Raw genomic sequence first — 288,358 nt, forward strand, 5'->3', positions numbered from 1 at the left:
CTCTCCCTCTTTGTCCTCCCTATGTCTCTCATTGGCTCTTCCTATGTATGTGCCTTCATCGGCAATAATTTGCCATGATTATTTGGGGTTGGGATGCTCGCTAAGTGCCTCGTATCTGAATCTGGTTAAACAAATGCTATAAATTATAGCATTTTGCTGCTATATTATCTATTACTGCATAACAAACTACCCAGAATGCAGTGGCCTAAGAAAGCAAATATTTATCATCTCACACACTTCCTGAGTCAGTAGAGAACAGCTTAGCTGGCTTATTCTGTTTGAGGATCTCTTGTGCACTTGCAACAAAGCTGTGAGCTAGGACTGCTAACATCTGAAGGGATGACTGGGGCTGGAGGAATGACTGCCAACAAAGTTTACTTTGCAACCTGGGCCTCTCCATAGGGCTGTTCCTGACATGGTAGCTAGCTTCTCACAGATCATGTGATCTGAGAGACAGCAGAAAGTCACAGGTTTTTTTTTTTGTTTGTTTGTTTGTTGTTGTTTTTTTTAAGTCTTTGAAACTGTCCACCATCATCTGCTTTATTAGGTTATGTCACTGTTATGGTCTGAATGTTTGTGTCTCATTAAAAGCCATGCTGGAGTCCTGATTCCTCTACATCATATACAACTAGAAGAATGAGAAGTTATACTCCCACTTATATATGATGTGTCAAAATGCATTCTGCTGTCATGTATAACTATTTAGACAAATAAAAAAAATTAAAAACAAAAACAAAAATAGAAATCCTGATTCCCAAGTTATTAGCAAGTTAGCAATTGAGAGCTCATCAGGCTACACGGATGAAGCCTATCACGGACGGGATTGGCGCTCTTGTAAAGGGGGTCTGGAAAGCTTGTTCACACTTTACACAATCTGAGAATGAAGCCCAAATGTGTGTTCTTCAAAACCCAAACTGGCCCTCACCATATCTGTTAGCACCTAGAAGTTGAAATTCCCAGCCTCCAGAACTTTAAGAATGAATTTCCTGTTGTTTTTAAGCTATTGATTTATGGTATTTTGTGCCAGCGGCCTGAATGAACTACGACACTAAGTCCAGTCAACATCTGAAGGGAGAGGAATTAACTTCAGGTCTGAAAAGGAGAAGTATCAAAGAATCTGTGAAAATATTTGAAATTAACACAGCTTCATAGTCTTCCAAGATATTTGACTCTTTAATTTTACTTCTGGGATGCTATCCAAAGAACACAAAAAATATAAACAAAATGCTATATTAGCTAAGATATTTATGTTATACCAGTGAAACATTAGAAAATATTTAAATATCTAGAAATAGTGGAATGTTTTAATGAATTACAGTATTGCTACAGAATGGAATTTTTTCAAATATTTAAGATTATTCTGAAACCTATATAGTAACATGAAAAAAATTTGTGATGAAATATTTATTTTTTTTATTTTTTTTTGTGATGAAATATTTATGAGAACACAAAATTATATGTATTCTATCATTTCAACTCTAAAAAAATACACAAAGATAGACTAGATAAAAACAAACTAAAATAACAATGATTGTGTTAATTCTTAAAATCCTGGTACATTTTTATCTTCTTGTTTCCAAATTTTCTGTTATATATAGAGGTTATGTATTGTTCTGCTACACACAATTCTGTTATGGTTTTCTGGGTTTTAAAAGAGATAATAAAGAATAATACCAGCTTCCTCAAAAAGGATTCAGTAGGCATTTATGTCTTTTTTTCTGTGTATCAAAAAATAGACTCTACTCAGATTTACAGAGAGGCTGGAGGGTGTTCCATTAGTTATGGAAGAGACAGGGAAGAGATGACACACTCAAAAGTGTTAATTGAGAAGAATTTAAATAAAGGAAACCAAGAGGGTATGGTTGAACCTCTGGTGAGTTAGGTGATCATGCCCCTACCCCAGACCTCAAGGATAAAGGGAGACAGAAAGTGTGATCCTCAGTGTCAGTCTGGAGGAGATGGAACAAACTACGTTATAGGTGGTTATCTAATCCTCTGACAGTCTCCCATTGATTAAACCAATGAGAATCCAGTTGGAAAAGGTGACAACCCTCCACACACCAGCAACACCACTTCAGTCACACACAGAGCAGAGAACAGATCTAGAAGAGCAAATGGAAATAACCAACACAGATTATTTAAAATAGCTGACGTATGTTCTGCTTTGGTGAGTTTCCAATGCTAGTGCATACAATTATTTACACCTTTTTACTAAAAATTGACATCAGCAATGTTTGGGGAACATACTGGCAGGAAACCATTCACAGAAATATGTCCAAATTTCACATTAGTTGTGGATTATTTCACGTGTAGACATAGACTGTGTTTTAGGTTCTGGCAATTTAAATTGATCTGAATCTGGATATATATATCTCATACTAGATTTTATTAAGTATTGACAGTATACAAACTGCAGGACATCTTTGGTGATATACCAGTGAACCTCCTGATACAGTTATTTCCATTCAAAAAATAGATGTAAAAGTGGACATTTTCTTTAGCTATACTATGAACTTCACTCAGGCAAGTTCCTTGTTGAAATCCTGATTTTTCCGTTGCAGCCCCATATGGAAAAACAAACTGTAATGCCAGTACCTCAGTGGTATTTCTAAATATCTAGCTTAAAATATGATCTTGTGGTGCAACTCTGATAAAACTTCATCTTCTCTTCAACTTCTCTAGAAACAGCTTTAATGTTCCTCCAAATGAGAATGTTCCATTATATAATTGACATAAATATACTTGAATTCTATATGAGGGAACATTATGGTAAAAATAATCCCACCCACCACTGTCTATTTAAGATGGAACTTCTGTACCATTCTTTCTTCTCTCAGTGGTTGCCTCTGGAAGCTGGAACTGTCTTCCCAAACCTCCTCCTATCCCCGCCCACTGAGAGGATGGTTTTGTTTGTCATAATGCCTAGGAAAGCACCCTGTCGTTTTTGGTGCGCAGAGATGCTGAATGACCTGCAGTGCTCAAAACAGCCCTACACAGTGAATGATGGTCTTGTTTAAAAATGCCACAGCATCTTTGCCTTTAAGTGATTCTTCCACTTTTTTTAGGTTAGATCTTTTATCCTTGTATATTTAATATCCCAGTGTACTTAAGACTCTTTTAATAAAATCTCATCTCGAACATGAAAGGGTTAGACAAAAAAAAAAAAAAAAAAGATATTTTACATCTCTCAGAATCTGAGTAAGCTGAAGAGTTAAACAAACCAAAACCAAATGACGGTGTGAGAGTTGTTAGACACTTGAAGGAATAACTGAAGGATAAGATCCTGAAAAGAATCTTAAGATGTGACCTCAGTTACCATCCAAATGGATGGGTATACATAGACTCCTGTGAAACTTTAGAGATACAGCCATTCCCACTTCTCAATGTCATGTTTCTTTTCTGCATTTGACTTTGAAGTTATAGTTAGCAGTAGATATGGCAGCCAGAAACTTTGCTCTTGTACAGTTGACTGTGAGCCCTCTGGATTGTCATGGCCCACTCACCCCTGAGGCCCTCATCCTCTATTTCCTTTCTACAGACTCCACACCTTTGGAATCTTCTGTTCCTTCCTTTCTTCCACATCCCTTATCCAATTGGTCCTTGAGCCTGTCCTACAATCTCTTTCTTCCTCTCCATCCCCTTGGTCACTATTCAAGTTCAAGGTTTCAGTTTTCTTTAGCTAGACAGGAGTTCTCATGCTACTTGTTTCCCTACCAGTCAACTTTATTCACCATTGTGCTTTCAGAATTATCTTCCTAACTGAAATCTAACATCTCATTCTTCTGCTTAAAATTGTTTAAAAAGCTCTCTTATGACTTTTGGGTAAAATTCAAACTCTTTTGAATATCAGTCAAGGTCTTTGGGTCTTGTTTTAAACACCTAATATCTATATCATCTTTGACTATTCCCTATTCTAAGCTCCCTTGTGATGATTAGTTGACTATTTGGTCTTAGATCGTTTCTTATTTTTCTTATGCTTTACTTTATTTATATACAGGGAACTGACCTCTGCAAACCATATTTCCCAGGCTGTGTTGCCATCTGGCTTCCAGGTAAGTTTGTGTGCTTGAGCGCTCGCCCTTTCTTTCACTCCATCTCAAGCTATTTCCAGCAGTGGCTCAATTACCTCCAAGGTCTCCAGCATCTGTCATGTTCCCCATCTGAAGCTCAGAAATAACCACTTTCCCTTTTTTCACCCAGTCCTAGGTGTGGTGATAATTTCCTACAGTTATTAATCTTATGTTTGTCTCACCTCATCCTGTTTTTTTGCATTTCCAATTGTTCCAATATTTTAAAATTTAAATTCCTATATTAAATTCCTCCCATAAAAATGCCTGAGTCTTCAGCAAGAGAAACAATAAGAGAGGTAAATAGGGAGCCTACATCCTGGGAACAAATTTTTACTCCTCACACTTCAGATAGAGCCCTAATATCCAGAGTATACAAAGAACTCAAAAAATTAGACAATAAGATAACAAATAACCCAATCAACAAATGGGCCAAGGACCTGACAGACACTTCTCAGAGGAGGATATACTATCAATCAACAAGTACATGAAAAAATGCTCACCATCTCTAGCAGTCAGAGAAATGCAAATCAAAACCACCCTAAGATACCATCTCACTCCAGTAAGATTGGCAGCCACTATGAAGTCAAACAACAGCAAGTGCTGGCGAGGATGTGGAGAAAAGGGTACACTTGTACATTGCTGGTGGGACTGCAAATTGGTGCGGCCAATTTGGAAAGCAGTTTGGAGATTTCTGGGAAAGATGGGAATGGAACCACCATTTGACCCTGCTATTGCCCTTCTCGGACTATTCCCTGAAGACCTTAAAAGAGCATGCTACAGGGATACTGCCACATCGATGTTCATAGCAGCACAATTCACAATAGCTAGACTGTGGAACCAACCCAGATGCCCTTCAATAGATGAATGGATAAAAAAATGTGGCATTTATACACAATGGAGTACTATGCAGCAATAAAAAATGACAAAATCATAGAATTTGCAGGGAAATGGATGGCACTAGAGCAGATTATGCTTAGTGAAGCTAGCCAATCCCTAAAAAACAAATACCAAATGTCTTCTTTGATATAATGAGAGCAACTATGAACAGAGCAGGGAGGAAGAGCAGGAAGAAAAGATTAACATTAAACAGAGACATGAGATGGGAGGGAAAGGGAGAGAAAAGGGAAATTGCATGGAAATGAAGGGAGACCCTCATTGCTATACAAAATTACATGTAAGAGGTTGTGAGGGGAATGGGAAAATAAACAAGGAGAAAAATGAATTACAGTAGATGGGGTAGAGAGAGAAGATGAGAGGGGAGGGGAGGGGGGATAGTAGGGGATAGGAAAGGTAGCAGAATACAACAATTACTAATAGGGCATTATGTAAAATTGTGGATGTGTAACCGACGTGATTCTGCAATCTGCATTTGGGTTAAAATTGGGGGTTCATAACCCACTTCAATCTAATGTATGAAATATGATATGTCAAGAGCTTTGTAATGTTGTGAACAACCAATAAAAAAAAATGCCTGAGTCTTGCTTTTCTGGCTGGACCTTGACTGATACCCTCTATCTTCAAGACGAGATGGAATTTGCTGTGCAAGAAAAACTTTCCCCATGATGAAAATTCTTACTTGTCCTTTAAGTTTTACCATGAATTCCACTTTTTATCCAAAGTTCTCTATTGCTGAAACACTGAGTCACTTTTCCTCTGTTGTTAATGTACTTGGTACATTACTACAATGAGCATTCATCATATTATTGGAAGTTTTTTGCATATTACTCTTCTAACTAGTCCATAAACTCCTTGAGACCACAGACTGTGTTTTTGAATTTTTAATATCTCCAATATCTTAGTACACATCAGGCAAACAGTAAGTATTTGCTAAATAAAATGCCACAGAAGTTTGGAAAATTTCCTAGTCATATTTAAACAGCCTCAATTGGTTAATAAGTTTTGAAATTTGCAAATATATCAGATACTTTAGCTGTTTTCTAGAGATGATAGTTATAATTGACCTTTTTATTTTAAAATACTTTTAGCCAAACTAGATAATTTATTCTAGTGCTGGAGGCACTATCATCTATTGCAGTGTTTGCTATTTAAGAAAATAATAGAATATTGATCTTTTAACTTTCATTTCCATCTCAGAAATTTGTATTCAAGTATGTATGTTTATATTTCAAGATGCTGCTAAGGAGTAATTATAAATTTTCATGACTAGTAATGGGTCACAATGTAACCACTGGAAAAGTTTCATTACCACATCAGGTATAAATGAAGTCAAATTTGCCTTTTAGAACTGTATAAGTTCTACATATTAATTAAATCAATATATTTTTCAACCATTCACGAAGTGACCATACCAAGTTGTCAAATCTTTTCTGAATCCTAGAATCTGAAAAAAGTTATCTTTAATATTTGATTGAATTTAAAGAAAAGATTAAAAGAATGAAAATGTATTATCCAAACCTATCATTTTCTATAGTATGTAAAACTCAAAATCTTGGGTCCTTTGATTCTGAACCCTTGACAATTATACCAAGTGTTTGAAAAGCCAAAATCCATGTTGTCTCATATTCCAGATATAAAGGTTACTTATATTCCACGGCCAACTTAGCATCTCATACCATGACCCATTACCAAAGACTGACATATGAGCAGGAAAAGGCTTTATCAACCAGTGAAATAATCCAAAGAAACTTAGAATGTGGAGTGTTTAAGTATCACTTGAAAATAATTATAGACTCAGAGATTCTGAGCTATAGAACATAATTTACACTGGATAAATGCTTAGCTGATGGAAGAATCCCTGATGATCAAGTTTTTCTGATACAAATCCAAAGCCAATATAACATTTTTGTTAAATGTCACCATTAAATATTTTTTTCTTTATTTTTCCTGCTCTTTTTGAGGCCAGAGAAAAAGGCTCTTGTTGGATTTATTTTTTTTCCTTCCACAATTATAAATTGCAACATGAGCTTGATTTCTCAGTTACATTTAAGTCTTTGACAACACTTGGAAATACTTATAAAAATTAAACATTTTTTAAAGAAACATTTGATTTCTTCCTTTCCATTCCCCTTTCCCTTCCCAGGGTCCTTTCTCTCCTCTTCTCTTTTCAGGAGAGGGTGTCTTGACCCAGAACCAGCGTGGCAAGACCACTGGGCAAGACACATGAATTCTACTTCTATCCACATCTGCCATAAAGAAAATGTAACACGACAGGCTGGTGCTGGGGCTCAGTGGTAGTGCACTTGCCTGGCATGTGTGAGGCATTGGATTCAATTCTCAGCACCATGTATAAATAATTAAAAAAGGCCTATTAATAACTAAAAAATTTTAAAAAGAAAATGTAATATGACTAAGTTAGCCTACCACTTGATAGAGTTAAATTTAACCAGTTATTTGTTAGATGCCCAATGATTATCTGCTCAGCCAAAAATCAAGAGAGTCCTGATGGCCACTGGATGAAGATAGACCATTCTGTGCTTCAAAGGTAGAATTACCCAAGAATAAAGTTATATTATCAAGCACTGATGGTTTAAAATCTTAATTCAATATTTATCTATACTTGAGTATACAATTTTATTCTAATAAGTGTCTTCTTGCAAATATTTTGAAATGAAATATTTGTATGCAAACCTTAGGTTCAACAATCTATAGTATTATCTCTATTACGATCCACAAGGCTCCTTACTCTTAGGACTCCATTTAAAGAAAAAAGGTTCCTAACACCATGAACCTAAAATACCCTTCAACTTCCTATTACCAGTCATTTGTGTTTCAATAAAACAGTGGAAATATAACTAGATAGGGGAATTTTTTGTTTCTCACACAAACATACGTTTTACTTACATTGTTTCTTACAAAAAGTCTGTCTTGTGAATATTCAGAGGCGATAGGATATCAAGTCAGTTCTATCCAACACAACTTCCTACAATGATGGAAATGGAAATATCCTAAGTCCATATTTTCCAACATGGCAATCACTAGCCACTTGTGGTTATTGAGTATTTGAAATATCATGTTTGCAACGAAGGAACTGAATTTTTTATTTAATTAGTTTTGATTTTAATTTGAATCCCATGTATGGCTAGTGGCACTTATTGGACAATGCAGGTCTAGAGAGTGTGAGTTGAAGGGCACCAAGTAATCTCCTCTGTCCCCAAATTCTCATATCCCTATTTCTCACAGTGCCTCAGTCTCCATGGGCTGAAACTGACCCTTTAAGAAGTGGGATGCAGAATGAAATTAAAACTGTGCCACAGCAGAAACTATTCTAGAGTCCTGGGAATGTCCCCTTCTTTTTGTGTGATATATGTATATGTAAACTCATCAAACTTGAGTTGGATAATGAGTTGTTGTTATGGTTTTGATATGAGGTGTCTCCCAAAAGCTCGTATGTGAATCAATGCAAAAAAAAATTACAGGTGCAATGATTAAGTTATGAGAGCCTTAACCTGATCAGTGTGTAAATCTATTTTAGGATTAACTGGATAGTAACTGTAGGTAGATTAGATGGGACAGGAAGAGTTAGGTCATGGCGGCTTGTCTTTGGGATTTATGGCTTTTGTCCCTGTTGAACAGAGCTCGCTCTCTCTGCTTCCCGTCTTGAGCTGCTTTCCTCCATCACACTCTTCCACCATGATATTCTGCCTCAGCTCAAGCCTGAGGAATGTGGCTAGCCATATATAGACTGAGATCTCTGAAACCATGAGCCCCCAAATAAACTTCCCCTCCTCTAATTGTGCTTGTCATGTCTTTTGGTCACAGCAGCAAAAAGCTGAGTAAAATAGATTACCAGGTACTCACCATATTTTTATGTTACACCTCAATAAAACATTGAAAAAGAAAAACTCTCTGTGCCAGTCAGTATTTCAACACATAGTTGACTCTCTCTCTTTCTCTCTCTCTCTCTCTCTCTCTCTCTCTCTCTCTCTCTCTCACACACACACACACACACACACACACACGTTTTTGGAGGTGTATGGGCCATGCACGGAATCAAAAGAAAGCCTGGAGCTAGGACAGAAGCTAGGGCATGGTTAACATGCTGCCACCAAGAAAGTTTGCTTAGGATGCCACTGTTGACCTTAACATCACTGGACACTTGAAACCACTCTGGTAATTGAAACTTCAACTCTGCATGGTCTCATATAATAACTTATAATTGACATATGCCATCATATCAAAAAATCCATGCTGTAGTTGCCAATGCATGGGAAAGGATTATTTGCTCACCTTTTGGGTTCATGGGCCCTGCCCTGTCCCATTTAGGGTTAATAAAGGGGGTCATATAGGCAAAAATATTTAATTGAAAATTTCCAATTTATTTGTTGTACCAAGGATTGAATCCAGAGGCACTCTACCACTGATCTACACCCCCAGGCATTTCTCTCTTTTTTATTTTGAGGCAGGGTCTCAACTTGCTAAGCCAGCCTCTAATTTAGGTTCCTCCTGCCTCAGCTTCCTGAGTCACTGGGATTACAGGTGTGCACACCACCTGAGTCCAACTTAATTTTATAGAGAGTAACCTGAGTGCAAACTATAAAGAAAAAACAGCATAATCAGAATGACTTACGATACAGAAAGTTTTTTTTTTTTTTTTTTTTTGGTCTTTTGAATTTTTTGAATAGGGTTGATATTTTTATTAATTAATAATTAGCCCCTAAATTATAATATAAAACTATATAATTATAATGATATGTAATTGATCATTAAGTTAGAATTTATAATTGCCTTAATTAAGTTCATGGTTGATGCTATTTAATCTGTGAAAAATAAGGTGCAGGAGAGCTACACCGCTTGGTGTGTGCCTGCCACCTAGTGGCAGGACACACTAACACTGCTGTAGAAATACTGGAGTTCTTGAAAGGTGAGGCCGGCCAGTTTGCCCCACTTTACAGTTTTACCAGTGTTTTGTGCCAATCAGTTCTATACTTAGACCTTTGAAATCATCTTTCATTCTACACAGTTTCATTCTAGTATAACTAAAAACATAAATCTATGGGGGAAAAACATGTCTAAGCATTATTTCATCCACACATTTCCTGGAGACCCTCATCATTACACAAAATACGTGTATAAAGATGTGAATTTGTTGTCAACATACCTTACATATAATCAGAGATATGATAAAGTATGGTATAATGGTGTATTAAGGATTGTAGGGGGTTCATAACCCACTTCAATCTAATGTATGATGTATGATATGTCAAGAGCTTTGTAAAGTTGTGAACAACCAATAAAAAAAAAAAGAATTGTGGGCTGGGGATGTGGCTCAAGCGGTAGCGCGCTCGCCTCGCAAGCGTGCGGCCCGGGTTCGATCCTCAGCACCACACACCAACAAAGATGTTGTGTCCGCCGAGAACTAAAAAATAAATATTAAAAAAAAAAATTCTCTCTCTCTCTCTCTCACTCTCTCTCCTCTCTCACTCTCTCTTAAAAAAAAAAAGAATTGTAATGCAAAAATAGATAAATAAATATATAAATAAATAAATAAATAACTGGTTCTGTTTTACATGTGTCCAGAAATAGGTGGTTTGGGTGTGTGATTCTTTTCCCAGAAAAATCTTGATTACTTATAAACATCCAAACTAACACTAGTCACTGATGTCATGGGTTACTGGCTTCTAAAGGAATTCCCCCTCCCTTCCTCCTGAAAAGTGATAGGAAAATAATCAAAGAGGATCGCTTTCAAAAGGAAGGAATAAATATCAAGCAAGTGACTGAATGAAATCAATAAAGACAGGAGGCTTGGCTGGAAAGGTGAGATAAGGTTGGCATAAGCTGTATGAATGGAGGTCTGTGCTCCCTGAGACAAGGTGGATCTGTGGCTGCCTGGGTTTGGTTGGCATGTCGTCGTGATTCATACTTGCAAGGAAGTAAATGAAAAATTTAATCCAGATCTGGAAGTAGGAGGACAATTTGGAGTATTAACCATAAAGTCATGATAGATTTGAGCTTTGGGGACTGAAGAATCTAGGTTTTCTCATGGAAGCAGGATCTGATCATAGGAATTTGAAATTTTGAAAGCTGAATGATATTAATAAATTTGAGTGGACAGATCATCCAGGCAGAAGCTTGGAGTTGTGATCATCAGGACCCGGGTGGAACAGGCCTTTCTTCTAGTTCTAGTTACACATAAAACTCACAATTTCGTGTAACTTCTAAATATCGAATTTAAAGTTGGTGAGTGAAAACTTGTTTCTCTCTCTGAAGAGTAATTCTCTAGTATAGCTTTTTAATTGTCACCTTCAAAAATATTTCCTGTTGATATAAGGTCCTAAAGAAGGGGAGAGGGAAAACCAAAGCTTATTCTTAAAAAATAAAAGTAATCCTTCTCCAACAAAATCTGGTATCTAAAGATTGGCTACTGACCAAAGAACTTGCATTTGTACGTGCATGTTTATGCCTAATTAGAGACCATGTGAAGATAAATCCTATCATTGTGTGGCAGAGACAATTCTTTTTTTTAATTTTTTTAATATTTATTTTTTAGTTTTCGGCGGACACAACATCTTTGTTTGTATGTGGTGCTGAGGGTCGAACCCGGGCCGCACGCATGCCAGGCGAGCGCGCTACCGCTTGAGCCACATCCCCAGCCCCAGAGACAATTCTTCCTGCGCTAGATTTATCTATCTATCTATCTATCTATCTATCTATCTATCTATCCATCTATCTATTTATTTATTTATTTATGGGAATTGAACCCAGGGATACTTTACCACTGAGCCACATCCCCAGCACTTTTTATTGTTCAATTTTGAGACAGGGTCTCACTAAGTTGCTGAGGCTGGCCTTGAACTTGTGATCCTCCTGTCTCAGGCATGGGCCATTGATGTCCCCCCCAACATTTTTTTTAAAGATAATAGTGAATGCAGAATTCAGTAATATTTTTATCCTTAAAAAAGTAAAAACTTGCAAAATATTCCATAAACATTAATATAAATATGAACAATTTAATACTATTTTGGGTGATAAAAAATGTGGCTTCCACCAATCTTAGTTACATATTCACATTCTTCCAAAAGGTTAAAAGATAGGACAACTATATAGAATATCCTTCGGCTCACAACCTCAAGTCCCCATAAGATGAGGAACAGCACAGGACACTGAAGCATCCAGTATCTAAAGAGGCACAATTGGGGCTGGGGATGTGGCTCAAGTGGTAGCTCGCCTGGCATGTGTGCGGCCCGGGTTCGATCCTCAGCACCTCATACAAACAAAGATGTTATGTCCGCCGAAAACTAAAAAATAAATATTAAAAAAAAATTCTCTCTCTCTCTTTCACTCTTAAAAAAAAAAAAAAAAAAGAGGCACAATTTGCACTTTCTCCAGGGCTTTCAGTGTAAGAAACTTGTTTTTATACCTCAGGAGTCTCTACTGACTTTCAATTGACTGATTGTCAAGGTAGTTCAGTCCAGTTAGGGACTTTTAATTCTTGTTAATCTCTTGTATTTATTTTGTACACGGCCTCATAGATGCCAAGCAGGTACTCTACCACTGAGCCTCACCCCTAACCTCCTAGTCTACTCTAATTAGAAGCACAAGATTTTCTTTCCATGGGTAAAATTGAGGCCTCAAGGAAAATTATATTGTTATACTTTTCTACCCTACAGAATGTCCAAAAAGAATATAAAGTGCTACAGAAAAACAGTGGGATGAAACATTTTTTTTTATTTTGATGATTCAGGATCCTATAGAAAATTTCTATGCATTTTTGAATGGAAGTGAAGAGATTGTGTGAGAGCAGTGTAGTAGCTATTTCAGTAGAGATTAGCTTACTGCTTAATCCAGTCACAAAAATTAATCACAAAAACAGGAGAGCTTAATTTGACTGAATTCCTGTAAATCAGAACCTTATACATGAATATAAAGTAATTTTATTCGATATGGTTGCTCTGTGGTGTAAATATACATATTCAATAGGTTAAGTAAAATTATGGCCATTTCATATACTAATTACATTATCTAATTCAGATGCACTACAATGATTTAAGTGTTTTCCTGTAGAATCCGAAGCGTTTATAATCGGATGAACCAGAAAAAAAGGAAACACCCTCAGAAGCATTTGTATTTTTTTCTGTTCATCCACCATAAACACGGTAGGTTTGATTTAACTACCCTTAGGTTTCCTTCCAGCGTTTTAGGCAATCACTTAAGAAGCAGCTATATGCTAAATTTAGAATTGCCACAACAAAAAAAAACTTTGTAGTAACAAAACGGTGGAGGAAAAGAGTGCCAGGAGGAACCATCAGGCTCTTGGGAAGGGGTACTGGCAATGGATACTCTAACAATCATGAAATAATTTAGCAAAAGAGTTAAAATACTCGGAGTAAATACCTTCCGTTACTAATTCCAGTGGTCTCTGGATTCTCAAACCAAAATGCTCTTTCCTGGCTTCCCATCCCCTGACACAACCGAAGGAAGACCACTCTGCAACCCCCTTTAGTGGTGCATTTCTGACACCACCACCACCACCACCACCACCACCACCACCACCCCCAAAAGAAAAAGAAAACATCCAGTCCGTGCAGTAGACAAAGTAATCTTTCTCACAGCCAAACAGTATTTTCACAAGTCAAGAACCTGGCGCACCCTCTCTGTCCTCCACGTTTGCTGGCGCCCACTACTTGAATCCAGTATGTTCCAAGTAGGATGCAAGGACACTGGCCTCAGCGCCCACAGACCTTCTAGTGGCGCATTTATCGCGATGGGCCACCGGTCCCTACTAGCCCAGGGCAGGTGCAGAGGGCCAGCTTCCCGGGTCTGCAGGGTCGCCCTTGTCTCCCCTTCCCCGCGCGCCTCCGACGCAAAGTGTAGCGGCTCCCGCTTCCCAACTTCCCCGAGAGGCGGGCGCCTGGGGAAGGTCACCCAGTGATCTAACTCCAACCCCCAGAGAGCAAGGCCAAGGAGCCCCGGAGCGCCCACTTCCACCTGTTTACCCCGGAATTCAGGATCAAACCCGGAGGCAGTGGGGCCAAGGTGGGCAACTTTCACTCCCACCCCGGGTGCCTCTCAAGTACCGAGTGGGGAGAGGGCGCGCGGGTCGCGAAGGGCCCCCTGAGCGCAGCGGAGACGCCCGGAGTCCCCAGAAAGCCCGCCCGAGGGCGCAGCGGCCGAGCCGAGGGAGGCGGCGAGGCGGGAGCGACAGGGCGGGGGCGGAGCGGAGCCTCCCGCCTCCTCCTCCTCCTCGGCCTCCTCCCCCTCGGCCTCCTCTCGCAGCCGCCGCCTCCGCCGGACTGAGCAGCCGGGAGTCCGCGGCGCTGGCTCGTGGCTGCGGGATGGGGAGTTAGCGCCACGGCGGCGGCAGTGGCCGCAGCTCAACCGGCCGCCGCCCCCGGGCCCGTCCCGCCTGGGGCGCCGGGCGCGGCCAGCCCGCCCCGTAGCCAGGCCCGCGGGCGGCGGCGGCGGCAGAGCTGGGCAGGTGGATGCGGCTGGAAGATGGCGCCCTCGGGCCCGGGCAGCATCAGGCGGCGGTGCCGGCGGGTGCTCTACTGGATCCCGGTGGTCTTCATCAGCCTCCTGCTGGGCTGGTCCTACTACGCCTACGCCGTCCAGCTGTGCATAGGTGAGTGCGCGCCTCTCGCGCTGGCCAGCACTCCGGCCCACCCCCGGCTCCACAGGGAGGGCACCAGCCTGCCCACAGCCTCCCCTTTCTCCCCTCACCCCTCGCGGCCCATCGTGACAGTCCCGGGACTCCTGGAGCCCAGCCCCACTCAGCCGCACTTCCACTCTCCCCACCCGGTCTCCCCTGCGCCCCGGGAGCTGGGACTAGCAGCACCTCCGCTGACACCGAGGCCCTGAGCAGCCTCCGGGCAACCTTCTAACACTGGCTTTACGCTCGCCTTCCCCTTACAACCTGGGGGTTACCGGGTCACCTCCTCCCCAGGCACACGCAGCCCAGCACCCCTGCTGCCTTCCCTAAGCACCGCCATTCCAGCCACACCCCCTACATGGGTAGGACTGTATCAGCAACAACTGTGGGCTCAGCTGCCCGCAGCGTCCACCAAGAAGTGAGGCTGGGAGGTTACCCGGGAGGCTGGAGGGCTCCAATCTGGGCCCCGGATCCGAGCTACTCCTAACCCATGTAGGGATGGCCTCTGGTGGCAGGTCCTTTGCTGGTTGTCATGAATCCACTTTTTAAAAAATTTGTGACAGCACTCAAGGGCGTTTTAGCTGCCTTTATGATTTGAGAATTGTCAGTTGGATACTTTCTAGTTAAGAAGAGTTGGAGGGGGATGAGCTGATAAAAAGTATTTTTGAAGACATGCAATACACAGGACCATTACTTCGAAGTGAGGCTAATGGGGATGGGGAAATCATGTGAGGTTTTGATATCAGCAGTGTCAAATGGCTCCAGTCCAAGTTTGAGGCTCCTGAATTGGTGGGTAGGGTACTTTCAATGGGAAGACTGTTTTTTTTTCCTTAAGTTGGTTATGCACAAGCAGGAAATGCAGTTATGCTGGCTTCTACCTTCAGAGGTTTTGTGAAAGCTGGTCTGGGTTATCGGAAAAAATAAAACGTTAAAACAGAGGGCAGTCTTTCTGCCAGTAACTTGTGGATGCTTTCTGTGTCTGCTGTTCCTCCTAGCAAAGTGTTTTTGCTCTATAAGCATTAGCGTTGGGTGGAAGAGAGGAAAAGATTAGATAATACCCTATTTAGTAGCATTTCAGCATTTTTAAAGGTTCAAGGCTGAGACGTTAGATTCTTTCCTCAAAATGTTATCCCTGTGAGAAATAGGGTCCGAATAATACACCAAAATAATTGCTGACATAACTTTTAAGAGAATTGAGACTAGCTTCCCATTTCATATAGTTTTTAATAGTTTTGAAATCTGCACTTCGTACTTTGTTTACTAGCTTTAAAAACAATCTTAATCCAAAAAGTAAAAAAGTGAGACTATGTACAAAAATAAAAAAGAAAAAAAAAGATTGGGCTGTACTGACATCTTCATGACAATTCTTCTGGATATGTGGTATTCCAATCATGTATAATGTATAGAAAGAAAGTGAGGAAAAAGCATTGCATTTTATATTAATAGTTAATATTAAAATAGCTTGCCTTATTGCTATACACTCTGTATGTTACATAACCACTAGGAATCTTTGCTGTATTTTATTCCTTCACCTTGTAGAAACAGTAAAAATATCAATTAGTTGGTGTACAGGAGGAATGTCCTAGAAGGCCTTCTTTTTCAAAACAGGCAGCTTATTTTCCTGTATTATCACATTAGGCTAAGAAGCTTAGCCTGGCACAGTGTCGTGTCCATTAGGAGGAAACATCTGAAGGCAGAAAGAGCTTTTCTTCTCTAACAGGTACCAGATGCAACATGGGAGGTCTTGCTGTATTGGATAGACCAGTGATGGGTGAGGAATTACTGTTATATATGGGCCATATTTTTATATATACTTTATGTTTAAGACAAACTTAACGTACCATAAAATCCACATCACTATTTTCATAATTGACATTTTGACTAAGAGGGAGAATACCTCTTTTTATACTACCTAAGTGAAGGTCTGTCATTGATACTTGCCCTCGTGATCTTAAGTCTCTTACCACGGCTGGTGACTGCCTACTTGGCTTGGCACAAATGCCTCCCAAAGTGAAAGCAATCAATAAATGATCTTGATTCCAGTACCAGGAAAAATAAACAAATGATCTTGAATAAACAAACAAAGGATTCTGAGGCAATATCCCCTAGGTTGTCAGAAAGTAGTTTTTACCTTTTTATTGCCATAGAAACACAAAAGGAAGTAATCATAAAAAAGTCTAGATCCTAGGGTCTGGAAGACAGATAAATTGAAGCTGTATTTGATTCTAGAGACTATGGCAGTTTAGGAATGGTAAACCCAAAAGCCTTGCATAGCCTTGGTTGGGTGTGAAATTGAGATTAACTGTATAATTCTTTTCTAGGCATTGGGAAAGATGGCAACTAGACTGATGCACAAAACCAGCCTCTGCTGCTTTTCACAAACAAAGAAAATGGAATGCCAGCTCCCACCCCCACTCCCAGCATTAATCACATCTTATTTTGCCCTGTCCTTTGTGGAGTTTTTCCCCCTCTTGGAAATTGCTATTTATAGTCATATTTAAAAATTTTTCTCATATAAAACATTGGCCAGGGTTGGGACCAGAGGCGGGTGGGTCAGGGGCTGGAAAGTAGAGGAGGTCTCAAACAAACAAGGTGATTTACCCTGGTCCTTCCTTTCACATCTGCTGTCAGCTAGAGATGACCCTGAATATAAATTGCTGTGTGCCCTTTGCTGAGTGAACTGCAATTTAGGAGTAGTGCTTATCCTGGTATCCTTGGAAACTGGAGATAATGATTCCTCATTACAGTTAGTTTCTATATTTAACTGTGTGCATGTGTGTGGCTCTCTAGGCACTTTTTCAGTTAGCATAGTTTTTTTCTTCATGTTTGTATTGTATAAAAATAACTCTTATCTTTTTGGAATATGTGTATATGTAAAAAATGTGGGATATACTGATAGTGTGACAGTCAAGTGTTTCAGGTATCCTGGCTTCTTTTTCGTCTTAAATTCCTTTAATTATTAGCTATCTTGTTTTCCATACAATAAATTCAAAGGGAAACATTTGTAAGGTGGTACTTAAAGACACAGAACTAGAGGAGCAAGGGTGATTCGTAGCCTCAGATATGCCTGATTTGGTGGACACACTGAACCCCATTTATATGTTTCACAGAATCTTCTGTGGTAGTTATTAGTTTAACTTTGCTTGTTGTAGAAGGTAATTGAAGTTTTCCTTTTAAATGCTAAAATTTAAATTGTTGTGATTATTTTTAAACTTTCATTCTGTTATAATTTCAAATTTACTAAAAACTTGCTAGAGTATTATAATAACTGCCACATATTCTCATGTAACCATTTTGCTTTAAATTTTTTCTATGGTGTATTACTTCTCTGCTCTCTTTATGGGCAGGTGCTAGGAGACCTCATTGACTGTTGTGTGGTGTACTCACATTTCCATGTTTGCTTATGCTTTTACTTAAGTCATTTTTACAAAATCATGAAGAACGACAGGCTCCGAGGTCATCTAGGCCAACCTCTTCCTGTATCATGGATGAAGCAGTTTAATGTTCAAAGTTGCTACAAGTTCTGTCCTGTTCCCAAGTTACCCAGTAAAGGTGTCAGCTGTGACTTTCACTGCTGTGGCACACATATCAAAATGTCTCCCTTCTTACCAAATGCCTCACCAAATCTCCTAACCCAGTGAATTTGTATAGCAGGTCTTTTTAATACTCTTGTTGTTGTTTAGTAAGAATTAACACAGGTCTGAAAGTAAGCTAATAGCCTTTCTACAATGATTTCAGAGTTTTAGAAGGCTATATAGTTTGGGCCAAAGAGTGAATATTTCTGGCTTTGCTAGCCATGTGGTAGAGAGCAGCCATAGAAAATACTTAAATTGGCCGTGGTTGTGTTCCAGTAAAACTTTATTGACAAAAATAGTTGGCAAATCAGATATTTGCTGACTTTTGGGGTATGTTAGAAATTATACCATTAGAGCATTGAGGCTTTAAATCATTCACAAAATGGTCTTTCTTAATAAACATTCCTCAGCAATGATTGCAACCTCTTATATTGTACACATTACTGGAGATATTTAAGAATTAAAAGAAGTAATCCACAAACTTAAGAATCAGTTTGGTAGATATATAATTGTGTTTTCTATTTTTCATGCAAACAAATATCTCTGAGGATAAAATAGATAAAACTTCATATTCTATTAAGCTGTGATCTACCATTAACTCAAGGCCATTGCAAGTTCAAAGATGGAGATTGAAGGGTCTCTAAAGTGCTTTCCAGCAGGAAATGATTTCGAGCCATGCAGAAAGGAACATTATTATTATTTGTGAATTATCACTTTATAAACTATGTAGGACATTAAGGCTTTTTTCTTTATTTTTTTAAGAGCAGACAGATGACCTTGGGAATATAGGTGTTACTATCTATATGTAGTAAAATAATTTAAAATTAAACAGAAGGCACATACATAGAAAAATGATACATATAAAACATTTGATTCCTAAGTTCTTTTAAACATGATTTCTTATTGGCAATAATATTGCCAAAAATGTATATTCTGTGATTTTTCTTGATATTGTTAAGTATTTTAAAAGTTGAAGTTTATGGACCAAGGGTTTAAAATCTCAACATTTCTTCAAATCTAAAATTCAAATGTGCAATCTAAGATATGTTCCAAATTCTTGTTCTATACTACATTTGACATTAATGGAAATGGTTCAGGGGGAGGGAGAGACATAGGAGAAAAGATGCTACTTAATTTTTTCTTGGTTCCATTTAGTGTGTCACCAAATTATTTTTCTTTTGCTGTACTAGACAACACGTCATTACTGTTTGTTTAATTTCTATTAGAGATAATTTATATAAAGCAATTACCATAGACTTAGCATGTAGGGATGCTCAGCAAATATTAAATAAACTAATCTTTTTGTGATTTTTTTTAACTTACTTTTATTTAACCTCTTTGGAGTATGAGAACATCCAGTTACATGGTGGAAATAAATAGAGAATAGGATCTTGCTGTCAGAACTCAATTTAAACTAAGGCTTACTGTAGCAAGATTTGCTTTCAAAAGCTTCCTGAAAATGACATTCATGCCATTAAATAGGTGCAGGCTTCTAGTAATTAAAAGCTGAGGGAGATTTCTTAAATCAAGGTAATTGTCTCTAGGGAAGGCGTGTCCACAGGGTTAGAAAGGAGTCAACTTGTGAAGCTTGCAGAAGGTTCATTCAAAACCATTCATTGACCCCTTGTTATATGCCAAGTGTTTTCCTCCCTAGAAATGACTTAGAGAGAGCTTAATAGAGATCTTTTCCTAATAGCCAAGAAAAAAACCAATTGTCTGTGGGAAAGAATACAAAACCTCAAGCCTTTGCCAGCTTGGGCAGGAGGCAAGAGGTGTTACCTTTCAGAATGACCCTTCTGGGTGAGTGGTAGGAGAGCAGAAATGGAAGATGAGACACAGCACTCCTGGGAACCTGGGTATTGGTTTTGGACCAATGTGAAAGGGCAATTAGTAAAGAAAATGCAGAGACTGATGGGACTCTTAGGTAATGATGAATACAAGTCATGTTATAAATCTTAATACACACACACACACACACACACACACACACACACACACGCATGTATGTATGTATATCTCAGAGGTAGTTTATGACCAGCAGTTTTTGCCCTGCGCTTCCAACTGGGTAGTTGTTTGAGCTCCCATACTTCTTACATGATGCTTGGTTGGGCCACTTTTACTCTGCTGTCAGCCCAGGGCTTGTGACTTGGGTGAAACTGGGCAGAGAACTTCATAAATATAATTCATTGAATCTGTGAAAAGATTGGAGGACCTAGTTTGGAAAATGGACAGAAACCAAGAAAAGGTTGGTGAAGCCAAGCTGAGATTATTCTGGAATGGCCTTCTGAAGGAGCCACTGCCCTAGTGACTGGCCACCATGGAGCTCTGGAACCATCACTACTGCCTGCAGCTTTGAAAAGTGGTTCCAGCTTCAGCTCCACAGGCTGAGTGCAGCTTGTTGCATCCATGTCACAGGCCGTAGGTTTCAGCAAGCACAGGTGTTTGATCTCTTTTGCTTTCCAGGAAGAAAAATAGTGCCAGGAATAAATAAATAAAACAAAAAACAAAGCAACAGCAACAAAAATGGAAAGTATTTTCCAGAGGTTAATGTATAAGGAGTTGAGATGTTCTCTCCACTGATTTTTTTTTTGTTTGTTTCATTTGTCTGTCTTTTTCATCTTGATGGAAAATTTGTGATTTCCCTTCACAGAAAAATGGAGCTATGGCTTAGATCTCATAATTTATACTGCTGATTTCACGTACTTTGACAGTTGAATCACATCTCCCAGCCTTCTTTTCTGTAGGAATTGATGGGTTCATCGTTCCCTTGAGATTCCAGCACACTCTTTGTGATGACTGTAAAAATAACTGCCTCGTCCAACTTGAAAATGACAGAATAGAATATGGCATAGATTCTTCATGCTGTCTGTTGGGAAAGCAAGATTTCAAAGATCATTAGAAAGACAGTTTTAATATTATGTGAAATTATATTATTGCATATTATAATTTAGAAATAGTATAGAGAATTAATAAAAACATAACAATTGGAGTTTTTTAATAGTCCATTAGAAAAAACTGTTGAAATATGTTTTCTAACTCCTTCAGGGGAATTTTATTAACATGTATTTATTGTTACATCAATCAGATGCCCACAGTGGAAAAAGTGAAATTATAAAGGCAGAAGGTAGGAGTCGGGGCAGTGGCAGAAGGTAGATGCCCTGATTTTTTAAAAAAATATATATGATAGCAATAAAGAAGGCAACTGTGATAACCTGAGGGTTTTCATTTAAAAATTATAGCACCACATTTTTGTAACACTTATGTAGCTTCTTTCCTAATTTGACTTTTCACTTGATTATAGCTTTTAAATTCAGTTATAAATATTAGTGTCCAAGGTGTTACAAATCCATTTTTATTTGAGAGATAAATATATATGCTGTGTTTATTGTGAGCAAAAATAATATGCTGTGTTTATCATCTTAGCACTCCTCTGCACTTCTCCACTTAACGATTGTTCATTATAGATATGTCGTTGATTATATTTTAAAAATACAAATGAAGTGCTTTGGTCAATGCCTGGGTTTTATTTCTCTGCCAGTGTTTTCTCCATGGTATCCTGAAATTTCCCTCCATATGAAGTGTGCAATTAAGCATTTTTGCTGTACCTAAGTTAATTTGACCTCCTTGGATTTATTCACTAGCATTGCTATTCCAAAGGAGCAGGATAGTCCAAAGGAGTCTATTAAGGGGAGGGGGAGCTTTGTCATGGTTGTCTATGTTCTTGTGTGCAGATAAAATTAAATTTCTGTCTCTGTGTTTATTGCATTATGTAAAAAACTGAATTTTCATTGTATTTGAAGAGTATGTGTGGAGTGACATAATTTAAAATTCAGACTAGGGGATAAGGGTATAGCTCAGTGGTAGAACACGTGCCTGGCATGTGGGAAGCCCTGGGTTCAATCCCCAGTACCAAAACAAAAACCTCGGCCCAGATTGTGCCCCTGATCCCTTTGGGGGCTGTGGGTTATTGCAAAGAGGTATGGAAGCTGGATCTGAAGTGTGACTTTTCAGCAGAGTTGTAGGGAGGTGAGGGATGGCAGGATTTAAAATAGTGTCTGTAATGTACACATAATCCACATCTTGCGTACTGTAGGGGAAAAGACAGCCTGCAGCAGAACAGCTGAGCTTGAGATGTCACAAAAGACACCTGATGCCATTTATAGAAAAAAGACTTTCAGTTATGAGCCTCAAGCTGAAAGTCATAAGCCTGCTCCCAATTGCAGGGGCCAGTTAGTGGTCAAGTTTATTACCAAGTAGGCAGCTTGATGTGACATGTATTAGGAAGAAAGGCAGTCAGGAATTTATGTACTTAACTATGACTTGTGATTATCTAGGGCATTCCTAGAGAGGTCAGTTAATGTAGAAAGATGGAGGGCAGAGACCAGTTTGACTTAAACAGGGCTTTTGTTAGAGCATATTTTAATGAAATACAGCTTATTCTATGACGACTACATACTGAAAAAATAATATATATAGAACTGAGAACTGTATGTCAGGAGGGGAAAGGTGGCAGGGATTCACTTTCATAAATTTGCCCTTTAACAAAATACAAAATCCAAGAATTGAATGCTTTTCAACCAGCCATAATTTTGGAACATACTTTTCGTTCATTCAAAAAATATCTATTCTTGGAGCTTATAGTCTAGTTGGGATGGAGAGGAGAACAAATAAGAAACATACATAAATGGGTTATATAATTTGTTGGAGAGTCCTAAGCATCATGACAAAAAAAAAAAAAAAAAAAAAAAAAAAAAAAAAAAAAGCAGGGCAAGAAGGATTGGGGAAGCCAGGGAAGGTTTCAATTTTAAGTAAGGTGGCAGGAGTGTTCAGGGGACTTTAAGTGAAGACCTGGAGGAACTGGGGAATGTGATTATGCTGGTGTTAAAGAGAAATGGGTCTCACGTACAGGGAGTGACTGGTATAAAAGCCCTGAGCAGGGATCTGCTCAACACGTTTGAGGAGGAGCAAAGAGATCATTTGGGCTTGAGTAGAATGAGCAAGGAAAAGGAGATGACAAGATGAGAGAGGTAGGGCAGAGGTCCAGCTCTTACAGGACCTCTTAGGTCCACTTTTTTCAGCCTTACTTGGAGTGACATGAAAAATGATTTTAGAGAATTAAGTAGAGAAGTAACATGTTGTGACTTAGGTTTAAAAAACACTTTTTGGCTGCCCTAGAGCCTGGACTACTATATAAATCCTTATGAGTAATGATGGTGAATCCAACCCTGGTGTGGGTAGTGGAAATGGTGAGATGTGGTTAGATTCTGGATGTATTTTTAAAGTAGTGACAACAGAATCTCCTGACAGATAAATATGAGCTGTAGAAGAAAAGAGCCAAAAATATTTCCATTGTTCTTGGCCTGAGCAACTGGAATGATGGAAATCAATCAAGATGCAAAAGGCTCTAGGTAGAGTAGAGTTGCAGGCAGAGGGATTGCCTTAGATCGTAATGGCTATGTTGATGTTGAAATAGAGATGCTGAAGAAACAGTTTCATATAGGAGTTTGGCATATGGGAGAAAGGTCTAGAATGGAGGAATCAGTTTGGGAGTCTTTGACTTATAAGACTTGATAACAGAAAAATTTGTTCTCCCAAAAGACGGAGAGACTGTAAATTGATCAGAGAAGTGGACCAAAGGTGATCAATACTGGGAACTTAAAAGTTAAGTAGAAAGTAGCAAAAACCAAGAAGGAGTGACCCCTTAGGTAGAAGAAAACTAAGAAAATGTGGTTTCCTGGAGCCTCGCAGGGAAAGGGCGTTGACTTTGACAAAGATACTCATACATCAAGTAAAATGAGGCCGGAGAATTGAACAATGTGGACATTCAGCCCTTGTTGTGAATTTACTGTTGACTCTTGGATTTAATGTGAAAGCATTACCAAAAAGTCACATATACCGATGTGTAAATTGCTGGGATATCTGAAATAATTCTGTCTAAATTTAAAGGGCTCTCCTCTGTTGGGTAAACTTAATTTTCTTTTTATCTGGAGATGGTGTACAGAAAATGTCATGGATGGTAACCACATCTGGTTTGTGCGTCATTGTAGCACTGGTGCCTGACAGGCTAACATGTAGTAGCATTCAGGACATTTGCTTTGTAGAATGAAAAATGAATGAATGCCTGCAAAATTGTTTAATTTGAGCCTGTGAACAAAGTGACATTTCAAGTGTCAAAGAACACTGAATCCTTCATGAAAGGACTTTCTGATTTAGCTTTTTATTTTTTATTCATTCAAGATGTTCATAAGTTTGTAATATTTTTATGATTTCACATATAATAATAAAATACTTTTCTTTCTGGACTTCAAAATTTAATTATCTGTAATGAGAATTTAGAAGATAACATTGTAGAAGTCATTTGAAATTTTAAAAGATGATTAAATTATAATGATCTTTCTATAAAATAAATAATAACAATTTAAAGTGTGTAAAATATTCCCCCCAGTGTGCTTATAAGTCAGCCACTAAAATATAATGAAATGGATTTGCAGGAAGCATTCAAACAGCTTTGCCCAGACATTCTGTAATCCATTTTGGCAGTTTTCAGTTAACTAAAACCTCTCATTAGATTGCTGAAATTATTACCCATGTTATATTTTTTAAAAAAGAAAGACTTTCTAAAATGTATTTCAATTTCTTCTTTCATTTCCTCAGCCTTCTTAAACAGAGAAAATTGAATGTACTTTAATTTTGACTTAAGGCTATCAATCTGAGACAGATATAGCAAGGAATATCCAAGAGCCTCAGAATTAGGATTTTTACATTCACAGTTTCATGTACTTGTGTGAACTGCAGAAGGTCAAGGAAGAATGGAATTTGTCATTTTGCCCCAGCATTCTTTTGGATCTCAGACACTAAGAATCTGGGCAGACTCATGAATGAACTATTTCACGAGTAGAAATGCCCAGCTAGGCATCTGCATCCTAATAAAGCTTTGTTCTTCTCTTACTTATAAATTCTGGGATTTCTTTCCTGAAAATATGAAATGACAAAAACTCTGCCATGCGGAAATGATTAGAGATGAGAAAGAAAATTTTAGCTGAAGTTGCATATTAACCTAATTCGTGGTTGAGAATAGACTATGGAGCAATTGATTTTTTTTTGATATCAGTAAAATATACATAGCATAAAAATTTACCATTTTAACCATGTTTAAGTGTACTGTTCAGTGGAATTAACATTGTTGTGCAATCATCACCACCACCCATCTTTAGAGCTTTTTCATCTTCCCAAATCAAATCTCTATATCCTTAGATGGTATCCATTACCAACCCTGATAACCACCATTCTACTTCACGCCTCAATGAATCGGACTATTCTAGTTATTGCATATGAATGGAATCATACAGTTTTGACCTTTTTATCTGGTTTACTTCAATAGCATAATGTCTTCAAGATTTGTCTGTGTTGTAGCATGTGTTAGAATTTCATTTTTAAGGCTGAATAATATTCTGTTGCATGTATATACCATATTTTGTTTATTCATTCACTGATACACTTTTTAGTTTCTACCTTTTTGGCTATTTTTGAATAATGCTGTAAAAGTATCTATTCAAGTCCCTGCTTTAAATTATTTTAGGCATATACTTAAGAGTGGAATTTATGGGTAACATGGTAAATTTGTGTTAATTTTTTGAGGATTTACATACAGTTTTTTCCAGAGCAGGTGATTTTTTTTTTTGATGGAAATGTGATCCCAGGGAAGTCTGTATATATATGCCCTTGTAAACATGTGGGCATTTAAAGGTCTCTAGAGGTATCCATGAGATGGATGTATCAATGTTACCACCAGTATTTACTTCCATGGTTCAGCAGGAAAGTTGATGGGCAGGGAATTATGAATAGTCCCATTTTGCCCATGAAGTAGCCTTCATTACTGCTTATTTTGTCCATGAAGAAATCCTGGCCATCAGGCATGCTCAGAGTGGAAAACTTGAGAACTGCTGGCTTACTGTGCATAATCAAGAATTTAACTACACTTTTTGAGTAACCAGAGAGTCCAGAGTAGAAACATAACAGAAATTTAATCTCTTTAAAGATAACTTGTTAGCAAGTGCCAATGGTACTCCACCTGGGCAAGTTAGGGTTGATAGAGTGAAGTGGGGAAAACATTTTGTAGATGCGTTAGTAGCCCATGGTATTAATTATGAACTAGATCCTGATCCATAGGCCAGGGGCTGATCATGATTCATGAATGAATAGCAAGGTTTTTGTAGTGCCTGCAGGTCTACAGTAAACCAAAGATCTATACTTATAATTAGAAGAGAGATCCCAGCAGGAAACATGAGATGCAGCTTCTCACATGGAGCAGAAGAGGCTTATTCCAAATATTGATGGCTATTTTCTTTAATTCCTTATACAAGTTTTTATAACTTCTCATGTGTATTAATGAATACATCCAGGTATAATGCATTGGTATTTGCATAATATTGCTTTGCTATAGTGTGTCTCAGAAGTAGTCATGCAAATCTTTCATCTGTGGGTCACCCTTATGATTTACTTTTGTTTCAAGTGAATCTAACTACCATTTCAGCAGTGTGTCAGATTGTGCTGGTGTTACAGGTAAATACAGAGTAGAGCGAGGGTATAACTTATTGCAAGTAAGAAGGGAACGGCATTATGTGATGTAAGCTGGGACCAAAGAAAGATTGTGTATGAGAACTTCATAAATATGACAGTGAAGTTGCTAAAGAAAAAATGCTTCCCAGTGATCCAGTTCTGAAGAGAAGCTTACAAATAGCTTGATACCCTTGCTTGTTTTCACACATATTGTGACCCCATGCTATATTGCAGTGATTATTGCTGGAGTTAGTGTTGCTGTAAATCTTTTAGTTCATCTCTTTAAGTGCACCACTGTAAATTCTGTTCCATCATGAGAATCGTGAGCACAAAGGTTGGAATTACAGCCTTACATAATTTCTTCCTCTAGAGAGTTACAGTGTACTATAGAGTGTCAAATAATTTTTATGAACCCAGAAATACTGGTTTAATTTGTAAATGTGCTACTTGTGCATGTACTCTAGTCCTAGAGTACGCAACATGTAGCTGCTAACCCTGGGTGGTAGTTTTAGAAGATTGTGTTTCCTTTGAGAGACAAAGAGGAATCATTAGTGTTTCTGCTTAACAAATCAAACAGTTAATGCTTGAGAGTGGTGGGGGGGAAGTACTCTCAGTATTGTCCTCTGTGATAATTTTGAGTATACCTAATAATGAGAAACTGATTTAATGACATTAAATCATACAATATAAAAATGGTTTCTACCTCATCACATGTATTTTTAAAATGAAAAAATAACCAAAATACAAGTAGGACTTTTGCTTGCTACCAATACATGCATACAGATATATAGGAAGGATTATGAGTAGTTGTATTGGGCAAGACAATTGCTAAGGCCTTTCCTAAATATTATGAGTAGTTATATTAGGCAAGACAATTGCAAAGGCCTTTCCAATTTTAAAATTTTTTGTTCTAATGAAGGGACTGTTTCAGGATATAAATCCCTACTTGACCTCTCCCTCCCCCTTTTTTTTTTTTTTTGTTTACCTCTAGGGATTGAATCCAGGAACACTTTACCACTGAGCTACATCCCAAGCCCTTTTTATTTTTTATTTTGAGACAGGCTTTCCCTGAGTTGCCAAGACTGACCTTGCACTTATAATCCTCCTGACTCTGCCTCCCAAGAGGCTGGGATTACTGGTGTTCACCACCACACCTGACTTGACCTTCCCTTTGATAGTAGAAAAATCATTGTGTGTAGAACCTCAACAGGTAGAACCTTGTTGGGGGTGTAGTACCTACCACACCCTTTTTTTTTTTTTTTTTGGTGCCCAGGAGCCAGTCATGTCAGTCATAGCCTCTCTAGTGGTTCCTGAAGGAGGGCATTTGGAATTGGAAAGGAAGGGGGTTGAAATGGAAAAGATTCAGTGAGAGTAGGAACTACAAGTTGTAGTCATGTTGTACAGGATAAGTAAATTTACACCTGCCCTGAAATCTGTACAACTGTTCAGCACTGGGAATCTCTTCTATTTTACTTTGAGACAGAGAGATTAGAGGATTCCAGTGAGTAAGCTTCAAAATGAGGACAGTAAGATCCAGGGGCCAGCCCTGAGATCAGATTTCCTTATTTATCCACACTTCTTAATACAGCCAGTGGTTTAGGAATTGCCTTTCCACTTGCCGAGAAGAAAGGATCAGTGGGTTTTTCAGGGCCATAGTCATGAGACAGTCTTTATTCCCTTTTCAGAACTGATACATTGAAAGGCACACATGTTCCTAGCCTTCAGTTGGTTCAGTTAGATTTTACACCATTTCTGTAGAGGAGAGCTGCTTTCGAGCAATGACTTGGTTGTTAAACTGCTAAGGAAATAATGTTTTTAAATCTGCTATATCTAACAGCATGGGTGAACCTGGAGGACATTATGCTAATTAAGGTGAGTCAGTCACAGAGGACAAATACTATATCGTTCTTTGGTGAGGGATCTAAAATAGTCAAACTCAAAGAAACAGAGGTGAAATGTTTGGTGGTTGCATAGGGCCTGGAAGGAGGGACAAATGGGTTGTTGTTGAACAGGTATAAAGGTTTTCGGGTATGTAGGATGAATAAGTTCTAGAGATCTGCTGTGCATCATTATGTCTATACTTCATACTGCTGAACTTAAAATGATTTTTAAAGAGGGTTGTGTGTTCTTACCACAATATAGAATACAGGAAAATGAAATGATGTTGGGAGCAGGGGAGAAATGCTTCTAACTTGGAAGTTTTTCATAAATGTAAGAATTAAGAGTTACCAATCAAGGACAATTCCACATTCTGTCCTTCTTAATATCAGTTTCTACAAGTGAGGGGTATACTGTTGGAGTATGGCTGGGTGGTACAGATCTCCAGAATTCTCTTTCCTTCTGATGAGGCTGGAGGTCAGGAATCACCTGTCCCAGTGCCTGACTCCTGGGACACCATCTCCTTCTTGCCTAAAAACCCAGAACCCTATTCCTTCTCCAGTTCTTAAAATGAGATGCTTAGGAAAGTCCAGATTCAAGCAGTGCCCTGAAATATGACCAAATATTTTAATTATTTCTGTCCAGAGTTTGTTAAATTATCTTTTTCCAAGTGCTTTATGTAGGTTGGAAGGAAAAGGTGACAAAAAAGGGTATGTTACCCCCTGCTTCCCACAGTATCCCCCAGCAGCCCCCAGGTAGCATGAGTGTCAACACAGACCTGTACTTGGGAGCAAGCAAAGAAGGGAATGACTGCTTAGGGCAAAGAGGCCCAGTGGGGTAGATATTCAGGAAGATGTTGCAGGTCCCAAGAGGCCACACGGAATCCTTGAAAGAGTGTTGAGGTCAAGTGGGCCCATATTTAGATTCCAGTCTTGTAAATTATGACTTGAATTACATTAGAAGTTATTTGACCTCTGAGAGATTTTTTAAAAATTATAATAATAATACCTATGTCACTTATTATTAGAAGGTTTAAATGAGATGTATATTTAAAGCATTTAGCCCACATTCTGGCAAATATAAAGCATTCAACAGATGGCTGGCTTCCTTTAGTTCTTTTAGTCTCATTCCTCATTGTCCCTTACTAACCCACAGATACCCTGTCACTCCATCTAGCCTTCACCCTGTCCAACTGCAGACTCATTTAGAAGGATATTTTGATGTGTGTGTAGTGTGTGTGTGTCTCAAAATTCTTCGATAGAATCCAAAATTTTAGAGCGTCCGAATGTGAGATAGGATCTTTAAAGAGGTAATTGAGTTAAAAATGGGGCCATTAGGGTAGGCTCTATCTAATCTATTAAGATTTGGTGTCCTTATAAGAGGAGGAAATTTGGATACAGAGAGAAACAGGGGAAAGAGGATGCAAAAAGACAGAAGGTGGCCACTGCAGGCCAAGGAGAGAGAGGCCTCAGAGGAAATCAGGTCTGCCAACACCTGGATCTCAGTCTTCTGGCCTCAGAACCGGAACCATAGATTTCTTTTAAGTCTCCCAGTCTGTGTAGAGGTATCATCACTGAAGATCTGCAGTGGCATGAACTCTTCTCTTACGGTCCAGCAGGTAGAAAAGAAGGAGGCAGCCCCAGGGCAGGGGATGTATTTGGGTGTCACAGACTTAAGAGGTTGGTTTCTCTTAACACAGGGCAGTTAGTTTTGTAATATTGTAATACTATGTGTCATATACACAATGCAGAGGATTTTGGTGACTACTAGAGGCCTATCCACCCACAAGTCAAACCCTCTGGACTGTTTCCAAGAGACTTCTTGGGTCTTGGTTTATATTTACTTATTGTTGCTCACTTTTGTCTTTGGTATTACTTTGAGCCATTCTGCAATAAAAGGTCTCCAATAATTTGAGGGCCATTTTCCAAGGTTGGTCTAAACTACTTTTAGCCCATAGTTTAGATCATTATAGTTTGTTAGATATAAATTCTGAGGAAATGTATCAAATCAGTAGGGAAGTCCTATTTCTTCCCAAATTATATAACTCTGTTCTCCAGGCATAATATTGAGATGCCCATGGATGCCAGACCTTAGAATTTGGACAGGGCATGGTGGGGTGCAGATTGGGGTGAGGTTGAGAGGAACAGGACTATGGGAGGGGTAGATTAAGAAAATGTAGTTTAAAAATAGCTGGGGATGTGGCTCAGTGGTACAGGACTTGCCTAGGGTGCGTGTGAGGCCCAGTGTTCAATACTTAGCCCTGGAAAAAAATATTCACTGGTTCAGTTTTGTTCCTATATTAATTTGCCAACATTGTAATTCTGAAATTTTCTGCATATTCACACTTAAAAGGTCTTCCAGTAATTCATTCCTAACAACTTGGCATTTCATTCTCCAGAAAATTTTAGCAAGCTAAAAATTCACTGTGTACTTTTTTCTTTAGATTGTTTATAAAACTGTTAGCACTAAACTTTGGAGAATTCCTACTCTTAACATTCACTGTTTGGCAATGTATTTATCCTCCATATTCAGCTAACAGACCCTAATGATTGCCAGATTCTATTTTAGGTGCTTTTGCTTTCCTAGTTTAATTCTCAAAACAGTCATGTGAGATGAACACTGAGATAAAGTTTAGAGAGGCTAAATCACTTAGTGAAGATAAAACATCAAACTGGTGGTACAGCCAGAATGCAAACCTTAGTGAGGGAGACAGAAAAGAAACAAACAAAAATCCTTAGATTGTGCTTGGTGCTAAGAAAAAAAACACTGTGTTGAGATATTAATTACAGGGACAAAGTGGGCAGGAGAGCCTCTGTGAGAAACTGACATTTAAACTGCAGCTGATGGTCATGAAGAGTGACCAGGTGTGTACTCAGGCGAACTTTACAGACAGGGTAGACACCAAAGCTTGTTGTGTTCTAAAAATCAAAGCTCAGCATGACTGTAGCTTGGTGAGTCAGCTGACTAATACCAAGAAGTGATCACAGAGGAGAGGTGGGCAGGAGCCAGATCGTTCTTGACCTCTGAGACTGAAATAAAGAAACTGTGATACTGTAAATGTAGTATAAAGTCTTAGGAGGGTTTTGGGTAAGATGACATCATCATTAATGTACACTTTAGGAGAGATCAAGGTTTTTATATGACAAAATGAATTTTTTTTTTTAAGGAACTGGCTGGGCATCTAGTGAGGAACGTAGATTACTTTGCAGTGTGAGATTAGAATTGGCTTTTATGCTGAGACTCCAAATGGTGAACCTATTGAAGATTCACCCTTACCCTTTATTTCTGTTCTGAAACTACAGTTCCCTGACTCCACTAATAAATTTATTTTTTGAATAACTTCTGTTCTAAATTCTTAAGTCAGTTTTTTTTAAATCCAGCAAAATAGTTGTTAAAATAATTTTATAACCAGAGGAGTCTTCAAGTTTAAGTCCAAATTTTTGTTAAAATATAAAATTAAAGCAGAGGTCAGCTGAGTGTTCTGATCAAGGTCACATTGCTGGGAGGATCAGACTAAGGTTTCAGGTTTCCTGTCACCTGGTTAAGTGCCAGTGAAGGGGCTTTAGAGAGAGACAGTGTTAGCATGTTTAAGAGGCAAGAAAATCCAGAAGCATTGTGCACAAGAGAGAAGTAGCATGAGATGATGTCTGAGAGGAAGGCAGGCACTGCCCTTGTCTATAATATCATCACAACTCGTGAGGACTACAAAGAAAAAATGTTTGATAAAGACTAAAAATGTAAGTAGGGCTGAGGGTATTCAGAGTGAATGCTTAGCATGGTCTAAGACCCTGAGTTCACTCCCATCATCAAAGATAAAATAAAATGAAATAAAGTAAAAGAATAAAAAATGCAAGTGGATATATTGTAAGGAAAATAAAAAATACAATTAGAATTAAACTGGAAATACTGATGTGAGTAACATATTTTTCTTAGGCCTGTCATTGAAATAGTCTAGTAGCAATGTCAATTTTGACCCCTAATACACTAAAAATGAAATAGAGCTTCTTGGAAAGTAGCTGACGGGACAAATAGTTCTGTTTTTCGGAGATCCCACTGGCCAGTTTTGTCAGAATTCACTGTCAGTTTGACAAAGTATTTCAAAAAGAGTGTAATTAATTGTGTCCAATTACTTTAGTGTAGAGAATTAGCAGTAGGGAAAGGGCATTGAAGGCCTCAACAAAAGTGACCAGTGGAGTATGATGGTGGGCGGGGGATTCATGGAGTTGGTCCAGGAAGAGGGAGGAAGTTTTCAGATTGAGGCAATGACTTCAGATGGTTTTAAAAATCAGCTGTCTTGTGAAAAGGCCAGGGCAAAAAATGGCAGTCAAGGAAGTCAACCTGATGTCAAGGAAGAGGTTTTGTTAGGACAGAAGATAGTAAAGCATATTTAAATGTACTGCTCCTCGTATTTTGGTTTTACTTTTTTGAATCTGAGCTGTTTCTGTTACTTATTTGAAAATGTTCTAATAGCTGCGTCCAATTTTTCAAGTTAGTTTTCACTTCTAAGGAAAATCATTAAATAAACTCTGAGCTTGTTGAGCACTGGGATAGAGTCTTATTTACCATTTTATGCTCCACAGTGTAGGGATAATATAATTAAGAGAGTGGAAAAATAAATAAGTTAAAGATAAGCAGGAAAAAAGAGTCCGGCTATGAAGTTATCCTTAAGATTAATACATGAGAACCAAACCTCTTATTTTTGGTGTTCTTCATCATCAGATTGCTTATATGAGACTAAGATATGTCTGTGTGAGAACAAATCTGGAAATGGCATAGTTTTATACAGAAAGGTCACTGTGTATAATTAATTAAGGTAAATCATTCCTCTAAAGGAGAGAGTTTGAATTTGAAGACAAGAAAAAGAGATGATGAAGAAAAAGAGCATAGCGATACACATGCAGTGAAAATACCTAGAGACTGAATTGTTCTAGAGCAACTATATGACTGTTCTTTGCTAATTGAGGGCGTGGGGGGTGCATCTTTTATCTACTAGGCATATTTTAATATCTGAAATCTTGCATTTTAGTTGTATTTATGACTAACTGTTGAACTCATTTTAAATTACCAGCAGTTTACTGTACTGCTGCTTGTCCATAGGTTGAGTTTTTGACAAGCTCTTCATGTATAATCACCAAAGCCAAATTTTTACAAAACACTTGGTAAAAAAATCTAGGACTGGAATAATCTTTGAGATGCTCCCCTGTTTTTAATCAAGATTGAATTTAAATAAACCTAGACTAAACTGATGAATATTTTTAGAGCTCTTTAGAGAATAGGGTTTGATAGCATCCTGCATCCTTAGGCAATCATATAGGTACATAAATAAATGTAACTTGGGTAAAATTATTTGTCACCAGATTTCTATAATGTGGCAAAGGACATTGTTATTGCTTTTCCTCTAATAGGTACATAAAGATGCACTATATTTGTAGTCATTTGTTAGATACCATTCTAATTTATTAATTTATATGTCAAAAAAAACTTGGCCTGAGAATTGGTATAAAAGATCAGTATACGGGCTGGGGTAGATCAGTGGTAGCGCACTCGCCTAGCTCGTGCAAGGCCCTGGGTTCCATCCTCAGCACCACACATAAATAAATAAAATGAAGTTATTGTGTCCAATTACAACTACAAAAATTAAATATTTTTTTTAAAAAAGGTCAGTACAAATCTTAGAAAAAGATTTTCAGAATAAAACTAAATTATTGATAGAAGGTATGACAGTTAATTAAAAAAAAATCTTTATTTTTTAGTTGTAGTTGGACACGATACCTTTATTTTACTTATTTATTTTTATGTGGTGCTGAGGATCAAACCCAGAGTCTTGCATGTGCAAAGCGAGCTCTCTACCACTGAGCCACAACCCCAGCCCCGTGGCAGTTAATTTTGTATATCCAATTGATTGGGTGAAGGTGCCCAGTTGTTTGGTAAAACACCAGTCTAGATGTTAATGTGAAGGAACTTTTTAGATGTGATTACCATTTAAATAATAGGGTTTGAGTTAAGCAGTGTACTTTTCATAATATGAGTGGACCTCTTCTGTTCAGTTGAAGGTCTTCAGAGAAAAGATTAAGGTTCCCTATTGAAGGGACTGATAGTAAGTCTTCTAGGCTTTTAAGGCAAAAAAAAAAGGGGGGGCTGCCTAAATTAGTGAATGTGTTTTTGCTTAAACAAAACTTTATTTACAGAAACAGGTATGTGCCAGTTTTTTGTCACTGTGACCAAAATGGCACAAACAACTTAAAGAAGGAAAAGTTTATTTTGGCCCACAGTTTCAAAGGTTGCAGTCCATAATCAGGTCGTTGCAAAGCAGACACTTGGTGAAGGGTGTAGCTGAGGAAATCCCAGCTCTTAGCAACCAGGATGCAGAATGAGGAAAGGGGCAGTGGATGAGAAATCCCCCTCCAGGGCATGCCCATAACATGGCCTACCTCCTAGTTTTCACCATCTTCCAGTAACCCATTCAGCTATGGAAGGATTAATCCACTGGTGAATTTAGAGCCCTCATGATCTAATCATTTCCTGCAAAGCCCCACCTCTGAACACTACCACATTCAAACCATGCCTTCCTTTCATGAGACTTCATACCCAAACCAAGATGGCTGACTGTATTTGGACCAAGGGCTGTAGTTTACTGACACCTGGAACAAAACGATTGCTTGGTAATTCAGGCTGAAGAGATAAGGTGGTAATATATTTAAATGATATTTTCAAGACAAATGGATCAAGTTTTCTCTGTATTTGAGATTTTTCACTTTGACAAATCCTACTCTTCAACTTTGGTTTTGCTTGTTTTATTTATTTATTTTTAATATTTTTTTCTTAATTGTTGATCGACCTTATTTTATTTATTTATATGTGGGGCTGAGAGTTAAACCCAGTGCCTCACACATGCCAGGCAAGTGCACTACCGCTGAGCCACAGCCCCAGCCCTGCTTGTTTTATTTTTAAATCAAGATTCCTTAAAGAATAATTAGTGCTATCATAAAAACTATCACATTTATCAATTATAAATGGATGACTGACCATTTCAGCCTTTTCTCCAGTCACCATTCTATTACTTAAAGGAATCATAGGAGGGGGAGTTAGGCAGAAAGGGTTGCCAGAAAAAGAATACCTGATAACCCAAACTCCTGGCCTTGTAGTATCCATGACATTTCTCGATTCCAAAATGTTAATTCTTGGGCTGGGGAGGTAGCTCAGTGGTGGAGCACTTGCCTACCTCAAGATCCTGTTAGGCTCCCAGTACCAAAACAAAAAACAAACAAAAGAAGTTAATTCTTTTTTAAAAATTTATTTATTTTCTTTATTTATTGGCTCATTATAATTATATATAATGGTGTAATCTGTTATAATATGTTCATATGTGGACACAATAAAACAGTATGATTTGATCAATTTCATTCCCCAGTACCATCCCTTTCCCCTCCTCCTTCCCCCTGATTGATGCCCTTCCTCTATTCTACTGGTCTCCCTTCTATTTTTTTTTTAATTTTGTTCTAATTAGTTATATATGACAGTAGAATGCATTTTGACACACAGCACACAAATGGAGCACAACTTCTCATTCCTCTGGCTGTATATGGTGCAGAATTACACCAGTAGTGTAATCATACATGTATATAGGGTAATAATGTCTGTCTCATTCTACGGTGCCTCCTATCCCCACAGCCCCACCCCTCTCCTTACTTCCCTCTGCACAATCCAAAGTTCCTTCATTCTTCCTTACCCCCAACCCCCACTATGGATCAGCATCGACTTACCAGAGAAAACATTCGGCCTTCGTTTTTTTGGGGGGATTGGCTTATTTCACTTAGCAGATGTTCTCTAGTTTCAACCATTTACTTGCAAGTGCCATAACTTCCTTTTTCTTTCAGGCTGAGTAATAAAGTTGAGTAATTCTATGAAGTTAATAATGTAAATATACTGGGTTAAAACTCAGAATTCACACAAAAAACTAATAGTTATTTTTGGAAGATCTGTCATAAATGTGTTCAATATTGCTGTTTAATTCTTTAATTTTATTTACACAATGTAAATAATCAAATTACAGTTGATTACATCAATATTTTTTCAAAAATGCATCTATATTTTCCATATAGTTTTTTATACATGTAAGAAAAATATTTGAGCCTACAAAGCAATCTGTTCTTAATTAGCCATTTACAAATATTTGTGATTTGTCACTAGAAAATGACGTTATATTTTCTGATTTATCTCATGTTTTTACACAATGAGAAAGGATATTTTGAAATTTGACAACTCTGCCATTAAACTGAAAATTACAAGGTGAATCACTGACATACTAATTAAATAAACATGATTGGGAGAACATTCATGTCCTAAGAATGAAAACAAAACCCTAGTAGGCTTCATATATCTGCTAATGAAATAATTTGAAAATTTTGATACTGTTATTTAGTCAATGATAAGTCATAAAATTTTGCTAGTATTTGTTAAATCATTTGAAAACAGTTACATATAACTTTACTTATAACATATTTACAGATGAGATAATTTTCCAAGATATATAAAAGTCTCTCAGAAGTAAAGTAAACCAATAAGAAAGACAGAATTCACTCAGAAGAGATTGGAAAAACCAATAGTATTTTTAAAATAGTGCTGAACTTTACTAGTAATGAGGGAAACAAATACTAAAACAGAAGGATTTTCATTTTGGCCTGTGATACTGACAAAAATTAAAAACTTATGGTTATAGGAAATTGGATAGGTTCATCTTGGTGAGTGAAATCAGATGTAGCCTTTTTGGACTTCTAAATCTCATTCGACAAATGACATCAGAATTATTTACTCTAATATGTGTCCAAGTATGACTTGATTAATCATAAAAAATATAGAGCATCTATGGATTTTGAAAAACATTTAGGGAAAAACAAGCCATAAATGGCAAAAATAACTTCTAAAAATATGTCTTTGAATGTATTTCCAACTGTGGAGTTGGGTTCTGGGTCAAAAAGATGATTAACTCATTAACTGTATTTGTTTTCTTAAATGTCATTTTCTTTTACTGTTTTCTGTTCTGACAGCTAGAGGCACGGGATAGCAAATGCATTTTCTTTAAAGCACCAACACCAATGGCATGGTCATTTAAGGGTCATATACATAAGTGCACAAATGGAGTCAAATCGCTTTTCCATTTCCTTAGATGAGGTCCTCTGAAGGACAAGAAGTTTTGATGAAGAGTTGTATGTAGTCAATTTTGGAGCAACAGCAAAGACCAGCAAGGCAGTGCCTAGAGAGAAATGCGTAGACGTGGTGAAGGTTCAGACGCAGGAAACAGCCCAGCCGGAGTCTTTCTTATGCCTTCAGCCTCACCACTTTAGAAAGTCTATGAAAAAGTAAACTTGTGAAACAGGTTCTTGGTCAGTCATAGGTCACAGTGCTGCCTGTCAGGCCCATTCTGAAGAGCAGGTGCCATACATTTCAAAGTTGGTAGAAGACCTGGAAATGACTTATTATTTGGGCTAAAAGAAAACATCTAAGGGGGAAACAGTAACTTTTAAAATATTCAAAGTTCTATCATTTAGATTTTTTTTTTATTGCTACAGACTGGAAGCCTAGATATCACAGGTAGAAGCCACAAGAAGCAATTTTTATCATCCTGTAAGGATGAATTTTCTTATTCTTAGAGCAATCCAGTAATAGATTGGGCTGCTCTCCAAAGCTGTGGGCCCCTGCTGGCTCTAGAAATGCCTAAATTGACATTCAATAGCTTGTTTGAGAAAGCGGTTGGTTGGATGAGGTAGTCCTAAAAATCTCTCACATTACCCTGATTCTAGCACTTTTGAAGGCAGTGATACTTCATTCCAGAGCTAAGAACTGGAATCCTGTACCCCTTTAAAAAACCAAGTAGGAACAAAAATACATGAAATCAAACGTTCCTATGGTATAACTGAGTTAGGCCAAACTCCACCCCCAATACCCTCCGAGAAACCCACTTTATAACAGACACAGGAAGACTACATGGATAGCAAAACAAATAGACAATACACAAAGTGAGAAAATGGTCTGGATTACTAAATTCAGTTTCTTGTCCCAGCTTGTTTCTGCTCCTTTGGCTCCTATCTTAATCCATTCGCTACCTTCACATATTTACAGTGTCCCCTGAGGGATGGCTGTTTCCCATCATTGCCTGGGCTCCTCTTTGTACAGCAGGGAGCAGTCAGACTCCTTGGAGTGAGAATTTGAACTGTTGGAAATATGAAGAGTATGTGCCCTGGATGCAGCATTTTATTCTTTGTTGAGAGCTAGCCAGGTGGTGGCCAGTTGATAAAAAGCAATAAATGTCTCTGGAATGTAATGATATGGTAAACCCTGCTTTTATCTGAACCCTGTGGTTGAAGCGAAACCAATAAGCCAACAGACACATGGCTGAGACCCACGGGGCACACTTGATGAATGCTGCTTTGCTGTGTGGGAGCCAGAGTTGAAGTGCACAATAAAGGCATGGCTGCCAATCTTTCTTCCCCACCCTCATGCCACATAGTGCTTACCTTTCCTCTCAGTAAAGTTGAACAAATATTTAAAGAATGTGGGTTCAGAGGGAAGCCAAATTATTAACCTATGTAAATGCCTTATATCTCTTTTCGACTGTACGCTTGCCATGAGCTTCATGTAACCTATTACCTATCTTTTGTTTTCTATTTCCATAGTGTCCATGGAAAACATTGGCGAACAAGGTAAAATATATTATGCTCCTTTTACCAGTATGCCTTTTTTTTTTTTTTTAAAGTTTGGAAAAAATGAATTGTATCCATTTAGATTGGGTTGCAATTAAAAATTACTCTTTGAGAAATGAAAAGAAGATATCTTATTTCTCTAAATTCCTAAACTGAATTCTGTCAGATATTTGGCAAAGAATTTGCCTGAGAAAATCAACTTAAAGAAGGAAAGATTTATTTTGGCTCATGGTTTCAGAGGTTTCAGTCCTTGGTGGGTGAGCTGTTTCCATTGTTTTAAGCTTGTGGTGAAGGCAGAACATGACCCTGGGCAGAACTCCTCAGAACAAAGCTGCTCACCTCATGGCTACCAGGAGGTGGGGGGGAGGGACCAGGGACAAAATACACACTTCAAAGACACCCCCCAGAGGCCTACTTCCTCCAACAACTTAGCCCCATCTCCTGAAGTTTCCACCACATCCGAATAGCTCTTTAAGCTAAGAATTTATCATGGATTAATCCACTGATGAGTCAGAGCCCTCACAATCCATTCATCTCCCTAAGGGCACATTTCTGAACACTGCTGTATAGGAGATCAAGCTTTCAACATATGAGCTTTTTGGGCGGTGAGGGGGACATGACACTTTGGATCTAAACCATAACAGAACTCAAGCCCCAAATGGCAGTAATTGTGCCCAAAATTCTTGTGACTCTCAGGTACAAGGATATCAATAGTCTATGTCCCAACTCACACTATTACCTAATAACTGAGTCATCTACGTAATTTATGGAAACTACCATTGGCTGTCGTCATTTCACACCTGTTGGAGATATTCAAATTATTATTGCCTTATCGGATAATTGAAATTTTTAATGATTCTATAAATATGAATGTCATCATTATTTAGAAAAATCAAAAAGTCCTATAGGTAGAAAGGGGAAGAATAGATATTTGGTAGATTAGACAAAAGGGAATGAAGGGAAGTGGGGGGTAGGAAAAGGAAAGACAGTGGATTGAATCTGAAATAATTTTCTTATGTACTTATATGAATACACCATAGTGAATTCTGAAAGAATTCCCCACGCAAAGACACTTCGCCGGGAGAATTCCAATTTTATTGCAAAAAGCTGTGTGCTTATGTAGAACTAAAGGGGAGTTGGTAGGGCTTAGATAAATGGCAGGCCGCCCGTCTATTGGCAAGTTCTTCCAGATATCAGCTCCCGCGCCCAGGAATTAGCTCTCATTGGGGCTAAGGTTCCCGCCAGCGAGATTTGAAATTGGCGCCTGCGGGAGAGTTCACAAGGGCGGGAACTTTTCGGGCCACTGCAGAGAAGAAGAAGGTAGGAAGAAGAAGTCCTTAGGCGCCATGTTGGGGTTTTTTCTCTGGGGTACGGCTGCCGTTTATACTTTTCCCAACAAATTTCACCATCATGTACACCCATAAGAACGGGGTCCTAATTAGAATAAGATATATTTCATTCTTGTACAGTTATATCAAAATTGATTCTGTTGTCATGTATAACTAAAAAGAGCAAAAAATAAAAATTTTAAAAATGCTTTATCTTCACCAAAAAAGGCTTAAAATACTAAACATATTCTATTCAACTATATCTCACAGAATTGTGTATTAATGTATTATTCAGAGTGGATTATTATCACTGCATACAAAATTAGTATTTTTAAGTTTGTATGGTATTCCAAGACTTTAAAACACCACACAAAGTATATTTATATATTATCTTAAAGAAAATATTCAAAATGCTTTTTTAAATGATTGTCCCATGTGATAAAGCACTTGCATTTCCACTGAAGGAAATCTCTGTTTGTCTAAGTGGACAAAGAGAAGCACCTCTTTGGCCTGTTTACACATGTTGTCATTAGTGAGGGCCACCAGCATAGACAGGAGCAAAATAAATGAGCAGACAGCTTCTCAGGAATGGCATTTGCTGTCTCTCTCAATAAAGCAATGTTTTTAAAGATCTGACATTTGTTTAATGCTGTGTTTATTCTTTAAGGTTGCAGGCATAACTGCCTAATTTTTACAGTTTAAAAGGGTCCCTTTAGCCATTTTACAAATAGATACATGCCTATTTGCAGATGAGAACATTTAATTCATGGATGTAGATATACTTATGCATTTAGGAGTCTTTTTAGAAATAATCTTGGCATTAAGTTTATATTTAAAAAGTACTTATTCTAGTATGATGAAAATGAATTTTTATGATTTATCATAATTAGTAACTTGGCTGTTTTAGAACAAGCAGATCTTTTGTGAGTATCATGGTTTGAGTATGTACTTGCACATCACAATGATAATTATGTTTCTCTCATTTTAGTTGTGTGCCTGATGGCTTATCATCTACTTTTTGCAATGTTTGTTTGGTCGTACTGGAAAACTATCTTTACATTACCAATGAATCCTTCAAAAGAAGTAAGTTTAACAGTTATCCTAAAGAGAGAAATCAGTAATACTGATATCTGAAAAATAAATTTTCTTCATTTCACTAGTGTTACAGATTTAAAGGGCATAGTGATTTTTTTAGTTTTAAAAAAATGCTATGTTAATAAATACTTGAATTTTCACTTGATAAAGATTACCTTTGTACCAGATGGTTATTGTATTTCCGGTATTAACTTTGCTATGCATTCCATTCCTACGTTAGAGTCAAATATCAAATGGGTGGATGGATGGATAGATAGAGCTGGCAGGTAGACAGAATTCTATTATAATTGCCATACTAAAGATGTATTAGTTGGCTTTCAGCTACCAGAAACAACAACGAATGGCTTAACTTACCTTCTCGACAGCCAAAAAAATCTATAGCTAGGGCTGGGGTTGTGGCTCAGTGGTACAGCACTTGCCTGGCATGTATAAGGCCCTGGGTTCGATCCTTAGCACCACATATAAATAAATAAAAGATCCATTGACAACTAAAAAATATTTTAAAAAAAAATCTAAAGCTAGTCCACAGCTTCCAGTATGTAGGCTTTATCTACCTTATTGTTCTATCATGTGTAGTTTCTGTTTTCAAGGCCTCCTCTTGGTCTAAGAGGATAGCTGAAGTTATAGCTATCATGTCTACATTTCTATCCAGCAGACCAGAGGAAGTAGGAAAGACGAGGAGAAGTAAATGCCCTTTTCTTTAAAAATACTTTCTAGAAGTTACTGATATCACTTCCAATTCGATTTAGAACTTAGTTATATGGTCACACTTTTCCTAAATGGATGGGAGTTTAGTCTTTATTCTCAATGCTCATGTTAACCTCTACAGAAGAAGGTAAGACTTGAGTTTTGGGGAACAGCTTACAATCTGTGCTATAGAAAGGTTTAAGTAGAATGACATGATTAAATTAAATTTGCATTTTTTTGGGGGGGGGGAAAGTTTGTTCTATTTGTTCCCAGATCTTTTATCTGGTTCTTGGATCAAAGGTTGAAATCTTACAGATTTGTATATTTTTGGCACTTAACCCAGTACATGTTTGTTGAATTCTTACAAAAAAAAAAAAAAAGTAAGTTGAAACATTAGCAAGGTTGTCCTAAAGATAAGAAATCACTTAGTCCTCTACATGTTTATTGAATCGAAATGAACTTTGTTATAACAGTGTAGTTCTAGTAGGCCAAGTTAAAAGAAGGGAAAGGAAAAAAATGAAAGAGATCACTTCAGATTGTTTCCTGAAGTCACCAGTTTGAAATGTAGCTGTGGTCATACAGGACCATAAATATGCTATCAGACCAGAAAAGAAAATTAAAAACAAAAACCACAGTTATGTGCATACAATTAATGGTATGATTGGACTAGAATGCTTTTATATATTGCCTTTTCTTCTTCTTCTACTCTCCACTTCTTTTCCTTTCCCTGCCTCTTTTTTCCTTTCATACAGTATTTAGTTCTTTCCCATTGTTTATGTTCCCCCCATCCTGGCCTTAGCTGTAGGTTTGAAGGAAAATGCCGACTTCTATCATAAGTAGCCTCATCCACTTTGGAGGTTTGTCTACAACCTCTTTATTGATAACTCCCAAATCTCTTTTTGAACTCTCCTCTGAGTTTCAAACTTTAGAATCTCCCTGCCAAACACAGCTCCTTGATCTATCAGCCACAGAACACACAAGTCATCACCTTCTCCTTCTTTAAGCCACGGCTCATCTGTTTTTCTGTCAGTTAATACCATTGCTATCTACAGGGTCCTTCAGCCAGAAGCTTGGCAGAGCCATATCCAAATTCTCCATCTTCCCAACCTTCCCTCAGCACCCAAGTCCTCCTGATATCCCCTCTGCCTTTTTTTTAAAAAAATTTCTCTCTCTCTCTCTCTCTCTCTTTTTTCTCTATCATTGCCCTAATTCAGGCTGTCAATCATCTCCCTTGTCCAAGACATATGGTCTCCATGTTGTACTGTTTCAGTTTTACCTACATTCCCTTCCCGAACTCTGCACAATGATATCTTCCACACTAAAGCTGGAGGGTTCCATATGAAAAGAAATTTAACATTTTGTACTGCTTGAGTCTGTTCTATGACTGTCCACATAATTTGGGGGTGGGGGTTGGGGCATGCAGTCTCCCTTGCTTAGCAGCAAAGATGCTTCTCTTTTTCTGGCTTCTTACTCTATACTCTTGTTGTTCTTAACTTCATGTAGTTCCCTGTGTACACCACAGCAGTATTTTCTGTCTAGAATATTCTTACCCCCCCTCCCCTTTTTTTGCATAAAGAGTTCATGTTTTCACCAATACTAGCAGTTCCTTTTCAGTCTCCTTTGCACATTATCTCTTGGACCTCTAGAGCATTAAATCATTCCAGAACTCAATTTCTGAAACTCTTTTCCTATATATCCACATTTATTACATTAACAATTTATTTTAATTTTGTGAGTTTCCCATTGTTATGGCTCTCAATTCAGTACATTAATGCCTGATCCTTTTTTCTAAACTCCAGAGTCATTGACAGCTACCTATTTGACAGCTGATAAAATTTCATTCAACATAACTGAAACCAAACTCCCTGTTTCCACCTCATTTCCCAATCCTCCTATTTCTGAAGTTTTCCCATCTCAGTAATGACAAATTCATCTTCCAGTTGCTAAGGCCAAAAGTCTTAGAATCATCCTTGGCTATTCTCTTTGTTTCTGAGATCATATCATTCTTCTGTTCTTCTGTTCACCTTTGCTTAGAGTAAAAAAATCTAGTTCCCCATTGTGACCTAAAAGGCTTTCTGTGGTCTGGCCCACATCACCTCTCTGACCTACTCTTCCATCTTCAGTACTATTCCAGCCACATGGGCTTTCATGCTAGGCATGTCCCTCCTTCACCAGCCTTGGAACCTATTTCCTCTTGACTTGGAGTACTCTTCCCACATGAAACTGTGTAGCCAACGCCTTCACTTTCTTCATGCCTTAACTCTGTTGGTATCCTCATCACTGAGGGTTTCCGTGATTATTCAATATAAAATAGCAAATTTCCTGTCCCTGAAATTCCCTACACCTACCTAGCTATATTTTTCTCTATAGCATTTACCCCTTTATATTTTATTCCTTTATTGTTTTTTTTTTTTTTTTTGCACCATCACTAGAATGTAAGTCCTACAAGGGCATGAATTTTATCTACTGTCTTCACTACCCCATCACCTAGGCCTACAGCAATGTCTGACCTATAAAAGATGCTCAAAGTGATTGAAAGAAAGAAAGTTAGTATGTAAATGCACACTTATACCTTTGGCAGGAAGTTGAGGTGACTTCTAATTTCTCCCTAAAACTATATGTGAGACTATCAGCTAAAAAAAAGGAGAGGGATGTGGTTGTACTCAATGGTAGAGCACTTTCCTCGAACATGTGATGCCCTGGGTTCAATCCTCAGCACCACATAAAAATAAATAAATAAATAAAAATAAAGATATTTTAAAAATGAAGAAGGGGTGGGTTGATTGAGGTTAGGGGTACAGGTAAGATTTGAAAAGGTAGTTGGAAAGAGTAGAAGAGTGAAATAATACAGAAATGCTGAAGATAAAAAAAATCTCTTTATTGAAAGAACAATCAAAATTGATGACAGTGAATTCATAACTCTACCAGACATCATTGGGAAATTTGTTTTCCTACAAAAGATATATGCCTTATTCGGTTCAGACAACTGTATGTGGTAGATATTATTTGTTACCATTTTACAGAGGGAGCCCTTGGCTGCAATCATTAATATTCTGAAGGCATCTAATGCTAAAATGTGTGGCAGAGCTAAGATTCAAATCAAAGCTCTTTTGGCTATTAAGGCCACACTGTTTTCTCTTCACTGTGTTCTGACATGTTCGTTTTTTGTTGTTGTGACCAAAAGACCTGATAAGAGGCAACTCTTAGACAAAGAAAAGTTTATTTGGGGTCCATAGTTTCAGAGGTTTGGTTCAAAGTTGGCCAGCTCCATTGCCTTGAGTTTGAGAAGAAGCAGAACATCGTGGTGGAAGGGTGTGGTAGAAGAAAGCTGAGTTTCTGGCAGCCAGGAAATAGAGCAAGGAGCCAGAGACAAAAATACAATTCCTAAGGGTATGGCACAGTGATCTGCCTCCTCCAGCCATACCCCATTAACCTACAGTTACCACCCAGTAGTCCATTCAAATTATTAATCTATCAATGTATTCATCTACTGATGAGGTTACAGTTCTCATAATCTAATCATTTCACCTCTGATTATTCCCGCATGAGCTTTTCACTGAATACCTCGTATCCAAGCAATAACATTTGTTATGGAAAGTAGATATCAAAGTGGCGTGGGTGTGCCCAGGACATTAACTGAAGCATTGGGAAAAAAATAGAGAAATTTTTGCTTATATGTTATTGTTTCTATTTTTTTAAGTTTTCTTTTTAAGGTATGTAATATATTCTTGGCAGTACATGTATTAAGAAAGAAATACTCACATATTAGCAGTGAAATCTCATATTATTTCTTATGGATAGGAATACATGGTCAAAAAATTTTGGAGACTACGGTTTGAAAGAAAAGAGCCTATGTTAGGTGGTGAATATTCTTGTATTATTCCATTAAAATACAATGCCATTTAATTTATCAGCAGTTGGAGATCCCTCACTTGTAAAACGAGGGTCCTGGACTGTAATTGACCAATAAAGTACTCTCACATGCTAAATTTTTTTTGAAAAGTTGCACCAAAAATGTAGGAGAAGAGGTAATATAAGAAAATAATGTTAATATTTTCTTGTGATTGTACAGAGGATGTAAGAAATCTGAAACATCTGAATCAAAATTTCCTTTTTCATAGCAAGATTGTTAAGTTGACCATAGTTTTTTCTCTCATAAGATTTTCTCTCAATATAACCATACTAAATTATATTTTGAAATTGGAAACTAGGCAAAAATAAAAAGGAAAATATGTCCACACTAATTCAACCACTTTGTATTTTGAATTTCATTCTAATTATTTTTGTGTGGAGTGTATCTGTTATGCTTTTTTCACATAATTGTTCATCACTGGTTTACTGCCATTTTTAACAGCATAATATTCTCATTGAAATATGTAATTATTTAGTCACAACCCATCTTGGATTTTTAGGCTAATCCAAACTTTTCACATTATACATAATTATTAACATGTTTTTACATATTTATCCACATTTTGAATTACTTTCTTGATAAAAATTCTCAAAAGTAGAATTACTAGATCAAGGAAATGTTAAGTCACTTGCCAAATTGTTTCCTCAAAGTATTGTAGCAACGTATAATATGACCAGTTTATCAGACTCTTGGCTTTTCATGTTATCAAAAAAACCCTTTGTTGCCCATTTAGTAGGCAAAAATGTTTTATGTCTTAATTGTACATTTTAGAAACTAGTGATGTTTTATATTCATCCTAAGTAAAACAGAGTAAGAAATACAGTTCCATGAATTTTCTGTTTGTTTTTATTAGATCTTGGTTTTCTTAATTCATGAATTCTTTTAAAATTATACTCTCCTTTAACCTGAAAACTATGTATGAATTCAGATCTGGATTTCTAGTAATGTTTTCCAGTAAAAGAAAGGCAGGATCCTTGGCAAAATCACTGATTTTTGGACTATGGCAGGAAATACCCAAGATGGTTGGGGTTTTTTGAAGTGCCAGAAAATACAGAAGAAAAATTGATGGGGACATATCAGAAGGACCACAGCCCACTAATGGGACTCCTGTTGACAAAGGTGGAATAATTTGAGCAAATTCAGTAAATCTGGAAAAATAAAATAGTGTTGGATTAAAACCCAAAGTAAAAAATAAATGAGATTTTTGATGTCAATAAATGAATGAAGAGGTAGACGAGAAATCTACCACGCAGCCTGCACAGTGGTTTCATTAATGAGGTTCTAGGCATAAAGTTAGTTAGAAGAGATCGAAATAAAACACACAAACTCAGTTACCTTATTTATATTGCTAGGTCCGAGACGGCTCACCTCTCTGGTTCCCACCTCTAGCCGCCCAGCAGGGCAGCGAGGATTACTCAGGGCTAGCAGGACAGAGAGAGAGCGAACACGCCTGGGAGTAGCCCTTTATCGGGGAACAAGAGATTCAGGGGAGAATTCCATCCAATGAAGGTTGAGGGGGGGCTGCACTCCAAGGTCAGGGTCAGTGATTGGGTCCCTGGGGTCAGTGGTCAGGCACACCCCCACACGGATGGGCTCTCTCATCAGGAAAGGGTCTGGAAAGCTTCGACAGAGCCAAAGCGCCTCAGGCCCTTAACGGGAGTCACCCAATCACGTGTCAGAATGGCTTCCTACATATCCCCCCTTTCTTTTCTTAACAATGAGGCGGCGGTTCACTCTCTGGAGTTCCTGGACTCTTGATTGGAAGAATCGCCATCCTATAGTTACAATACAAAAGAGAATTAACAGCAAAGAGAACAATCCAATAATGTACCAAGCGGAGTGTTTAAGAATATTTCCAGGGTTGAATCCATTTAACTCCTTCAATATTTGGTTAGTCAAAGAAGAAGGATCTGAAAAATCAGCTCTATTATTTTGAATGTCTTGGATATGGTGATGAAGTTCCAGAATATCCAAGCTATTATTACTATTTTGCCAAATAAATGGTTTTTAACCTTCTCCCAATCCCAGAGAGAAGCATTGTACTTGGCAGCTGTAAAACATACATACTTATAATTAGCGTGGCATTTAAGCATTTCCTTAAATTAAAAATGACCTTTCTTACCCCAGTCCAGCAAGGTATTAAGAAGGCTCAAGAAATGGGAGAGGATACTACTGGTTTTCACCTCTTTCCAGTTTTTGAGGAAACTAATGAGCAAGATCAGAGAGTTAGTGTTCATGCTGTAATCCCATTTAAAACTATTAAAGAATTAAAAAGTGTATGGGAGACGTATGGTCCAAATTCGCCTTTTGTACAGAGCCTGATAGAAAATATTTGCTCACAACCCCTTCCTCCTAGCGATTGGATTTTTTTTAGCCAGATCTTGTCTGAGCGGGGGAGATTACTTGCTTTGGAAGACTTATTGGACTGATTTTTGTAATGAACAGGCAGAAAGAAACAGAAGACATGGCATAGAAACGACTGAGCCACATCCCAGCCCTTTTTATATTTAGAGACAAGGTCTCAGTAGTTGCTTAGGGCCTGGTTAAGTTGCTGAGTCTGGCTTTGAACTTGCAATTACAGGCATGCACCACCAAGCCTGGCCACTGTGTTTATTTATTAAGAAAGTTAAACATACTAAGGAATCTTCCAGTTCTAGCACTCCCCAGAACTTTTCTCTAAGGTGAAAAGGGTCCAGAAACTAAAAAAATGAAGGTCATGTTGATGATTTCAATCCATTTGACTGTTTTTCAGTCTTTTACCAAAATAACATACAATACCGGTTTTACATTATGTTTATAAATGGGGAAGGAATATGTCTGTGCCTCAATAATGAGAATCATGGTTCTGAGTATGTAAAGGTGGGGATGAGAATATAAAATAACTTTTTCCTTGACATGCAGTGGTCTGACTTGGCCCTACTGATATTTGCTCTTTTGTCCTTTCCACAGTTATGATGGAGAACTTACTGTGTGCCAGGTCTTGATCCCTACCTGACCTTGTAGAGTTAAATTCTTGTGGGAGAGGTGAAGGACAAATGAACAAATTTGAAATAATTTTAAACTGCAGTATGGCACATAAGGAAAGCACCGATGGACCTGAGGAAAGTATAACATATGGGATAGAATGATTAGGCTACCTCCCAATTAAGTGAATCACAGAAGTTCTTTGAGGAGACATTTAGGTAGAAACCTGCAAAAGTGAAGGAGCTGTCTATACAAGAAGCACGAGAAATAGTATTCTAGGCAGAGGAATAGGCTTGTACAAAGTTGATAGATAATTTCTCTGAAATGACCCTATCCTTTTTGAAAATTTGTTTATTTTATAGCAGAATGCATTTTGGCATATTGTACACAAATGGAGCACAACTTCTCATTCCTCTGGCTGTACATGATGCAGAGTCATTCCAGTAGTGTAATCAGACATGTATATAGGGTAATAATGTCTGTCTCATTTTACTGACCTTCCCATCCCCACAGTCCCACCCCTACCCTCATTCCCCTCTACACAAACCAAAGTTCCTCATTCTTTCCTATCCCCCCGCCCCCGCCCAACCCACTATTGATCAGCATCAGCTTATCAGAGAAAACATTAGGCCTTTGGTTTTGGGGTATTGGCTTATTTCACTTAGCATGATATTCTCTACTTCGATCCATTTACATGCAAATGACATAATTTCATTCTTCTTTAAGGGTGAGTAATATTCCATTGTGTATCTGTACCACATTTTCTTTCTCTGTTCATTTGTTGAAGAGCTTCTAGGTTGGTTCAATATTTTAGCTATTATGAATTAAGCTGCTATAAACATTAATGTGGCTGCTTCACTGCAATATGCTAATTTTAAGTCCTTTGGGTATAAACTGAGACATGTGATAGCTGGGTCAAATGGTGGATCCATTCCAAGTTTTCTGAGGTATCTCCTTACTGCTTCCTAGAGTGGTTGCACCAATTTGCAGTCCCACCAGCAATGTATGAGTAGACCTTTTTCCCCATGTCCTCGCCAACACTTATTATAGCTTGTATTCTTGATAATTGCCATTCTGACTGGAGTGAGATAAAATCTTAGTTTGATTTGCGTTTCTCTAATTGCTAGAGATAATGAACACTTTTTTGATATATATGTTGATAGATTTTTTTGAGGCTATTTTGAATGCAGTGGTTTTCCTAATTTCTCTTGCAGTGGATTCAATGCTTATGAATGGAAATGCATTTGATTTATGGGTATTGATTTTATATCCTGATATTTTGCTGAATTCACTTATTCTAGAAGTTTTCTGTTGGAATTTTTTTGATCTTCTATATATAGAAGCATGTCATCAGCAAATAGTGATAGTTTGAGTTCTTTTCCTATGCCTATCCCTTGAATTTCTTTTGTCTGTCTGATCTAGCTAGTTTCAAGAACTATGTTGAGTAGAAGTGGTGAAAGAGGGCACCCCTGTCTTGTTCCAGTTTTTAGTTTTTCTCTACTTAGAATGATGTTGGCCTTGGGCTTAGCATAGATAGCTTTTACAATGTTGAGGTATGGGCCTACTATCCCTAATTTTTCTAGTGTTTTGAACATGAAGAGGTGCTAAATTCTGTCAAATCTTTCTCAGCATCTCTTGAGATAATAATGTGATGCTTGTCTTTAAGTCTATTAATGTGATGTATTACGCTTATTGATTTTTGTATGTTGAACCAACCTTGCAACCCTGCCTACCATTTAAAAATTTTTTCTTACCATTGCATCCTTACAACATCATATGGTGCTATGCCTCATATGCCAAATAAATAGGCCCAAACAAGATACCCAGTTCTATTAAGACCATTAGTATGTATGCGTTTCAATTCTCTCAAGACAGTTAATAGCACTTTCAATTTTTAATTTCAAAGTAGTGCCATCTACATGGTATCCAACATAGAATCTTTAAGGGAGAAAGAAAATCTGGTGAATCTTTTGGTAAATGAAGATGATCACATGTGATAGATCAGTAAACAACTTGAATCTTTCTCAGTTCTTGAATTCTGTGAAGTCTAAAGGCTGACAACATTTTCATACCATTAGCTTCCCATCAGAGTTCTTTTTTCAGTCACTTTGAAAATAATGGAATGAATCTAGGGATTCGTTATCCAATTGGAAGATAATTTCCCACATGTTGGAAAGGTGGTTCCCAATGTTTTCTTGGATTCAAGATATTTAGATCTTCTGCTTCTCTGCCAGCCTCTAGGATCAGCCTCAAGACACACTTCTGGTCTTCCATAGTCCACACTGCTCACAGCCACCCTGGTTTACAGATTCTAGCAACCAAAGGAGTGTCTAAACATACTCCATTTTTTAAAAGCTAAATAATTAAGATAGCAAACTCATGAAGAGCAGCTGATAGAAGGGGCATGCTAAGCCTTCCTAAAACATATGGCCTTTACTTGTTTGTGTTCATTTGAAGGACTAGTTGAATTTGAAACACTCTGAAGTTAATTGACAAGTAAGCGAATGCTTTCAACTTATAACAGGAGGACTAATTAACCTAGAGAATAGTTCTCTCAAATATATTAGAAACTTACAAGAAGCCTAATTTACATTCTACTAGCTTAATACTAGTATTTTGTAGTTATTTAGGATTCTTAGTATGTAAATTTTATACTTGGAGAAAACATTGTATTTTCTTTCACCTTAATGGGTCTGAAATTTTGTGATTCCATTGAAAGGTTTATGCATACAGAAATAATATTAAAATTTATTTACATTTGAAAGCTGGAGATTTATTTCTGTTTTTAAAGGAACTTTGATAGAATTGTCAACTGCTGAACAAAGATTTGTAAGTTTATTTCTCTGAGGATAAAGATATAGGCTCAAATACCGTAATCTATTTTTCATTCTTTAAAATACTTAATCTCTTTTAAAAAATCTATAAGATGTGTTATACATACAAAAAAAGTAATGTAGTATACAATTTGAAGAACAATAAAATGAAAACACCTAACAATCACTCAGTCATATTTTCCATACCTCCTGTATTACTTCTGGTATTTCTCAGTATGCTCAAGAAATAACAACTGCTCTGCATTTTATTAATTATTCCCTTTTCTTTATAATTTTATCACATGTACATGTATCTTTAATATTACGTAAGTTGTTTAGCTTGCTGATTTTAAAGTTTTGTAGGGAAGGAGTTGCTCTGTGTATGTTCTGTAAGCTGGGTTATTGTTGCTGTCTTCAGTAATATGTTGAAATTCAGTCCTTTGTTTGAATAGTTGTTGTCCATTAATCATTAAATGCCAACAGTATATTGAATGTATCCTATCCTAGTTTATGTATCCATTATCCTTTTGATGGACACAGGGTTGTATTTAGTTTTTTACATTTCAAACAATGATACTGTGATTATCCTTGTTTGCATCTCTTGAAATATGTTTATAAAAGTTCATATAGTAGACTTTTAAACTTTCTTTTTGGTGTTTGCGTGATTACCAAATAAGTTTTCTTTAAAAAGTACTTTTTAATTAGTTGGGCCAATTTCGACTAGAGATGTTGTGTGATGATTATCCCTAAGTTAAAACTTACTTAGATGAGAAAATATGCTTGATTGATTTGTTTCTACTTTTGTTACTAATGGTATCCAAATGAAAAATTTATCTATTGAGCCGTTTGTATTTACCGTATCTATTATATAATTAGTATTTGGATAGAATGCTACAACTTATAAGCACTTTATATATTCTATTCCTTTTGAGTTTCCCAAACACCTGAAAATGTAGATATGATTATTATACTTTTTTTAGATGCATAAAGCAGTGATCCTTGAGGTTAACAGACATTTCCAGGTTTGAAACTCTATTACTTCTCTGAATATACTATGTACCATTAATATTTTATAAGTGCCTTTGGGTATAAGTGGAGTAGACCAATATTTCATCATTCCTTCAAAAATACTGATTAAAATGTAAATTTATTCCACAGTTCCATCTCTCTTATGCAGAAAAAGACTTGTTGGAGAGAGAGCCAAGAGGAGAAGCCCATCAGGAAGTTCTTAGGCGAGCAGCCAAAGATCTTCCCATCTACACTAGGACTATGTCTGGAGGTCAGTGTGGATAATGAGTGTCTTGGAACAGTATCCAAATGATGCACTGTGGTGACTGTTATGAAGAATGTATGTACTTGAAACTGTCAAACATTCAAGATAATTATTTCTTGGATTGCTGTAAAAGGTTTCTGTATAATTCAATAAAACAGAATGGAAACATGAAATCGGTGGTGCAGAGATCTCAACTAAATCAGAATTGACTCTAATTCTGTTTATGTTTACTTAGTTGTGACTCATTGAAGGTGTAAGAGCTGCTAAAATCTTTTAGGAGTATTCCTAAAAGAAGAATTTTTTAAAGTTTTAATTATGGACTTTCCTATTGGTACTTAAGGGAGCAGTATCTAAGTTGAATATAAAATTAATAACTTCACATGCACTTTTTATAAATTTAAAGCTGGTTATATAAATTATGTAAGACATAATTTAGATATTGGTACAGTTTCTTTATTCATCCTTAATATTTAAACAAAATTTTTTTTTTTACAAATACAACTAAATACATCTTTTCTTTGGATCAGATTTTTAAGGTAATTTCACATCTAATTAAACAATTGTATTAAAAACTGACACATATGAACTATTGATACTTGCCCACCAAGATTACCCAGAAACTTGTTTATAATGTTAGACCTGTGCTTCCCATTATAATAATCGCTAGCCCATTTGGCTACTGAGTAGTCCAGATATGGCTAGTCCAAGTTGAAACACTTTAAATAAACATAAAATACATAATGGGTTTTAAAGATTTAGTATAGAAAAAAGAATGTGAAGTATCTCGTTAATATTCTTACATTATTTATATTTGTTTCTAACCTACTTCAGAATCATAAATGAATAATTGAAGTCATACACACAATTTTTATCCTGTTTGTTTTCTTCCTCAAGTGTATCCTGTAAGGTGCTTCTGTACTGAGATGGCATCTCCACATCAATCATCCATAATTGTCTTTGATATCTGTATTATAGAAGAAAAGATGAGGGCTTCAGTTACAAGAACTAGAATTCTCTATTGGAAGTACTTCTTCCAGTACTCACTCTTCTTTTTTATTTTTATATAAAACCTTTTTTTTAAGTGGTAGAGAACACAGTATCTTTATTTTATTTATTTTTATGTGGTGCTGAGGATTGAACCCAGTGCCTCACACATGCCAGGTGAGCGCTCTACCACTGAGCCACAAACCCAGCCCATCCAGTACTCACTTCTAATCTTGTATACTGCCCAACAGAGACATGAGGTCTTTCTCAATTAAGCAACTAATAGAGTTTATCAATTTCTCAAATATGTTTCTGCGTTTGTATCTTCTCACCCTGTTATGCACAGGAAGTAAATTCATTTAATTGAAGGAGACTATCTACCTTAATAGAAATGGACACATCTGTGCCCTTTGTGAGCCTTCCTGTAACTACTGACAATGTAAAACACCTCAGAAAAGTTTTCCAAAAAGATCCTTTCTTCTTGGTAAACCTCTCCAGAGAACTCTGACTATAGGCTCAAGTACTCATTTATTTTTGTACTTATACAGAGTTGAATATCTTCTTTTTACCAAATTTAAATTCAGTATGCTTTTTAGAATTTAAATTTGGAAAGATGATAAAAGCCATTTAATTGTACATTCAATTCTGTGTTAAATCTAAGACTAAGTGGAGCTTTTTGTTCCTAGCAATCCGATATTGTGATAGATGCCAACTTATAAAACCAGATCGTTGCCATCACTGTTCCGTCTGTGATAAGTAAGGAAACCTTTTTTTTGCTTCTAAAATATCTGACCTTTTCATGTAGTATTTATTCTGTTTTCCAGGTTATCACATTTTTTTCCTTATTTATGCTTCTCAGATCATTATTAGGAAATATAATTGGTATAATCATTTGCATTAATACTTATGTGGCTTAGGGCCACAGTCACTTGTCCCCTTCCCTCAACCCTGTTTATGATGACTTAAGGTGCTTGATTTCTAGCAGTTCTGACTTGACTAATTCAATGTAGTAAGTGCTTCTGTGGGCATTTTCTCTCTTTATTAAAATAACTCACTTGACTTTATAACAGTTATATAAATATAACTTTATATATTTACTGTACTACACAAACAGTATGATTTGACTTAATGATTAATATTAATTATTTAGATTTAATATTAATTATTTAATATTAACTAATGATTTAATATTAATATTAAAGAGAAGATTTTATCTAGACTTTCCATAAGTCTGTTGACGTTTTGAACTTTTTTAAGTATGAAGTAGTTGTATGTTATATATCATATTGTTTTTATAAAATGATTTGATTCACATCTTAAAGCACATATATATTTTAAATTCAAGTACTATTATTAAGTAAGGAATGTTGGTATGCCTTTAGTCTCAACTACGTAGGAGGCTGAGGCAGGAGGAACTCAAGTTCATAACTCAGGTGGTCAGCCTAGGGAGGCCTCATCTCAAAAATGAATAATAATTTTAAAAAGATGATAGTTCTGTTATTATATTGCAACTAAAATCAGCTCTAGTATTTATTTTTGATAAGGACGTTTGCTATTACTTTTTATATAAATGATTTTGCAGTATTTTACCTGCCATAAACGAAATGATGCTTTCAATTTTCCTTTTATGACAATGTGATTTAAAAACTTGTGGGGCGTGGGCTTTTGTGCTTTGTTTTTTAGGTGTATCTTGAAGATGGATCACCATTGTCCGTGGTGAGTACGCGGCTTAGGCCTCTTATACATTTTTACAAAGTGAATTATTTCTCTATTTAAACATTTTTACAAATGAAATTTGCATGCACATACATAGACACAGAAATTCTAAAATATTTTCCAGAAGTGTATACAAAGATTTGCCCATTAATTATACATAATACTGTTAATAATACCTCATGCAGATGTCTAATGAAGAAGTAAATCCCTAAAGCTTTATCCATTATTTTAAATGAAACTTGGTATTGAGGAATAGGATGGCAAATACAGAAAAGCACAGAGCTGTTTAAATAAGATATTCCACTTGGAATTTACTAATGTTTTCTAATATTTCTAAGTTATAAAGTTAGGTTACTTATTAGAGATCTATTTGAAAGACCTGATGAAGGTTGATTTTCTATAATTTTTCTATATTTTCCTATAATTTTCACCTCGGTGCGCACAGACCTCTGACAACCAGGCCAAGGTTGCCAGCCAGGTTGGATTTAGACCTTAGTCATACTTACTCCACAGACTTTCTTCTTTCAGGGGTGATGCCACAGGAAATATATACATCCCCACAAGTCTACATGAGACTTGTTTTAAATAAAAGAGAATGTTTCTCCTCGCAGCAGGAAACAGAGAATGTAGGGTTCATAGTTGTGTAGATTTCTCACTAGCACATCTCTTCCTTTCCTTCATTTAGATATCCTTCTTTCAAATGTTAAGACTAGTCAACTCCTATAAGAATAGCTGTCTTCTTAAAGAAAAATTTCTGTAAATAACCCCATTTGTACCAATTTGCATCTGCATTCTTTTTTTTTTTTTGCTCCCCATTCTTTTTTTTCTCTAAGCAAATGTTCCCCCATCCAGTAGTTTCAATTACAAGTTCTCTTAATCCTCCTTTTATTCCTCTTTGCCCTCACCATAGCAGAGGTTGTCAATGCCCTATTCACATCCCCAGGACCCACTGTGAGTTCATCACACCTGCAGAGGACAGTTCCCATGCCAGCAGACAGCCCCCCACCTCAGGCACCTGTGTTTCTTTGCTTCTCCATCGGAGGGCTCTCTTCTACCTGGATAGGTTTGCTCTGCTCACAGGCTAGGCAGTCCAGAAGTGCCAGGGAATTAATAGCCCCAGGGCCACCCTCAACCAATGGAGCCTGTCCAGTAATACTGTTTAGTGGGCCGTTCTCCCTCCCCTCTAGCCCCCGCTTTTTTTTCTTGGGCTGGGGTTCCATCCCAGGGCCCTGCACATACTAGGCAGGTGCTCTACCACTAAACGATATCCCAAATCCTCTCCCTTCTTTGTCTCAAACTATATCAAAGGTGTTAACTTAGGGCCTACTTTTAGGGAAACCATACTAAGAACTCTCCATTTTGAATTGCTGTGGATTCTCAATATATTTAGCAGTGGTAAAATAATTGGGTCATAAAATTGATTCTGATTTTTCCAATTTAATAGAAGATTAAGATGATAATGAACAGAGAGGTGAAGATAATCAGGATTCATTCCAGACCAGCACCAACCTATAAAGTTTGCTATGTCCTTGCTATACACTCAAAATTATAAAAATAGAAAATAACGATTTGCCATTATGTCAATCTTTCTAAACCTGCAATTAATTTGACTGAATAAGAAACTTATAGGATAATTGGACAATCTTTCAAATTTTGACAGATCCTATTAAATAAGTGAAGGGAAACAGGCAAAAGACTCCGGAGTTTTTAAAAATAGTCTCACATTTCATATCTGCATACTGTCTTGCATTCATCCTTTAATGGCAATGTGGAAGAAGTTTAATGACCTGACTGCCTCCTGCACTATTTCTTCCCATCTGCAGCCTCTACCTCCCCCCCACCGTCTCAGCTCTGGCATTCCCTTGAAGAAAGCAATAGCCATGCCGATTGTGAAGGGTTTGATGCCAAGGGCCTGATATTCATTGGATGGCAGTTGAATGGAGCAGTCAACGTTTTTAAAGAATTGAAATTAAAAATTTAAATTAAAAAATTTGTAGGGCTGGGTGTGTAGCTCCGGGGTAAAGCACATACTTAGCATATACAAGGCTCTAGGTTGAATCCTCAACACCTAAAACACACAAACACACACACACACACACACACACACACACTTTTACTCATTTTTACGGTTCTAAATTAAAAAATAAAAGCAGTGAACATGTTCTTCTATCCCTTCTTTCCCCTATTCACAGAGAACCACCGGTCTGTATGTAGGCAGGGGCATTCCTCCCTCATTTTTTTAAAAAAATATTTTTATTAGTTATTGGCGGACCTTTATTTTATTTATATGTGGTGCTGAGAATCGAACCCAGTGCCTCACACATGCTAGGCAAGTGCTCTACCATTGAGCCACAACCACAGCCCCTCCCTCCCTCATTTTTAAAAACACAACTGACTGTATTGTAGACTAAATTTGGTTTATTTTCTTTCAGTTAAAATATCCTGAAAATGTTTTTAAAAAGCCATTATATGATTACATTAGGATATTCCCAGACTGTGGGAAGACCATTTTTAGAGAGGTCTTGTATGTGGATTTGAACTTTAGTAACTATGAACTTTGAGCATTTGAAATATTAACCAGTGGCTCTCAGTTTTTCAATGATTTCAGCATATCAGCTCTGGCCAGTTAAAGTTATCCATCAGGATTCAGGGAATCAATCTCACGCTCATTATTTTAACTAAAAATAAGTTTCTCTAGTATTAGCTTTACTAGCTTTCTATTAGAGAAATTTTTCTTTTAGTGTAAAATTTAATTATATTAATAATACTTTCACATACTTGCGCCAAATTAGGTAACATAAATAAAAGTAAATAATTTTAGCTTTAATTTATTGAGCACCTACTGTATTCTAGAGACCATATGTATAATCTGTCATCCTTACAACAACAAACAGAAGTATGATTTGTCCCATTTTAAAGGGAAAGAAAGTAAGACTCAGGAAACTTGAAACATGGGCTCAAAGTCACATAGTTTTTAGACTTGAAAGGCCGCATTCTTCCTAATAAATTGTGTTCTGTTTTCTGTTCTCAGAAAAACAATTGCCCTGAACAGAGCCAACAGCTGTGCTTATAGCCTAAGAGGGATATTTACCCAGAACATGTTGTTTCTTCATGTGAAGTCATTCCTTTTCCAGATGGAGGAAGCTCAGACTTGGACTGGGTTCTCTTCCTTTCCCATCTGAATCTACATACCAGGGCAGTTAAAATGTCTAGCCCCAAACTGTCTGTCACAAGAGGAAGGTATTATTCAAAAATAAACATGATTACTCTGTTTCTTCTAGTAACATACACATAAAACTCCCTAGAAACATTTCAGACTCTAAAATGCTTGGTCTTTCTTTACTGAGCTTCTGCCATGTTTCCTACCTCTGACATGCAAATTACTCTTAATAGAAGTTAAAGGAAGCCAAATTGGGTATTATAAAATCTGTGATCAAAATCATTTTATTTCTATAAATACAAATGTTCTTCATCATTTACTCAAAAACTGCTTCTTACATTCTTATAGGAAGGGAAGCAATCTGTCCCTTCCTTCTAATTCCCCCAGGCCACAAGAGTCATAGGTGACACCAACATTGTCCAGAGTCTTCACCTTCACCTACCCTTTTTTTCCTCTTGAAACCAGCATAAGTAAGCAAGTGCAATATCCTGTATCCTTTCGAAACAAATTACAGTTAGGCTTTACAGAATATTACCAGTGTTACTTCTTGCCATTTTTTCATTCTGATGCCTTGAAAAGCCATCTCAGCAATTTGGATTCCCACTAGAATCTCTAGAGCTGCAAATATAACTGCATACAATGTGCATCCAGAGTTTTGGACATCCTTATGAATTCCTTCCCCATATATAACTATAGATTATATACAATGCAAATTAATAAATTTAATGCTGCTTCCTTTACCTTATATATTTCTTTAATTCTCTCTCTCTTTTTTTTAGTTGTAGACGGACACAGTATCTTTATTTTATTTATTTTTATGTGGTGCTAAGGATCGAACCCAGTGCCTCAGACATGCGAGGCAAGTGCTCTACCACTGAGCTACAACCTCAGCCCTACCTTATATTTTTGAGGTAGAAAATATAACCATTTTTCATGTGAACATAGTTTCATTTTTAAAATCTGGAACAAGAAAGTTTTCAATTTATTACTAAAGTCAATAGAAAGATTATTTTGCTAACACTCGAGTGAGAACAAGGACATTTGAGGAGAGGAAACAATATGTATATGCTCTATGAAATAGGTTCAATATGTCAGATAACACTGAGCTAACTCAGAAAGCAATGATTTCAGCCAATTTAACAGATCTATTCTATCACATCTACTTGAGGTTATCCCATAATGCTGTGATCTCTATGCAAAGGAAAAAAATCTTTTTTTAAAATTAAATTATTTATTTATTTTAATTTCTTATACAGGATGACAGAATGCAATTCATTTTATGTTACACAGATAGAGCACAATTTTTCAAGTCACTTGTTGTACACAAAGTTTTTTCACATCATTTGTGTCTTCATACATGTACTTAGGGTAATGATGTCTAACTCATTCCATTGTCTTTCCTACCCTCATGCCCCCTCCCTTCCCTTCCCTCCCCTTTGTCCTATCTAAAGTTCCTCAATTCCTCCCATCCCCCAAACCCCCCCTCCAACACACCCCCAATATTGGGCCTTTGTTTTTGGGGGATTGGCTTACTTCACTTAGCATTCTCTAACTCTATCCATTTACCTGCAAATACCATGATTTTATTCTCTTTTAATGCTGAGTAGTGTTCCATTGTGTAGATACACCAAACTTTCCCTATCCATTCATCTACTGAAGGGCATCTGGGTTGGTTCCACAATTTAGGTATTGTGAATTGTGCTGCTATAAACGTTGATGTGACTGTGTCCCTGTAATAGGCTGTTTTTATGTCTTTGTGGTATAAACCATGGAGTGGCATAGCTGGGTCAAATGGTGGTTCCATTCAAAGTTTTCCAAGGAATCTCCATACTGCTTTCCAGATTGTCTGCACCAATTTGCAGTCCCGCCAGCAATGTATAAATGTATCTTTTCCCCCACATTCCCGCCAACACTTGTTGTTTGTATTCTTGATAGCTGCCATTTTGACTGGAATGAGATGAAATCTTAGAGTAGTTTTGATTTGCATTTCTCTAGTTGCTATTAGATGTTGAACATTTTTCATATATTTGTTGATTGATTGTATATCCTCTTCTGAGAAGTGTCTGTTCAGTTCCTTGGTGCATTTATTGATTGGATTATTTTTTTGTTGTTGTTGTTGTTTTTGGTGTTAAGGTTTTTGAGTGCTTTATATATCCTAAAGTTTAGTGCTGTATCTGATGTGCTTGTTGTAAAGATTTACTCCCATTCTGTAGGCTCTCTCTTTACCTCACTGATTGTGTCTTTTGCTGAGAAGAAGCTTTTTAGTTTGAATCCATCCCATTTATTGATTCTTGGTTTTAATTCTTGCGCTATAGGAGTCTTTTTAAGGAATTTGGGGCCTAATCCAACATAATGGAGATTTGGACCTACTTTTTCTTCTATTAGGTATAATTTAGTTAGTTTTCTTTTATTATTGCTTTTTAATATTTCTCTTAATTCCTAGGTCCTTTAAGAGAAAGAGTAAATATAAAATGAGCTGTATTTATGTTTTAATGTATTAATAATGTTTGGAATTCCACCCTCCCCCAAGCATCACATAATGATTTTAGAATAATAAGAACTGAGAATTTGTTATTGTCCATATCATATAATATAAAGCTGGATGTCAAAAATGATCTTAGTGCTTTTTTATTTTTTACAGGTAAGAAAAATGAAATTCTAATTTACTATTTCACTTTCTCGGGCCATATAATTATCTAGTGTCAAATGTCATTACTATTTTGGCCCCCAATCGTATTTCTTTTCTTAAATCTCCCATTTAAGAATATGCTTTGGCAGTCTGGTTGGTTCAATCAATGATGGCATGCAAGGAGAAGTATGTGAAGTTAGTTTATCTAGCCTAGGAAAATTTAAAAGATTTTAACTTAATCATAATTTGTTATCAAACCGAAAGATAACTGTCAATTTCTCTAATCTGCCTGACTTCACTAGTTGTCATACAGCTCTGTGCTTTTAAGCATGTGCTTATTCATATGTTTGGACATGAAATGTAGTTACATTGATCAAAACTTATTAAAGCTGTATTAAATATCACATATTGAAAATCTAAGCACAGAAACTCATTTTTTCTTAAAATTGATTTTTAATGTTTCCATGTATAAAGAAATTTTATGACTTACACTTAAAGAAATGCTAACAAATTTTAAACGAGACAAAACCAAACACTGTTAAATTTGAGCATGTTATAACTGGGTTGAAGATGTAATACTCACTGTGACTGTTTTTGTTTTTTTGGCAGGGTGAACAATTGTGTTGGATTTTCAAATTATAAATTCTTCCTCCTTTTCTTGGCTTATTCTCTGCTGTACTGCCTTTTTATTGCTGCTACAGATTTACAGTATTTTATCAAATTTTGGACAGTAAGTTGTTACTTTAGTGACTTTTCTTCAGTTTATAAAAATATGTAATGTAAATTTTCAGCAGTGAATTATTTCAGACAATGACTTTACAAAATAGAGTTAATTCACATAGTCAGTCCTCTTTATTCACAGATCCTGTATTTTTTAATTCGACTTCTCAAAATTTGTCTGTAATATCAAAACCAGTACTCACAAAGCTTTCATAATCATCTGCAGATGGGTGCAGAATGGCAGAGTTTTGGAGTGTTCCACGCGCATGCGCCCAGTTGAGGTGAAACAAGGCAGAGCTCTGCCTTCTTGCTTCATTAGCTCTCATAGTGTGAACAAACGTGCTCTTCACAGTCTGGTGCCGTGTCTTGTATTTCTGTGCTTTTTGTTGATTTTGCTCTTTAAAATGGTCTTCAAGCATAACGCTGAAGTGCTGTCTAACGTTTCTAATCAAGACTGACATTTTATATGAAGGAAACACCTTAATAAGCCTCATTCATTAGCCTAAGTTATAGTGCCGTTGGCCACAGGTTCCATGTTAATGATAAGGGACCTTTAAGCAAAAACCCACAGAAAACGAAGTTGTGAATTGGTCAGTTGATGAAGATGTTATGCCAGGAGTCTTGCAGGAACCTAACTCTGCATTGTCCCTGGGAGAAGTGGTTCAGGATTCACAAAGTCAGTGTTCATGGTAACCTTATAGAACATAGCTACTGCAAATAATGATAATGGACTATATAAATAGGTATTTTTCTGTATTTAAATATAGATGTGTTTTCATATAGATTTTTTAAAAAATTGTTATGTCTATAATGTTTTCAATTTTTAGTGGGTATTGTTTAATTATGCTTTAAGTACTCTTTTTTTTCTGTATTATATATTTTCCCAAATCTTAAGTCTTTATTAAATTCATGGAAAGACTAATGAATTCTGATATAAAATATGACATGTTTTAAATAATCACTTCTTTATTTTAATGTATATATTTTTATGTTACTGTTCTCAGGCAAAATTAAGAGTTTATTAAATATCTGAAGATATTCCTTGAGAGTGGCAAATAATCTTAAAAAGCAGTTTATTCCTTGTCAGAATGGCTTTAGTATTTTCATTAAATTATCCTTTATTATGGTGATAATTTCTGAATCATTGGATCTGTTTTTGAGGTTTAAACCAAATTTACTACCAAAGAGTTGTTGAATACCTACTATGTGCTAGTTAACATTGCTAAGTACTAGCTTCACACAGGTGAAGGGATCTGCTTGTAGTAGTTTCCAGCTTGAGGAATGATCCCTAACAAATGCCTGGGAGGATATTAGTTCACTGCTCCTCATTCCTGTGAGTGGTTTTCATTCCAAAACACAAATATATTTTAAAAGGAAGGACCAGAGTTTTCAATGGGCAGACCCCACTGTTGAAAACTACCAATGAGGTCTTATGACCAGTGTCAATCTGACAGTTACTATAGAGAATCAAACATATGATCTTTTATCTGATGGGTCCTCCATGCCAGCTGTGGTGCCTCACTAATTGCCCATATCCTCACGCCCTCCATTCTAGAGCCAGTCCAAGTCTCCTTTGACATACCAACAGTGATGATCAAACTAGTTTGCTTTGAGGTGGCCTATTTCAGCCAATGGACATTATAAAATTTATTTTAGATAGGTGTTATTCACTAATGTTGATCTTTTCTGTGATGTTATTATTTAAAATAGCTTGGAGCATTATTGTGGATGTGTTGTTATATGTATTCTTTTAGTCAATGCTGTTGTTTGCAGTAATAGAAAACATCAATGAGAATGGTAACTAAATTGTGCCAGTTAACCTTAATAATAAAGCTATTTAAACATTTGTGAATCTGTAGTATGCAAACAAAACATGTCAGATTTAAAATATTTTATAGTTCCTTCTATCTCATGTCCTACTGTTATAGTTTATACTATGCTGTCATAATTTTTCTGATTTGACTATGCAAAATAAATACCCCCAATTTTAATCTTTTTCCATAGACACATATTCCAGCAAACATTTAATTTAATATGACAAAATATATATTTCTTTTTTCTCCTGAAGTTTTAACACCATGTATCTTTCTCCATATCTAAATTTATTTAAAAAAATTATTAAAAATTTATAAAAAATTTATTTATAAAAAATTTTAAGCAAAAAGAAACTTGCTTATAAAAATAAAAGGATAATTTCCCCTTTGACGAAACATGTTATTTTCTTCCTTTCTTTATAGAATGGCCTACCTGATACTCAAGCCAAGTTCCATATTATGTTTTTATTCTTTGCTGCAGCTATGTTTTCTGTCAGCTTGTCTTCTCTGTTTGGCTATCATTGTTGGCTAGTCAGCAAAAATAAATCTACATTAGGTGAGTATTAAATTATTGTAGTTGACAGAACTTTTAAGTACATACGTAGATACTCATTGAAAGTTGACATATGATTAAACATCCACCTATCCTGAAGTGGTAAAAAAATCATTCTTATTTCTCACATTTTTGTGTGTGTGGATAGTCACTTCGACATATATAAGTTCATTCATTTCATGCATTTATTGGTCATCCATGCTGGGCAAAGCATTGTGACCAAGAGCACTGTGAATAGGGATAGTTGTACTTTTTTCCTTTGGTTGCCTTTATTTCTTTTCCTTGACTAATTGCTGTAGTTAGAACTTACTGTGTAATGTTGAATAGAAGTAGTAAAGGAGACAGTCTATTGAGGGGTCCCTAAATTAATAATGAAACATAAAAGTAATTACAAAATGCAAAATAATTTTAATGAAGCAAAGAGAATGCTCAAGTGTGAATAAAGGACTGGGGATGATGGAGGAAACTTATTTAGAATGAGCTGGCAGGAAAGCACTTACTACAACAAAAAGTACTTAACCTAAGCAGTCAGCCATGAAAAGAGCCAGAGCACGTCAGGCAGAGAAAACAGTATGTTCAAAAGCCCTATAAATATGGGATGCAGCTAAAGCAGTTCTTAGAGGAAAATGAATAGTTGTAAATGTCATTCTAACAAGGAAGAAATATTTCAATCAATAACTTTCTACCTTAAAAATGAAAAAAAGAAGAGCAAATTAAACCCAAAGCTAGCTGAAGGAAGGAAGTAATAAAGATAGGAGATAATGGAAATAAATAATAAATATTACAGAAAACCAATGAAACCAAAAAAATTGACAACATTTATCTAACAAGGAAAAAAGTGAAGACTCATCACAAAAATCAGAAATGAAAATGGGGACATTGCTACTGACTTTTTAGAAATGAAAGGATTATAAAAGATTATTATGAACTATTGTACATTAGAAAACCTAGATGAAATGGACAAATTTCTAGGAACAAACAAGCCATCAAACTGATTCAAGAAGACACAAAAAACTAAGACAAACCTATAACAAGTAAAGAGATTGAATCAGTAATCAAATGGTTCACAACAAAGAAAAGCCTGGGACAGTTTGGCTTCACTGTACATTAACAGAGAAAAGAGAAAAACATGTAACAAAATCTAACACTCTTTCATGATTAAGAGGAAGCACACTTAAAAAATTAAGATTGTAAAGGAACCTCCTCAACCTGATAAAGTGCATTTATGAGAAATCCACAGCTAACCTAAGACTCAGAGGTGAAAAACTGAAAACTTTCCTTTTAACATCAGGAACAAAACATGGATATGTCCTTTATTACTGCTATTCAACATACAGCAAGATCTAACCAGTTAGAATTAGTCAAGGAAAAGAAATAAAGGCAACCAAAGGAAAGAAGTACCACTATCCCTATTCACAGATAACATGATCTTATATAAAAATATCTAAAGAATTCACAAAAAAGCAGTGTTAACAATATCTGGATAGTCAAATAAAATCAATAAGTGCCAAATCAGTTATGTTTCTCTGTACACAAAAAAATGAAACATCCAAAAATGAAACTAAGAATATTATTCCACTTTTCAAAAGTTTTTAAAAGAATAAAATACTTAGGAATAAATTTAACCAAGGAGGTTCTACAGTAGCACACTGAAAATACAAAGCATGATTGAAAGAAGTTAAAGGAGACTTATAAAGAAATGGTAAGATTCCCCATGTTCATGGACTGGAAGATTTAACATTGTTAAGATGGCAGTACTACCCAAAGTGATTTATACATTCAGTGTAATTCCATTTTTGCATAAATGCAAAAGCTGATCCTCAAATTCATATAAAATTATAAGAGGACTCAAATAGCAAAAATGTCTCACCAGAAAAAGAACAAAGTTGGAAGATTCACATTCCTGATTTCAAAACTATAATGATCAAAACAGTGTGCTACTGACATGACGAGATACATACCTCTATGTTTGTGCATCTCCTCATTTGGTTGTGTATTCTTAATTATATTACGTTATTACACACATGCATGTATGCGTACACACACACACACACACACACACACACACACACACACATATTTCCAGGGATAAATCCATACCTCTTTAGTCAATCAGTTTTTAACTAGGTTGTCAGGAATATAGATGGAGAAAGACTAATAGCTTTGTCATGTTGCTGGGAAAACTTGAATTCATAGGGCAGAAAATGAAATTAGACCCTTACCCCATAGCATATACAAAAAATTAAAATTGAAGGGGCTAGAATCTTGGCTCAGTGGTAGAGCACTTGCCTGGCATGTGTGAGGCCCTGGATTTGATCCTCAGCACTGTATATAAATAAAGATCTATTGACAACTAGAAAATATTTTAAAAAATTAAAATCAACCAACGATCTAAACAGAAGTGCTAAAACTATAAAACTTAGAAAATGCATCTTCAGGAACTTGAAAATGGCAATGTAGTCTTAGAATACCAAAATCATGAGCAACAACAGAAAAAAATAACTCCTTATTTTTTTTCTGTTGTTGCATGCTTTTGTTGTTCACTTTTGTGAACCACAGGATATTATTGAGAAAATAAAAAACAACAGAATAAGAATAATATTTGCAAAAAATGTATCTGACTAAGGACCTCATATGCAGAATATATTAAGAATTCTTACAAACCAACAACAAAAAGACTCAAAAAATTGGCAAAGGATTTGAATAGACATTTAGGTAGACATTTATTTAGAGAAAATATTCAAATAATCAACAAGTTCTTTAAAACATGCTCAACATCATTACTCAAACCAAAACCATAGTGAGGTATCACATCACACCATTAGGGTGGCTGTAATACAAAACTAGAAACAAGTGTTTGTCAGGATTTAGGGAATTTAGAATCCTTTTATAATTATGCTGGGAATATAAAATGGTGTAGCAACTATTAAAAACATGTTGGTATATTCCTCATATGGTAGAATTATCGTAAGAGCCAGCAGTGCCACTCCTAGGGATATACTCCAAAAATTGAAAACAAGAATCTAAATGGATGCTTGTATACCAGTGACCCTAAAGAACTATTTACAGTAGTCAGAAGCAACCCAAATGCCCATTAAATAATGGAGAAAATATGGGCATATCTATACAAAGGAATATTCCTCAGCTATAAAAAGGAATGAAGTACTGACACTTGCTACAACACACATGAACCTTGAAAACATGCTAAGTGAAAGAAAATAATCACAAAAGATTATGGCTTATATGATCCCATTCATATGAATGTCCAGAATAGGAAAATTCATAGAGCACAATCGTGTTAGTTGTTGCTTGGGGATAAGGACAGAAGGGACTGGAGAGTAACTGCTTAAGGGTATAATAGTAAAACTATTGTGGAACTTGATAAAGGTAATTGTTGCACAGAATTTATATTGAGTGCCATTTGGTTGTTCACTTCAAAAAAGATTTTATGTTTTGTGAATTTCACCACAGTTTTTTTTTAAAAAGAAAATATAAGAAAAGAGCTAGGAATACTTGAGAAACCATCTATGGGGTTGGAGCATAAGAAGCTAAAGAATGAGAAGTGAAAAGTAAGCAGAGACTTAGCTACATAGTTTCTAGGCTAAGATTAGGAGTTTGGGAATGCAACTAGAATTTATAAATTCCTTTGATCAGAAAGGAGCTTTTAAGCTATGAGATCCCATGATTATTCAGTGAAGATTAATTATAGTAGATAGTTCTTGTTCATTTTTAACATTCAGGCAAAATCCTATTACAGCACATATTATTAGAAAAAAATTTGCTTTAGTAAAGTAATTTCTAAGCAAGGTATCTTGTTTTCCAATTTCAGTTTGGACATTTAAATTGTAATGCTTTGAAAGTAAATGAATTGTTTCCAGAAGCTTTTAGCTTCTAGATTTGAGATTTAACTTGTAGCACTGAAAGGACTTCCTCTGGATAATATGGCCCTAGTTTTCAAATAACTCTTTAACCTGGAGTGGCAAATGCAAAGGATGTTGCATTTATTATAATGCAAGTGGACACAACTTGTGGTATGTCTAAATCACCACATTTTTCATAGAAGCCAACTTCTAGTTATTTTTTTTTTAAATTTTGGGAAAAAAATCATTATACTTAAATGTTAGTTCATATTCCAAAAATAAAATTTTAGAATTTGCCTTTCAGTGTTATTCAAGAAGAAAATGTAGTATTCTGGAAGGAAAATTGATGACCTTGTTCAAATCCCACATCTGTAATTTATTTCTTTTGTGATCTTGGGCAACTCCCAGAACCTTACTCAACCTCAACTTTGATAGGCAAGTGGGCACAACCAGATGCAATGTATGGTTATGGATTGTATCCTGATTTGGACAAACACTATACAGTGTATTTTTGGGTCATCTGGAAAATTTTTATGATTAAGTGAGAGAAAATTTCAATAATATTGAAACTAGAATTTGTTAACTTCAAAACAGTTATACAATATATGTAAAGTATACGCTCATTTTGGTTAAAAAAAACTCTGTATATTTGAATATATATCTATTGCCCTTCCATGTATCCATTCAATTATCTATCAAAAGATCCAGAAGATACAAAGTTTTAACCTATTTGCTTACTTGTATTTTTAAATGTTTTTACAATGCACATGTACAGCCATAGTAGTAAAAGGATTAGTTGAGAATTAAAATAGACGTGATATTTTGAAAAGAATAGACAATCTGTATGTCAGGGCTACTAGTAGGTACATATTTAGTCACAGGGTGGACATTGATTTCCAGAGTTTCTTCATTTAATTTAATTATTTCTAAATATTAGGAACCTCTTGTTGATTTGTTCTTTATTCATGCAGTTGCTTTACCATCTCTTCTAGAGGCATTCAGAAGTCCAGTGTTTCGACATGGAACAGATAAGAATGGCTTCAGCTTGGGTTTCAGTAAAAACATGCGACAAGTTTTTGGTGATGAGAAGAAATATTGGTTGCTACCCATTTTCTCAAGGTACTTTTGCTGTTAACTTTTTCAGGTTTTAAACTAATGGAAGCAAGTCAACAAAGGACAATTTCAGAAAAAGTTTCTGTTCCATAGGTCTATAATTCTGCGTAGTGACTTCTATTTTTAAGTAATATTTTATGATTCACTATTACATCAATGTGAACATGAACTAACTCATCCTCTCTCTAAATATAAACAGTGTATTGAAGCCAATGCTGATCCACATATTTTGCATATTACCTGCTCTGCTTTCAGTCATTGGCATTGTAACAGGGTTTTACTCCATTGTCTTTTTCCTGATTCAACTGTAAGTTTTTATTTTAATTATAGTCTAGGTGATGGCTGCTCTTTTCCAACTTGCCTTGTTAACCAGGATCCTGAACAACCATCCACTCCTGCAGGACTGAATTCCACAGCTAAAAAGTAATCCCACACTTTTTTCTGCTTTATTTTCCAATGAGTTTTATTCTTGAGTCCTTTGGTTACATGAGTAAACATAAGAGAGTTTACTGCAATGGTTTCCACTTGGAATGAGGGAGAGAGGAGAGTATGATTGGGGAGGCAAACCTGGGCCACTTAGATTGTGTTTATGAGGTTTTGCTAATAGTCTAAGGGATAAGTACACAGGTTCTCTGTACATTTCAGTTGACTGAAATATATTATGATTTTTTTTAAATGTAGCACTTAAAAATTATAGGACAAAATTAGCTCCTCGTTTTTCTAGTGAGCATGCAAAGGATAAAATTCCCCTCTGACCCTCCATGTCTTTCCTCTCTGGTAATTTTTATGAAGATCAGAGAAAATTCTCTGTATCAAGTCTTTAGAGTTCAGATGGATCCCAAGGCACCTGTTTGATAATTCTATTAGTAATATGTCCTATAACTTTTTTGCTGTTTAAAGACCTCTAAGTATTATCAGAACCTTTTTATTTTTTATTTTGTTTAGAGAGAGGTGAAGGGGTCTGGGAAATTTGTTGTCTGGAGACTTTTGCTCCAGCTTTAAGTTTGTTTTGATTCAGTCTTTCAAGAATTTTAAGATGGCAACAGAACTGAAGTTTAATTCTAACTTTGCTACTGTCAAAAGGCGATAGTAGTTAAAACTTTTAAAAGGCTGTATGTGAGTTTTCATTGGTTTGAAACACTAATTTTTAGACCTTTATGAAATATTTATTATATATTAAGAGTTAAAGTAAAAAAAGATTTTTGTTTATGAGTAGGTATAAATCTCTGCAGAAACATGCTCATTTTTAAAATTTACCTCCAAAATTTTAGTAAGGAGCTATTAAAGCTGCAAAAAATATTAAAATGTTATAAAATATTAGATGTGAGGTAATCATTAAGGAGCAAAAGCTTAACCTCATATCCTTAAAAACATAATAATTATATTCAGCTAAAATATGTGCAATTAGTTTTTGGAAGAATTGTAAGTAGATTTTTAAATTATAATTTCTATTTCAGGATATTCTAAAATTTTGCTAATACCTTCTATGCCCAGAATTTTTCTCTAAGTGGACTATTATTTTTTGTATATTTTCCACATCATCCAACATGTTGACATATGGCAGGTCCACCTAAACTTTAAAACTTAAGTTTCAGAGGAAATTCTTTCAAGCCTTTTCACTCCCCAAATTAAGGACTCGTGAAGTCAAATGTTTTCAACATTCCTGCAAGATAGCACTCTCATTTGTTCATAGGGAGGAAGAGAATTCTTTGTTCAAGATCATTTAGGTCACTTTAGAAACACTACCGTGGTTTTTCTTAAACTTATCTTCCTACTGTCACCTTCATATTTTTTCCATATCTATACATCCCAAAATTAATATTTTTGTGTAATATATCTCTTTAAGAAGGATACTTAAACTTATTTTTCAAGCAAACTTCATATCACAGTCATAAATAAAAAAGCTATTATAATTTGCCATAAACAGAATAAAATCAAGCATAAAAATGATCTTATTAAGTTTTAATTAGATTCCCTTACCTGCTAAAATCTGAGGTTAAGGATTATTCTCTGTATTAATAATGTAAATTTTCCAAGGTTAGAGATTATCATGTTATTTATGATGAGAAGGAAGAAAGGACACTGAAGACAACATTTTTCTCCTTGAGTCAGTGTCTTTTAGTGTCTTATCCTTGTCGTCCCCAAATATCTTGGATACTTCCTAAAATCATCTTGTATTACAAGTGGTTTGAGTTTTTCATATTTTGAGAAATACTCAACAATACTACCAAGAATTAACCTGTGATGTTCATTATTATTTATCAGTGCTGAAAACCATCAATTTCCTGCAAAGCCATTGAGAGAGTCCCAGAGCCACCTTCTTACTGATTCTCAGTCTTGGACAGAGAGCAGCACAAACCCAGGAAAAGGCAAAGCTGGTAAGGGTGTGCTTAATTGGCTATTTTAAAATATGCTTTAGTTTTAAAAAGGGGCAGTGGTGAAAGATCTCACTGTTTTTCTACAGAACTTTATTAATTTTATACATGTATTTATAAATATATATAAATATGTCTTTATAAATGTAAGTATATATATAAGTATACACACACACACACACACAACCTTTGGAGTCAGATGTCCATTGTAAATTTTGAATAATTTTGAAAGAACTCTTTGTGAGTTGTTTTAACATCTGTTAATAGAAAACCATTTTATAGAAGATTATTTTTTTTCCAGTTTAAAGAACCAAATCTTTATCGCTGCCTGTTTTTTTTTTTAAGTAGTAATAGAAATAAATTCCAAATACAAAGGATTACAGTGAAAAAAATGTAGTCAACTCAGGCGGTTATAAAATATCTTCTGAAAAGTACTTTAAATTAATTATGTAGCTCTGTTTTTGACTCTTAAGATTTCTATTCAGCTTTAAAATATCTATGTAAAATGATTGCATAATTACCATCACTTAAACTGCCTGTAATTTCTTCATATCTCATACACAGTTCCTTTGTTATTATTGATTTAATCTTTTGATTACTTAGTTTATTAGCAAAGAACAATCAAGGCTTTGAAGTCAGACTTGTTTACAAGACCCAGTTTGGACACCTGTTAGTGTGTGGTGTTTGTTATGATCTAACTTCCTTTGGGCTTAGCTTCCTTATCCTTCAAATACTCTCTGTTTCTTGGGGTTGGTCAATATTAAGTGAGGTGATTGTAGTGCAGGTGTGTGGGTGTCCCTAGAATGACTACAAAACTAGACACCCACAAGTAAGGCCCTGTTAGCCAGGAAATTTCCAGATTGACTCATTTTAGCAGTTTTTCAGACATTTTCTTTGTTTCTAGTTCTTTTTTTTTTTTCCAAATTCACATGCTTCCTGACTTGGTTCATTGTACTTTATTTTTTATTTTTTTTTTTGAGAGAGAGAGAACTTTAATATTTATTTTTTAGTTTTCAGCGGACACAGCATCTTTGTTGGTATGTGGTGCTGAGGATCCAACCCGGGGCCGCACGCATGCCAGGCGAGCGCGCTACCGCTTGAGCCACATCCCCAGCCCAGGTTCATTGTACTTTAAAGTGTTTATTGATTTACTTGAAATCTCTTTGGGATTTAGTGATAGTGGGAAGTAAAGAGTCCAGAGTAAAAATTCTCATCATTATTTAATATATAAGAAGTCAAACAAAGTTTTTTTTTTTTTTAAAGAGAGAGTGAGAGAGGAGAGACAGAGAGAGAGAGAATTTTTAATATTTATTTTTTAGTTCTCGGCGGACACAACATCTTTGTTGGTATGTGGTGCTGAGGATGGAACCCTGGCCGCACGCATGCCAGGTGAGCGTGTTACCGCTTGAGCCACATCCCCAGCCCCAAAGTTTTTTTTTTTTTTTTAAAGATCATATTTTGAACACCATTTGTGTCCTCTGAAGATCCTCGTGATCTGAGTGTTCATAATTTGGTCCTTCCCTTAACCCACCATTTAGCTTTCTAGTCTATAGGAAGGAGGCATTGCGTTGACAAAAATTGATGGCACCTGTTTGCCATTTGAGTTTATCACCTTCCTTAGAGGCAAAGAAGTGATGAAAAGTTGGGAGTCAATTGTTTGGAAGAGCGACAAAGAACTCCCTTTCTTCCAGAAGGAATACACACTCTATCTGATAGTCTACATCGACTTGGAGATGATTGCTTGATTTTATATGCTATTAATTATTTGGCATTTACATTAATTTTCTGTTAAATTGATGAATGAATTGAGAAACTAGTATAGAGGAAAATGTAAAGGAAGGAAGAATAAAAAGAGAAGGAGAAAATGAGAAAGGACTTAAAGACTGGTTTGAAGAAGGAGGTAATTAGGTGAGGAAACTTGATCTGAGCAATTTAATATCTTTCACCATTTTGTTCATTTTTTTCCTCATGTAAAAATGCAAAATATTGAACACATATCTACATTTTTACATTTCTAGCTCTATTTTTAGTGGCTTTGATGTCTGTGTGTGTGAGGTGGGGAGAAAAATCCTGGCTCTAACATTGGACAGGGTGTGAGTGCATATGTTTGTTCTAGAAGTCATCTCCCCAGCCTCCTTACTATATTCAGGGCACCTTTGCAAGTATTTTTGAGAATTATTCTTAGGTGAATAAACATATCTCTGTTTACTTGTTCAAAAACAACCAAAAATGTTAGTTTATTTTCTTTCTTTAAGGTATGAGCAATCCTGCATTAACCATGGAGAATGAGACTTAACTCTTCAAGCGAAGTAAATTCACATTTTATACAAATAAAGTAAGTTTCCCCTTTATTTTTATGTTTTATATTTTTAACAGTTTTTTAATTTATTAGAGTTATTAATTCCCATAAATATTCTTTATTTTTGCACGTAAGATGTCTTATGTGACCTGTGGAATTTCATTAATTATCCTGGGCCTCTGGACATGAATTTCACTTCAGGTTAATTTGATAAAGTATAGAAATAAGTTAATGAAAAGGTTATTTATTTATGAATGCATTAAATGGCAGAGATCAACTCTACATTTACTTAAACATTGCTTGTCATTTCATAGGATCATAGAATTTATCATCTTTATTTTTTTCTAACATTCAGGATACACAATTATCATATCTTTGACCATCCTTTAGCAGAATCTCACTGGGTCCAAGTATAAGATGATTTTGTTTGTTAGCACAAACACCTGTCATCCCCATTTTTAGTCACAGTAGGACCTCATAGCATGTAAATAATAGGTGCTCCAAACCATTTTCTTTAAACTGTAAGTTTTTTTTAAACTTGTTCCAAGTCACTTTCCTTGAAATCTAATCTGTTAATAAACTTCCAATAAGTAAGAAGGGAAAATGAAGAGAACCTTTGGAATAAAGCCATTAACATCTAAACAAACATAACAAATATAGTTTTGTAATAAACACTATATAAGGAATCAAAATTTAAAGTTGAGATGATTCTCAACATAGTAGGTTCTCAATCTACTCAAAACCGCAATCTAGATTCCTAAAGTTTAAGAGAAGCAACCAATTAGCACATAAAACAAAATTGTTTGTGTCAAAGTCTTTCCTGAATATCTGATTTTAGCTATTTGCTTTGTTTTGGTTGTTTTAGCTGTTTGCTTTGTTTTGGTTGTCATGTAATTGACAGCAGGATACGAATCTGGTAATTCACAATTTTAGTGTTTTGATTTGGGGAAGACCAGGATCAGGTCTGAATGTATTGGTACAGTTGATAAGACTGATCCTAATTGTGGTTAGGATAGTGAAAATTTTATCTTTTGAATTTGGTTACATAGCAAAGAAACATTATTAAATTCTGGAAATAATATTTAAAATGCAAAAATGAATAAACAAATATGAACTACTAGTCAATACCACAAATAAAATATTTTATAGAAGCATATTCTGTAGAACAAAATTTTACAGGATTTTCCCCACTGTGTTTCATTATTAGTTATAATAATTTGTTATAATTATTCATTTTTTTGTGACATCAGTGACATTACAAATTTTTTTGTGTTCAATGTTTTGCATTTTTACATAATATGATTGTGTATAAGTCATTTAGACTTCCCAGTATTTCAACACAGACTAGTGTTGGATTTGTTCATTGCTATACCTAACACCTTGCACAGTGCCAGAAACATAGTAGGTTCTCAATAAATATTTGGTTGATAAGAAATCAAACAACATTGAAATTAAAAATCTCATAGAAGCTTGATTTTATTACATAGGAAAATATGGCATTAGTAATTATAATAACCAAATGGCAGCATAAATGAACTGCCTAAACCCCAAAACATTACCAAGAGGTTTTATAATATAATGTTGTTCATTTGGTTGATATAACCATTGGCAGTAAAAAATTTTTAAATTGAATTGTTCTAAGATAGCTAATAAATACTAGACTTTTAAAAATAGTTTTTCTTGCATTATATCTTAGACTTGTAATTCATTTAATATTCAATTTAATATTGAATGTTGTCATCTAATATTTTTTTTTTAGACTTTTTTTTTTTTTAAAGATAGAGTGAGAGGTGAGAGAGAGAGAGAGAATTTTTTTTTTTTAATATTTATTTTTTAGTTCTCGGTGGACACAACATCTTTGTTGGTATGTGGTGCTGAGGATCGAACCCGGGCCGCACACATGCCAGGCGAGCGCGCTACCACTTGAGCCACATCCCCAGCCCAATCTAATATTGATTAATATTGATGTGCCTAATATATCTTACAAAATGAATTTTTTTGTTGTTCTTTATTTCTTTGAACTACACTAGTATGTGGTCTGTGGCTTTTTTTTTTTTTTCTTTTTTTTAATGCTGCAGAGGTGGGGATTGAACCTGGGGCTTTGTGCAGCCACCGGTGGGCAAGCATTCTAGTACTCTATCCCTGATCTGATCTACATTCCCAGCTCAATTTAAGGCTGTTTAATAAAAGATTGCTTAGTGCTAAAACCTATAGTAGTGCTAAAAATAGATTTATTTTCGCTTACCCAATACAATATAAATTTAAACTTGCTGTGTTTTTATGTGTATGAAGTTTCAAATTTATTTCCTTAAATGTCCTTTCCAACTCATTTGTCGCTCCCAAACTCCAGTTGACCTCAGACAAATGCAAAACTATCAACATGGAACGCTCTACTCAAATTGTGGCCCCAAATGAGCATCAGTGGCATCATCTGGAACTTTTTAGAAAAGCAGAACCTTAGGCCTTACCTTAGACCTACTGAATCAGGATCTGAATTATTTAATTTAATTAATTAATTTTTTTATTTTAGATCTATATCTTCTACCAAATTTGGAATTTTCTTTCTTTCTTTTTTTAATCTTTTATTGATTTTATTTTTTTAAATACATGACAGACAGCACAGCAGTGAAATGCATTACAATTCTTATTACACATATAGAGCACAGTTTTTCGTATCTCTGTATATAAAGTATGTTTATGCCAATTTATGCCTTTATACATGTACTTTTTTGTTTTGTTTTGTTTGCATTATAACTCTTAATACACATATACCCCACAATTTTTTCTACCTCTGTTTGTATATAAAATATGTTGACACCCAATTCAAGTCTTCATACATGTACTTTGTATAAGGATCTGAATTATTTTAAACTTTACTAAGGTCTTCTCATGTATATGCACATTAAAATTTGAGAAGCATGGATCTAGTCTGTATTCAAAAACATGTCTACCAAGCCTGCTAGCATAGAAGAACAAGGAGTGGATGTTATTGCAACAAATAATGAGGTGGTTAGTTTGGATTTCATTTTTTGTACTTAACACAATAGTTTCATGTTTTCTGTTTCATTTCAAGGTACCAATGCTGCAGAAGGATGGCAGAGGCTTCCCACAGAAGCCATTGAACAGCAGCTTCTTTATTCCTTTGGCTGGATATGCAGAAAATTTGTTTGCTTGCTTGTTTCATGGTGCTGGGGATTGAACCCAGGGCCTTGCACATGCCAGTCAAGTGCTCTACCACTGGGCTACGTCTCCAGCCCTGGATATGCAGAATATTAATTGACTAGTTCTTTCCAAGCTGTTGCTTAAGCCGTACACGTTTTTGATCCACTATACAAATGTTACAGCTAACGTGAATTCCTCTTAAGTGTTAAAAGTAATTGTGTTTTTTGAATCAAAGGGAAAATATCTTCTATTAAAAACTGGGAATAAATTAATGGGTCACTTTTCACTCAAATACTTGGTTTGCACAGTTTTTCATGTAAAAAACATTAATAATCTGGTTTTCTTATTCAGAAAATTGAGACTAATATCTTTTAAGATTTAAAATTTTAAATCACATTATAATGTTAAGCTTTATTCATATTAGTTTCCTTTAAGAAGGAGAAGGTAAGAAATAAGACTTCTTTGGTTTTCTCTTCTAATGTGAATCTGACCTCAGACTGAGTGAACTGTAGTAACTGTGAATCCACTGCAGAGTGCTAGTGGCCTACAGTTAAGGATCACCACCCATTTCTGCCAGACTTTAAATCTCATTTTACCCTTTGTTCCTTGCTGGAAAGTAAGAACATTGAACCTTGGGTCCACTGATAAAGCAACTAGTTAGAAAACTAATACAATGTTCTGACAAAAGTTCCTCTATTACATTGAAAATACATTTTCATCTCTTCTAATCTTTTTTTTTTACAAAATATTATTTTAGTTGGACACAGTACCTTTATTTTATTTTTATGTGGTGCTGAGGATCAAACCCAGTGCCCCGTGCATGCTAGGCAAGTACTCTACAGCTGAGCCACAACCCTCGCCCCCTCTTCTAATCTTAAATGTGGGGAAATCTATGATAACAATTATGAAGATTGGTTTATGACATTCTTTATTCAGGTTTGCTTTTGTAATTTTTTTTTTTTGGTACCAGGATTTAACCCAGGGGTGCTTAACCATTGAGCTGTATCCCCAGACCTTTTTTTATTTTATATTTTGAGATAGGGTCTTTCTGAGTCACTTAGGGCCTTGCTAAATTACTGAGGCTGGATTTGAACTTTCAATCCTCCTGCCTCAGCCTCCTGAATTGCTGGGATTACAGGTATGCATCACTGCACCTGGCATAAAGTATCTTTTTAGGTTATTTCTCTTATTGAACACAGTGAAAATATTGAATTTTTGTTAAGAATTCCTGGTAGATCAATAAGTTAATCCTCCAGTGATAGCCATATTATTACTGTGTCTTCTCATCAAACCTGTAACAGTTAATCTGTATTTTTCCTCAGATACTTATTAAAATTAATTTATGCAAATCATTAAAAAATTCATATACTTTAAGAAATTTAATTCAATATGAACTAAATGGTGTACGGTTTGTAAATTTAGTTTAAGATGAACTAAATGATGCATTTGTTGATGCCAAAAGATTTGGCTTGAGTAAGTATACTCAGAAGCTCTTGTGCCTTGTATGCACTATTTAAAAACAGGAAAACATTCTCATTTTAAAAAAATATCCAATAGAGTGTAAGTTTTGTAAATGTTAACAATTAGAATAATGTATACTTTTATTTGGTACTGATTTTGAGACTATAAAACAGATTACCTTTTAAACACAGCTAAGTAATTGGTGTAAACAAAAATTCAATACAAAATAAACTAGAAGACCAGAAGATTAATGAAGTAAAAGATATTGCAATTACTCATCCTTGTTAAAAATGTAAAGAGTTTTTACATTAAATGTGTTTATGGAAGAACCAAGGTCAGCCAAGTTGCTTTGATAGTTCCTTGGAGTACAGGATGGCAGCTTTTACATATTTTTTTTTGAGCAAATGAATTTGATATGACAGTCTGCTTCCAGATAGCTTAAAAGATATGTTACATTTTTACTTTTGTCTTGAAGCATGTTTGGTCATTTGTCACTACCTAAAGTGCCAGAATGGAAGCTATAGCTCCTGCTAGAAGTCTTAAGGGTAATAGCTGCATGTGGTGTGTTAAAAATTATAAGCAGCCAGCTATTCTTCAAAGCACAATTATGGCTGTTTTTCTGGACAGGATCCAGTTAATAATTCCCTCTTGTCAAACTGGATGCTAAGGAAAAAAAGAGGGATTTTTTAAAAATTATTATTAACTTTTTACCCTGCAAGAATATTGTTAATCCTCCTCCCTTTAGGTCTTTTGTGTACTTAGTTAAATATGTAAGTCAATACACATTAGAATCAGATTTGAAAGAGTTAAAAAAATAAAAATGTTTTTCATTAAGTTGTAATGGTTCCCTTTCGTTTTTGAATTTAAATAAGCCAGCTTTGTTTTAATTGTAGGAGATGATAATTTGTGGAAGTAATTGAAGTATAATTTTACCTGAGTGAATAAATCACCAAATAAATATATCTATCTTTTGTACATATTTATAAAATTCACCTTTGAAACATTTTAAGCATTTTATTCTTTAAAAATGTAATGGCTTAACTCAGACTTGAAGACACACTTAAACATACACCTTTAAACTCATAATTTTGATAATTTTCCTGTTTTCTAGAGATTTTACCATAAAGGTGCCAAAATTTTAAGAAAAATTTTCATTTAAAAATAGTGAACTAAATAGCCTGACTATGATGTCTCAACTGCCTAGATTTATAGCAACCTAGACTTAGGTATTATTGTTCATTATTTATGAACAGAGCATTTATTTAAAAAATAGTGAACTAATGTTTGGTTTATGTAAATATTTGCTATTATGTAGCGGAAGGAGTTTTTTTTTTTTCCAAAGGTAAATGAAAGAACAGTTGGATCTGAATACAGTGATGAGGCATTGAAGGAAGTACTTATTCAGGGACTCACTCCTGATATACCCTAATAAAGTGGCTGTTCTTCATTAACTGTCCATGTGAAATTGCTTCTACACCAACAGTACAAATCTTTTAAGAATATACTTTTCCTAATAGCCTATCTGAGCTGTACTGGCAAAATCGATGTCTACATCATAATCATAACATCAGTCTTTGAGAGAGAGAGGTGATGAAAAGATAATGTATTACTTCTTGGTAGTTAACTAGACAGTTAAAAATGGACTATATATATCAAATATACTGAAATACATAGATATCTTTTGGAAATATGGCATATGTTTGATGGAAACTATCTTCACTAAGGATGCCAAATGCAAAGGATTATAAAACATTTAAAAGCAATTAGATTAATGATGTGATTCATGCATTAAGAAAACATTGAAAATATCATTGCTCCATGATATTACAAATAGTAAATTTTCTTCATTTTGAAATATACGTAAACTTGTCAGTCTCATTCTGAAGTCATGTTGTATAATTTGGCATACACTTACCAGTCAGATATTTACTTGTGAAAGTGGTGATTTTGACACCTCTGAGTATTTTTTTTTTAAGCCATGAACGTATATGTATATGTTAAAGCAACTTGCACTGTAAACCATGATCAAGGTTTCTCCCAGTACAGCTATCCCACCCACCAAGACTTTCTGACCTGCCATTGTTTTGTCTTAAGTGACACATTTCAGCAGTAGATTTTTACAATTTTCTCTAGGTAAGATCCTGCTGTAGAAATTTGCTCTTCCTAAATGGAAAACTGCCTGGCTTAATCCTGAATATTTTAGCAGCCTAGACTCCTTTTCTATAAACAGCCAATTCAGCACTTATTTCCTCTTCTGTATGGAAGAGAACTTAGTTATGCATCTTAAGTATTTGTTATTCTTTTACAAAAATACCACTAGAATATTTTAACCTTGTCGATAAAAATTCAGATTGTTTTTATTGAAATCTTAGCAATTTGATCATGCAACATATAATGTCATTTAAAGTATTAAATACATGAATAATATTTAGAGAAATCCTGAAATTGAGCACTCTGTTCCCCACTAGGTTCCCTTTACAAGTTATTACCTAAGGGTCTTATTATGTTTCAGAACTCCGGAAATTGTATTATATTGTGCAAAGGATGCACTTTCCATTTCTCTTTCCCATGATGCATTTGTTATTGTTTTGGAGTAGCATTATAGCTTGTGAACAATGAACATCACCAAAGTGATGGATTCATATATTCAAAAGAACTTCTGTGGATCCAACTATTAACATGAAGTAGTTCCTAGCACAATGTTTAGTGTTGCAGAAGGCTTTGGACTATGATACTCAAGTTTTTCCTTTCTCAGTGTCCCCTTAAAATGTGACTTCAGAATGCTCTACCATAGATAGATGACTACTAGCTCAATCTCTTATACCCTCTAATTAGTCTTATACCAGCAAAAAGTTCAGATATGAGGCATATTTATTTAAATCATTTCCTGTCCTTTCTCATGCAGGAAAGTGAAAGCAAAACAAAAACTGCAATCGTTGTTCACAAATCCCTGTTCTTAAACATAGCCAGCATTCATTATTTCTGTATTGTAAGATGGACAAAAGATATTAAGATTGATTTAGTTTATTTCTAATAATAGTACTAGTTAAACCAAAAGGAAACTTTTAATAATTGACTTAAAGCCCTGGTTTATACTACATTAAGGAGTTCCCATTGCTCAGAAATGTCAGTACTGTTTATATTGTGAAAACTATCATATTGCATTATAAACATTTAACAGTATTATAAGGAACTTCATCCTGACCTGAATACTATTAATAGTTTGACAGATAAAGGTGATTATTCAAATTGAGAGAAAAAAATCCTTTAGAGTAGGATTATATCGATGCTGAACTAACGAACAGATGCCAATCCTATAAAATTTCATTTCTTTGGTTGCATCTATTCAGCTATTAAAGCAAGATATTATGAGAATTTAGATTGCACCTTTTTTCCCCCTATCAGTGTGTATATAGTTTTATGGCTCCCTAAAGGGTACTATTAAAATATATTTATTGGTCTAATCAAACATTTATTGTATGGAAGTTGAATTTTTTTAAAAAATAATTATACACTAACTTGGAGTGACATGTAAGCATGTGTTCAAGTTCTTTGAGACATACATAGAGGCAAGAAGTAGAGTATATGGATGAACCCCCAAATGGTTATGGAGATTCAACATAAGGCTTGTGTGTATGTGTGTGTGTGTCTGTGTGTAGCTCAAGAATGATTTTTGTCCACCCTCTTTGTACATGGGCTTTGCAATGACATAAGACAACTGTTAACAAAGAACAATGTGAATTCTTATTGAGAAAAAAGTGTTTGGCACAACTGAAACCGGTCCACATCGAAAATGCCTAATGGCATGACTAATAAGATATAACATACTGTCTTTGAGTTCTTCAAACTGGAACTCCCTAACAATCAGAACGCCAAATGATGGTATACAATCTGAAGCTAAAGGAACCCCAATTTCTTGGTGTGGCACTGAGTTGCTTACCCAAATGAGCCATGACATTTTAGGAAAAAGAGGAGCCACAACAGGTATGTGAGAGTGGGGAATTTCCCCTCTTGTGACAATAAAACCAGAAATATTATATAAAATTCTGCAGGCTAAGAAGGTTATCTTCACTAAGTAATTTTGGATATCGGTAACATGGTTACTTCAGCTATTTGCTGTTGCTATTTAGCAAAGAAATGCATTTGTACAAGAGAAAAATTGTTTGTTTGCTTTTATATTGTACCTTAAATATAAGCAATTCACTAATGCTATAGAAAACTATTTAATACAAGACAATGAAATGTACATGAATGTACATGAAAGTCCTCTATGATTATCATAATTTAAGCTAATTATTTTTAAAAAATTAAAGCCTGAAATGATGGTTCTGTAGGACTTGAATGATAGCCCTCCATTTCTGTAGTCTTAACAGAAAAACATGATTATGTATAAAACAGTACTCATGTAAATGATAGCCACATAGCCAATGGAATATGTGAACTTTAATATAGAGCATCTACATTCAAGAGGAATGATTTAATCAATTTTCTTTTTTAAGAAAACACATTCATCCTAATGAAAGTGTTCAAGTGTAAATAATTTGATTCCACCTCAGGTTGTTTACCCAGAGGAGCCATTATATTTGTCATCACAGCTCCAACAGCAAACAAGACACCTATGGATCCTTGAGTTTTCTCTAATAGAGGTGGACAGATACAATTTGAAGCTGGCAAGGTAAAAGATAAAATGAAGGAAATTATTTAGGTACTGATAAAAGGAGAGAGAAAAAATTTCCATAGCATTTTAATTATAAAAATAATTGAGTACAATTTGAGAAAATTAAAATTAGTGGGTCAATTTGGGCTCAATTTAGTATCCCCTATAATCAAAGTCAATTGAAGATGTCCATCTGTTAATGCTGATTTTTAATGAGATTTTTACTTATTTCATCTTTGAAGTCTCTTCACAAACAGATCAAGGTACTGCCCAAATACTGATGTCCACCAGAGCATATATTCACCACTTGTAAGGCATTTATAGGATTCCATTAGTCTTTCTTGGTCTTTGCCTTTTAGCACACAATTTCATTCCAGATTGTTCATTTCCAACAGATTAAGAGGAAGCTCTTCAATTGCAGTTAAGTGATTTTGAAATGTTTTCTTTGCATTGCCATCAAGATCCAAAAAACACTGAAAGAACTGCAAGAAGATATATCTGATGACAATTTAAGAAATGGAGACAACAAAAGTGATATTCAAAGCTAGTCAGTTCACAAAAAAATGCATGAAGTTCACTGCTGACACTACCAGTTCAATAACACCAATGTAAGAAAATGAATAGCTGTATGCTTTAAACACTCTCTATATTTTTTTTATCAACTTAATAAACTTGTCAACGAAACCATTTTCTGCTTGATGCATACCTTTCCCATTAGTTTTATCACATTCCATTTCAGGTGGTACTGACAGCAATTTCTCTACTTCCTTGAAAATATTCTCAACCCATAACTGTTCTAAACAGACTACCAATAGAAACCATTTCTTCAGACACTGAATTCAATACTGATTTCTCAAATATTTAAGACTGGACAATACTGGTAACTTCTGACTCATTAGGAGCCAAAGAAAAATGTTCAAAATCATTTGATGTTGCTTCCAACGTCCTCACTGTTCATGCAACTATTCTCATCAAAAGTAATAGTTTTACTTTTTCTGGACCTTTATTTGGGCTCCTACATTGAAACATGAAGTAATTCATCACCAGTTTTGCCTGGCTAACAAACTAGCCACTTAAAAAGATAACTGGTTGCAGCCTCATTTTCAATTTTCTTCAAGAATTATGCTGATTTTCCATTTAAAATTTTTAATTCTTCCCATGAGTTAGGAACATTGTGATGTTTACTCTGATAATGTCAAACATATTGTATTCTTTAAGCATACATTCTCATTGCATCATAAACAATGCATTTCCTGTAATTTGACAAAATAATCCGTACTCTAGTTTGCTTAAAAGCAAACATTTAAAGTATACTTTTTTTGTTTTAATGTTAAGAGTGTGTACTGTGAACAGAAAAAAATTAAAATGTTGGTGGCAGGATATACATGGTACAACAAATGCTGTTGAGTTATACCTGCATGACTGATTCTATAGCTTGCTAAGTAGCAATGTGAGACAATGACCACCCATAGGTAGTTTCTGTAGCAGCTACTCAAGTCTCACATTGTATGGGGGAAAGGAATCAGACAACATGCAAATTATTAATCTGACTACATTCTAATGAAATTTTATGAACACTGACATTTGATTTCATGTAATTTCTAGATGTCAGGAAATGTTACCCCACACAACAATTTAAAAGTGAGAACTATTTGTGGGTTACAAAAACATGCAGCAGCCTTATTGGGCCTTTAATTCAGCTTGTTGACCCTTGTTCTATATTTTTAAATGTTTTTTTTTAGTTGTCAATGGACCTTTATTTAATTTACTTATTTATATGTGGTGCTGAGAATTGAACCCAGTGCCTCACACATGCTAGGCAAGCATTCTACTGAGCCATGACCCAGCCCCTGCTCTATAAATTTAAGAGAGTCCATATTAATGATTCAGGAACACTAAAAACATTATAAGCCAAAATTCTTTGTATCCAAAACCTACATTAAGTAAAGGTCATAATGTTCCTCTACAGAAATTATAAATGTTACTACTTTTAGGAACAGAAATCAAAACTGATACAAGTTATGAAATTTTAGCAATGATGTGGCTACTAAAAAGGCAATCTAGAATTCCTGTTTTTTAAAGGGGTAGACAAAGTGAAAAACAAACTTGCTTCAGCACGGTGGCTTTAAGAAGCCACAGCAAGTTATACCAAATGTATTTACTTTAGTCTTTCAGAATAAATGTGTTTCTAGAAAGGAGAAACAGATCAGTTCTTAATTATCTAGTTAAGGTCCTCAAAAAGAGCAATAGGTGAAATGCAGAAGGCTCAGAATGATTTTTGAATTTAAAAAGTTATAACCACTTACCATTCGTGAAATAACTCAGTCCTGTTCAGTTGCCCAAATAAACAAGTAGGTATTTCACACACCCCCAATAAATATTTAAAAGCAAAATCACCAGTCATCTACATTTAGGAAAACATTTCTGAAGCCTTTATTTACAAAAGCTTTAAAAACAAATAATACCCTCTGTTTTGCAAATAATGTTTTGTTTAAAAAGGACCACCCAGTTACAGCATTGTAATATGAATAAAGAATGTACAAGGGAAACAAACTAATGTTTCTAACACTTGGAGATTTGCTAATATTACTGATTGAAGTGTAGGTAACACATAATAACTTGTAGTCCATCATTTTAGAGTAGAGTTAAAGATTACCAAAAAGTCTTCCTACACATGCTCTGGTCTGGTCACATATTCTGCATGGCTAAATATTTCACAGTCTCTTTTGTCAAATATATATAAAATAGATTGCAAAGATATACACAAAAAAATAAACAAGCATTACACTCCTCAGGTAATTTTATTAGCTATATATATGTGTTTGTGTGTGTATATATATTTTGTGTTTTGTTGTTTCGCACCAAATCTCTCCAGTATTTCTTTGTAGCAACTATGAAAGCACAATTTTTCTCTTTTAATTTGATACAAAATATACCTAAAGACTTGTTATCTTTGGACTTTAATGAAATTGATCTGTATAATCAACAAATCAAGAGCATCATAAGTATGGCTATAAAATAAAAAGGGTTAACAGTGATGGAATAAAAAGCAGATCAAGGGAAGTGTGCTATCATAAAATAAGTGTAGCCTCAATCTCTTGAATTCCAGTTTCCTGGCAGATACTAAATATCCAATCACAAGGTTTTTTGTTTTTGTTTTTTTTTCCTGAAGGGTGTAAAGCTGGTTTGAAAATTCTTCAGTCACAGAGCAGCCTACATATGCCAATGAGAAACTGACAGACACTAGATGTGCTTGGAAGATTAAACACTACATACAGAAACAGTAGTTATTAAGCTCCTCAGTAGTTCGTTGTTGTTAGTCTTGCTGAATCAACAATTTGCACAACACCTGTGCAATTATATTCTGTAGGTCAAAACAAAATACTGTAGAAAGTTGGCAGATGGTCATTTTTCTAGCTAAGAGCAAGAAAAACCACAATTTCTGATAAAACAGAGGATTGGAATCACTCTCTAAAGTGCACAATTGATGGTCCACAATCTCAAATAGCTAAAACTCCTGCAGAATGGAAGGGAGAGACATGAAACAGGGAAATAAATTACAGTCAGTGCTAGTTAATTTAGGAAAGGGCGGGGGGGGGGGAGGAGGGGACAAGCTCAAGTAGGTAAAGTTTATCAAATTATTCAATATGATGTAGCTTTCCCCACTCTGTCACACACGCTTGCTAACAAATATTTTAAATTAAGGCCAAATTTAACCTGAATATACTTGTATTTATTAAGATCTGAGATAGGAACGGTCATACTTAGTACTGAAAGGCAAAAAACAAATGGGCTACAAAAGGGGGGAAAAGGTATTGTCTATTGTTCAAAGGATTCAACCAGAGATAAAACCTATATACAAGCATGTGTGTAGGTCAAATAAAATAAAAAGGACTATTTATTTCATGTCATGACTGCTTGTTGGCTTCCTCTTCATATGCATTCCCTGTGCCATTCTGTACATAGGATGAACCAGAACCAAGGCCATACAAATGACCACAATATTTGGCATCATCAATATGATCTTCAAAGAACATCTAAAAAGGAATTTTGAAGAAAAAAAAAATTTAATTTTAACCAAAAAGTACCACTTGCAATTTATATTTCAGTAATGTAAGTACTGACTGTTCATTAACTATATAACAACAGCTCTTTTCTATGGTGTTCCTTTGAAGCCACACACTGATGTTTAATAAGACTGATGTCCCCAGGAAGTACAGTGTTCAAAAGGAAACCAAAAAAAGAGATTATACAAAAAAAGGTATAAATGCATGTCTTTCTCATTAACATTTAGATCTCTTTTATAAGAATTTTTGAGCATGGAAAAATGACATTTTTATTCCATTAATGTAATAATACTCAGCAGTTAAGTATGAATGAAAATAGCTAATGATGGTGGAGAAAAAAAAAATAAAGGTTGTGGTGGAGAAAAATAATGAAAATTTTTAAATGGCCTTGAATCTGAGATAACTAAAAATAAACCCTAAACAAGTTATGGAAAGTAAAATATGAACATTCACACTAGGTTACAGTGCTTGAAAAGCCAAGAAAAATAAAGATAACAAATTTGTGTCAGAAATCCACCATTAATTAAACTTCTAAGGTATTTTTAAAATGCAAATCTGGAAAATAGTTTTAATTCTATAATGAAGTACTGGAAAAAGTAAAAAAAACAAAATATTTACTTGTCCTGACAATTCAAATCACTTCTAAATTAATACTACTTAACAAAACAGATTTAATGCATTCTATTATTATTAATACATTTCTCAGTCTCAGTCAACTCCTTAATACCTAGGAGAATATACTTGAAAGAATTCCATAGCAAATATTTTGCAAAAAGCAAAACTGTTTTATAGGTAACAAATCCATCCCCCCTTTTTTTTGCACAACCCAATCATGTTTACCTACAACAAAGTATAACTGTGCCTATCAAATACATAACCTAAGAGTAGACTTGAGTTCATTAAATTTCATTCTTCTATATCTAATGATTTTATATTTAAGATTCTGATCACGTATGCAGAGTCTTCCCAATGTTTTCTGATTCGGCTACTACTTTCCTTTAGATTTACATAACCCCTTCAAAATCTAAAACTACTTTGTAAGATTCAATCCAGTAAAAAGCATGAGTCCTACTTTATAAAATCTTCAAAACAAGAATGGTACAAGCAAATGAAATTTTTACCATTAGATTCAGGTCTAAGAGAAGCTATACTAGGGGAATAAATTCCCTACCTTGTTTTAAGTAGCACTGATGAAGTCTAAGAAAGATCTGTGGAGTTCTTCTAGTAGTATGTTTGATCCTAGAGAAAAGTTACTAGCCTCTATTTTCTCACTTGAGAAATTATAAGTTGGATTTACATGATTTCTAAGGTAACTTATATTTTTAAGCTTTTATCCTAAAAAGAACTTATTCTTCCATTTCCTTCAGAACTATATTTCAAGCTGATTTATTTTTTAATACTTAATCACTTAAGTGTGGTGAATATTACTTATGTGGTACTTCTAACTACACTTAGTAGGCTTTTAGTGCCTAAAACTTTTGCCATCAAATCTTTAATGTTCTCAACCTAATAAGCAAGTGAGAAAAAGGCACTGATGTCTTCATACTTCTCTCATTTTGAAAAAGGCCATTCCTGTAAGCAATGAATCAGATCCTGCCTGATGTTGTGGTCCTATTCGTTCCAGCTCTAACTGTTCAGCAACTTCCTGTAATCCACCCTAGAAGAAATAAAAATTGCTTGTCATAGAGAGAAGCAGAAATACTTCTATGCCTGAATTCACAAGTCACAAACATGGACAAAGACCAAAATATGAATAAACTTTAAAATGTATATTTAAATCTTAAGAACACCGAGGGAGAAAGTCCCCAACAGAATATAATACCAATTTATTTGCTGAACTGGGAGAAGCTGATAAATCTGAAAATGGGACTCTAATTAGGAAATTTTCTAAAGATATGAGGAAGCAGATCACAGTAGGGTAATAGTTATACATTCTTATTTTACTAATCCATCAATCATCATAAAACTCAATAGTTAGTGTACCATCATAGGTGAATTTGTTCTCAAACCAAAGGAGCACCTTTCCTTAACAAATTCTTTTGAAATAATTAAATGTTCAAAGTAAAAAAATAAATAAATAAAAATAAAAATAAAGGGCTGAGGATACAACTCAGTTGGTAGAGTGCTTGCCTTGTCAAGGCCCTGGGTTCGATCCCCAGCACCAAAAAAACAAAACAAAAAAATAAAAATAAAAAATTACACAAACTAAGCAGTTGTCAGAATGCAAGCTATAATCAAGACAGCATCTACACATTTACAACAGCATTTACTCCTAGCAAAATTCATATAGTTTTAGCTATATAATTTAATTCTAGGAACATTACTCTTTGGCTTTAGCCAGGGAGGGGAACCCCACAAAACTCTAAATCAAGGTAAGCTGAGGGGAAAAACCATTTTTTTTTTAACCACACAGCTGAATCTTTCTGTCCATTGCTAGCCAACTCAAAATTTTATCTTGTAGTTTACAAGAGTGTTGGGAGCTAAAATTCACACTACTTCTGTGCATACGAAAACCCCACCAGTCTTCACATTTCTGTTTGATTTATGATTTTCAATCTGCAATCAATAACAAAACTCTCAACACTTAGCTTGACTATTGTGCCAAGATATACTGATGCTTAGAAAGGGGAGTGCCTATAAATTATTAATTATGCAAGAATCAAAAGACCAGATACTATATTTAACACAAACTTTAAATAACATGGATTAAAACATCACCCCAGCCTAGGATTTTATTTCAGTTACTTGATCTGAATAGTGTGCTGTTTTGCAGATAATGCTACCGGGCAATGGTAAAAGCCTTACTTTAAGATTTTTGCAGCTTTTCATGAGGTACTTCACATCATAAATGACAGGAAAAAACAATCGAAGGATCTCAAAGAAGTCAAGTTCCTCTTCGGGCAAATTAGAATTGGTCAGAATTTTGATTAAATAGCCAAAGTCATAACCACTACAAAAGGGTCAAAAGAATGAAGAACAGAGATGCATAAATACCACAAAGATGGAAAAAGATGTTTTATTGAATACAAAATTTAAACAAATTACACGATAGGCAAAAAAGCAATCAACTATTTAAAAAAAAACAGAAAAAATATACATTATTTACAAATGTAATGGGAAAACCCTGCCAACTTACAATCAGTGCTAAAAACTTGTCCTTTGATTTCTCAGAGCCCTTGAAATACAAACCAAGAGTACCAGTCCAAGTCAGCAGTCACTAATACTTCACTGATACTTAAAGAAAACTAAAGATGGGCTGGGAATGTGGCTCAAGTGGTAGCATGCTTGCTTGGCATGCGCAGGGCCCCGCTGGGTCCGATCCTCAGCACCACATAAAAATAAAATAAATATGTTGTGTCCACAGAAAACTAAAAAATAAATATTAAAAAAAATTCACTTTCTCTCTAAAAAAAATGAATACTAAAGATTATCAAACTGCTCATAAATGTCTCAAAAGAAAATTATCTCAAAGAATAACGAATAACGTTGTAAACAGGGAAACAAAGATGAATGGAAACTTGGTCCAAAATGTCAAAAACTACCAAGAATATTAAGAAGGCAAAAATAATAAAATCTTCCCAGTTTTTCATAATATGGTAGCATACTTCAAAAGTCCACAGTTAAGTTTCCAACAAAATATTTTCACTTCTCCTAAATGACTTCATTTGGAAGCATACTCTCTTCCCTCACAATTCTGGTCCTATCTCAATATATTTTTCTGAGAGAAACTAATGAAACGGCCGCATATGAAAGAAATAAACATAGTAGGTTGAGTAGTACTATCCTAAATAATAAAACAAAAATTCACACTCTTAGGATCTCTTATCCCTCTCATTTCCCTCTCTACAGTTTTCTATCTACCCTCTACTCCTACATCAATTACATACTCCTTTCCAATAAAAAGGTCGCTGAAAGCAAGCATTCCCTGAAGAGCCCAGTTCCCAGAAATTTCTTACAGAACATGTTTTCTTGTACTATGCTTTCAAATACATGAATCATTCTATCACATGTAAAAAATACTGTTTTCTCCTTGCACACAGTTGGAACTCAACAAATATTTGATGAAAGATGCAATTAATCTATCTTTTGGAAGGGAAACAAAACTTATATTTACCACTCAGAATTTTAATAATAATTTTAAAAGAGGGAGGGAAGTGTTACTGTTGAACACCATTAATGACTATCAAAGTATAAGCACGAGGAATTAGAAACTTAAAATTTATGATAGTTGGCAAGGAAGTAACCTTGCTGGCTATCTAAAAATGTAAGACAATATGGCTTTTGCTTACTACTAGTAAGACTGTATTAGAATTTATAAATTTCTTAAATTTGTCTTTACCAGAAATATATTTGAATATGAAGGAAATATTTAATATTAATGGAATAAAAATCTTATCATACCTTGGTAAATATTTAAATATACAATAATCTAATCTAGACTCTGAACTCCAAGAAGACATGAACCCTGTCTGGTCTTATATTTTCTGAATAAGAGTATATCACCTGTTGTAAAAAAAAAAAAACAAGGAAATATGCTTTCTACTTATTTTGTACTCTCATATAGGAACATACAAATAACTTAAAAAAGCCTTCTTACATTAACAGAGAATTAAGTCTTGTTTCCTTATGTACAAGTTCAAATGGAGGCAGAGAGAAAATTTGATAGGTGAGAATTAGTATGTTCAGTACCTCCAACTAAAAAATATCACATCGAAGCCTTAAGGAGGAAGTCTTTCATTACATAAGTCAGTGTGAAAATTCTATAGCATGCAGGAGTCATTCAAAATAGATGTGTGAGGAAAACAAGTATAAAAGCATAACAGCCATGTAATACAATGCTTTTTAAAAACATACCCAAAAGCCAAATAAAATAATTTCTAAGATTTTAGTCCCTGGACTGCCAATTCAGTTAAAAAACATTTTTTCATATCTTAAAGTCTATTTTCACAAAAATGGAACGAATTTCCTTTATAGAAATTCTTTTAAATCATCTAGTTTTATTTTATAATGAAGTAAAAAACAGCATTTACAGAGAATTTACTACGCAAAACATTTTACTAGATGCTTTAAATATGTTATTTGGGGCTGGGGCTGTAACTCAGTGGTAGAACGCTTGCCTAGCACATCTGAGACACGGGGTTCGATCCTCAGCACCACATAAAAAAATAAAATAAAGGTAATAAATAAACAAATGCTATTATTGGCCATTAAAACAGATCTGCAAGTATTTCTTCCCTATCGTCCTATTTTTTAAAAAGTAAAATTCACCCATAGCATTCTCTTTGCTGTTTTGTTTTATTTTTTTGATACATACACATACTTCAAAAAAAATTGTTATTAATGAATAGTTTCATTTCTATAAGCATAAAAAACTAAGGCTTAGGGTTTGGGTGTAGCTCAATGTTAGAGGGGGTGTAATTCAATGTCAGAGCACTTTCCTAGTATGTGGTCCTGGGTTTGATCCCCAGTTGAGCAAAATAAAAAAAATAATTAAAAAAAAAAAAAAAAAACCACTAAGGCTTACAAATGTTAAAAAACCCTTGTGACAATGATACTCAACAGCACTGCTAGATTCCAGTCAAAATCTATTTTTCTAGCTGTGCTCTTTTCACTTAAGCAATACTACCCCCTACAGGCTAAAATGGATCTCACTCATAATAATGTTAACTTTAAGGTACAGCAATATTAATTAGCCTCATAAGAGGTATGTAGGAGCCAGTTATATGGAAATCAATTCTTTCTAGAACTAAGCATGATAGTGTTTGTATAATGACCCAAGCAAGCACAAGGCAGGTATAAAGTGGAATCACAAATCCATTTTCAATGCAATCTTTTTACCTGTGAAATGATAACCATTTAACTCCTTCACAAAGGACTACTCCTGAAGTCATAAGAAGTTCTGCAAAGTACTGGGTCTCAATTCCTTCCTCCTCGTGTTTTTTAAACTGGATACCAGATGTTGTCAGTAGCTCTATAGAATCCTGGGCATACATGTCCTCCCTGGCAGAAGAAAGAGAAAGACAACATTCAAAATGCCATTACTTCAAACAGTTTATCTCCTGCTTCCATTTACAACTATAGTGCCAAAAACAAGACAGAGGACTAATTGTTTCAATGCTTTACATCAATGCAAGCAGTCTAAATATAAGGATCATTACTTCAGAAAAGTGTTCAAACGATAATCACAAAAGTCCAACGATGAGATTTTAACATTCACTATCAACTCAATTCCATTAGCCTTCTATATATTACATAAGTTTAATATGGTTAAAAATAATTTTCTACTCACAGAGGCTACCATTACAAAGTCCTAAACATGTTCTTTCCAGGACATGGTTACATCCATTTTAGTTTAACATCCATTTTAATGCTGCCAGAGAGTGCTGCAGCCACAGCTGTGACACTATGCCCCTCTCTCATGCTTGCAACAGAATCAGGAATGAAATATCAAGCAGGAGACACATCTCGTAGCTAAGTTAAACAAATCTTAAAAAGGAGATGCATCCTTTCACAAATGATGATAAGCCTTTTAAATGGTTCCAAAAAGTAGTGAACTATTTAAAATTAAGGAATGCTATAACAGCAATAATTTTCTTCTTCCAACAATCCTAATTCTGGAAGACTGCCTCCAAAATCAAGTCAGAAAATCTAAACTAGTCTTTCAAGATTTCACTTACGCTAGAGACAAAGCCATCTCTAAGTTTCCTAGTATAAATACATATAAGTATCCAAAATGTTAAAACCTTATTAAAATGCAGAGGTATATTTTTGAGAATAAGAAGCTATTTACTTTTTTAAATTTAAGAATACTAACAAAGAAACTTTCTATTAAAAACTTTAATGAAATTAATTAAACCAAAAGGCATATTTCACTTGGGCCACAAAGTATTTTCATGATTTATTCTCTGGAAATTTTTGCTTCTAAATGTCTAAAACTAACGAAACCCAAAACTAAAACATTTAAAAATAGAAAGGAACCACAATAATCATTTTAAGTTAAAATTTCCCTTATAAAAAATTTTTTTAAAGATTAAAAAGAGACATCTGAATAAATGCAGTACCACCTCTCCTGGGTTAAACAACAGATACTGGTTTTGCTATACTCAAAATATGTACTTTATATATTTTGATGAGAAGATCCCTCATTAGGTCCCACAGCTCACACTGAAATATGCTTTAGCAACTATAACCAAAGAAATAGATTCTTCTCCAGGCTCTCATTACTCTGGGTTATGAGCTCAATTCACTTTTAATTTTTTTTCTCTCTGTCCCAATCACAAGTTTCAAGAAGGGAATTTCTGGTTTCCAATATTATATCACCAGACTGGATAATACATGAAGTAGGACAGTGTATACTGCACTATTTAAACCAGTATTTCTCAAACTTGCCAAAGGACAACAATCATCCAGAGAACTTACCAAAACATGGATTTCCAGGTCTCACTGATGTCTCAGACCTAATGAATCACAATTCCCAGGTAAGAGACCTAGATGAGTACCTTGGGTACTTCATAATCAAATAAGTTTGGTAAACAAAGAATTGTGTATAATTATTTTTCTGCATAGTTCATACAGCTTAATTCAGATAAGTCCATGTAGTCTCATCTAAGTTTCATGGACTGAACATTTTATAATTTGGTACCAATTTCATGCTTTATAATACCCAACTCATGATAAAGAAAAAGTGGGAAACCCTAGGCAGATAAGTTAAATCTTGGGGCAGGATGAAGAAAATAGTTCTGAGTCAATTCTTCAAATCAGTAGGCTGTCACTTTCCAATGGCATCCAGTTCAAGTTTTTAAACCTTCCTATACTGTCTCTCCCACCTCAAAAATTCAAGCAATGGAGAGGAAAAAATGTTAATATACACTACCCTCAAAAAAGTAAAGTAGCATTTAGTCAAGATATGAGAACTGCTGCAGGTGCTGGTATTGGCTGACTATAAGGTCAATTTGTTTACAATAATTATAAAATACAACATGATCTCTCCTAACTAAAGATAAACTAACTACTGAAGTGTAAGATAGCAAAACATCTGTTACATTAACTGAACATGAATGATAACCACGTATAAGTCTGTTAAGAAGGGTTTCCCAAAAAGCAGAGATGCATGGTTATCTGCAGGTAATATCCTAAATACAGGAACTACTTCAAATAATTAAACTAAAGTCAGTAAATTTCTTGAAATTATCACTTTCTACAAATAAAAATGGCCTACTCCAAAATTTCATATTTTTAAATACATGGGCACCCTCCAACTTCAAACCACTCGTGATTCAACAGGCACCAAAGGGTTTACAAAGTACTTTTCAAAAAGTTACTCTCACATACTTTCCAACTAAAATTAGTTTTTAAAAGTATAAACTCCAATGTACTTAAATTTCTGCTAAAAAATCATGAAGTTAAAAACACAAACTGGAATACAGATAGTCACAAATACAAAGGTGGTTAATAATAATATTTCATAAACTCAAACTGATATCACAAAGATGCCAAAAAATCTTCAAAGGCTATGGAACATTAGAAAACAAATGACTTGTAAGTTACCAAAAACAAACAAACAAACAAATAAATAACACTGGTTATCAGAACCAAATGAAATTTATAAGTCAAAATATGCTAATATTGCTATCTGAATGGGTGAGACAGGACAGAATTTTCTATCTTTGGATATAGATATCTATTCCAAATAAAATAACCAAAATGGTGGACAAAGATGTACGGATGCTCCTTGATTATTTTGGGTTATATCCCAATAAAATCATTGTACACTGAAAATATGATAAGCTGAAAATCTACCTAAAACAACTAACTTACTGAACATCACAATTAGTAGCACAATATACTATAGAATATTGATTGTTTACACTTGTTATCATGTTAACTGACTGGGAGCTGCCTCTTGCTGTTGCTACCCAGCATTGCCAGAAGGTTTTGCACTGCATATTGCTAGCCAGGAAAAAAGATCAAAAATTCAAAACTCAAAGTCTGGTGTCTACTGAATGTATACTGCTTTTGCACCAACGTAAAATTAAAAAGTTGTAAGCTGAAAGACTTTAAAGCAGAGGCCATCTGTATATTGAGAGGCCCAAGAGCAAAGCAACAATAAAAATTTCAACATACAACCTAAATGTCCAACCATAGCAAATGGTTAGTTATATTATGGTATAACCATAAAGAGGTCAATGTAAATGATTACAAAAAGTTGTTAGTAACTTATTCATAATAATATATAAATGATAAATTCTTAATGTAAAAAATGGTATCTTAATCACAGAATGACTAAAGAGGAAATGCTAGAAAACTGTGATAGTAGTCATTTCTAACTTTTCTGTATTTTCTACCAGAAGCATGCTATTTTTTAAATAGAAAAAACAAGGCAAATATTGTCAGTAAATATGTATTGTATGTTAAAAATTCAGGTTTTATTTCCTTTGTTTCATGTCCAAAATCCATAGACTTTGATGTTAATTTCAGTCTGTGAGGATGTTGATGAATCCAAACTCGTCAACTGAACATTGTTTAACTGCACAATAATCCTTAATACCCAAATTGATAAGAGGTAAAAGCAGAATACTAGGATAATATTAACATCTTTTAGCTTATGTAGCACACAGGTGACCATAACCTCAGTTTACTTCAGAACACTGAATCCAACTCTAATTTAGAATATAGCACTTAATTTGCTCTTCAAACATGTATGTCCTATTTATTATTATTAAATCAACAAGCACCCTGGAAAGAAACCAAACTTTTCCTGGCTTTAAAAAATATATAAAATTGTTTGCTTCTGAGCCCACAATAAGTACTGTAGTTATCATGATATAATTATCAAGAAAAGTGAAAAAAGAAAGTTAATTCTATTTACAAAACTCATATGCTCATAAATCTGTTTCATTTTACCAGGGTGCTTTAACCAGGATGCTATGATTTAAACATCATAAATCACACCTTCAAGATTCAGAAAATATTAAATGTCACATATAACTAAGACTAGAAATTAATGTCACTTAGACCTCAGATCTTTTAGTTGCATGCTTTTTTTAAATAACTATTCACAGCCTAATGAAACACCATTATAACTATACATAGCTTTCCATGTCTCACAAGTCTTTATATCTACAGTAGATAAGTATTGATCTGCAGTTGTTTTCTTGATGTTCAAGGTAAAATTTGGAAAAATTTGGTATAATTTTTTTTTATGTTGGTATTGGGGATTTAACACAGGGGCACTTTACCATTGAGCCACATCCCCAGTCCTTTTTATGTTTTATTAGGAGACAGGGTTTTGCTAAGTTGCTGAGGCTGGCTTTGAACTCTTGATTCTCCTGAACTTTTGAGTTGCTGGGATTACAGGAATGCACTATCATACCTGGCAACACTGGCACTATTTAAATACTGAATTCTTAGGGGCAATTGACTTGGAAATTCTATGTTCATAAAAATAGAAGAGCAATAGAAAACACTAAGTTATAATTACCATGACCAATTTTCTTCAATACTATACCCCTAGAGACTAGCACTGTAGTTGACACATTCATTATAGACACTTGATTTAAAAAGTCCATTTTCATCTTGTTAAACATGTCCAAGATGCTGTTCACAGTGCTCTCTTCACATATTACACAGTACTGGCTTTATCATTCAAATGACCTTTTCTACTTGAATGTTTTTCACTATATCCTGCTCCTTAACTGTGTCTTAGGACACTAACATTTCTGTAATTGGTAGCAAAATTTGGTGTTAAAACTACAGTGTCAGGGAAACAAAAAAAAAGTTGCACAGAGACTGTATTAAGAAAGCCATTGTTACTAAAGCAAAGATGTTTCTAGAAGAGGAAACAATTTTACCAAAACTGAGACACTAAGGGGTCACTCTTTTACTCATGAACTCAAATCATAACAGTACCTTATTTAAAATGTTCTTGTGACAATGCTCTAATGATCATTTGGGGGAAAAAAGTAACACAGAACGATTAAAATGATAAGGGACTAATTAAACTTGATTATCTTTTAAGAAAAGGATAGAAGGCAATTTTCACTGTGTGTGATCTGTAGTATTTATAAAAGGTTATCAGTTATAGAAAGGTTGAATACTTTTTAACCTTTAAAAGGTTCTAGAGAGTATATTGTAATTATACTATATAATATTTATAATAATACTAGTACTTATAAAGTAAAATGAAGAGTCACAATAAACACAATGCACTGAGAAGCCACACTATTATACTACTGTCACTACTACCCTCTAAAATCATTAGCCTGCTTTTCATTAGCTTATGTTAAACAAAACATTACGCAATCAAGAACAGGAATAATTTTTATTTTGCACTCCCATTAACTACCCAGTAACTTGTTTTTTCCAATCAGATGTTAGATCATATCATATAAATACAGGTTATTAAACAAAAGGACACTGTAATACTATAATACATTTAGAATGCATTAATACATTTTATTTCCTCAACAGTTTATAAACAACCTGTCATTGCCCCCAAAACATTATAAACTTCTCTCAGCTATCAAGACTACTTATATCAATAATATAGAAATATTATAACTACAGAAACTGAGTGTAGACCCAGGGATTGAGTTAGAATTTAGATTCTGATATACTAGCATCACCAAGTTTAAGGATACTGCTCTACTTTACGAAAATTAAGAGATTCTATGAGATGACAAGGGAAAATAATCATTCCATAACACTGATTTGAAAAGAAAATGCACCCAACTTTCCAAGAAATATCTTACTGCATGTGACATGTCTACTTACAAACTAGAGTACTATGACTGCAATAAAAATCTCTTCACAAGAATGTATATTATAGAAATCTATATTTCACATGGCACACAAAAAGTTTGAAAGTACAATCAATGTCCTAAGATTATTTTTTCTATCAAAAAGTATCTTCAATACCCAATGATTTGGAGCTGAGAAAATAGCTAGATCACTTGTTAGCATGCACGAGACCCTGAGCCTGAAATTAACAACCACCGCAGCAACAACAAAAAACCCAGTTTCCCAGATTTAAAAAAAAAAAAAAAAAAACCTAGTAGTCATATTTTTTAAATATATCTTTAAAATTGAAATATCTGAATTTTAACATCTTTAATATCTGATTTTTTTTGGTCTCATATTAAGAACAAAACCTACATTTTTGAAATGCAATGTATTTCCAGGATAACTGTACCAAAATTCACTCAGAACTTTACTAAATCTGAGGAAATCAATTTCTAAAATTAAACAAAAAAGGCTTGAGTTATATATGTAGTTCCCACTTACGTCAAATTAAATTTAAAATTAAACTGCCAAGTTGAAGTTCCTGGAGGGTATTCTCCTTGTTCATTCATAAATGTCAGTCCTAGCTGAATTATCTTTAACAAGTCTACATTACATCGCAATAGCTGGTACTGATAGTCAGCATTACTCCTGAATTCTCCAATGGGTCTCGCAACCACACCTGGAAACTCGGTGTCCTGTAAAACAGTTTTAGGGTTCATTATTTACTAAATGTTAACAACCAAAATCCATAAATTCCTAGAATAATTTTTGATGCAAGTCAAAGAATCCTATTACTGATGATACTCTACATGTTTATATTAAATACTTTTAACTAGGAAGAACACTAATTTTTAGAACCATGAAATGAAACTATACATTTATCGATTTTTTTTACTTAAAATATGATACTTACTACTCTATGCCAAAGAGAAGAAAAAACATTAATTCATGTTTCCTAAAGAGTATATTAAGCTATGCTCACAGTATTTCAATATTAAAAGCAAGTTGCATGAAGAATTGGTTAAGGAGTAGAAAATTCACCATTTTCCAATTGTTTCTATGAGACAAGGTTTATGTCAACACCAAAATCACTAGAAGCACCATTAGCCTCCTAATTTCTTTGGCTAAACGAACATTCTATCAATCACAGAAAGCATCTGTCAAGAACTGTATGCCACCCACTCCTTTTTGTAGAATATTACATTTATTTATTTATTTGACTACCAGGATTGAACCTGAGGTGCCTTAACCACTAAACCACATCCTCATCCCTTTTTATTTTTAATTTTGAGACAAGGTCTTGCTAAGTTGCTTATTGCTTCACTAAGTTACTAAGGCTGGCTTTGAACCTGATTCTTCTGCTTCCCAAGCCCCTGTGATTATAGGTGTGTGCCAACACACCTGGTGGATGTCATTATTTCTGTAATGTTGTTACCCCTTATCATTTAAAAAATCACTATGAATTTCCACTGGATAAGAAATATCCCCCCAACAAAAGAAAAATAATTTCAACTCTAATTATGGGCAAATAAACCTTTATTAAATAGAATGTTGCCTATGTACACATATTTGTATTTTCACCAATCATCTTGTCCGTACCCAAACAAGATGATTTATTTTTGTTTATATTTAAAATACTGAGAAAATAACATATCCATTAGTATCCAAATTCAAACTAAGACTAACAAACAACAAAAACTAAATACCAACCCAACATGAAAAAATAAATTAAAACTTCTTTAAATTCAGTTCAATTCAACAACCAATTATTGGATACTATGCTAGGTGTTGAAAGCATAAGGAAGACACTACTCCCTTGCTTTATGGAACTAATAATCTAGGGGGTCTAGAAAACAGTAGCTACAATAGATACACAAAAATACAATAGCAAAGCAGAAAACAATTAACTATATAAACAATCTAGGCAGACTGAATAGCATATGTGAGAGCAGAGCTGCTTAATAATATAGTGTGTTCATGGAGTTCCAGTGATTATAATTTAAAAATTGCAGACAAACAATGTTTCATTCAATGGGAGACTCCATTTGTTTGAAAGAAATATCCTGGAACCCCCTGGCTTCCAAGAGTTCATCTGGTACTATAAGTTAGGCCTTATCATGATTGTTCCTCCTCTGCAGCTTTACCTTTATTTTAGTCTTCCCTCATTCTGGTCAGACTTATGACAATACCCAAATAGGGAAATAATGCATCTTCTCGACAGCAACCAATCCAGAAAAAAGCCCTACTTCCTTACACCTTAACTAAATATCCCTGACACAAGACCAAATTTAATAGCGACCTTCTAACATTCGTACTCAAATACCCAATGATTCCCAATGTGTTTCCCTTACTGCAACAAGTAATAAACCCAACTTGTCAAATTACAGTTATGCTTCTGATGGTTTTGTGATGGAGAGGGCACCAGTAATTTCTTTTTTTTCATGGTTAATCTTTAAAAATCAACCAAAAGGGTTGAATTCAAACTTAAAATCCCTCCTATCCCTTTATCACAATCATTTTAAAGATCTGTTCAAGGGCATACCATAGCAACATAATTATATTTTCGGATAACTTGACGAATTTTCTTCATTTCTTCATCCAGGTTACAAGCCCAAACTTCACAAATTCTTTGGCTATGATCTACAGTTGCTGCTGGCATAGTGAGGGCAGAAGGGAGTCTAGATGCCAAGCATCAAAATGTTATATTTGATTGAAGATCTGTTTCATAAAATACTTTGTCCTTTATTTATGTACCTGTCAAAATAAAAAAAAAAAAACAAAATAAAAACTAGCTATATCATAAATCTGAATTCCAGATGTATCATAAATCTAAATCATAGAATTGAGCTGGTAGAAACCTAAGTAGTTATTTACCCAGGGTCCTTAAATTATACACATAAATTATATTTTTAAACTTTCTGTTAAAAAGAGAGTTCAATTCATCCTCTGCATAAAACTTCATGAAGCCATCCATTTCCAAATAAAAATGAGATCAGATGCTACCATGATAAAGGTACCATTTACTTTTGTTTGTCATTAATTAACAAAACATTTTAAATCTTAATTACAAAATCTGCTTCATTGGCATTTATTCAATCCAGATTGAAGGGGACAAAACTAATTTTTAAAAAATACGTTGTGAGAAAAAAAGTAACAGCCACAGAAATCATTTGAATGTCTGAAACTGTAGGAAGGTGAAAAAAAGGGCAACAGAACGTCTGCATTTTAAATTTACTTCTAATTTCGTAAAATTCCAAGCACTTTCCGTTGCTAAAGATAGCTCTCATGTTGCTGGTTTCTGATATACAATGGTAATTTGGACCAACATATTCTTACAGAAATCCCAAATGCTCCTTCATTTTTCACAGAAATTCGGGGGGAAAAAAAACTGAGGTCAAAGAGGGGAATCTTGTGTCGTCCTACTCCGAAATAATAAATGTAACGTCTGCTCTAAGAACAGAAATCACAAATGATCCAAGACAGCCCTTCTTTAAAACTCCCATCCTGATACACAAACACTTTGGTATGATACTGTAGTTAAACACTGCTCTCTTCCACTTCTCTCTCTATGCTGCTCCAAATGCCAGGAAGAGTCACCAAAGGCCTTCTCACTACTGTAGGTACCATCTCCACAGGCTTCCAGAGAAACAGGACAGCACAGAGGCATTCATGTCACAGATAACTCTTTTCCCTGGCACAGAGCCAACGCGAAGATTCTGATATTTACTGGAGCCAGATTGACTCCCAAGTAATGCTGCGTGAAGAAACACCAGGAGCTGGGGATCTAGGCCACCGCCCTCAACTCTAAATTTCCGTCCCCCATCGAAGCCCCAGGTACAAAGCCGTTACGTCATCACTCCGCGCCACCCTCTAGAAAATACCCCCAGCCCCAGTTACCCTCCCCCATCACCCGCCACCAAGCTCTTTCCTCCACCGGCCGACTCCAGCAGGCGCCACCGCGCACCCTCTCAGGTTCATGGTTCCCGCCCCCTTTCTACTTCCCCAGCCCGCCCTTCCCCCCGCAGGTCTGCAGCAGTCGCTAAATCTACTTGTGTCTCTGAGCTGGCGCTCCTCCTCCTCCTCCTCGCCATAGAGGCAGCACCCGGCGGCGGCGGCGGTGGCGGTATCGGCGGCGGCGGCGGCGGCGGCGGGTGCCCCATAGACACCTCTCGCCCAGCAACTGGGAAAGGGGAGCCGGAGCTGCGCCGCACCGTGCTGCGCCGTAGCTTCTCTCACGTCCTGGCGGGGGCGCTGGATGATGACGCGACACGCAGAGGGGGCGCGGCACACGGGCGGAGGCGGGGCACGCAGGTGACGAAGGCTAGGGTGGTGGAGTGCTGGGCGGTCAGCCTCCCTGACTGGCTGGTTTGGGCGTCTGGGCGGCGAAGGTAGGACTGCCTAACCCGGGCGGCACGTTGCCCCTCTCCAGCTAACTGCATTATAGCATGTCCCCCAGAACCTGGAGACCGCGAGCCGGGCTTGCTTAGTGAAGATGCAGCCCCCCAGCGTTTAGGCCACTCGCGTCTCAGCCCGCTTCTCTGTCGCTGGAGAACGCCCGGGTTGAGCAGCTGGGAGAAGCAGGCCAGAGCCTTCTAGGGCCTTGGGCCCGGGGACCCAAGGAGGATGAGCTGGCTCTTTCCCCTAACCAAGAGCGCCTCCTCCTCCGCGGCTGGTTCTCCCGGTGGCCTCACCAGCCTCCAACAGCAGAAGCAGCGCTTGATCGAGTCCCTCCGGAACTCACACTCCAGGTGACTGGTCGCTGCTTCTTCGACAGGAGGGAAAAGTAGGGCGGGAGGGCGGGCTGGTCCCAATCACTCTCAGGGCTCCACAGGCCGACTGCCCGCCAGCTGCCTCCTTTTGATAGACTTCCTTTCATAGTGGGTCACACATGTGATCTTCCATTCCTACCTCATGTTTACTATTATCCTCCGGAACCCCCCTGCCTCCTGCCCCACCACTGCTCAGCTCTTCTACTTCTGGCTTGCTCATCCGTTTTGACACATCGCTGCTGACAGTAATCTCTTTCATATTCTATATCCGATACCCTTTAGTATTCCTGGTTTCCCCCCTAATCTTTCCCTATACCCACCTGATAACAGCTTTGGCAGAAGTGTTAAAGCACTGTAATTGGCTAAGGGGAATTGTGAAGAGGAATCTCCAAGTTTCACAAAGAGGAAAATTGTTGCAATATCAAAGGAAAGGAAGCCGTAGTTTTTTCATCAGTGAATTCTTTGAGCGATAGTCTTCTTGAGTCTCTAATTAAGAATTTACCCTGTTCCAATAATCTCTCCCCATCTTGCAACTGCTAGTGTCTGTACATTTTCACTTCCTTAATATTCTTGGCTCTACACTCAAAGATTGCCATGCATTCATCTCTGTTGTTTTGTTGTCTTCTTAAAGAGTTTTCATTTTATCATGGCCAGATTAGAAATATTTTGCAATTCAAATTATTTCAACTGTTTTTATTTACTGTAGTCTGGTTTGCTATAGCCTTTTATACTGCAAATACCTGCGCCTCTAATGATTTTCAAAAATTAGAGCTGCCTGTTTTATGTCATGAGTTATACAATTATATTTTCCTAACAGTTTTACAGCATGTGTTTTATGTAAAGATGTCAACATGGTTAAATTCTAGTCTTTTTAAGATCTTTTCATACATTTGAAAAACATAATGAGATAATAAAATTGAGTAATTCCTATTGAACAATTGGATTCCTATTGAATTGCCATTTTATCTGTTACACATCAATATTTTTTCCAAGCAAGTAAATTATAACCTAGAATAGTAATAAATGTATTGTCAAAAGAAAAATTTACTGCAAAATTAGGTGGCATTCATTTTGGAAAATTAAACTCAAAGTTTTTACAAGTGTCACCCATTATAAGGGTAATGGCTAATGCTTTCATAAGGAAAGGCATGCTACACGGGAAAAACATAACAGATTCATTTAACCAAAAATTTATGTTACATGGGAGCCTTAAGAAATGAATACCCAAAGACCCAGGGAAAACTGTCTATTTTTATATTTAGGTTTGGTAAGGAATGGACAACCATGTAGAATTGTGTTTTGACAGAAGTTTATGGCTTAATGGTAATAAATGAGGTGAAGAAACCTAGCAAGGCCTGTCCAGATTCTTCTTGGCACTCTGTGTAGCTTTCCTTCTTCTCAATATGAGTATAAGGAAGGGCCCCTCTGGAATGAGGGTTTTCTGGGGAGAGGGTGGAGAAAGTGACCTTTGTAGGTTTTATCACTTGCTTTGGGGGATGGGAGATCTAATTTCTTTGACCAGATTTGCAGAAGAGGAGTTCCGATTTTTATGAATGCTCTGGGGGAGAAAGAAATAAGAACCTAGAGGTAGAAAAAAGTCAGGGAAACTTTGCTGCTGAGGCCTTCTAATTTCCTTTAGCTCAGTGTGATTACCTTGCCAAAGTGCCATACTTTGGAGTATCATTTTCTGAGCCACAAGACAAGTAAATCTTATTCTAAATTTTTTTAACACACAGTATCTTTATTTTATTTTTATGTGGTGCTGAGGATCGAACCCAGTGCCTCACACATGCGAGGCAAGCACTTACAGCCCTAGCCCGGAGACTCATTTTTAACAAGCATAACAAATTTGTCCCCTTAGAAGTTGTCACCTTGGAAGACTGAGTACTATACTAATCATACCACTGTAGAAATACTTTTTAGAACCATATCCTTGGAATTAATTGCAGTTAAGCCTTTAGTTTATTCTTAATGCTGGAAAATTTTTATTCTTTAAGGGTGAAATTGAATTTTTAAAAACTCCAAAGTCCCTTGCTGCAAAGTCTTGTAAATAAGGAAGTAATTGATCTAAAATTTATTGAATTTTTGGTCACCCAAGTGAACTGAGGTTGTAAAGCAATAATTGTTCATCTAAGGAGTTCTAAAATTGGCCTTAAAGGATGAATCAATACCATGAATTGAATGCAGAAAGTATTCATTTATTATTTTTTGAGCCAGAAGTCTTGAACATGGGACGTTACCTATATTTTGTAATATTATGAACATATGACTTTAAGTTTGTTTATAAAAATACTTGGAGTTTTATTTAATTGAAATATTTCACAATTTGTATAGCTTGTATAATTTACAAGTTATATTTGGATAATTCTGGGGACAATTAAGTAGATCATATGCTTCCAGTTTTCTAAGGAATGGTAAAATCCCAGAAAAAAAGCATGCCTTCTACCTACCTATTCTTGCTAAGTCCACCCTTTTCACTAATGACATACATTTCTAGGATAGCCAGTGAAAATGATCAACCTGTGATATCTTAGAATATGTTGTTTGATTAGGCTAATTAGTAGGTAATCTTATACTTAAAGATTTTTGTACAGACACCATGATTGGTTATTCTTGAAGTGTATTTTGTAAGTTAAAAGAATATTTTAAACTAGGTTGGTTTGTGTGTGTGTAATAAAAAAAAATTTCTTGAGTGATAGATATCAATATCTTAGTGCATGTTGCCTACATCCCTTTAGTTTCACATTCTGAGTTTTTTTTTTTTTTTTTTAATTTTTTTCTGTAAGGTCAGAAGCTCTTCCTGAAGTATGTAGCTTTTTTTCCCCCTTCTGTTTTACTGAGTAACTTTTCCCCATCCCATTTTCTCATTTTCCGTCCAACTCTTTATTTGAAAATCCTATCTCAACAAAGAATTTATTCAAGTTTCTTTCTCTAATGGATATAAACTCATTTTTATTTACCTTAATAGAATTTTACCTTCTCATCTTCCTCATGTTAGGTGGATTTTATAGATATCTCCTCATCTAGTCTTAGTGGGATGCAGGGCAAGTGGGATACTGTCATAGTAACAACAACAAAAAAAAGTTAACCAAGTATAATAACATGTTTAAGTCTGTATGGAAAGAGAAACTAAAAGGTAGGTAGGTTGGACTCAAGTACTATATTGTATCTTTTGAGTTAATAATTATCACACTGTTAAATTTACCACTAAGATTTCTGACTTTATGTGCAGAACTAATCCTTCTATTTTCTTCTACCTCATAAAGTAGTTCACTTTGGAGACACTGTTGTTTTCCTATCCAAATCCATTTATTTTGTCATCTGGAAAGAGCACCTGTTTTTATTCTATTTGTTCCCTTGTGCAGGGCCTCACTTAGTAGAGATTGGGCTCTCTCAAGCCCAGGAGGTAAATAATGATTGTTTATGCCAGTGTTGATGGTCTCAACTCCTCTCTGCCTAACTATGCAAGTAGGACTCTTGACCTAATCTTGGTCAGTATGAGTTGGAGAGGAGGTTAGCTGGAAGCTACTCAAAGCCTTGTCTGAATAATAAAAGAGATGTCTAGGAGAACAAAGAGATCAGAGGAAGAAATGTCTCTCATGTTTGCTATTGTGTCACATGGGACTTTTGGAACCATTTGGATCATGAGCTAAGATAAGGCTGACTATTGAATGTGGCAAAGTGGAAGATAATATTTTGCTGCTAACTTAACTAACTTAGGAAACTCCCTTCCTCTACACTACTCATTTAAGATAAATAATTCCTCACTGTTAAAGTCACTTTTACCCTGGTTTTCATGTACTTGTAGTTAAAAATATCCCAGCTGTTAAATTCACTAATCTCAATATTTAAGGAGTCTTCAAAAAGTGAAGCTAAGGAGTAGTATTTCTCTGTATTGTACTTGCAATCAGAAAAATTTAAAAACTGATGGTCTTAATAGTGACTATTCCAACCATCTAGAGAGAAGAGTCTCTCTTCTCTCACAATATCTAAAGTTATTGGCTTCTTTATGAATTTCCTTATGTATAAAATTTATAACAACTTGTAGCAATGTTGTGAGTGGTAAATATTATTTATAATTAACTATGTAAATTCACAGTTATATAAAAAATAATCTTTGTTACCTTTTAACTTACAAATACTAGGTAAAGGACTTCTGTATTCTTTTAAATAATAATCAATTACATGATAATCCTATACTGTTTTTTATTTGTATTCAACAATAATATCTAATTTGGGGGTTAGGTTATTTATCAAAATTGTTTTTATTTGGGCTGGGGATGTGGCTCAAGCGGTAACGCGCTCGCCTGGCATGTGTGGGGTGCTGGGTTCGTTCTTCAGCACCACATAAAAATAAAATAAAGATGTTGTGTCCACCAAAAACTGAAAAATAAATATTAAAAAATTCTCTCTCTCTCTCTCTCTCTCTCTCTCTCTCTCTCTCTCTCTCTCTCTCTCCTCTCTCTCTCTTTCTTTAAAGAAAAAAGAATTGTTTTTATTTTTCTCTCTGGAACAACTAATAGAATCATAATGAAAAAAGCCGTGTGCAAGGAGTCAGGAGAAACATATGTGTCATCAACAGGCAGGTTGCCACTTTGGATAGTCATGTAACCTTTACAGGCCATATGACCACTGAAATGAAAGGGTTGACTACCTGCTTTCTTATTGCTCTGTTTAGTGATGAAAGTCTATTGATATCTCAGACTCCTCAATGTAATGACAGTCTGCAAGACAGAAAAAAAAAATTAATTCGAGCATCATAAATATAAGCCAGACTCAAGTGATCCCAATTTTAAATGATTATCATTTCTGCTTCTGCTTGGATATTCTGTGTTAGAAACAGGTCTGCTTGAGAATCTTTGGAAGAAAAATGGAGAGGATACAGCAGAATTATCTCTTTCTGATGAGCTAGTGCTCAGTAGCTTCCCTTCCAGAAAGTCTATGGTGTACATGAAATGACATTCCTTGGAATTCTCCAGAGACTGAAACTTCTCAGGGACTCTTTGGTTAGCTTTCAGAATCAGGAATAAAAATGTCATAGCCAGAGAGTGAGTCTGAAAATGGGAATCCTCTCTACAAGACAGTATTAACTATCTAGAATGCATAGTGAATTTCTCAGTCCCTTGTTTACAACCCAGGAGCAATTTAGGTATAAAGAGAAACAGCATAGTTATTTCCCATTTTAACCCCTGGGCTTTATGCTCTATTAATTGCTGTTATTTCTTTAAAAACTTAGTAACACAGATGTCTGTTTGTCTCATTGTTCAAATAAAAGGAACTGAGGCAGAGCAAAGATTTAAAAAAATAATAATAATAAGATAAAAATACAATAAATGGAATCCAGAAAATCAGTAGGACTTAAGGAAATAAAAGCTCTGTAATAAAACTCCTGGATTCTAATTCTAGTCTAACACATACTAGCTTTAAGACCTGTTGGCAAGTTGGTCAACTCCTTTGATTCTGTTTCCATCTGTAAAATCAGGAATGATTCCTATCATGTAAGATTTTATTTTTTTGTAATTGCAGTGCATGGGGATTGAACCTAGAACCTTGTTCATGCTAGGCAAGTCCTCTACTGCTGAGTTACATGTGCAGCCTTCATGTAGGATTTTTGATATTTAAAAAATGTGTATAAGTATTCAGAAGAGTAACTGACCTGTAATAGACATATGACAAATTGTATTCCTTTTCCCCCCTGCATAGAATTAGTGTGCCTAAAATTTTGCCTCTTAGTCTACATGCTTCTAACCAAGTTGTTGTTTATAAATCTCTCACAAGCCTACCTACAACTGATTTGTCTCTGGAAAGCCTACTTCTGACTTTCCAGTTCGAACAAGTCCATTCCAAAGAGTTAACTCACAAATGAAATGTCTCTGTAGAGTTATTTAATAAAGCATTAGGCAAGTAAAGAACTTGAAGTATTATATCTTAATAATATCTGTATAACATTTCCATCACTGTGACAAAATATCTGAGATAAAGGATTTTTGAAGAGGAAAGGTATATTTTGGCTCAGTTTCAGAGATTTCAGTCTATGTTTGGTTGGCCCCTTGCTTTTGAGTCTATGGCAAGATAGAACATGATGGTGGGTAAAACTTGCAGAAGAAACTGCTCACCTCATGGCAGCCAGGAGACACTGAGAGAGTGAGAGAGAGGAAGGGTCCCAATATCTCCTTCAGAGGTACTCCCTCTATGGCCTAACTTCCTTTCTCTAGGCCCCATCTCCTTAAGTTTCCACCATCTCCCAATAGCACTACAAACTGGGGACCAAGCTTTCAACACATGGGCCTTTAGGAAACATTCAAGATTGATGCTGTAGCAATGGCAGTCTCCATAGTCTTTAAAATTGTTTTGGATCCCAGTATTATTTCTGATCGCCCAAACTTGTAGCCTTATAACTTCCTTGGAAAGTTTACTTTTGTATAGTTCCTTTCCTATAGCTGTTAAGCTTGACCCTTTGCTTACAGGTGTGCTCATAGGTTTCTTCTTTCTTTTTTAAATGTTTTTGTAGTTGTAGATGGAAAGAATGCCTTTGTTTATTTTTATATGGTGCTAAGGATAGAATCCAGTGCCTCATGCATGCTAGGCAAGTGCTTTGCCACTGAGTTACAGTTACTCATAGGTTTCTGAGTAAATCCAAGTTCTGTGCCTTCCTTTCTATGAATTTCACTTTTAGCTTTTAAGTACTCATATACAAACTTGGTGACACAAAAACTTATATCATGAAAATAGAAGGGAAAAAACTTAAAGTGAGGGCATATAAGGGTGTTTGTGTGTCTGTATGTGTTTTAACTATTCCACGTTATTTTTTAAAAAGACCCATTGCCAACATTTAAAAATTGAGATTTTACATTAAAATATCCAAATCTCCAACTTTACTTTTAATAGACTTTTTTAAAGTAACAAAATTAAAAAGAAGGCATAATTTTTTTCCCAATGTCCTTTGTCCCTTATAACTTTTAAAATGAAAGATATGGAAAGATCTAACAAAATATCTGTATAGCAACATTTGCTTCATACTAAGAGTAGCCGTCGCTTTTGCTGGGCTTCCCACTTCCCATTTTGTCACTTTGCAGTTATTCTCTGTTGCAATACAACAGCTCTGTTTATTCATGTACATTACTTGATCCTATAGGTATTTGAGATTAAAAATTTATAGATGGAAATCACCTTAACTTGTTACAATAAAAAATTCTATAAGAATCTGTTTTTCCTTCATCTATTGAAGCTAAATAATTCTACAGAATGTCAACTTTTTGACTGTACAAATATCTTTGAACTTATATAGTAAACTATAAAATTGTATATATCAAACAACCCCACAATTAAGTGAATTTTATTTGACCCATTAAGACATATAGTCTATAAAGAGTTATTAAAACTTATACTTGCAAAGTGTATGATACAATAAACCATATAACCATGCAAGAAAAAAACTTTCTCAATAGATAATAGCTGCTCCAGACCTGCTATAGTTTGTATCTAAAATCTTCCAAATGGGCATGGTCCCTGGCCCTTGGCACTATTGGGAGGTTGTGAAGCCTTTGGGATATGGAGCTTATGGGAGGTTTTAGGTGACTGAGGTCAAGACTTCGAAGGCAATTGTGGGAGCTCCCACCCCTTCTCTTTCTCATCCCAGCTATAAGGTGAATGATTTTGCCATGTAATACTATGATGATATGCCATCACAACACAGGCTCAAAAAAAAAAAAAAAAATGGGGCCAGCTGATCATGGACTGAAACCTTAAAAACTGAGCTAAAACAAACCTTTTTTCTTCATAAGATATACATCTGGGGTATTGTTATAGTGATGGAAAGCTAACACAAAAAATTCACTACTAAAACTGGGGTCATTGCTGTGACTATTCCTGAGAAAAAGTGGAGAAGGAATTTGGAAAAGTTTGGAGGAATAGGCTAGAGAATGCCTAGAATAATGTAAGTGGAGCTTAACGGGTGGTTCTGTGGGGCTCAGTAGACCAGAATGCCAGTAGACTTGTGGAAAGTAAAGGCCTGGCTGTTAATGCTTCAGATGAAATGAGAATTCTATTAGAAACTGGTCTAGAGGCCATTCATATTATTCCGTTGCAAAGATTTTGGCTGCATTGTGTCCATGCCCAAAGACTTTGTAGGAGGCTGAACTTAGAGATGTTGGACTAATTTACGTGGTGGAGGGAATTTTAATGTAGCACAGTGTTAAAGCAGCAGCTTGGGTAGTGGGTTTTAGACAAATTTACAGTGAGGATGGGAGCAAAAACTAACAGTAGATACATTAGGAAAACTTTCTGGCCTGAAAAGGAGCATGTTTAGAGGTACAACCAAGGAGGGCACAGTTACTGAAAGGTTAACTGCCATTAAAAAGCAAAACACTTTGCACTGGGTTAATAGGAGGTTTCAGTCTTTGGCTAGTTGGCCCCATTGTTTTGGACTCATAATAGGGCAGCCCATGATGGAAGTGTATGACAAAACAACTCATGGCCACGACATGAAAAACAAAGAGGAAGAGACAGGATACCACAATCCTCTTTAAGGGACACACTCCCAATGACCTAAAACTTCCCACTAGGCCCCACTTTTTATGGTCTCTACCACCATATCCCAATAGCGCTAAACTAGAAACCATGGACCTTTTTGGAAGACATTTCAGATCCAAACCATAGCAAAGAACCCATATTGTTTTGTATCTGAAACTTTTCTAACATTTCCTTAGGTTAATTCTTGGTTGACTTAATGGTAGTTCAGATATTATTTTTCCCCTTTATTCTCCACTAGGTTACATGCTTTCTTCTGTGTTCCTATAGCTCTTTGCACATTTTAGTCATTTTCCTATCTGTTCAATTAAACACTGTTCAAAAAATATCATGAAATAAATGTGTACATGTGGCACAGCTTTGGAAAACAAATTGCAGCAATTTACTTTAGAATTCCATAAAGTTTTAAATATGTTAATGTACATCAACTTTCGCTAAGAGACAGATAAAAGCTATTTAAATTACCAGTTTCTTGGCTTTTTATTTTCACATCAGCTATGTATATGTATGTGCTCATGTGTACACATACATGCAAATGCTATTTTCTTTTCTCTAAGGATATTAATTACACAAATTTATAGTCTCCTTTTTGTTCCCGTTTCTTGCAATTTTGTGTTTTGGTTTGCTGAGCTTGCATTCCTTTCATAGTTTTGTTTTATTAAAACTTTTATGATGTTCTTATTTCTGTTTTTGATATTCTCTGTTGACTTGTTTGTGGATCTTTACTCTGCCATATATTGCCTCTGATGATGAGCAGAAAGAATAATGTGCTTCTATATGGGGCAAGCTGATAGTTGTCTTCTGGAAATAAAGGCTTTCTGTGAGCTAGTAGCCTCCTTGATTTGTAACTTTCCACAACACTGCTACCTACCTTAGAAGCTCACATTAATACTAATACTAATACTAATACTACTAATAATAATTTTTGCAATATTCAGGATTGAACCCAGGGCTTCCCACATGCCAAGCAAGTGCTCCACCACTGAGCTATATCCCCATTTTTATTTTAGTTTGAGATAGGCCTTGCTGATTTGCTGAGGCTGACCTTGAACTTGTGATTTTCCTGCCTCAGCCTCTGAAGTAGCTGGGATTATAGGCATGCGCCACCGTGTCTGACCTTCACTGTTAACATGAATGCAAATATAATTTCTGTTTACAGGTTGAAACATGCAATAAAATGGACAGAGTTAACTAGCCCATCTGCTACATATGTTACTTCAGTCATTAACCTGAGAAATAATTCTGCCCTTTCTCCTCTCTATACATTCTTGCTTTGTATTGACTTGGTTCAAACACTTGGAAGACCTTCAAACTGCTCCTGACTTTGTATTGGTTTTATGTTTTGGGTTATGATTATTTTCTGTATTTACTTCCTTTTCTTTATTTCCACTCTGTTCCTTAAATCTAATCCCATGTTCTGTCTTTCAGATCTTCCTTAAAATTTCTTATCTGCTATGGTAGTGTTTGCTTTTCAGCATCATTACAGATTTGCCTTTTAAAAATCTCTTTTAATAGTTCATAGATTTAAATAAGAAAAGAAAATTGCCTATTCTTTATCTACTTTCTTTAAGTGTCTGAATTCTTCATTTGCAAGATTTATCTATAAACTTTTACTTGAATTATCCAGCACTATGGGAAATGCTTATCATTATTTTCATTTGATCTTTTTAAAAAAATCTCTGGACTTTCACATCAAGCTGTATGCTCCTTCAGAGCAAAGATCACCCTATACTCATTTGTTTTTCCATTTCCTTTCAAGATGTTGGATAAATGGTATCTGCTTATTTGAACTCTGTGTTAGGAAATCCAAGTTTATGCAAAAGATAAGCCAAGCATTAAATGACTGTTTATTCTCTATAGGGATCTTTTAACTATATATAGAGATTGCATTTCATGTTTTAGGGATTATCAGAAAAATGAGAATGCCAATTAATTGTATATTCCTATTAATGAAGTTATCTGTTGTCCTGGATTGATTTAGCCCCAAACAGATTCAGAGATACTGAGGTAAAACCATAGTAATTCTCTTCTTTCAAAGAACCTTAGAGAATAAAATTATTAGAGGAGAACCTTACAGAAAAAGATTACTAATGGAAGGCAATTTATATTTTCTATTGTGCTATGATTACAGTATTACTTTCAAGGGTGTGTGTGTGTGTGTGTGTGTGTGTGTGTGTGTGTACTTGCATTCAAAGTAGTATCAGTGGGGCTGGGGTTGTAGCTCAGTGGTACAGTAGGTATCTAGCATATATGCAAGATCCTTAATTCAATCTAAGCACCACACCCATCCCTGCAAAAAAGGTAGTATCACTGTTAGCATGAATAAATAATAAGAAGAGTATTTATTGCAGGATGATTTATAATAGTAAATATTGGAAACAATCTAAATACCTAAAAGTATAGTGAATAGTTTAAATAATATTATTAATATTATGCAGATATTAAGATTGATAAGGTAGAAATAACATTATCATTGATGTAAATTTAGAAAGATAATTATAAATAAATTATTGAGTGGGAAAAGAGAAAGTTTCAAAATTCTATATTTTGTTGTAAGTAAAGGTTCGTGAATGTAGAAAAAATTTAGAAAATTTTGCATCAATGTGTTACTAGTGGTTGTCTTGGTTATATAAGATTCCAAATTATTTATATGTTTTCTTTGCCTGTTTTTTTATTTTTTTAATGAGATGAATCAGTTTTGGAATAAGTTTTTTTAAAGTTATTAAAAATAGCAAAATGTTCAAAATCACATTTGTAATTAATATTCGAGAACTTATTTTCATTACATAAAAGAATTCAATATCTGGCTGCAGTTAGATTTATCTAATACAGTTATTGAAAATGCATTGCTAGATTGCCATGATTAACTTGCTTGGAATTTATTAATGATGGTTCATTTGTCATTAACAATGTAAGAATTACCTTCTTTTTGTTTGATACCTCATTTGTGTAGAAAACGTCTCAAAAATGTAATAAATGTGAAGAGTATAACTGAGAAATGAATTGGACATTCCTAATTGAAAAATTTACATGAAACATTTTAATGTGTTTTCTATGAAATTTTTCTTTAAAAATCTGAATAATATAAAAAAACCTAATGAGTTAAAACTTTAATATCACAAGGCCAGTCAGGCCCCAACTTTAATGTACATTCTAGATTCTTTTTAAATAATAGCTTAGATCTTGAGCAATTATTTGCCTGGTATCATTCTTGGGGTTTCACATACACTATCTTGCTTAACCTGACAACACTTTTAGGTAAATAGGTGCTTTTAACATTCTCATTTCCAATTTGAGAAAAAAGGCTTTAGATAGGTCGAGTAACTTGCCCATGGTCACCAGCAGGATCTGAACCTGACCTTAAAAGGAGAAGGTCACACTCTTTTTTTTTTTTTTTTTTTTTTTATTGTTGGTTGTTCAAAACATTACATAGTTCTTAATATACCATATTTCACAGATTGATTCAAGTGGGTTATGAACTCCCATTTTTACCCCATATACAGATTGCTGTGTCACATCAGTTACATTTCCATTGATTTACAAATTGCCTTTCTAGTGACTGATGTATTCTGCTGTCTATCCCATTCTCCACTATCCCCCCTCCCCTCCCCTCCCCTCCCCTTCTCTCTCTCCACCCCCTCTACTGTAAATCATTTCTTACACTTATATAATTTCTCTCCTACTCCTCCTTTCCTCTTATATGTAATTGTGTATAACCCTGTTAATCACTTAGATGCTTTTCTTGACTTTGAATGGTGGAATCTTTTACGACCAGTGTTTCCTACAACAATGAAACTTTAGGGTTGTAAGCTAATATAACAGAATTTTTAAAAACTAGGCCATTATTTTCATTATGCAGGGTTCATACCTCTGAAAGGGCAGCCAGTCTAAACTTAATCCCCAAAGAAAAACTTAATAAAAACTATATAAATCCTGATATTGAGTACTTGCTTGAGTCTTTTTTTAGGTCTTTCTTCTCAATGATAATCCTATTCCATAGGATGTCAGAAGAGAAAGCATTATCTGCATCTAAGATTTTTCCATAGCTGTGTCCCAACACTCTCTAACATTTTAAGCCATCTAAGATTTACATATTCTAGAGCCTAGGTTTTTATGAAAAAAAAAAGACCAGAAAATATAATAGTCAAAAAATGAGAAAAATTAGAAGTTTAGTTCAAAGCATCCAAAAGAACACAAATTAAACCATTATGCATATGCTAGGCCTTTCCCAGATATTCATGCTTGAAGAAGTTTCTTGTCTGTTTGATATTAAGGTTCCCTCTACAACCTGAAGTCATCGATACAACTTAGTATTTTTCTCAGTGGAAATATTGTGAATATTGATTAGTATTCCAAGTGAACCCCAAAGTCTCCATATCTGATTTACAGATGATATTTGTAAAAAGGTATGCCTAAAATTAACAACAAACAAAATAAAATTCTGCATTATAGAATGTTAAAAGGAGTTATATTCTGCCAATAACAAAGACCCCCAAAATGATGACTTAAGTACAATAAAAGTTTATCTTTCTCTTACAGAAAATAAATTAAGAGCCTGGAAATTTCATGGTCATCAATGACCCAAGCTACTTCTTTTTTCTTAGCTGTCCCCAGTATATGACTCCCATTCTCAGTGTCACTCATGGTCCAAAATGGCTATTAGAAGTCTAGTTATTGGGGCTGGGGCTGTAGCTCAGTGGCAGCGTGCTTGCCTGGTACATGTGAGACATTAGGTTTGATCCTTAGCACCATGTAAAATAAAAATGAAGGCATGCTGCTGTCCATCTAAACTAATATATATATATATATATATATATATATGCTTTTAAAAGAAAAAAAAAATTTTTAAAGAAGTCTAGTTAATGATCCAGGCAGGTAGTAAGCAAAAGGACAGAAGAGCAAATAGAGTGCGTACAATTGTTTATTCTTTCATTCCCTTTTAAGATATTTTCTTGGATATTTACCTCACAACTTTCCTATATATTTCATAGGCTGTGACTTAAGTATTTAGCAACAAGTAGTTACAAGCAAGACTAAAACATTGCTACCTAGAACAAAATCTGTCTTCCCTTACTTAGAAAAAGGGAAATAATTGTTTTTGAAAAGCAGCTCTCAGCCTCTATCCAAATTATATAATCAACACTCATTCAGATTTCTCAGTTTAAGACATTACCATCTGTAGCTGGACAGTGATAGTTCCAGTCAGAACCCATATGTCCTGCTGACCTATATTAACCAGAGAGGTTGCAGTTGCTTCTATTAATGGTAAATTAAATGATAGTGAACCAATCTAACATAAAATACAAGAGTTTTTACTTGCCTGTTTTCCTTAGAATGCTCCACCTGCCCCTTGGATATTTCAGAGTATTATTGCCTACTTATTTGATAAGGGTTTTTGTGATAATTTATCTTGCAAAATACAAGTTATGCTGTCTATCCAGATTCTGTGATTATAATTTAAATAGTTTTAGTAGGCTCTAGCATTTAACATTTGTCTTTAACTTTAATGCTTTTTATAACTTTGGGTAAGTTTTTCTTTTCTCAAATTTTCTCTTTCAGTATAGCTGAAATACAGAAAGATGTGGAATACAGATTGCCATTCACTGTAAACAATCTGACTATTAACATTAATATGTGAGTAGAATTGTATCTTATTTTTTTCATGTAATAGGAATTAAACTTTTTATTCTCTCGTAGTTACTATAGAAATAAGATGTTTAAAGTGAATTTAAGTAACTATAATTTTTTTAAAAAGTGTGCAACTTAGTGAATAATTTGTAAAAGACATCACTGATACAGGTAGCCATAGAAAAGGAAGTATAAAAGAGAAAATGCAATTAAAAGATACGATAATAACCCTTAGTACTATAATTATTTTTATTAGAACTAGTCTTAGCTAGAGATAGACTGAAAAATGATAATAACAAAGGAATCACATATGGAAAACCTATAGAGATTGATTCACCTTTACATCAGAAACAAGTTAACATGTTTGAAACTTTAACAGTAGATATACTACATCATTGAGAACAGTCAGGGCTGGTTTTGATCAGCTGATTTTTGCCGCGGGGGTGGGGGATGGAATTAAAAGTTAAAAATGTAATTATGAGGTTTGTATTGAAGTCATAAACAGAAGAAGTTGGACTGATTGCTGAAGTGACTATTTAGGCTTAATTGCAATTATTAGTCTCCATTGTTAAAAAAAAAATGAGCTATTACCTCAGATTGCATTTAGGTGGTTGGTTGTTTGAGGAAGTATCTGGGTAAGGTAAAGAAAAAAAACATCTCTTATTCATCTTTGTATCCTCATTGCTTAACATCGTGCCTATGCAGAGGAGGCCTTATTAAATAATAGTTGCACGAATGGATTCAAGCATGAACATTTAACTCTGCCAAGCATTAACTTGACACATGAGCTTTATGAATCCTTATAGCCATCATGCAGATTAGGACAAAGTACAAACACATGGTTAGTAGATATCATAACAGGATACAAATCCAGATTGATGGGCTGGAAATGCCATTTATTATCTCTTTTACCAAAGTAGTTTTAAAATCTTTATATAAATGAAGTAGTTTTATTTCTCATCAAATGTCTGGGTAGAGATAAGTAGGAGAATCCAACAAGGAACTAGTTTTCTTTGTGACAATACTGTCAACAAATAGCCTTCTGGGCCAACAAGAATAGAGAGATAGTGTAAAAGGAAAACTATTCTGAATTTTAGAGATTTGGAAAATAGTAAACTCATTTTTAAGACTTTACCTGATAATTTTAATGTTGTAATACTACAAAAGGTTAACTTTTCACCTTTGAGAATTTGTTGACAATAAATTGTTGGAGAACTTATTGTGTTTTTTTGCTTGCACCTATGTAATTGATCTCAAAGTTGGGAGAGAGGTGTTAATTGGAACATTTAGATGAAAATAAGGTAGAATCAAGGCATGACGAAATCCAGCATTTCAGTTCTAGTGCTTTGCATTTTATCTACTTACTCTTTAGACATAGAACAGATGTTGGAATAATTACTGGTGGCATTTTAAAATTTAAGGAAAAAAAAAAAAGCAAAAAAAAAAAAAAAAAACCCAAGAATACTGTGTGGCCAGAAACTGTGATCCAATAAATAATCAGACAGGGTTTGTATGATTCATTTGATTCTGATTTTTAGCTGAGATTTTGTATAGCTTGGCATATTTGAAAACAATCACCATGATGTAAAAACTTCTATAATTCAAACTGTCTATATTGCACATTAAGGTTTTAGCTGTGTTGAATTACTATATAACCAAAGTGTAATTGTTCATAAATTTTAGTTAACTCAATAACCATCATAGAGTTTTTTGGTATGGTTGGGGTTTTTATTTATTTATTTATTTATTTTGTTTGTTTGTTTTTGTTAGGTACTAAGGATTGAACCTACGGAAACTTTACCTCTGAGCTATGTCCCTAGCTCATTTAATTTTTTTTTTAATTTATTTTTTTTACTTTGAGACAGGATCTCACTAAGCTGACCAGGCTGGCCTCAAACTTGCCTATACTGGCCTTGAACTTGCAATCCTGTTACCTCAGCCACCTTTGTCACCGTAATCACGGGCCTGCTCTACTGTGCCAGGCATAGAACATTTAGTACTTAATGATGAATCTGTATAAGTGTAAAAATTTAATTTCCTTTTAACTTGAATTTTAGGATTGTGACTATATAATATAATATTTCTTGTTTTTGTTTTTTTACCAGATTACTTCCTCCACAATTTCCTCAGGAAAAACCAGTAATCAGTGTTTATCCACCAATACGACATCACTTAATGGATAAACAAGGAGTGTATGTTACTTCTCCATTAGTAAGCAATGTATGTGTGTGGTATAATTTTTTTCAGAGTACTATAACAAGTGTATTACTTTTCTATGAAATATGTTTGCAACCTAAAATTCATTTAAAATTTCACTTTGGATTCAGTAATTTTCCAAAAAATATTTTACCTTATATACCTTATATACCTTATATATTTTATATATTTTACCTTAAATATCATGTTTAGTTAATACTATGACTTATAGTTTTTGGATATGATATGGTTGACGTTAAAGGACCATAACTTTACGTTTGAACTCTCAAACTATTATAAATAGTGAAATGTGGAATTATTTTAGCTTTATTGTTGATTGAATGGACTTTCAACCTAATTTGCTAATTACTGAATACTTATAATATTGATTCTATAAGAAAATGTCGTGAGTTGTGGATTGCTATTAAGTTGATTTGACACAGTTGTCTTTGTTTTTCTGGCAATTCTTGACTTGCAAAAGTGGATTAAGATTTAAAATGACATTATGTCAATGAGACTTTATGATCTTTTTTTTGAAAGTGATTTTAATACTCATGCATTATTGTTACTTTCAGTTTACAATGCATTCAGATCTTGGGAAAATTGTTCAAAGTCTGTTGGATGAGTTTTGGAAGAATCCCCCAGTTTTAGCTCCTGCTTCGACAGCATTTCCATAGTAAGTATATTTATAACTAATAAAAACATATTTGTACTTATCAAAGAAATCAAAATGCAGTTTAAAAGATTAAATGATGTTAAAAGGTAACCCTCTAATTTCCATATCCTCATCTTCAAATGTATCCACACTTTTCAGTGGCAACTATATTGCTATTTTTCTAACGTTTACCTTCCTTTTCTGAATAATATGTACACGATGTTATCTCTCAATTCTTTCATTTTAGATATTTCTATTGACCTGTTATTATAATTGATAGCTACATTATAATAATTTTAGCTATCTTTCAAAAAGTTCTCTCCACCTTTTCTTCCAAGTGAAATTATATTATGATTTTAACTTATTATGTCATTATTTTAAATTATATCATGATATAAATTATATCCTGATTTTAACCTATATTTGGTGTTTTCATTACTTTGACTTTAAATATTACCCATTGCTGAGCCAAGTATGTAACCATTTTTACTTTTTCCTGGAGTTAGTAGTTACCTCATTTTTGTATTGCTTTGGTTTTTTTAGATCTTAATTTTCCACATCATAAATTTCCACAGAGCTCTTAACAGTTCTGAAAAATATCTCTTAACCCATTTTTTCACATTGTCAGGTCATCTCTAGGTTCTGTGGGATTTTGTTTTTGTTTTTGTTTTTCCTTTTACTTGCAGATGAAGTTGCACTTTTTCCCCCTTCTTTCTGAATTCTTCTCTATGATTATTCCACAGCTGTCATCCAGGAACTTCACTGGTCTTAGGATTTTCCTCTGCCACTTTCTTGTATTAAACTCTTTACTTCCTGGGTTTTGTATTATTCACTTTTTAAAGCTACCTCCTAGTTTCTTGGTTTACTGTCTTTTTATAGTTTCCTGTGTAAAGGAATGTTGTTCTAGTTATTTAGGATATATAACAAATCACCCTAGAACTTGTGGTTAAAATAATGAGAATCTTTTTTTGATGAATCTTTAATTTAGTTAGGGATCAGTGGTGCTCACTTCCAGTTTTGCATTAGATCACATGGTTTGAAGTGATCTAATGATCACTTCAGTGATCATCTGAAGGCTGTCTTAATTCTGATGTCTGACAGTTAATGTTGGCCAAAGGCTGAGACCTCAGTGGAAGCTGTCAGCTGACACCTCTATATGTGGCCTCTTCATGTGACCTGGGCTATTTCACAGCATGACAGTTTGGGTTCTGACAGTGAGCATACTAGGAAAGAAGTCAAGACAGCCAAGAAGAAGCTGCATCATGTTTTGATTGTAGTCCTGGGTGTCATTCAGTATCATTTCTACTGCTTTTTAACGTCCCACCCAGGTTGAAAAGGAAGAGGAAATAGACTATGTCTGTCAATGGAGTAAAAAGTTCAAGAAGAGCATGTGGGACTGGAAATCTTGTGGTAGCAATTTTGGAAACTACAATCTGTCACAATCCTGGCCACAAGAATTCACCTCTTTCCTACAGTCAAAAATACATTAATTTCCTCCCCCAAGAACTTCCAGAGTTCATTTTATTATAGAATTAGGCTCTTAATTTTGAGTCCAGGATTTTATTATCTAAATCAGGCTCCAGGAGAATTGAGGTGTTCTTGCTAAGCATAGTGGTGCATGTATGTTCTCTTAGCTACTGGGGAGGCTGATGCAGGGGCATTGAATGTTTGAGGACATTTAAGCAACTTAGCAAGACTCTGTCTCAAAATTTTTAAAAAGCCCAGCACCTCATAATTTTTTTTTCTTTTTTTAGAAAGGATAGGGATATGTAGCTTAGTAGTAGAACACACCTGGGTTCAGTCTCCAGTACCATAATTATTCTTATTCTGAAGACAAGTGAATTAAAATGACAAGGTTGCTGCCCCTGACATACCCATCATATAATGGTAGAACAAGCCTAGGATAACCATTATAAACCATTCCACTCAAAAAAGGAGAAAATAGGAACCATAGAAGTTGCTGGTCCATAGCAATTGTGAAATCCATCTGGGCACATTTCTTTAGTTAGGACTTAGCCTAACTTCATGAGAATGATTTTTTCACAGAATAATTCTGGATTCTTGGTTTTGCTTTCTGAGTCATTCTTCCTTTTTGTTTAAATATTAGATCTTGGGCTATAGATGTAGCTCAGTTGTAGAGTCCTTGCCTACCTCTACCCCTGAGCTACATACCCTAGTAAGAGGTTTATAGACCACAGAGCAGTGTCTTCAAAATTCTAAGTGAAAAAGCACACCAATGTAGAACTTGAACTTTACCAACTATGAAGTAGTGAGAATGTTAAAGACATTTACAGACTTTTTTAAGTCTCAAAATTTATCTTCCAAACTTCTTTGGCTGGAACATAAATTCTAATTTCTAAAAATGGCCATATTGATACTTCTGGTCCCACATGCTCTTTCAGAGACTTGCCACTTCCCCATCAAGAAGATAAGTCCATTTCCCTCCCCTTGAATCTGGCCAGGACTTAGAGATTTCCTCAACAAATAGAATGTAGGGGATGTGACACTGAATGACTTTATCAGCAAAGTCAAAAAAAGGCAGTATGCCTTCTCATAGCTGTGTCTTGGGGAGTTCACCCTTCATACTATAAGGAAGACCAAGCTACATACAGAAGCCCCATCTAGGTATTCCCAGGTAAAGCTTCTGTTGAGAGCAAGCTGATGATGTGTACAGCATACATGAGCTTCTCCAATGAATTCTGCCCAGACTGCGGATTAGTAAACAGAATAAATGTTCTCTTTGTGGGTAATCTGTCATGCAGCCTTAGTTACCAGAAAGGATTTTGGTACCTGGAAGTAAAATGCTGCTGTGACACATACACATATGGAGATTATGGGAGAGGCTCTGTGACCAAGCAGATGTGAAAACTGGAAATAGTCACAGGAAAGTATGAATGAATGAAGGGCCTCAAAGAGACTTGTTAACAGGAATAGTGGAGGGAAGCTCTGTATTAGTGAAAGGTTAGTCAGCACTGTTGTTTATGATAATATGGAAAACAGAAAATGTACCTAGTGAATTAGATGATCCAGCTAAGGAAATTTCTAGGCAATGTTAAAGTGCCACTCAACTTCTAGCTGGCTGTAGTAAAATGAGTCAGGAGAGAGTTAAAGAAAAAACTTCCTGAATTGAAAATAAATATGTACCTAATTCCCAGCTTTCCTTAGATTCTCAAATAAGAAATGTTATAAAAAAGCAAAATTCAAACCCAAAGTATTGTAGAAAACTCTTTGCTAACACCTCGGAAAGAACCAAGGTGCTGCCTCAGAGAACTACCCAGTAAGAAAAAAAGGCCTTCAAGGCCTTCTAAAAATCTCAATGACAATGTTTCTCAGCAGCCTTGCTAGAAGCTCAGTAGCTTATCATGCCTTGTGGGTGTTGCTTTTGTCTGAGGAAATAAATGAAAAATGGATTCATAAGAAAATCAAAAATATTTTAAAAGAATTATATCATCTTGGTCTAAAAGGGACAGAGATAGTGTCAAATGAAAAGAAGCCTTGGATCTGTAAACTTCTATAGGTAAGAAGCAGGCTGAAAAAAACTACTCTTCTGCAAAAAAGGTCTATATTTGGTTTTCCTTTTTTTTTTTTTTTTTTTATTTTAAGTGTGCTGGGAATGAAATGCAGGGCCTTGCTCATGCTAGGCAAGTGCTCTACCACTGAGCTACATACACCCCAGTCCTTTATTTATGAAACTTCTTTTAAGACTTATATTACAACTCTTAGAAGTATCTAATTTTCTTATTCTATATGTTTATAGTATAATTCCTCTTTCTTGATATTTCATTGTCTTAATATTTCTGAGTCCTTCTACTTAATTTCTAAGAACTTTTTCTTATTCAGAAGTCAGCATCTTTGACACTGCCTGCAAATCTTAATCAGGTTATCCAGTTCATTTGGTACCTCAGCCTTCTCTCTTGCACCTTTTGGCTTCCTATTATCTACATCCTAGAATCCTGAGTCTTTATTTTTGGATAAAGATCTGGATATGCCATATTCAAAAACTGTATTTCCTGTGTTATTTACTGGTAAGGTTGATTATGAGATCACTCAGCTTTTTTGAAAATACAGGCCAACATGTTCACTTGCTACATTTAAAATAAGTTCTGTGATACATTGCACATTATTACACGTCAAGTTTAATGTATTTTGTAGATTATTTTATGGGTTTCTATCTGCTAGAGTTCAAAATACAGCAGATTGATTCAGAATTATTGATACCTTAATTCAATGATAGTAAATATTCTCTATATTGGTCATATAAACAAGTTAAATAACTTGTTATCATATACTTACCCTAGATAAAAGTTTTAAAATAAAGCTGAGCTATCCTTTGAAATAAACAATCATATTAGAAAACTTTTTAACTTAGCTTTTTAAAATTTTTAATTTGTTCTAATTACTTATACATGACAGTAGAATACATTTTGACAATTGTACACCAATGGAGCACAATTTGTCATTCCTTTGGCTGTACGTGGTGCAGTCATACCAGTAGTGTAATCATATATGCATAGAGGGTAATAATGTCTGTCTCATTCCACCATCCTTCCACTCCCCTCCTCTCCCTCCCCTCTGCACAACCCAGAGTTCCTTCATTCTTCCCTCCCGCCACCCCCCATTATGGATTAGCATCTGTTTATCAGAGAAAACATTTGGCCTTTGGGTTTTGGGGACTTGCTTATTTCACTTAGCATGATATTTTCTAGTTCCATCCATTTACTTGCAAATGCCATAATTTATTTTTCTTTTCTTTTTTTTTTAAAGAGAGAGTGAGAGAGAGAGAGAGATTTTTAAAAAATATTTATTTCTTAGTTCTCGGCGGACACAACATCTTTGTTGGTATGTGGTGCTGAGGATCGAACCCGGGCCGCACGCATGCCAGACGAGCGCGCTACCGCCTGAGCCACATTCCCAGCCCAATCCATTTTTCTTTAAGGCTGAGTAATATTTCATGGTGTGTATGTACCACATTTTCTTTATCTGTTCATCTGTTGAAGGGCATCTAAGTTGGTCTAAAAGGGACAGCCATAGTATCAAATAGTTTAGTTATTGTGAGTTGAGCTGTTATAAACATTGATGTGACGGCATCACTATAGTATGCTAAGTCCTTTGGGTATAAACTGAGGAGTGGCATAGCTGGGTCAAATTGCTGCTGCTTCCATTCCAAGTTTCCTGAGGAGTCTCCATACTGCTTTCCATAGTGTTTATACCAATTTGCAGTCCCACCAGCAATGTGTAAGTGTACCTTTGTCCCCACATCCTTTTCAGCATTTATTTTTGCTTGTGTTCTTGATAATTGCCATTCTGACTGGAGTGAGATAGAATCTCAGAGTAGTTTTGATTTGCATTTCTCTAATTGCTGTAGATGATGTGCCGGGTTGCATGCAACTAAAACACTCAGGGGTCACTCCAGGGGAATTGGGCTAATTGGGCTGCGCAAAATAACCACACAAATGACAGAAATACCTTTTTATTTGGGGGTGCTGTGATGGCTTCTCTGACCTTAAGGGTCCACAGAAAGAGAGTGAGAGAGCACTTGCTTACCCCTTTTATTAAGGAGAAGCTATTCAAATGAGGCAAGGGGTCAGGTTTCAAGGGGCTGTCTAGCTTCATGATGTCTGCTGTCAGCAGGTTGACTGACATCTGGGTAGGCCACACCCAAGGGCAGTGTAAGAGAAGGGGACACACAAAAGGTGTTTCCATGGAACATTCTATCCCAAACAGGGCAAAGGGGTAATATCACAAAGGAACAGGTGAGCATAGCTCCACTCATGGAGATGTAGGAAGGCATGCCCATGCACGAAGACACAGTTGCTTGCACCCTAAAGATTGGGGCTATCATCTGGGTTGACCAACAATGCCGCACCAATCAGAAGGGGAGACAGACACAGTCACATGCTAGTCAGCCTCCCACAATGATGAACATTTTTTCATGTTTGTTGATCGACTATTTCTTTTGTGAAGTGTCTGTTCAGTTCCTTAGTCTTAGCCCATTTATTGACTGGGTTATTTGTTTTTGGGTGTTACGAGGTTTTGTTTTGTTTTTGAGTTCTTTATACATCCTGGAGATTAGTGCTGTATCTGAGGTGTGTGTGGTAAAGATTTTCTCCCATGATATTGTTTCCTTTGCTGAGAAGAAGCTTTTTAGTTTGAATTTATCCCATTTATTGATTCTTAATTTTTATTTCTTGCACTTTAAGAGTCTTGTTAAGGAAGTCAGTAAGCTGACATGATGAAGATTTGGGCCTACTTTTTCTTCTATTAGACGCAGGATCTCTGTTCTAGTGCCTAAGTCTTTCATCCACTTTGAGTGGAAACTACAGATCACTAAAGAAAGAAATTGAAAAAGACCTTAGAAAATGGAACGATCTCCTGTGCTCTTGGATAGGCAGAATTAAAATTGTCAAAGTGGCCATAGTACCAAAAATATGGTACACATTTAATGCAATTCCTATTAAAATCCTAATGACATTCTTCACAGAACTAGAAAAAGCAATCATGAAATTCATTTGGAAAATTAAGAGACCCAGAATAGCCAAAACAATCCTTAGCAAGAAGAATGAAGCAGGAGGCATTATAATACCAGACATTAAGCTATACTACAGAGCAATAGTACAAAAAACAGTATGGTATTGGCACAAAAATAGACATGTAGACCAATGGTACAAAATAGAAGACACAGATACAAACAACATAAATACAGTTATCTTTTACTATAGACAAAGGCACCAAAAACATACATTAGAGAAAAGATAGCCTATTCAACAAATGGTGCTGGGAAAACTGGAAATCCATGTGTAGCAAAATGAAATTAACTGAGTTTTTTGAATAGATCATATATTCCCTTAACTTGAAATTCAAAAAGTCTAGGAAGTATAAAGTGGAAAGTCTGTCTGCCACTTCTTATTCTCTTGCAATTTAAATTTTTTTTCCTCTTTGGCATCCAGAGGTGTGTGTGTGTGTGTGTGTGTGTGTGTGTGTGTGTGTGTGTATGTATGTGTTTGTGTTTCTTAAGGCATTTTATGCATACACAAGGAAATATGAATGTAGTATTTTGTTCTCTTCCCCCATCCTTTTTACCCAAATGATAGCTTACTATTTCCTTGCTTTATTTTCACTAAATAATATGATTTGAAGTGTTTTCATATTAGTAAATAAGGCTCTTTCCAATTATTATTTTATGCCCACAAAGTATTTGTCCTATTTTCTAAAGTATTATATCCACAAAGTATTATGGATATACTGTAATTCATTAACAAAAGTCCTTTTGATTGAGATGTTTGTTGTTTTCAACCTTCTCTAATACAGGATCACACTGCTTTGTTGCCCTCAGTGCCACAGCAAATATTTTTCCCAAACATGAGTATATTTGTTGAATAAATTCTAGAAGTCATATACACTGTTGTAACTTTGACAAACACTGCAAAATTGCCCTCCAAAGCAGTTGTAGCAGTTTTTTCTATATACAATGCTTATTTCCCTGTGTTCTTTTCTAACACAGTATGTTATCAAAATGAATCTTTAGCTATTTAGGCAGAACATGCTATGTTAATATAATTTTAGTTGTACCTATGTTATAACAGTGAAGGTGAATGTTTTTCCTATGCTTTAGAGATGTTTCTCTTTTCTGTAACCAGTACTTTTTTATTCTTCACTTTGCCATTGGATTGTTAGTCCTTTATCAATTTGTAGGAATTATTTTTATATTAGAGAAATTATCTTCTATGTGTGATATTTGTTTCAGATGTTTTCACCTTTATTTATTTTGTTTGTTTTATGGTACTGGGGATTGAACTCCAGGCCTTAGGCATACTAAGCAGGCCCTCTATCACAGAGCTAAATCCCAGCCCTGTTTGTCTTATAAAGGGCTTACCATGTAGATACTTTATGAATATGTAGAATTCATCATTATTTTCTCTTATGACTACTGAATTTTATATCACAGAAAGTCTTTTTCCAGCTTAAAGTTAAAATTTCCCAATGATTTCTTCCAGTTCTTTTAAGATTTTTTTTTCTTTTGTGTTGGTACTGAGGATTTAACCCAGGAGTACTTTACCACTCAGCTACATCCCTCATCTGTAGTCCTTTTTTAATTTTAAGACAGGGTCTTACTGAGTTGCTAAAGGTCTCACTAATTTGCTGTAGCTGGCCTCAAATTTGCTATCCTCCTGCCTCAGTTTCCCAAATCACTGGGATTACAGTTGTGTTCTGTTTTGTTTTGTTTTTTGGTACCAGGGATTGAATTTAGAAGCACTTAGCCACATCCTCAGTCCTTTTTTTTAATTATTTTTTTGAGACAGGGTCTCACTAGTTGCTTAGGACCTAAGTTGCTGAGGCTGGCTTTGAACTTTCGATCCTCCAGCCTCAGCATCCCAAGCTTCTATGATTTCAGGCATGTTCCACTGCATATAGCCACACTCTGATTTTTTAAGACTTTAAAAAAAAATTAATCCTTAATCCATTAAGTTTTTATAATATTGTAAATATGAGAATCTGACTTGAATTTAATTTTTTCCAAACATTCCAATACTAATTACTGACCTTTCTATTTTTTGCTTACATGAAATTTGATCTTTATTACAACCTAATTCCCAAATGTGTTTAGGTTTTTTCTGCATTTTATATTTATTCCATCAATCTCCTATCTATTCATAAGCACTGACCTATACATTTTTTTAATTATCAAAGTTTTATAATTAATTTTGCTGTATGGAAAGGCTATTATCTTTTTACCCTCCTTTTTCTATATATAAAATTTGGTTCACTAGTAAACACTTCAAAATCTGTAACAATGTTTTCTTCCAACAACATTTCAACTCAAGTTAATTTATATCATGAAATGAAGTAATAGTATTCCAACAGAAAGTGTTTAAGCTTGATGTGATTTGAAACATGTTTCAGTTCAAACTGAAACATTTTAGTGGTTAATATTGTTTTAAACATATGGTAAATCCTTTACCTTTTACATATAACTAATATAAACTTACTCTATTAATTCAAATATTGGCATTTACCTGATTCTCAGTCTGACTTGATGCCTGAATTCCCCCCCCCCTTTTTTTTTTAATAATTTGATGCTTTGTGAACTTTTCTAAGGGATAATATATTAAATGTATAATGTTTAGGTTTATCTTACAAAAAAAATACTGACTTCATTATTCTCTAATTAAATCCCAAGTACATAATGCTGTGCCACAATTTAACATTTTTGCAGCTTATGTACATATTTACTTTTTCTTTCAAATTTTTTAGAAAAGCAGTCTTACCTTTCAGTTAGATTTTTCCAAGTACAGTGAAAGTTACTAAGAAGCATCTCCTTGAATAATGTTCCTGGGTTAAATGTTATTCTCTATTCTCTCTATGAAAAAATGATATCAGTGGAATGCTGAAACTCAAAAATGGCCTATTAACTTTTACTCTAACCATTTTAATTGTATGCTTTCTATAGTAGTCATCTTTTTTTTCAAAGAGGACTGCAGTTCTCTTTTTGGAGGCTTTATAGTTTATCAATTACAATTATATCAGTCATATAATTATAACAAGTATTACCAAAAACAGAGTTCTATCAATAGAAATGAATAATTATTGTTTAGAACAATTTAGTCATAATTTTCTATACTTCACACCTAAATGTGATCTAATTCTCATTCTCTTTTTCTCTTTAGCCTGTACAGTAACCCAGGCGGGATGCCTCCTTATGCTTCTCAGGGCTTTCCATTTCTTCCTCCATATCCTCCACAAGAAGCTAACAGGAATATCACTTCGTTGTCTGTTGCTGACACTGTTTCTTCTTCAACAACAAGTTATACCACAGCCAAGCCTGCTGCTCCTTCATTTGGTGTCCTTTCAAGTCTGCCATTACCTGTTCCCACAACGGACACTTCAGCTCCGGTTGGTATCTTTAGTAGCCTAGTTTGTACCCATGAAATATTGCATTCAGTCAGCAGACATTTATTGTTTATTATGTGCCAGCTACTAAATTAGGCACAAAATATAAAAAGATTAAATAACATTTCCAACTTAAATAACAAACTCAAAGAGGTAAGCAACAAATGATCAAATAATTTCAAATAAGGAACTTCTCAAGACATGCTAGTGTTATGGTTGAGACAACAGTTGAAAAAATGGCCATTACTCCCAGAGACCAAGATAGAACTAGTAGGGATGCCTTTACAAAAACTGTAGTTCTGTTTTTTTACCATTTTTATCTCTAGTGCCTGAAACCAAGCCTGATACATATAGCAATTGCTCAGTAAAAATTATTCAGATAAAAGAAGGAATGCATTCATGCTTGCTTTTTAGACAGGATCTTGCTAGATAGCCCATACTGGCCTCAAGACTTATGATCAGCCTCCTTAGTAGCTGGGATTACAGGCACACACCACCAAGCTCAGCTTTGAGGCCAGATTTTGAAAGGTGGTTATGAATTTGCCAGGATAACAAGAGGCTCTAGAAGACATTCTGTGATAGGCAATAACTTTGACAAAGGCTTTGTAGTATACCTCAGATGGTGTTTTTGTAAAGCCGCCTGTAATAGATCTCTCTGGTTGTTGTTTTGGGTGTAGAGAAAGGCACAAGGACTGATCATGTAGGTAAATCAGGTGTCAGATTGAAGAGGAGCTTCTATAACATACTAAGGGCTTCAAGCATCCCATTGGTTTAAAAACTATGTTCTGAGGCTGGTTACTTGCCACATGTGATGTTACAGAAGGAGAGACCAATACTTGGTACATAAAATATTCAAAGGGATTTGAAAAATTTCCCTTTTAACCCTTAGTGAATATCACTCATAGTAATACTTAAACATTGTAAAACCTTATTATATTAAAAATTACTAATTTCAAAGTTTGTAATCATTTAGAGTAGAAACCCAAGTGGACTTTGTTTTTCCAAACTTTTCATCATTGTGTTAATAAACAAACTGCAATGAGTATTGACAAAAGTATAAGAGAACTTTTCAAAGGTCTTCAAGCATAAAAAATTTTATATATATTCAAACAGTGGATACTGTGCTCTGCAACTACCTTGTTGTCCTATGTAACCCAGATACATAACTATTCAGACTGACAGCTTAAGTTTTTCTATACTTACTGTCTTTCATTTAAGAGAAATACATTCATTTATATCCATGAAATCCACTGATATTTCCCATACCTGTCACAGATACTCCAATTTATACCCATACATTTGCCCATGAAAGAAAGCTAACACAGGCTCTCACCAAAGGACCTAATCAACAAAAAAATAAGAAGTAAGCTTATATGTAAAGTTATATTGGGGGGAAAAAAATACAAGGGGAGCATAAGGGCCACGTGAAATAAGAAGATGAAGATGTGATCATGAGAATAATTATGGGACTTAGTAGATTAAAAATTACTATGTATGTTAAAGGGAATAATCAAAAGATGGCTGAAATGTAACACCCTTTAAATTCTTCTTTAGATAAGCCAGAATGGTTTTGGTTATAAGATGCCAGATGTTCCTGATACATTTCCAGAACTCTCAGAATTAAGGTAAAAAACTTAAGTTGGGATATATTTTATTTGTAAATATAAACCAGATTATCATTTCATATTCATATTAAATAAAAAGTTTTTAAAAAATCTTCACTATTCCTATATTGTGATTATATTAGGGGGAGAATTTTAAAATCAGTTTTAGGTATTAAAGGTTGCATTTATTGAGTGAGTAGTCTACCCCCAGGAATTTTTCTAAATGCTAAGAGTGAAATATAAGTTATTAAGGTAACAAATATTTTTCATATGAAAAATATTTTTTTGCATTCTTTGAAAGTTATTTCTGAATATATTTATATCTGATTATTTCATAATATATCTTGGCCTATTCTTTCATTGCTCCTTAATGATAATTCTTTAATGTTATCTTCTTTCTTCAACATTTTATTTATTAAATTTTTTTGTTGCTAGTTTATTTGAATTAGGATTCAGAAAAATGTTCAACTATTATATTTAAATGCTAGCTTTCTTAAATATCCTTTAATGAACCATTTATCTCTACCTTTATACATACACATATATACTCACATGCTTACACCTACACATACACTAATAGATTTACATATACACACATATACATAGACATAAATACATACATATTTTATACATATACTATTATATATTTTTTGAAGAACTTGGTTGGTTGTCCTATAGAATCTCCCATTTCTACTTTCCATTATGGTTAACATTTTATTTTCCTCTTAAGCTTATATTTGGCCTTTTTATGTGTACATATGAAAATTATTTAAAATCTTATCAACCAAATAAAACTGAAAATATTTATCATCATGGAGAAATACTATATGACTGATTTCATTAACAACATATTTCTTTCTTTTGTATTCTAGTTTATCACAACTCACAGATATGAATGAACAAGAGGAAGTATTACTAGAACAGTTCCTGACTTTGCCTCAATTGAAACAAATTATTGCAGACAAGGATGACTTAGTAAAAAGTATCGAGGAATTAGCAAGTATGTCTTCCCTTATTTAACTTCTTATTTCCGGAGAAAAGTGTGATCTTTATCTGGAAATAACCAGAGAATTTATCTTACAGAAAAAAATCTCCTTTTGGAACCTAGCTTGGAAGCCAAAAGGCAAATTGTTTTAGATAAGGTGAGTTAGTGATCATTTTGAAGAAATTTATATAATTTAAAAATAGAATTAAACAGAATTTTATTTTCTCTTTTAGTATGAATTACTTACACAAATGAAATCTACTTTTGAAAAGAAGATGCAAAGGCAGCATGAACTTAGTGAGGTAAGAGTCTAGTTCTTTTCCTATGAGAACTTTTCATCCTGATGTGCATAGGCCACCTTCTGTCAGCTACCTTTTGTTAGATGTCTGTCCGTAGAAAGCCTGATACCTTTAAATATACATGAGCAGCTCTGTTATTAGATACTATAATAAATCATTTGTGTTCACACAAGAGTATGTTTGGTTCTAAAACAGGAAAATATGAAAAGCCCCACAAATAACTTCTGGGTAAGTTATAAAACTAGTGTAATAGTTGTAATAAAACTTAACAATAAAATAAAATCTTTAACTTCAGACTCAGAAATAAGCTTATGAAAAGTTATCAAATTGAAAAATATAATATATGAAAGCATTTTATAAAATTCAGCCTATATCTGTGAAAAAATAAATCTTTAAAAATAGAATGGAGGAAATAATCTATATTGTCTACCAATAAGTCATCATTATTATTAGTATTGTATTTCCTTCAAAATCAAATTCTGAAAGATTAAGCCAATGTAATAACACATAAATTAGAAATAAAATAAGAGCAAAAATAAAGGAGAATCTGATTTATAATGAATTTCAGATGATGGGATTATCATTTAGAAAAAAAATAAGAATAGTAGCTAAAATTGAGTGATTAATGTATGTCTTGCACTGCACCAGGATTTTTATATACATTGGCCCATTATTACCCCAAATCCTACAAGACAGGTATTGTTACTTTTCTCTGTTTTCCATTTTATAGAAAGTTTTAGGGTTCAGAGTCAAACCTAAGCAATCTTCTGTCTCATAAAGTGTGTGAAAATCAACTGAAATAGTCTTAGATACATATTGGAATTTAGTAGATATTAAAGAAGCTTTTAATAGTAGTCAACATCATTCCTTATACAAACTCTTAGTAAACTAAGAATATAAATTAATTTTTATTTGATAAAAAAATATTAGAAATCAACTGTAAACATTACATTTAGTGACTAAACATTTCCAGAATCTCATTAATATTGGGAATAAGAGAATAATGCCCCATTGTCACCTGCTGTATAATATTGCTTTGGAGGTTCTGATCACTGCAATCAGACAAGGGAAATAAAAGGTGCAATAGAAAATAAGAGGTGAAATAATTGTTTACCAAAAAATAAACAATCAGTAATCCTAGAGAGAAGAGAAATTTTTCATCTTATGTTCCAACAATTAGTACTCCAAAGCTACATCCCCAGCCTAGGAAGGTTCCAAAATGAAACAGAGGAAAAAATAGCTCATTTACAGTAGCAACAAAATATACAAAATATTTAGAAGTGAGCCTGATGAAATGAGTTAGTAAACTTTACTTAATGACATGAAAGAACTCTTGAGCTATTTTCTAAGACTATATTTAGAGCAACACAATATTCATGGAATGAATATTACCATGTTATAAACACTTCATTCTTCCCAGAATAATTTATAAACTTATAGTCTGGGGTCGTAGCTCAGTGATGGAGTTCTTGCTTCACATATGTGAGGCACTGGGTTTTATCCTCAGTACCACATTAAAATAAACGAATAAATATATAAAAGTATTGTGTCTACCTACAACCAAAAAAATTAAAATACATACGTATATATTAGTTGCAACCAAATTGCCACAAGTATTTTTTTTAATCTTAATGGATTTTATCTAAAAGTTCATCTGAGAAACTAAACAGGTAAAAGTAGGAAAAGCTTAAATGAAAAGGTAATAATGGAAAAGAGTGCCCTTTTCCACTATCAAAATACACTGTAAAAACTCATGATTTAAAATGGTATACTAGTTTTGTAGAAAAATAGTTTCATACAGTTCAGAAATGGACTCATATATGTGATTCATTGGAAAAAATTGAGGATTCAATAAATGATATACTTGGTTGTCCAATTAGTACCCATTTATAGAAAGTAAGGTCACTATATCATATAGGATACAGAAAGATATTGTAGAAAAACTTTCTGTGGAAACCACAGTCAACTAGCTCTCTAGGAGTTTTATTAAGATTACAGTGAGAAAAACTTTGCTGAGCATTATAAAAGAGGAAGAAGCATGAAGGAAAATTATAATTAATTTCACTATGTATAAATTAAAGTTTTTTAATTTCAAAAATTATAATATCAAAAGTGAAATAAGAAAGATAACAAATATTTGTCACATATATGTCACATATATTAATGGCAGTGGTTGATGAAAAGTGAAGGAAAAAACAAGTTACTCACAAGAGAAGAAATATAAATACCCAATAAAGATTCTGCTTTAACTGTTATTTTAGTCCCTGAAAGTTTATACAGGAATTACTGGAAGTGATTCTTGAAAAACTTAAAGTTAAAAAAAAAAAAAATTCACATGCAAAATAAATACTTTGATTTCAAGGCTTTTCACTAGATGTATTCACTCAAGATTCTCTGGAGATGATGCCTGCTTTACACTTCAACGTTTGTAAATTACATGATTACACAATTGAGTACAAGAGTACGAAACCTCTCCTGTTTTATTATGTTACCTAATACTTGCTCTAATGTTTAGTACATAACAGATACTCAATAAATATTTAGTGAATAAGTAAGTGGAAGCATTTGAATAATCAGTTTTAGCAAGGGTGATAATAATGTTGCATTACTGGATATTCCTGTATGTGAGGTACTCCGTACATACTAAGGTGGCTGTTAAACATACTTCCTACATTTAGGTCTTTGATCTATTTTGAGTTATTTTTTGTATAAGATTCCAACTTTATTCTTTTGCATTGGATTTCCAGTTTTTCTAGCATCATTTGTTTGGGAAAAAAAAATGTCCTTTTCCTATTGAATAGATTTGGCACCCTTGTCAAAATAATTTGATCATACACATGAGGATTTATGTCTTGGCTCTCTCTTCTATTCCATTGCTTTATATGTTTTTATGCCAGTACCACACTATTTTGATTAATGTGACTTTGTAGTAACTTTTTAAATCAGAATATAAATTGTCCAACTTTGTTCTTCTTCAAAATTATTTTTGTCATTTGGATCTCATGAGATTCCATATAAATTTTAGGATGGGCCTTTCTATTTCTCAAAAAAATGCCAATGACATTTTAACAGCAATTGCATTGCTTCTGTAGATCACTTTGGTTAGTATTTTATCTTAATCATATTAAATCTTTCAACCCATAAACATAGAATATCTTTCCACTTACTTATGCTTTTAATTTCTTCCAACAGTTGGTTTTCTCTGTACAAGTCTTCCACCTCTTTGGTTAAATTTAATCCTATCACCTTTGCCATATTTTATTACTTAGAAGTGAGTCACTAGGTCTAGCCTACTCTCCAGAACAAAGGATTAAACAAGAGCAGGAATACTAGGAGACAGAGGTTCTTGAGGGGGTCATATTAGAGGGTGCTTTCCATATGCATTTAATCCCAAAATCCCCAGGAAAGTACAATGATTTGCCTAGTTTCTTATTTAATAATTTGCAGCCAATGGATTGGTTTTTCTAGTTAGGTATCTACTTTATAACCAAAAGCTAAGGACCTGGGTGAGACATTATAGAGGAGATTTTTTCAAAATGAGGCTACTAAGTAAGGCATTTAGTAAATTCTTCTTCATACCTTTACCTCATTTCTTTCCTTCAAAGGAATTTTTTAAAATTTTTCCCCCAGAGCTGTAGTGCAAGTGCCCTGCAGGCAAGATTGAAAGTAGCTGCACACGAAGCTGAAGAAGAATCTGATAATATCGCTGAAGATTTCTTGGAGGGAAAAACTGAAATAGACGATTTTCTCAGTAGCTTCATGGAAAAGAGAACAGTATGTAATACTCTTCCATTGAGGATGAGTGACAACATAATATCAAATTACTTAACTACACCCATGAGTAAAAAAACTTCAGCACATTACTGAGCTGGGGATTTGAGTGCTATGAGAGGAATCTGAAGAGCTTCTACTGAGAAGGATAGCAACACCCCATTCTCACTATCACTTATTAAACTTGCTTGTTCTGAGTACACAAGCAGGTAAATCAAATAACTATTCTGTTTGAGACATAATAGTTTTGTACCATTCTATAGAAGCTGGTAATTCAGCCTTGTTCTAATTAACAGTTATAGTGTACTCCTCAATTACAACTATTTGCACACGTTGTTTAATGAGATGATATATAGAAATTAAAAAACAAATTTAAAAATATTGACATTTTCAAACAGTTTTTTATTTGATATTTCCATTGTATTTAAAGAAAACCTGAAAAAGTCTGCATTATAGTTTCTTGTCCTTTAGTAGGGTCCTAAATGTTTGCAGTTTCTCTAAGCATCATATTTTTAAATTTTTAATTGGTAATTGTAAGACATGAGATTTGTGTGTGTGTGCGTGTACAATATGTGTGTATATTTGCATATATATATTGTGTTAAGGCAGGTGAGGCAGATTGATTAACAGCAGGACTTATCTCCATATTTTTAAGACACAGTTATTTTAAATTAAAGAGAATTGATGTAAAGGATCAAGGTTTATATTACATTCTGGAATATGCCAGCAAAAGCTATCTTCTATTAAATGGTTTTTGGATTCTTAAATTCAGAGGAATTAACTGTTTTAAACATTTAAAACTTGAAATAGTTAGTGTCCGTTGGATAAAGGAATTACATCATAATGTAAGAAATAATCGGCACATTTTTGGAGATGTAACTGATATTTTCAATAATTTATCTTCTAGATTTGCCACTGTAGAAGAGCCAAGGAAGAGAAACTTCAACAGGTGATAGCAATGCACAGCCAATTTCATGCTCCACTATAGGTAAATTGTATTTCAGGTTGGAGTCTCAAGGCTCTTGGAGAAGTAAATGTTTTTAACAGTGACTGTTCTTTTGTGCTATGTAACATATAGAATGTTTTGTATTACATATGAAATATATTATATAATTAAGCATGTAGTCACTAGAAATCTTTTGGATATTTCTGCAGTATGATATTGGCTTAGATGAAATGTTTTTTCAACACCAGATAGCTCCTCATGTAGAATTAGAAGTTAAGAGTTGATTTCTTTCTCTCAACTAGAGTATAGAGTGTGCCATGTCACTTGGTTGACATATTATGAAATAGTCATATCATTTCTTCCTTTAAAATGTAATCTAGTGACTCAGGAGTTTGAGGCAGAAAAATCACAGGTTCAAAGCAAGTCTCAGCAACTTAGTGAGACCCTGGCTCAAAATTAAAAAAAAAAAAAAAGAAAGAAAGAAATTGGGATGTAGTTTGGTAGTCTACAAGATTATTCAAGTGCTTTTCTAGTTAATCCCCCTGACTTAAGATTTTCCTTCCTATACAGCACTAACAGGATGATTTTCCTAAAGTACCACTTTTGTCATAAAATTTCTCTGCTCCAGAACCTGTAATGAACCTATAATGTCAGATTTCTCTCTGGTTTAACTGTTTCTATAATCTGGCATATATTTCAACTCATCCAATTTAATTTGCCATTTTCTCTTTGTTTTGTATGTCATATTCTTCCTTCTACCACCCTGTCTTTGTTCATGTTCTTAACTGATAACATTCTTTCCCTTTTCTTCTCCATCAATTTTGTTGTAAGAATGATTTGGTTGAGTAAGCAAATCTCACCCTAACAAGGTTAAGTAAAAACCTATGTAGTTGGATAATGCAGGGATACACTATAGAGCTGAAGTGAAGAAATTACAGCTCAGTCACCCGAGTTTGAAAACACTAGGAACCACTCAACTAAAATAGCTCCTTCCTGCTTTCATGCTAGAGCCACTTGTTGCATCTGTTGTTATTTGTTCGTTTTTTGGTTTTTGGGGGGTGCTGGGATGAAACCCACGGACTTTGCATGCTTAGCATGCACTCCACCACTAAGCTATATCCCTAGCACTTTCTTCTCTTTCAATTTGCTCCTCATCTATTGCTTCCCAAATCCTGATTATATCAAATCTGCAGTTCAAGCAGCCATTCAAGACTAGCAAGAATCTCTGGAGCACTAACACAAATTCCCAGGGAAGAGATGTGTGAGATACCCATCCTGGCCTAATCAGCTTGGCCTGTAGATTAGTGTCATGTGGTCCTCTGCCCAATAAACCAGGCTACAGGAGTGGACTCTAAGGAGAACAGTAAGTTCCCTAAAAAAGGGAATGGGATTCATGTTTTATTTAAGCCAATATCATACTGAAGAAATAGCCAACTGATTTCTAATGGTTATATGCTTATTTATATAGTAAGATGTATAATATATAATACAAAGGAAGGAAGTGACTTATCTCCTGTTCAAATACATCTGCCTCCTTGTACAGTACTTATGCCAAGTCTGAGGGGAATTGTTTTATATCTTATTTTATAATCATATTGTAAATTCCCTGTCTGCAGGGCTGATTTTTGATACCAAGTTGCATTCCCCACAGCTTGAGAAGTAGACACTGAGTAATTGCTAATTTAAATGAACATATTAATTTTTTTTTCCTTATCCCTGTTCCCTTATAATCAAGTTATAGGTAAATTTTAGTTGGAAGAGAATATAAAGAGATGAAAATTTATCACCTCAAATTAAATCTTAGATTTTTAAAATTTTCTTTTCTTTCCAGATTTTCCCGAAAACATGAACTGCCAAGAGAAAAATGAGACATAAAACTTAAGCACATTGTTTTATATTTATGATTTGCAAATTGGCATTTCATCATAGGGGCTGAATTCACAGATATACTATATAGATTGTATACAGAACTGAGACTGATTTTGTATAGATCAAAATACTTGCTATGATTTTTGCTTTGAGAAAATTTTCTGCACTATTTGCACTAAAAATGTTTATTTATTGTTGATAAACTATCATATATTTAAGTTCTGCTGCTATTCCTCTTATTATTGATTAAATGCCTATGCATGTAATTTCAGCTACTTTTCAGTACTTTATAAAACTAATTTTAATTTGTAGTTTTAATTCAAAGCTGCCTCAGTTCTTTATCAAGAGTGGTGTGTTTTTTAGATTATTTTCCTCTCAACCTTTTTTCAAGAAATTTTCAACTGTGGAAAGTCACCTTTTTTTTCTTTCTTTCTTTCTGGATGATAAAACTTTTCAAGGGCAATTTGTTTTTAAATATTCATAGTGTCAGGAAACACCAGATCTGCCAATGTGCCATCTCAAGTAAGTAACTTTTAATACCTACAATAAATCAAAAAAGAGTAAACCCGCTCTTCATATATTGTTTTACTTTTAAAACTAAAGATACATTTAAGTTGCAAGACAGTTAAATAAATATTTTACTTAAGAAAATGACTGGTTTCGTTTAAACCAGTCCAAAACAAACTTTCAGGCTAATTCTTACAAAATAAGTATCTGATGGGTTTGTGGTTAGATGGGTATGCTTTCTAAATTCCTAATGTTAAAAACAATCTTTTTGTTAATAAAAATAATCTAGACACAAAAAAAAAAACAATGAATTTTTCTCATTTTTATGTGAATTCGATTTTCCTGAGAAAAGTTTTATAGTAACTAGTAAAAGTACTATTTAGTTTTTAAGCAATCCAAAATTTTAATGAATTTCCTCTTCATTTGTAATGTGTTCAGTAATTTGCTTCTATGCCATGTCACCAAATGAACATATTTCATAAGTAGCCCTAAGTGATTCTAAAGGGAGAAAATTTTGAACTCTATCTGAGGCTCAATAAACTAGTATCTAAATCACGAAACAACCTAGTGCATATTTTTGCTTAAATTTCATCCCCTTATAATTATCATTTCAGCATTTGCATACAATACAGATTATCTTTGTCTTCATTCTTCTCTCCTTCTATACATGTCTTTAGCAATGGAGGTTTAGGGGAAAGACTTAATTTTCTTAGAATTGAAAAATATACTTAGTCTATGTTTGTAGAACACAAATATTCACATGGACTAAAAAGGTACAATGTTGTATGCAAAAAATGGCTTTTATTAATTGTCTTGCCGGCACTGTGCTAAGGGCGGGCATGCTATTTAATATTCAAAATGCTCAGAAAAAGGTAAAATTATTCCTGATTTGTGGATGAAATAATGAAGTAAAAGTATGTCAAATTTGTGATAGTCTTTTGGGCATTCAGAACTTTCCTTATTGTCTGTGACAATATCCAGTGTGATAGCATTGGCCATCAGAGATTAATATTCCCAACAATTATTGCAGTCACTGGAAGACTTTGCATTCCCAATCTTTTACAAACAAATCAGGTAGCTTTCCTGGAAACTAGATATATTCTAGAACAAGAGGTCAGCAGACCAGAGACCTTCTAAAAGACCATTCACACTAAAAATAATGCATTACGGAAATACCATATAAAGATAACTCAAACATGGTTTAGTTATTGAAGTGCTTATCTACCTCCTGTTCTACCCAAATATATATACATGTATAAAAAATACATAATTTCCTTTAAATTAGTTTATTAGATAACCTCTTAACAACCCAGTGATTAGAGAATTTTGATCACAATTATCTGTATTATACAAATTGGCAATTTAGTTCAGATATAGATTATGTATGTCTTTTAGGATGGAAAGATTTTATGCCTGTGTGAATTTGTGTTCCGTGACTGCAATAAATTTAAATGATTTTTTTTCTAATGTTTTGGCTATATTTCTTTGTAAAAAATGATTATAGACATACATGCCAAGGTAAATATTCTGATTTTACTATGTAATAGAAGACTAGATGGAAATCAAAATTGTAGAGGAAAACTTAGGAGTTTCAATAGACTATCTAGGACAGAGGTTTGTTATGGATAAAGCTTTAAAGGTTAATATCTCAAAAGAGAAGAAAATTGTAAATCAATGAGATATATACTACTAAAGATAACAATTTTAAAGTTGAAAGAAATTTCTAGGAATAAACAGACTAGAGAATTTTTATTGGGATAGAGGTCATTGGACAAATAAGGTTTAATCATAATCTATATATGATTATATTGAAAGACAGCTCAGATTTATGTACTCTTGAATAAATATTTCTCCTTTGTTTTCCTTAACTTCCTTTATTCTATAAAATAGTTCAATTATTGGTTTGCTTAATCATGATTAAGATTCTTATCTACTTCATATCAAATTTACCTTAATATCACTGAATAACAAATCACTTGAGCGCTATTACTAATTAGGAAGTAACAGGCCTATGTCAGTTGCATATCGGTTTATTCCTTTCACTTTAAACCACTGCCCTAAATAATAAAACACTTCTTGATTGCAGTTTGATTTAAAATAAAAATGTACTGTTAAGAGAATTTAGTCTTGTTGGATTGACAGTGTTCTTTAAAGGCTCTGTAAAAGCACAATAAATGTTTAATAAGCAATAAATATAAACTTTTATATAGAGTTCAGTGTTAGTTTATAAAACATAGACTAAATGAACATAATGTTTTGTAAAAAGATTGAGGGAACTAAAAAGTTTATGGCTCTGATGGAACATGTCACATTATAAAATTAAAATTTAATATATCAAATAGAATATTTGCTTTCCCAAGTAAATGCATAGTCCTTTTTGGCATAGATACTGTTTCTTTTCTTTTTTAAAGTATTGCTTTTTTTTAGCTTTACACTACCAACTGGAAGAAATTAAAGTCATATCCTCAGTTTTAGGCAACAAAGTTTCTAGAAGTAGACAACTACAAGAATGGTATGAAGTGAGTTATATACATTATAAAAATGTAAAAGCCATTGACCCTATATCCTAAGTATTTCTTAGCAGGGTATTCTCTGTTATATATATATATTTTTATTATAGAAAATGAATGACCTTTCCTTGTATTCAATTTGGGAACTACTCAGCAGAAAATACTCAGATTTTGTATTCTAAAACAATTGTACTTGCTTTTTTTTAACATTAAAAGAGCATTTTATATTACATGTCTTTAGTATATTAAAATAACTCCTATTTTTAAATATGCATACAATTAACAATTATACTGTATAATTTGATTTATGTATATTACTATGCCCCAAATCTTTCATAGAGATTTTAGCAATATCACTTGCCTTTTTTCTTTTCCTTGCTCCCATTTTAGCAAAATGTAATATATTCTCCAATAAAAATTCACATATTTAAAATGTTGATATAAGTGATAAAATTAATCCTTCTACATTCTAGAATGTACTAATATTTCAAAGCCATACATTGTGAATACTCTTTCTTTCTATTCAAACATGATCACTTTTCTCTAGTAGGTTCCTTCAAATCAAAAGTTCAGGTTACCTAGTAAAGTCCTATGTTTCAGCAATAAGATAGGAGAGTGGTTCTGTTTCACATGTGCCTTTTACCAAAACAAAAAATTTTCAGAATATTTAGCAGTCATTGTTCATCAGATGTTACTAATGTTAATTAAACTAGATTCACCAGTCACATAATTTCTAGAATGATAGATGCTGTAACTCATTCCCCCCTGGTTAATAGGCATGACAGCCAAATTCTCTAGTTCTTAGCTGGGATTTGCTCTTGTTGATATTTTACCCTACTAACTTTTACAGTGTTAAACTTCGGGAATCAAACTGGTTGATAGTTGGCTCAAACAATCCTTGTAGTCTAGTCTCTGGAACAGTAACAAAAGGTTGTTATTAAGAAAGCAAATATGATCTGAATTCATATGTAAGAGCCAGAGAGTGAATGTTGCTTCTATTTTATTAGGTATTAGACCCATCTTAGAGAAAAAGTAAGTTATAAGTTTTATTATTTTTTTTTAATGATGAGAAACAGAAGAGATTCCAGAAAGGGCAACAAAATTATTATTAACAATTCAAAATATATTATCTAAGGAAAAGTTAAAGTGATTATTATACCTGAAAGATAAGTTTAAACAATTTCAAAGCTCCTTATATCTCATCAACGTGCCCTATTTTTAGAAATAATGGTAATAGTGTCAGAAGGTAGAAAACACAAACTGTGCATTTGGAAGTGAAATAAGAGACATTCAAGATCATAACAGGTAGGTGTAAGGGAAGAGGGTCAGGGGGCTTTGTGAGGAGATGCATGCTATGACAAGGAAGATTTATACTGGTAACCTCAAGTGATGGTAGAAGTAATTGTTTTGCAGTGAATACAGTTTTCATAGTCTAGAATGAGTTTCAAAATGATGAATAATTTTCCTTATATTGATGAAAGAAGTGGCTACTTCTTGTTCTTAAACATCTAAATACACTAAGAGTTGGTCATTTTTTCCATTTTCATAGCTACATTTTATAATTCTCGATGACATGTCCCATTTCCTAAGTTATTTTTATTCAGAATTGCACCATGCCCTTGTTTTTGGAAGTGTTTCTTGTGTATCCTTCACTTTGGAACTCCAAAGGGAAATTTCAGGCAGTGAGAAACACAGCTTCATCAGAATCCCGGTCCTTACCACTGTCTTCGCTTGGTGCACGCTCACCACCACTTGGAGACCGACAACTTAAATCCTCCACCCCAGACTCTTGATCACTGTTCACTGACAGGTCTGGATCTGAGCTTTTCAGATTGTCTTGGGTTAGAATCAGAGCAGAATCTTCATCACCCTGTGAAGGGCTTCTGGATGGAAATGATTTCACATTTCCACTGTAATCCTGGGGAGTGTTGGCTGTGCTGTTGTCTGTGGTAGAAAACCCTGAATGTTTGCTGGGTTCACTTTGCTTGTTACTCTTCACTGTAGTGTGATTTAACTGGACCTTCTGAATTTTTTCCAGCCTCTGAAGAAGAAATAATAATTTCAGGGAAAAATTATAAATAATTTACCTTCTCCTTTTATACATGCATCCCTTTAGTTTGCCTTCCAGCTGGGTATAATGTTAAGAATATGGGACTCGAATGGATGAAGGTTCAAACCTAGGCTTTTTGGCCTGAACAAAATGAATTCTGTGAGGCTTGCTTTCTTCATCTCTAATGTGAGGATGATAATAACTAGCGTGACAGGTTTTCTATAAATGGAAACAGTATAACACAGATAACGTACCTGGTAATCAGTAGTCTCCCTCTTTTCTATGCCTGTTTGGTTCCCATATAAAATTCACCCTCAATGTATGCAATTCAGTGGCTTTTAGTAAATTTACAAGGTTTTACAACCATCCCTACTTAATTCTACATCATTTTCATCACCCCTCCCCTACCTCAAAAAAAAAAAAAAAAAAACTCCAACCAATCATACTCATTAGCAGTCAGCACCCATTCTACATCCTGTGGCAACTGCTAGATAGCTTTCTATCTCCAGATTTGCCTAGTTTGGATATTTCATATCAATGGATAATACACTACATGCCCTTTTGCGTCTGGCTTCTTTCACTTAGCTTCTGTTCTCAAGGAGCATCCATATGATAGCATGTATCAGGATTTTATTTACATTCCATGACATGAATATGCCACATTTTGTGTCTCCATTCATTGGGTTATGGACATTTGGGCTATTCAAAATATATTTTACCAGATTATATCCTGTAATGTCAGCAGGGGAGGTATTACAAGATCGAGTATCTCATATTCCTTCAAAACCACTCATATGAGGTATTAGTGAAAAAGCACTGTGTTGGGCAATATAAGGAACAGAAATAAATCTAGATCCAGCTGTGGAGAACTTGAAGTGTTTAACCAAGGCTGTGTTCATGTAGGGATTTGGAAGAGTCAAATTTAAGAGGGATGGGGGTGGAGTCATGCAGGTGAGCTTCAGGGAGAAAAGTGCATTTTAACAGAACTCTTAAAGGATTAAATATGGACATTCTGGTAGCATTCCTGGTAGAAGGAACAGTGAGAAGAAAAACACAAAGGTAAGGAGGTGTCAATAATGAGCAAGAAGCAGAAAATGTTCAATTTTAGCAAAGGGAACAGTGGAGAATAAGGTTGAAAAGTTGGATTAGACTGAATTATAGGAAAATCTCAAATGCCAGACTAAGAAACTTTTCCTGTCGTATAAGGAAATAATAATCAAAAATTTTAAAATTAAGGCACTTTAAATATTCTAAATAAATATTTTTTAAAATTGTTTAACAATTGTTCAACAAAATGAATGCTGGAAAAGATTAATAAAATCCTAAGATTTTCATAAAGCTTGTATGTCTTTAGGAAGTGTAAATTTAACTGGCCCAATGATGACTCAAAAAAAAAAAAAAAGATCTACCATGGCTCTAGAATTCTAAAACCCCAACCTGCGGCTCATTTCACTCTCTTCATTTATTCTTTGATTCGATTCACATCACCTGTGGCACTCAAGATACTGAAATTTCTAGGCTTAGTGCCCAGGCATCAGGATTTCCTGGGAGGTGGTGATCTTGCCGCACAAACAAGGCTAAAAACTACTTCTCCAATAAGGTAAAACATGATGATATAAGCAGAATTCATCATACAGATACAGCAAAGTTTTTTTGGACGCTGGCAGATTTCTAGAGTACCATTTATACCTGGTCTTAAAAGTTTTCCAAACCAATGGTTTAACCTGTGAATCTGTTTTACCTGTCCAGCTTAAGCACTTAAATTTGCAACCCAACTTAAGATCATCCATGATATTTATATCTCAAAAAGTGATATTTTCTAGAATATCATGAAGAACAGGAGTCAGCCTCACCAGCTACCTCTAAATGACCACCTCTATTGTTGAGAACCCTGAATCATAAAGCACCATTTCCCCAAGGCATCATTCTCAGTGGGGACCTGCAGGTGAGTATCCACTGGGCCAAGGAGTAGAATTCAATTTCAATTTGTGATATTTTGCTGAACTTTCTTTAGATACTGACCAATTGGAAAGGCTATGTTCTCTTCTAGCCACGTTATTGCTCTATGAGGATAAAGAAGAACCTTAACTATTGACAATTTCCAACCCTCACCCCTAATACTTTTTCCTCACTACATATGATCTTAAAGTTTTCATTATATTTAAATTATTGAACCTCAATTCAAAATTCAGGTCCCAAACAATAGGAACTTACTGCCAATTCCTGAACAAATGAATGGTATGGTGGTGAAGTGTTTTAAGAAAACAACTGAAGCAGAACCAAGCAAAAATCCAAGTGGGTTTGGTGATCAACTAAATTTAACTAGTATCACTGAAAACAAAGTTATCTAATTAAGAAAAGCATTTAAGTATATTATAACCTCCCTGGCCCAAATGGGGAAGTAACAGAAGCCCAAAGTAGTCAATTTCAATTATTTTATCTTTTATATACTAACATAATATCATTATTTAATTCTTAAAAGTGAAGACACAGGACACAGGTATGGTGGTGCACACTTGTAATCCTAGTGACTTAGAAGGCTGAGGCAGGATGATTGCAAGTTCAAAAGACAGTTTCAGCAGTTTAGCAGTCCTAAGCAACTTAGTGAGAACCCATCTCGAAAAATAACAAGGGCTGTGGATGTGACTCAGTGGATAACTGCTACTGGGCTCAATCCCCAGTAGCAAAAAAAAAGAAGTGAAGTAGTAGATTTTTACTACAGATAAAATGTCTAATTTTACTCCTTTTTCAGTCTTTTTTCATGCTTTCTCCAGAAAGAATTTTAGTACTAGTATTTACTAGTAACAACAAAATGTGTGTGTGTGTGTGTGTGTGTGTGTGTGTGTGTGTGTGTGTAAATAGCCAAATAGTTCAGCACACTGTGGAAATGACCATGAGCCAGATTTGTGATATGTATTAGATTCCTACGTATGGACACCAGTCATCTGGGTGCTCACCTGAGTGAGACTGTATCATCCAATGATTATAAATAAAAATGGTCACTGCTAATTTGATATATGGGCTTTTAGAGACTTTCATGGGGTCACATTCTGAAAGAAATAAGCACATGTCAGGAGGCACCCTGTACAGGAGCTATGTACACACCTTAAGTCCTGAGTAAAGAGGTACTGGACTGGTATTGCACCCATTGCAATACAGGTGAACTTTACCTCTGCTTGGATAAGAAAGGTGCAGTTCAGGGAGTGGGTGTTACCGGATAGGGTTGAATTACACTCACCTGTTTGTTGTAATCCTTCCCTTCTGCCCTTTTTTGGATAGAATGTTCAATGGATTAGTTCCCTCCATTAATAAAACCCGGGTTCGAGGCGTGCTCCCCTCCTCTTTCTTGCCTGCCTTGCCCCCCTTGTGGGAGCTGTGGCTGAGGAGCTGTCACTGAGCCCCAAAAAAAGTACTTTCTGTGTCTGTGTATTTAGTCAGCCCAAATTCACTTGGAGTGACTCTGATTGATTTAGTCACATGTACCTGCAAGCACACAATATAGATTATAGCAAGTGTGTCTTACTTCTTCTAGGGCCTCCAGTTCTTCCTCCAGCTGCTGGGATTCCTCCTTCACTGCCATAAGGTAATCTGTAACAGACTGTCGGGGCTGCATCCCCTTTTCAAAACGGTTATACATTCCACTCCAAAACCTAGGGAAAAAGAGCTTTACAGTACCACCAAACCACAATCTGAAAACTCACATTCTCAAATCTTTCAAGCTATTTTTAATATTACAGTTCCACAGTCTAAATAATAACCAAACACAAATTACAAGTTCAAAAAAGCCACTCGAAATAATTTCATGTTGACGGTTTTTGGGGGGAGCCCATAGACTTTTGAAGAAAGTTAAGTTCATGAAGTGTCTACTTATATATGATACTGAATTAGGGGGCATATAATAAGTATATTTTTATAATAGATTGAAGTAGCACATGTTACCACATTTTTGTTTTGGTTTAATAAAATGGCTGTTTTGAACTTCAAAATTAGTGAACATACATTGAGAGTCTTTCAGCTGCAAAAGGAGGCTTTTAAACTTGAAGCTTTTTTTAAAAAAAAAGTATAATAAAATTAACATTCTGCTCTAAAAGTCTGGGGAAATAATGATATTAAAATAATTGAGAATAAAACCATCTTGAGGAATAAAATCTTTAAGGGGGGGGGACCCAGTAAGTATTTGTTGGGAGTGAGTAGGGAAAAGGAATGTGGTTTCTCATTATATTCTGTGCACTGGCCTTTTGGCTGACCTCTGAGTCATTTCTATATCACATAAGACTAAAGAAGAAGCCAAAGGATAACATATAACATGCTTGGTCTCCCATCCCAATATATAAAATCTTAAAATAATCTATTTCCACAAGAGAAATAAGCTGGGATTTGATTCAGCAGAGATAAAACCATGTGATAATTTGATAAATGTGTCATTCTAATTTAGCCTATAAGACACTTGGTTTTCTTTTTTCTCTTCCTCTCTCTCTTCCCCTCCTCCCTTTCACTTTCACTTAGAAATATAAGTTTCTATATATTTCTAAGATACCATTATTATAAAACATTAACTTCTGAAGAGAATTTCACATTTAGAGGGATGAGAGGGAGGAGACACTGCCAAAAATACCAGTCAGTTATTCAAGCATCTTCTGGAGGATTGTGTATACAAAAAAGCCTTGAAACCCAATGTCTCAGACACTTTGGCCTCTGAAAGTTAAACAGTGCCAGAATCCAGTTTCACTCCATAGTTTGAAGATTGCTAAAGGTTTACATACTTGTACATGGAGTTGCATGGAGCTGCAGGGAGGTGAAGGCATCCCTGGTTCTGACTGTGATCCGCTCTAAACAGAGGATTCAGGTAGTCAGCCCGATTCTTCAACAGATGAGCCCATAAAGAGTATGTTCTTTCTTGAATACTGTTTAAAAAAAAAAAAGTCAAAAATGACTGATCTTGGCTCTTAAGAATAGTAAATGTATAATATAACAGCTGGAAAGGAACTAAGCACTGTGATCTGAACATCAGTCCTTGTTCTACAGAAGGGAAATTTATAATCTTTTGGTAGTTTCTTGATATGGTAGAATAGCACTATAATAATTTCAACTCCTCCCCTACTATCTGCACTAGCCTGGACAGGATGTTTAATTCTTGTTAAGTAAAAAAAAAAAAAAAAAAAAAAAAAAAACTGCTTATATAGTTTTTTGCCCAAATATTCATTGAACATTTATTATTTGCCAGGCTATTTTCAAAGGGCTTCCTGTGCTTTCTCTCTTTTGACCCTCACTGAATTCCTGTAAGATATATCCATTCTCTGGAAGAGACACTAAAGAAATGGAGAGGTTAAGTAGTTCCTATGGCTAGTGAAGGTAAAAGCCAGAATTAAAATCCAAGCAGATACCATTAGAATTTGAGAGTCTGGTGCGACAAGCCACGAATTATGTGGGAAAACAGGTGAGCCAACAGGATGCACTCGGCTTCTTCTAAATCACCCCCCCCCCCAATCAGGAATACTTAAAGTTCCTTGGACAAAATAAACCAGTATCCACTTGAAAAAATATTTCTGTATAACTCTGATGGCATAAAGCCTATTTTATTTAAACTGTTTATTTCTAAAATTAAATTTGATCATGTATATACCATAGTTAAAATCATTTTATGCTATGAAAATCTCTTATTTGCACTTCCTAAATCACCTTCTTGTTACTAAGTTTCTGACTCTATAATGTACTTGGAAGTCCATATTTTATCTACTTTTACCCTTGGATGATGCAGTGCACTTTTAATCTAAATTAACAGTGCCTTGAGTTTAAAATTTGTTTTCCCTGTTATATTTGCAATTTTTATTCTAACCATATATCCACCCAAGATATCTAACTTTTAAGTGCAAAAATTATTTTCTTTGCCTCCAGAATTATTTTCAAGACCCCCCAACCTGGGTATATCAGGCTGATATATCTGGGTATATCTGTCTGGGTATATCAGGCAGAAACTGGGGGAAAAAGTACAACTGTACAGATCTCTGTCAGTTGATTACATTTTTGCCACTTTGAAATGGTGCCAGAAACAAGAAAAGAACTTGAATCTGTCAATATAGATATATGCACTAAATGACATAGTGTCCAAAATTATAAAAGTCCACCTGAAAATTCTATGTTGCCCAAAGCTTGAGATAAAAGTTAAAACTCCAAAACACTTACTTGAGTTCTCGTCTCTCCTTTTGACTGTTGCATAGGAAGTTTCCAAACTGGCAAGAATAAATGTGATGTTGAATGTGAATCAAAAACCTCTCATTAAACTCAAAGGCACAGGGAAATTGTTCCATTAATTGCCAGACACACTCAATGAACTGGTCAATTACTGGGGAGATTTCTTTTGGGTCACCATCTAGATTGCCATATCTATAAAACAAAGTAGAAGATATGTTATAAGGTAAGTTTTTTTTTAATTAGAAGGCTATAAATTCATAAACTATCATAAAGGCAATACTAGTTCCTAAACAAATCTTATAAACTCAGTATAAGAGGTAGAAAAATTAACCTTTAAATTCCAATTTCAAGAAGAACTTCGTAATGGTGGTATAAAGAAGAGAACACGTTCATGTTACAGTTAAAAAAGAAAGTGTTAAAAAAAAAAGAAAGTGGGGCTGGGGATGTGGCTCAAGCGATAGCCTGCTCGCCTGGCATGCATGCGGCCTGGGTTCAATCCTCAGCACCACATACAAATAAAGATGTTGTGTCCGCTGAAAACAAATAAATATTAAAATTTTCTCTCTCTCTCTAAAATAAAATAAAATAAAGTAGAATAGTCGCAGAGATTAAATTCAAGGAAACTTTCCATGGAAAATGAGCAGTTTTTATTTCAAACTGTAAAAGTACAACAAAACTTTTGAAATAAATCTTCTACTTTATTAATGGCTAATGGGAGAATTAGAAGCAATTTCTAAGCAACTTCTGGGTTTCTCACTCTTGCATTGTTTGCTGGGAAGGAATAAGGAAGAAAGACAATTTGAAAAAAAAATAATGGTTTCCTAGGATGTTCTCATTTCTATAGTAAAAACAAAACACTCATTTTTATATGACCACAGATTCCACAGAAAACTTTTTTTAGGATAATATAAAATATTTTATCTTGAAACAGCAAGCAATATTTTTGAAATGACAAGTACATTACATAGTGCTCTTCTATAAACACCTTTAAATAAAATCTAAAGTCAAATAAAATCTAATCAATAAATTTTGTGTTATTTGTTGGAAATTTACATTTTCCCAAATAGTTAAACATTTTCTTTTGCTTTCTTGATTAACTGAGCATTTCTCTAATTATACATGGATTATCAATTTTCAGGTTAATATTAAAACTCTTTGTCTTTTGAAGATAATGTAATGTTTAAAACTTCTGTGTTCTTGAGATAAAATATCATCTGGTAATAGATATTTGTTCTGTGTAAGTAATATGTTTATGTTCTGGGCAGAACACAATAAGTCAATAGAGAAAGAAGAATGCTGTCATTTGTATTCTTTAATACAAACTGTATGTTAAGACTTGCTCCTCAGGGTGGTTCTATTGAGAGGTTGTGAAGCCTTTAAGAAGTGGGGTCTTTAGGTCAGTGGAGGTGTGCTCTCAAAGGACAAAGTGGGACCCAGGCCTCTTCCTCTTCTACTCTTTTTTTCTTTATTAAATTATTTATTTATTCTAATTTGTTACACATGATGGCAGAATGCAATTCACTTCATATTACACTGTAGAGCACAATTTTTCAAGTCACTGGTTGTACACAAAGTATTTTTACAACATTCATGTTTTCATACATGTACTTAGGGTAATGATGTCTAACTCATTCCACCATCATTCCTATCCCCTCACCCCCTCCATTCTCCTCCCTCCCCTTTGCCCTACCTAAAGTTCTTCCATTCCTCCCATGCTCCGCCACCCCATAGCCATTATGAGTAAGCATCCTCATATCAAAGAAAACATTTGCTTTTGGTTTTTTGGGATTGGCTTACTTCACTTAGCATATTATATTCTCCAACTCCATCCATTTAACTGCAAATTCCATGATTTTATTCTCTTTCAATGCTGAGTAATGTTCCATTGTGTATATGTACCAAGGTTTCCCTATCCATGCATCTACTGAAGGGCATCTGGGTTGTTTCCACAATTTAGGTTATTGTGAATTCTGCTGCTATAAATGTTGATGTGGCTGTGTCCTTGCAGCATGCTGTTTTTAAGTCCTTTGGGTATAAACTGTGGCGTGGGATAGCTGGGTCAAATGGTAGTTCTAGTGTTTTGGGAAATCTCCATACTGCTTTCCAGATTGACTACACCAATTTGCAGTCCCACCAGCAATGTATGTGCCTTTTTCCCACATCCTCACCAACACTTATTGTTGTTTGTATTCTTAATAGCTGCCATTCTGACTGGAGTGAGGTGAAATCTTAGTTTTGATTTGCATTTCTCTAATTGCTAGAGATGTTGAACATTTTTCCATATATTTGTTGATTGATTGTATATCCTCTTCTGAGAAGTGTCTGTTCAGTTCCTTGGCCATTTATTGATTGGGTTATTTGTCTTTTTGGTGTTTAGCATTTTGAGTTCTTTATATACCCTAGAGATTAGTACTCTATCTGATGCGCAAGTGGTAAAAATTTGCTCCCAAGCTGTAGGCTCTCTATTCACCTCACTGATAGTTTCTTTTGCTGAGAAGAGGCTTTTTAGTTTGAATCCATCCCATTTATTGACTCTTGGTTTTAATTCTTGCGCTATAGATGTCTTATTAAGGAAGTTGGAGCCTAATCCAACATGATGGAGGTTTGGGCCTACTTTTTCTTCCATTAGGCGCAAGGTCTCTGGTTTAATTCCTAGATCCTTGATCCACTTTGAGTTGAGTTTTGTGCATGGTGAGAAATAGAAATTTAATTTCATATTGTTACATATGGATTTCCAGTTTTCCCAGCACCATTTGTTGAAGAGGCTATCTTTTCTCCGATGTATGTTTTTGATGCCTTTGCCTAATAAAACTGTAGTTATATGGGTTAGTCTCTGTATCCTGTATTCTTACCATTGGTCTATAGGTCTATTTTGGTACCAATACTATGCTGTTTTTGTTACTATTGCTCTGTAGTATAGGCCTGGATCAGCAAATGCTTTACCCTTCTTGCTAAGGATTGCTTTGGCTATTCTGGGTCTCTTATTTTTCCAGATGAATTTCATGACTGCTTTTTCTATTTCTATGAGGAATGACATTGGGATTTTGATTGGGATTGCATTGAATCTGTACAGTGCTTTGGTAGTATGGTCATTTTGACTATATAGTCACATTTGACTATATAGTTCTGCCTATCCAAGAACAAGGTAGATCTTTCCATCTTCTAAAGTCTTCTTTAATTTCTTTCTTTGGTGTGCTGTAGTTTTCATTGTAGAAGTCTTTCACCTCTTTCGTTAAGTTTATTACCAAGTATTTTTTTCAAGCTATTGTAAATGGAGTGGTTTTCCTAGTTTCTCTTTCTGAGGATTTGTCACTAATGTACAGAAATGTCTTCAAAGGCATCAACAAATTTCTAGAGGTATATGATATGCCCAAACTAAATCAGGATTAGATATACACAATTTAAACAGATCCATTTGAAGCAAGGAAATAAAGGACACTATCAGAAGCCTACCAACCAAGAAAATCCCAGGACCCGATGGATACATAGCTGAGTTCTACAAGACCTTTAAAGGAGAACTGTCACCAATAGTTCTCAAACTATTTCATGAAATAGAAAAAGAGGGAACAATTCCAAATACATTCTATGAGGCCAATGTCGACACATCAAAGAAAGAAAACTTCAGACCAATATCTCTGATGAATATAGGTGTAAAAATTCTGGCAAATTCAATAAAAAATATATCAAAAAGATAGTGCACCATGATCAAGTAGGGTTCATCCTAGGGATGCAAGGTTGGCTCAACATATGGAAATCAATAAATGTAACTCATCACATTAATAAACTCAAAGATAAAAATCATATGATCATCTCAGTAGATGCAGAGAAAGCATTTGACAAAATACAGTATCCCTTCATGTTCAAAATGCTAGTAAAATTAGGGATATCAGGAACATACCTCAACATTGTAAAGGCATTCTATGCTAAGCCCCAGGCCAACATCATTCTAAATGGAGAAAAATTGAAAGCATTCCTTCTAAAATCTGGAAAAAGACATCCTCTTTCACCACTTGTATTTAACATAGTTCTAGAAACTCTAGCCAGAGCAATCAGACGAAAGAAATTACAGGGATATAGATAGGAAAAGAAGAACTCAAATATCACTATTTAAAGATGATATGATTCTGTACCAAGAAGACCCAAAACATTCCCTGTCCCATATATGGGAAACCAAGGTCAGAGAGGACAAATGCCCAAAGTCAGACAGTAAATGCCAAAGCTTGCATTTGGAGTTGCATCTGTCTGGCTCCAATGCCTGGGCCACTGTCCCACATGACCTCCCCAGAGATATCTGGGAGAAACTTCGATGTGATGTGAATGCTTCAGGAACAATCCAATCTGATTGCCACTGTGAAAAAGCAGGGAAACTGTTCCCCGGGCACCTCACAACTTGCAGCCTAAAGTGAATGTCAGCACTTCCAAAATGGAATAAATCCAGTGTGCATGGAAGGAGGGAGAGTTGATCCTTCCTGGGTCAATGAATGAGCAAGTGTCATATGTCTCTTCTGGAACAATTTAACTTTACTGAGTTCTGCCCAACTAATATCAAGTGCAGTTAGAGTTTGAGAATTTTCTCTCAAACTATGATGCAAAATGTACAACATAATTTAAACTTTCCAAATGGGATACACAAATAGTAGTAAAAATCTTTTCAAAACCAAGCTATTTTTCCCCTGGACACTGCACTGAAAACTTCGGAAACAGTGTTTTTATCCTAAACATTCAAAGCAACAGATTTTAAAATATTTCTTACCTGTGATTAAACTTATGGCCAAAGGAAATCCAGTCCTTTTCTATTAATACCTACATAAGAAAGAATGTAAGTATCATGGAGAGAAGCAAATGAAGGAAAATAAGAGACCATAACCAACAATACTGAAGGATTCAGAGACATCTGGTTCAGAAATCACTATCCTCAGATAACCGGAAAATGAGTAAGAAATGACAATATCCACCAATGCATGTGGGAAGGGCAAAATTGAAGGTCATGCACAGGAAAAATAAATGAGAACTGAAGTTAAAAAAGAAAACACCATAACACCATCCACTCAATGCTTCCTCCCTGCTGGACACTGCTGTGCTTCCCATGTGACACCTCACCTCATTGTGGGATAGGTGTTGTTATCCCTGTCATTTTACAGCAACAGAGAGTGAAGCAGAGAGAGATTTAATATTCACCTGCTATAGGAAGCAGAGGACATCACTTTATACCACAGGTCTCTCTGCTCTAAACCCCATCTTTTAACCAATACATGATACTGCCTCTTTGAATAATTAAAAATACCAACCTTTCAATAAGAAACAATTAGAAATGCTTTCCAGTGTTATTTACTGTACATGAGAAAAATTCTAAAATGGGTTTATGAGTATATTAGAAGTTTAGCCCTTTGGAATTAGGGTTACCATAAGTTCCCAGACTGAAGTAGTCTGGATTTAAAAAATGTTAACTATATGGAATAGTCCTATTAATATCACCAGTGCTCTAAAATGGCCATTAGTTTCCCCCAAAAAAAGTGAATGGACCAGTTGAAATCTGTCCTTGTTAACTCAGAAGGGCATTTCATTTGTGCTATAAATTTAATGTGGCACAATCAGGAAGAGAGTGGAAGAAAAGGAAGGTATGTGGAAGAAAGATTCATTGGCAGGGTGTGACTGGGAACCCATTTTCCAAAAGTAAATGAGGGAATCTAGCCCTCCCTAACCTCAGCCCAGGAGAGGGGTCTAAAGCAGGAATGTCACTCTCAAATCAATCCTGTCACAGATAATTCAAGTTCTTAGGTGCATCCTGATAAAAGGAAAGGGAAAGCTCCAGGAGGAAGCTGTCCTCTTATCTCAAGTCCTCAGGGTGTCAGCTGATAGCACTTGGGAAAGAGATTAGTAGTAATGATATTCTAGTAGGGATCCTCTCAGCATCTATCCCCAGCATGGATTCAGGATTCACTGAAGCATTCTCTATCCAATCACGGTTCAAGAGGAAGGAACCAGGTAATGGCCCAGTCACTAGAAAGCCCCTGCAGTCATTTTAGGGAAATCTCACTATTCAATCAAAACTTCACTACCCCTGGCAGCTGTAGTCAGAAGCAATGTATCACATCTTGATGTATACCCAAAAAGGATCAACCTCTAGGAGAGAATATACTCATAATTGCATCAAAGAACACAAAAACCCTGAAAACAGTGAATATTCTCATCTAGTTGTGAGGACTACTTAGAAACCTGGAAGTGACAGCAGTTTTTCCTTCTAGAGACAATTAACATGAACAATATAGAAAATGTTTTTCCCTGATATTTTTCCCCAAAAGTATTTTGTTACACACATTTTCCCAAACTTGAAGTATTTATGAGCAAATTTTTAAAAGCTTATTATTTTTCCCACTACTGAATGTCTTTTATATTTGTCCCCATTCAGTAGCATTGATCTGAAGTGGTTTCAATATCCCAGAAATGTACCTCTTTACTCCAAGCCTACTTCACTTTTTCTCCTTTAATTAACTTTGCTGATCTACTAAGAGAAAAATAATCCTGATGAGAAAAAAAAAAAAATGTTGCCAAAAGTTTCTTAAAAAGAAGTCCACTGTGGTCAAGGCACTGCCTTTCCAGGGAAAGCCCAGCAGCCACACTCACCATGAAGCCCTTCAGAGTCCGGTAGTGTGGATCCAGCAGGAGGCTGGCCACCGAGCACACTTGAGCAGTCCTGTCCCAGCCATCAGAGCAGTGGACAAGCACGCTTGCCCCTTCCTCTGCAACTGCCTAGAAGATACCAATCAGCAGAGTCACACAGAATGACAATAGAAGGAAACATCTCTCATCAGAACTAGGTTTAACTTCTATACTTAGAGAAAGATATAGACAAAACAGAACAAAACCTGTTCATTCTTTTATTTGGCATTTATGCCCTGCCTTCCTAGGACAGAACCAGGAGTGGCCCAGTGAGTGCTAGCAGCTAAGCTTTTCCTGCCCTTTCCATTACATCCAGAAGCCCTCACTCAAGTCACCTCAAATTTAGCACAGATATGAAATAAAAGTATATTTCCTGTGCAAACATACCTTTCTGACATCTCTTGTCCACCCTCCACCCTCTCCTGCCCTCCCATTTCCATGTGAAGTCTTATTGAAATCCTGGAATAACTACTGGCCCCAACCTTTTCCAAAAAGGAAAAGACACACAATTTTAAATTATAAAAGCACAAAATTAAAGATAAAAGGGTAAGAGTGAAGTAATGGATATAGGGAAAGAAGGCGAAAACAAAACTAAAAATTGAACCAGAATTATCTGCTAAGGAAGATTTTCTAATCAACATTGAAACTACACACATAACTTCTAGCTGAAAGTCTCCTGGCAAGAAATGTAAATTGGTAAAGATTTCATTATAAGCATCTATCACTACCTGAAATTTATTTTTATTTTTTTACTCCTGCTTTTGGTCTCCCACATCAGAATGTCAGTTGTGAGGGATGAGAGACGTGATCTGGCTTAGCCGGCACTGCATCCATAGCACTAGAATAGTACCAGGCACTAAATAAATATTTGTTGAGTAAATGATTATCTAAAAAAGGGGAGCAGACCATGTCATCAGAAAAGATGATTCTCTTAAGTGTAAATCTAAGAAGAACTTATTTTTAGAAACACTGAACAACACAATAGAATACATTCAAAAACAGTGAAAGTTGCCACAATATTCTTCCCATGGCAAAGTGGAATCCACCTGCCAGTTTGAGGGACATAACTTCTGCTATGTCATGTCTTAAAAAAATAATATATTCAATGGAAGCCTTAAGGCCCTATCACTAAAATGACTCACATTTGGTTTTACTGTCCTGCAGAAAATTCTTTGTTCCACCAGGACTAAGCCTAATGGAAGACAGAATATTTTGGAAATAGTCTAGTTGACCACTGAAATATCAACTAAGCACTGTACTCTTGCAAAATTACATGTTCAGAAGGCAAACCTTATGGAGGTCTGCAAAGCCAGCCATCTCCTCAGGACAGCAGGGTGAAGTACAGGGGAGCCCATGGAGAGGAGACAGGTCACCTTTCTGATGTCAGCATGGTTGCTAGTCTACCCCTTAATTTGTTTTCTCTGTAATCACATACCTTTGCAATGAATATTCCTGCATCCATGATTGCCTTGATGTGCCTTAACCAGCCAGAGTTCTCCAGCCCCCACAGAAAATCACTCATAGAGGGAGATTTGAGTTCACATACTGCAAAATGAATCAAGATACAAAAGTGAAATTAAGGCAATCTCTCTTTTATGTATGATCATGTTTTACAGGTAGTTTATTAATAATTTGTTGTAGTAGATATTCTCTGGACAACCTGAATCAAAAGTTTACTAAACTTGGTTCCATTGAACCATTTCAGGTAAGGCTTTTCTACTTTCATTGGCCATGATGGATGCTGCATTTGTTTACCAGAATCATATCTGTAAGGTTAAACCCAATTAATGAAAATCATTGAATGTTAGTATAGTAAAGGTTCAGCAGAGAACATCTACTTACCTTTCCAGTAAAGATATTAAAAATGAGGGGGTCTGGAGTTGTGGCTCAGCGGTAGAGCACTCACCTAGCTGGGTTCGATCCTCAGCACCACATAAAAATAAATAAATAAAGATATTGTGTCCAACTACAACTAAAAAATATTTTTTAAAAATTGAAAGATATTAAAAATAGGTACATAAGGAGTACTTGGATCGAGGCTACTAGGGAGGAAAAACCATAAAACTAACTCTAGTACTTATCCAATTAGAACTCTTCATCACCCAACCTCTTCAGTTTGAGACTATTACAAAAACATAAAATGGAACTATTCCAAAAGTCTTCATGAAATGACCAGATTCCTGTTCTCAACAATGCAATGGGAGTTAAGCCTGTGAACTTAAAAATGAGATCTGTGCCTCTGATCCACTCCAGTGCAGCAGGCCAGATACTTTCCCTTTGATTGAAATAAACCCAGTGTCCCAATGATAACTATATTGTATACACATAGATATCTGAGGTAGGTGTGTGAACACTCCTATAACATCATCAACAAGAAACTTTCATCTCAAGAACTCCTCTTTAATAGAAGGTATGAAAAAACTTTAGAACTAGTGTTCTGGCTATATATCACAAATTCTGCATTTCAATGTTTATAAGAATTATGCCCAGAAAGCCCATTTTAAGGAGTTTTATAATACAAACATAAAAATTAAACAATGACCCATTGTTTTTTAAGTTTTGTTGTGGTGGTGGTGGGTTTTTTTTTCCCTTGATTTTTTTTTTTTTTTGTACTCTGCAGTGAAATAAATATAGGTGAGGAGAGGGAGCCCTATTTCCTACTCAGCTCTGTCAGTAATTAGCTATGTTGTCTTGTACATGTCATTTAACTCTTTGGGCCTCAGTTTTTCATTTTTAAAATAGGGAAGATATAGTAAATTAAATTATTTGACTCTTATTAATTCTTTGAAAGCACTGTGCATATGGAGCACATGGCAATGATTAGTGACAAATATTTAACTTATTTGTTAAGTAAGTTAACAAATAAGCCCCTTTTCCAAAGATAGTTATATGTTAGCCCTGCCCCTAAATATGCTAGATCACAGGGGATTCACTCTGATTTTGTGCAACCAAAGAGTCACACAGAAAAGCACAAGTGGTTAAATTCTGAGTCAGAGACAGCAATGATGAAAGAAATAATACAGAGATTCCCAGCAAAAAAGCCCTATTTTAGAAAGCCATATGAGGACCATGTTTAGTTAAGATTCCAAAATCTTTCCAAAAGCCTGACCTGCTGGAAGCACCTAATAACCAATGGCAGAGGGTGTGGGGTAGTGGGTGTTTGATGTCTCTCTCTCTCTAGCAGCACTCTGGTTGGGAGCACTGTCATTCTGCTAGGTCACAGTGTTGTCCCCTTCCAGCTCCAGGCCCAACACCACAGGCCGGAAGACACTATCATTCATTACCTGGCAAAGTACACAAAGGGTACTCTACTGAAGCCCAGGGGAGAATACACACAGCCATTCACAGAAGCTATAGTTCCAAGTCAACCCTGAGGTCCTGGGTATTTAGCAGTGTTTTCAAGCTTACAATTTTCCTTGTTTTATGAGGAAATATTTATGAGATATTAAAATTTGTATGTTTTAAATATTAAACATGTGGACAATGAACTATTACTGAGCAATAAAAAGAAATGAACTATTATAACATGAAAAGACATGGAAGAAACTCAAATGGATATTACTAAATGAAAGAGGCCAACTTGAAAATGCCACATCCTTTAGCCTCCCAACTATGACCTTCGAAAGAGGCAAAACTCTGGAGACAGGGGCTGGGGCTGGACTCAGTGGTGGAACACTTGCCTCGCACACGTGAGGCACTGGGTTCGATCCTCAGCACCACATATAAATAAATAAGTAAAATAAAGATACTGTGTCCATCTATAACTAAAACAAAACAAAACAAAACAAAAAAACCTCTGGAGACAGTCAAAAGATCAGTGGTTGCCAGAGGCTAGGTTGGAGACACAGATGACTAGCTGGGGCATAAGAATTTTTAGTGCAGTGAACTCTGTATGATACTGTAACAGTGGATACATGCCATTAAGTATTTATCCAAACCCACAGGATGTAGAATAAGAGTGAGCCCTAATGTAAACTGTGGTGATGATGTGTCAATGTATGTTCATCCATTGTTACAAATGTACCATTCTGATGGGGCCAATTGATAACCGTGGAGGGGGGGCGGAGTCTGTGGGGGTTGGGGATATATGGGAAATCTCTATCTATTGCTCAGTTTTGCTAAGAACCTAAAACTGCTCTAAAACATTTGTTTAAAAAATAACGTAATAGATAACTAGATTGGCTATAATTGTTTAAAATCTCTATTAAAAAGGTAGAAAATGCTACCAAAAATGTCCCATGTTCCCATGCATCTTGCTTCCTTCCTTTGCAGTCTGTTAACATTCCCAAACACATTTCTGTCCTTTCACTACGTACATGCTAGCTGTGTGAGCTTGGACAGTATTTAGGCTTTCTAGGCCTTAGATTTCTTAGTTGTAAAATGGAGATAAACAAAAGCCCCTTTTCCAAAGATAGTTATATATGTTAGCCCTTATTACTATTATTATCCCCAAATAATACAGCTTATATAGACAGATAGATATGCATTAAAATTTGCATAATTATAACCTTTTGCAACTTGATGTTTTTTCATTATTTCATTGAGCTATTCACATCAATAAATATCATTCATTTTAGTAACTGCATAGTATTCCACTTGATGAATATATCTTATTTATCTGTTCCCCTACTGTTAACAATTATTTCTTTCCTCTATTCTAATATTTACAAACAGCACAGTAAAAATATTGTTGTATAATCTCCTTGTGGAAAATCTCCCTTTAAATGTATTTCCATAAATGAAATGGAATGGGCCATAGGGTCAGTGCATCTTCATCAGTACCAAGTATTGCCAAATTGCTTTAGAAAGGGGCTGCATTCATTTGCATTCTCACCAGGAAGGTGGGAGAGTTCTTTCTCAAAATTGTGGCTACCACTTGGCACTATGACATTTTTTAGTTTCACCAAGTTTTATTTCTTTAAGGTTATTAATGCCAGTTTTATTGTTTTCTTCTTATTCTACTCTCTGGATTGAATCTGTTTCTTTATTTTTCCTCCTAAATTCTTTTTGTTTGCTTGCTTAGTAGATTGCCTGTGTGCGTGCATGGTCTCTTATCATTGATATTGTGCTTGCTTTGCTCAATTTTCTGGTAATCTCAGTTCATTCCCACATGAGAGTGGAGCACAAAAGGGCTGGCTGGAGTGCCGTGTACATGGCAGGTTTCTTAGCTGCTAGCTTAGCTGTGGGAGATTTGGCCAGTCTCACCACAGATGGCAGGATATGGAAGACCTTCTCTTGGAATGGCTGGAGGTTCCAGAGAGGGATCTCCATACACCTGCATGAGTCAATAAGACTGGATGACAATGTCCTAAGAATGGAGTTGGGGCAGGGAACCACAGGTCTCTTCTTCCCTTTGTAGACATTCACTTAACCCATCCTTTTTTGTCCTGGTATTCCTTTCCCAGGTCCGCCAGCTTTGGGTGGGTTTCAGATACCAGAAGTGCTCTAGAGGGTCAGTCTTTCCAGGAAGTTCATCACCATCTTCTCCTGTGCAGGTGTGGGAAGAGGATTCACTGGCAGTGCAGGGGACAGAGAGGCTGGGACTTAACAACTACTTCTGGCTACCAACACTCAGCTAGTCCTCATATGAGATACCTGATACCTCAACTTCCAGATCCTGAACAGCTGCAGTTCCATCTGGCTTGCTTTTTCTCACCTTCCAATCATGAATTCCAGCTTTTTTCTCATCTTTTCTGTCACTTATCACTCATCTATTATCCAGCTTTCATATTAGTGTCACTGTCACCTCCTCTTCCATTCTCTCATCCTTTTGTAGTTTTAACATACACATACACACACACAAACACACATACCTTTTTTTTTTTTTAAACCACTTTGTTATCCTTTTAGTGGGGAGTAAGAAGTGGATAAATACAGGTTGTGCTCAAATGAACAGAAACAACAGACCTGACTTTGGGCCAGAGCAGGGCAGGAGATTCCCCACTTGAAACTTAAGGGTTAAAAAAAAAAATGCACTCCTGGACCCAGTACGGTGACCTTAAGCTAGTCTCAGCCTGATCTCCACATAAGGAAAATAACAATTTACCCTGAGATGTTTAGACCCTGGGCTTGGACTGGGGCATGCTGAGGATCTAACCCACACTCTGCTTACGTACAGGAGCTTGGGAGCTGAGAAGTGGTCATGTTTGGGCTGTGAGTCTTGCAGACACCTGGCAGAAGCAACCCAAAGACTGATTAGGAGCAAGACTTCCATAATTCTGTGGAATCCTTAAGAAAAGGCTTCACTGAAGGTAAGTTGCAAACATCTAAGAACAGTGTTCCTAATAAAAGCAAGTAGAGAAGAAAAGGTACAGGATTGGCCCAGGAATATGATGCAACGGAACCATCATCTAGACAGACTTCAGCACATTTGCACTCAAGCAGGAGGTGGAGTAAAACACAAAGGAGTGGCATTCCTGGCGTGTTTGGATTCACATTTCTGGTGGCCTGTGGATGAGTTATTGTTGGCCACTGCATGAGGTTGTTTCTTGTCATCTTAGAGAGTTCACAGCCAGCCTTCCCAAAGTTCCCCGCGTTGGTTGCCCCCTGTCTTCCACCCAGTTCTTCTTCCAAACTTTCAGCCCTGCCCTCAGCCCAACATAGGAGAAGCTACCCAGAAACATCTTGACCAGCTCCCTCTGCAGCCCTTCATCAGTGACTTTCCTCTGTTCCTCCAAACACCACCACCACCGCCCCATATCCTCATCCCCCACCTTCCCAAAACAAGGCTCCCTTTTCGAACCACTGCTGGTCCTGCTGCCCTAGGACTAGGAGTGATTCAAAGAGAACTGAGCAAACCAAAGCAGTGAGATGACTATGTGTTAACTTCAGGGAGGACACTAAACTGTTCTAGAAAGGAAATAACCAGAGTGTACAAAAAGCCTCAGCCATGAATAATAGTTACAGAATAACAATGATGAACACACTGAATAAGCCTTCATTGGGAGCAATGGCCCTCCATCTTTGCCTTCAACCTTTACCACTGGAAACAGCTCAAAGTTTTAACAGTCTTCATTTCTGGCACCTGAAGATTTCCTTTGTATGAGTCTGTTTTTTGATACTTTAATAAAATACCTGGGGCAGATTATTTTATAAATAAAAGAGCTTTATTTTGGCTCACAGTTCTAGAGGTACAAGGTTGAAAGGCTACATGTGGTGATGGCCTTCTTGCTGTCAAAGTCCTGACATGGAGCAGGGTATCACCAAGGAGTACTCATAGCATGTGTACATCTTGTGATATCTCTTTCTCTTCTAAAACTACCAGTAATTTTTTTTTTCATATTTATAAACACTTTATTCAGGTCATTATAGTGCATGAGTTCCCATCTAAATGTACGGATACAAGCGAGGTATTCCTAGGTTAATGCCAGAGCCAGTGGGTTACATGGGACTGCGTATTAAGGCTGAAGGGTGAGCACCAAGGATTCAGAGTCAGACCCAGCCAGGGACCCTGTGCTGAGGGTGTGCAGATGTCTCTAAACCAACAGCTGCTTTCTCACGGCTGGGCATACTGCAAGGCATGTCTCCAACATTAAATCATCTCAGTGATATCAGGGAAACAGATATTAAAGAAATGGAACCAGTTCCTGGTGCAGCTCAGCTGTTGCTGCTTTGTAAAGTCATACTAGCATGTAAACAAGCATTTTAGAACATTCTAGTAAAAGTGGGCCACAGAGCAATAAAGCTCATGTGTTTTTCTCTCTCAGTGCCTCCTATCCTGCTTTCATTCACACTGGAATTCCCACCTTTAAGCCACATACCCTCATGTTAAGTCTAATGTATGTAACAAAAAGTCTCTCAGATGAGAATAGCTATTTCCACAGCGGCATCCTGTGCAGTTTGTCACTGAAGAAAGCAGGCATCTTGGCTAGCTATCCTCTGTGAAGAGTCACCCACCGCTAACCAATGCCTCATCACAACCATAATTTAGAAGACTGATTTAAGAAGCAGAATATGAAAAAAAATAGGAAACAGACTTCAAAAAACTATCACCTCTGAGGACTGGATTAGGTAATGATCAACTGCACAGGTGGTCTTACTTAAAGGGCTACAAAACTGTTGCTCAAGTAATTATTAGAAAGACAATGGAGCCCACAGCTGATGGTTTGCAAGAAGCTGGGAAAACTCTTTGTTTACAAGTGTGAGAGGAAACGATGAGAGCCTCGCTCCCCTCTCAACCCCACTGCAAAAGGCCGAAGCAGAAGGGATGGGAGACATCTACAGCGTTTCAGAGACACGGCAGTGCTCAGGGTGTGGAAGGTCCACACACAACATTACCATTCTCCTTTTGAAGGACACCTTGAATTCCATTTGGCACTTTTCTGAATTTATCTGTCAGGGACAGACTTAAGGAAAATTTATTCATATTTAACTTTTTGGCAAACTAGGAACTTTGGTCATGTTCATAGTTCTATAAAAACTTTTTAAAGGGGTTATTTCTAATTAATATTTTAGCAAGTGATATATATAACAAGAAAGTAAACATCTTCATATCTAATGAAAGAGCAAAAATTCTTTACCAGCATCTTATTTTAAATACAGCAAGAGTCAGTACTGCTTACAAAAAGAAGATGGCTTACAAGGAACCAGAAAAGTATCAAAATAAGGCACAGCCTATTATTGTCACAGATCAGTATTAGGCAGTAGTGTTTTTCCTGGAAGGCACAAGTTGGAAATCTGATTACCCAAAGGTTTAAAATGTGGCTCTGAAGATAATGTCAAATGACAGGAGAAAGAACTTGGAATGGATTCCCTTAACTGGAATCAATGGCAATGAATTAGTGACAACGTTAAGTCTAGATACAGTACTCTGGAGTCCAGATGTCCTCTGTTGCTCATAGGTAAATCTGTAAAGGCATTGTGCAAAACGGGGGCAAGCTGGCCCTCTGGTTTGGAGTGCATATTAAAAAACAAGGCACACAGCCTAGAAACCAAACTTTACATGAACTAACAAAAAAAAATCATTTTGGAAATAACAGTAGGTAAGCTGGATAATGTAGCAGTTTCGAAGTCGAACGTCTTGAAGAGGTTTCCTGGACAGCAGGGTTGAGTTCCACCTGTTCTTCATTAAGAGACCCTCCATACAATGATGATGATGACGATAATGACCAGAACACTGATCCCTATTGCCCACATGTTGCAATTCTTCCACCAATATTTTCTCTTCAACTTGGCAGCACTTGTCTCAAATTGAGAAGCTCCTGCCTGCAACGCATCTGCACGGTCGTCCAGCTCAGAGAGCTTCTGGTCTCTTTCTAGCACCTTGTCCACGTTGACTCTCATTATGTCCACCACCTCATCTACTTGATTTTGTGTCTGTTGAATTCTCCGATTATTGCCAGTGGCAGCACTGGAACCTGCAGGCGCACCTGCAGACATTTTGGCGGCGGGTGAGGGTCCGAGGAGCTGCCGCTACCAGTAATTTGATCATGGATCTTATCTAAGCCTAATCACTTCCCACAGTCCCCACCTTTAAGCATCATAGTTGGATTATGTTTCTACCCTCTTAATAAAGCACACAGCACTATTCAGGCACTCTGAAGTCAGACATTCCTGCTTTCAAATTCCAGCACTGAAACCCGCAGCCAGCTGAGTTTTTGCCTTCCTCAAATGTAAAAGTGGAATAAAAACATGTTCCTCAAATAGTTGTTGTGAAGATGAAACAAGATAATACTTATATATATTATGCTGCCATAATGAAGACTCCCCAGAATGGTAGCTATACATGTTCTTACCTGTTCATTCAGAACAATGTCTTAGGAGATAGAAGGTGTTCAACTGAAGGGGAAGCTGAGGCTCAGAAAACCTAAAATACAAAGTGATCAATAGTAGAAGGTCTCAAACACAGATATTCTGACAGACAAAACTAGGGTGTTTGCCATCATACCATGGCTATCTTGGTGGGTTATACTAGGAATAATATAATGATTGTAGTAAAATTTAAATACCAGATGCCACTTTCCTAAGTACCTTACATAGATAGTTAAGCTTTTCTAATCCTCAAGACAGTCATTATAAGGAAGGCACTAGTATTATTGTCACATTTTTACTATGGAAACCAGTACCAAGAGAGGTGAAATAGCTTGTCTGAGGTCTACCAGCAGGTCCATCATGAGGCTGGGACTAAGCTTGTGCTCTTCACCATGGCCTCTCAAACTCAGATGTCTTATTTTTCATAATTCTAACACAAATCAAAGTACTATTTGACTCATATGTACCATCAGCTTGACGGTTATGCTATCACTTAGAATTGTACTATCCCAATATAGTAGTAGCCATCCAGTCACATGTGGCTACTGAGCACTGGAAATGGGGCAGATCTGGGTTGAACTATGCTGGAGGCATAAAATAAAAATCAAGTTTTAGACTTCATACAGAAAAAGCATACAAAATACCTCATTAATAGTTTTATATGCAGATGTATGTTGAAATGACAACATTTTCAGCATATTAGGTTAAATAAAATGTTATTAAAATTAAATTGCCTCTTTCTTCCTACTCCTTTCAATATGGCTACCAAGAAATTTAAAATAACAAATGTCTGTACTTGTGGCTTACACTATACTTCCATGGAGAGTGCTAATTTAGTTTGCTCAAGGAAGTTTATTCTGATCAGAAAGCTTCAAACCTTTTTGTACATGTACCTCTAAAATAAACTGCAAAACATCTCCTTACACACTCTGGTATCAAACATCTTGATAAAGTTGGGGGGTGTGGCAAAGGGTGTTTTCTTTCAAAAGGTGGCAAAAGGGCAATTAGGAACAGGAGGTGGGAAAGCCTGGCTTGGCTTACGCCTGGACATGCAGAGCCTTCTATGGCAGGTCAGCCATAGAAGCACAGGGCACAGATGTTGATCTAGGAGCCAATCCCCATATAGCAACATACTATGGCACACCTCAGAAAGCTTCCTGTGAGTTCATAGGAGCACAGACACAATTTGAAGACAAAGAGCTGACTCTGATGCAAAGGCCAACTGCCAGCTCCTAGTTAAAATTGAGCCCTGTTGTTCTTGCCCCAGCCCAGCTGATTTGTCCTCTAGTGATACTGCACAGGCCCTCCAAGTGGCAGGCTCGCCTCTGCCTATGCACACTGCTAAAAGACACAGCCCAGCAGGAAGCGTGGCAAATTCCAGCACCCTCTGTGAGCTCTTGCCACTCCCTGGGCGCCTGCTGCTTGGCCTTTCTTTCCACTTTGGGCCATGACCCAAAGTGTTCAACTTAATCCTAAAATACACACATTCCACTGTGTGAAGTTGCAGAACTCAATTGATTCCTTTAAACCTTCCACAGATAATATTCTCTTGCAGTTTTTTACACTAAAAAGGCCAAACTTTCGGTTTGTTATTATAGGGCTCTGGGCTGGTTAGCATTCTTGTTTATTCCAAAAAGCCCAGGGAGCCTGAGAAATATCTTGGCATCCAAACGCTGAAGCTCAGCCCAAGAACAAACGATCCTTTTCACCTTCTCTTCCCACAAGGCACAGAAATGACAGCAAGTTTAAAAATAAAGATACCAGGCTTTACAGTTAACTTGGAGATGGCCTGTGCCTAAAGCAAGAGAGGAATCCACAGCTCAGGAAACAAGGCCCTACAATGTCCAGGAGAGAGGATTCTCCAGCACTCCCTTGTTCATTTAGCTCACATGGCCAAGGGACAGGCGGCTGGGCTCTTGCCACATCAGTTTCCTTTCTTTTCACACTAAGAATGGATCCTCGTGTAACATTTCTTTTTTCAGGAACACTCAAATTGCACACACTTGTAAAATAACCCACCAGGTTTTCAGGCCAGATGACAAGTGAGATGGTGTCTTCCCCTAATGGTCAGTGGCAGTGTTCAAGGCAAACAGCTCTGCAGATGATTAACACACCTGACAGATGGGGGTACACTTGAGACTGAAACGATTAGTGCCTGAGTTTTTAAATATAAAACTGTTGGGTTTGTTTGGATAAACTCAGGATAAGGCAGAAATACTGATTTGTTCACTCTTGTTGCCAAACCCAAACCAATATTTACAAACCATTTTGCTGAACAAAGTTCATTTCAGCTGACATCAGAGGCATATGCCACAAATTACAGAGAACTGTACTTACTAGCCGGGAGTTTAATGGCAGGTCTAGTGATATTTGTTTTATATAACAGGGTAACTATATCCCATAAACATATAGAAACAATAATGGAAAAAGATGTATAATTTTAGAACCTGAGAAATGTGAAATTTACTTGAAGGAAATACAGCCTTGTCTGGTCTTACTTGGGTGTTACTTACACCAATCTCATTTCTTCCTATTATAGCTGCTGGGTAATGTCAGTGAGGACATAAAGAAAGGCTCCATTTGAACCCCAATGGGAGTGTTCTCTCCTGTACCCTAAGACCTAAAGTAGACATGTGCATGCCCCCCACCCCCACCATATGTACTACCCTGACATATGGCTGAGTTCTGCTGATCTTTGATTTATCTCTTTCCCATTTTGGAGTCAAGAAGCCAAGACCAAGGAGATAGTCTTCAAAGAACTGGCAAAATGACAACAATCTCCCTTCAGTGAATATCCTAGTAAGAGAAACCATTAGAAGAGAACTTAATTATGGCCTGCGATGTAGAAATGTTTAGTCAAGCCTGCTTTGTAGTCTCCTTCTTTTACTTAGAGACCACCATGGCAACACAGGATAAACTTCTGAGCTCTGCAGTGAATTGTATTCAACTTATTAATGCCATCAGCACATTCCTCCCTACCCAAGTCACCCAACACAGACCCTCTTTATAGAGAATTTGCATCAACTAGAAAGATCTGTGTACAAGCTTCTCCATAGGATAATGACAAGGTTAAAGCTTATTCTTCAAAATATTTCTAACTTTGTTGATATTTTCTGGAATTTCTATGTAATTAATAATGCCATGAAAGTCATTTTCATACAGTTTTGTATTAGAAAGACTGTGACGATAGTATAAAATGCCTAGGAGGTGTAATCAAGCCTAAATTCTGTGCACCTATGTTAGCATTGCTTGCATTAGCACGGACAATAGTAAACATGCCTATGTGTGTGCATGTGCATCTAATAAACATGTGTGTGCTTACACACATAAACAAATATGAATACTAATTCCTACTAGCATAAAGAAAATCAAACAGCAGGTTCACACGAGGAATGCCGTTAGCATTTATTTGCTCCATGTGTGAACTTTGTATCTAAAGACAAATTTACAGTATAAGGTGGCAACCTGTACTACCTTAGGGTTAATGGATGTTAAGAACAGTAAGACATGAATATTTACTGCTGGTATACATAAAATTTTGCAGCAAATAAAAAATATGTGTGGCCATTTACAGTACTTCTACCACATGTAAGAAAAGGCGCACGGGCTTTCCCTTCACTGAGTCCACATGGTAGATACAATTGTCTCAATTGATGGAGGAGGAAAGGGCTCAGATGCAACAGGCACAGCAAGTATATTATAACAGGTATCTAGTTTCCTGCACACCACGTTATGTATTATTTTCACTAGAAAAAAGAAAACAATTAAAAGCTCAATACACAAACTGAGCCAGGAACAGGAACTAAATAGAAGGCAGGACTTAAGGACAATAAATCTAAATAGGAAACTTAAAAGAAAGTGGAAACAGGAGTTTAGACTGGGAGGAGACAGGGGTGTTGAGAGGCTTGGAAGCCTGGGATGGATATCATATTTTAGTAGGAGGCCCTGGAGAGGAGGCTAAGAATCATGTAAGATGAAGATGCTGGCAGCAAATACTGAAGTGGTGAGAAAAGCCGCAGAGGATGTGGGAGGTAGGACTCATTCCAGCTGAAAAAGCTCCCAGGACCAACACTTTCATCAAACTTGAGACCCTGTTGTCACTGGCAAGCAAATATTGAACAGCCAACCCCAAATTGCAGCTTCATGGAAAAACAGTTCATCTTGCCACTAAAATTAGCCGCTTTCTTCTATAAGCACTCCTTTTGTAAATGTCCTAGTTACCCAAAAACTTGCAATCATGATTAACAAGATAAAGAACAATAATTCTGAGGGTGGGAAATTTTACATTAATCTTTGAATTGTCTCCATGAATCTCAAAAGAAAGCATAATGTGGATTTTTAAAAAATAGCCTCTATTCTCTCATTAAATCATTTTGGTCGCTCTTGTCCTCTCCTTTGATAATGTTTCCTGGAAATGAAGTCTTTAGCTTTGACATCCAGTTACAACATCCAGCCATGACTTACTCAGGACAGTCCATGCTGAGATCACTACTAAAGCAAGCATGATCTTTCCTTCCTATCATGACTTTTTGCCTTTTATCAAAATTGGCTACTTCTTTGTGTATTAAGGAATAAAGCATTTGTCTATCCAATGCCCAGCATATTGACCACCTCAATTACTGTTTAATGAATGATGAATGTCTGAGACAAATGTGGTAGCTCATTTTTATTAAGTACTTACTATAATCAGAAATTAGGCCTGAAGCTCTTTATATATTATCTACCATACAGGGTTTATTTACTCCCAATTTTCAGATTGGAAAGAGTTGCTTAAGGAAATTTACTAAATCATCCACGGATGATTCATAGCACATATATCCACAAAGAGCATGCTTGTCCCCTATGCCTCAGCACTTAGGACACTGAGCTTACTCTCTCGATTGGTAACATTCAGGGCTCCTGCAGCCAAATTCTAAATCCTCATCCAATAGCACACCGAAGCCAAGTACACATTCTTGATCCATTTCTTTTCTCCAAATGATCATGCAATAATAACAAGTAAATCCTGACTAGATAGATCTATTGGCCCAGTAGAGGACTCATTACAAAGCCTGACAACTACTATTTCTATGTGAAGTCTTCTAGTTCTACTTTAAGGAGACTAGGGTTTTTCATGTAGAAACGAAGCCATGGTGCTAAATTCTGATGAGAAATACCCAGATTTTCAGGACATTATTGGTTGTCCCATCTAATAGCTTAGTAATCAAAGAATTAATAATGGCAAAATATCATGGAGAACTAAAAAAGAAACTTTATAGACTTTATTAATTCATATCTAGTAAAACTTCCAAGCATAAATTTATAGACAATATAATAGGAAATACTTAATTTAAACTGAAAAACTTAAATTTGAAATATCTATGAAGGGTAGAAATCTTCCATTTCATCAAGGCTGAGTTAGCCATCACTAATAAAGACATAAGTAAGGAAGAAAGTATAAAAAAAGAAAGGACTTTTGAACCTATGGAGCAGTTCTCTGAGCAGAGAGAAATATTTCATGGAAACCTTGGAGCTGTGTGTTAGGGACTGTTCCCGTGTAGACCATGGCCCCAAGGCAACCTGGCAGAAAGACTAGCGCAGGAATCAATTATATGACCATTATACCCACCAAGATGGGCCTCTCATGATATACTCCAGGTAATATCCCCAAGATGGTATATTCCCATGAAAAACTCTGAATAATACCCACCAAGATGGGCATCCTTTGATAAACTCCAAGTAATACCTACCAACATGGTGCCTCCTATGATGTACTCCAAGAAATATCCACCAAGAGGGTTCCTCTCATGGTATACTTTAAGCTCTCTGCCCCTTTAACCATTCTTTCTACACCTAATATAGATTCTGATGAGTAAAGTCTAAGAAACTTCACAAAGAAGAACAGATTATTATATGATCTCTAGAGACACCCGATTTTGCCAAAAAACATTCTCCACTGTTAATACACACAATTTCAGAAAATATTACCAAAATAAAGGGGGAGGTTACATTTTGGGGCCTCCTATAAAAGACTTCAATATTTTACATGGAATCAGCCTGGCCCCCTTTCAAATAGCACCTCACTGCAGTATGGCCCCAAATGCCCAAATGACACTGGGCCTTTGTTGCACATGCTCTGGGCCCACTTCCATCTGGTCTGTTGTCAGGCTAACATCTGTAACTCTATAAAATAACTTTCTTAGACAATGCCCACAGGCCTGACATATTTATTAAATCATTTTTTATGAACTTGCACTGAATGGATACAGACCACACTGTGAGGCAAGCACCTACATGACTCTGAAAATCGTGCTGTATTTTGAATAGAAAAATTATGAAAATTTAGAAAGGAAAGGACCTATCAAATAATTGCCTGACTGAATTCATCATCAACCTATCCATTTTATCCAATGCTTATTTTTAATTCTTTTTTTTCCTGTGGTGCTGGAGAGTGAACCCAAGGCCTTGTGCATACAAGGGACACACTCTACCAACTGAGCTTTTTTCCCCAGCCTTCCAGTGCTTATATTTATTTTTATTTTTTAAATATTTTTTAGCCCAAAATGCCCAACTGACACTGGGCATGATGACTACAATACCTCTATTTTATTTATTTATTTTTATGTGATGCTGAGGATCAAACCCAATGCCTAAACATGTGCTAGGCAAGCGCTCTACCACTGAGCTACTACCCCAGCCCACCAGTACTTATTTTTAAATACGTATTGCTTCCCAAGAGAAAGCATTTGCTCCTCATATTGAAAAGCAGTTGGTAGTTTGCAAGGAATCCTTTTAATAAGTCTGAATTAAATAGAGAAAACATATTACTGATGTTGCTTTACACATACAGGAAATGAGAAGTATTAGTCTTACTTGAGGTCTAAAGCAAGAACCTAAACCTAGGTCTTTTCATACTTAGGCCTCTCCCACTCCCCAGGGAGGCAGTAAAGCTGAGTGGTTAAGAGTGTGGTGATTGAACTCACACTAATGAGGTAATAATCTCAGTTCTATCACTTATTATTGTGAGCTGACACTGGTACTTAGCCTCTGTGCCTCAATTTCCTCATCTATAAAAGAGAATAAGAGCAGCCATCACATGATCTCACCAAGGCTCACAGTAAACTTTTAAAATTTTGGTGTTGAGTACACAGTAATCTTTTGAAAAATGTTTTGTCATCATTACTGTGTGTGGTGGTTTTCTGTGAGCCTATCTAATATCAGAACCACAAAACAAGGATCACTGTAACATGACAGAAGGTACAAGGTTCAAATCCTGCTTTGTTATGTAATAATGGGAAGGATTTTTTTTTAATGTCTTAATTCCAACTGAAATAGACCAGGAGAGGCACTGCTACAGGCCTTGAAGAAGCAAACTGTCATGTGTGACCAGCTTATGTAGAAGTCTATGTGGCAGAGCTGTGGCAGCCTCCGGACCTGGGAGTGGACTCCAGCCAATAAAATGTGGGGCCTTCAGCTGATTCTGCCAAGAGCATGAATGAGCTCAGAAGCAGCTCCTTCCCCCATCCGAGCCTCCTGAGGAGAACAGAGCCCAGATGATGCTGACTGCAGCCTCCTCCAGCCCCCAGAAGGGGGTCTCCAGTTTCCCACTTACACATGACACATGTTTAGGGTCCTAACCCACAGAATCTGTGGATAACTAATGTGTATCATTAAAAAAAAATAGAGCAAATATTCTATAAATGAGAGGATAGAAAATATCACCCTTCATCCTCCTGTGCTAACCAGTGATATTCTGGACATTCTCCTAATCTTACTTCATACATATGACTTACTGTAGTGAACAGAAGTACATATAAAATCCACGGCCTAGATTTTTAACTTACATTATACCCATTCTCCTATATTAGTACACATATTATTCATATTTATTATTTTTAACAGATGCCAAATCTTCTATCAAGAAGGTAGAGCAAACTTATTTAAGCAGTCAACTGCTGTTGCTTCCACTATACTACTATTATAAATAAAACTCTACTGTCAATACTTGCATGTCTATGTGTTTACTTTTTTAAACTCTATTTTGGATTAGTCCCTAAAAGGAGGCAATCAGGGGAAAAAAATTATACATCTCTAAAGAAAACATGTCTCTCTAAGCCAACTTTTAAATGATACCAGAAATAAAGTGCTAATTTCATCACATTCTTTTTAGTACTAGATACTTTAAATTTTTTAAAAAGGTAAAAAAAGTGGTACTTTGCTCTAATAACTAAAGAACATTTCTTTTGTTTCTAGAGCAAATCTACATACACTTTTTACATGATTATTTGTTTCAACTTACTGCTTCCTCTTAAAAATTATCTTCTGCTGTTTAACCTTTCTAAGAGACTGTCTTCATCTATAAAGTACAGATAATATGCACTATACACTATTGTTGTGAAAATCAAATACAGTTATTACCTAAATAAAAATATTTATGAAGCCTGATTCATAGAAGTTGCTCAATTTTTAGTTAAATAAATAAATCAACAAATAAGTGGTCAGCTGCGAAGAGCTACACAACAGCAATATCAATCTCAGATTTGTGTGGAACGTAGGCCCAAAACTACTAATGAGGAGATAGTGAAATTTTCTAGGTTGCATCCAAAAGATATCATGTTGATTGAAAAAGGTGGACAATGTCCTTGCCATACCTTTCCCATAAGCACCCACCTACCCTGAAGGTAGAGGACAGGAAGAGCCGTCACAGTGCGGCACCACCTCACCAAGTGGAGATGTGAAAGCAGTTCTGTGCACACCTCTCTGTGCCCCTCTCCCTGTTTCCCTCCCCAGCACTGAGGATTCCTCAGAGGGAAAACTCCACCTCTGATGATAACAGTATCCTCACTGTTTCCATACCAAAGACAATACCAGATGTCCTTCTATCACTGGAGAGGAAAACCATCCTATATGTGATCGAAAGAGAAACTACTATGAAAAACATTCAATAAGTTACAAACTGCTATGAAAGGCATCATTGTATCTCCTTAATGGGTGGGAATACCACAAACATAGTTTAGTTTAGAACTTATAATTCTAAGTTAAATCAGCTCTATTGTAAACCTATACGGGATGTGAACTTGGTCCTAGATTTCTGTTCCTGATGAAATATCTCACAGCTCTTACAAACAGAGCTGTTTGCAGCCAGAATGCAAATAATTTTACTTTTCTATTGTCCAGAATCTACTCTGAGAATATCCACAACAGGTTTGACAAAATTGAAGAAAATAAGTAAACATCATGAGTGAAATGCATTCTTCCTGTGGACCAGGCACATCAGTGTAAACCATCCCGTCTCTTTGATGCCAAGGACAGCTGTTTGAAGAAGAAACCTCCTCTTCCTCAGGTGGCTCTGATTGCATCACTTCATCACCAGCTGAGCCTCCACAAGTGGTTTATAATTTACCCAGTAAAAACAGATAGTCAAACATTGGTCAAGTCCCCTGAATGGCATCCAGAAAGTTGTCCTTGCTTACAGCACTGCACGTAGCTGGAAAAGTTATGTACAAATACCATGAGCCCTTATGAAAAGGAGAGCTGCCTCCAGAATGTGGTCAGTTTGCTTGTCCTTTAGAAAAAACAGTCAGACCAGAGGGATAAGCACTGAGAAACAAATAAATGCCAATTTAAAAATTGAAGTCGATTTTATATGTTATAAGCATTTCTGTGCGCAACTTTTTGCATAGAAGATGTTCTCAAAAGCCAATTTGGAAAGTACTAAATGAAAAATGTAAAACTTATCAACATAAAGGGTTTTTATGAGTCTAACAATGATGAGTGTTCTTCATACTGAAGTTCCTATAAAGATTGCCCCTTCTATAACAGTATCAAGCTAGCTCAATTTTTCAAGGGGTAAAAAGCTTACATCAAAGACAGCCAGACTTCTCATTAAAATCTCTAGAAGTGTAAGAAGCTCAAATAATCATATCCAGAGTATTGCCACTGTGACCTAAGAGACTGCAGATTATGTGAAGAACCAGATGGAGATAATTCTAGGACTGTGATTTTTCTTTCTTTTTTCAGTTGAAGGGAAGGATTACTTCTAAACATTCAAATGTCCAAATTTTCTTTCTAGTGCCATGGATGGAACCCAGGGCTTTGCACACACTAGGCAAGTGTCCTACCACTGAGTTATACCCCCAGACCTCAAATTCTCAATTTTAAAGTGTTTGCAATCACAGCATCAAACTGTTGCAATAATAAAGGCCCACAGATATTACTAACCCAATCCCCCCATTTTACAGCAAGTAACAGAGACCCAGCTAAATTAACTGATGTGCTCAAAGTTTCATAATTACTGATATAAACTAGAGAGGCCAGAAAAGAGAATGGGCATTAGGTCTGTCTGAGATGCTCAAGATCCCCTGGCCTCACTACTAATTATATGGAGAACTACATAAGTAACTGACAGCAAGTGTGCATTTCTAGAAAAAAAAAATCAGTACCTTCTTTATCCATCTACACCCCAGACTCCACATTTCCTACTTCGAGAGCCCACTTTCCTAGCACTCAGCTGTGCTCACCGGAAGGACACACATAGCATTTAGAGGCAAGGCAAAAGCCATGGCTTTTGAATCCTCCTCTTCCTCTTCTTAATTGGTTCTGGTGTCAGAAATGGTGGACAATGGCAATAGATTCTTCCGTGGGTCTTTATGATCACAAGGGGCATAAGACAGGATCCAGTTTTGCTTGAAATGCACATTTTCTGCTGATCAGTTATGGCTGTATGAATAACTGTTTTATGTGTCATCTATTTCATTTCCTCTCCACAAAAGCATGCAGAGTGTGTATGCAAGTTTTATGTGCTTGTTGCTACATGTGCTAGTGTTGGGGGGTGGTATATGTGTGTGTGTTGCAGCAGTTGCTGCCATTCAGAAATGAGTTCAAGGACTTCCAATACCTGCCCTTCTAAAGGCCACTCAGCAAGTTGGAGATACAATTTATTAACCTGATTTCCACACAAAAATAGCAATTAAAGAATTGATTTAAATGTAGCATCATTTTCTCTCTAAAGGTCCTTGAATGTGGGTCTGACTAATGTGGGGAAGAAAAAAAAAATCCCTGTGCACTTTTATCTTAGATGTTGAGTGCCACTGAAGTGTCCCCGACTGCTAATCAAGTGACAAAACCACTTCACAGTAATAATTAAAGGAAAAAAGAGACTATTGAATATTTCAAGAATCACAGCAACATGATACTTTTCCAAGCTTATGACACCTATGTAAACAGCATCATTGGGGGGAAAAAAGTTTAAAATCAAAAGACTATCTAATTTCATTCTGGAATCAAGATATTTAGCTCTATTTTTTTTAAATGCTGTGCATAGGGAAATGGATTACCTTCCAGCATTTTCTGCAGACTGTTCCTCATGACATGGATGTTCTCTATCCCGATAAACTGAAACTTGATATTGGAATAATTGTCTTCATTCTCATAGCCTTTCCCTGCAGCACGATTTGCCATTGCATTAAGCTGCAGTGGTCAGCAAAACAGAATAGTTATCAATTATATTCAGGCCACGAAACAACCAAAACATTTTACAGATATTCATAAAAACATTCAAAATCATGTGCAGAAACATAATATGATATAAATCACTGGGACACTCTACTGAGCTATGTAGTTCCAGGGACTCACACTGAGCTTTTATTTCAACAGCATGAATTTGTTGGCATGCACAACATTTTCTTAGCTGGGAAGCATTCTATAGATAAACCCTCCTGGAGATGCCTCTTGCAGTTTCCTGTCAGAGGTGCCAAAGTGAATGTGGAATTCTGTGATGGAGCCAAGTTGTTCCGATTTAATAACGTATCTTACAACCTGCAGATTAGCAAAATATCAGCAGATACAGCTGTCAACATAATGCTCTATAAGTTTCATTATGGTACCTTCCAATATGATACTGCAATAAACATGCTATCAAATGTCACATTCATTCTAATCTGCCAACAAGGATCCCCCAGATACCCAACTAAACCTTGAGCAGGAATCACTGAATAAAACGAAAGAGGAATGCAGACACTTGCCAGCCACTATTTAAATCCAGACACCTAATAAATGGGCTTTTCTCCCCTTTGTCACTTTCATTATCATAATTTTGTACATGAGAAGTTAGAGGTTTCTTAGTTCAAACTGATAATGGATTCTGAAGAAATTTATTAAGTCCAAAATCTCTCTGCCTGAGCTCTATGTAGTAAAATGAAGAAGGGGACAAGTCCTGCCTTGTACTGGGAAATGCATCCATTTCTAGATGGACATGCGTCTGCTAATACCCCACTGTTGCTGTTGGCCTAAGCAGGCTGTGACATCTTCAGAAACATTTTCACTGACTCTTCTGCTCACCCCACAAAGGGCAGCAGGGATAGCCCAAGGAAAGAACCTATGCCAGGATCACACTATCAGAAAAAAATGGTCACTTTTAAGAGCATGATGCAAAGTGATACTTTCAAAAAAGTAAATTAAAAACACATATATTCTTTGACCCAGATCTCCTACTTCTGATAATCTGACAAAATTTCAAAAGTACCAGCACATAATGACAATGTTTAAGAATGTTTATTATAATATTTTTATAATAGTGAAAAACTTAAAACCCATTAATTCATCAATAGGGCAATGACTGGATAAATTACAGTTTATTTTTACCCTAGACTACTACCAAGTGTCAAGAAGGATACATGTTTGTGTATGTGTGTGTGTGTATATATATATATATATATATATATATATATATATGTGTGTGTGTGTGTAAGTGTGTGTGAGAGGGTGTAATTCATATAATTATCTGCTTCTAATAAAAGCAAATTTACAGATACGCATTTATGTTTATGCATATTTATTAAGCAAAATAAAATATATGGAAGAATATGCTGATCCGCAACCATTATAGCACAAAGACAGAGGGTGGCAAGTGGCAGGGAAACACCATTTATAAACCTTAGATACTCCTGTATTCCTTCACTGTTACAAAGAACATACATTAACTTTGTAATTTAAATAACAAATATAAATGTATCAAAGGTTAAAAATAAAACAGCAGAGGGTAAGCCACTGCCATAGAGGCTCCCAGGCTCCCATTTCCTTTTTTTTTTTTTTTTTTTTTTTGGTATGGGGATTGAACCCAGGGGTGCTTAACCACTGGGCCACACCTCTAGCCCATTTTATATTTTATTTAGAGATAGGGTCTTTCTAAGTTGCTTAGAGCCTCAACAAGTTGCTAAGGCTGCTTTGAACTCATGATCCTCCTGCCTCAGCCTCCTGAGCCTCTGGAATTACAGGTATGTGCTACCATGCCAGACCCAGGAACTCCCATCTCAATAGCAGCCTGGCTCCATGATTCAGTTCATGTGGCATCAGTTCATTGGAGGAATGTCAGTACCTCGGGGCACTGTTCCCTGTCTAAAAAAGAGTCACCTTTCCCCTAATAAAACAGGCTTTAGGCTTAATCAAGGAAACACCTTAATCATGTATCTGAAAGACAACTTATGTTTATTTTTTTTAATTTTAAATATTTTAAGGGATTTTTAAAAAAAAATACTTATAGGCATTGTTCTTCTAAAACTATGCATTATAAAATGTCACTGCTTTATATAAGCATTTTTCAGAGCTGCTGGTTTATCCCTTACAACAAGCTTCATAAAACAGAACAAATTAATAAGATACTTGCAAGTATCCTTATGTTACATGAACCTTGTGTTTATCCTGTTTCTTGAATAATTCAAGTTAAGCCTGCTCAATACATACCACAGAGACACTCTTTCAAAAAAGTGAAATAAAATACTATTGCTATTATTTTAATCTATAATTGATTCCATGTTCACATTTTTTTTAATATTTATTTTTTAGTTATAGTTGGACACAATAGTTTTATGTCACTTATTTATTTTTTTATGTGGTGCTGAGGATCGAATCCAAGGTCTCACATGTTCAAGGTGAGCGCTCTACCTCTGAGCCACAACCCCAGCCCCTCCACGTTTTTAAACCATCAATTATAGATGGTGGGAGAATTGATTGGTAGTCTTCCTTAAAAACAAAGGAGCAAACACAGGGAAATCTTGGGAGCAAGTGTGTATTTCACATAATGAACAGAAGGTGGCAATATTTAATCTACCATCCCAAGTGTAATTTTTGTCAGGAGTTTCACCTACTTTACAGGATCTATAACCATAATGTGACAAAAGCTGAAACCCCAAAGCAGGAAACACAGTTTTACAATTTGAAAATATTCAAAAAGTTACCCTAGTATTTATATATATGTATATGGAAAATATGCTGTTTGATGATAACAGTATAAAGGGTGCAGAGAAGCTCATAAATCAAACAAAAGAAACTTGGTTGTTTCTCAATGAACTGTGTGCCAGGCACTGAGTACAATGATAAGATGCACAAGAATCTACTTCTGCTGTCCCGAGCTTACAATTGCGATGGAAAGGAGAGCACAGAGTCCCAAAAGATAACAGACAATCCCCCAAGTGAACGACAGAGACAGCGACACAGCAGGAGTTGGAGTCTAGAGCAACCGGGTGTGGACTACTGTTTCATGAGAGTGGAAGCTCAGGCTGGACTTCAAGCACAGAGGAGGACCCTCAAGATGAAGCAAGAGGAGGAGAGGGACAGGGACAGGGGCAGGTCAGTATCAGTGAGCCATCCATTCCAAGTGGAGCAGAAGTTCATCTATGGCAGCAGAAGCAAAAGAAGCTCAAAAGCATTTAGGGTCCTCTGCAAATAGACTCATTTAAGAAATTTAAATTTTTAACTGAGATAGCAGAGGATGACTGAGGAATTTCTTAGCGTGCTTAAACAGAAAAAAAAAAAAAATGAGATTTATTTAGTGTCCACAACAGAGAATATCCACCAGAATGAGAAGAGAGTGGAGCAGGCAGGCACCGAAACATTCAGTGGTGAATGAGAGGAGGAGTAGAGCACATAAGCCCCATGGAGACCTGTCAGGCTCACTGATGGTCATATCCCTGCACCTCATTTAGGGCCATACCCCTACTACACAGAACGGGAGCTTCGTGAAGATTGACTGACTGACTGATTAACTGGATAAGTAACTGAATAACAGAATGAAGTAAGAGTACACCAAGACTGTAAAGAAACAGCGTCAGATTCACCCCCAACCCTCAATCAAACAAACCTCTGAAAACACAAGAGTTCATCTTGATCTCAAGTTAAAGGGCAGGCTGGTCACTATCTTAGGCTTGGAGTGTAAGATTTCAGCAGTTACATTTTATGCCTAAGTAACAACGGGTCCTCATCTGGCATAGTTGAGGAACGACAACAAACACTGATCTCATAGGAGGACGACTGGGCCATGCCCTGGTGTTTGTCTGGTGATTGTCCTTTTCCCTTCCTCCATCCATAACTGGTTCGGTGAAGAACCTTAACTTGCAGCACAATGTGAAATTATGAGAAGACTTTATTTCTTACAACTACTGTCTCCAACTGAGCTGGTCAAAATTCCTCCTTTCCTACTTTGTAAGTAGATAACAGCTTGAGGGACATATTCAGATAGGAACCCAGGTATAATGCAAATAATCTCCCTCCCCCATTCTGGGCTGTGTGGACCAGTGAGGGCTTTGCTTTGGGACACCCTCCCTCCTCTCTCTCATCTCGGTTCTGTGTAGTGTCGGGCAGCGGTGATGAACAGCTCTTTGCAAAGCTAGGCAAGGTTGTGATTCTGTCTCTGTTTCCTGGATCACACTAAATGACCATCTCTGTGAATCTGCTAGGGCATATCTTGGAAGAGGAAGTTCACATGTCCCTGACATGGAAATCCACTTTGGTGTGAGCCTGTTCCCTCAGCCTCCCTTGCCAGAAGATACCCCACAAGGGCAAGCTCTCTGAGGAAGGTTCTAGTAAGATAATTCATGTCCAGCTCAACTCACAGGAAATTTGCCCTAACAGAGAACAGGAATGTGAACTGCTCCACTGCTCCCACACCCTGTCTCCCTCCCATTCTCTCTTCCTCTGCTTGCTGCCAGGATGGCCCTCAGCAAACACGAAGTACGTCTGATTATGAAATGAGATCCTAGATTCTCCTCTTTCTGGCAATCCTAATCTTTACAACTGAATTTCCCAGATCCAGTGAGTAGATAATGCCACCTAATCACCAACTCCAGAGAAAAAGAAAAACATCCCACGTGGCATCATGTCACGCCATAGGAAATCGTTGAGAAGGTGAAATTGGAAGCTACACCCACAAAACAGCCTCTGGAGGTGCAGCAAGGACAAAAGGCCGAGCACCAACTGAAGCCAGTGCCTGGCTCAGCACTTCCTCCACAGGGGCTGGTGTTCAAAGTACAGCTCAGAAACCTTTTTGCTTCTCTGGCCTTGGCCTGACTTTGGATGAACCAATGGTTAGTTCTTCAGGTCTGAGTCTGCAGCTTCAACTTGGTGTGTGCTCAGAAGTAACAATCCTCCGGAACCCTAACATGGGGATGAGGTTCCCCCGGGAAAGATTTCGTATACACACACACACAGCGAAACAAAACAAAACAAAAAACCCACAAACCACCATGAACAGACAGGCCTGGATTTCAATCTGAATTTTGTGTGACCTTAGGTAAATCTGGACCTACACCCTTACCTACGAAATGAAAAATCTCCTAATTTGCAGGGTTCTTATGTTAAATGTGAAAGCACCTGGAGTTTTTAAAAGCTCAGCAAAATCCAGAACATGAGAAGGGTATGAACAAGGTTGAGATATAATGAGTTATCCCTCATTTTACAATCCAGCAAATACCGCATCAACGCCTTTGCAAATTTTCCTCATGCACCAGACTCTAGCGGTAATATGTGACCTCGAGGACATAATTTTTGAGGAGATATTCAATATGTGCTTGAGGACTTCACTACCTTTGCCTCCCATGATTGTATTGTCAATATGCAGTTTAGAAGGCTTTCACCTGAACAAGCTGCTCTGGAGGCTGTCCTATGGGGCTAGCCTTGCCCAAAGGACCTGACTCCTTCAGGCTGCCTCCAAAGCCTTTCTCTTTTTAATCAAACCTGTAAGCAACTTTAGGAAGTACCAGGTTTGCCACTGTCCACACCTTCTATGACTAACATGAGCTCAGTCTCCCGGCTACCAAGGGAGCCTAACACACTCTGGAACAAAAATCAACATACACGATCTCTAAAATAATGAAAGCATGAAGCAAACAGTTTAAAAATCATGTGAAGTGTGTGTGCAGGGATAAATACGAGAAGAGGGCCACCAATTTTCTTTAATGGATCAGTGTTGAACCACTTATCTCTTAGAGTAAACACACTAAGTGCTAAATATACCCTTCGATTCAAATCCTTTGGATTAATTTGTTTTAAATCTGGAATATGCCCGGCCCTACAGCTGCTACATTCTAGGGAAGGCTTACATAACACAGTGCAAACTTGGATCACTGGCTCTTAAATTAGCAGGTGAATCTGTCTGCCTTTATTTGAAGATGGAAAAACAGGATAGGAAAAGGGCTTTCCAGTCTCTACTCAGTTAAAGCCCTGGTCTTTTCTTCAGTATGTGTGTCGAAGAAGCAGGCATTCATTCATTCATCCTCTGTAACTACTAGGAAATCCAGAAGACCTCCACTTTACTTAGGGAAGGCAGTCAGCATTTGCAGGAAGGGGTTAAAGCGTGAGTCAGAGAGAAGGTCACAAACTGAAGGAGAACAGTACAAGTCAGAGATTTTTCTGGCAACTATCAAGTGAAAATCGTTAAGCTGAAAAGCTATTTTTGTTTCTAGTTTGAAGCTTTTGCCTATGTGTTGTGCTTTGAGAGTGTATCTAAAAGGAAGGGATCTGGATGTGTAATCTACTAGAATGTGACTATGACCTGGCCGTAGCATGTTTCATCGCTGGTTTCCACGATTGACTTGCTAATCTGGCATCTGAGAACAACTCCACCCTTACTACTCCACACGGCTATTCCATAGCACACTCTGATCAGAAACAGAATGGACTGTTCTGAGGCCAAGGGCCTGAGGAGAACACTGACATTACATGAGGAAAACATTACATTAAGTGATGGAGGAAATTAATCACAATATTTTTTAAAATGAGGCTCAGAGAAGCAGTGAAAATTACCAAGGTCTGAGTATCCATAAAAAGATTGTATCCCATTCTCATTTTTTTTCTCAAATTGCCACTGAGTACAGACTATCTATAAATACCTATTTTTAATAATGTATTCTTTGAGTGACTGAAGCTGTGGGTCCTACTTTTCTGTTCTTTTTTTGATGCTCTTTTTATTTTCTTGTGTTCCCCACCACCGCCAGCTGGTACTAGGGATTGAACCCAGGGCTTTGTGGGTGCTAAGCAAGTATTCTCCACTGAGCTATACCCAGCCCCTTTATGTTCATTTCTTAACAACTTCACTGACATAATTCACATGCCATTCAATTCACCCATTGAAAGTGCAACTCAATGGTATTTGGTATAGTCACATAGTTGCGCAACCATCACCATAATCTAATTTTAGAACATTTCCATCACCTCAAAGAACAGTCTTCTACACATTAGCAGTTGCCCCCCTCACACACCATTTCCTCCCATCCCCCCAGCCAAGGCAATAATCAGTTTATTTTCTATCACTATGAATCTGCCTGGGACATTTTATATAAAAGGAATCTCCCAGTTGGGTGTCTTTTGGCATAAACTTCTTTCACTTAACATAGCATTTTCAAGGTTCATCATATTGCAGTGTATCAGTACTTCACCCCTTTTATAGCTGAATAATATTCCACTGAATGGATATACCACATTTTATAAATCCATTCTCAGTGAATTTATATTTTAGTGAATATTTATTTCCACTTTTTTAGGCTCTTATTAATAATGAATAAACATTCAAATACTGATTTTATGTGGACATGTTTTTGTTTCTCTTAGGTATATATCTAGGAATGGAATTGCTGGTCATATTGTAATTCTATAACATTGAAGGTCCTTATGCTCTTAAAGCCTTTTTATGATGAAAAGAACTCCGACAGTAATTTTTTTTTCCCAACAGTAATTTAAAAAGTAAAAAAAAAAATCTTAACATTCACCTCTTACCAACTACAGGTTTTGATATACACTTCCCCCCTCAGTTTTTTTTATTTCCAAGTGGGATTATATCCTACTCTTGTTTAATGGTATGTGCTAGACTCCTTTCCTTTCCACACCCACATGGAGAGAAAGAGCTGCATGTATATTTTCACTCTCATCAGTCATAGGCCCAGATGTATTTCATTATTGGATAGAAAGTACAATGGGAAATATATCGAATAAAGGACATTTCATTCTGTCATCTCACCCCATGCAATATATTCACTGTACTTAGAGGTGATTCGTTTCTTTGTTTTCACTGGCATATCCCTCTGGGGACTCTGTTTTTTGACTGATTTTGAAAAAACTGGGTCTAAGGAGCTTAACTGGAAAACTGTACTGTACTTAGTTCTGTGCTTTTAAAAATGTGAAGCTGAATGGGAGGGAAGTGAAAGATCACCTTGGCCTGCCCCTTGCTCTGTTATTTCCTACTAGAAGTTTCATCAAACTAGAAGATTAGTACATAGAAAACAGACAAGTAAAAAGTTCTGTACCTCCCCAAAGCCTCCTTTCTCCATGGAATTTTAATAGCTTGCTGTTTATCCTTCCAGATCTTACTCTATATACTTTTACATATGTACAGGTTTTTTACATAAATATAATAGTATACATATTATTTTGTGACTTTTTTAAACTTAACATTATATTTTGTAGCTCTTTCCAAATCATAGGTATAGATCATCACAAGTAGAATTTGAAAGCGTGTATCTGAATGCCTCACAAAAATTGAACTGCTGGAGCTCCACAGTAAACTTCATATTGTCAGAGCAGAAAGAGGTGTTTTAGAAAAAAAATCAAATGGTCCCTGGGTGTATTTAGGAGGGCAATTTCTAAAACTAAGCCAGCCTCATTTAATGTGCTCACAAAGCTAGGAGCAGGGGAAACAGAAAATGTGCTTGACACACTCAGCCCTTCAGGAGCTTAGGCCCTCAGAAAGCAGCGCAGCAGGGCGCTTGAGTACTGACCATGCAAAAAGGAACAGCCCCTGGGCAGACCCAGCAGTGGTGGACTGTCAGCTCTGCCTGGACTCTGGCTGCCCACCGCAGAGCCGCATAGAGGCATTGGAATGGTGCCACTTACTTTAGGCCGAGTGTCCACAACGTAAATGAAGTCGCTTCCTGGATTGGCTTTCCTGATGGCCTGGAGCATCTGCTCATCCTCCAGGCACCGTGCACTAAAGCCGGACAGGGGCTGGCTGCTCCGGCAGATGGAGGCCTGTGGGAGAGCCATAGAGACACAGCGACATCAGGCAACTGCACCCAGAAGACTCTGGAGTTATCTCCCAAACAGAGACCCCTTGGTTCACCTACACCACACACCCGCTTATGAAAATAAGGTAACACTGTCTCTGGAAATCAAGATTTTTTAAAATTTTTAATTCAGGTCAAAGAAACCACTTCATGTGCAAACAGTACAAAAACTCTTTGTGTAAGATATCAGGAATGTGTAAAGATGTTTATATAGGATCAAAATTATGAAATTTAAAGCCATTTAAATAACCTACTTTCCTTTTCACTGGTATTGTTTCATTTTCCTGCCAAAAGCAGAAATACAAAATAAATATTCTAAAACTTACAGGATAGAGCTAATGGCAAGACCAGTAAAAAAAAAAAATACATACGCATACACATAGCTTTGTGCATGTATTTTTAATGCTATGCTGCTGGTCATTTTTTCAACTAACCTATTTAAAAACATTACCAATACTAAAAAGCAATTCTAATTCTAAATGGTAAATTTTCACTGTAATGAAAGCCCAGGTTGCTGCCAGGTTTGGTACCAGCTTGACACAAATCTGTGCTGACTCCAGTGTGCTTAGAATCAAGGGACTACTTTTGGCATCAATCTGCATTCTTTACTGCGCTGTCCTTACCCTGCAATTCTAACATGGTACATCAGCCTTCCATATTTATAGATCCCACATTAGTGGATCAAAATATTCAGGAAAAAATTGTGCCTGTACTAAATAAGTTCAGACTTTTTTGGTCATTATAACAATATAGCATAACTACTTACAAAGTATTCACATTGCACTGAGTATTTAAAATGATCTAAAGAAGATATTGCACAGGAGGATGCACTCAGGTCATACACAAAAACATGCTATTTTTGTATAATCAGACTCTGGTCTCTGAGGAGGATCCTGAAACCATTGCCCGTTCAGGGACGGCAGTGTACTGCAACGTTAAATGACATGTGGAAGAACACAAACCTACCCCTGAGTTGTGAATAAGTGAGTACAGATGAACTTGCGGCTATAAAACATAAGGTTTTTTACCTAAAAAATATTTTTTAGTTGATAATAGACCTTTATTTTATTTATTTATATATGGTACTAAGAATCGAACCCAGTGCCTCACACATGTTAGTCACTCTACCACTGAGCCACAACTTCAGCCCAAAACCTACAGTTTTTTAGTAAAGTATCTTTTTGTAGATTTAAACTTTGCTTTAATGTTTAAATTAAATATATAAATCCCCCAACAAAATGCATGAATGACTCAAAGAATCTACCTTAAGTCTTCAATTCCCTTGGGTAGGAGGAGGCAGTAGTCATGGTTGGTGAGAAGTGAATCCCTCCAGACAGACCGAGAGGGGGAACCCCTTGTGGGAAATAGTCTCCATATGTCATTTCCTGCCCAACTGGCTTGATAATAGGGCTCCACTCATGAGAAGGTGCCCTCTCTGGGTCCAATTTCTAGCTTCCCAGTTCCTAAAGCCCAACTCAAGATAACTTGGTAAGGGCTTGCATTTCCCCAGAATAATGTGGGCATCGGTGCCCCTCAGTGGAGCAGGTGGGGACATTTCTCACTAGTCATAAACATCAAGAATCATAGACTGGCTAGACATATAGACATCTGAGGATGCCAGTTCCATTCTGAAGTAGAAGAAGGCCATTATTGATGTGGTTCAAGGAAATCAGGACCTGGAGCTACACTCAGAATTCAGGAGGGCAGTGCATGGAAAATGGAAAACAAAGCAAAGGGGCAGCTGAGTCCCTTCAGAGACGTCTAGTTCTTGAATGTAGGGAGAGGAGGGGGACCAGAGGGTCTGAACATGGGAGAAGAGGACAGCAAACCAGGGAAAGACCCAGAAGCAAGGCAAAGAGAGACCAAAGGACACTGGGGAGCAAAGGACCAACAAATCACCATAGATGGCTTGGCCTGGGGTCCGGCTTCCTTTCAGTAGTGGTCTTTATGGGGTCAGAGTCTGCCACCCTGCTCTGAAGGAATTCTGACTGGAGAGTGAATAATTCTGAGTTGGCTTCACAAGATATTTTATCTGGGTTAAAGAAATATTAGTTGAGGACGGCTAGCACCAGGCAACCTGTTAGATTCTATTAGAAGAGTAAGGGAAGGGACCTCCTCTAGATATACGAATTGGTCTGTGAAGCACACACCTAAACTCACTAAGCCAGTAAGATTCCAGCCATGAAGTGAAGCAAATTAGTGACAACAACAGTTACCAATTACCTTCTGGGGCAGAGAAGCTAGATTTAAATGAGGCGTTAATCGGAACAGTTATACTATGAAATGTGGCTAATATATTATACCAGACATGTTAAATGGACTTCATGCTAGTGTTTTGTGGGTCATTTTCTGGACCTATGATGTGCTCCAAAAAGAATTCCTCATTGACTCAGGGATTCCTCACATGCAGTTTTCAATTTTGTACCAAACAGTGAGTGGTCTCTGAGTGTGTCTTCGTATCCTATAAACACTCTAGATAATCGAGAGGTTAAGAAAGTATTACTAGTCCCTGGCAGCACTTCCTACAGGTGTCAAGGTCCTGAGAACAGAGGTTAAAACATCCCCAGTGGTATTATCAGGAAAGCTGCTTATTTACAAAGCTACTAATCATTAAAATCTACATGTTTTGAGTGCATATGTGGCAGGCACATGTTTAAGAACTTCACTTTGAATTTGGTGCCAACATACCTTATATACAAACAGAGATATAAAAAATTGTGGTATATATGTGTATTAAGAATTGTAATGCAAAATAAAGAGTACATGTATAGTGGCATAAATTGGCACGAACATACTTTATATACAGAGATACGAAAAATTGTGTTCTATATGCGTAATAGATTGTAATAAATTCCACTGTTGTTGTGTATTTAAAAAATAAATTAATTAAAAAAAAGAAAAAAAGAACTTCGCGTATTTTATTTGATCTTCTAATTATCATATATAGTAAGAGCTTTTATTATTTATAGATGAAGTGATGAAAGCACACAGAGGTTAAGGAACTTGTTCAAGATCACACAGTTAGTAATTAGTAAAACCATGATTTTCATCCAGACAATGTTTCCTGATCCTAAATTCTTACCCCAAAGTAGCACCCCCAGCAGAAAAATAAGCCAGATGGCCTAATACAGCATCAAGAGCAGCATTCAAGAAGATCTGGCTTTTAATCCTAGTTTTAGTCTCACTTACTATATGACCTTGGGTAATTTATGTATCTTTTCTAAATCTTAATTCTCGCATCTATAAAATAGTAATAAGATTAAAACCAAAGTGTGTGATAAAGTATATAACACTATAATGCTCCTAGAATTGTGCCTATCATATAAGAGGTTTCAATGAATATTAGTGATAAAAAGAAAAGCTGTGTTTTTCTTAAGGAAACGTCCATTAGAAATCTTCAAGAGTTGTGTGTCCCAGAAATTTATGCTGGGAATTTAGAAAACCATGTGGTGCACAGTTTAAAGCAAACACCTCTCTTTTTTTAAAGATAATATAATAGAAGAAAGAATGTACCAATTCTGAGAGCTCTTGATTACAAACATGCACAAAATTGTGAACACTTATACATCTCTATCTGTGATCTGCAAAGCGATTTGATTCCAAAGGGAGTCCATGAGACTCTACCTAGCCCAGGTGTGGCATAAGCCCTAAAATTAACCTTATGGGTTGCCTTGACATCTGGTGAAACTGAGAGGTCCCCAAAGCAAGCTCCCCTCAACACTCTGCTTCTATGGATGAACAATTCTCCTTATCTAGCAGGGTAGGGGCAGCTGCTGTTCATCCCCGAGTATGGTGTTTCAGTTTCCCAGAAGACCACAGAATTATTCAAATAAGCCTGGGGTGACCTCACCATGTTGATGCTACAAAGCCTGCCTCTCCCTGACCTTGCTTGTCCATTGAACCCCAATGCAACCCCCATGTGGATATTTGTGGCATGTGGTACCCTCCTCCTGGGCATTGAGTCCATGTGACCTCAAGCTGCTGTGGATCTACTATGTCCATTGTGAAGCATCATGAGTTTGGCCATCCCATCACTCTAAGCCACCCTAGATTCACCAACAGGTGTGTAGGACATGATTACAACACTGTGTATGGCAACACTGGATCCAAAGGGAATTAGGAACCAGCAGCAGGGGCATTTATATCAAAGGACCCTCAAAAGGTTCATAAAATGAGCAGGGTTAGATCTGATTCCAAAGGAAGTCCATGAGGCTCTACCTAACCCAGTCATCTAACCACCAATTCCCACTGCCCAACGTTAGCCAAATCATCTTACCATCAAAATGTCCCTTTAGTAATAGCCACCACCCCCCCCCCCCGGGGAGGGTGCATTCCAGTATTTTAACTATAAAAGTGTTATTCTTGTTTACAAGCACAACGTTCTATTGCTGGGGGGGAAACATAGTCTTAAACTTAAAAGGTCAAAATCACAAGAGAGAAAGATCAGTACACTTATAGAATTTGTATCCACTAACTTTTTATGGAAGATGGCCTGTTCCATGTGTGGGTTTTGATGAACAATGACAGCCAGAAGATTTCTCAGAGTGGGGATACTCAGAGGAACATGGTCATTAAAAGGGGGATGGAAAGAAAAAGAAAAGAATGTGTCGCAGACTTCAGGGTCTCTTCTAACATCAATATGCAAAGGCCCTCCAGCACTGGAACAGGCAGAGTCTCTCAAGAGGACTGCTTAGAGGAGTGCAGGAATCATGGAAGATCAAGCTCAGGTACTGTCTGAATCCAACCCATTACTTTATTGTCAAATAAACACAGAGGTCCACTTCTATATGAGATGAAGGTCTTAGCATAGTCGCACTGAGTTATGCCAAACGCAGGAAAAGCCACATACCTCTAAAGAATTCAAACACACTGTGAACAGAGGGCAGCTAGAAAAAGGTCTGGTGATGATAAAACAGAAAAGCAACGTGTGAAACAAAAGCATGCCTCGAGACTTACGTGGTTATCTTTATAGTAGTAAGAAAGGGCAGGAAATCGCCGTCTACTCCGGAATTTGGAACTCCCTACGATGATGTGTGCCGTGGCTGATTTGGGAACATACAGTTCAGTCGGGTAAGAGTCACAGACCTATCACCAGAAAATACAGAAGGATTTTTAGACAATTGAGTAATCTTTTGTAACTGCCACCAGAAATTCCACTTCACCATACTTGTAGGTGGCATATGTTAAGTTTTTTCAACTAAGTTACAGAGGAAGCTCTTTTGAGAAAACCAAAACACTTCCAAGAAATAAAGTGTCACTGATTCTTTGTGATGACTCTGACAATAAACAAGACACCCCTGAGCATCCTGTCCTTCTACACTGTCCCTGTTCTCCTGGGACCCTGTTTGTGAAGCAGTCCAGTAAAAATTGAGCATTCTGTCCATTACAAAGTGACAAATTGTAATTTTTGCCTCCTAACAGCTGAGAAAACTTAAGCCAATAGTATTTGATTGAAAGACTGCCTGACACTGGGGACAATTTTCCTAAAATACAAGCGCAGTAGCTGTCATCAGATTACGTTTGTGTCCCTGGCACAAAGGCTCGCATTCCTTTGCCCTCCCTGGATACTCCTGTCCTGCTTTCTCAAATCTCATCGATTCTTCCAGAGCCAAACCAAAGTTCCAGGGAGCCTCCTCTCTGATCCTCCAGTTCATATAGACTTCTGAATCTGATTTCCTAATATTGCCACTCATTACCACACAATACACAGCTTTATTTATATTTGATTTTTATAAGTGTTGATTTGTAAGTGGTAAGAAATGATTTACTCTTTCTGGCAGGAATCATCACAGTGGAAACTCTCATACCTTAGAAGGATTTTGTAATTTGCTTCAGCACCTGGTTCTGATTTAGCAACTTTATGACCTTGGAGAAGCCAGACTAGCACTTTAGTTTTCTAATCTCTAAACCCAACACTGCAGCAATAATATCTCGAGGGGTTGATAAAAGGATCAAATCAGATAGCACTCGTGACAAAGTACTTTATAAACTGTCACAGCTGAAAGGAACTCCAGTGGGAGCAAGCGTTCAACACGTGTTTTGCTTTTGCATCAGTCCATCAATCTTTCTGCAATGTGTCAATTGCAGTTTCTTGGGCTTCATCAAGCAGCTGTTTATTTCCTTCCTAGGCAAATCAAGAGTTCTCAAGTAGGTAGAGCAATGGGGAAATACTTTATCTGCAGATCCTCTGTCCATCTCCACCCACCCTTACCACTCTGGAAGATGGAACTAAAGGGAGTGCAAGCCAACCACATGTGAGATCCAAGTCTCCTAAGCTCTTCCAAATTGTTTCATCATGCTGCCCTCCCTTGCCTGCCTTTACCATCTTCATTACCAGACTGATGGACAACAGAGAGCAGGAGATAAAAAGACCAAAAAGGGAATGTCCACAGGCCCAAAGCATAATTTTCGGATTCCCCCAAAGACATTTTAGGAAAGATTACCAAAGAGTTTACTGTGGGCTCTGGCACCAGCACTCTGGAGGAAACTCCTGTACCAAGAACAGATGGCCAAGCCTACTTGGACTGGGACAGCTAGAATGACTGCTGCAAGACACGGACTTCTGTCCCCATGCCAACCCAGTGTCTAAAGCCGCCTGAAGTCAGTCTACTAGATCATTACTACATAGACCACTCCTGCTTGTCTGAGGTTCAAAAGACATGCAGTCATTGCACCAGACAGACATTTTCTTAAAATAAGAGTTTTTAAAAAAGAAATAAGTAGGTTTTTCACTAAATTGGGGACTACCTACTTTCTTCCTTACAACAACAGTAAGGAATTGCAAAATTTTATGACTAAATGAAAGATTAAGTGGTAGGCAATAGTTCTCAGCATACTTATTCAATATTGCTTCTGAATATCAAGAGGTGAGTAAAAAAATTTGAGTTCCTCCCAGGTCCTTTGACGGGTCTCCCAAAGCCAGAAAATGCCCAGGTTGGCTCAGGTCATGGCCCTGGGTGCACCACAGATGGAATGAGACCAAGAAAGAAGATAAACATCCGGAGCCCACTCTCCTTGACACTCTCAATCCAACTTAAGGACCATATTATTGTCTATGAGTGCACTGTCTTCTTTGTTCACCTGGGCACCAGAAAGGACAGACCCCTGCCCTCAGACTATCAGACCTCTCACTCTCCAAGACAGAAAAATGTAGACCTTCACAGCTTAGTGTGTGCAAAGGCCAAGAACTTAAGAACCTGAGCCCAGTCAATAGCAGGGCTTGCACTGGCTGGCAGGATCTCCCCCTAGGAAGATGATAACCAGTTACAAAGTTTCCTCCTTTCCCCAGAGCACTGGGTCTCAGGAGAAAAACTCCATGGTACATACAGAGCTTTCTGATGAGTTTCTCATGGGGAGCTCTAACAAGTTAAAACACCTTTGAAAAAACTCAGACTCAGTGCCAGTTAAAAAATACAACTTCTCATAGAGCTGAAGAAAAGAAATTCATCCTGCTTTCATCAAAGTAGACAGCGCTCATGAGTGCAAATTAGTGTAAAAATCCTACATTGAAAATTACAAAACACTGATGGAAAAAACTGAAGAGGACACAAATAAATGGAAAGGCATCCTATGTTTGTGGATGAGAAGACTTAATACAGTTAGGATGTCCATACTACCCAAAGCAACCCACAGATTTGAGGCAATCCCTATCAAAATCCCAAGAGTGTTTTTTGCAAAAGTAGAAAAATTCATCGAAAAATATGTATGAATTCTCAAAGGACTCCATATAGCCAAAATAATTTTAAAAAGAACAAAGTTGGATGACTCATACTTCATAATTTCAAAGTATATTCCAAAATCACATATATTTTATAATAATCAAACAGTGATACTGGCCTAAACACAGACAAATAAATCAATGGGATAAAGAACTCAAAAACAAACCATCACACACACACACACACACACACACACACACACACACATATTCCAGTGACCCTCAGTAAGGTTGTCAAGCCCACTCTAGGAAAAAGACAGCCTCTTAACAAATCGCAAATCGTGCTGGAAAAACTAGATACATACATACAAAAAAAAAAAAAATTGAAGGCAGACCCTTACCTTATGCCATATTCAAAAATTAACTCAAAATGGATTAAAGACCTAAATGTAAGATAAAAATTTATAATGCTCCTGTAAAAGTAATTCAGGGGCTTTATATGGTGATGCACAACTGTAATTCCAGCTTCTTAAAAGGCTATTGCAGGAGGATTGTAAGTTTGAAGTCAGCCTTGGCAATTTAGTGAGATGCTGTCTCAAAAACTAAAAGTAGCTAGTAATATAGTTCTGAGGTAGAGAGCCCCTGGGTTCAATCCCCAATACTACACACACACACACACACACACACACACACACACACATACACACACACACACACACACGACATAAGGGAAAAGCTGTATTGCATGGGGCTTGGCATTGATTTCTTACATATGATACCAAAAGAAACCAAAAAAGACAATAAAAAAGAAATAAGATCAATGGGAAATGGGACAGATGGGAACACATCAAACTTAAAAATGTGGGTCTAAGTACATAATCAAAACAATGTAAAGGCAACCTATGGAACTGGAGAAAATTTTTGCATATCATGTATCTCCTATATTATTACCCAGAACATAGAAAGAACCCCTACAATTCAACAACAAAGTCCAATGACCTGATTAAAAATGGGCAAAAGGCTTGAATAGACATTTCTCCAAAGAAGATATACATAATTGTTAGGGTTGTCACCATTTAGAGTAAAACAGAAAATAACAAGGGTTAGCAAGGATGGAGGAAAAACTGGAACCCACTGTTGATGGACTGTTAAAAAGTGCAACTACTATGGAAAACTGTAGGAAGTTTCCTCAAATTTTTAAAAATAGAATTAGCATACGATCCAGCAATCCCACTTGTGGGTAAATAAACAAAAGACTTAAAGCAGAGTGTCAAAGGGATGTTTGTACAACCATGTTGACAGCAGCATTATTCATAACAACCAAGAGGTGAAAGCAAAGCAAATGTCCATCATCTAAGGAATGGATAAACAACATATGGAGATCTTTAATGGAATATTATTCAGGCTTTTTTAAAAAGCAGGAAATTCTGTCACATGCTATAACAGATTAACCTTGAGGACATTATGTTAAGTTTCCTATGCCACTCTAGAGACAATATTGTATGATTCCACTGATGTGAGGTTATATAAAATCATCAAATTCATAGAAACAGAAGTAGAATGATGGTTGCCAATGCTTAATGGGCACAGAATTTCATTTTTGTAAGCTGATTTATTGTAGAGATAAGCTAGCAACAATGTGAATATATTGAGCATTACCAAACCATATACTTAAAATGGTTAATATGGCACACTGTATGTTACGTATTTTTTAACCACAATAAAAAAAAATTGTGGTAAATTGTCACTTATACTACAGACTCAGAGCTGCAGTCCAAATTCTAGTAATGAATCATGTACCACATTATAGCACAAATGAGATTTTAAATATGGTGGAAATATAAGCCACCATTAACCTCAATAAGCCTCCCACAATTTTGTCTGGTTTTGAAAATCAAGAAAGAAAATTCAGAGAGAATAGGAAAAGGTCATAAATGTAAAAAAAGCTTTTTTTCTGAAGATTTTTTTCCTGAATCTTTTATGTTTCTTCTGATTGTGCCTTAGTTAATTATGAAAATAGATTAGAAAGTTAATCATTTTAGCTTTTAATAAATAAGGAAAACAATTTTCTTTTCCTTCCACTAAATAAATTAGCCTGCTGGGAGTGCCCGAATGTCTCTGTGTTGTCCTACCCTGAGGAATTTTCTTGGTAATTCTTTCGCCCCATTCAATAAGCTTTTGCTGAGTACTTACTATATTTTTAGGCATTGGGGCAGATATAAACAACAGAATTTGGGGCCTTGAACATCTCATATTCCCAGAACAACTGATCTTTGTTGACCTGGTTATAAACTTCCAGTAAACGTATTGCTGTCCCAGGTTGTTTTCCATCTCAGATGCCATCCAGGTGGTCTGAGACCTCTGTATTCAAGGCCAATTACTCAATCAAAAACTTTCAGATAAGTGTTTGTTGTCAGGAACTGGGATACACCTACATACAAAGTTTCTTCTTAAACATTTAGGATCTAAAACTTGTTTCAAGAAATTTATGATGAATGAGGTAAAGAAGGGTATGAACAGCACAAAATGACTTATGTATAAACAAATAAAATAGAATAATAATACATAAAACATAGGTGTAGCAAACTGAAGTAAATGGCTTTTATAAAATCACAGGTTTTGGATATATTTAAAATTGTAGACCAAGAGAGTTCAACTAAAAATTTAACCTAGTAATAAATGCCAATTACTTTATTTAAAGACAGATAATTCCAAAGTTGGATATAAAACAAAATCCTGGCTCCGAGAGTTAAATTACCATAAGCAAGTACCATAAATGATGGAGAAATGAGGACAGAACTGACATAACAATATTAATAATTAACCTGTCCAAGACCACACAAATAGAAAATGGCAGAACTAGCTCTAGAGGCCTACGTCATCATACTCTATGTCTGGTGTCAATTCCATCATCAGTAGTTTCTTCTCCAAGTGACACCACTTGCCCCACCTACCTCAAAGGATCTATGAGAAGTAAAATAAAATAATTTGTAAAGGAAGGAATCAAAAAGTACAAATCTTCTCAATCAAGGAAGGGATTAGGACAAAACTCTCTCAGTTGACTAACAGAAATATTCTGGAAGAACACAATTTGTATCCTATTTCTAAAATGGTAATAAATCAGGATATATCATCTTTTCCCCTATTTCAGTGATATTTACAAATTCAGAAAATTCCCTAGGTTTTTACCTCTTCTGTCTCAATGCAGTTTATTGATGGTTATCTTTGTTTTGCTGCATGTTACTTTTGAAAAGAAATGTTGAGTAACATGTTTTGCAGTCTGTACAATGTAGGACTTTAATGACTGCTCATGAGTCATGTCTGTAATGCTAATTCTAAAAGGAAATCTTGTCAAAAAGAAAAAGAACCTGCATTTCCAAGAAAACGCTATTCCACTAGATGTGGCCCCACTTCATTTTCTTCCTTGCCCAAGGATGTGTACATGCTTTTTATTTTATTTTTTTAAAGAGACATCCAATTTTCTTCCTTAAACTTGGATTTCCCTTCCTTTTATTTCCAGCCTAAAAATTCAATGCAAAGGCTGGCTTCAGTAAGAGAAAAAACTAGACTGATAGTGTTACAGATACTTTAAAATGATTAAACAAGGCTTCATTGTTAAACTGAAGTGTAATTACAAAGAGGAATCAGTATATTGAGTATCTATTCTACCCCAAATAGACTATAAATGCAGGATACTCTGAAGAAGGATGTGGAAGGACCAAACCTAAAGGAAATTAAGATTTATTATAAAGCTATGATAATCGTAATAACTAAAAATGTAATTATAGAATTTACATAGTATCAAATTTGGACAAAGCTTAGCAAATAGACCAGGGATTTTATTTTTCAACAATATGCTAAAATATAAAACTTGATTTAAAAAAACAAGAATCAAGACTCCCCAGGAACTATCAACAGCTCCTGAGAGGAAATATTTGCAATAGTTACACAAATTATAACAGATTATTACCTAAAATATATAAAATACTTCTATCAGCCCCTCCCCCCAAAAAAGAAAATCTTACAGAAAAAAAGAGCAGGGATATGAACAGGCAATTGGCAGAAGAGTCAATGTGAATGGCCAAAAACACAAGCATTACTTAGATAAGAAAAAAGTTATCAAAGTAAGTAGATGAGAAAAAAAATGAAGGAAAATTTTAAGACAGAAGAGTGGACTCGGGGTGGGAGGCTGCCTCATGAATAGGCCCTCGGTTCAATCCCCAACACTACAAAATAACAAGAATGAAAAAAAAAAGCCACAGAAGAATGTTAAAGTATTGGGGTGGTGGGTTGGTAATTAACCCCCCTCAGTTTTTTGCAAACTTTCTGGAAGTTTCTTACATTAATATTATTGCTTCAAATATTTTAAGAATAATGAAGCCAACACTGATATGAAAATCCACCACTGGAAAGAACATGAGTTTCATTTGCTACTCCTGTTTCCCTCCTCTCTCTGTTCCTTTCTACAAGAGTAGACATATTTCCCCACATCTCTCTGGGGGAACCTCTTGGTGACCTTGTGTACCAATCAAAAGTCCAGTGAGCACACTGAGGAGCTAGTGCCAAACTGCCATCAGAGTCTCTCTGACTTCCCCACTAATCGCTCCCTGTGCTATAAAAAGATGTGATGGGAGAATGAGGTCCCAGCCAGCCCTCCCACCAACTGCCTGGCCACAAGGTCTCTACAGGACTTCCTTGAATTTCCAATTCCTCAAACATAAGAGGAGGAGTATCTACTAGTGATGGTCTTTAAGGTTCCCTTGTTCAAACTTTCCGATTCTAGGTGCAGAGAGAAAAAATAAAGCTAGCAATAACTAAGAGAGGCTTGGGAACCCACACACTTATACCTACAAAGAGACATAACATCCACAGGATATGAAAGTCATGATTCCATGTGGACTGACTATTTGGATTTTGCTAACTGCCTCCACTCACTTTATAGTCTCTATTCACATCACTGAGCTGCCAATAATTATTAGGGAGGCCCATTCGCTTGTATTCTTCACTGAGATCGATCTGCATCCAACCTTGTTCTCTTTCTTCTTTATCCAGCTTGGGGTTGAATGAAAAGCAGTATAACTCCTCATATTTCACTGCAAGAAAAGGAAGAATAAGCCAAATCAAGCTGAGTCAAAGCCAGAACCAAATCTCCCCAAAAACATTCTGTCCCAGCTAGAGCTCACCATCCTAGCCTCTCACCCCTGGCACAATCCCAGAAGCACCCTCTGTGACCAGGGTCACCCAGCTCCTCCTCCTGACAAGGTCTTGGGGCATCTGGACTCAACTTTGCAAGAGCTTCTTTCCTTTTAGAAAACAAGGCTTTTTCTCCCTGTGTTTCCCCCCACCCACCCGCCTAGTTGCTTTAAAAGTGAACATTTTTTTCCAAACCACATAAAATATGAAGCATAAAAATAATGAAGAATGTGTGTGTTCTTTAGACATCAATAATTCAAGATATATATCTCAATTTGGGGTTTGGAGTAGCCTCTCAGAGGTAGAAAGGAGGCCAGGCCACTTCCACATTTTGATGCTCACAATACTAAAAATTAAATATCAAAACAGTTGGAAAAGCTGTTTATGTTTAAAAAAACTTGAACATATAATAACTACTTAAATATAACTGTACTGCTCATATTGATAAGATTCATAATAAGATATCAATGTGTAAGACACAGTGGTCTGGTCATGGAGTCAAAGGATGTACCATCAAAGTCTTTTCTCAAATTTTTCATGGTATTTCTGTCTTTATATGTTGCCTTTTATGCTTGTGAGGCCAAGCCCAATGACCACATTGTTTTTCTTTTTGCAATAAAATTTAGGATTTGGTTTTCTTCCTCGGTTCTTGCCATAAAAGGAAAGTGTCCAGGCCAGCACTGTCCATCAGAAATACAATGCAAGCCACATATGTTATTAAAATTGTCCTTGCAGCCACACTTTAAGAAGTTAAAAAAATGAAATTAATTTAGTAATATTTTGCACTTAACCCAATATACCCAAAATATTATCATTTCAATATGTACATGATGCAAAGTATATTAATATTTATACATTTCATTTTCTACCATATTTGAAATTCCATGTGTGTTTTATATTCAATGACACGTCTCAGTTCAGATTCAGTCACATTTTAAGCACTAAACAGCCAGTCACATGTGACCAGTGGCTACCATATTGGACGGTTCAAACCTAAACATTACTACTAATAATTAATGAAGTCCTTTTTTGTTCTAGATTCTGCCCTAATAAATGTATTGATCCAGTTAGTAAGCACTGTGGTGGTTCTCCTTCTACAGACGAGAATGCGAGGCAAAGATGTTTGAGGAACATTCCTTCACACAGGGCCACGAGGCTAATGGGGGAGAAATGAAGACTGAGATGAGCCTGTCTGGCTGCAGACTGTAGGCTCCGGAGCATGGCACACACCACACACGCTCCTCCAATGCAGATCCTTCTTTGCTCTTCCCATACTTTCCTTGTTTCATGCCCCTAGTCTTCCTGTTTCTCTCAAATAAATTTCTCCATTTTCATATTTTTCCTACATCCTATTTATTCCTTCACTTGCTAATAGTCTTCAGTTAGCACAATTTTTTTTTAAAGGGAGAGAGAAAGAGAGAGAAAGAATTTTTAATTTTTTTTTTTTTTTTTTAGTTCTCGGTGGACACAACATCTTTATTTTATTTGTATGTGGTGCTGAGGATCGAACCCAGCGCCCCGCGCATGCCAGGTGAGCATGTTACCGCTTGAGCCACATCCCCAGCCCGAGTTAGCACAATTTAAAGCTCCTAGACACATGTATTTGGAGACCCTATAAATAATCTCACCACCTGCAAGAGGATGAGTTACACACGGGCAGTTTCAAACTCGTGTTGGTTGCTGTTGAGGTGACTCATACACAAGGAAGAAAGACATGGTCGTATTTTAAGTCATTACACACACACTTCTATGAATAAAAAGAACTTGACTGGATACCTTAGACTCTTTCAGTCTCTCTTGATGTCATCTTTCTAAATTTCAAAACTTGAAATACTGACTATTTGAACAAATAATAAAATATATATAGGTGCATGGACACATAAACACAGAGCAGACTCTTCCAGTAAAAATGGTTTCTTATCAGCTTATTGGGAGACAGCATTAAAAAAAAACTGAGATCCTGTTCTGGGAACAGCTGCTTCAACACTGACACATCTTTTCCATCTTTAAGTACCATTTTCATGACTCAGGCTTCTACTACCATAATGTTAACCACAAATGCAATTTGTTTAAGATGCCAAAAGAATCTCTTGAGAACACTACAGTTCCCTCTGAAGAAAGAGCTGATGAATATGGGGTAATAGTGGAAGTTAAGTTTTCTTGGTTAAATATTTACAAATAGGCTTAAAGGTAGAGAAAAACATTCTAGGATTCCTGGTAGTTCTCTGTGTATGGGCTGATGCCTGTTTCTACTGCGAAGAGGCAATAAAACTGTACATAAACAAAAGCAAAATTAATTCATAACAGACATTAAAAATACTCTTAAGACATCAAGATCACTCTAAAGACATCAAAATGGGTTGACACTGAAATTAAAAATTTTCTTTTGGATATTTTTAAAGAAAAGGATGATCAGCCAAACCTCAGGCCCAACTGAAATAAAATTCTATATGAGGGCAGGAAAAAACTCCCTTTTTGTTAAGTCAAAGCTCAGTCTTGTTAAAGTGGGCAGCTTCTTGTTAAAATGCCCAGAAGAAAACCGGACTATCTGCTCTGAAAAATTAAAAGTATATTAACACAAATGTAAATGTCACTGGATATATCCAACTTTGTAATTTTCTGTTCCTCTTACTCCCAGTTCCTAAAAAATACATAACAAAATCTTTAGCTAGCAGCAGGGAGGTAAGATAAAAAAATTGAAAGCTAATTTTTGTTTGTTTGGGTTATAGACCTTTTAAAAAATTACATATTGACAAATTATAGTGGCATACAGTTATGAGGTACAGTGCCATGTTGAGATTTTTAAATATAACGTGGAATGATTAAATCAACCTAATTAACATATCCTAACCTCAAATATTTAACATTTTTTTAATACTTATTTTTTAGTTGGACACAATATCTTTATTTATTTATTTTTATGCAGATTGAATCCAGGGCCTCGCACATGCTAGGCGAGTGCTCTACCACTGAGCCACAACACCAGCCCAAATATTTAACATTTTATGATTAGAACATTTGACGCAATACTGAAATATACAAATTCAATTACTAGCTATGTTCGCCATGTTGTGGAATAGATCTTTTTTTAAAAAGTCAGGCTTATTCTTCCCATCTTGATAAAAGGAGAGTGCAGACATTTCTTCAACATATTGATTTCAGATCTTCCGGATAAATACTCAGAAGCAGAACTGCTGTATCATGTGGTAGTTCTAGTTTTAATTTTTTGAAGACTCTCCATATCATTTTCCATAATGGCTGTAATAATTTACATTCCCACCCACAGTGTATGAGAGGTTTTTTTCCTCCACATCCTTACTAGCATGAAAGAATTATCATCCATCTTTTTTATATTAGCCACTCTAGCAAGTGTAAGGAGATCTCTTAATGTGGCTTTAATTGCTTCTCCCTAATGATTAGCAATGCTGAGCATTTTTGTTCATGTATCTATCCTCTTTTGAAAAATGTCTATTTAGGCTCCTTGGCCACTTCTTAATCAGATTATGTGTTTTCTTTCTTTAGAGTTCAGTTCCTTACATATTTTGGATACTAATCCCTTATTTTAAAAAATGGCTTGCAAATATTTCCTCCTGATCCATAGATTGTCTCTTCACTGTTAAGTGTTTCTTTGTTGTGCAGAGCTGCTTTTCATTTTAGAAAAATCTTTAAACTTCATAGAATTTTAACTGAGGGAAAAATATTTGCCTACTCTATCTAGAAAAGTTCCATCCCTCAGTTGATTTGCTATTCTTAAAATACCTACTCTTAAAACATGTCTGATACTTCACTGTGTGTGCACATCACAAAGTCTGGAGTCTTTTGCTGTTAGGGACCAGCAGGTTCAAAAGGATGTGCCCTGAGGGCCGCATTCTAAGAGGCCCCATTACTGGAAGGGCACAGGAGTTCTTTCTTCCCATAAGAATGTTTGTATAAATATGTCAAAATAGACTCTACTGTCATCTGTAACTGAAAAGAAGAGATAAAAATTTTTAAAAAAGAGAAAATACTTTACATGCCTCTGGACTGAAGGAGTAAAATTTATGGGCAGCTTGAATTTTAAAATTTAAAAAAATTTTTCAAAAAAAGTATGTGGAAATAAAGATTCAGAAACCAAAATGACAATTGCTAACATGCTACATGAAATGAAAAGTGAATATCAGTTCAGCTGCATTTCTAGAATAGCCTAATTGGTGCTTCAGTCAAAAGCAGGACCTTCACCCAAACATAGAGATGCATGTTTTGACTGATGTTATTTCTGCACTGTTCATGGTGGTCTTCTTTAACCCATGGAAACATGTCACTCCAATCCAGTTCCATCTCCATTGCTCTCATCAGCCTCCTTACTCTCAGATAATCTCACTCTAGAGAAGATGCAAGAAAGGCTTCTGGTGGAAAACTCTAGACTTGGAACTAGCAAGCCAGCAAATGGTGCCCCCATCACCTCCCACTCTCTGCTCCTTCCCTCCCATACAAATGAAAGGATGCTCAATTCTGCCACAGGAAAGAGAGGATGGGGAAGACAAAACATTAGGGAAGAAAGGAAAATAACCTAGCTTGATTCCCAGGTATTGGGAAAAGGTTATGAAAACAGAATACTTAGGGAAAAATATGGAAGAACAGCCTCTTATTATAGACTAAATGAAAAAATCAGAAGGTAATTTAATATTAAAATCAAAAGTACTTTAAAATTGAAAGAAAAACAACACCATTTCAGCATGAGCACAATGTGAACGATGGGTAAGGAAGGCAAAGCTACAAGCTATATCAGAAGGGCACAGAAATATGCGGGTTTTTGGGCTGGGGATGCGGCTCAAGTGGTAGCACGCTCGCCTGGCATGCGCGTGGCACTGGGTTCGATCCTCAGCACCACATACAAATAAAGATGTTGTGTCCGCCGAAAACTAAAAAAAATAAATAAATATTTAAAAATTCTCTCTCTCTCTCTCTTTCTCTCTCTTTAAAAAAAAAAAGAAATATGGGGGTTTTAGTAACTCATGATAAACAAATTGCTCCAGATATTCTGCTGAATTCAAGCAACTAAAATAAATGTCGAAAGACCATTTGGAGTGAGGTGAAACTAACACAACTTTTGTTGGATTTTGTATATTTAAAGTAAAAGTAAGGAGGACGCCTATTTCGAATTAAGCATTAGGACTACTGACACTAACACAGTGGAAATGGACTACTAAACTCAGATTAGCATCATCAATAAGAAACTCCACTTTAAAGTCCATTTGAATATCAATGACTAAGAAGAAACATAAAAAGTTAAAATTAAGCAAATGAGACCACCTTACTTATGAGTTTTTTTTTAATCATAATAAATAAGCTGGGATGGGGATGTAGCTCAGTGCAATAGCACAGCATGTGCTTTGCATGTGTGAGACCCTGGGTTCAATCCATAGCACAGGGGAAAAAAAAAAAAAAAAAAAGATTGCAGAGGAATTGGGAGTTGAGATGCTGAGATGAACTAGAGAGCTGTAATTTAGTAAAAATGGGAAAATAAACAAAAGAAATTATTTAAATGTTAAAGGGCCCACAAACACTAAAGAAGGAAAAATAATTGATATAAAAACAAACAACAGAAGGCAAATGAGAAGCAAGAATTAAGAGAACATGGGAAAAACAGAAACCCTTGAGAAACAGGGGTCTTTCAATCAGAAAACTTTATCTCCTTACCCATAATTGGATCATGGGGTTTAACTTATTTTCTCATTTAAGTCACAACTTTTATTTTAACCTGTTTCTTTACTGAGAATTAAAGAGCTTACTGAATTTGGCCACATTATTTTGTATCAGAATCTTTCATAGCTCCTGACCAAATGCTTACCATTATTCTTACAAAAGGCAAAAAAAAAAAAAAAAAACCTCTCCCAATTTTTCAGTAATATGATTTACCTTCATCCCAGAAATCCTAAGAATCTTGAGAGCTTTGCAAACATCTCTTTCACTGTGATATACCCAGGGGAAGGAGAAGGGGAAGGGGAAGGTGCATTCTGAAAACTATCTTTAGAGGGTTCTGATGAACTACTCCTTCCCCAGGGTGAGAGTGGCCTTTTCATATCTGACCCCCTCTACCTCTCCTCATCTCCACCCAGTCTCAAAACACTGCTTCCAGGGGTGGAGCCAGTAATATGTCCTGACTTCAGCACTGCCTTTAACATAAAGTTGTGAAACCGCCTTTAGTTCTATTTCATCTTCCCACACTTATTAAAGCACTGTGTGTTACATAAACTGACATTTCTAATGCCCATTTTCAAACTGTTAGTGAGTCTTTTTAAATCCTCTCAGGTGATGGCTTTAAGTCAATTAATTGCTATGCTTCCTTTTTTGGAAAAGGTAACCAGTCAGGTCTCTGGCTGCCTTTAATACCTAACTCCCAAAACATCACCTTTTAAGAAAAAGTACATATTTTATTTTATTTTTTTTATTGGTTGTTCACAACTTTACATAGCTCTTGACATATCATACTTCATACATTAGATTGAAGTGGGTTATGAACCCCCAATTTTACCCCAAATGCAGATTGCAGAATCATGTCGGTTACACATCCACAATTTTACATAATGCCCTATTAGTAATTGTTGTATTCTGCTACCTTTCCTACCCCCTACTATCCCCCCGCCCCTCCCCTCCCTTCTTCTCTCTCTACCCCATCTACTGTAATTCATTTCTCACCTTGTTTATTTTCCCATTCCCCTCCCAACCTCTTATATGTAATTTTGTATAGATAAAAGTACATATTTTAAAAGCAGAGGAACAGAATCGTTTTCCTCCTTGTGGATCCTCGTAGTGAGAGTCCTGGCACTTTCTGGCTCCGGGCCACAGCCCCCTCCACCGCTGTGATCTACTCTTCCAGCTGCTCAGCCCTTTCCCAGTTCTCTGGACTATTACTAAATCCCATTAATCCGGTCACAGCACATTTATTACCCAGTACATCCATTAATCAGTGACACAGAAGTTGCTGGCACACAATTCTCCTCGCATTCTCTGCTGCGTGCAACCTAATGTACATCTTCCCAGAACTTCTGTTCCAATTATAGTGCACCCTCTAAAAAGTTCAACTGCTTTTCTGGCTTACTCTGCATTTCTTTTCAACATACTTAGAGAAAAAGACCTCAACCAACTGCCTTTAAAGGGGAACAAAGCAAAGTCAAAAAATTACCAGATTTTGATAGCTGGCATGCATCATTTCCATTAGATATGGCTCTTAGCTACCTACAAATGATATGGTCATATCATAAGGAACTCAAGACCCCGCCAATGCCTTGAAAAGTTCACAAACTTCTTCTCCTGAATCAAAACGCATCTGGCAAAGTAAATAAGCACATATCCCATTTCCTTAATTGAGGACTGCTATGTAACACTTTACTTCTATATAAATTTTTTTTCATGGTATGCTCTGAAGGAACCTAGAAGTTCCCTTGAGCAGAAGAATTTCACAGCTGACACAAGCCACACAGAAAGACAAAAAACACTTCTGTAGAAGTAAATAGTAAACTAAAGACCCCAATGTGACACACAGGCTAGACAATAATGTAAATGAAAGAAACTATTTTTTGAAAATAGACATTCTTCTCACCATATCTAAGGACGTTCTGTTTAAAAGAATCAATACATCCATATCCCAAATATTCACTGTTGCTAACAAAAGTCTAGTTAGGTGCACCAACCTTGAAAAATATGTATTATATCAAAAACCAAGGAAACCAAACCTTAAAATCTCTGAGAGGGGGAGGAATATACAAGAAGTGTTTGGTTAACAATGCTGCAAAACAATTTATCAGTTCTGTCTTATCCCTCATTCAAGGTGGCTCAATTACCATAGTATATCAGAAGGACATAATTTTAAGATGATTTCATCCTAAAAGGAAAATACACAACCTCTACCAAGAAAATGTGAATACCAAGATTAATGAAAGAGGCCCATCAAGTAACAAACTCAGGAGAAACCCCCAAGGACAAGGAACTACATGGCAGGTGATCATTCAGACTTCTTGGCCTCAGCTAAGGACAAGGACGACATACAATTCCTAAAACAGTAGCATTCATAAAACTGAACAAATTCTTGCACATGATTTGTGATTTGCTTAAGAGTGGGTCCATATTCAATGCCAAGTCCTCTGGCCTACCTGGCCGTGCAAGGCGTGTCAGAGAGATGTACACGTCATGGCAATCTCTTTCTTGTGGTATGATGAGCTGTATGATCTGAAAGTTCTTGCAGCGAATCAGAAGAGGACATCCAGTAGCAGCTGTTGCCTGTTTTTCAATGGTGGAAATCTGACTGTGAAGAATCTAGAAACCAAAAGTTATTTTGGATGCACTAAGCACAAATAACCAACAAATATGACAAGGACTAACACAGGTCTTTGAGCCACACGAATAAGAAACACAACCCAACCTTCAGCTAAGTCACCACCTGTGCCCAGATAACAAGAAATGAGATGTTCCAAGTGAGAACCAACTGTCTCGATTTAGCTTTTTTTTTTTATACCAAGCTTTCTGATATCCAGCATAATTATTTTGAAACAAACTATTTAGCATGCAATTGTGCACAACTTCAGGTAAGAGAACATTTAGTACTTAAATGTTGAATATGCTTAAGAGCTAAAATTAAATAAGGTCATGGGAAGTTAGTAAAATAAACTTTTTGCAATCAACAGAAGTTAGAGATGGCTCCACTGGGAGGTGCCACCATGCTCCTTAATTCCACATGGAACACTCAAGTTCAATAGCAAGTTGGGGTTGTTGTTTTCTGAGCTGTTGGTGGTCAGGCAAGCTGCAGAAGAAAGGATTTATTTTATTTTTTAATTTTCTCTTACTTTCAAGTGACAAATCATAACTATGTACAGTATTAGGATACAATGTGATGTTCTAATGTATGTGTACAATGAGGAATGATTAAATCAAGCTAATATACCCATCATCTTGCTTATCTATCATTTTTTTAGGGTGAGACAGTTGAAATTTGCTCTCTTAATTATTTTGAAATATACATTATTACTGACTATAGTACCTCTCTGTGCAACAGACCTCAAAACCTACCTTTCCTGAATATTTGAAACTTTGTACCTTTGGTTAACAACTTTCCATTCCCTCCCTCCTTACCCCACTTCCAGCCTCTGGTAACCACTGTTCTGCTCTCTAAGGAAGAGATTTCACTGAAGAGAAATCAAGCTAAAGTGCATTTCTCTGGTCTTTCAAGGTCCACACTACATCCTCCATGGCAGCACTTCATTCTCCAAGCTCCTGTCCACCCCACAGTGCCTGCCACCTCTACAAAAATGTAACACTGTCCATGGAGTCTGGAAAGGGGGATATCTGCCATTCAGGGATTCTGGTTTGGTCATAATGTCAAGGTCAGACTACTGAATACATTAAGAAATATCTAATATTTTTATTTTAAATAGCAGATGGGACTGTTCTCTAGATTTTTTCAAAATTATCAGACAGATAGAAACAACCTAATAAAATGATTGAATGGTTGTATTATAGGATCCTGCAAATAATGTGTATATAACAAATTAAGCACTATGAAAATGCTGTATCTGGCATATTGACATTATTGAATATCTACTTGATGGCTATAATAACATGAAGCACTTGAGCCTGCAGGCTATATCTTGGTTTGTCTTTACTGATGTCCAAGTGGTTAGTGTTAACAATGATTAAGTTGATCGGGTGGATATGACTCAGCAATAGAAAAGGACAAGGCACACATTCCAGAGACAGTCCTTTGAACATCCAGACCTCAAGAGCCCCCACCTTACCCTGAGGAAAGAACTTAGGGTCACATTATTTTACTTCCAGCAACAGAAAACACGAAAAGCCAAAAACAAGGAAAACATACCCATGTTTCTTTTCTTGCATCAGGTACATTTTCTACAAATATGACGTGAGTAGCTGTCAGATACAAAGTACCAAGGGCTGCTTTTTTAGAAGACATTCGATCAACCAACCGGACATTTTCAACCTAGAGAAACCAGTTTGATGGAAAGAGTTTTAGTAAAGCAAAAGGGCTATTCAGAAAATAGCAGGCAATCTCCCACTTACTCTACTGTAGAATTTTGAGAATTCCTACATTAACAAAAACCAAAATGTACCCCTTATTTAGACTTCAATATGATAATGTATATAGAAGATAAATATTCACCAATTACTAAAAGATGACTTTAAATGTACTATAAAGCATTTGTAGATTCTATCCTTTCTTTGAGGTTTAAAGAGGTCCAAGTTTTCATTTCATAGTAATTACACAAAAATTCTAATTTAAGGCAGAAAGTGTACGCAGTAAAGCTCTGAGATTACACAGTGACTATGCATGAACTACAGTCTATGAAAAAGAAAATGATATGTGATCTCATGTGTTTCTAAAGTTGTAGAAATGTCCTTATGGTTGTTTGCCATCATATAAACCATAGTAGGAAACACAAACATACATTTTGGGAAAAAAAGTATCAGAGAAATGTATATAAAGAAACCCTACTAATTTAAGATCCTCATATTCATTTAGAATAAAATCTTTTGAATGACAGAATTCTCATCACCGAGCTAAAAATTCAGTGGTTGCAAGAGATGCCTGCAAATGATTCGTTTTTCAAGCATTCAACTGTTTGTGTGGAGCAATGTCAAGGATGTGTGCCCTGGGATCATCCCAACATGAAATGCAATGGAAAGGTCAAGACAACCTCCACAGGACACCGGAAACTGAAACTGGAAATGCTGATAATTGAATTAATCATATTGTGAATATACCAATTAATCAGAAAGCTTTTATCATACACATTATTTATTGTTTGAAACAAATAAAGATAAATCTTATTCTGGAAATATTTCTTTAATAATGATTTCAATTTTTTATATGGTTACAGAGCTGTTCCATGTCTCCATTTTTTTCCTTAATCTTCTTTTGGAATCTATTTTCTTTATAAACTATCTTCTTAATGCACATTTTCAAATTCTTAATATTTTTAAATCCTTCTCTGGGGTCAAACCTCTCCCTTTTCATCTCTTCTCTAATTCCTAATATTGGGAATTGTGCTTTTACCATTTTGTGATTAGACAGGTAAGGTCTTTTTCTTTAAAGCAAATAGGTCTTAAATTATCGACTTTATAATTTTTCTCTTTTCTAATTTGTTAATTTCTGATTTTGATTGTTAATAAATGTTGTAACTTGCCTTCCTTGGGTATATCATGTGGTTTTTGTTTACAAATCCCCAGGTTTAATAGTTTGTTAATTTTCATTATGTTTTTAAATTCAAGCATTTTCCTCCAAGTAAATCTTTGGCTGCATCCTTGGAGTTTTGTTTGTATACTCATTCTTCATGCTTTCTAAAAAATCTGTAATTGCAGTTTTTATTTCTTCTTTGACCCAAGAGTTTTTATGGAGAATATTTTTGAATTCCCACATGGTTGGATTTTTTTATTTAAAATTTTGTTATTAAACATTCTATTTTGAACTAACTACAAGAAACGATATTATTAAAGAGAACTGTGGAAGAGAAAAAATAAAGGGATATATTATTTTTAGAACATTTTTGGGGGGAGAAAAACTCATTTGCATGCTAAAACTAAGCTAAATTAAGCATAGGACCAGAGGCACTATACCAGTTAACAACATGTAAAAATGGAGTACAAATAGTTTTTCCTGGACTTAGGGCTAATGAAACAAGACTTTTGGGGGATAATATATTGACTATAAAGGAATATTTTTGAACCAAAAATATTTAGCATAAATTATTTTTTCCTACAGAAGTGACAGAAGCCATACCACTTAACTTATTTTTAGAAAATCGAGTGGAACAGAATAAGGTACACAGATGTCAATAGATTGGAATACATAGTGGGAGTTTTCCATGTCTATTTGTTAACTTTGGATGCCGCTGCAGGAAAATTAAATTTCAAAATTTGGCAATGGTTCTCATTGGTCCCAGAGCTGTCAAAAGCAATTCTAAAGTTATGGAGGGAAAAAAGAAATGAAAAAAAAAAATGAGGGAAACACCAACAGCATGATTTCCCAGTGATGTGTAGCAGCAAAAGAAATGAAGAGTAAAGATTAAAATTCTGTGAAGACAGAGAACAGTGTTCAGGGCTCATGTCATGGTACATACTAAGCCAGAGCAACTTAAAAATGAAATAAAACTCAGAGTTCCGGCACCACCCTGAAAACCCACTGGTTCATCGCTGAGCTACCTAAATTCTATCTCATCTACATATGTAATAATTTACACACCAATAAGGCTTCTTTCATATTTGGAGAGATAAGACTCAGGAAACTACCCATTTCTTGAGGCAAACTTATTGCAGCTTAGCCACAAACTCCTGGGAACACGGCTTAAAACACACTAGATATGCATGCTCTGGGCAGGGCATTTAACCTACGTGAAGTTGCATACATTTTTCACTTCCTGACATTTCTGACAATGAGATTCACATATGACTAATGTGATGTCACTGTGTCATTTAGTTGGCACTGCTTTTTTCTTTCTTGGTGGGACATAAAATCTGTTCCTCTTACCATCACTGATTTGCTGAAATGCAGTAAATTTATAGTTTTTGACTTATAAATGATATTTGAGGCCATGGAACTGAAGGAAGAGTATGCAGAGTGGAAAGAGAAGAAATATGAGGAAATTCAATGTTTAAAGGTCCCATAGAAGAGGAGGATTTGAGAGCAAAGTTGACAGGAGTGGCCAGGAAGGGGGCCATTAATTAGGAGATGTTGCTGTCAGGGGGATGGCAGAGGGAATGCTTTGAGAGAGAGGGATTTTTTTATATCACATGGTGCTGAAAGATGGAGGAAGGTAAGAACTGTAAGTTGTCCATGAAACACACTAGCAACCTTAAAAGAAGTGGTCCTGTAAGCACCAGGATCAGAAGCCATAATCATGAACCTGACGCACAAACTCACAGGCACTTAAGAAGGTAAAGAGTTCCTCTATGCAGAAGTGAGGCTGTAGGGTACAAGACCAAAGCACATTAAGAACTTTTCAGGAGCAAATGTCAGATCAAGATGCTGTAGAGACAGAAGCCCAGCATCACCAACAAGAGCACCGCACTGTGATACACACAGGAAACACACTAACTCCATTAGAGGGATCTCAGTGGAACATATTTTAAAGGATTAGAAAAAGGAGATAAGGATGATTGGGTAAGGATTTGTTTTCCTGCTTATGGTAAAATCTCTTCCAACACTATGAAGTTTCTCAGTTTTTAAAACTGGTCTTCAAAAATTATGTACAAATTGATTAAATGTTCAAAGATTCAGTCAAATAGAAGGAAGAAAATCACCCCTAGGACCATAATCCAAATATAAGCACTGTTACTCTTTTATAGTATTTTAGAAAATACCTATACCTTGTTTTAAGTGTTTTATTACATACATTATTATTTCTTCTAGAAGTGATAGAATAAATAATCCCCAGGGACGGGATAGACAAAATTATACTGTAAAAATATATGCAAAACTGTTTTCAGAATGCCATCCTTTGAGATAAACCCAAAGACAGAAACTGGGAAATAGGATATGAGAGCCCAAACATTGGCACAGACAGATTTTCAGGATGCTCAGAAGAAATAAAAGGGAACACTGAACATCTAATTCCATGGAACAAAATGCCTCTGTGTAGCACTGAGTTAGGTTCTAAAAAAAAAAAAAAAAAAGACAGAGTCTTTGTATACCCCCTAGAATCTTACAGATCCAACAGAAAAGACTGTGTCCCAGTTTAACATCCTTTTTTATTCCTAACCCTCCTCTGTTGGTGTTAGATTGAGGGAGGAAAAAGGTTTTGTCAGCTTTTCTGGGCCAGGGCTGAAAAGCTTCAGTCAAAACATGGGGCTCCAACAAAGCACTACCAGGTCTGAAACAGGACACCTTGGCTACAGAACACAAGTCCTTCTTCGCCCTTCCCTCGCTGCCTAGGAGTCAGGAGGACCTTATAAATAACAGAGAGACAGAGCCTCTCTTCAGAAATTCTGATGGTGCCACCTTCTAATTTCAATCTTAATAGAATAATAAATATGGATCTTTGCTTTCTACCCTGAAGGTCAAATGGTAGACTGCTGAAGATTGTGGGTTCCAGAATCATCTAGGACTATCTGCGTAAGTAAAGCCGCTCTGCAGGATAAGGAGTTCACAGAGCTGGGTAGAGTTACCATTCATTGAAAAGGACAGGAAGAAAACCAATAGCACTAGCCACAAGCTTTGCTCAGGACAGAGACCAAGTTCTCAGTACCATATAAATTAGGCTAAAGGTCACTGTCAATCATCCGGGGGAAGAGATCCAGAGACCGTTGAACAGGGAGAAATCAAAATGTCTGCAGCAGCCAAAACCTAAGACAAGTTTATGTTCTAGTCTAAGAAAAGCAGCTAGATAAATAGTTTGTCATGCTAAATTTGGTATCATGACATTTTCTAACTCTACCAACATGAAAAGAAAAGTATTTGCAAGTCAGGAGGCCTGGGCTCTGGTTCTGGTTCTGGTTTTGAAACTGAACTGTGGGCACAGGCAGTTGTACATTTTTCCCTTCTGGGTTTTGCCTTCTATAAAGAATCTAAGGGTTTCTAATGTCTCCCTCCATTCCAGCAGGCTGCAGCTCTGACTCAGTGGCACGAAACAGCAACTGTGAGAACACAGACACAACAGAGAGACAGAGCCTCTCTTCAGCAATTCTGATGGTGCCACCTTCTAATTTCAATCTTAATAGAACATGGATCTTAGCTTTCTACTCTGTAGGTCAAATACAATTCAATATTAAATTCTCCAGAAATTCAGCCATCCAGGAATGTGGCTGACCATTGAAACCCTGTGATTTTCTAAAGAAAGGAAGCCCCCGCCTCAGAACAAGGGTGCTGCGACAGTCCCTAAAATGGGGACAGAGGCCACACTGACATCCACAGCTCTAGACCCAAAGTGGGGCCAGGAACGTCCCAAGCCCATGCACATGGGCCAGGTAGCCCAGGCAAGAAGGTGCCAGGCTACAACTGGCTATTTTTCAGTCTTAACCTGTCTTAAACTCCTCCCTGTCTTATACTCTTCTTTTCCTTTTTGCTTCTTTCAGAGAGGAGTTAGCTAATAACTAGGTAGGAATCCTAGAGTTTTTGTAATTCTTGGAGACTTCTACTTCTCATAAGTAAGTATCATTAGTTTTTTAATCTAAATTAAAAGTCTTGTTAAAGTATTAAAAACAAAGCCTTTGGTTGGCTTTCTTAAAGAAATGACATCTGACTGAATCTCTTTTTAGATGTCCTATTCAATCTAATGCCATAAAAATCCTTAAGAGACCATGAAAACTACTTCTGAGAATGTACATACATATCACAGTGCCCACTTTATTTCTGAAAACAAAAAAATTAGCCATCCATCATTTTTTTTTTCAGTCTTTGATGTTGACATTCAGACTACATGGCAGACACTTAGGGCCTGCCTACCCACCCAATGCCCTTCTCACTGGTCAGAAAGAGCCTGAGTGACAAGGATAACTTCTGCAGAAACCAAAGTTGAGACAACTACAATAATGAGAACCTAAAAGTACAGGCAGAGTCCATTTCTGCCTAAAATGTTTTTCAGCTGTGAGCAGAGCCTTAAAATGTGAAAGTATAGAATACAAAAATGTGCAATAATCATACGGTGAAAAAATATGTAAAAGTTAATGTAGTTCTCTTGTACTGTGCAGCATTTAGCACAGTGATTGGGATAAAATAGTGAGAGTTCTGGTCAGTGGCTATAACACCTCTCCCACGGTGTCCAATGGCCAGCCACCAGGACAGGGCAACATGAAAAGCAGCTGCATTTGCTGTGATGCACAGGAACCAGATTCCTGGCCTGACAGCTTCTCAGAAAGGAACACCCACTGCAGGGTGGTGTGGAAGCTTCTGGGGAGAGCAGATGCCCTCGGATCTGGAGAGTTGGGAGGTGGGTGCTTGTGGACGATACCGGTATGAAAGCTCTTTTGCCTTTAAGTAGTGCCTACTCCCTTACTGGCCATTTAACTAAATTCTGGTGCCAAACTGGGGCACTCTGTAAAGTCTAATTTTACAGAAAAGTTGCCAGGAAAGAAGGCAGCAGAATCGGGACAGATTCCATGTTGGTAATTTTTAACAAACAGTAATTATTACTAAAGAAACCCATAACAGAGACATCAGTTTTGCTTTCTGTCCCCACTGAATGCTCACCTCACATTTGTGATTTCATTTCCTCTGTGTTAAACTAGTAGTAACTACTGATTCTTCCAGAAAGATGGACTACTCAATTATAGTTGGCAAAGTACTCTGATATGCAAGCAGAAAAATTAAAACAATAACAAATTCTTCAGACCATTCAGAATTGTTTTTTACAGAAAAAACATTTAGCTTTTCTAATTTAAAACAAAAAGCACTTTTTACCCTTACATAAAGTTGCTTAAACAAATAAAAAGTGCTATCCATGAAACTTTAAGGGTATTCTAATCCACTCTTTTGGTAGAAAAATCAGGAACATCAATCCTTTCCCCAAAAGGCAGATTTAATCTGTTTAAAACTATAAAACCAATGAAAGTCTTTTCCCAGGACCATTTTATTCAAAGGTCAGAGACTGGAGAAGAACTAAGAAAAGGGCAAAAATCACAGAGTACAATCCAAGAAAATATATGACATGTAACCAGAAGAAACAGATCTCACCCTTCATGAGATCCATAAAAGATCTTTTGTACAACACAGAGGAAAATATTTGTGGGATATACAACATACACTGGGATGTATGAAAAGAACCCATTTTTAAGCTACCCAAAAAAGTTAACTCTCTTAAAAATATATCCTGCTATGAAACTGTTATTTCAAAAGCATGGTAAATGTAATCAGATATGATACAAAACAAGCTCTCTGTGAAAGAACTCTATGAAAACCAGAGAGCTGCCCCCAGTCAATTAAGGTCCTTCTAATTTACTAATTAATTAATTAGGTTAATTTGTTGAGTGCCTACTCAGATACCCAGACTATTGATCAAGAGACTCCTAATTGGTAATACTAAACACAGATTTCCTGACTCCATCTCTGTCAGGATCCTTTTAGGAGAAAGAGACAGAAATCTAAATCTCACATGGCCAAACCAAAAGGAATTTTATTGGATCATATATAAATGTCAGTAGTAGATCTAGCTTCAAGACTGGCCAGGGGCTCAGAGCATCCAGCTCCTCACCCTTTACCTCCTGGCTGTGCCCTCGATGCTGGCCTTCTCTGTTCTCTGCTTTGGATGGCTCCAGCAACCTCAACCTCATCTCCTACCAAACCATGGGCATGGAGAAACGCAGCAGCTGCTCCCCCAGCTGCCCAAGCAAAGGTTTACTGAATTCTGCTGGGTTGCATCCTTATCCTGAAACCAATCAGAGTGCTCACATAATGCCATGATTTGGGTAGTCAGATATTATGTGACATACCCAAAACATACAGATTGAGCAAGTATCCTGAGAGGGAGCCTGGGAGAATGGATGATGGGCAACTAAAGCCCAGCACACGTCTATCACATCATCTGTTACCCAAGTTGTTACACAAACAGTCATCCTACAACACACCTTGATCATGTCACTCTATTCAGAGCCACAGTGTCTACCCTCTGCTACTGATCAGGGCCTTCTACAACCTGCTCACCAGTTTCTTCCTTTCAGTCCTAAAACAATCACCAGTAAGTATCATATGGTATATGCCAATTATAATTCTCCAAAGACATACTGATTGAAACCGGAATACATGTGAGGACAGATCATCCTTCTTTCTCTTTCCTTCTCTCTCAATAGCCATTCTGCCTGCAGAGATCACATCTTCAACCTATCTTCTCGAGTACAAACTTTCATCTGGACAGAGCCAGATTCAGTTCTGAAGTAGGAGGATTCACATTTGGAAAGACTAAGACCCGGTTTGGAAAAGGATTCATGATCCAAGGGGTGAATCCCAGGGGCAAACACTCAGAAAAATTCAACCTGGTAATCTTGAAATAGTTTTCAAAACTAACTGGGAAAGGATAAATGGGTATATCCAACTGTTTTATTATGCTGGTTGCACAAAAAAAATTAAAATTAATTAAAATCTTGAAATTGTACATGTGTTAAAAGGATTTCTACTCTATCAACTTCCAAAGTGAAGTCTTTCCTCCATGTGAGAAACAGAGTACCTGAGACACATTTCTATATATTTCTAAGACACCTGCAAATGTCCAAGTAAATCCTATATACAAAGCGATCCTCTCTGTGAAAAATACAGGCTTTGAAACCCGTGTTTTTAAAAGGAGTAAAAACCAATGAGACTTCCATCACGGATAAGCATTCTTTCACTCAAGCCAAGATCAAGGAAAAAACCTCGATGATTCTGGAAAGCCTATAAATGCAGAGGCTGCTGTTCTATCTACCTACATGTCTGTCAAAACAGCAGATTTGACTGATATTTAACTAAATTCTAGATTTCTCTGAGGGGAATAATAAAGCTAAAATTGTTAGAGACCCAGAGCCATAGCTGCTTAAGAAGTAAGAGTCCGGGTAATTCTTGGAAAAGGCAGACAGGAGGAAAAGAAGCCTGTTTGAGCTCAGAGGAAACTACAAACATTATGCCAGAAACCAACTCTCATAAATAAAAAGTCAGGCACTTGAGAGTTTTGCACAGGACCCATATAATTTATTTTGGTAGGATGACCCTGAATGTGTAGGATTAAAAGGACATGTGCTGCTGAACAAAAGAACAGTCCCAGGATTTATTTCGACACCACCTTAAAATAACCTCAACCAAAAATACCATTACAACAAGCACGAATAAGAGAAAAAGAGAGAGAGGGATGTTAAAAAGAAAATAAATTAAAAACAGATGCTGGGTCCATTGTAACTCAAAAAATAAATGTATGGAGTGATCTACTAAGGATAGTTGAGTTAAAGACAATAAAGTCACTTAAAAAACAAAGTAGAATTGGGAGGAAAAAGACCTTGCATTGAAGCAATACACAAATTCAATACCTTACTTTATGATGATGATGACTTTTTTTGTTCAAAAGATTTCTAAAATTCTAAAATGCCTCTGAATTTGGCATAGTTTTCACAAAGGCACAGATAGAAAGGGACTAAACTGCCTACTTATACAGCTCTTTGGGAACTCTGGGAAAGCATTTTTCCAAATGCATGTTGTGCCAAATGGAATTTATTGCTGGTCCAAAGAGAGGAGACAGTCCAGGAACAGGGAGAAGCAAGTCTTATCCCCCTCCCACCAATTCCTGGCCAGTGTCAGGGCCAGAGGACGAAGGGGTACAGTCTGTCCATCCAGGACAAGGCCAGATTCCAGCCCATCTACACGTTCCCATGCCTCACTGCTGGCCCCCAAGCCCTCAAGGACAAATAATTGTGTAATCAGCACCATATTTTTCCCTTCCTCCTCTAACGATACAACCCTCAAGAGCCCATCATTCTCATTCTGGGAAATGAACATAAAGCAAACTGCTGTGCAGACACAAAGATGTGAGGCCTCTTCTGGGGCCAAACCACAACTGTTGCACTGCTGCTCTGTCATGGAGCTCTGAGGGTCCCAACATCAGTGAGGACACCGTGCACCCAGCACAGCATGACCCTCTTCAGCCTGATACCCAAGGCCCAGCTTCTTAAGAACATCTTGCCTCAACCATCCAGTCCGCTGTGATCATTCTCCTTCCTTTAAACCACTGTGACACCTGGGCTCTCATTATTCTGCCTTCTTACATGTTCTTCTTATTGTACCAAGAACATGTATTCTCAAGGAAAAGCACTAATGATTTTCTAGAAAATACTTCCTACAGCTCCATAACAACACTGTGTACACACTCACATCAGAATTATGGGAAGAAAGGAAAAGGAGACACAGATATTGGTTTATTGCCTTCTGGAAACAATAAACCACTATAATTTCAAAGCATCACAACTACCCTCAACTGCAGGACCCTTAGGGAATAGGCATCACATTTTTTTTTTTGTCTTTGTATTCTTTTTTTTTTTTTCACATTTCAAACTTAACTCATTTTATTCTTTCTTTTTATTCCATAGTCCTAGGTACATTACAATGACAGAGACTACAACTGACAACATAATGGATTATATTTGTCCAATGAATGAAAATCAACAATACAGGTAAAAACAATGTATGTGAGGGACTGTACGTAGAATTAGGTATCATTAAGCAGAAAGGCTGCATTGTTGAATTTGAATTTTCGGACAAGGTGAGGAATATTTAATTATGAATGGAATATGTTGCTAGTAGTGGAAACAGAGAAAAAAAGAATAAAGCAGAACTTCACCTGCAAAAGCAAAACTAGTGCCACAGAACTAAAACAGAATGCTGAAGAACAATTAGAAATAAAGCCATTGAAAGGTACTAAAGCTCGGACGAAGTCACATTAAACTCTTTCCTTCATTCAGTCATCCAACATATACTCAGGGGGCTCCTCGACCTGTACTAGATACAGACTATTCTAGATGCCAGAGATACATGAGTAGACAAGATAGGTCACTGTTCCCATGTGGTCTGCATTGGGGATAGGTAGGCAGTAAATAGGCGATACACAGACAAACAAGACAAAATAAAGTGTGCGTGTATGTGCGTATATGTGTACATGCCACACAAGGAGGGAATTAGAGCAGGTAAGTGGTTGGGTGGTAAGGGGCAGCAGGGTCCAGGGAAATCTTCTGTAATAAAATGATTAGATATTTTAGCAGAGAACTAAAGGAAGCAAGAGAGCCAACCATGAGGACATGTGGGGACAGGAGATTCTAGCCAGCAGAACCAAAAACTGAAGAGGCCCTGGGCAGGGGCAGTTTTGAAATATTCAAGTCTACAGGGAGGTGAGGAAACCTGATCAGATCTGTGAGGAGTGAGGAGTGGGTGACCAGGTGGCCCATGTAGTGAGGAGGAATCTCAGAGGGTCTTCCAACAATGATACCACTTTGGCTTTCTCTCTGAGTTGGGTGGGAAGCTAGCTACTAGAAGGTTTACATGGAAGGCTAACAGGATCTGGGAACTAGATCTTCTAATGGAAGAGCTTCTAATGTGACAACATACACGGATGATACATACAGTGTTTTAAAGAACTGCAATATCATTTTTTTTTAATTCTTACAGCAATGTAAGTTCCATGAGACTAGGGCCCCTAGCTGTCTTGTTCGCCATTGGATCTCTAAGCCCTTAAACAGCAACTTGCATTTAGGAAGCACTCAAGGAATATTTGCTGAAAATATAAATAAATGAATAAATTCAAGAACAAAGTCTTTGAATCTATCTGCTTAGCCCAAAAGGCAGAATCCCTTTCTTAAACTACCACTGCTCAAACTAGTTGAATTTCACCTTGAACATGCAGAATAACTCATGCTTTGCTACATGCCTGAAGGAATAAAACTTTCTTTCATAGCTTGGCAATAAATTTATTTCTCCGGGAATCCGTGATAAGCAGTGTTTTAGTAAGTGAAAAAGAGAAGAAAAGTAAATATACAATTTTTATAAAGTTGTCATAGCCTTCCACAAAACTTTAAGTGGGAGTTATTTTTAAACTATTTTAAATGGCTGTGGGAGGAAGGGTTCGGTTTATGTCCTGGGAAGTACTTTTACTCCCAAAGGCTTTAACTAGCTGTCCACCAGGGGAAAGGGCACTAGAAAAAAATAGTTGAGACTGTTCCGGACCTAAGAAATATGGTACAAAATGAGCTTTTTGGGCTCCCTCTGAGTGTGATATAAGAATACAAACTGAACCTTACAGGGACAAAGTCTCGGAATCCTGGGTGTCTGGTCAAGAGCTTTAATTTCATACCTAGTTCACAGCTTGCCCTGTTCAGAATGGGAAAAAAATTAAAAATAAAATAAGTTTGAGGTGTATAATAAAAGTTTTGAGGTGTATAATACCTTAACCACATCCCCTTTAAAGGCAGTGCCCATGTTACACTGTTATATTCCTCCACTAAAAAGTCAAAGTGTTTCCCAGTTTCTTCTCCACAAATCCACTCCAAAAAGACCCCTCCCTCAGGAATCTGGGGCGATGTCCCTGAGGCTTTGCCTCACAGGCCACTGCAGAGGCTTCCTGAGCAAAGCTGGATACCTTTCCTAAAATCCATGTGCTTGCAGAGATTAATGTTTTTATTAAAGAAAAATATTCTCTGAAGCATGGGTGTGAATTAGAGTTGGGTTACACAAAGCCACTCTTTATAGAAGGCCTCCAGAGGAAAAAAATATTTAAACCCATTGTGCAGTGGGGAAGTGAATAAGTAGGTCAAATGAAATGTTTGGATTAAGAAAATTCTTTTTATTCTTAAATAAAATTCTTTCATGGAAGTTTTTCAGCATATAAACCTGGGGCAAAGTCCTTTTGCAATGATGATAAATAATAAAAACAACTAAAAGTTACTATGTACCACATTGTTTAAGTTAACTATATTCTCTGTTCAGTCTCTAACAGGTAATATATTAGTAAAATAAGCCTTTGAAGGACTTCAGTTAATTCAATCAAAATGATACACCTAGCTATAGTCATCAAGACTGTTGGATAATGGCTAAAGATACTAAAGTACTAAAGGTACTGGTAAAGGCTAAAGTACTGGTACATGCTATAATATAGAGATCACAGGAAAGAACTGAGAGTCCAGCAAGAAACACATGCACTTATGGTGGACTGATTTCAACATGGGAGTCAAGACAATTATACAGGGTTAAAAAAAAAAAAAAAAAAGTTTTTTCAACAAATAGTGCTGGGAGAACTGGAATCTAACATGTAATAAAAATGATGGATCTCTAACTCACATCATATATGCTGTGGCTTGGATTTGAGTTGTCCCTCAAAAGCTCACATATGAGACAATGCAAGAAGGTCTAGAGGAAAAATGATTAGGTTGTGAGAGCCTGATACCTGATCAAAGGATTAATGCCCTGAGTGGTAACAGGAAAAGTTGGGGCATTAGGGTCATAGCTTTAGGGTATATATTTGTATCTGGGGAGTGGAGTTTGCTCTCTCTGCTTGCTGATCATCATGTGAGCTGCTTCTCTCCACCATACTCTTCTGCCATGATATCCTGCCTCACCTTAAGCCCGGATGAATGGAGCCTTGCTGTCTATGGACTGTGACCTCTGAAACCCTGAGCCCCTAAGTAAACTTTTCCTCTTCTACAATTGTTCTGGTCAGGTCTTTTAGTCACAGAAGTGAAAAAGCTGACTAAAACAATATATAAATATTAATTGTAAGTAAATTTAAGACCTAAACAGTGTAAACTTCTGTGACCTTGGAAAAGGCAGTGGATTCCCAGATAGGATACATAAAGCAAAAGCAACCAAAAAAAAAAAAAAGTAAACAGATAAATTGGACTTCATCAAAATTTAAAAGGTTTGTATTTCAGAGGGCAACAAGAAAAAAATGAAAAGACATCCCACAAAATGGAAGAAAATATTTGCAAGTCATATATCCAGCTGAGATCTATTAACTGGAATCCATAAATACCACTTACAACTCAACAACAACAAAAAATGAAGAATGATTTAAATAGATATTTCTTCAAAGAAGATATAAGATAATTAATATGCACATGAAAATATGTTTGAGATAATTACCCATCAGAAAAATGCAAATTAAACTCCAGTATGCTACTACTTCACACCCATTAGGACAACTACCATCAAAAGAACAGATAATAATAAATGCAGGTAAGGATTTGGTAAAATTGGAACTCTCAAACACCTCTGTTGAATGGGGTAGCATCTTTGGAAAAATGTTAATTTCTCAAAAGATTAAGCATATGGTTACCATTTAACCCAACGCTTCCTTTCCTGAGTATATGCCCAAGAAAACTGAAAACACATTTGTCCAAAAACTTGTACACAAATGTTCATAGCCACACTATTAATAATAAACAGTGAAAACAACTCAAAATATCTATCAACTGGTAAAAGCATAAACAAGTGTGAATGTTTTCATAAAATGGTACATTATTCAGCAAAGAAATATATGAATGAAGTACTGGTACATGCTACAATATGAATAAACCCTGAAAATATTAACCTGAATGAAAAAAGTCAGTCATAATGGGTCATTGTATTACATGATTCCATTTATATAAAATATGCAAATTAGGCAAATCTACAGAGGTAGAAAGTAGATTAGTGTTTTTCTAGGGTGTGGAGAGAAAGAAAGAGGAAATGCTTATTAGTAGATGTAGTATTTCTTTTTGGGTAGTAAGAATGTTTTAAAATTAGATCTCTGTTCAAACGTCATTTTATCTTAAAGACTGTATTATCATCATATATTAAATAACAATGTTAATTTACTCCTAACCAACAACCTTGTTACTCTATTTTTCTCCATGTCATTTTGACTATAACACACGCACACATACACATACATAACATACACATACATGTAGTCTGTATTCACCTAATCAGAAAGGTACCTTGCAGCTGGCTGCATTTGTGCATAAACATGAAATGAAGGATTATAGATTCTTAAGTTCTAAGACAGACTGTGTGTTGTGCACACCCAAGCCTCTCTGAGGACAATTAGGCCTCAAACAAACACTGGCCAGACCTATCAGAAGTGAGGATTTTAAGAAGTGTGGATTAACTGCAATTTAAGTGATTATTTGGCTTAGACTTGGGAAACTAAAGAAGACATAATTGTGCAGCCATAACTGGTTCACTACAACAAACTCATCAGCTTTGTCTTTGAAGTGAGAGAGCAGATTGGACTATATAGACTATCTCCTCAACAGCTGTTAAATACTGGGCAACACGAGAGTCTAACACTTGGACAATAATCTCTCTTTAGACAAACCTGAATCAAAACACAATGCTGAGCTTGGTTCTTTTGATAAAAGCAAATTGCAATATCAGGAAAAGTGAGGGGAATGTTTGATAACACAGAGGCAGACCATTCACCTAGAGGCAAGGAGGGAAGCAGGCTACAGAAGGCCGAGAACTAGGTCTGAGAGCCACAGTGAACCAAAAGGCATTCTCTCTCCTATTCTCAAAGTCAAAACACAAAATAGTGCAGTTGTTAAGAACATAAATTTTAGGGCTACACTGGCTAATCTGAATCTTCCTTTTGCCTTATACAGTTGATTAATTTATTTATCTTCGGTTTCCTCATCTGTTAAATGGACTAACAACAGTCCTCATCTCATAGGATAATTTTGAGGACTAAGTGTATAATAGTGTAAAGCTACAGAGCAGTGCCTAGTGAAGTAGCTATAGGGCTCTTTTCTTTATAATATTTTTTTTGAGAGAAAGAGAGAGAATTTTAATATTTATTTTTTAGTTTTCGGCAGACACAATATCTTTGTATGTGGTGCTGAGGATGGAACCAGGGCCACACGCATGCCAGGGGAGGGCGTTACCGCTTGAGCCACACCCCCAGCCCCTACTATAGGGCTCTTTAAGGATTTCCTTTCATTACTACCATTATTGAACTGGTACTGCTACAAATGACCACAGACACAAAAACTAAGCTCAATCATATCAGTAAGCAAAGAAATGAGAATAAACCATAATAAGAATAAATAAGAATAAACCATACTTCATATATCATTCTCAAGAATGATTTTCTTTTATAAGTGTTCCTCTGCTATCCTAGAAGCAGACACGATCCTAGAGGAAACTGTAGGAAAAGGTATCAAAATCTTAATATAGAAAGAAATGGAAACAAAACAAAATATAACTTTGAAATTTAATCTGAGGCAATAAAGAGATCTACACAACAATTTAAATGCAGTGATGTTTATCAGTTATTATAGTGAAAAAATTGAGACATATTAACTATCAAATACTAGAGGATAGACTGTGAAGAACTTGGAAGCATCTGAGATTTTAACTTGCTTATAGCCTAACAAGTACATCCCACAGTTTCATTGGCGCTGACAGAAGACACAAGTCTCTGGGAGATAAATAAAGGATGTTATACTCACTGTACATGAGGGAGTACGACCTATGAGACTATATGAAACAGCTGATATTCATAATGCATTGATACATACAGAGAGGATCTGTGTCACAGATGCAGAACTTTTAAGTTCAGAATTTAAGAAATGCCAATAGTCTAAGGAGGCTGATAACAAACCTGTTCAACCTTTGCCCATAAGGGAAAAACATTTTTATTATCCCAGACAGGAATCAAATTTGCCCTCTGCTACTAAGAAGGAAACTACTTCTCTCTTCCCAAACTGTTCACCAAGAGATTATAATGAACAGATAGTTCTTTTCTGAATAAATAGTTTAGAATAAAAGTATAAAAATGTGAATGACCCATGGAGAATTGCTTCCCAACACTAAGTAACTTACAGTGCATCCACAGAATATGCATTTATGTACTTATGAAAAACGCTTTTCAGAAGAACATTTACTAAAATGAGAAAAAATATTTATGGTATACTGTGACATATAAAAACAGATTCTTATTCACTAAAATTATACACACAGCATGTGTACATACACATGCATGCACACACTCAGGTAGAATGAAAGAGAAAATGGACCCAATTTTGTTTTAAATTACATTTCCATTTATATGTGAAAAAAAGGACTGAACATATATACATAGCAGTAGTTTTTTCTGGGTGTTGAGATTATGCCTCTGCTTTTTAAACTAACTTTTCTGTAATATAAACTTTTATAATCAGAAGAAGAAGTTTTTAAAAAATACATAGATGTAATACAAAAAAAGAAAAAATAAATAAACTAGACTTTTGTTTTTTGAAGTGCTAGAGATTAAACCCAGGATCTCACATATGCTAGGAAAGCACTCTACCACTGAGTTACATCCCCAGCCCCCAAGTAAACTAGACTTCATCAAAATTAAAAACTTTTGTGCAAAGGACACCATCAAAACTATGAAAGGAAAGACCTACAGAATGGGAGAAAACATGTGCAAATCATATATTTGATTAGGGATTTGTATTCATAATGCTTAAGGACTCCTGCAACTTACTAATTAAAAAGATAAATAACTCAATTGAGAAATGAACACAGAATTTGAATAGGTATTTCTTCAAAGAAGATATACAAATAGTCAATAAGCACATGAAAGATGCTCATCATTATCACTCACTGGAGAAATGCAAGTCAAAACCACAGATTAGATATCCTTCTTACCTACTAGAATGGCTAAAATAAAAAAGACAGACAATAGCAAGTGCTGGTGAGGGTGAAAAACTAGAACCTTTAGACGTCGTTCGTTGGTCGGGTTTAAATGGTGCGGCTACTTCAGAAAACAATCTGGTAGTTCCTTACAATGTTAAACATAAAGATTCTCTATAATTAATTCAACTCTAGTCTTGGAGAAATAAACTTCTACCCCAAAGAAATAAGAACATAAGTCTACACAAAAGCCTATACACAAAAGTTCACAGCAGAACTCTTCAATAATGGCCAAAAAAAAAAAAAAATGGTAACACAAATGCTGATGAACATGGCAGATCCAAATTGAACAAACCAGAAAAACACTATGCTGAGTAAAAAGGAAAGCCACAAAAGGCCACACAGTATATGATTTAGTTTATATGAAATTTCCAGAAAATATGGTAGAGAGAGAAAGTACATTAGTGGCAGCTATGGGTGGGGGAGGGGAAAATGGGGAGTAACCACTAGTGTTGTTTGGAGTTTCTTTTGGGGGACAAATGAAATGTTGTGGCATTAGACAATGATGGTGGTTGTAAAATTCTGTGAACATTTAAAAATACATAAAATTACATATTTTAAGAGGCTGAATTTTAGGGTATCTGAATTATATCTCAATAGGTTGTTATTAAAATATATGTATACACACTATTCACATACACATCACCAATTGATATAATGGGATGGGAAAAAAGATAATTCAGAAAAGTAACAAAATAGTCAATACTCATGTTTGAAAAAGCTTCAGCCTCACTAGTAACAACAAAATACCCTAGAAGAATGAAGTGCTATTCTCCCCTTTAAATTAGCAAATGGTCTTTCAATAATAGAACAAAGATACAATAAAAAAGATACTCTATACCCTGTTTCTGAAAATGGCAAATGATGTAACATTTTGGGAAGTCATGTGGCAACCTATCTCAGCCATAAAAAATCCTTTATCTTCACTGAATAATTCCATCTAGGGCTCTATCCTAGATATGCAGACAATATTAATAAATGTTCATAAATAATTAACTTTAGTAGAATAGCCTTAAAATGGGGAAATGGTTAATGTGATAATATTTCCATAGAATTTTAAAACACCCAGAATCTTCTAAAGTATGTTTTTTAAAACTACAATATGATGGTAAGTTAAAAAAGGCAATCTACAAAATTGATCCACATGATCCTAAATTTCTAAACAAACAAAAAATTTGACGTATACAAATAAAAACATGCCAGAAGAAACTGTACTCAAATATTAACAGTAGTTAATTCCTATAGTACTCTATATTAATTCTACAACTTAAAAAATATTTGCTAAATGAAAATAAAAGGAGTACTACCCCTTAGTGCCAATGGTATAATGATGGTGAATAAAATGGAGAAAGAAAATCTATGACTCAATGTCTTTCCCTCACTTAGAGAACCTTAAAACAAGATAACTATTTTTAAATGGACAAGGCAGATAAGTTGGTGAGTTTGACATTAATTCTAAGCAAGATTCTAAAATGAGTTCTTTAATGGAACTTTGTATAAACCTAAAAAAGGAAACCATCAGTCAGCAGGAACATCATGGAGTCACTCAGTCATTTTAGACCATTTGTACTTCCTTTCTTTCTCCGATAAGCTATTTGGAGGGGTATTAGAGGACGGACTCATAAACTGGTAAATGAAACCAAACAGAGAGAACAAGTACATCTGCTATCAGGGCCAAGATCCTGAGAGATGAAAGTAAATAGCTTAAGTCACTAAAAATTTTCATGCCTCTAATTTAGTTTATTTCTTGGTTGAGATAAAAGATAGGGTAATAGGAGGCAAGCACATTATTAAATAGTAGAAGGTACCAAACTGAGAGAAATAGCAGATATATATCAGAATCTAAAACAGAGTAAGGGATTAAACAATAGTTTAAGCCTAACAAAACAATATTTAACATAGATAGGGTAAGATATTGTATTATAATTTAAGATTAACTACTGATGGATACTGGATTTCTTTGGGGGAAAGAAAATGTTCTGGAACTGAATAGCTGTGATGGTTGCACAACTTTGTAAATTCTGAAACCACTGAATTTTAAACTTCAATGTGATAAAAATGGTGAATTTTACGTTATCTCATTACAATATATTTTGTGATTACACATATGCTTGTAATTTTGTGACACTCATACACCAATACTACATAAGATATATTGACCTCCACAAATACTTCATGCTAATATTGTTACAGAACAAAAATTCTTTAAAATGAAGTACCAAAATCAATAATTATTCATTCCTTTGATTTTTAATTTATTTGCCACATGCTTACTTGGTACCAGGCACTGTGTTAAGAACTGTAGATACGGGGTGAATACAACCCTCACCCTCAGAGAGCTTCCAGTAAGAAGAGGACTTAATATTAAATAACTATCACTCCAATAAATACAATAACTGTAATGTGGAACATAAAGGGAAAATAAACTTCTATGATAAAATATGACAGGCAGGTCTGATGAAGATGGGATAGCTTCTCTGAGGAAATTACATTTAACTTGAAACTAGAATTTGAGGTATGAAGACAGAGGATTAGTATTCTCTCAGATGTAACAACAGGACACAAGTCCCAAGGTAGAAGAGAACCTGCACCTTTGAGAAGCCCACAAAGGCCATTTGTGATCAGAGAACAGACAGTAAGTAAAAAAGAAGATGGTCACAAAACAAGGCTAGAAAAATAAGAAGGGATCAGTCTACACTTTGTATATTGGGTACAAAGAAAAGCCACCCAAGAATTTTAGCAGAGAAGCAATATATGATCAATCTGGATCATACAAGCAACATCCAGACCCTTCTGTGGAAAAGGGATTAGAGAGGAGCAAAGGAGTAAATTAGGAACCCACTTAAGAGGCTCTTAGAGTAACATCTCAGACTTGGGTGTGGGGGTAGAAAAGAAAAGAAGACATTTTGAAGATCTGTTTTAATGATTATCACAAATTCTGTTTCATAACTCCAATTTACATATGTGAGGATATGCTTTCCAAAGAAAGTTTATTTACCAGGATCCCAGACAGATTAGCATCCATCCAAGACCAAACTAAGGTCCACAAACACTTCCAATTATCTCTAGGAGCTCTGAAGTCTTTTCATATAACTAGATAGTATCTGAACTCAAATTATTCTTTTAAGCTTCTAGCAGAATAATTTCTTACTGGAAAGTTTTCAGGGTGTTAAATGAAGCCAGACAGTGAAGTAGGAACCTAAAAGTACACTACAAAAAGTACAGGTAGCACTTGGTGTTTTCACTTAAACCCAACAAGAAATAAGCTTGTCCTTTGAAAATGATTTTGCCTATAGAGGAATCATTCTGGGAGATGAGTGCTCTGCTTAGCACATGGTATTCAAGGCTTCAGTTAAACACACACACACACACACACACACACACACACACACACACACGAAGAGTTATGTGCAAAGCTTTCCAAATTATTCATGTGCCTGTGTCTCCTTAAACTGCACTCCAGAGACTGAAACAAAACAAAGAGGCTGTGATGGCTACTATATAGCTTTTGAAGACTAAATGAATGCTTTGCATTGTAATAGGAAAGCAACTGTATGTTACACATGCATACATTTCTTTTCCTCTTAAATAAAATCCTGCAATCCCCATGGTAAATACTGCTCCAAATCCGCAATAGGTCACATAAACCCAGACAGGGAAAAAAAATGCCTTCCAGAAAAAGTAGATTACTTAGCTAGGATCTCAGACACATTAACATCAACCCAGTACAAACCCAAGACATGAAACCATGAAATCAAAGGAAAACTGTCTATTCAATTCTCTCAGGGTATGATGGGAGCAAACAACAAAGATGCATATGATCATTTGACAACTTTACATTTTATAACACATGCTCTGAAAGTAATCTTGTTCTCTTTTTCATTTAGATGGTGAAAATTAATTTTGGACTAAAAAATGTAAATCTAAAGGAGGGTGTTGTTTAACACAAGGGATCTTTAATTTTTACCAGTGTTATTGTTTTTAGCTTCTTTGAGATTTCGACTTCTTTGTAATTATTTATTAGTATATAATATATAGGTATATGTATGTATGTATACACACACACACACACACACACACACACACACACACCCTACACGGTTGCTGGCTCAAATGTTCCTGGCCTTCCTTGACTCCTCCCATGTTCACTCTCAGCTCTTCTAAGCAAGTTTTCCTTACCCTTGATGGTAGAGCTGATCTTTTATCCATTCTCCCCTCTCTACCTACTGTATCTTGTACATTTTTCCATCATGCAGTGGCATTTACAAGTGGCTCCCCTTCCAGTCTGTGAGTCCCCTGGCCCTTAACACCAAGCATGATACATGAAAGATTCTCAAATGCTTGTGGAATGAAATGAGAGAATAGATAAATCTCATCTCCCCACCTATGTAATTTTATATTTATTTCCCTGCAATATCCTATATGTTAACCATTCCCCAATTTAGAGACACTTCAGATAAGTCTACATCACCACCACCAATTTTTTTTCCATTTATATTTAGAAGGGGATTTGTAACTTGAAGTACTACACTGTTTGAAGGGTGTTTATGAAATCAATTTTAAGAATAATCAGATTTACACATCAGATTTTATGCAGGATGAATGTGAATATGGACTAGAAAAGGTCTTTACTCCCCAATATTTATATTCTATAAGAAGACGATATCCAATGCCATGTTGCCCATTCATTCCTGCTTCTGACATTCTTATCACATACAATTCTTATAAAGGGCCTTCTTCCTCATTAAAGAAGAAAAGATGTCCTTGGCAAGGGCAGAGTGAATCCATGAGTTAAATTTGTCATTTTGGAATAAATTATTTAGTACCACTTAAACCCTGAAAGCTTTGAACCACCTATCTTGTGGTTTATGGCACTGTCTTCTAAGTTTACAATTTCCTGACTGTGAAGCAACAATTTAATTCTATAGTGCAAAATCAATGCAATATAAATATACTATAGGAACTAACATTCTCTAGCAAAGTAAAAGATTTATTCTTTCACTGGCATGTGACAATTTTAAACAGGCTTTTAGAAATAAATACTCAGGAACCAGTCTACAATTTAGGAATAAAGTTTTCTTGCTGGATATAAAGCAAACTAACTAATATGAAGAGCTTTGATCTAACTCTATTATGAACCTAGAGTTTGAATAGGAGACCATCCGAGATATAAAGGAGCTGTGGTGGTAGAAACAAGAAACAGCCAATAGGATTTTTAAATGTATTCTCTCACTAGTTCAGGGTTTTCGTTAGGCAGGAAGACAATCATTTTCATTCTAAATCATATTACCAGTACAACTATGGGTAGGAAGGTTTGGTACTGAGCCAAGGATTCCAGGAAATGTTACTTAACTGTATAATCAGGGACCAGTCACTTGTGTGGAGTGGCAAAAGGTGGCGTTGTTTAAAATACACCAGTGGATGGATCTATAAACTGCATCCTTCTGCCCAAATAACTAAACAGACTGGAAAGGGCAGGAACACACCCTCAATCAACCTAGGGCAAACACTGATCATCAGCTCTATGAAAGGTCCCTTGAAGCTAGCCTGGGAAGAGTGAGGAGGGTGAGTCTGAAGCTTAAGATTCAACATGCTTTCAAGTGCATCCACTCCACCTGCATATACCTCCTTTTTCTTCTACTGAAAGGTCTGTCTCCCTTTCAACTCCTCAGAACTGTCAACAGTTTTTAAAATTACATATGAAAATTTTTTAAAGCCTATAGCCAGAAGAGATGGAAACAGTTATTAGCAGTCTGTTAATTGACACACAAGCCGGGTTCCCTCCTTCTCAACCCCACGTCTACGGAGCACCAAGGACAAGAGGTTAGCTAAAGCTAGGCCTGCGAAACAGCCAGAGAAAGGCCGGCCTCCGAGGGACCAGAGGAGAGATGCTTAAGCGCCGCCTGCTCCTCCCTCGCTCGGCTCGCGGTCCAAGCTCTGCCAGCTCCCTGCAGGGAAGTCGAGCCTCCTGCGCGCTCAGCATCCCTCCTCCTTCTCTCCCTCCTCCGCCCGCGCGGGTGCCACCAACCTTGGGCGTGCGGATGTGCTCCATGGCGGGTCGACGTCTGCAGGGTCCCCGGCGGGCGCGGCCTCACGCACCTGCGCGACTGCAGCGCGGCGGGAGGGGCCCGGGGAGGGGGCTTCGCGCGCGGGAGCACGCGGCAACGAGGCTTAGCTCCGCCTCCAGGTGCGCTGCGCCCGCGCCAGGCCCCCAGTGCTGGACCCGGGGCGCCTGCGCGGTGCTGGGCGCGCGGCTCTGCGCCTTCTCCCACCTGCGTGGCCTGAGCTGCTTCTCCCCCTCCGTGGCTGTGGTCGCTGGAGTGAGAGGCGCTCGCTTCCTTTTAAGAGGACCACCCGAAAACCCGGGTGGTGGCGTGCCCGTGATCCCAGCTACTCAGGAGGCTGAGGTGCGGGGGTCGCTGAAGCCCAGTATTGGGCCAGCATGGGGAGCAGAGCAAGACCTTGTCCACAAAAAACAAACAAACAAAAAAAAGTAGAAAAGAAGGGCAGCCGGCCCCCTAGTACTGTGCATCTACTGTTCCCCAAGACACAATGAGGGCCTTGTGTTGGGTGTGGCCTCTCAGAGGGCAGATGGAGAATATGCGCCACTTCGCATCCTCTTTGGCTTCCTTCCAGAGCGTCCTGCGATAGATGGTATTTCACGGGAGGGCAGGAAAAAAAGGACTGCCCCACACAACTGAGGTTGCAGTATGGCCTAGTGGGCTCCCTCTCTGTTTTGGCACAGACTCAGCCGGCATAACATTTGGGACGAGTGGAAATAATAGCAACAGTGTTCGCACCCCAGTAAGTGTGCTATTAAATCAGGCTTCTCACATCAACCTGCGATTTCACTGTTGGGACTGTTGCAAGAGACACTTTTCCCTTGGCACTGTATTGGGTGTGTGTTTTTCTCTTCACCTAGCACAAACTGAACTGGAAGCTGCAAGGATACAAAGCATCTATTCTGAGGTATCATTAAGCCACTGGGAAAGCCAAAGAGAAGAAATGACCTCCACCTTCTTTTCTTGTGGCCCTAAGTTTAAAACACTCCATCATGACCAAAATTTCACAGAATTGGACATAGTTCTTGGAATGACATCTATTCAATTTTTCTTTCTAGCTCTCACTCATTATTTGACACTGTCATTATTTGACAGTGGGGAATTTTTTACCTCCCTTTTCAATACCTGATATGCACATTACAGTCTTCCAAAAAATTGTTTATTTGATACAGAGTTGAGTTTATTTTAAAATTTCCAGATCCTCTTCATTCATCTTGTTTCATCTACAGCTCTAGTACTCTAAACCACAGTTTTCAGATGACAAGAGTGACCTTTTACTAGTATTTATTATGTATTCATGTTCTTTCACTAAAGAGCACCAGGAATAGACTCAAGAGCATTCTGGTCCCAACATTAGCCTCTATCACTCCATTTATTACATGAGAAAGTCACATGGCCAGATAATCTTAAATGTAGCTTCCATCTCTAAATTCCATCTTACATGATACAAGAATCATATCTTCTTTGGAGGAAATCATTCTGACTGGGATAATGATCTTGAAATGTGTGCTTTCAAGGCTCTTCTATCCCTCCACTGGTAGGTTAATCAAGAGTTTACTCGATGAGCAATTTTTTCATACAAGTATTATTAGCATAAGTTTAAAACAATTAATTGGCAGTGAGGAGATGTAAATCTGAACAATTTAAGTACCCTGGCACTAAGAAAAAAATTCACAGGTTAAAAATACATTTATGTTAATCAAAGTCAGAAATTCAGTGTGGGTTAAAATGAATCAAGAATTATAATCAAATTATTAAGATAAATTAACATAGAATGACATGGAAATAAATTGACACTAGGGAAAGAATTTTCTAGAAACAAACATTTTGGTTTGATCTAACTTGTTCCCCAAGGAATCCTTCTCACCTTGTCCCCCATCCTCCATCTTTATGGAGGTATTTAAATCACAAACTATTAGACCCTCAGTAGCCACACTGAACTCCCTTGTACTCACACTGTCATGTATCCCCCAAGCTTCCTGTTTTCCCCAACCACCAACCCACATGCAAAAGAGATGGGGAAAAAGTAGGAAGAATCAGGGGATTCTTGAGGGAGACGCAGTATATTATTGAGATGGTTAACTATATTCATCTTACGTAGGGGAGAAAAGCAAAATAACCATTTATTTACTCAAGAAATATTGCCTTTATTTAACTCTTGGTCATCATCAGAGTATCATGGCTGATGCTGACAGCTCAAAGAGAGATGAGAGGATACTAAATTCTGTAAATGTGATATGACTAATATCAAGAAATTAAAAGTAGGCCAACTTAAGATGATGACAAGGCTTGTGGAAATTCCAACAGATGCCTCAAGAAGAATGATCTACTTGTTATATTTTACCTGTTACTTAGGAAAAATATCAATGGACAGACTTGGGTTCAGACCCTTATAATGTTTAATATCTGGTGTGCCTGAAATGAACCATAGGGCATTTGAATGAATATTGCATCCAAGTTGGCACCCCCAAATGTTTCCATCTGGCCCTGGTCCAAAAAGAGAATAGGGAGGGAGAGGGAGAGGGAGAAGGAGAGGGAAAGGGATACAGGAAGGGAAAACGTTATTCTTTCAACTCCACAAAATTTGCAGATAGATCCACACCCAGATTTGTATTAAATCAGCATATGCCAAATGGGTTGGAAAAACTGTGTTTCTTTAATATTTGTGAATCCCAGATGGAAAATAAAAGTATTTCAACAAAACTATTTTCACCATCAAACAAAGTATCAGAGTTAAGACTGAATTACTTGCATGTTCATCGAACTATTACCCTTGCCAAGGTTGTCCTCGTTTTATCATCAGTGTCTCAGTGTTTTCAGTTATGTGATATATAAATCAATATGTAATTTTCCTGTCCTTTCTGAACATCCCAAGACTACACTTCTCAAACCCCTGACTGTTAGGTGGGGTCATGTGACTAGTTCTAGCCAGGGAACTGTGAGAAGTGGCTTGTGCCTCTTTCTGGGTATCCTCCTGCAAAGCCTCTGTGTAGCCCTTCTGCTCTCTCCTCCCCAGTCTTGATGATCTAGAAATTACATGTTGAGCTTAAAAAGAGAAAAAAGCAGTGAATTTACTCTCAATATATGACGTTACTGTGGCCCAAAGTACTCAGCATTAAATTGAAACAAGACCACAGGAAAATAGACTGTATCCTGGGGTCCCCATTGGAAGAGCCACGGCAGACTATTTCATGAGTGAAAAGAACACCTTTTTGTTGTTGTTGCATGAATCACTGAGATTTCAAGATTGCTTCAGTATTCTAGTATAACCTAGCCTATACCAATTTTATAGAGAAGAGGAATTTGAGAGTCAAAACAATAATATTGTCTTTCTTTTTCATGTTTCTGATTTTTAAAAAATATTTATTTTTTAATCGTAGTTGGACACAATACCTTTATTTTAATGTGAGGCTGAGGATCAAACCCAGGGCTCGAACGAGGTGCGAGGCAGACACTCTACCACTGAGCCACAACCCAGCCCCATTTTCTGATTTTTTAAAGGAATTGATAATGTCTTTAAAGAGCTCTAAGGACACTTGCCAGAGCAAGACCTAAACTGCATTGTTGTGCTTTACCAAACATCTTCTAGAAGACATCTTAAGAAAAATGTACTACATAGATATTTCAGCTGCAAATAATATTGCTAGAGGAAATTTAAAAAAAAAAAAAAAACCTTGATATTAACTGGGAACTTTTCTAAAATCTTGAGCTCTTTAGTGGCCTGAAGAGATTTGGAAACATCAAATTTAGCAAGACTTTTTATGAAATACTTACATTTCTCCAAAGAAAACTCAAACATCTGATCTTGCAGGAAAGCCAAAAAGTGCTTCCTTGGAGGGTGGTATTGCTAATGGTTACAAATTCAATAAAATCCTACTGAGTAGTATTAAACCCTAGTGGTCCTGCTACATATGGAGGAAGGTACCCATTTTCAAACAAGCCCAGCCTCCTTTAGAAGTGTATTAGATGCCCAGTATGTCAGAGTCAGAGATACATTCAGGGTTCTCCCTGATTGAAAAAACAGCATACTCAACTTCAGGAGTCTTATGCACCCAATGATGCAAAACATCAATGTCTTCTTTGGCTTGCCTTGTGCCAAAGATGTTGAGAAAAATTACTCAGTGAATTGTAGACAGCTCTGCCCTTTTTCCAGAAACCAAAAAAAGAAACTTTTGGGCGGCCAAAAAGAATGTTTACTCTGTGAACAGGCAGGGTTTTTAAATAGACTCCTTTATTTTGTTCTCCCTCCAGGAAAACTCCACTGTTCAAGCCCAAGTCTATGTCCTCAGCCAGTCATTGTTACTTGTTCCCTTTCTACTCCCATCCCTTCAATTGTCACTTTGATGCAGATAATTCTCTTATGATGTTTGCAGTCCTGAATTCTCTCCCTGCATCACATGTTATAGTTAAGTACTATACTTAACTATATCTACTTGGATATCCCATGAATAATCCACTTGTCACAAACCAGGTGTAGTTACAAAAATGGGCTATGGAGGGGCTGGGATCATGGCTCAGCGGTAGAGCACTTGCCTAGTACGGGCGGGACCCAAGTTTGATCCACAGCACCACATAAAAATAAAGGCATTGTGTCCATCTACACCACCCAAAATAAATATTTTTTTAAAAAAATGGACTATGGAGGCAGACAGACCTATATTCAAGTCAACCCTGACAGGCACTAGCTGTGGGACCTTGACCATGTTATCTTATTACTCTCAGTTTCAGCCTTCTCACCTATACAATGGAGATAAGGATAATGCTATGGACTGAATGTTTGTGTTCCCCCAAAATGCACATACTGAAATCCAAGTCCCCAGGGCAATGGATTAGGAGGTGGAACTTTTGAAAGGAGGAAACTCTAGAATGAATAGAATTAGGGCCCCGGAGAGACCTGTACTCCCTCCAACATAGAGGTCAGAATGAAAAGACAGCCATCTGTAAACCAGGAAGCAGGTCTTCACTAGACATTGAATTATCCCACATCTTGATCTTTACCTTCCCAGCCTCCAGCCCTGTGAGTAATCAATTTCTGATGTTTATAAGGCACTCAGTTTATACTATTTTGTTATTAAAGTCCAAACTGATTAAGACAGATGATACTATAATGCTTTGTCTCTCAGGCTGAGCCATAGATGTGTTCATTACAATATTCTCTGTTTTTGTATATGCCTAAGTTAATTCAAAATTTAAAAAATAGAATTAATAGCAAAAATAGAGGATAATTATATCTCTTTCTCAGGGTGGATGTGACAATTCCAGATCAAGCACGTATCATATTTTCTGACACATACTTATTGAGTGCTCTTCATATGCTAAGCCCTGGAATAAAAGTGTACACAAGAGCAATTCCAGCCCCTGCTTTCAAGTTGCTTTAGTTTCTTATTATCAGATCTCATTATGCCACCTAATACCAAAGCCTCCTGTTGACTTCCTTATTTCCTTTGTTGATTTCAGTTGCTCAAGCTCAAGGGCTTTAAGCTGGCTTTGGCTTCTGCCCTTATTGCCTCCCATATCAGGGCAGATGTAGATCCCTCCTCCTCGACATTTACTCATCCCATCCTTTTCCTTCTATGTTGTCATTACTCCAGCTCAGATCTGCATTGTTTCTTCCTGGCTGGGATATTAGTTTCTGCTGCCAGATTAATCTTCATAAAAAGCAACTCTAATCATATCACTCTCCAGCTTAAAAGCCTTCAAGTGCTTTACAGTTGCCTTTGAATTGTTTCCTTATTCTGTCATTGAACGCCCAACCACATCCTACTGCTGTCTTTTACAAACTCAGCAAAGTACATCCCTGGCATTCAGTAGGTGCTCAATAAGTGTATTTTGAATTTATCCATTAGTCAGCCAGCCACTTTTTATACCCTATGAAAGGAAAGCGAGGAATCGAGAGATGGGCAATCGAGAAATGAAAGACAGAGACCAGGCAGAGATACACACAGAGTTTATTTGTCAGAGGTGACAAAAAAAGGCCATCCCTTCATAGTCAGAGAGGGGCAAAACAAGCTTGGGGTTTAGGGCAGTCCTAATGAGGGGGGGGTTATTAAAGGTGGGGTTGGTATGAGGGAGTGGTAATACCCTTGGGCAAGAAAAAATGCAGGCTGTGAAGGGTTGGGTTGGTATGAGGGAGTGGTGAGCCTTTCTCAGAAATGCCCTTGGGTGGGAAAGTGAAACTTTTCTTAAAATGGCAGCAGTCACTTAAGATGGCAGTCCCAATGCTAAGCAAGGACTTATATTCCCCCCCTTTTTTTTTTGTTTGTTTGGATCCCTTAAGGGACAGGAATCTTCTGATCTTCTGTAGCTTATTCCTGATGGGAAGGGGCAGCATCTGGACTCTTGTTAGGGGCATGAGGTGTCATTGAGGCAATGGTGATGGTCAAGTGGTGCCGGGCAATGCTGACTGGGGACAGCCCAATTTTGGTGAGGGGTTGGAAGTCCTGTAACAGAAGCTGGTTCATGGTTTGGTTAGAGATCCTTTGAATCTGGTCTTGAATAAATGTAATGGTGCAGGGAGCCAAGCCTTAGCAAAAGGCCTGTGACAAGGAGAGAGGTCAGGAAAGGAAGTGCCCACTGGAGAAGGGGGTTCTAGAGAGAGACTTGTAGAATTGTGAGGAGGAGGGGAAAGGAAGGGCCAAGTCACTTACCCAAATGAGGCCAGAGTATGGATGAAGAAGAAGAGCGCTAGGTGAATGGAAGAGGGTGTGTGGTCATTATCCTGGGCCCTCAGGCCAGCATCCCAAAGCAGCTCAAATCCCCAGAGGGGAGAGCAAAGCTGATGGGAGAACAGGATCGAGTCACTGGCATCAATGAAAGAAAAGTGGCGCAGGACTAATCACACACACACTTGAGGTAAGAAGTGAGTTTATTGTCAGGAGCCTGAGAAGGCTGCTTTGCAAAAAGAGAGGCAGAGCAGCAACAAGGAGGGAGAGCAGGTATTGTGACTGGGCCAGAAAATGAAGGGAGGTTTTGAGACAGGTGTGAATGGACTCGCGGTGTGAGGCGATAGAAGGACTTGAAACATACCAGACAGTAGGGTCCACCCTGGAAGGGGGTAATGGGAAGGCACTGGCAGACAGAATAGGGGATGGTCCTAAGGTAAAGGTGAGGGTCAGGGGAGCAACAGGCGAGTCTCGATGGAAGCATATATGAGGGGAGAAGGAGAGCCTATCTCCCAGCTTTATGAGGATGTCCCTTCCCATAAGGGAACAGGGCACGGTGGAATGACCAAAAAGGAGTGGGTGAAAACTAGAGAGCCAAAAGCACAAACAAGGCTAGGTGTCTGTAAGGGTTGGTAGTAGGCCCCCAGAACTCCTTGAAGACTGAATATGTAGCCCCAGTGTCTAGAAGGAAGGAGACAGGCCTACCTGAAATACACAGAGTTACCTTGGGTTCCCAAGGAGTGATGGTAGTGGTCAGGTGATGGGGACCCGGGCCTCATCAGTCCTCTGCAGCCAGTCTTAAGAGTCGGAAAGGGAAACCAGAAGGGCTGTATGGCCAGGGGCTGCCATTGGCTCAGGGATGGTCAATGGCCCAGTGCAAGGGCCCAGAAGCTTGTACATGAGACATGTATGAGCCAGTGACCCATCTGACCACATTTAAAACAGGGTCTGGGTGATCCTGAGGGACCCTTCCATGGGCCAGTGGAACCAAGGACAGATGCTGAGGCTGGACAGATGCCTTGAGCCACCATCTGATATTTCTGCTTCCAGGCCTTCTCGTCTCTCCCATTATACACCTTAAAGGCCACTCCCAGAACCTCAGCTTGGGGAGTTAGGGACCCCTCTCTCAAGGTGCCTTAGTTTGGCCTTAATATTGGGGAAACTCTAGGAGAAAAAGTAAATCATTTGTAGTTGTCTGCCATCTGGAGTCTCAGGGTCCAGATAAGTATATTGTAATAAAGCCTTGGTCAGGCAATCTAAAAAGGCTGAAGGTTTTCATTTTTGTCTTGGATGACTTCCTGGAGCTTTTCATAATTGATAGCCTTATGGGCTGCCTTTCTAAGTCCTTCCATGAGGCAAGTAATGAATTGGTTTCTACTAGTTACTCCTCCAGACAAATTATAATCCCAATTGGGATCCCGATCTGGGACCCCTTTAGTGCCAATTAGATGGGCAGGGGAGGTCTGATGTACCTCGTCAGCCTAATTTCTAGCTTGCTCTCAAACTCGCCTGTGCTCAGGCAGGAGGGTGTTAGACAAGATCATATGGATATTGTGGAAGGTCAAACTATATGATCGAGTCAGATATTAAAACTCTTTGATATATGTGGTGGAACATGAAGTATAGGACCCAAGCTGCTTTTCTATCTGTGAAAGATCTGACAAAGAGAAAGGCACATTACACCATCTACCCCAGCCACCTTGTGTAGAGGACACAGAGATCCAGGTTGGGTAGCAGCAGCCTGTGAGCATGTAGCAGGAGGAGAGAAGGGTGGAGGGACCAAGGGGACAGTTGCTACAGTGGCTTCATGAGAAAGAGAATTGTGGTATGGCAGGGGCTCATCAGCTAGGTTGAAGGAGAAGGAGTCCTAGGTAGGATCTTATGTCCCTTTGGAAACAGGTGTAGGGGAGGTGAGAGCTAAGAGGACTTGTGTGGGAGAGCAAGAGTTGCAGAGAGAAAGATTAGAATGTAGAGAGGAGAAAGCCTGAATGTATGATATCTCTTTCTATTTTCCCAAACACTCACAATAGTTGAAAAGATCCCTGATAATACTGGGATCTAGAGTGCCATTAAGCAGCCATTTAGAGTCCAAAGGATATTTAGGCCATATCTGATTGCTCAAACAGATAAGTTTTGGGGAGTTTAGGTCCAGGGTAAGAGAGAGAGACCCTAGGTTAGCCAGGAGACAGCCTAGAGGACTCTGGGAGGGAATGGATGAGGAGCCACCCATGGTGAGTTTAGAGGTAGAGCCCAAGTGGAGAGGACGGTTATGCTTGGCGGTCATCACCACTGCTGGGTAAGTGTTAGGGCATGAACCTGTAGGGGCACTTCGGTGCCCAGCTGGGACTGCATAGGGGTAGAGATTAACCCAAGTCCATGAGGTCTCACCAGGAACAACTCCCAATCACCCTCGGTGGTTTTTCTCAAAACCCAGGATCATATAAAAGACCACCTATAGACTCCATCGATAGTAGGGATCAGCAGTAGCTGTGAAAGCTGTGGGTGGGGGTGCCCCTGACCACACAGTAACCCTGGGAGTGCTGGACAATCAATGGTCACTTCCTGGGACCCGTGGGTCATTTAGTGACGGGATCTTACCTCAAGTGTCTGGTGGTGGGTGAAGAGAGAGCGTTCAGCAGAATGGAGGGCCTGGGCCACAATGGAATCCATATTGGGGCCCAGGCACACTCAGTGACCCTCAAAAAGGGGAGTGGGTACCCAGGGAACCCGATCCCGGGTTTTGGCACCAATGAAAGAAAAGCGAGAAACCGGGAGAGTGATAAATGAAAGATGTAGACCAGGCAGAGAAACACAAGAGAGTTTATTTCTCAGAGCTGACAAATAAAGGCACATCTCTCCATAGGTAGAGAGAGGCAAAACAGGCTTGGGGTTGAGGACTTCATGGGGCAGGCTCAGGGATTAGAGTCAGATGGGTCCTAATGGGAGGGGTGTTAAGGGTTGGGTTGGTATGAGAGAGTGGTGAGCCTTTTTCAGAAACACCATTGGGCAGGAAAACAAAATTTTTCTTAAAACAGCAGCTGTCAGTTAAGATGGCCTCCAGATGCTAAGAAAGGACCTTATACCCTACAATTGCCTATCTCTACGTCTTTGCTTCTACTACTCTCCTCTATCAAATCTTTTGAGATTCATTTCGAAATTCACTTCAACATTCCCATCAGATGTAATTTTCCAAAATAAGTCATATCTATTCATTCTAGTAAGCAGAGGTCATCACAAGCAGTTGATTTCCATCTGAAGTATAATTTTATGCCTCTCTGTTAACGTATCCATGGGGAATTTGATCAGGACACTAAGTCAAGGATACTAAACTGGTCTACTACACTGATAACACTTATCAATTTTTGCTGATTATATCTGGTGAACAAAAAGTAACAGACTCCCAAGTAAGACAAGTAAATATCAAAGAATGGGAGACACATTCCAGAAAAATCTGGGATTCTGACATCACAGTGAATTTTCTAGGGATCAACAATATCCTAGGGCATGTTGAAATAGCCTCTCCAACTTGAAAGGCAAGTGGCTTCACTTTATGCCCTTCGGCTTCTTGACTAACCAATTACTAAGGTATCCACAAGGACTACCTGCTCCAGATGGGGCTAGAGCAAGAAGACTCTTCATCTGGGTAGGCTTTAAGGAATACAGATACATCACATGGCCTTTTTCAGCCCCAGTAGATTCAAAAACACTCACAGCATCTGCAGGAGATAGGGGTTCTGGAGTAGAGACTTGGGCAAGGGCAAGTCCTACTTGGAAACAGCTGGTTAGTGGTGGGGCCTACCATTGGCCCTACAATGTCTTTGTGCTAATTTATTTTTTAACATTTTTTAATTGTGGTAAAATACACCTAATATAAAATTTTCAGTCTTAATCACTTTAGGGTTTCAGCTCAATGGTATTAAGTACAATCACATTGTTGTGCAGCCATCTCTGCTGTCCATCTCCAGAGCTGCTTTTCATCTTGTAAAACCATGAGACAATAACTCCTGATTATTCCCTGCCCCTAATCTCTAGCAACCACCATTTTGCTTTTGGTCTCTGTGAACATGAAAACTCTTGGCACCTCATATAAATACTGTGTGATGATATAATATTTGTTCTTTCATGATTAGCTCATTTCACCTTGGCATAATGTCTTCAAGGTACATCAATACTGAAGCATGTGTCAAAAATTCTGTTTTAAGGATGAAAAATAATCCATTGTGTGTGTATATACCATGTTTTACTTATTCCAGTCATCTCCCAATGGATGTTTGGATGGGTCCACCTTTTGGCTAGTGTGAATAATGCTGCTATAAACATGGGTGTACAAATTTCTCTTTGAGATCACATTTTTAATAATTCTAGACATATAGCCAGTAATGGAAACGCTGAGTCATATTTTTAATTTTTTGAAGAACTCCATACCATTTTCCATGATGGCAGCTCAATTTTGACATTCCAAACAACAGTGCACAAGGGTTTTAATTTCTCCACATCCTTGTCAATACAAGTTATTGTTTGGTTTTCTGAGAGTAGCCATCCTAAAGGATGTTAGGTGGTCTGTTGTACTCATATACTCATCTTAAAAAGATGCAGAGGAAGCCCATGAATGCAGTATTTGATCCATACTGCCACAAAGTTAACTCTGCACTCAAATATCAGGAGAAAGTGGGATACAGAGATTCCACTGGTGCATATCCTGGAGGTCCTAGTGAGTTGCCTGAGGAAGCACTTCAGACCTCTATCTCCCTCTCCTATTCTCAGTGCTGTCCCTCAATCCTTGCTTTTGGCTTTATAGGAACTTTAATGCCCCTAGCTCACAAATGAAGGAAGATCCCACCTGGTGTATAGATAGTTTTGCACAATACCCCCACACTAGCCACAAGGGGATTGCTAGACATTGGGTTTCACTCAGGAGTGGCCACAAAGGGTGGAGGAGAAGGCAGTTTTCCCAGTAGGCAGAACTCTTGCGCTTCTTTTTCTTTTAACTTTGAGAAGTTTCATATGCCTTGAAGGATAGATGGCCAGCTGTACACACTAATGCCAATTTAGGGTGTCTACCAGCATTTTGTTCAAATGTCAGGGACTTGGAAGAAATAAATTGGAAACTGGCAATGAGAACTAGTAAATATATTTATGGATTGACCTCTCAAGATGAGCCTACAATATGAAAACATTTGTGCCCTCTGCAAACATTTACCATGGGACATCCACTTCAGTGGCACAGTGGCATTCGTAGTGATTTTATGGACAGGATGATCCACTTTATGGCACCTTTTACTACTAAACATTATTCTTCTCCTTCCTCTCTCTCCCCCATCCCTTCCCCTCCTCATTTTTCTTCTTCCCCTTCCATTAATTCTGTAGCTGTCTAGTGCCTTGTATTAAATTTTGTTAGTTTAAAACACTATCATGGACCGAATGTTTGTGTCCCCACTAAATTCACACATATAACTGTGTTTGGAGGTAGGGGCTGCTAGGTGATGCAAAGATTAAATAAGGTCATAAGGATTCAGCCCTAATCCAATAGGGCTGGTGCCCCAATACAATGAGGAAGAGACAACTGAGCTCTCTGGACCTTCTTTACACAGTAAGAAGGTAGACATTTGCAAGGCAGGAAGAGCACCCTTACTAGAATCTGAACTAAGCCAGACCTTGGTCTTGGACGTCCAGTCTCCAGAACTGTGAGAAATAAATTTCTTTGGTTTAAGCCATTCAGTCTGTGGTATTTTGTTATAGCAACCCCAGCTGACCAAAGCAAATACTTGGAGGAGTTTTTTGTTGTTGTTGTTGTTGTTGTTGTTTTTAAAGATAGAGAGGGGAGAGAGAGAGAGAGAGAGAGAGAGAGAGAGAGAGAGAGAGAGAGAGAGAGAGAGAATTTTTTAATATTCATTTTTTAGTTATCAGCAGGCACAACATCTTTGTTTGTATGTGGTGTTGAGGATCGAACCCGGGCCGCATGCATGCCAGGCCAGCGCGCTACCGCTTGAGCCACATCCCCAGCCCTACTTGGAGGAGTTTGAGACCAGGAAAATACCCTTTCAAACCTGAGATACAATTTTTCTTGTTAACCAGTTTTCGGTTTGGGACAGGGTACTACCTAGGCAGCCATGCAGATGTGTATCTGGGACTTTGGCTGCTCCTATGAAATCAGATGCAGAATGGAACCAGACTCATTACCATTTCATTGTAATATATGGCCCTAATGAAATTACTGCCTGACAGAGCTTTCTTGATCTGCTCTGCTTCTGACCCTAATTGAACTGGCCCATATAAGGACCCAAAGAAAATTGCTGTCTCCCCAAGAAGTCATGAATGGTCCTCTTACCCTTTAATCAAAGCCCTCTCTTTACTCTTAACAGGATCCTTATCCTTTGTTCAGGCAAGAAGCTGATCTGAGAGTTATTTCTCCAGTTTTCTCCTTATTCTGTGGTCAAATAATAAAATTTCCCTTCTCTCTCCCTTTCCCTCCCACCTCATGTCTCTGTTTAATGTTAATCTTTTCCTCATGCTCTTCTTCCCTGCTCGGTTCTTAGTTGCTCTCATTATATTAAAGAAGACATTTGGCAATTGTTTTTTAGGGCTTGGCTAGCTTCACTTAGCATAATCTGCTCTAATGCCATCCATTTCCCTGCAAATTCCATGATTTTGTCATTTTTTAGTGCTGCGTAATACTCCATTGTGCATTGTTATACAAAATTACATATAAGAGGTTGTGAGGGGAAAGGAAAAAACAAAGGAGAGAATTAAATTACAGAAGATGGGGTAGAGAGAGAAGATGGGAGGGGAGGGGAGGGGGGATAGTAGAGGATAGGAAAGGTAGCAGAATACAACAGTCACTAATATAAAAATGTGGATGTGTAACCGATGTGATTCTGCAATCTGTATTTGGGGTAAAAATGGGAGTTCATAACCCACTTGAATCTAATGTATGAAATATGATATGTCAAGAGCTTTGTAATGTTTTGAACAACCAATAAAAAAATAATAATAAAATTTCCTTCACAGAATAATTAGCTCTTAGTTTTGTTACTGATGCCACAATTCCAAGAGAGAGAGAGAAAGAATCCAGTTTGGGTCAGAAACTGATAACAGTTTTTCATTCTTGTACTGGTGCCAACCTGATAGAGATTTATCACAGCATAGCTTATGACATCAAAATATTTCAGGCTTTACGAACTTTTGAGTACAAAGACAGTCACATTAACTTAATACCTAAACCCTACCACCCCAAACCTCCATCTTCTTATACAGGGCTCTTTCCATAATGTTTAAAAGGGAACCAGGGTGTATACTCAAGCCAATCCTGGTGCCTTTCTGCTCAGGTGAGGATTCTACCTCTCGAGGCACAATAAGACTTAATATAGGCTGATCCTTTCTACCTCCACTGTGACTGTGGGAAATATGCAACGTTTGGTGTCAGGAAGCCTGGAATGCTGCCTTAGCTTCAGATCTAAAAATGAAACATAAACCCAGTTTGGCACATTTCCCACTCCAATGTTGTCAACTACCCAGAGTGTAAGGGGTTTTATCTGTCCCCACCATGGTGATCCAAGCCTATGACAGTTTCATTCAGTGTAATCCTAAAGTGGGATTTATTTCCTATTATGATTAGCCAGTGCCGTTGCTAGCATTGTCACTTTCACTGTAGATATTGTCACCAGCAGTGCTGAGAACACTCTCCTCAATGTTTGTGAAATTGCAAAGCTGCCACCACACCCCAGTGTCAAAGATCTGCCCAGTGCAGATACTCTTGTGAAATGAAAGTTAAGGCATTTTTATGGCTCAGTTAGAGTTGGTGCCACAGCAGAGTTTCTGAGTCACCAAAGTGTCAGAGTTCATAGTCTTTCCATTGACGCACATTTCATGAGTGGAATGCATTCTGAGATCAGTGAGCACGTGGCACCCACAGCCACCGCTCTCCCTCTGACATCAAACCCTGATGTTAGGATTTGCTTTTCATGTTTGATCCCATTTTCAGTTGTGATGAGTTCCTCTCATTCTTTGAAGGGCACAAAGTGTATTTGTGGGCCAGGATGATATCTAGTCATGTGACAGACTCCCTAACTCTTTAGTCATTTGCAAATATCTATTCAGAGTTCAAGATCTTGTACATTCATTAAGCTCTTCAGCTTGGGTCAAAATAATTGCATTCTAATGGACCACTGGTGTGTGTTTGTGGGGGGGGGGGGACAGGGATTTTTGGCCTAAAACTATCAATCTGGAAGCATCTGAGTCAAAGCTTCAGATCAACCAATCATGACTTCCCATCACATCACTTTTGAATAACAGTGAAATAAGAGAAACAGGTTGTTGTTTTTTTTTAAATTATTGAATTGTGGTGTGGCTATATATGAAATACTTACTACAGGGCATTTAAGGTTTTTTTGTTGTTGTTTGTTTTGTTTTGTTTTGTTTTCAGAGAATACTTAATGACTTAGGAAAATACTCATGATAAAAAAGCAAGCCAGAAATAACCTGGAGAGAAAATGTATTTCAAAAATGCATGTGTATGTCTATAAAGAAAGACTAGAAGAAGAGAGAAATATACAAATATAACAATTACATTTGGGTGGTGGGTTAATGGGTGGTTTTAATTTTAAGTTTTAAAAACATTTTACAAATATTTGCATTCCAGATTTCAAAAATTATAAAGAACATGCATTTTTAAAAAGCCATTTCAGAAAGGGCACAATCAATAATGATGTCATAGTATCATGAGTCAAAGTAAACACTTTGGGAAGAATAAAAAAATTTGGGGTAAAACTTAGATTGAATACTGAATAACTGAGAGACAAAGTGTATGTTTACTAAAATTTCAATTCAAAGATAATCTTTTGAGTAGTAATCATTTCTCAAGATAAAATCAGGCATATTTTTCATAAGGAAACAATAAAGGCAAATATCCCAAGCATTTAACAATAGCTGGAAAAAGAAAAGAGAAGGGTGTTCCCTCCTGAATTATCAGGATCTTGGCAATGCTGTTTTTACAACTAAAAAATAAAAATAAAAAATAGCCCAAAAATTGTTCTACAAAGTCCAATCAGATTTGAAGGAAAGGAATGTTCTTCTGGGGCACCTTAAAGCCTATATATATATCTCCTGCTTAATTTATATTTAACTTTTATTAACAAATCTGAAATGCATCATTGGCATTTGGATAACAGAATGTAAAAATAGAGTTTGCATAATTGATGGAATCTTACCATAACCCACTCTTCTCTTTTCAACTTAGTCAGATGCTAAATATTGGCAAAATCTATATGAATATGGATTTCATGATCACGACAATTTGAAGTGTTTCATGAATAGATAGAAGTTCTTGGATTACATTAGGATTTCTTGTGGAGATAATGAGTAATTTCAAATGCTGGCTCTGCAAGGAATTCTTTCTTTGGCAGAGAGAATATTTTAAAAAATAAATAAATAAAAACAGTGAACAGACTTTGTTCAAAATGGTGAAATGACATAATGGTTTGATTCACATCTAACTGCTGAGAGCCACCTGTTTGCATTTGGATCTGGCACTAGTGATTGACAGTCTCATCACCTTAAAGACACACTCAAAGGGCTTGAACATAGGGCCAAGAAGAAATCCTGTTATTTTCAGGTTGAATAAATCAAGTTTATTTCCAGAGTTTTGTTCCTGATCATTCTGCCATTTTTTTTCAGGGATAATTAATTCTATGGTCTGAATGTGTTCTTCCAAACTTATGTGTTATAAATTTAATCCCCACAGAAATTGTATTGGGAGGTGGGACCCCGTGAGGGCCATTCAGGTCATGAGGACTCCACTCTCACAAATGACTGTATTATTAAAAGGGCTTTCTGGGAGCAGTTCTCTCTCTTCCCTGCTCTTCAGCCAGGTTAAGATGCTGTATTCCAGGAGGATGCAACATTCAAGGTGTCAGTCATCTTGGAAACAGAAAGAGCCCTAACTTGCTTGCACCTTGATCTTGGATTTATCAGCCTCTAGAAACATAAGAGAGTACATTTCTATTCTTTATTAATTACCCAGTCTATGGCATTATGTTAGAATAACACAAAACCAAATAAGACAATCAATTTATAATAATAATAATAATTATAGGAAAGAATCAACTAATGAATGAATTATATTCCAAAAGTCACATTGGAATGCAAATTAGTCATTTATCACTCAGACCTAATTAAACCATGGCGGTTTTGTTTCAGAGCCATCCTGCAAAATATTGTACTTAAAGCTGCTACTACCTGATACTGTTTCTAGTTTCCATTTATAATGTGTCTGCATCGAAATGCATGGGGACAGGCTACTTTGCATTTGAGAAACAAATCTCCTCCCTATATCTTAAAAAAAGGAAGAGGCATTTCCCAAACTCCAGACAGAGCAGCGTGGCCTAGATAGTCATTAAGTGGAAGGAGTTTCATCAGCGGTGGCTTCTCTTAAGGACCAATAACAATTCTTTCTTCTTTAGGTTGTTGGGTTAAAGAGCACATGGAAGTCATAAAGCTCTTTAAGATTCCATGGTCTTCACAGACTATGAAATGATATTCTACTAGGATATAGGATTGCATATTTATATATATGTATACATATATACATGTACACTTACATGTGTATATACACGCATACATATATATGGCTATTTTATAGTAATACATAGAATATAATAATATTAACACAATAAGGTGTCAAAGAATGATCTACTTCATTAGCTAGCTGCTCCTGAATATTCTGGTCATGCTTTTTGCTATTTGTTTATTCAGCTGGGTCTTAGAAATAGCAAACCCAAAAGTTTTCAAGAAACTTTACATAGAAAAAAATTAGAGATCATTCTATTACCTTTTTCTGAAAATTGAGGAAAATAGATCTTATTCTACCTTAACTGAAAGTATTTTGGTCCAAATTCTTTTGTGCACTACCCCTGAACTACATCCCCAGTCCCTTGTATTTTTTATTTTGACACAGGGTCTTACTCAATTGCCAAGGCTGGCCTTGTATTTGAGTTCCTCCTGCCTAGACTCCTGAGTTGCTGGGATTACAGGTAGAGGCCACTGCACCCACAGGGTGAAGAAGGAGGATCTAAGGTTCCAGACCAATCTGGGAAATTTTGCATGACCTTGTCTCAAAATTTGAAAAAAAATTTAAAAAAAAACAAAGGAGAGAAGAAATGAGAAGGGAATGACTCAACAATGATTCTCCATGACTTTATATTTAGGGACCCACATTTACATGTCCAGAGTCCTTCAAAACCAAAGTAGAACTATAGACCAACAATCAACTGGACACTATTAGAAAATTTTAAATATTATGAAATCCTTAATAGTGGTATAAATGGATATTATTTGTCTCTTTTCAGGAAATGCAAGGCATATACTAATCACCAAAAAAGTAGCTCTATACAAAGGGACAAAAAAATAATTTTCTGGGCTAGGGATGTGGCTCAGTGGTAGCCTAGCATGCTCAATGCTCTGGTTCAATCCCCAGCACTACCAATAATAATAATAATAATAATAATAATAATAATAACAACAACAACAACAACAACAACAATTTTCTATAGTAATTTCTTAACTCTAGTTTGCTCAGGTTAATTGGCATTGACATGAAACCAAAGTAATTTGTCTTAATGTTGGGAGGAGAGGTAGGCTAATAAAGAAAAATGCCTAGGATTAAGCAGAAAAATGCGGAGCTATTCATTGATTATATGAAAAATATTTATCAAGCAAAAATTGAACACCTGACTCCTTTGTGCTGTGACAGAGGAAGCTGATGCTAGCCATATTGCTGTCAGTGGCCCTGTGAGCTTCCTGTGACTTCCAGTTTCCAGAGTATATTTAATTACAATTCCCAATCCTTAATTTTAAGGATTTTTCAATTTCCACTAACAGTACACTTCAATTACTATTCATAACTTTTAAACAATCTTTTTCTAGTATTTTTTCACAGTTTTAATTTTTCTCTTCTTCCTCACAATTTAACACGCACTTAACTGTCTTAAGTTCAAAGAGTACACAATTAAAACTAGAGCTGAACAATTTTTCACGACTAGTTATTTATATCTGCTCTAATTATCATATTACTAGTGTCATTTTTTCTGTTGATAATTATTTGAGATAATTGCAAAACACAATAAAATGTTCCATATTCAAATAATTGTACACAACTACTGAACAAACTAAAAACAGCAATGTAGTTTCAAGTCATATGCTGGCTGGCCATCAGGGTCACCATGAGATGCCTCTAAATTTGTGTTCATCAGTTCATGAGTAAAAATCCAAATTCTGCAAATTGGGGTCATCATTATAGAATCTTTAAAAGTGCAGGCTGTTTTAAAGTCCCTCTCCAGTATTCTCTTTACACCTTCACCTCATTCTTGAAACCATGAAGTACATTTTTATTTTCAGAAAAAATTCCAATATCAAACTTTTCACTAGAATGCTATAGAGATTCAATAATATTTCAACATAAATTTATCTCTACAAATAGAAGATATAAAAATAGATGTTCACACACTCACAGAATGTTGGCTGCATTCTGAAAGAAGACATTTCCTGCAAACCTACGTGTAGCAAAGAACAGACACATGGTAGGATTGCTAATTCTTTCCTCAAGTTGCTCTCTCTTACAAGATGGGAGGTACTAATAAGACAATAACTTTATTTTAATCTTTTTGAGCTGAAAAGAAAACAAAGAATTTTCATTTATCATTAGAAACTCTAAAAGCAATTATAACCATAGCAAGTGTTTTGTGTTGCTACATTATTTTTCACTTAATTTTGATTTGCTTTAATTCATCTTACTGAGAGGCATTATAAGCAGTGTTTAAGAGCAGGGGACTCCAAAGCCAGACCACATAGGCTTTGTATGAGGCGCTCCCATTTACCAGCTACCCAAGCCTGGAATGTGCTTAACCTCTGTGCTTCTGTTTCCTCCTCAGTCATAAAATTGGAATTTATAATTGGGTTGATATGAGGAATTTGGAGGAATTAGAACAATTTTTGGTCATATGTAAGGTCTTATGAATCCTTCCTTCTGGGCTTAGCTTCTCCTCTACTTCATTTCTCTTTTCCAGCTCAAAATAAGCAAAAATGAAAACACATCTTTCTCACTAATGGGTGCTGGGAGGACAATTAATTCATAAAGCAAGACTGGCTCACAAATTTCAGGGTGTTTATCATCCTTGATCTTTTGAGTACTAAATGGAACTCCCCAGTCACTGTGACAACCAACAGCATCTTGACCCTCCAAAAGCATCTCCCAAGGTCCCTTGCTTCCAAATGCCTACCAAGGTTAAGAACCACAATAAATATTAACATTCACTTTCATTGATGTCAGCTGAAGTTTAAGGGGGCAGATAGATATGGTATTGAATGAAGTAAGCAATCATGATATTAACAACTACTATTGAGTCCTTACTATATGCCAGAGTTCTTAATAGACCCATCAGGAGAGACACAAACCAAGATGTAAAAATTAAATAAACTAATCCAAGTCATAAAGGTGGCAAGGTAGCACAGGAATTTGAATTCATGGTTATCTTACTATAACTTATTACTTATAACTATAACTTATTACTTGTTCTTGGTCATCAAACTGGATCACTTATAGTTTTAAGATAATTAAACTCAGACACTTCCATCAGTTTGACTCAAGACCAAAGTTTGTGCCAGTGTGAAGTTAATACACTCATCCATACAACTATACTGTATGTCTGAACAGAGCCGGTTTTGCTCATGTTGAGCCCTGAACTCCATATTAGGTGTAGAGTTCAAAAAGTTTATAGGTAGATTTAGACAACAACATCTGCAGGAATTTTATTAAATACACAAAATTTGTATTAAGACTGATTTTACAATCTGTAAAGTAATACTAGCATAATCCACAGGTCCCTAGGTCTTTCAGATCTGTAGATATGGCTTCTTGTTGTCTCCACTGTCTCATTCATAAATTCCTGTCTCCAGACAAGTTTCTCTGAGGCATGTCTGGGCATTTTTAAAGGCTTCCTCAGACACACCCAGTGACTCTGTTCTCCATAAATTCCACTCCAGCCTCTGCCATACAAAAACCCCAATTGGAGATACCTCATCTTTGTCATTGCTATTGGGGCCTACAATGAAAAGGTTAATATCCGTGCCAAGAGAGTTGTTCTCTGGCACTTACTAAGAATTTTGAAGGGCCAGAGCCATGCTGAGTTTCTCACAGAGGCAGGGAATATGCCTCTCTTCCCAATTTGGGGTCACATTTTTTTCTTTCTCAGCCACAAAACAATGCTGCTTGAGCCTAGGGTCCACAAAGTTTGTTATGGAGCTCCTTTAGTTTGGGGCTAACTTATGTTTACATGGGTGCTGAATCCTGTCTGCATAACTAGACAGGAAGAAACCTGTTTGTCTTGCTGTCACCAAACAAGGAAGAGGAGGTCCTTCCAAGGGGCATTGGGACCCCAGCTCAGCATAGGTGGGTTCTTATGTCACTGAAATGAATTTTAGGACAAGTCAAAAGCAAGCACAAGCAAAGATTTATTAAAAGACAGAAAAGCAAAAGTATATACACTCCAAAGGCAGGGTGTGGATGCCTCTCGACCCTCAGAGAAGACAAGTAACACCTCCAAGATCATGCTCATAGATCCAGGTCTCCCTTTCATAAGGATCTTTTTCTCTCTCCCTGAGAACATACCCATCTCCATGCTACACACTGTCCTTGTCTTGCTCATCTCCATGTGCCTGCTCAAAACAAAAACAAAAACAAAAATGCTATTGCAGTAGTTAGTCTTGTGTGTCCACTTGGCTAGGCTATGGCACCCAATAGTTGGATCAAACCCTAGTTGCTGTGAAGGTATATTTTAGGTGTGATTAGCATCTAAACCAGTACACTTCAGGTAACACTGATTACCCTCTGAAGTGTGGGTGGACTTCGTCCAGTCAGCTGTAGGCCTTAAGAGAAAAGATTGAGGTCCTCTGAAGAAGAAAGAATTTTGCCCCCAGATTGCCTTTGTACTCAAGAATGCAGCATCTACTCTTGCCAGAATTGCAGCCAGAGGCCTGCCCACCAAATTTTGTATTTGTCGGCTTCTATCATCAAGGAAGACGATTACTCAAAATACTTCGTATTTCTCTCTCCACTGGCCCATCTCTCTCATAACCTATTCATTCTGTTATAACCTAACAGAATCAATTTCACATTTATCCTACCTTCTTTTAGACGACCCCAAAGGACTCAGTCACAATAACTCATCTAAACAGATACCCAGATATATCCCCTGTTTTCAAGGTCAACCAACCAGACATTGATTGATCACCAGGTGGGGTCCTCTGGAGCACCATTTTACATAGTAGGTAATGAGTTAGAGGAGTTATTAAGTAGGTTAGAACCTGAGTCTCAGTTTCTCTTGCCTGAGACCCTAAAACAGTATTACTGCACTGCTGCCTCTTGTGGAGTCCTGTTTTATGTTGTTCTTTCTGCAGTGGATCAGCTCAGGAATGTAGGCTTCCTCAAGAACATTCTGACCACCACAATTGCTACTTCTACTCAAGAACTATAATTAGCTAATATATTTTCACCATTTCCTATTTAGCACAGATATCAGCTGGGACATCTTCACTCTCTGAGATAAAATTGGCTTGAATCCACAGTCCATGCCACATGAAAGTTGGAATTTCTACAGATTTTTAGATGGTGTAGGGACTTGTAATTTCAAGGTCAACGTAGGCTCACAGTGTCTGTTGCCTCTCTTTCACAATATGTCATGTCAGACTTTCAACTAGTTTTTTTCCTGCCTCTACTTCCACATATAACAAAGCAAGTCTTTGTGAAAATATAGACTATACTGGTGATTTTTAGGTTCCGTGGAAGAGTCAACTTGATCCAACAAAGTACTATCCACCTAAAAACACATATTAGTATAGCAGGTAATGTTTAAATTATCAGTTGAGACTTCCCACCTTTAGATTTCCTTTAATGATGAGTTTTCTCTTCTGTTCCAGAAGCTGTGACATCTTTCATCTACACTGAAGAGAAAGTCAGCTAGAAACTAAAGCCAGAAAGCCTTGGAGCAGTGAGAGAGTGGAGCTAAGAGCTACAGCACCTGACAAGGAACATGTTTTCTGAATTCTGAGAACATAGCTTTCATTACCAAGAGCCAAAGCCTGAAGGAATAAAATATAAAGTTTACCCACAAACAACACACGGGAAGGAGAAAGATGAAAAAACCATTTTCAGCCACACAGGAAGAAGATGAAAGACTTTTGTTGGTTGGAGAAAAGAACTTCAAAGGAGAGGAGAGAGCAGAAGAATGAGTTCGTTAGTATGGCAGGATCTTGCCCCTCTTTCCCCCCAGGGGCTGGGTCCAGGTGGGGAAGGTAATTGGAAATCCAAGATTGGTTGGGAGGATTCAAGGCAAGAAAGAACTTAGCATTCCTCCTCTGGGAAGAAGACTGGGAATCCTTAGAAGAATTCAGTGTCCATAATGGCCAACAAATTATGAGAAAGACACCTAGATACCTAGCCTCAGCATTGGCCAAGGACAGTGGCAGAAAGTTATTATGGACCCTAAGAGAAGGATGGAAATGGCACCTGGCTACTGGACATGAAGGAGTTTGAGATCTATGCTCCAGTGGAAAGGACTGAAGTAGCCTGTATTGAATGAATAGACTGAGACCTTGGGAGGACGGTGATCATTTCAGCAAGTGTGGCAAGCCATGCGCCCAGACACCTAGGAGGATAAGTTGCAGCTCAGTAGCTGCTACAAACGGATGATGGGTAATCAGGGACCCAGTGTCCTCTTCTCCTGACCTGGATAATAGTTAAAATTCTGGTCAATATGGAACTCATAGCACTACCTATGCCGAAGGGAGGAAGGAGCCAAGGGAGAATATGAAATTGATGAAGAAGATAGCCATTGTCCATTGAATCGTCAGCCCTCCATGTCTGAGTTAACCTTAAATCAGACCATTACTTTTATCATTACCAAGTGAAAAGGGGACTCAGAATCTAGTTCAATTATAGGGAAAAGAAATGTATCAGTGTTTCATTCCTGTACAATATGTGGGTCAGGTCTACAAACGTTCACTCACAAGTATGTGTCATTCAGAAAGGTGGCAGCAGTGGGAACATGGTTTTGTGGACTAGATCTACTGTGCTGACCCCTACACACTTTTTTTTTTTTTTAAGAGAGAATTTTTTAATATTTATTTTTTAGTTTTCAGTGGATACAACATCTTTATTTTATTTTAATGTGGTGCTGAGGATCTAACCCAGCGCCCCGTGCATGCCCCTCGCATGCCCTGCGCATGCCAGGCAAGCACAGCACGTTACCGCTTGAGCCACATCCCAGCCCTACACACCGTCTTTTTAAGGACAGTTTGCCTGAGGCTGCTCTGGCCTGCCGGACTTGAGTCAATGGCATATGCTACATTCCTTAGCAAACAACCTGTTATCTTCAGGAGAAATGCAGGTCCAAGGACACCTCCCTGCAGATAAGAAGAGCATGGGTTGCCCTGATGGGGGACTTTCATCTTTTTTTTCTTCTTCTTTTTTTTTTTTGGTCCCAGGGATTAAACCCAAGGGCCCTTAACCACTAAATCACATCCCCAAACCCCTTTTTAAATTTTTAAAATTTTGACATAGGGCCTAAGTTGCTTAGGGCCTCACTAAATTGCTAAGACTGACCCTCACTGACCTTGTGATCTTTCTGCCTCAGCCTCCTGTCTTGCTAGGATTATAGCCATGTGCTGCTGTGCCCAGTTTCTGATGGGGGGACTTTTGTGACTTTTATGCAGACTGGTTCCAGGAGTCCAGGAGATGGGAAAATTAGACACGAAGTCCCTCAACCATAAAATCTGTAAGAATAAGTTGCAATTTGGAACCAGTAATTGCAGACAAAGGTGACCCACAGTTGCTTTGGATTTTAACATGTCATTATAATAGTAAAATCTCCCCTCTATGAGGGTAAGACCATGCACAGTGGGGACTTAAAAGTCTGATGCAATCCTGCTATCAGTCAAAAGTCAAGAGGTGGACCTGGACTTTCTGGAAACTTCCTGGGACCCCCAATTAAACAAAAGGACAGGAGAAGTGTCATCCCTCTCCTTTCTGAGAGGATCCACTCTCTCCCTTTCTGCTTTGCAAATGTCCCCTTTTTCTCTTTTCCTATCCTGTCCAATAAACAGAGTCCTTTCTTAGAAGCCAATTAGGTTCCCAGGCCTGGTGGCACATGCCTGTAATCCCAGGGACTCAGGAGGCTGAGGCAGGAGGATCACAAGTTCCAGGCCAGCTTCAGCAAATTAGTGAGGCTCTAAGTAACTTACCAAGACCCTGTCTCAAAATAAAACATAAGGTGGACTGAGGGTGTAGCTCAGTTGTAAAGCAACCCTGGATTCTACCCCTAGTACCAAAAATAAAAAGAAGTTATGTTATGAATGGTATCTTTCTCCTTTTAACAGTTATATTCTGGTAAAGTACCAGTTAATTTCTTTACTTCACCTCACAATAACATGAATAAAACACTGATAGAGACTCAGCAAGAAAATGGAAGGAGCCACAGGTAAGAAATTCTAAAAACAGTGCTCAATCTGGACCTCCCTTATTTCCAAAACCTGCACTATAAACCATTGTCTTGCAGAAATCCCTACCCTTTGCTTATGTCCCAGGCTTTGCTTATGTATTGCTTAACAGCTTTGAGAATTAAGTCTTGCTTATTTCATATCTTCAGGAGGCTTGAATTCCTTCCAATCTCCTTCACCTGATATCCTGACTAAAAGAAACCCACCAAGGTCTGATTGGCTCTGTCTCCGTGGCTTGAGAGCTCATTATCTGCCTCCTCACTTGGGAAATTCACTGCTCTCTGAGGCTTGGGGAAATCTTGTAATTCCCCTTTGGTGAGTGTTAGGGTTTAGATAAGAGGTGTCCCCCCAAAGCTCATGTAAGAGACAGTGCAAGAAAGTTTAGAGGTGAAATGATTGGATTATGAGAGCGTTAATCAATCAGTGCTTTAATCCATTGATAGGGATTATCTGGTTTGCAGTGTAGGCAGGTAGGGAGTGGCTGAATGAGGGGGGTCCTTGGGGGTGGGCCTTTGGGGTGTATATTTTGTCTTTGTTGATTGCAGCAGCTCACTCTCAGCTTCCTGGTGCTATGTCTTGAGCTGCTTTCCTCCTCTACACCCTTCTGCCATGATGTTCTGCCTCCTCTAGGGCCCAGAGCAATGGCGTTGGCAGTCTATGGACCTCTGAAAACCCTGAACGCCCAAATAAACTTTTCCTCTTCTGATTGTTCTTGTCAGGTCTTTTTGCCACACACAGAGGTGAAAAAGCTGACTAAAACAGTGAGAACAGCCACGGAATTTAAACTGCCCGGAGTTTAAACTGAATTTGATCATGAACATTTCCTGTACCTCTCCCTGGGAGCATGAGCTGATGGGAGGTATTGTTGTTTAATCATTTTATGTTTACCCACCCTGTGGACTGCCAGGGTCACTCAATGCAGTGATCCTACAATCTCCTCTGAGGAAATGACTCAAAAAGAGCTTTGATTTAGACTGGTTCCCAACCAATGTTCTCACAAATGAGAGGGGAGAAAACAAAGAGTTGTGTAAACAGGTGGAACCACACAGAATACTTTGCTCTCAGCTAAAAAAAATTATATACTTGGGTATGCCTACCAGCTCCTAAAAAGTAGACATTGCAGGACTAAAGAAAACACACTGCATTTAACCTTGGCAAACTAATTATAATTATATATTTTATTCTTTTTAAGATTGTTAAGCTAAAAATTAAGCAATTCTTGAGATTTATTGAAAATAATCATCATTTAAAATAGTCTCTAATGAATTAACAAACTATGATACAATAACTAAGCAGCTATTTAGTTATTAGATGGAGTTTAATCAAGGAGATTAAACTCAAATCTACCTTGATTTCTCTATTTTTAAAAACTTTATTTTATCTAGAAAACACAGGTTGATTTAATAACAACAACAAAAAAAATCAATGCAATTCACTATATTATCAATTGTTAAAACCCCATGTTTGTCATCTCAACTGTTGTAGAAAAAATATTTGACACAATTTAACCTCCATTCCTGATTTTTAAATATACTCTCAGCAAACTATGAAAAGAACTTCCTCTACCTGATAAAGGACATCTACAATGAAACGACAGCTAGAATTATGCTCAACAACGAAAGACTGAAAGCTTTTTCCCTAAGATTAAAAATGAGTGAAGGATGTCCACTCTCACCACTACTATTCAACATGATCTGGAGGTTTTAATCAATGCAATAGAGCTAGTATGTGAATCTAAAGACGCCCAGATTGATAACAAAGAAGTAAACTTTTTTCTTGGCAACAGATGATCCCATCCACAGAAAATCATTTGGAATATACAAAAGAGGTGTTAGAACTAACAAGTTATTTTAGCAAGGATGTTACAAGGTCAATAGAAAAATCAATTCTATTTCTATATGCAAATTGAAAATTTTAATAATGTCATTTATAGTAGCATAAACCATGTGAATAGGTTAGATCCAACAAACCAAAAAAAAAAAGAAGCAACTCCTATCTACTACAAACTGTAAATATTGCTGAGAGAAATTAGAGAATACCACAATAAGTAAATGGAGAGTTATACTGTTTTCATGGTTGGAGGAATCAATATTATTATGATATCACTGCCCAAATTCATTTATAGATTTAATACAACCCTCATCAAAATTCTAGCACACTGCTTTTGAATAACTAACAGACAAATTATATTATTTGTATAGAAATGCAAAGGACCTAGAATAGCCAAAACAATCTTGAAAAGAATTCACACTATCTAACTTTAAAGTTGCCAGAAATCAAGACATGTGGTACTGGCTTAAGAATAGATGAATAGAGTAACTAAACAAAATAGAGAGTCCAGAAATAGATTCACACATAAATGGTAAATTGGTTTTCAACAAAAGTACACAAACAGTCCCCTGGATATAATTTTTTTCAGCATATGGTGCCAGAAAAATTAGATATTCATATGCAAAAAATAAACTACAATTTATATTTCACACCATCAAAAAATTGACTCAAAATGAATCCTAGACCTAATTAATGAACCTACAATTATAAAGCTTCTAGAAGAAACCATAGGAGGAAAATCTTTATGATGAAGAGCTAAGCAAAGCTTTCTTTACCTATACCACCCAAATTTTAGTCCACTAAAACATCAAATTTGGCTTCTCAAAATTGAGAACTTCTGCTCTTTCCAAAACACTTTAGGAGAGTAAATAGACAAATTACTGCACGGAAGAAAATATTTATAAATCATATATCTGATATAAAAGACTCATATCCATAATTTCTATGTAAAGCACACTCAAAACTCTATAAAATGCAAACAAACACCCAATTTTAAAAATGGTCAAAAAATGTGATCAGATGCTTTACCAAAGAAGTGGTATGAATGACAAATAGTAACAGGAACATGTGTTCAACATGATTAGTGAAGAGGGAAATGCAAATGAAAACCATAATGAGATACTCTATCACCCTGTAAGAATGGCTAAACTGAAAGAGATTAGCCAGACCATACTGTTGGCAATGACGTTGAGCAACTGGAAATCTCAAACACTGTTGATGGGAATGTAAAAGGGAAATATCTTAAATATTTAAATACACAGCTAACATTTGACACGGCCATCCACTCTTATATATTTAGCGGGGGGGGGGGGGGGGGGATGGAATATGCCCAAAGACTTAAAAATGATTTCTCATACAAAGACTTGGAAATGATTGCTCATAGGACATTTATTTGTAGTAGTCACAAAATGGGAAACAACCCAAACAGGCAAATGGATATACAGTTTTGGTATATTCATAATCTTGAACACTAATCTGCAATAAAAAAGAAATGAGCTATTTATAAAGGCAGCATGAATATCAAAATACTCATGCTGAATTAAAGAACTCAGACTCCTCCCACCCCAACCTAAAAAGAGGACATACTATAAAATTCTATTTAAACAACATTCTAAAAATACAAACCAATTAATAATGATAGAAAGCAGATCAGTGGTTGTCTAAGGATGGTGGGAGAAAGTTTTGAAGGGGGGAGAGAGGACAAGAAGGAAAGATTACCAAGGGGCAAGAGGTAACTTTCAATGGTCACTCATTATCTTGACTGTGTTGATGATTTTGGATACTTCAAAACCTGTCAGATTGTAAACTTCAAATGTGGCACTAATGTATGTCAATTACACTTCAGTAAAACTGTTATACAAAAATCATTTAATTATTTTAATGCATTCAATTGGGGAAAATTAATTAAATTCTGTATTCTATATTTTAAAATAAAAATTTTAACCAAAGGTTGAATGCTTTTGCTGATACGTGGAAGCTAAACCACAGTAAAGCTGGAGGTGAGAATAGAAATTCAGTAGATTAGACAAAAGGGAATGAAGGGAAGGGAAGGAGGATAGGAATAGGAAAGACAGTAGAAAAAGTCTAACATATCTTTCTATGTACACATATGAAAATACCTAAGTGAATCCCACCATTGTGTCCACCCACAAGAATGGGGTCCTAATTAGAATAAGTTACATTCCATGCTTGGGCCTTATTTTCTTTTGATACGGTCTCCCTTCCTCCTCATTCTCCACCTTCTCCTCCTCCTCCTCCTCCTCCTCCTCCTCCTCCTCCTCCATAGTAAGTCCATGAAAAGGCCATGACTAATATTAGACTGTTAATATTTGTCAAATGATTTGTGAAAGACTTGTAGACCAACATAAAATCTATAATCATAACTAATAGAACTTCATATTCTGAAAAATCCTTTTTTACATATACTTATCTCCTTTATTTTTCATTCCAACCCCACGAAGGCACACTTAATTATAATTATCATGGTAACAATACTCAATGTTTCAAGGAGAAATAAAGCTAAGTAACTTAATGAAGCAATAGAGCTATATTCAAAATCAAGTTATGTAACTCAAATTCCCATTCTCTGTTCTTCCTTCTGGGTTATTGATAAGGTCATCATGTATTGCCGTTGCTGACAAACTGCCATCACATAGATCATTGGGCTATTTCAGACAGAGGCTCAAATCTGGTTCAATTGAGTCACAGGAGGTCTTTTGAGTCCTGTGTTCAGAGTGATAGAACCTGTCTCTTTTGTCATAACCTATGTCATAAATAGTAATGCTGTTAAATAAACACAAAATAATACAAACATTTATATATTTAAAAGTCCTATAAACATTTGAATTCCTTTTTCTTTTTCTCCACTTCTTCTAACTCCTTCTCCTTTTTGCTAAAAAAAAAATTATTAACTTAAAAAAATAAGCAACTCATATATAAAGTCCAAAGATTTTTATATCTAAATGTCTGTGAGTCTGCCAGCAGCCTTTATGACAAATCTGAAAAAAAGATACAGGGTCTATGTTAGTTCATTTTGTTGGGAAAAGTATAAACGGCAGCCGTACCCCAGAGAAAAAACCCCAACATGGCGCCTAAGGACTTCTCCTTCCTAACTTCTTCTCTGCAGTGGCCCGAAAAGTTCCCGCCCTTGTGAACTCTCCCGCCGGCGCCAATTTCAAATCTCGCTGGCGGGAACCTTAGCCCCAATGAGAGCTAATTCCTGGGCGCGGGAGCTGATATCTGGAAGAACTTGCCAATAGACGGGCGGCCTGCCATTTATCTAAGCCCTACCATCTCCCCTTTAGTTCTATATAAGCACACAGCTTTTTGCAATAAAATTGCAATTCTCCCGGTGAAGTGTCTTTGCGTGGGGAATTCTTTCACATTTCACATGGTAGCTGCCTGGTAAATGTTTGTGAATTAACCAATTATTCAAATCAACAAATATTTGCTGAACTAAACTCTGTGGAAGTGTCGAGAAGAAAAGGACTCTGTCCTCAAGGATCAATGACCTTGTTGAAGAGACAAAGCACAGACACCTGAACATAGAGTCAACACTACAACCATTCAGGATAATAATAAGAGAAATAGCACAGGATTAATTCCCAGTTAAGTGATAGGGAACAGGTGGAGAAGAATTTCAGAGCAAAAAACAGTTATTCAAGCAGAGACAATCAGATATAGACTTTATAGAGGAGATAGATGCCTCAATCTTGTTTTCAAGGGTGAAGGAGTCTTAGATGGGTCAGGATGGTATAGGAGAAGGCTGCTGATAAAGCCTGAGAATAGAGAAACAAAAGTGTTATCTGAGAGGCCATTTTTCCTTCCTTTCCAAAGGGCGTTTGCAATGATGTTACTTGTGTCTGAGGATTCAGCAGTCTTTGTAGATTTTAAAGAAGAAAAATGTTAGGCTGGGAGATGTAGCTCAGTGATAGAGCACTCGACAAGAATTTTTTTTTGAGTCACTTTATTTTTCTTTTAATAATTTTCTCTAGTTGTAGTTGGATACAATACCTTTATTTTATTTTTATGTGGTGCTGAGGAGTGAACCCAGGGCCTCACACATGCTAGGCGAGCGCTCTACTGCTGAGCCGCAACCCCAGCCCCTTGACAAGCACTTAAAAATTCCTTGGGTTCCAATCATAGCACTAGATGGAAAAAGCCAAATGTCTCAAGGAAATTAACTAAAATTCAAGTTTCCAAAAACCAGATGACTACTTTTTTTTTTTCTGATTTTCTTAACTACTTTGTAAAATGGCATTTTAAAGAAATATCATTTGGAAAAGTAATTTTCTTTTCCTAGAGTTTTGTCTATGAGTTAAAATGTAAAGTATAACAACAATCTCTATGTTTATGAGTTAAAGTGCAATTACTTACATAATCAACAAATTAACTTATTCCTCATGAATATGAGTATTTATGGTAATTTTCAATATGATATATTAGTAAAAAATTCTCCCAATTTTATTGTTTCTTTTATAAACCCAACTTACTTATTTCAACTTTTATGTTTTCAGCCTAAATTATTTGCTACACGAGGAATTGTCATTTTCTATTTGTTTCTCTTTCATTAGCAGCATATCATGTTTTCAGGTCATTTCTGGCATCCCAATAACATCAGGTCCAGTTTGAATTTCAAAGTCTGCAAAGAACCTTGATATTAGGCATTTCCACCCTGGATGTGGGTCCTCAGTTGCTGGCATATCCATAGTTAAGCCACAGCAAATAGAAATTCTTATTCTTAGAAGTAGATTGCCTGATTTTAAAACACACACTTTTCTGTCTAAGAATGAGACAAAGACACAAACTTGCCATTTGCTAAGGAAGTCTAACAAAAGAAAATGAAAAGAAACTTATTATTGGGAAAAATGGTCATCTCCTTTCCAAACAGTGCTAGGCTAGAGGCACGCAAGCAGGCCTCCTAAGAATAGGAAAAGAAGGTCCTCTTTTTTTTCACTGTTTAGTGTAGCTGCGTGAGGCAGCTGCAAATCTTCATTTTCATGGAAACAATCCCACACCCTTATTCACCCCAAAGAGTTCATTTCTTGCAACTAAGAACTGAATTCCCCCCCTCCCCCTGAATCTCACAGAGTCAGACTTTTGAACCTTAGAGATCACTTAGTCTTGTTTTATAAACTAAATGATGAGGATAAAGATGGAAATGAGATGAGGATAAAGAAGGAAAACCAGGGGACAATTTACCCAACACATCTTGTCTCTTACCATGTATTCACCAAGCAAACCACCCTCCAAAGCATTAAGCTTTTCTAAAAGCTCTGGGATATCAGGACTCCATGTCTTGGCATGGACAGTTGTCCTTGCCTGGAATAACCAGTTCTTCCCACACCAGAAACATTCATCCTTCAAGACCCAATTCAAAGGTCTCCTCACCTACAGAGCTGAGGTAGCTGAGGAAGGAGAATCACAAGTTCAAGGCCAGCCTCAGCAACTTAGCAAGATCCTGTCTCAAACTAAAAAATAAAAAGGTCTGGGAATGTAGCATAGTGGCACAGTGCTTCTCTTTCAATCCCCAGCATCAAGAATAAACATTTTTACCTTAACTTTTGAAATACCAGTTCCTGTGTGTTCTCTCCATTACCATCGTTGGTTTTATGTGTTTATTTAAAATGAGACAATTAGGGCAAACCTTTATCCTCTGTGGAAAGGCCACTAACCAGTCAGAAAAGGGAGCTCACTATGAGTGTTGGACAGGTCTTTGGGATAAATATCAAAGCTTGCACAAAACTTGGTTAAGAAAACTGTAAGTACCCTCAGAGCCAAAAATAAATGTACTGAATTGGCCAAGGCTCAGGGTTCAGAAGTTGGTCTTTGGAACTTCTGGTATAAGTTTTAAGCTTTCCTTGTAAACTGAAAATATTATTTGCAATTCCTCATTATACTATGTAGTTGCTCCCTGGAGAAAAGCACATAAATTTAAAATGTTATTCTAATCTATTTTTTCCCTACTTTAGCTCAGCAGGGGTATTTAGTTTTTAGAGATACAGAAAAAAGTCTTTTACATTTGCTTTATTATTCTCTATAAAGTTTTTCTAGAGGTAAATCATGTCTCCTCACATCAAGTATTACCATATATTCTTCTTGGAACATAAAGATTATAGCATTTATATACCTATATATCTGGACACCAGAATGTTTTGCCGTCTTCCTTATCTAGTTTTTTCTAATTTTTTTTTATTGTTGTTGTTGTTGTTTTGGTTTTTTGTCGTCATCGTCATTTGGTGTAAAGGACTGAACACAGGGTCTTTCATGTGCCTTGTGCATGCTCCACCTCTGAGCTTTACCCAAGTCGCTAAATATGTATGTAAGTTCGCATGTGTGTAAGTATATACACACACACATATGTGAAAACATATATCTGAATAGAGAGAAAGTTCTATCAGTATTACATTTTCAACAAATTGCCTGATAGATTTTACTGTTAGAGGCTTACGGAAATAATCATCTATTAATAACACAGGAACTGTACTTTTTAACTCCCCATCCCAATCAGACCTACACACATCATTTCACTTGGAAATGAAAATATAAATATACTAGAAAAAGATATTCACACATGAATGCCCTGAGTAGGGCAGGAAGTAACTGAAAAATCTCATGAGAGCCTTTCTTGTGACCATGTCAGGCCATTTTGGTAGATTTCAGATATTTATGAGCTCATTATAAACTCTGAATTGTTTTCTGAACCAGAACCCAGACATTGAGCACAGGCTCGCCATTATATCATTCCCCATGTCCCTTAAGATTTGAGCTGATGTGGCTTTATACTTAGGATTTCAAGAGGATCACAAAAATCCAAGCCCACCCATTATCCTGGCTAAATCCTTAACCAAAACACCCCCATCAATTCCCTTGCTTTCTCCCTAAACTAACAAAGAGAGGTAAAGGGTCACTTTTCTAAGGCTTTCAGTATGTAAATACTACGTTTTAAAGCTTATGTTTCTATGAATTGCACTTTCTGGGGAATTGCTTTTAATATTAGAAGACTGACTTATGGCCTTTCCAGGACAGAATACTAGATGAGGGAGACACCAGGTGCCAGGGACCAAGCTCCCTCTAGACTACCTGGCTTGCCAGCTTCCTGCTGCTCCTCTCCCTTAACCCAGATTGTCACAGTGTGGACAGCATTAAAGTGTTTCTTATATCATCTGCGTAAGAGAAGGGCTTTTTAAAATTCTGTATTACAGAGAAAGTTCCTTTTCTTGATGTGTTCTCTAGGTAGCATTAAAATGAAATTTTTCATTTGCATCTGCAATGAAAGGCAGATGCAAATGAGAAACGCAGTGCTGAGAAACAGAACAGCATTTGCTTAAGTCCAGCCCCCTTCTCTAATAATTTTGACCCATCATGATGGAGGTAAGCTAAGCCTCCTCTTCATCTGTGAGGTCAACCCTGAACCGATATGTGACTTTTGTCACAGGAGTTGGTTACTTACTTAACCCTATGTAGAACCTTGTCTAGTGATGAGTGATTCTGAATGTTCCAAGGTAAGCATCACTTTAAGAGTTTGTTTTCATTCATTGACCTTCATACCCAAGGCCACTGAAAGTGCATTGAGTAGCAAAGCTTTTCAGGACACCTTTGTCACAAGAGGTTTGACTGTTAAGTAGTCAGCAGTGATTACTCAAGTCCAGAGAACTACATGGAAAACTAGCACTGTTACTCATCCATAACCGAGCCTTCTGGGGGAACAATCCCAGGGAAAAGGAATTGCTTTTTAAGACTATAACTTTATATTGTAGAAGAAAAAGGGGAATCTCATTAAAAACATTGAATAGATGGTATATATCTTTTAATTTTCAGAAAAAGTCATAATTATCATAGACTAATAACAATTCTTTGTTCTATCCAATCTTTTGGGCAAGATAATTTCTTCAATCAGTTGATGGAGAGGTGCTTTTGGTCCACCAACCAATGATGTCCTCTAAACTGAGATTCTGTTACCCCTTGGAAAACTATTTTGAACTACTAAAGAATTATTTTTGATCTCCCACTATGTTATTTATGACTCTAATTATAAGAGAACAAGTAAAAATGCATTAAAGTCCAGTCCCTAAGGTAAGTGAAATGTCCTACTTCCCAAACACAACTAATACCATCATCTGGACTGTGGAGGAGGTAGACCACATTTCAACTAGCAGAAGCATCAGCAGTAACCAAGCATATGAGGGAGGAATCTAAAAATAGAAAAACCGTCTCTCATTGTGTTCAGAAATGGCCATTCAAAAGATGGTCATTCACTGCTTAAAAAGGCAGGCATCTGGGGAAATTTCAGATATAGATTCAAAGGGAAATTTTAATATTAGCAAATCTTCTAAGAAAAAGGGAGCAGTATCAAAACCACAATGGAAGGCTTTTCAGACAAATCTGAATTTTGCTAAGATTTGTTTGATTCTCAATTTTGCCCTTCCCTGTGTCTCTTTTCACCAGGCTTATTTCAGAGACCACCTGCTAAAATGTGTTGGATGTAGATAACAGCCAAGTCACAGAACTAAGTTAAAAACTGAATAAAAAATAATCTGATAAAATCCATTCCTAGGTAGTTAAACCTGTGCACCTCTGTGGAGCTTTATGGATGATGGGGGTGAGGGTTGGTGTCCAGAGGAAGTATTTGTTCTGTCTCACAGGAAAGAAACCAGTATGTCCTGAGGGCATGTCCCTGGCACTGAGGTTGGATGAGGCTGAGCACCCTGGGTGGACAGTGGCCAATCAGGTGGTGAAAAGTCAGGGAGGTGGAGAGGAAGGGCTCCAGAAAGTATCAATATTCTGAATGCAACGCAGCAGAGAGAAGATGAAACATCAGAGGAGGCTGGGTTCAGGGACCTTGAAAAATCTATACAGAAAAAGAGACAAACTTTGAAATCACTTGCAGAACAACTGGAACATGAGGAATAGAATCCGGCAAAGGGTAGAAACAAAGAAGAAGATGAGAGAGACACAGGTGCTGGGTTCACATAGCAATGCAGGTTGGAACAGTGAAGGTTGGCGTTAAAAGTCAGAGTTGGGGTGTATAGTGTTTATTATATTTAAAAAACCCAACCAGATTCCTTGGTTCTTATCCCCTAATTTATTTAAAGAAATTTTGTTTATTTATTGCATTTCATTATTACTTTTTGCATTGCTGGGGATTAAGCCCTAGGACTTGAACATGTTAAGCAAATATTTCTTGTAAGACTCCAGGTCCAAAGAGACTGGAAATTGGTAGACCCAAAGGGCTGGGCTTCAGGGTTTTTTTATTGTACTACTACAACTCCAGTATCCCAGGTCCTTTCTCATTTCTGTCAGTACTACCTGCAATTTCTGTTATTAGTCCTCAAAAATGAGCCATGAAAGGAACACAGAGCCTCGTCTGTCAAGGAGATTGCTAATTAAAAGATTTGGATGTGAGCTCTTGGTGTTCTTCCAACTTTTATATGTAAGAGTCCCAGGGCCTGGGAATGAGGGAAACTTGATAAAATACAACTAATCCAGAGCTGGGGATATAGTTCAGTGGTAAAATACTTGCCTAGTATGCCCAAGGCCCTGGGATCAATCCCAGCAGTACAAAAATAATAATAACTTACAACTAATCCAGAGATCCTCTTTCAATTCACCTGGGGTAAGAACCCAGGAATTTTGCTTTTTTTGTTTATTAGTTAGTTTTTCTAATACTAGGAATAGAACCCAGCACCTCCTCTAAGCACTCTACCACTAAGCTACACCCCTAGTCCTAGAGCCCAGTAACCTGTAGAGATAACCAACACTTTAGACCCTTTCCTCAGGGCTAGCGGCTGGTATTGGTGCAATGTGGTGCCAATAATAAAAGGCCCCTCCCTGGGGTAGATCAATATAAAAGCTCTCCTTTCTCACCTTCCATATGTTCCTGCTAGTGAGCATGTCTTTGCCATCAGGCCTGGGGGAATTTCAGCCCAGCTCTTGCCCACTTGGTTTGGAAGAGCGCAGCTTGCTCAGAGTCCCTCAGTAGTCATCCTGATTTTTTAAAAGTGGTTTTTGACCGCCATAGTGTGAAAACTTTATTTCAACATTTCTGAAGTTGCCACAAGGATAACAATTCTTGGTAGCCTAATAGATGACAGATACCTGGTATTACTAAGCCTATTGAAAATCAGACTCCTCAAAGGCATAGACTAGGACTTCATATTTTCAGCAAATTCCTCAGTAATTCTTACTCTCAGAAAGTTTGGAAAATACTGAATGAAGGTGTGATAGGACACTGGTGCAATCTTTCTCTTTGGTGTATTCTCTCTGCCTAGCATGTTTCTCTTCCAGATCTCATTGCTCTCTAGGATGAAATTAAAAGACATAATAATATGGACCAGAAGAACAAACTTAAAAAAAAACATTCATAATGCTCAAAATGCAGGGGAGGATGACAAGCTACACGTTTTCACAGAAGAAGAAATTGGGACTGTTTTCTTGTAGCTTTAGGCTGAAACAACTGCAATTACAGTTGTTCCTCCTTCTTTGTGAGGCATGCATTCCAAGATATTCCTTGGATGCCTGAAACTGCAGATAACACTGAATCCCATAGACATTTTTCCTCCATACTTATGATAAAATTTAATTTGTCAATTAAGCAACAATTAGAGATTAACAACAATAAATAACAATAAAATGAAATAATTATAACAACACACTGTAACAAAAATCATTTAAACTTATGAATTATTTACTTCTGGGATTTTCCAGTTAACATTTTTGGACCTAGTTATACTGTGGGTACTGAAACCACAGAAAACAAGACTACAGATAAGAGGGGACTACTTATTGTATTGGGTTTGTAGATGACCTGAATAGTCCCTATAACTGTTAAAGAAACTGAACTCTCATTTTAAAAGCTTCTGAGAAAGAATTCTCCACACCCAGATAATTTCACTGAAGAATTTTATCAAACACTTAAATAACTGACACGAATTTAACACAATCTCTTTTAGAAAGAGAAAGGAATACTTTCCAATTAACTTTAGGAGGCCATAAATACCCCACTATCAAAATCAGATCTCACACACACACACACACACACACACACACACACACACACAAATACAGACTAATAGCTTTCATGAACTGAGATGCAAAAATCCTTGTCAAAATTTTAGAAATCAAACAATGTATACAAAAAAAAAATGAAACACCAAGCTCAAGAAGAATTCTTTCCAGGTATGCAAAGCTGGTTCAGTATATAGAAATTAATTAGTGTAACTCACCTTGTCAATAGGAAAACAAGGAAAAATTATATGATTAATATCAACTGATGCAAAACAAAAAGCATTTTACTGAATTCAATGCAACTTGTGATTTAAAAAAAGCTCTCAATACAATTGGAATAGAGGGAAACTTCCACAACTTCATAAAGAGCATATGTTAAAAAAACTATGGCTAATATCATCCTTGGTAGTGAAAGACTAATTGCTTTTTATTCATTCATTTATTTATTTGGTGCTTGGGATTGAACACAGAGGCACTAACAACTGAGCAACATCTCCAGCTCTTTCTATTTTTTATTTTGAAACAGAGTCTCACTAAGTTGCTTGGGGCCTCACTAAGTTGCTGATGCTGGCTTTGAACTTGTAATCCTCCTGCCTCAGCCTTCCAAATAGCTGGGATTACAGGCATGGAGCACTGTGCCTGACGAAATTAATTGCTTTCTAAGATTGTGAACAAAGTAAAAATGTATATTCTCATCATTATCATTCAATATGATACTGGAAGTTCTAGCCATGATAATAAGGGAAGGTAGAGAAATTAAAGGCATATAGATCAAAAAGGAAGAAATAAAAGCACTCTATGTGTGGACAACAGGATTATGAACATAGAAAATATTGGGGGAAATAAATCAGTACTCAAAAGCCAAAGGTCAAACATGTTCTCTAATATGTGGAAGCTAACCCAAAATAAGGTGTGGGTGGGTAGGGAGAGGATAAAAAATAAGAACAGAAGAAAGATCAGTGGAGTACATAAAGGGGAGTGAAGGGAAAGGCAGAGGGATGAGATAGGGAAAGATAGTGGAATGAATCTGACATAACATTCCTGTGTACATATGTGATCATACTGCAGTGAATCTCACCATCAAGTACATCCACAAGACAATAATTAAAAATATAATAACCATAAGTGAATAGCAGAAAGATTAGTATAGGGAAGGGGACAGAGGGAAGGAAGGAAAAGGGAAGGGGAAGGGGAATTCTGGGGACTGAATAAGAACAAGTTGTATTCCATACAATTCTATTGTTATGTATTACTAAAAAATTAAATCCTTATATATAAACCTAACAAAACATGAACTATATCTAGATAATTCAAATGGTTAAATACCAATTAAAGAAACCAAAGAAGAACTCAATACTTGTAGAGACAGCCATCCATAAACATGGATTGGAAGATTTGACATTGCAAACATGTCAACTCTCTCTAAATTATTCTACAAGTTTAACACTATTCATAAAAAAAAATTTTTGGTGATTTTTTTGTAGACATAGATGAGATTATTCTAAAATTTCTATAAAAAGGGAAACAGAATAGCCAAAATGATTTTGAAAAAGAGTAAATTGAGAGGAATCACTCTTTGTGAGTTAAAAGTACCATATAGCTACAGTACCGAAGAGCATGATTGGGGAAGAAGGGTGGATATGTAGATCAGAGGAACAGAACAGAGACAGTGCAAACACTGATCCAGTTTATTTTTTATTTTTGACACAGTAGCAAAAGCTTAATAAATGATACTGGAGCTATTGGACATTCATGGACAAAAACAAACAAAACAAAACAGAAAAAGAACTATGTCCTAAATCTCACCCATTTTACTAACCTTTTAAATGTAAAACTGTAAACTCTGGGAAAAAATAGTAGACAAATTCTTTAATAACTAGGATTACACAGAACTTTTAGACCTGACAGTAAAAGCAAAATTCATAAAAAAATAATGGCAAGTAGGACTTTATCGAAATGAAAAGCTTTTCTTCTCTGGAAGACCCTGTTAGAAAAATGAAAATAAAAATTCCCAACTGGGAGAAAATATTTGCAAATCACACATTGAACAAAAGACTTGTATCTAAAATATACAAAGAACTCTCAAAACTGACCATTAAAAACATCCAATTAGATGAAAAAAAGCATGAATAAATATTTTGTGCCAAAAATATACAGATGGCAAATAATCACATGACAAGATGTTCCATAAAATTAGCAAATAGAGAAATGCAAATTAAAATCATAACAAAATATTATCCTACACAACTATCAGACTGGTTGAAGTTAAAAATAACGATAACACAAAGTACTGGTGAGGATGCAGAAAAATTGGATCACTCCTAACATTGCTCATGAAAATGTTAAATTTTCAGCTACTTTAGAAAACAGTTTGTAGAAGGAAGTGAAGGGAGGGGAGGGGAGGGGATGTGGGGATTGGAAGGATAGAATGAAACAGACATTATTACTTTATGTATATATGTGACTGCATGATCTACAACATGTACACTCAGAAAATGAGAAATTATATCCCATCTTGTATATCAAAATATATAAGTGCATTATACTGTCATGTGTAACTAATTAAAACAAATTAAAAATTTTTTGAAAAAGAAAACAGTTTGATAGTGTTCCATAAAACTAGTCACACATATACACACCATGCACACCCATATACAAATACAAAATACCAAATAAAAAAACCTAATCACACAATTACCCTATGACTCAGCAATTTTACTCTTCATTATTTATCCTGGAAAAACCAATGTTTATTTGCATGAGGAAAATTTATGTGAATATTTATAGCAGCTTTATTTATTATTACCTCCAAATGGAAATCGAATGTCCTTCATCTGGTGAATGGTTAAACTGTGGTACATGCATACCGTAGAACATTACTTAGCAATAAAATGTGCAAACTATTAATATGTGCAACAACTTGGAAAAACTTTAAGGAAATAAGAGTGAAATAAAAATCAATATCAAAAGGATAGATATTGCAATATTTCATTTCTATAACATTCATGAAATAACTTACTTATAAGAAAGGAAAACAGATTAGTAGTTGCCAGGGGCTAGAGATCAGGGGTGAAGCTATGCCTGTGGTCATGAAGCAATAGAGAAGGGAATTTTGTGGATAGTAAAGTATTTTTTAAAAGAATCAAACTGTTTTTTTTAACCAATTCAATAAAAGTTTTAAAAGAATCACCAACACACGCAGTTCATAATTTAGACTTAACAAACATATATAGAGTATTTCATCCATCAATGAGTGAATCCACTTTCTTTTCAGCAGCACATGAATCCTTCTCCAAAATAGACCATATTATATGCCACAAAGCAACTCTTAGAAAATACAAAATATAGAGATAAATACACTGTATTTTGTCAGATCATAATGGAATGAAATTAGAAATTAATGTTAAAATAAAGAAGCTACTCTAACACAGGGAGAGTAAATAATACACTATTAAAGAGCCAATGGATAGCAGGAGAAATCAGATATAAAATTTAAAAATATTTAAAAATAAATGGGGGGGGCTGGGGATGTGGCTCAAGCGGTAGCGCGCTCGCCTGGCATGCGTGCGGCCCGGGTTCGAACCTCAGCACCACATACCAACAAAGATGTTGTGTCCGCCGAGAACTAAATAATAAATATTTAAAAAAAAAAAAAAAAAAAAAAAAAAAATAAAAATAAATGGGAATAATGACACAACATATAGAAATCTCTGGGACACTATGAAGGCAGTTCTAAGAGGAAAGATCATTGCATGGAGTTCATTCCTTAAAAGAATAGAAAGTCAACAAATAAGTGACCTAACATTACATCTCAAAGCCCCAGAAAAAGAAGAACAAATCAACACCAAAAGAGGAAGAAGATGGAAAATAATTAAAATTGGCACCGAAATCAATAAAATTGAAAGAAAAGAAACAATTCAAAAATTGGCAAAAGAAAAAGTTGATTCTTTGAAAAAATAAATAATATTAATAAATCCTTAGCCATGCTAATGAAGAGAAAGAGAGAGTAGTCAAATTATGAGAATTCATGATGAAAAAGGAAATATCACAATTGGACACTGCTGAAATACTGATTATAATCAGAAACTATTTTGAAAATTTAGACTTTAATAAAATAGAAAATTTTGAAGACATTAAAAAAATTCTAGACTATGACCTACCCAAACTGAAGCAGAGGACATAGAAATTTTAAACAGATCAATTTGAAGCAATGAAATAGAAGACATCAGCCTACTAAGAAAAGCCCTGGACCAGACAGATTCTCAGCCAAGGTCTACAAGACCTTCAAAGAAGAATTAACATCAATACTATCCAAATTATTTCATAAAATAGAGGAGGAGGAATACTTCTAAACTCATTCTATGAAGCTAGTATTACCCTGATACTAAAACCAGACAAAGATACATCAAGGAAAGAACACTTCTGACCAATATCTCTGATGAACATAGATGCAAACATTTTCAACAAAATTCTGTCTAATTGAATATAAAAACATATTAAAAAGATAGTGCAGGGGACTGGGGTTGTGGCTCAGCAATAGAGCACTTGCCTCACATGTGTGAGGCACTGGGTTTGATCCTTAGCACCACATAAAAATAAACAAAATAAAGGTATTGTGTCCATATACAACTAATATATATATATAAATATATATATATATATATATATATATATATATATATATATATATTTATATAAAGATAGTGCACCATGATCTAGTGGGGTTTATCCCGGGGATGCAAGTTTGCTTTGACATACAGAAATCAATAAATGTAATTCATCACATCAATAGACTTAAAGACAAGAATCATATGATTATCTCAATAGATGCAGAAAAATCATCTGACAAAATATAACACTTCTTCATGTTCAAAACACTAGAAAAACTAGAAATAGTAGGAACATACTTCAACATTGTAAAAACTATATATACACTAAGACCAACAACATTCTAAATGAAGAAAAATGGACAGAATTCTGTGTAAAAACTGGAACAAGACAAGGATGCCCTCTTTCACCACTTTTATTCAACATCATCCGTGAAACTCTAGATAGAAGAAAGAAATTAAAGAGATATAAATAGGAAAGAAGAGTTCAACTATTCCTACTTGCTGATGACATGAATCTACATTGAGAAGACTCAAAAACTTCCACCAGTAAACTTCTAGAACTAATAAATGAATTCATCAAAGTAGCAGGATATAAAATAAACACTCATAAATCAAATCCAGCAAAAGAGAAATTAGGAAAACTACCCCATTTACAATAGCCTTAAAAAATATATCTGGGAGTTGAGGTTGTGGCTCAGTGGTAGAGCACTTGCCTAGCATGTGTGAGGCACTGGGTTCGATTCTCAGCACCACATGTAAATAAATAAAATAAAGATCCACTGACAACTAAAAAATATTTTAAAAATATATCTGGGAATCAATCAATATAACTAAACAGGTGAAAGGACCTGTACATGAAAAGTACAGAATACTAACGAAAGAAATTGAGGAAGATCTTAGAAAATGGAAAGATCTCACCTGCTCTTGGACAGGCAGAATTAACATTGTCAAAATAGTCATACTACCAAAAGCCTTATACAGATTTAATGCAATTCCTATTAAAATCACAATGACATTCTTCATAGAGTTTGATTATCAGCACTGCATATACATAAATAAAACAAAAGTCCATTGAAAACTTAAAAAAAAAAGAAATAGAAAAAGCATTCATAAAATTCATTTGGAAAAATAAGAGACCCAGAATAGCCAAAGCAATCCTTAGCAAGAAGTGTGAAGCACGAGGCATCACAATATAAAACTTTAAATTATACTATAAAGCCATAGTAACAAAACCCCATGGTATTGGCACCAAAACAGACATGGAGAGCAATGGCACAGAATAGAAGACACAGAGACAAACCCACATAAATTCAGTTACCTCATACTAGAAATAGGCTCCATAAACATACTTTGGAGATAAGATAGCCTCTTCAACAAATGGTTCTGGGAAAACTGGAAATTCATATATAGCAGAATGAAATTTAACCCCTATCTCTCACCCTGCACAAAACTCAACTCAAAGTGGATCAAGGACTTAGGCACTAGAACAGATACCCTGCTCCTACTAGAAGAAAAAGTAGACCCAAATCTCCATCATGTTGACTTAGAACTGGATTCCTTAACAGGAGTCCTAAACCACATGAAGTAAAATCAAGAATCAATAAATGGGATGGATTCAAACTAAAAAGTTTCTTCACAGCAAAGGAAACAATCAAGAATGTGAAAAGAGAGCCTACAGAATGGGAGAAAATCTTTACATGCACCTGAGATAGCACATTTATCTCCAGGATATATGAAGAACTCAAAAAACTTAGCAGCAAGAACCCAAATAACCCAATCAATAAGTGGGCTAAAGAACTGAACAGACACTTCACAGAAGAAGAAATACAATCAATAAACAAATATATAAAAAAATTCAACAACTCTAGCAACTTGAGAAATTTAAATTAAAGCTACACTGAGATTTCATCTCTCTCCAGTAAGAATGGGAATTATCATGAATACTAGCAACATTAAATGTTGGTGAGGATGTGGGGGAAAAGGTACACTTATACATTACTGGCGGGACTGAACATTCCTGCAACCACTCTGGAAAGCAGTATGGAGATACCTCAGAAAACTTGGAATGGAAGCATCACTTGACCCAGTTATGCCACTCCTTGCTTTATACCCAAAGGACTTAAAATCAGCATACTACAGTGTCTCAGACACATCAATGCTTATAGCAGCTCAATTCACAATAGCTAAACTATGGAACCAACCTACATGCCCTTCAACAGATAAATGGATAAAGAAAATATGATATATTAAACACAATGGAAAATTAGTCAGTTTTAAAGTGGAATGAAATGATGGTATTTACTGGTAAACAGATGGAGCTGGAGAACATCACAGTAAGTGAAATAACCCAATCCCAAGGAACCAAAGGACAAATGTTTTCTCTGATATGCAGATGAAAATTTGCAATAAGGGTGGGGGTGGGGGCAGCTAGGAAAGAATAGAGGTACTTTGGATTAGACAGAGGAAGTAAAGGGAAGAGAGGGATTCTAATGTAGGAAAGATAGTAGAATTAGTCAGACATTATTATGTATCTTGTGTCAAAATGCATTCTACTGTCATATATAGTTAATCAGAACAAATAAAAAAATATTTATGAGGATCAATTATGTGCTAGGATTTTATGTGTCTTCTCATTCAATTCATATTGCAATCTTTAAACTAGCAATTTTCTTTGCCTTTGAAATAACCAAATTGAAGTTCAAGGAGCTCTTTATCCAAGGTTACACAGCTTGTTTGGAACCAAATTCATTCCAACTTTAAATACTTGTGTTTTTCCCTGTATCTCACTGCCTTCTTAAGTTGTGTAAGTGAAACCAAGGCCTTGTCCTGGAGCTGTGGAGTGGCAGCCAGGGCAGACTGGAGCACAGGTGGCACATGGAGCCTGCCATGCTACCTGAACCTGAGGTTATCCAAGGTGGGCAACCTGTCCAGCCAAGGCAGCCTATCTGTCTGGTTTGTAAGCCTGCTCCACACAGTGCCATAGCCAAGCTCCTGTGCATTCACCATCCAAGGACTTCAACCTCCCACTTCCTGACCAACAGTGAGAAGCAAAGTGGGACAGACCTGAATGAAGGTTCAGGGCCAAAGGTTAAATTATAGGGTTGGTACTTTTCTAACCTGATTTTACATAAATTTGGATCCTTAGCATTTAGTACTTTTCCAAACCCTGATTAGCATAAATGTGAACCAATAGTTGTTGAGCTGTGCCACATAAACCTTTAGACTAGCACAGTCAGGTGTGTTCCTCCTCTCAGACTCCCCTCTTGCCCCTGCAAGAGTTCTGTTTGTATTCTTCACACTTTAATAAATGCTACTCCTGGGCTGCAGATATAGCTCAGTTAGAGTGCTCACCTCACATGCACAAAGTCCTGGGTTCAATCCCCAGCACCACACACACACACAAAAAGTATAAATGCTACTCCTTTCATTCTGGCTTTCCATTGTCCCATGGGTTTCATTCTGATTTGTGAGACCCCAGAAAGGAGTTGGTAGTGAGCTGCTGGGGTCTGTTGCAACACTGGAGGCTATGGTTCACCTTAGGACCTGCAATGCTGAGAGCTTCAATGCACCCTCAGTGGTAGTGAAGAAGAATCGGGCCTTGCTGGCTGTGAGGCCAACTCCAGGTGGTGTCCCCTGCTGTAATTAGCTGCTAACAGTAAAACTGGATGTAATTAGCGTCTACCACAAAAACCAGAGGCCTTCAGCTTATACAGACTCCACCTGCCAATAGAAGCAGAGAATTAAGTTTCATCTCAACTCAGATTTCACTAGGAGGAAGGAAATGAATGGCAACATCTTCTTTCAAGGATACTGGAAAATAATTGTAGCATCATCTGTGGAATAAGTTCAAAGGAGAAAAGAGACAATATTGATAAATGTATGAATTCCTGCATGAAAAGTCCACATAATGGAGCACAGAGGCTGATTGTCTTAGGTCTGAACTCTTGTCGCCACTGAGTGGCTAAATAGACGACTGGGAAAGGCCTGGTCCTCAAGGCACTGTCTGAGAGAGAAACCTCTCAGGTGGCAGTGAGGAATGTTATTTTTATTTTTATTTTTTTATTGTTGGTTGTTCAAAACATTACATAGTTCTTGACATATCATATTTCACATTTTGATTCAAGTGGGTTATGAACTCCCATTTTTACCCCGTATACAGATTGCAGAATCACATCAGTTACACATCCATTGATTTACATATTGACATACTCGTGTCTGTTGTATTCTGCTGCCTTTCCTATCCTCTACTATCCCCCTCCCCTCCCCTCCCCTTCCCTCTTCTCTCTCTACCCCCTCTACTGTAATTCATTTCTCCTCCTTGTATTATTTTTCCCTTTCCCCTCACTTCCTCTTGTATGTAATTTTGTATAACCATGAGGGTCTCCTTCCATTTCCATGCAATTTCCCTTCCCTCTCGCTTTCCCTCCCACCTCTTATCCATGTTTAATGTTAATCTTCTTCTCATGCTCTTTGTCCCTACTCTGTTCTTAGTTACTCTCCTTATATCAAAGAAGACATTTGACATTTGTTTTTTAAGGATTGGCTAGCTTCACTTAGCATAATCTGCTCTAATGCCATCCATTTCCCTCCAAATATTATGATTTTGTCATTTTTTAATGCAGAGTAATACTCCATTGTGTATAGATGCCAAATTTTTTTTATCTATTCATCTATTGAAGGGCATCTAGTTTGGTTCCACAGTCTTGCTATTGTGAATTGTGCTGCTATGAACATCGATGTAGCAGTGTCCCTGTAGCATGCTCTTTTTAGGTCTTTAGGGAATAGATCGAGAAGGGGAATAGCTGGGTCAAATGGTGGTTCCATTCCCAGCTTTCCAAGAAATCTCCATACTGCTTTCCAAATTGGCTGCACCAATTTGCAGTCCCACCAACAGTGAGCAAGTGTACCCTTTTCCCCACATCCTCGCCAGCACTTGTTGTTGTTTGACTTCATCATGGCTGCCAATCTTACTGGAGTGAGATGGTATCTTAGGGTGGTTTTGATTTGCATTTCTCTGACTGCTAGCAATGCTGAGCATTTTTTCATGTGCTTGTTGATTGATAGTATGTCCTCCTCTGAGAATTGTCTGTTCAGGTCCTTGGCCCATCTGTTGATTGGGTTATTTGTTATCTTATTGTCTAATTTTTTGAGTTCTTTGTATACTCTGGATATTAGGGCTCTATCTGAAGTGTGAGGAGTAAAGATTTGTTCCCAGGATGTAGGCTCCCCATTTACCTCTCTTATTGTTTCTTTTGCTGAGAAAAAATTTTTAGTTTGAGTAAGTCCCATTTGTTGATTCTAGTTATTAACTCTTGTGCTATGGGTGTCCTATTGAGGAATTTGGGGCCCGACCCCACAGTATGTAGATCGTAGCCAACTTTTTCTTCTATCAGACGCTGTATCTCTGATTTGATATCAAGCTCCTTGATCCATTTTGAGTTAACTTTTGTGCATGGTGAGAGAAAGGGATTCAGTTTCATTTTGATGCATATGGATTTCCAGTTTTCCCAGCACCATTTGTTGAAGATGCTATCCTTCCTCCATTGCATGCTTTTAGCCCCTTTATCAAATATAAGATAGTTGTAACTTTGTGGACTGGTTTCTGTGTCCTCTATTCTGTACCATTGGTCCACCTGCCTGTTTTGGTACCAGTACCATGCTGTTTTTGTTACTTTTGCTCTGTAGTATAGTTTGAAGTCTGGTATTGCTATACCACCTGATTCACACTTCCTGCTTAGCATTGTTTTTGCTATTCTGGGTCTTTTGTTTTTACATATGAATTTCATAATTGCTTTATCTATTTCTACAAGAAATGCTGTTGGGATTTTGATTGGCATTGCATTAAACCTATAGAGAAATTTTGGTAATATCGCCATTTTGATGATGTTAGTTCTGCCTATCCATGAACAGGGTATATTTTTCCATCTTCTAAGATCTTCTTCTATTTCTCTCTTTAGGGTTCTGTAGTTTTCATTGTATAAGTCTTTCATATCTTTTGTTAGGTTGATTCCCAAGTATTTTATTTTTTTTGAGGATATTGTGAATGGAGTGGTTGTCCTCATTTCCATTTCAGAGGATTTGTCACTGATATACAGGAATGCCTTTGATTTATGCGTGTTGATTTTATATCCTGCCACTTTGCTAAATTCATTTATTAGCTCTAATAGTTTCTTTGTAGACCCTTTTGGGTCTGCTAGGTATAGAATCATGTCATCTGCAAATAGTGATAATTTAAGTTCTTCTTTTCCTATTTTTATGCCTTTAATTTCTTTCGTCTAATTGCTCTGGCCAGTGTTTCGAGAACTATGTTGAACAAAAGTGGTGAGAGAGGGCATCCCTGTCTTGTTCCAGATTTTAGAGGGAATGCCTTCAATTTTTCTCCATTCAGAATGATGCTAGCCTGGGGCTTAGCATAGACTGCTTTTACAATGTTGAGGTATGTTCCTGTTATCCCTAGTTTTTCTAGAGTTTTGAACATAAAGGGATGCTGTACTTTGTCGAATGCTTTTTCTGCATCTATCGAGATGATCATATGGTTCTTAATTTTAAGTCTATTGATGTGGTGAATAACATTTATTGATTTCTGTATATTGAACCATCCTTGCATCCCAGGGATGAATCCTACTTGATCATGATGCACAATTTTTTTGATATGTTTTTGAATCTGATTCGCCAGAATTTTATTGAGGATTTTTGCATCTAGGTTCATTAGAGATATTGGTCTGTAGTTTTCTTTCTTTGAAGTGTCTTTGTCTGGTTTAGGAATCAGGGTGATGTTGGCCTCGTAGAATGAATTTGGAAGTTCTCCCTCTTTTTCTATTTCCTGAAATAGCTTGAAAAGTTTTGGTATTAGTTACTTAAAGGTTTTGTAAAACTCTGCTGTATACCCATCCAGTCCTGGGCTTTTCTTAGGTGGTAGTCTTTTGATGGTTTCTTCTATTTCTTCAGTTGATATTGGTCTATTTAGGTTATCTATATCCTCCTGACTCAATCTGGGCAGATCATATGACTTAAGAAATTTATCGATGCCTTCACTATCTTCTATTTTATTGGAGTATAAGGATTCAAAATAATTTCTGATTATCTTCTGTATTTCTGAAGTGTCTGTTGTGATGTTGCCTTTTTCATCCCATATGCTAGTAATTTGAGTTCTCTCTCTTCTTCTCTTTGTTAGCATGGCTAAGGGTCTGTTGATTTTATTTATTTTTTCAAAGAACCAACTTTTAGTTTTGTCAATTTTTTCAATTGTTTCTTTTTTTCGATTTCATTAATTTCAGCTCTGATTTTAATTATTTCTTGCCTTCTACTTCTTTTGCTGTTGTTTTGCTCTTCTCTTTCTAGGATTTTGAGATGAAGTATGAGATCATTTATTTGTTGGTTTTTTTCTTTTTTTAAGGAATGAACTCCAAGCAATGAATTTTCCTCTTAGAACTGCTTTCAGTGTGTCCCATAGATTCCGATATGTTGTGTCTGTGTTTTCATTTATCTCTAAGAATTTTTTAATTTCCTCCTTGATGTCTTCTATAACCCATTGATCATTCAGTAACCTATTGTTCATTCTCCAAGTGATGCATGATTTTTCCTTCCTTCTTTTATCGTTGATTTTCAGTTTCATTCCATTATGATCAGATAGGATGCATGGTATTATCTCTACTCCTTTATATTGTCTAAGAGTTGCCCTGTGACATAATATATGATCTATTTTTGAGAAGGATCCATGTGCTGCTGAGAAAAAAGTGTAACTGCTTGATGTTGGGTGGTATATTCTATATATGTCAATTAAGTCTAGGTTATTAATTGTGTTATTGAGTTCTATAGTTTCCTTATTCAACTTTTGTTTGGAACATCTGTCCAGTGGTGAGAGAGGTGTGTTGAAGTCTCCCATGATTATTGTATGGTGGTCTATTAGACTCTTGAACTTGAGAAGAGTTTGCTTGATGAACATAGCTGCACCGTTGTTTGGGGCATATATATTTATGATTGTTATGTCTTGTTGGTGTATGGTTCCCTTGAGCAGTATGTAGTGTCCCTCTTTATCCCTTTTGATTAACTTTGGCTTGAAATCTATTTTATTTGATATGAGTATGGACACTCCTGCTTGTTTCCGAAGTCCATATGAGTGATATGATTTTTCCTAACCTTTCACCTTCAGTCTATGTATATCTTTTCCTATCAAATGTGTCTCCTGTAGGCAGCATATTGTTGGGTCTTGTTTTGTGATCCATTCTACTAGCCTGTGTCTCTTAATTGGTGAGTTTAAGCCATTGACATTTAGGGTTATTATTGAGATATGGTTTGTTCTTCCAGCCATATTTGTTTATTTATGTTACTAAACATGGTTTGTTTTCCTCTTTGATTATTTTCCCCCCTTTACTGTCCTACCTCCCACTGTTGGTTTTCATTGTTGTTTTCCATTTCCTCTTCCTGAAATGTTTTGCCAAGGATGTTTTGAAGAGATGGTTTTCTAGCTGCAAATTCTTTTAACTTTTGTTTATCATGGAAGGTTTTAATTTCATCTTCCATCCTGAAACTTCTTGGTTGGAACCCATTTTCTTTCAGAGTTTGAAATATGTTATTCCAGGATCTTCTAGCTTTCAGAGTCTGTGTTGAAAGATCAGCTGTTATCCTGATTGGTTTACCCCTAAATGTAATCTGCTTCCTTTCTCTTGTAGCTTTTAAAATTCTCTCCTTATTCTGTATGCTGGGCATCTTCATTATAATGTGTCTAGGTGTGGATCTCTTATGATTTTGCACATTCGGCGTCCTGTAGGCTTCTAGGATTTGGGATTCTGTCTCATTCTTCAAGTCTGGAAAGTTTTCTCGTTTTATTTCATTGAAAAGATTGCTCATTCCTTTGGTTTGGACCTCTATACCTTCCTGTATCCCAATGACTCTTAAGTTTGGTCTCTTTATGTTGTCCCATATTTCTTGAATATTCTGCTCATGGTTCCTTAACAGTCTTGCTGAGCTGTCTATGTTCTTTTCAAGTTGAAATACTTTGTCTTCATTGTCTGATGTTCTATCTTCTAAGTGTTCTACTCTGATGGTAGTATTCTCAATTGAGTTTTTAAGTTGGTTTATTGCTTCCTGCATTTCTAGGATTTCTATTTGTTTGTTTTTTATTACCTCTATCTCCCTGTGAAATTGATCTTTTACTTCCTGGATTTGTTTATGTAGTTCCTTGTCAAAGTGATCTTTCATTGTCTGATTTTGCTGTCTCATGTCTTCCTTGAGACTCCAGATCATCTGAAGCATGTATATCCTGAACTCTTTATCTGACATTCCATCTGTTGCAGCTGTTACCTCTTCTAAAGTTGAGTTGACCTGCATTGCTTGTAGTCCTTTCTTTCCTTGTCTTTTCATACTGCTCGCGTTTCTTTCTGCTTGGTGAAACTGTTGTGTTTTTGAAATTTTCCTCCTATTTATTTATATTGCTCTTGTATAGTTGGGAAATCTCCCTTGCAGGGCGGGCAGCGGCTGTGCTCCTCCTCCAGTTGGTGTGACGTGTCTACCACGCCCGCGGACCCCTGGGGCTGTTCTGCCCGTCGGTCGCAGGTCTGCCTACCTTGCAGGCGTGGGCGGTGGCTCTGCTCTGCCCTTACACCAATTGGGGTGACGTGTCTACCACGCCGGGGGTCGCTGGGCCTGTTCCGGGCGCGGGAGGCGGCTCTGCTCTGCCCCTTCTCCAATTGGGGTGACGTGACTACCACGCCCGCGGGTCATTGCGTCTGTTCCGGATGCGGGCGGCGGCTCTGCTCTGCCCCTACTCCAATTGGTGTGACGTGTCTACCACTCCTGCAGGCCGCTGGGCCTTTCCCGCCGGTCGGTCGCAGGTCTGCCTACCTTGCGGGCTCAGGCAGCGGCTCTGCTTGGCCCCTACTGCAGTTGGGGTGAAGTGATACCACGCCGGCGGGTCGCTAGACCTGTTCCGGGCGCGGGCGGCGGCCCTGCTCTGCCCCTACTCCCATTGGTGTGACGTGTCTACCACGCTGGCAGGCCGCTGGGCCCGTTCCGCTGATCAGCCAGTGGTCTGCCTACCTTGCGGGCTCGGGCGGCAGCTCTGCTCAGCCCCCACCGCAGTTGGGGGTGAAGTGATACCACGCCGGCGGGTCGCTGGGGCTGTTCCGGACGCGGGCTGCAGCTCTGCTCTACCCCTCTGGCCCCCACAACACTCAGCAGGATCTGGACCGAGAAGCAGTCTCCGCGGGTTCCTCAGCCCTGGGTCAGAGCAGCTCCGGGAGCCAGAACTCGGCCGCTCTGGGCTCCATGCATGCTCTGATAGGAGCAGGCTCCAAGAAGCAGCCTCCGCAGGCTCCTTAGCCCTGGGCCAGAGCAGTTCCGGGAGCCAGAATTCGGCCGCCCCGGGCTCTGTGTATGTTCTGATAGGAGCAGGCCCCAAGAAGCAGTTTCCGTGGGTTCTTTAGCACTGCGCCTGAGTAATTTGTCTGCGAGACGCAGGCGAATGGCAGCCTGAAATTACCTGTTCTATGGTTGAATGAGCTGCCATCAGTCGAAAACAGGGATGATGACGTCAGCTCTCCAAGATGGTGGCCCCTGGCTTCCTCTGTGGTCTGACCGGTGGAGAACCGAACTGGACCGCTTCCTTCCCCCGTCTCAAACCCAGAATTCAGTACTGTGTACCGTGATTGCACAGCTGGCAGGAGCCCACAGAATCCGCAACGCTGTATCTTTGCGTTGCTACCTCTTGCTTCCCAGAGCGTGCCGCAGATTCTAGCCACGGGGCGATTTGCTGAATAAGCGGCGTGACCCTCCGTGCGGACAAATCGCTCGC

General features: G+C 36.6%; 5 protein-coding genes across 12 annotated transcripts; 2 read left to right on the plus strand and 3 right to left on the minus strand.

Moving 5' to 3' along the window:
- Positions 1 to 14,319: 14,319 nt before the first annotated feature.
- Positions 14,320 to 80,465, plus strand: ZDHHC2 (zDHHC palmitoyltransferase 2). Its single transcript, XM_081269723.1, has 13 exons — positions 14,320 to 14,589; positions 39,302 to 39,328; positions 41,645 to 41,739; positions 53,287 to 53,407; positions 55,072 to 55,141; positions 56,069 to 56,101; positions 62,500 to 62,620; positions 64,848 to 64,980; positions 69,830 to 69,956; positions 70,281 to 70,373; positions 72,216 to 72,328; positions 74,581 to 74,660; positions 77,698 to 80,465. Exons 1-12 carry the CDS (start codon positions 14,463 to 14,465, stop codon positions 74,619 to 74,621), a joined length of 1,101 nt encoding a protein of 366 aa, XP_081125849.1. The 5' UTR covers positions 14,320 to 14,462; the 3' UTR covers positions 74,622 to 74,660; positions 77,698 to 80,465.
- A 3,509-nt stretch (positions 80,466 to 83,974) lies between these two features.
- Positions 83,975 to 103,946, minus strand: CNOT7 (CCR4-NOT transcription complex subunit 7). 2 transcript variants are annotated; one of them, XM_081269203.1, is made up of 7 exons: positions 103,802 to 103,946; positions 102,295 to 102,506; positions 100,254 to 100,447; positions 93,810 to 93,971; positions 90,777 to 90,921; positions 89,518 to 89,628; positions 83,975 to 84,386 (listed from the first exon to the last, which is right to left on the minus strand). In XM_081269203.1, the coding sequence occupies exons 2-7, from the start codon at positions 102,409 to 102,411 to the stop codon at positions 84,273 to 84,275; spliced, it is 843 nt and encodes a 280-aa protein (XP_081125329.1). In that variant the 5' UTR covers positions 102,412 to 102,506; positions 103,802 to 103,946; the 3' UTR covers positions 83,975 to 84,272. The 2 variants fall into 2 exon arrangements, with proteins under 2 accessions (XP_081125329.1, XP_081125328.1); XM_081269202.1 differs by lacking the exon at positions 83,975 to 84,386 and adding an exon at positions 86,322 to 87,941.
- Positions 103,947 to 104,024: 78 nt separating this feature from the next.
- VPS37A (VPS37A subunit of ESCRT-I) lies at positions 104,025 to 178,128 on the plus strand. Of its 7 annotated transcripts, none has more exons than XR_014019127.1 (15): positions 104,053 to 104,500; positions 118,610 to 118,684; positions 120,784 to 120,898; positions 121,450 to 121,550; positions 131,195 to 131,420; positions 132,972 to 133,042; positions 133,894 to 134,021; positions 134,105 to 134,163; positions 134,240 to 134,308; positions 137,936 to 138,079; positions 138,984 to 139,064; positions 140,854 to 141,413; positions 149,491 to 149,541; positions 164,929 to 165,061; positions 177,717 to 178,128. XR_014019127.1 is itself a non-coding variant. In XM_081269200.1 (12 exons), the coding sequence occupies exons 3-11, from the start codon at positions 120,854 to 120,856 to the stop codon at positions 139,062 to 139,064; spliced, it is 924 nt and encodes a 307-aa protein (XP_081125326.1). In that variant the 5' UTR covers positions 104,025 to 104,140; positions 118,610 to 118,684; positions 120,784 to 120,853; the 3' UTR covers positions 140,854 to 144,229. The 7 variants fall into 7 exon arrangements, 5 of the variants coding, with proteins under 5 accessions (XP_081125326.1, XP_081125324.1, XP_081125323.1 ...); XR_014019128.1 differs by lacking the exon at positions 177,717 to 178,128 and adding an exon at positions 147,782 to 147,903 and having other exon boundaries at positions 164,929 to 166,346; XM_081269200.1 differs by lacking the exons at positions 149,491 to 149,541; positions 164,929 to 165,061; positions 177,717 to 178,128 and having other exon boundaries at positions 104,025 to 104,140; positions 140,854 to 144,229.
- On the minus strand, positions 143,400 to 235,109 carry MTMR7 (myotubularin related protein 7). Its single transcript, XM_081269195.1, has 14 exons — positions 234,881 to 235,109; positions 211,567 to 211,689; positions 209,849 to 210,011; positions 201,459 to 201,616; positions 193,823 to 193,951; positions 188,697 to 188,831; positions 179,876 to 180,008; positions 160,246 to 160,355; positions 158,775 to 158,900; positions 156,904 to 156,953; positions 152,142 to 152,342; positions 150,722 to 150,862; positions 149,482 to 149,608; positions 143,400 to 145,949 (listed from the first exon to the last, which is right to left on the minus strand). Exons 1-14 carry the CDS (start codon positions 234,902 to 234,904, stop codon positions 145,584 to 145,586), a joined length of 1,986 nt encoding a protein of 661 aa, XP_081125321.1. The 5' UTR covers positions 234,905 to 235,109; the 3' UTR covers positions 143,400 to 145,583.
- On the minus strand, positions 166,078 to 168,333 carry LOC308634971 (vesicle-associated membrane protein 3-like). The gene has a single exon (XM_081269204.1). It carries the CDS (start codon positions 168,186 to 168,188, stop codon positions 167,877 to 167,879), a length of 312 nt encoding a protein of 103 aa, XP_081125330.1. The 5' UTR covers positions 168,189 to 168,333; the 3' UTR covers positions 166,078 to 167,876.
- Positions 235,110 to 288,358: the final 53,249 nt, after the last annotated feature.

This window comes from Spermophilus citellus, assembly GCF_964194105.1.
Source record: "Spermophilus citellus genome assembly, chromosome: 16".
Lineage (NCBI taxonomy): Eukaryota > Metazoa > Chordata > Mammalia > Rodentia > Sciuridae > Spermophilus > Spermophilus citellus.

Bases quoted from the DNA above. Each gene is read 5' to 3' on its own strand.
- CNOT7 (XM_081269202.1), bottom strand. From the start codon at position 102,411: ATGCCAGCAGCAACTGTAGATCATAGCCAAAGAATTTGTGAAGTTTGG. The intron at 89,629-90,776 runs GTAAGGCTTTTA...TATTTCTTCTAG, and splicing joins AAAGCTGCAAAAATCTTAAA to GGTGGATTACAGGAAGTTGC. The intron at 87,942-89,517 runs GTATGAAGACAT...ATTCCTTTTTAG, and splicing joins CCTTTTTCAAAATGAGAGAA to ATGTTCTTTGAAGATCATAT.
- VPS37A (XM_081269197.1), top strand. From the start codon at position 104,376: ATGAGCTGGCTCTTTCCCCTAACCAAGAGCGCCTCCTCCTCCGCGGCT. The intron at 121,551-131,194 runs GTAAGTATATTT...TTTTCTCTTTAG, and splicing joins GCTTCGACAGCATTTCCATA to CCTGTACAGTAACCCAGGCG. The intron at 134,022-134,104 runs GTATGTCTTCCC...TTTATCTTACAG, and splicing joins AAGTATCGAGGAATTAGCAA to AAAAAAATCTCCTTTTGGAA.
- ZDHHC2 (XM_081269723.1), top strand. From the start codon at position 14,463: ATGGCGCCCTCGGGCCCGGGCAGCATCAGGCGGCGGTGCCGGCGGGTG. The intron at 56,102-62,499 runs GTGAGTACGCGG...TTTTTTTGGCAG, and splicing joins ATGGATCACCATTGTCCGTG to GGTGAACAATTGTGTTGGAT. The intron at 72,329-74,580 runs GTAAGGGTGTGC...TCTTTCTTTAAG, and splicing joins CCCAGGAAAAGGCAAAGCTG to GTATGAGCAATCCTGCATTA.
- MTMR7 (XM_081269195.1), bottom strand. From the start codon at position 234,904: ATGGAGCACATCCGCACGCCCAAG. The intron at 201,617-209,848 runs GTAGGCCAGAGG...CTTTTCTTGCAG, and splicing joins GACACGCCTTGCACGGCCAG to TGAAATATGAGGAGTTATAC. The intron at 150,863-152,141 runs GTAAGTGTTTTG...TTTTTTAAACAG, and splicing joins AAGGAGAGACGAGAACTCAA to TATTCAAGAAAGAACATACT.
- LOC308634971 (XM_081269204.1), bottom strand. From the start codon at position 168,188: ATGTCTGCAGGTGCGCCTGCAGGTTCCAGTGCTGCCACTGGCAATAAT.